The following is a 257632-nucleotide window of genomic DNA, read 5'->3' as shown; positions in this document are numbered from 1 at the left end:
ATTTCCCTAATACATTCTACCATTTTCAGCAAGATGAGACTGGAACGAATTCAAGATTCGATGGACATCTTTTTTACTCTATTATCCTTGGAAAAGATACCAATGGACTTTTGAGCACAGTAGTAATGGAAACAGAGTGGAGATATGGATTTGATTGTTTTCCCTTTGTTCCCCTTTTAAATTTGGTTATCAGAGCTTTTTTTTTTTTTTTTTTCAATGTGGATACTGTTCCACTTCCTTCTAAAAACAGGAAATGGCCATTTTATCTTTTAATTAATATCTCCCAATATGGCATGTAATAGTGGAGACCTTAAATTTTGAGGTTTTGGCTTTACCTAATGGCCATTAGTAGGGTCAAATCTTGGAATCAGAAATTGATCAAATTGGAAGAATATCAGCATTCTTAAGGTATAAAGCAAAAATGACTGGATAGTGTTTGCAGGCGTTTGAACCTCAAAGAAATGAAATAATATCACTGATGTCAAGCTTTAAAAGGAGTTTCAAAGACGTGAAATAATATTACTGATGACAAATTTAAGTTTTTGTTTTTTGTTTGTTTCTTCTTTTGAGACAGAGTCTCGCTCTGTCGCCCAGGCTGGAGTGCAGTGGCGCGGTTTCGGTTACTGCAACCTCTGCCTCCCAGGTTCAAGCAATTCTCCCACCTCAGCCTCCCAAGTAGCTGGGAATACAGGCGCCTGCCACCACGCCCGGCTAATTTTTTGTATTTTTAGTAGAGACGGGGTTTCACTATGTTGGCCAGGCTGTTTCAAACACCTGACCTCGTGAGCCACCCGCCACCGCCTCCCAAAGTGCTAGGGTTACAGGTGTGAGCCAGTGCACCTGGCCAAACTCTTAAGTTTTAAGAGAGAATTGAGTGCTTGCCACACAAAGGCACAGAAGCATTCCACGAATCAAAAGAAAGGTTGGCAATGCTAGAGAACCTTGCAATGGAAAGAATATGGCAGATGGCAAAAAGCTGGGCACCGCAACCTGGCACAGACAGTTGGCAGGCCCACCAATCCCAGAAATGCATCTGGGGTGTCAGGATGCCAGGGCGGCCAGTGGGAGGCTTGGCCAGCTTCTGGGCTCAGGCACGCCCACCCCTCCTCCCCAGGCCTGCATTTCTAAGAATAACCCCCTCTGCAAGTCTGACATAATAAATCACACAGAGTTGAAGATGGAAGCAAAGATACCAGGTGCCAGCCATTAGACAAGATGAATATGTTCATTTTCAATAACCAGCTAGAACTGATTCCTCAGGAAGTCTAAGAGATTGACTGCAATGGATATCAAGTTCCTAAGTGGTCTATGTTATTGAGGCAAGACTCCTGTGGTAAAAAGCAAGTTGAAGTAGGCATGTTGAGTTGGGTGATGGGGATCCTAGTGAGGGGGCTTCTCTGAAATGCTTTTACAAGGGTTTGAGTGGATTGGGAAATGTATATACAGATTGACCATTATAATTTGAAATCCAAAATGCTCCAAAATGTGAAGCTTTTTGAGTGCTGAGCTAAAGCCACAAGTGGAAAATTCCACATCTGATCTCATGTGATAGGTCGCAGGAAGACCAAGATTTAAGGGCGTGAAGACAGGACGAGGCTTCAAAGGAGAATGAGTAGATGGAGATAGAGAGGTCAGAGAAATACCAGGGGACAGCAGTGTCACAGAAGTCACAAGATTTTCAAGAAAGAGGGAATGATCAAAACACTCCAAGTTGCCAGGTAATCAAGGAAGACAAAGCCTGAGAAGGCTCCACTGGAGTTTATCAGTGACATTTAGCAGTGATATTTACAGAGTTGGAAAGATGATAATATATTGCTAAATGATAAACCCAGGTTACAAAATGTTTGGAACTTGAATACATTTACAATATATTTCCACATATATGCATAGAAAAAGAAGGACCAACACCAAGATATTATCCCTAATTATCTTTGACTAGAAAGCTTATATACTTTTGTCTTTTTTCTTTTTTCTTCTGAGACGGAGTCTCGGTCTGTCGCCCAGGCTGGAGTGCAGTAGCATGATCTTGGCTCACTGCAACCTTCGCCACCCGGGTTCAAGCAATTCTCCTGCCTCAGCCTTCCCAGTAGCTGGGATTACAGGCATGCACCACTACACCCAGCTAATTTTTTGTATTTTTTTAGTAGATACGGGGTTTCACCATGTTGACCAGGATGGTCACGAACTCCTGGCGTCAGGTGATCCACCCACCTTGGCCTCCCAAAATGCTGGGATTGTAGATATGAGGCACCATGCCTGGCCACTTTATACACTTTCTTTATCTCTTTTTTTTTTTTTTTTTTGAGATGTAGTCGCACTTTGTCACCAGGCTGAGGGCAGTGGTGCCATCTTAGCTCACTGCAACCTCTGCCTCCCAGGTTCAAGTGATTCTCCTGCCTTAGCCTCCTGAGTAGCTGGGACTACAGGCATGCGGCACCACGCCCAGCTAATTTTTGGTGTTTTTAGTAGAGACAGGGTTTCACCATGTTGGCCAGGATGGTCTCGATCTTTTGACCTCATGATCCGCCTGCCTCGGCCTCCCAAAGTGCTGGGATTACAGGTGTGAGTCACCGTGCTCAGCCTATCTCCTTTTTATACTTCCCAGTTGTCTCCAGTGAACATGGTATGTTTTAAAATATTTTTAAAACTGCAAATAAAACGAGGAAGCACATTTTAAAATATGTGGAGTGATGAACACCAAATTTAGCACAGTGGTTAGCTCATGGAGGGGAAGAGAGGAGATGAGGGAGGGACTTCAACCTTAGTGTTAATGTTTATTTCTTAAATTAGGTGGTGGGTCCATAGGTGTTTGCTTTAGTCTTTATGCTTCTTATATGTCTTAAGCATTTCATAATGCATTTAGAAACTAAATACAGAAAATGAGGGCTTTATAAATTTCACTATTTAACTTTTTTTTTTTTTTTTTTTTTTTGAGACGAAGTCTCGCTCTTCTCCCTAGGTTGGAGTGCAGTGGTGCAATCTCGGCTCACTGCAACCTCTGCCTCCTGGGTTTAAGTGATTCTCTTGTCTCAGCCTCCCAGGTAGCTGGGATTACAGGCGCTCGCCACCACGCCCAGCTAATTTTTGTATTTTTAATAGAGACGGGGTTTCACCATGTTGGCCAGGCTGGTCTTGAACTCCTGACCTCAGGTGATCCGCCCACCTCAGCCTCTCAGTGCTGGGATTACAAGTGTGAGGCACCACGCCCGGCCTATTTTACATTTTTAAAAACCAAAGCCATCATAATTTATCTTTTTAAGGATTTCTAAAAAACTGTTTATTGATGTTTATAGTCGTGTTTTATATTATCTAAAACTCTTCCAGTTGAATTTGTATTTTCATCAAATTCAACAAAATTGCACAGATATATAATTAAGGGATACAAATTCATTATTTTTAAAGCTATAAAAGAAAATGGCTTCATGGGGTTGTTCCTGAGGTGTGGAACCTTCTCCATATTCCACTGCTCTAAGCCAAGAACTTTCCCTCAACCCACAAGAACACCAGGTCCATATGGGGGACATTCCCAGATACTCATCAGGTAAAGAACACATGAACCACTTCAAAGAGACCTAACTCCGATTTTCTAGAAAGTCGCCCTGACTTCCCTTCAGAGAGCTGTGTATGTGATTCTAGAAAGTTGCATATGCTTGCTGGACAGTTTTATGTTCCCCCCTAGAAAGTAAGGCACTGCTACTAAACCCTGAGGTGGCTATGGGTTTCTATCCTAAACAGCCGTTTTTCATTCTGTTCTTTGTGAACAGGACTTTTATTTCCTAAACCTGATGTGATTTTCCAGTTGAATGGAGGTGGAGAGCCATGGAAACTTGATATTCAGGAAGGTGAAGTGAGACAGGGCGCAGGAAGTACTTCTGTAGGCATGTGTGGATGGGCAGGTGGGATTTAGTGGAAGGTTCACATAGAGACCCCTCCTTGGGGTCTCATAGGCCTATGGAGATGGTCATGGTCACACTGGGCCTTTGCCTCAAAAATCTGTGCTCCAGATAAGCACATGGCTTTCTTGTCACCTTTTCCAAGTCTTTGCTCAGATGTGCCCCCTTCTCAGCAAGGCTTTCTCTGGCCATCCTGTCTAGAAACAGAACTCTGAGCCAGGCACGGTGGCTCACACCTGTAATCCCAGCATTTTGGGAGGCCAAGGCAGTTGGATCACTTGAGATCAGGAGTTCAAGACCAGCCTGGCCAACATGGTGAAACCCTGTCTCTACTAAAAAAATACAAAATTAGCCAGGCATGGTGGCTCATGCCTGTAATCCCAGCTACTTGGGAGGCTGAAGCAGGATAATCACTTGAAGCTGGGAGCTGAGATCATGTCATTGCACTCTTGCCTGGGCAATAGAGTGAGACTCCATCTCAAAAATTAAAAAATTAAATAAAACAGAACTCTCGCCATCCCTTCCACACTTCCCAGCCCCTGCACTCTCAGCTGTCTTCCCAGCTCTGTCTTCCTGACATTTTTACTTTTTACTTTTGTTTACTGTCTGTACACACCTACCCCTAATTAAAATGTCAACACCACCAGAGATGTTTTATGTTCTCGCCTACTGTCAAAACACTACCTGGTACACAGCACACACACAGATAATGAGTGAGAAAGTGGAGCTGTCCACAGCAAGGCCCTTCCTGTTTGTTTTTCTTGGGGGTGGTAGTGGTGAGGGGTGAGGCTGGGAGAGGAGAGGGCTGAGACACACCTTTATTTCAACTCTGATAACACTTTTTCATCTTTCCTGCTTATTTTATTATTATTATTTTTTGAGATGAAGTCTCACTCTGTCACCCAGGCTAGAGTACAGTGACACGATCTCGGCTCACTGTAACCTCCACCTCCCGGGTTCAAGCGATTCTCCTGCCTCAGCCTCCCAAGTAACTGGGACTACAGGCACCCGCCACTATGCCTGGCTAATTTTTGTATTTTTAGTAGAGATGCAGTTTCACCATGTTGACCAGGCTGGTCTTGAACTCCTGACCTCAGGTGATCCGCCCACCTCAGCCTCCCAAAGTGCTGGGATTACAGGTGTGAGCCACCGCACCCGGCCTCTCCTGCTTATCTTTTACCACCTTCCTTTTCCCGTTAGATCCACTCAGTAGTCACAGGCAGCTACTTTCCCAGGAGCTAGCCTGTCTCCCTACTTTTTCCCAGATGTTTACACTCCTCTATCCGTAGCAAGCTGCCCTGCTCACTCCCTCTTCTATAGCTCTATGTACATCTGTAGGGAAAAGAAAAAAAGATCAGACTGTTACTGTGTCTACATAGAAAGGGAAGACATAAGAAATTCCATTTTGACCTGTACCTGAACAATTGCTTTGCTTAAATGCTGTTAATTTGTAACTTTGCCCCAGCCCCTTCGCCCCAACCTTGTGCTCACAGGAACATGTGTTGTATGGAATCAAGGTTTAAGGGATCTAGGGCTGTGCGGGACATGCTTTGTTAACAAAATGTTTACAGGCAGTATGCTTGGTCAAAGTCATCGCCATTCTCTAGTCTCCATAAACCAGGGGCACGATGCACTACGAAAAGCCAGAGGGACCTCTGCCTTGGAAAGCCGGGTATTGTCCAAGCTTTCTCCCCATGTCATAGTCTGAAATATGGCCTCGTGGGATGAGAAAGACCTGACCGTCCCCGAGTCCGACACCCGTAAAGGGTCTGTGCTGAGGTGGATTAGTAAAAGAGGAAAGCCTCTTGCAGTTAAGACAGAGGAAGGCCACTGTCTCCTGCCTGCCCCTGAGAACGGAACGCCTCGGTATAAAACCCGATTGTACATTTGTTCAGTTCTGAGATAGGAGAAAAACCGCCCTGTGGCGGGAGGCGAGACATGTTGGCAGCAATGCTGCTCCGTTATCCTTGCTCCACTGAGGTGTTTGGGCAGAGAGAAACATAAATCTGGCCTATGTGCACATCCAGGCATAGCACCTCCCCTTGAATTGAATTATGACATAGATTCTTTTGCTCACATGTTTTCTTGCTGACCTTCTCCCTATTATCACCCTGCTCTCCTACCGCATTCCTCTTGCTGAGATAATGAAAATAATAATAAAAACTGAGGGAACTCAGAGACCGGTGCCAGTGCAGGTCCTTGGTATGCTGACTGCCAGTCTCCTGGGCCCACTGTTGTTTCTCTATACTTTGTCTCTGTGTCTTATTACTTTTCTCAGTCTCTCGTGCCACCTGACGAGATATACCCACAGGTGTGGAGGGGCAGGCCACCCCTTCATACATCTGCTATTTTTCTTCATATACCTCTTTTCAAAATGCTCTTCTTTTGGCTGTTCACATGATTAACTTCCTTCTTTCAGATCTTAGTTTAAACATCAATTCTAGATGACCACTCTTAAGGATCTCTCTGAAGCCCCTACTCCAACTCCCACTCATTATTTCCTTCACTGCACTCATCACCATCTGTCATATTTTGTTTGTTTCTTTGCCATTTGTGTAGTAGAATATAAGCATCATGAGGGCAGGGACTATGACTGTCTTAGGCATTCGTGTTTCAGTGACTTACCATGCCCAGCACTTAACAGGCACACTAGATGATAAATAGCTAAAGCATGAATAACTGAACCGTGTTTAGTGGACTAAATGCCCACTTTCCACTTCTAATCTCTATTTCTCTTTTCCTTTGCTATTTTTCACTCTGTCCCTGTTGTTTTTCTTTTAAGGAGTTACCAATCAATCACCCAGTATTTTGTACTTGTTCTTAACACATACAATACTTTCTTCTTAACTAGCACTCAAAGCTGTGATCTCTATTTGCTATTTATTTTAGACCAGAAGACCAGACCTAAAAGCCAGAACTCCACTCAAAGGCAGGATGTTTCTAAAAAAGTAAAATCACTAAATACATTAATGAAAAACTCTGAAAAGATTGTCCTCTGGGTCCTGTACTTATCCCTGAAAAGCCTGAGGGGAGAAAGAAGAAAACCCATTCAGGGAAATGTTGAAGAAATCTGCCCCCAAGGAGAACGACTGAGGCAAAGATCTACTCCTGCCAAGAAAACCAACAGTAAGGGGAGGAACTTTGAATGCAGCGTGTGTGGGAAAACCTGATATAACCACGTATTCGTCACCCATCATCAGAGGACTCACAGTGGAGGAAAGCCCCATGACTGTCAAGAATGCAGAAAGGATCCGCGCCAAGATGGCCGAATAGGAAGAGCTCCAGCCTCCAGCTCCCAGCGTGAGCGACACAGAAGACGGGTGATTTCTGCATTTCCAACTGAGGCACAGGGTTCATCTCACTGGGGCGTGTCAGACGGTGGGTGCAGGACAGTGGGTGCAGCCCAATGAGTGAGAGCCGAAGCAGGGCAAGGCATCCCCTCACCCAGGAAGTGCAAGGGGGAAGGGAATTCCCTTTCCTAGCCAAGGGAAACCGTGATACACAACACCTGGAAAATCGGGTCACTCCCACCCTAATACTGTGCTTTACCAAGGGTCTTAGCAAATGGCACACCAGGAGATTATATCCCACGCTTGCCTTGGAGGGTCCCATGCCCACAGAGCCTCCCTCATTGCTACCACAGCAGTCTGAGATCTAACAGCAGGCGGCAGCGAGGCTGGGGGAGGGGTGCCCGCCATTGCTGAGGCTTAAGTAGGTAAATAAAGCGGCCAGGAAGCTCAAACTGGGTGGAGCCCACTGCAGCTCAAGGAGGCCTGCCTGCCTCTGTAGACACCACATCTGGGGCAGGGCATAGCTAAATAAAAGGCAGCAGAAACCTCTGCAGATGTAAATGTCCCTGTCTGACAGCTTTGAGGAGAGTAGTGGTTTTCCCAGCACGCAGTTTGAGATCTGAGAATAGACAGACTGTCTGCTCAAGTGGGTCCCTGACCTCCAAGTAGCCTAACTGGGAGACATCCCCCACTAGGGGCAGACTGACACCTCACACCTCACATGGCCGGGTACACCTCTGAGATGAAGCTTCCAAGGAACGATCAGACAGCAACATTTGCTGTTCAGCAATATTCACTCTTCTGCAGCCTCTGCTGCTGATACCCAGGCAAAGAGGGTCTGGAGTGGACCTCCAGAAAACAACAGACCTGCAGCTGAGGGTCCTGACTGTTAGAAGGAAAAATAACAAACAGAAAGGACATCCACACCAAAACCCCATCGGTACGTCACCATCATCAAAGACCAAAGGTTTAGATAAAACCACAAAGATGGGGAAAAAGCAGTACAGAAAAGCTGGAAATTCTAAAAAACAGAGCGGCTCTCCGTCTCCAAAGGAACACAAATCCTTGCCAGCAATGGAACAAAGCTGGATGGAGAATGACTTTGACGAGTTGAGAGAAGAAGACTTCAGACAATCAAACTTCTCTGAGCTAAAGGAAGAATTATGAACCCAGCACAAAGAAACAAAAAACTTGAAAAAAGATTTGACAAATGGCTAACTAGAATAACCAATGCAGAGAAGTCCTTAAACAACCTGATAGGGATGAAAACCATGACATGAGAACTATGTGACAAATGCACAAGCTTCAGTAACCGACTCAATCAACTGGAAGAAAGGGTATCAGTGATTGAAGATCAAATGAATGAAATGAAGCGAGAAGTTTAGAGAAAAAAGAGTAAAAAGAAATGAACAAATCCTCCAAGAAATATGGGACTATGTGAAAACACCAAATCTACGTCTGATTGGTGTACCTGAAAGTGACAGGGAGAATGGAACCACATTGGAAAACACTCTGCAGGATATTATCCAGGAGAACCTCCCCAACCTAGCAGGGCAGGCCAACATTCAAATTCAGGAAATACAGAGAATGCCACAAAGATACTCCTCGAGAAGAGCAACTGCAAGACACATAATTGTCAGATTCACCAAAGTTGAAATGAAGGAAAAAATGTTAAGGGCAGCCAAAGAGAAAGGTCGGGTTACCCACAAAGGGAAGCCCATCAGACTAACAGCGGATCTCTCGGCAGAAACTCTCCAAGCCAGAAGAGAGTGGGGGCCAATATTCAACATTCTTAAAGAAAACAATTTTCAACCCAGAATTTCATATCCAGCCAAACTAAGTTTCATAAGTGAAGGAGAAATAAAATCCTTTACAGACAAGCAAATGCTGAGAGATTTTTGTCACCACCAGGCCTGCCTTACAAGAGCTCCTGAAGGAAGCACTAAACATGGAAAGGAACAACCGGTACCAGCCACTGCAAAAACATGCCAAAATGTCGATGCTAGAAAGAAACTGCATCAACTAACAAGCAAAATAACTAGCTAACATCACAATGACAGGATCAAGTTCACAGATAACAATATTAACCTTAAATGTAAATGGGCTAAATGCTCCAATTAAAAGACACAGACTGGCAAACTGGATAGAGTCAAGACCAATCAGTGTGCTGCATTCAGGAGACCCATCTCACATGCAGATACACACATAGGCTCAAAATAAAGGGATGGAGGAAGATCTACCAAGCGAATGGAAAACAAAAAAAGGCAGGGGTTGCAATCCTAGTCTCTGATAAAACAGACTTTAAACCAGCAAAGATCAAAAGCAACAAAGAAGGCCATTACATAATGATAAAGGGATCAATTCAACAAGAAGAGCTAACTATCCTAAATATATATGCACCCAACACTGGAGCACCTAGATTCATAAAGCAAGTCCTTAGAGACTTACAAAGAGACTTAAACTCCCACAAAATAATAATAGGAGTCTTTAACACCCCACTGTCAACATTAGACAGATCAACGAGACAGAAAGTTAACAAGGATATCCAGGAATTGAACTCAACTCTGCACCAAGCAGACCTAATAGACATCTACAGAACTCTCCACCTCAAATCAACAGAATATACATTCTTCTCAGCACCACATCGCACTTATTCCAAAATTGACCAATAGTTGGAAGTAAAGCACTCCTCAGCAAATGTAAAAGAAAAGAAATTATAACAAACTGTCTCTCAGACCACAGTGCAATTAAACTAGTACTCAGGACTAAGAAACTCAATCAAAACTACTCAACTACATGGAAACTGAACAACCTGCTCCTGAATGACTACTGGGTACATAACAAAATAAAGGCAGACATAAAGATGTTCTTTGAAACCAATGAGAACAAAGATACAACATACCAGAATCTCTGGGACACATTTAAAGCAGTGTGTAGAGGGAAATTTATAGCACTAAATGCCCACAAGAGAAAGCAGGGAAGATCTAAAATTGACAACCTAACATCACAATTAAAAGAACTAGAGAAGCAAGAGCAAACACATTCAAAAGCTAGCAGAAGGCAAGAAATAACTAAGATCAGAGCAGAACTGAAGGAGATAGAGACACAAAAAAATCCTTCAAAAAATCAATGAATCCTGGAGCTGGTTTTTTGAAAACATTAACAAAACTGATAGACTGCTAGCAAGACTAATAAAGAAGAAAAGAGAGAAGAATCAAATAGACCCAATAAAAAATGATAAAGGGGATATCACCACCGACCCCACAGAAATACAAACTACCATCAGAGAATACTATAAACACCTCTATGCAAATAAACTAGAAAATCTAGAAGAAATAGATAAATTCCTGGACTCGTACACTCTCCCAAGACTAAACCAGGAAGAAGTTGAATCCCTGAATAGACCAATAGCAGTCTCTGAAATTGAGGCAATAATTAATAGCCTACCAACCAAAAAAAGTCCAGGACCAGATGGATTCACAGCCGAATTCTGCCAGAGGTACAAGGAGGAGCTGGTACCATTCTTTCTGAAATTATTCCAATCAACAGAAAAAGAAGGAATCCTCCCTAACTCATTTTTTGAGGCCAACATCAACCTGATACCAAAGCCTAGCAGAGACACAACAAAAAAAGAGAATTTTAGACCAATATCCCTGATGAACATCGATGCAAAAATCCTCAATAAAATACTGGCAAACCGAATCCAGAAGCACATCAAAAAGCTTATCCACCACGATCAAGTGGTCTTCATCCCTGGGATGTAAGGCTGGTTCAACATATGCAAATCAATAAACGTAATCCAGCATAGAAACAGAACCAACGACAAAAACCACATGATGATCTCAACAGATGCAGAAAAGGTCTTTGACAAAATTCAACACCACTTCATGATAAAAAAACTCTCAATAAATTCGGTATTGATGGAACGTATCTCAAAATAATAAGAGCTATTTATGACAAACCCACAGCCAATATTATACTGAATGGGCAAAAATTGGAAGCATTCCCCTTGAAAACTGGCATAAGATAGGGATGCCCTCTCTCACCACTCCTATTCAACATAGTGTTGGATGTTCTGGCCACAGAAATCAGGCAAGAGAAAGAAATAAAGGGTATTCAATTAGGAAAAGAGGAAGTCAAATTGTCCCTGTTTGCAGATGACATGATTGTATATTTAGAAAACCCCATAAAAAGCCTAGAAGAAAACCTAGGTAATACCACTCAGGACATAGGCATGGGCAAGGACCTCATGTCTAAAACACCAAAAGCAATGACAACAAAAGCCAAAATTGACAAATGGGATCTAATTAAACTAAAGAGCTTCTGCACAGCAAAAGAAACTACCATCAGAGTGAACAGGCAACCTACAGAATGGGAGAAAATTTTTGCAATCTACTCATCTGACAAAGGGCTAATATCCAGAACCTACAAAGAACTCAAACAAATTTACAAGAAAATAACAAACAACCTCTTCAAAAAGTGGGCAAAGCACATGAACAGACATTTCTCAAACGAAGACATTTATGCAGCCAACAGACACACGAAAAAATGCTCATCATCACTTGCCATCAGAGAAATGCAAATCAAAACCACAATGAAATACCATCTCATACCAGTTAGAATGGCAATCGTTAAAAACTCAGGAAACAACAGGTGCTGGAGAGGATGTGGAGAAATAGGAACACTTTTACACTGTTGGTGGGACTGTAAACTAGTTCAACCATTGTGGAAGACAGTGTGGCGATTCCTCAAGGATCTAGAACTAGAAATACCACAGGACCCAGCCATCCCATTACTGGGTATATACCCAAAGAATTATAAATCATGCTGCTATAAAGACACATGTACACATATGTTATTGCGGCACTATTTACAATAGCAAAGACTTGGAACCAACCCAAATGTCCATCAATGACAGACTGGATTAAGAAAATGTGGCACATATTCACCATGGAATACTATGTAGCCATTAAAAAGATGAGTTCATGTCCTTTGTAGGGACATGGATGCAGCTGGAAATCATCATTCTGAGCAAACTATCACAAGAACAGAAAACCAAGCACCTCATGTTCTCACTCATAGGTGGGAATTGAACAATGAGAACACTTGGACACAGGAAGGGGAACATCACACACCAGGGCCTGTCACAGGGTTAGGGGAGGGGAGGGATAGCATTAGGAGATATACCTAATGTAAATGACGAGTTAATGGGTGCAGCACACCAACATGGCACATGGATACACATGTAACAAACCTACACTTTGTGCACATGTACCCTAGAACTTAAAGTATAATAAAAAAGAAAAAAAAAAAAAAGAATGCAGAAAAGGCTTCAGCTGTAGGAGCCTTAAGAAAAACCTGATGTCAGCCAGCGTGGTGGTTCATGCCTGTAATCCCAGCACTTTGGGAGGATCACTTGTGCCTAGGAGTTTGAGACCAGCTTGAGCAACATAGTGAGACCTTGTCTCTGTAACATTAATTAAAATTGAAAAGAGAAACAACTGACATCACACCCTGGGAAGAGCCCCTTTGAATGCAATGAAAACTTTCTACAACTGATTAACCCTTACTGGACATCGGTGAACTCATCCTGGAGAAAGTCCTTATGAATGCACAGCGTGTGGAGAACCCTTCAGCGGGAAAGGTATTCCGGCCACAGCTAACCCGCCCTGAAGAGTGGCCCTAGGAATGCAGGGGTAGGGCAGAGCTCTGTTGGACCATTCATCCCTCATTCGACACAGGACAGTGCACACTGTAGAGACGCATTCCGAAGATAATGACTGTGGGAAGGTTTTCTTTGACGGCTCATCCCATTATCGGCATCAGAAAATTCATAGTGGAGACAAGCCCCATGAGCGCATTGCATGTAGGAAAACCTTCCTGCAGAAAAGGTGGCTCACTCACCATCAGAGAGTGCACCCTGGAGAGAAGCTCCATGAGTGCAGCACCTGTGGGAAAGTCTTCAGTCGCAAATCCTCTATCACCCAACATCAGTGATGCTTATGAAAATCAGGCTTCCGGGTACTGTGGAGGTGCTTCAGCCAGACAAGTAGTCCCCAGTGAGACTCAGCACGTGTTTGTTCAAGGTAATGGCGATTTCTGTTTGAGCACCTTCTATCAACTGCTTATCCTCATACCTCCATTTGGGACCACAGTCTTCATAAACAGTCTCAATCAACCATGCCATACGCTTCGTTGGGATACCTCAAGTTTGAGAGGATGCCTGGAGGATCCCCAAATTGGTCAGAAGCTCTCCAATCAATACGCTTTGCAGGTGTTTGAAGGAAACCCTAAGACAGGCAACAGACGTATTATTTATTTATTTATCGCAAGGCTGAATGCTGCAGGAGAACAAGAGCTCCTTCACATCTATGTATTGCTGTGCTCCCAGTGTGGTGCCTGGCACTCATCATATATTTTCTTTCTTTCTTTCTTTTTTTGAGATGGATTCTCGCTCTCTCACCCAGGCTGGAGTGCAGCGGTGCAATCTCAACTCACTGCAACCTCCGCCTCCCGGGTTCAAGCGATTCTCCTGCCTCAGCCTCCTGAGTAGCTGGGACTAGAGGCGCCCGCCACCATACCCAGTTAACTTTTGTATTTTTAGTAGAGACGAGGTTTCACCATATTGGCCAGGCTGGTCTTGAACTCCTGATCTCATAATTCACCCGGCTCAGCCTCCCAAAGTGCTGGGATGATAGGCATGAACCACTGTGCCTGGCCTCATCATGTATTCTCTAAACGAATGAATACCTGAGTACTTGAGCCAAAAATCAAATGCACTTATACAACTAGAAACTTTAGTAAGAAAATAAACATCAAAGAAAATTTGGTGCTTATACACAATGGAGTACTATTCAGCCATAAAAAATAATGAGATCCTGTCATTTGCAACAACATGGATAGAGCTGGAGGTTATTATGCTAAGTGAAATACGTCAGGCACAGAAAGGCAAACATCACCTGCTCTCACTTATTTGTAGGATCTAAAAAACAATTGAACTTATGGACATAGAGAGTAGAAGGATGGTTACCAGAGGCTGCAAAGAGTAGTGGGGGGTAGGAGGGAGGTGGGGATGGTTAATGAGTACAAAAAAAGATAGAAAGAATAGGCGGGGCACAGTGGCTCACACCTGTAATCCTAGCACTTTGGAAGGCCAAAGCGGGCAGATCATGAGGTCAGGAGATCGAGACTATCCTGGCTAACACGGTGAAACCCCGTCTCTACAGGCACAGTGGTGGGCGCCTGTAGTCCTAGCTACTCGGAGGCTGAGGCAGGAGAATGGCGTGAACCTGGGAGGTGGAGCTTGCAGTGAGCCGAGATCGCGCCACTGCACTCCAGCCTGGGCGACAGAGCGAGACTCCGTCTCACACACAAAAAAAAATTAAAACAATTAAAAAAAAAAAAACCATAAGAAACATCAAGCTTCTATGTACTTAGGACTGCCAGTGCCTTCACTATAGCTGTGCTGTGAGCTCTTCATCTGCTCCTCTTGTCTCTTCCTGGAGCTCTGATTCTGGTTATGTGTTCCTGTTCTTCACTCGGCTCAGCACCCTGTGTTTCCCTTTACTTGTGGTCTTCTGGCCCCAGACCTGACCTCTGGGTTCTGGAAGACAAATCCATCACCCAACTATCCTTGTTTCTACAGTGGTGGTGGTTGTTTCATCTTTGTTTAATTTTACTGATAACCAAGCTTCCTTAGTCTGGCTCTGCCATTCCACAGCACCCTGGATATAGCCCCTTCCCTTTCTCTCTCTCTCTCTCTCTTTTTTTTTTTTTCTTGAGATGGATTCTTGCTCTGTCGCCCAGGATGGAGTGCAATGGCGCCATCTCAGCTCACTGCAACCTCCGCCTCCCAGGTTCAAGTGATTCTCCTGCCTCAGCCTCCTGAGTAGCTGGGACTACAGGTGCATGCCACCACACCCAGCTAATTTTTGTATTTTTAGTAGAGGCAGGTTTTCACCATGTTGGCCAGGATGGTCTCGATCTCTTGAATTCATGATCCGCCTGCCTCGGCCTCCCAAAGTGTTGGGATTATAGGCATGAGCCACCGTGCCAGACTTTTCCCTTTCTCACCATATATTCACTTGTAGCTGTGGAAGGGAAACATGTTCATCCCAAAAAGTTCGGAGTCCTGTGCAGCATCCAGGTACAGCCGTGGCAGCTGGGTGGGGTCCCAGGCTGAAGAGGTTAGCCACTGTGAAAACGGCTACAGGAAATGGGGCTTTGTCTAATCTCAAAGGATACCACAAAGTGAAAGTTAACTCCAGACACTGCTTGTCTACAAATGGTCATCCCTCAGTACCAAAGCAACAGGCATGAGGATGTGACTGAAGGCCAGGCCTATGAGACATGATGTCCTTCTTGCCCTCAACATCAGTACCATGAAGCCAAAACACAGACTGTCCTGTCCACACCTACACAATAGAGACTTAGATCAGCTTCCTCACATCTATGGCTTTAAGAAATCCTGCTTAGGAGTAAAGCAGTAATTTCAGACAGCTGCTGAGAGTGTGTGAGCACCAGGATGAGGAGGAGGATAGGCTCTTGCTATCCAGGCATTAAAAAGCATAATTATTTTAATTTCTTGTCCCATATTCACACTCCTGTGGATGAAGGATAGAGAATTACTATGGCCCTTCCTTCTTTCATCCTGTAAATGAGCAGGAATGTGGAACTTCAGGCAGGACAAATGGAGTGATGGTGAACCCCAGTAGCAGAGGCCTCAAAAAAACCAGTCCTCATGATGATCAAATATCTGGCCGCTGGTGTGGTACCCAGCCTGTTGAACATGCCAGAGGTGCCACACAAAGATGTGGATTCCTCCCCATCATACTTGTGTACAAAACCTGTGCAGAGTCTGCAGAAGATGCAAAAGGCCATCTACTCTAAGATCAGAGGTTCAGGGTTTCGAGCCACCTTATAGATTCTCATGATAAAGTAGCTGGCAAGAGCTAAAGTGTTGACAAAGAGCATTGAGTAATGCTTACTGCGGCAGAAGCTGTTTGTGTTTAGCCAGAAGTCATTCTTCACCTCCTTAATGATAGGAACTCTGGTTCTATTCTGAGCAGCAGAGCACCCAACTATATTTCTTGGCTTCTTTTGAAGCTAGGTATAGCTAATCAGGCCAATGAAATATTGATAAATCAAATATCAGGTGAATGCTATGCTGATAAAAATCAAATTTTTTGGATAGGACTTCTGGTCGGGTACTTAAAAGAAAGAGTAACAGCTAGGAAACTCCCTTTTGGCCTTGACTTTTCCTTCTTTCTACCTGGAATGTGGATTTAATGGCTGGAACCCCAATAGCCACCTTGTGACTTTGAGGACATAAGCCATGCCTTAAGGATGGCAGAGGAGAAAAACAGAGGATGCCTGATTCCCTGATAATCTTACAGAGCCTTCATCTCAGCCCTGGACTGCTTACTTCTGGACTTCAATGTGAGAGAATAAAACCCGATGTAATTAACCATTGTACTTACAACCAAAGGAAGTTCCTGTCAAACTTTCCAAAACAATACATAGATTCCATAGAAAAACAGCTAACTCTTCCATCCTCATATTGGGACCAGAAGGGAGGTGAGCAGTACTTCACTATGTGGCTGGCCTGACCTCAGAAGCTTTATGGTCAGCTCCAGAGCACTGACGCCTCCAGGATTGTAGCTCACAAGGGCAGAATAATAGTCACGGAGGAGGTGTGGACCTTCCCTGTCCCCACAGTCCAGTATCATTCTTTGCAAATCCCTCATAAGTATCTGACAGTCCAATTCCAGCATCTTTCAAACATCCTTTGGCTGGTTCTCTTCAGGCCAACTTCTCTGCCACTCTCACTAAAAATAAATCCATTCATCCATATACAACTATCTTTTCAAAGTACACGCAGAATGAATTATAAACAAAATATACAACCACACTGTTCACAGTTGGCTAACTGGTTGCCAAGAGTCACTTCAGTATGGAGTTCTTGACTATTATTACACCTGTCTGTGGAGATGCCTGATGGCCCCCCAGGTCTACTACTTATCTCACTCTGTTGTTTGGAGGTGGTGAAAGGGACATCCCAAGCATCCTCTTGGTGCAAGAGAATGACAGGATATAGGCTGGAAGGTGTTTCTCATCTAAAGGTCTATTTGTTTTCCTCACAACATGGGTGCCCATTCCTGCTATTTCTTTCCTAATAACCCCCAACAGCTACCCTGCTAGGAAATGGGAGTTTTCTCTAACTCCCTTGAAAAGCCATATCAGTAAGTCTATCTGATGGAAGCATGGATGGAAATAAGACCCCCTCTATTGATTATGACTTTATGAGTTTCAAAGAATCCATAATACTCGTTTAGCTATTGTGGGGGAACAAGCCAAGCAGATATCAGCAAACCAAAGACAGGCTAAAACCAACCCTGAATGTCCTGTGTCTGGGCAAAGTGGGTGTGGATCACTGTACCACCTGGCTTGACAGAAACTGCCCATATAGACCTCCACGTCCCAGGTATCTTTGCATTCTTCAGTCTTCATGGTTGCTCCTTTCAAATACCAGATAAAACACCAGGTCGGCATTTATCAGGCTCCAGAAGTCCATCTGGTTATTGCTTGTGATGTCAGCAGCTGTCTTGGCCTCATTCTGTGGCTCTTTTCTGGACTGCTATTTGCAACAGCTCCTCTACCACCAACGTGAGTTCATCAGTCAGAGATGGCCAGAAATTTCACAAGTAAATGCCTGCTATACTAGAGTTCTTTAAGGCTCTGGCCACGACACTAAGGCTCCTTGAGCAACTCTAAGACGGTAAGGGAGTAAGGGATTTGCTTCCTTGAAGTTCCTGGTGCTAGGACCAGAGCCCCTCTGTCATTCTCCCCCAGGGGCTTGTCTCCAGGCTCCTCCTCGCTTGACCCAGGCCTGTGGCTCTGCCTTCATCACTTGATCCTAACCACTGCTCCTGCTCCACCATGAGCCACTGCTCCCGGCCCACAGTTCTCCCTTGCGACAATGCTGCCATTAGAGGGACCAGGGGTCACAGGCAGTCATGCTCCTAGTCTTAGCCCAAATTCCCTAGGAAATAGAGCTCGAGGCAAGGATTAAGAGCTGGTGCTTTATGAGGTGCAAACCTAGGGCGACATGAGTGAGGAAAAGGGAGTGAAGCAGGAAAGGATGGAAAGAAATGCAAGATGATGTTTGCCTGTCGATTTTTACTTCACCAGCTGGGAGAGAGATTATTCAGCATGTGCATCTACTCGGCTCTGTAAGAAGCCCACATTCCAGCGTATGTGCAGCGACCGTGCCCCAGAGCAATAATGGGTACAGGGAAGCCGAAGGAATTAATCTGATCAGCTCCCTCCATCTCTTGGATGCCCCCACACTTCAGCTGGCATCACCCAGCCACTCCTAGGGAAGCCAGACCCCACAACCCACTGTATGGCCCTTCAACAAGGCCGGAAGTGGTGTGAGGGGTCCGAAACCTGAGTGTGCAGCTCTTTGGCCTTCGGCTGGCAGGAGGAGAGCCTGGCACTCCCAGGCAGGTAACCGTCCAGCTGCGGGTGGTGCAAACGGAAGAGCTGAGTGGACTGACAGGCCCTGGCAGCTGAAGTGGAACAAATGGCCGAGGGCCTCTGCAGAAGCCTAAGGGATGTGACGAGGCACAAGACACAGGCCCGATGAACTCCCTCTGCTGCTTCACTCCAAGCCTGACTTCCTGCCTCAGGTCTGCCTGCCTCTCACACTATCTGAGGCCTTTGGCACCTCTCTCTCTCTTATGTTGAATCTCATGTACCCCAAATCTTCACCCGTTTGCTACCCAAATCCTTCCTTCACATTTTTGGCTTTGCCCTCTTCCATGGTGATGAACAGATTCCGTATTCATTTCTCTTAACATCAGCTTTCACATCAAAGTAAATGGCCTTTTATGGCACTACTGCTGCTTAAGACAGGCAAGGATGCTTTCCTGACAGGATGTCAGACCTATTAGAAGGAAATAGATGTTCTCATAAGTTTTGGAAACTCAGGGTTAATCTACCTGTAAGAGACAACGGGTTTTTATTACAAGGTGTTCCAATTCCACCCTGCTGCTGTGTGACACCAATTTATGTGCTGCAGTGGGAGGCGGCGCCACTGCTGTTCAAGGCCACATTATTCCAAAGTAGTGCCCGTGTCTATGTGTGAAGAAAGTTCGAATTTTCCAGAAGCGCACAAATTAAAGCCAAGAAAAGCAATGAGAACCACATTAGTTTCAGGTACTTTTACCTTCTCTGCATCATACAGAGAAGAGTATACTGTCCTTCAGTTACTGACCACGTCAGTACCAGGAAATATTCTGGGGATGCTCCTTCCCCGGGGAGCCTGATCCCTGGTGCATGTGCACGGGGGGACACTCAACAAATAAAATTAATAATTATAATATCAGAAAGAGATAGGTGCTATGGAAAAGCAATAAAGTAACGAAGGACAAAAAGGCTTCACAGACATGGTGAACAGAGGCTTGGCGCTGGTGACAGAGCAAGTCTGGCGGCCACATAGGGGAAGGATTATGCAGGCTGAGCTGGGCGTGGTGGCGGCGCCTGTAGTCCCAGCTACTCGGGAGGCTGGGGCAGGAGAATCTCTTGAACCCAGGAGGCAGAGGTTGCAGTGAGCCAAGATTGCGCCACTGCACTCTAGCCTAGGTGACAGAACAAGACTCTGTCTCAAAAAAAAAGAGTAGAGCCAACAGAATTTTCTGAGGAACTGGATGTGCAGTGTGAGATAAAGAAAATGGTGACTCCAAGGTATCTGAATTGAGCAACCAAAGGATCAAGCTGCCATTTACTGAGGTGGGGAAACTGCAGGGGGAAGAGGTTTGGCAGTGGAGAAGGGGGAGCAGCAGAGGTTCACTTTCGAACATGCTACATTAAAGATGTTTATGAAACATCAGATCCAGAGGTGGAGGAGACAGCTCAAGGTCAGGGTTTGGAAAAGCCCAGGCTGGAGATATAAACTGGAAGCTGACCACATTTGGGTGGTATTTAGAGCATGTGGGTGAAACAAGATCATTTAAGAGTAGTTACTGCTATCCTAGTGTTGACAGAAGAGAGGCCCAAGGCCTGAGCTCTGGGGCATTTCAACATTTGGTTAGTTCTCAGATGAGCAGCTTCAGCATCATCTGGGAAGTTGGTGGAAACACAAATTCTCAGGAACCACCTCAGACCACCTGAATGAGGGTGGAGTTCAGCACTGTGTTTTAACAAGACTTTCAGATGATTCTGATTACCATATAATTGTGTGCCACAAAACAGCATTTCAGTCAATGGTAGACCACATATATGATGGTGGTTCCAAACAATTATAACGAAGCTGAAAAATTCCTATTGCCTAGTAACGTTGTAGCCATTAGCATAATACATTACTTGTGCTTGTGAGGATGCTGGTGTAAACAGGCCTACTGCACTGTCAGTTGTACAAAAGTACAGCAATACAATTATCTACAGTATATAATACTTGCTAATGATAATAAACGACTCTGTTACTGGTTTAAGTACTTACTATACTATACCTTTTATCATTATTTTAGAGTATACTCAGTATACTCCTACTTATAAGAAAAAAGTTAACTGTAAAACAGCCTCAGAGAGGTCCTTCGGGAGGTATCCCAGAAGCAGGCATTGCTATCCCAGGAGATGACAGCTCCATGCCTGTTACTGCCCTTGAAGACCTTCCACTGGGACAAGCTATGAAGGTGGAAGACAGTGAGATTGAAGACCCTGACCTTGCATAGGCCTAGGTTAATGTGTGTGTTTGTGCCTTAGTTCTTAGCTTTTTCTTTTCTTCTTCTCCTTCTTCTTCTTCTTTTTTTTTATTTTGAGATGGAGTGTTGCTCTGTCGCCCAGGCTGGAGTGCAGTGGCGCGATCTCGGCTCACTGCAACCTTCGCCTCCTAGGTTCAAGAGATTCTCCTGTCTCACAGCCTCCGAAGTAACTGGGATTACAGGCATGTGCCACCACGCCCGGCTAATTTTTGTATTTTTAGTAGAGACGGGGTTTCACCATGTTGGCCAGGCTGGACTTGAACTCCTGATAGGTGATCTGCCCGCCACCACACCTGGCCAGAAAAGGTAACTTATTGAAGGGCAATTCTTTTTATAAATGTAATGTAGCCTAAGTGTGCAACAGTTACAAAGTCTACAGGAGTGTGTAGTAATGTCATAGGCCTTCACATTCACTCACCATTCAGTGACACACCCAGAGCTGAAACCCACCCAATAGTCCCATAGACAAGGTTTTTTTTTTTTTTTTTTTTTTTTTTTGATAAACATAGAATGTGTCCCTTCTAGTCTTAAAGCTTGAAACTGAAATTTGTTTTGTCCGAGTTCCTTCCTCAGGAAAGAACTTCAGGCATCTCAAAAGTATCAAAGAACAGGTTGGGCACGGTGGCTCACGCCTCTAATCCCTGCACTTTAGGAGGCCGAGATGGGTGGATCACCTGAGGTCAGGAGTTCGAGACCAGCCTGGTCAACATGATGAAACCCCGTCTCTACTAAAAATACAAAAAATTAGCCGGGCGTGGTGGCAGGCGCCTGTAATCCCAGCTACTCAGGAGGCTGAGGCAGGAGAACCGCTTGAACCTGGGGAGGCGGAGATTGCAGTGAGCCAAGATCGTGCCACTGCACTCCAGCCTGGGCAACAAGAGAGAAACTTCTTCTCAAAAAAAAAGTATCAAAGAAGGGAAACTCACCAGACCACTACACTCAGACAGTGAGACACCACGCCTCTCATGCATCATGATTGCCATCCTACCTCTCCTGAGTTCCTATTTTCCCACACATTGTTACATTTCTTCCCTGCTATATAAACTCCTAACTTCAGTGGGTCAAGGAGATGGATTTGATACTGACCTCCCATCTTCCAGGCTGCATCGCCCAATAATCATCTCAGTCATTGGCTTCCTGTGCGGTGAGATCATGGTCTCAGTCATTGGCTTCCTGTGCTGTGAGTGGCAGGACCTAGACCTACAAGAAAAAACGTTAACTGTAAAACAGCCTCAGAGAGGTCCTTCAGGAGTTATCCTGGAAGCAGGCATTGCTATCCTAGGAGACGACAGTGTTTTGGTAACAGAGTAACTTCCAGTCTTGCAAGCTCCAGTCATGGTAAGTGCCCTATACAGGTGCACAGGATATGTTGTATCCTATGTTATGTTTAGATACACAAATACCATTGTGTTACAATGACCTACAGTATTCACCACATAACCTGCTGTACATGTTTATAGCTTTGGAGCAATAGGCTATGCCATATAGCCTGGGTGTGCAGTAGGTGATACAGTCTAGGTTTTCATAAATACATTCTATGATGTTCACACAAGAACAAAATCACCTAAAAATTCATTTCTCCGAGGGTATCCTGGTTGTTAAGCGATGCATGACTGTTGTTTGGAAAACACTGGTTTAGAGGTGGGGAGAAGAGGAAATACCTAATGAGATTGAGAAAAAGTGACCAGTCAAGGAGGAAGAAAACCAGAAAGTATTTCCAGGAGCAGGGAGCAGCCAAGTGTTATCACCTATTAATAAAGTAAGATGAGGACTGACAATTGACGTGGTAACAAAGAAGGGATATCTGTGATGGGGATGGTTAGCAACAAGAAGAAAGGGGTGCTCCAGACACATTGAAACCAGCCCAATAGTCCTATAGACTTTATTTTGGATAAACATAGAAAGTGATTTTTTTTTTTTTTTTTGAGACAGAGTCTCGCTCTGTTGCCCAGGTTGGAGTGCGCTGGCATGATCTCGGCTTACTGCAACCTCCGCCTCCTGGGTTCAAGCGATTCTCCTGCCTCAGCCTCCCGAGTAGCTGGGATTACAGGCATGTGCCACCAGGCCTGGCTAATTTTTCTATTTTTAGTAGAGATGGGGTTTCACCATGTTGGCCAAGCTGGTCTTGAACTCCTGACCTCAAGTGATCCACCCGCCTCGGCCTCCCAAAGTGCTGGAATTACAGACATGAGCCACCGTGCCCGGCAGACTCTCTGGTTTTAAAGTTTGAAGCTTATACTTGTTTTATCATAGTTCCTTCCTCAGGAAAGATCCTCAGGCCTCTCAAAAAAGTATCAAAAGGTGATTCTGAGAGAGCATTTGATGAAAAAAAAAAGTATCAAAGAACTGAAACACACCAGATGACGGCATCCAGACAAGGATACACCACACCTCTCATCATCATGATTGCTTCCTTATGTCTCCCTCATTCCTGTTCCCCCCACACAGTCACATTTCTTCCCTGCTATATAGACCCCTGGTTTTTGTAGGTCAGGGAGATGGATTTGCAGCTGGTCTCCCATCTCCTTGGCTGCAGCACCTGACTAAAGCCTTCTTCCTTGGCAATACTCCTCTCAGTGATTGGCTTTTTTGTGCAGCAAGCTGCAGGGCCTAGACCTTATCCCTGGGGTTTCTGTAACAACATCAGCAAGTGGTGTCTTTCATAGGAAGCATCTTCTGAAGGAAACTGACCATCCTGTATCTCCTGTAGAGAGAAGAGTGGGGAGACTCCCTTTGGCTGCCATTTGAGCTGGCACGGCTGTGTCTCTACCACATGTCCTTTATCCCCACCAGCCCTAGCTGCCTGTACCAAATATAGCCAATCTATGGACCAGTTAGAGATACGTGTGGTTATCTGTGCAGAAGAAACTCAAAATAATAGTGGCTTATACAAAATAGAAGTCTGCATCTCTCTCATGCTAAAGCCCAAGCTCTGTTCCAACAAATTACTCGGGGCTCCGTTCCTTCTACCTTGTTGGTTTACCATCCCTCGGTTGTGACCTAGTTCACAGGGCCCATGATGATTCACTATGTTCCAGGCAGCAGGGGCTGGGAGCGCTGGGGAGGGCAAGGGCAGGAATAATAATAAGCCTTGGGAAGCCTTGAGCCTGTCTAAAAATTGGAGACTCTGTTGGAGAAAGGTCAATTGGACATTGTGGCTTGTATCCAAACAAGCACATCGCTAACTAGATTTTCTCTTGGGAATCGGAACTGGACAGAAACCTGGCACTTTAACGTGGGAAGGTAAGTGAAAACACGGCCTAGCCTGAAGACCCGCCCACCCCTAGAGCTCCTGGGGAGTCTGCAGGACCTCCAGGCTCCAGCCTCCCTGGGGCAGCAGCACTAGTTTACTGGTTCTTCTTGGAGACGTGGCTGTTGTTGGGGTTGAGGTGATTTCGGGATTGAAATTCCATTTTTCTTTATTCCGAGGTGCAATATGGAACAAACATCCCTGCTTACTTTAAACTGAGATCCCCTCTGTGCCCGCCGCGAAGGGCCGATGCATGGAGGCGCAGCAGCAGGGACGCCGCCGGGCGCCTCCCCTCCGAAGGAGCACCGCAGCCCGGGAAGGATCCCACGTGGGTCAGGGGCGCGCCCTCCGCCGTCACCGTAGCGGGGACGCGAAAGTCCCACGCCAGGCGGGGTTTGGCGCGTCCGCCGCCCACAGTCGGCACTGAGGGACGAGCGGCCCTTCGACAGCCACGGGCAGGGATTCGCCAGCTGCCGAACGCTCCTCCAGGCCGGTCGGGCGCGCGCGGCGCCAAGAAACGCAGCCCCGGGCGCAGGAGGCCGCGGGGTCCTCTGGGAAGCGGCGTTGGGCGTGACGGCCGCCAGCCGCGCCCCGCGGAGGATTCTGGGAGTGGTAGTCCGGCCTCACAGTTGGCCGGCGCTAGGCGTCGCAGCCGGCGGTTAGATGCCTTTGTAGTCGGGCTCCGCTTGCCGGTGTGTGGCTGGAGGTCGAACCCAGGGTGGAGGAGGGCTGAGCGCGTCCCCTTTCAGTCTGAGTGCCCGGGAGGAGGGTGGCGGGAGGACCCCCGGGTGGGGGCGCCGGGCCGCCAGCGCGTGCTGCGTTCCGGGCCTCTTGGGGAACGCGAGCGGCGGACCCCCGGCCCCTTCCCCCGCGGCGGTTGCCTCCAGCGCGGGCTGGAGGAAGGAGTCTCCATGGAACCTGGGGGCAGAGGTGAGGATTTGGGAGTGAGGCGGCCTTGGTGCCCGCTGGAGAGGGAGAAAGGGAGAAAGTGTGGGGCAGGCTCAGGAAGGAGTAGCGTCACGAGCCCCTTCCCGCTGGCCGGTCTCACGTGGGGTTTTGAGGGACAACCCGCCACTTCCATTGCCCTCCTGGTCTGTAGGCGCTGGACGCCTCCCTTGCCCAAGGGAAGATATCAACGCATCTGAAGTTTGGCTTTTGATAATGACTTGTCTTTTGATGTTAGAGGAGCCCCATAAGGCAGTAGGAAGGGACTATCTGACCCTTTTGGAAGGAAGGGAAGGCGGGGATTTGAGAAGTCACGGAGTTTGTTTACAATCTTGGTTTGTTTTTGCTGGTGGTGGTGGTTCTTCCGTAAGACCCATCGCTTTTCTGAGTCAGTCGGTATTGTATCAATATCTGAAAAGCCAATGTTCAAAAAGAATTTAACTCGTCTTCGTTCATCCTGGGAGCCTGAAATACAACAGAGGTGAATCACTGAGGCATGGACATACAAAGACTTGGAGTATTATTTTGACTACTTAGCACATGCAAGATAAAAATATGTTTAATTTATATGTCTAGATGCTCAGTCTGCTGGAGTTTAAGGGCAGAGGAGAACAGGAGGAGCCTGAGGCAGCAATGGTCAAGACTGTCTTGATTAAAGGATATTATGCGATTGTCCTTTGGTTCCCAGTGTTGACTCTTCTTAGATGACAACTAGCTGGTGTGTGGCACTTCCTCCTAGTTTATTGCAAGGAAAGAGTAATCGTCATGGCTCCTGTCTCCTCTTTTAGGATCACTTTTTGAGGACTCAGACCTTCTCCATGCTGGAAACCCAAAAGAAAATGACGTAACTGCTGTGCTGCTGACCCCTGGGTCCCAAGTAAGTTTAGATTTCTTCTTTTTTTTTTCCTTCTGTTCTCAGAGCAAGGATATGTTTCCTTCCATTGTTACGGAATTGCTCAGCCCTGATTCCTAGACCACTGGGTTCATCCTGATAAACTGATGACTGAGGAACCCCACAGGAAGTGGTCTTCGGTTGTGCAGGACTCTCTTCCCAGCGTTGCTTTCTGTCTACCCACTGAATGTTTGCTGCACACACACTCAGTACTGTAATTGGCCTTGGTGAGGTGCAAAGAAGTAAAAGCCACTTGCTCCTGCATCGTGGAGTTTACTAAGGCAGTGAGAGATATATAGATAAAATAAACATGAGGAAATAGATATTTTTTAAACATAGAAATGATTGGTCCAGACAAGTCGTAAAAGTCTCTGAAAGAGATTTTTTTAAAATCATCTGTTTGGGAGAAGTGTGGGATAAAAACTGTGCTTTGAAAAACAAGAGAGATTGGGTAGTCGGAGGGCAGAATAAGGGAATATTCCAAGAGAGAACAGCTTTGGCCAAAAAAAGAAAAAAAAAGTCTTCAAATGATGAGGGAGTTGGAGGTCTTTCAAGGATGTGTGGATGTGTGAGTCGCTGTGGGGTGACCTAAACTGTGGTGAGGGAAGCTTGGCTATGTTGTACCCAGACCCCAGGACAATCTACACTCAGTCTTATTCCAGAGGTAAGTGACAGCCCCATGAAGGTTTTTAGAGGCCCAGCAGGACGAAACATGCCGTAGCTGATTGGAGAGAGAAGATTCGTAAAGATGCTTCTGTAAGATCTGGCCAAGACAGTGGGAGATGGCAGACCCTTTGGTTCAGGTGCTGGGACTCTCTGTTTCCATCACACCAGGCCTAAGCATACAGGTACTGATGATCCTTATAAAACCATAGGAGAAAATGCCAGTATTGATTTTGATCTGTGAATTTGTAGATGGCGTTCAGAGAGATGAGGGGAGAGAAAGTCAGTAGCGCCTGCTGACAGTGTCTGATTGGCCTGCCTGTGCCTTCCGACCCCGGCACAGGCACTTAAGTGAGTAGATTGCTGAGATTTTCTTAGGGAACTGAAGTCTGAGGGCAACTGCCTGTTAGTCTGTTGGTGTTAGCATTGTTTGTACAGAACGAAGATGGTGCACGTTGTATTACTTGTGCTGATTACTCCTGAGGCATATGACCTTATGTGTGGGATTTCTTACTTAAAGTGTTAAAGAGTGTATTTTGGGCAGAGGATTTTCAGAGTAGGTGGTTCTTTTAACTTTATGTCATTAGGTGCATTGTTTTACTAATAATTTTTGAAAGACTATGAAATATACATTAGAAAGCTGAATACAAACAAAATTTACCATTTGAGATATATATATATATATATTCATTCAAGGGGCTGTGGCCCAAGTGGTAATTTAAAGAGCTGTAAAACTGATTCATTTGCTAACCCAAGGACTGGTTTATTTTACTCTAAGTTAAACTGTAGTTGCACAGAAATCTAAAAAATAGAATTGAAAAATTATTAGACATTTATCTTAGCAGCAGTAACAGATTCAAAAGAGCATTACCTGCTCTACTCCCTTATTTCAATATTTTAGTAAACAAACTAAACTTTGTGCCTGTCATCTAGAAGAAGGTTAGGCTAAATACTCCTGCACTGTTTTCTATGTTTAATATGCTTCTGTTCTCCTCCCCACTTCTGTGCCCCTGCACACTTTTATAGAACACCCCATTTAAACTTGTTTCTGTTAATTCTTGTTCCTTCCTTCCTTTCTTCATTCAAATATTCAACGAATATTTACAGAGTTTCTACTCTGTGCCAAGTACTAGGGCTGCTTCAGTGAACAAAAATAGACCTGGCCTCTGCTCCTGTGGAGCTGATGTTAGTCACAAGGTCTCCTCTATGTGTACAACCCAAGGGAAGGGAAGGAACATGTGTTCTCACAGGAGGGTCAGGGAAGGCTTCCCCTGAGTAACACCTGAGCTGAGATCTGAAGGGAGAGAAGGATTCACATTGCTGAAAGGATGGGGCAGGGGGCGGAATATTCAGGAATAGGAAGCAGGGTGTGTAAAGGGGCCAAAGGGAATAGGACACACACTTCAAGCAAATGAAAGAACGCCACCAGCTGGGGGGCAGGGGCAGACTGATCAGGGTCGTTGTGAAAAATGACAAGAACGCTCTGGGAACTTTCGTAATATTTTGGGCTTCAGATACTGTTTTACAAATAAGTCTATATTCTGTGATGTGTAGGAAACGTCTTAATTTTTAGTATGTATGGAACTGATTTCATTCTTAGGAAAACTAGAGAAAACAATACTTCAATTTCTTGAACACCGTATATTTTAAAAACTATACCATAAGGAAAATATTTAATTCATCATTACATTTTTCTCCCCCTTTTCCTATATAAGTAGTAGCAAATTCTGTAGTTCTGCAATTTATTAATAAATAAACTAAGAAGCTCATACCTTCAAGTTTTACATTGAAGGTGCTTTCCTTCCTACTTGCAGGTAATACGCATTTCTGTTGCCTGGAGGCAAAGAGTGAGTCAGTGGACTACAAATTCACCAGAGAATGTTAGTACTGGAAAGGGTGGCCGAGGCCCTGTTGTCTGTCCTCTTTTTATCCTTCCTGTCTTCCTCCTCCTGTGCTATCAGCTTTAGCCCTCTTCAGAGGCCTCTATAAGGAGGCTTGTTGGTGAGCACCAATCTGTTTGGTTTTTCAGGAACTGATGATCAGGGATATGGCCGAGGCTCTCACCCAGTGGAGGCAGCTGAACTCTCCCCAGGGAGATGTGCCTGAGAAGCCCAGGAATCTGGTCTTGCTGGGTAAGGATGGCTCCCCCAGTGCCCGTGATTTTACCCAGTGTGGTACCTTGGTCTCCTCGGTTCCTAGGAGCTCCAGGGTCCTTATATTCAATGATTCTTAATTCTAGTAGGGCCTGAGACAGGCAATTTCTGCCTTTTGTTTCTGGATATAGTTTTAACACTCCTGGAATTAGACATAAACACCTATATTTTATAGACCTGTAGCATCCTTCTTCTCTACTCCTTGACCAAGGATGTGGAGACAAAGTGCTAATGAAAACAACTCTTAAGAGAATGGATGCTTATTCTTTAAATAGGGGGAGGTAAAATTGGTAAGGGACTCAACCCCCTATCAATCTTCCTACCTCGTGAGCACTGTCGAGGAAGAAATGGAGAACTGACCTCACTCTCTCCCTCTCTTACCATGTTCCTGAAGACCAAGGAACAGACACTGAGGTCTTTACCAGACTCCTTTTTCTTTCGCTATGAATAGGGCTTCCAATTTCCACACCTGATGTAATCTCTCAGTTGGAGCATGAGGAGGAACTGAAGAGAGAAGTTTCAAAAGCAGCCGCTCCAGGTGCGTGAGTGTTGAAAACGGTGCGAGTAAAACCCAGATTGTCAGTGGAAATGCTTATGGAGGAGGAGCCCGTCCAGATATTGCCAGACCCATGGAAAAGTTGAAGTCCCTGTCTCTCCCCCGTGCCACGTCCTAGCTCCGTGGATGGTGATCTGTTTATAAAGTTATAATTTGATTTTTTAGAAAGTAAATACTTTCTACTCTTTCAAACCAATTCTTTTTCCCAAATAAGGTGCGATGAAACCAACATTTTAATGTTTGTTAAACACTTGCTTGGGTTCAAGGCTCTAAACCAGAATTTTCCACGTGTCATTTTGTCTTTGCCGAACGCCATGTTTTTGAGTCTCAGATCAATGACTGTAAATTCATCTCTGGGTTTTCCCTTGCCACCTTCTCTGTCTAAGCAGAGGCAGCATGGCATGATGGTTAAGACTGCAGACTTTGGAACTAAGCTCCCTTGGTTTAAACCCGATCTTAGCTACTCATTAGCTTTGCGACCTTTAACAGGTGACTTGTGTTCTCCGTGACTTAAATTTCCTCAGTGGTGAAATGGGGATAGTGACATCACAGAGCTTATACTGTTGTGGTGACGATCAAAGGAAATAATCCAAGAGAAATGTTTTAAACAGTACCTGGCTATATGCTAAGCAAATGATAGCTAGTAAGTCCTCATAACTGTTTTGAAAGATGTTATGGATTTGACCCTGTTACTTCTGTCAAACTGGATTACTGCAATAGACTATTGGTTAATTATACTTTCTTTACTCTTCTCCTTGTAAAATTGAGGCAGCATAATACTGCTAGATGCCCCAATGAGTTGCTTCCTCTGCCAGTTCTGTATTCGTCTACCTGCTTTCAAAGCCGTTGTTAGTCTACCTGCCTAACTTTTTTGCCTTCTCTGTTCTTCAGCTTGAACTCTTAACATCAGATAGGCAAATCCCTCCGTGTCCTCCACTAACCATGTGTTCTTCGTGAACATTTGGGGCTTTAATTTTTACACTCCCCTTAGCTGGAAGTCCGTTTGCCTTACCTCTTCTACCTATTTGTCCTTTAAAATCCCAGGCACTTCCCTGAGTATATCTAGTTGAGAACACTGTATTGTATTTATTTATTTCATGTAGAGACATGATTGGAATGGATATTAAAGATCGTTTAAGCTTGCAAGGATTTAAACATTTTTAGCAATGAAGCTTTTCCCCCTCAAATTCTTACTAGGAAGCCCAGGAACTTGGGGCAGGTATCTTGAGAGGTTGGGGACTAATCTGAACACATGGAGTTTCAACCTTCCTCTCCCAACACACTGCTGTTTTTCTCTTTTGTTCCTTTCTCTCTTTTTTCTTTCTTCTTGGTTCTGTTTTACTCTTTCCAGTTTGCTGGGTCTAGGGTGATGGTAAGCAATCAGAGGTGATTAATTGCTTTCCAGTTAATAAGCTTTGTGCTCATTTGAGTTTGTAGACCTGGACCATGTTGAATGCTAGCTTCTAGAATTTGTGTCTCATCTTGAGACAGTAGAAGCAACAGATTTTTGTGAAAGGGAGATGGTTTTCAGCAATTAGTCTTTTAGCAGTGGTTGGGACATATTGGAGTAGGAAAGGATTGGTGGCAAGGAGATTAGGTAAAGATGGTCATTCTCGAGGCATGAAATGATAAGGCTCTGGTCAGATGGGTACAGTGAGTCTTTGGAAGACCATCTTTCTCTGATCCTAGCCCTGTCTCCTCTAAATCCTTTTTAAAAAATCTGCTATTTCTCCACATCACCTCTTGTTAGTCTCGTTCTGTTATTTTTCGTTATTTCCTATCCTGCTGCGTAGGGGAACGTTGAGTACCTGTACACACTCTGGTTTTACGCAGCTGTACTTCTTTGTCCAGTTATCTTTTTTTCCTTGTGTTCTCCCAAGATTGCAAGACTATTTTTGAGAGCTTTGAAGTTCATGTGTTCACTGTAAATATTCTTAACAAACATGTCTCATTAATTTCCTACCCCAGCAGTTATTTTTCTCCCAGGGTAGGAAATGATACACGTGTGTATTTTTGCTTATTTCAGACTGGGAAACAATACCAGAAAGCAAGGAGCTCACTCCAGAAAAGGGTATTTCTGAAGAAGAATCGGCCCCTGGGGTGTTAATTGTAAGATTTTCAAAGGAAGGTTCTAGTGAACATGAGGATTCTTTAGAGAGTCAGCAGGAAAACCATGAGAAACATTTAATACAAGACACTGTCACTCAGAAATCTTCTAGGGAGAGAAGTTACCAATTTGATGAATTTAGAAGAAGTTGCACTCGGAGGTCCTTACTCGTTCAGCAGCAGGGAGAGAGACTACATCATTGTGAGTCATTTAAAAATAACTTAAAACAAAATTCAGAAATAATTAGGCATGAGAGAATTTGTGCAGGAAAGAAACCTTGGAAATGCAGTGAGTGTGAGAAAGCCTTCAGTTACTACTCAGCTTTTGTCTTACATCAGAGAATTCACACCGGAGAAAAACCCTATGAATGTAAGGAGTGTGGGAAAGCCTTTAGCCAGAGCATACACCTTACTCTGCACCAGAGAATTCATACTGGAGAGAAGCCCTACGAATGCCATGAGTGTGGGAAAGCCTTCAGTCACCGCTCAGCCCTTATTCGGCATCACATCATTCATACTGGAGAAAAACCCTATGAATGCAACGAATGCGGGAAGGCCTTTAACCAGAGTTCATACCTCACTCAACATCAGCGAATTCATACTGGAGAGAAACCTTATGAGTGTAACGAATGTGGGAAGGCCTTCAGCCAAAGCACATTCCTTACCCAGCATCAGGTCATTCACACTGGAGAGAAACCCTATAAGTGTAACGAATGTGGCAAAGCCTTTAGTGATCGGTCAGGTCTTATTCAGCACCAGAGGACTCATACTGGGGAGCGGCCTTACGAGTGTAACGAATGTGGGAAAGCCTTTGGCTACTGCTCAGCCCTGACTCAGCACCAGAGAACTCACACTGGGGAGAAACCCTATAAATGCAACGATTGTGCCAAAGCCTTCAGTGACCGCTCAGCCCTTATTCGTCATCAGAGAACACACACTGGAGAGAAACCTTACAAATGTAAAGATTGTGGAAAAGCATTCAGCCAGAGCTCGTCTCTTACAAAGCATCAGAAAACTCACACTGGAGAGAAGCCCTACAAGTGTAAGGAATGTGGAAAAGCCTTCAGCCAGAGCTCATCCCTCTCTCAACATCAGAAGACTCATGCTGGAGTGAAAACCAAGAAATATGTCCAAGCTTTTAGTGAGCGTTTAACCTTTGGCCAACACAAGAGAATTCATACTGGATAAAGACCATGTACACGTGGTACATTCAGAGCATACTTACTGAGCATTTACCGTGCTTGCCGTGGGGGTCTACAGAGAGATTTAAGATGGTGTTGCAAAAAAGTTATTGAGAAGTCACTGCTGATATGGGTTGTAGCATGATTAGACTGAAAGTATAGTTTTACATTTTTAAAAGTGTTCTGGCAGAGGACGTTGAATTTTCCTCAGGAAAGAGGGAAATTATTTGTAACACCCTAACGTGTATGTAAATTCCCATATCCTTGGGAGAGAAATGGGGTATGCTGTGGTGGAAAGGGGACGTCTTGACTGTGCTAGATATTTTCATAATACTAAGAATATAAGTTTTAAAGAGATAAGTTATACTTTTAGGGAAGTTGCGTGGGTAGAAATAAAAGATTGAGAATTCACAATGAGTTTGTCCAGAGTCAGGAGTGGTGGTGGAAGGGGAGTTGTCCTTCATTCTTAAGTTTAAAGAGCCAAAGGAAGTAGAGGGAAAGGATAGAAAAAAAGAGCTCGGGGAATGAACCCAAAAAATGTTCATTATGTTAACTACTCAACTGAATATTCACAAATGTGAAAAATATTAGACTTAATAGTTGTCCAGTTGAAAAGTTTCTGTGAGGGTAGCTTTAGGCTGCAGCTAAGGACTGTTGGCTGACTGTTTCTGTGAGGGTAGCTTTAGGCTGCAGCTAAGGACTGTTGGCTGACTGTTTCTGTGAGGGTAGCTTTAGGCTGCAGCTAAGGACTGTTGGCTGACTGTTTCTGTGAGGGTAGCTTTACCCTGCAGCTAAGGACTGTTGGCTGACTGTTTCTGTGAGGGTAGCTTTAGGCTGCAGCTAAGGACTGTTGGCTGACTGTTTCTGTGAGGGTAGCTTTAGGCTGCAGCTAAGGACTGTTGGCTGACTGTTTCTGTGAGGGTAGCTTTAGGCTGCAGCTAAGGACTGTTGGCTGACTGTTTCTGTGAGGGTAGCTTTAGGCTGCAGCTAAGGACTGTTGGCTGACTGTTTCTGTGAGGGTAGCTTTACCCTGCAGCTAAGGACTGTTGGCTGACTGTTTCTGTGAGGGTAGCTTTAGGCTGCAGCTAAGGACTGTTGGCTGACTGTTTCTGTGAGGGTAGCTTTACCCTGCAGCTAAGGACTGTTGGCTGACTGTTTCTGTGAGGGTAGCTTTAGGCTGCAGCTAAGGACTGTTGGCTGACTGTTTCTGTGAGGGTAGCTTTAGGCTGCAGCTAAGGACTGTTGGCTGACTGTTTCTGTGAGGGTAGCTTTAGGCTGCAGCTAAGGACTGTTGGCTGAGTGTTTCTGTGAGGGTAGCTTTAGGCTGCAGCTAAGGACTGTTGGCTGACTGTTTCTGTGAGGGTAGCTTTACCCTGCAGCTAAGGACTGTTGGCTGACTGTTTCTGTGAGGGTAGCTTTAGGCTGCAGCTAAGGACTGTTGGCTGACTGTTTCTGGAGGGTAGCTTTAGGCTGCAGCTAAGGACTGTTGGCTGACTGTTTCTGGAGGGTAGCTTTACCCTGCAGCTAAGGACTGTTGGCTGACTGTTTCTGGAGGGTAGCTTTACCCTGCAGCTAAGGACTGTTGGCTGCCGGGTAATGCAGGGTGTTTGCTTCTGCACTTTTTGTCTTTTAGACCTTGCTTACTGAGACATCGCCTACTAAATCATGTTAATTTCCAAGGGTCAGGAGCCACAGCTTAGAAAATTGAGTACAGAAGAGACCTTTGATGTGTTCAAACTGTTTTAAGGTATCTGAATTACCTGAGAATGTGCTTATTTATAAAGATTTACCTCAATTGTATCTAGTTTGTACCTTAGATTTTTTTATAGCTTATAGTAAAGTTTAGTTGTAGATTTGCACTGACACTGCATATTAGATTATGAAAAGCTTGAAAAGACTTTGAAATACCTTCTACCATTTTACTCTTGGGTAGAGGCAGGTGGCGTCTTTTTATATTTTTTTTTCATTGAAACTTTGAAGATTATTGGACACATTATTTTGAGTGCAGAGTTTTTAATTTTAGGAAGCTGTACTATGATGTATCTTGGTGTGAATTTCTTTTAGTTTACCCTATTGGGTTTGCTTAGCTTCTTCAATGTGTAGGTTTATGTCTTTTGCCAAATTTGGTAGATTTTCAGCCCTCATCTCTTTAAATACATTTTAGCCCCCACCTTCTACTCCTTTTCTCCTGGGACTCTAATGAAAGAAATAGGAGCTCTTTGGTTGTCATCTCACAAGTTCCTGAGGCTCTGTTCATTTTTTCTTGACGATTTTTGTCTGAATCTGCTCAATCTGCCATAACAAGACAGCATAGACTGACCGGGTGACTCAAAAAAATACATAATTCTAACAGTTCTGAAGGCTGGGAAGTCCAAGATCAAGGTGCCTGCTGACTCTGCCTCTAATGAGGACTTTCTTCCTGGCTTACAGATGGCTGCCTTCTCGCTGTGTCTTCTCATATCCGTAGTGCATGCAGATGGGCCAGTTGGGAGAGGGAGAGAGAAATAGCTCCCTCTTCTTATCAGTCCACCAGTTCTAGCAGATTAGGACTCTGCCCTTCTTACCTCATTTAACCCTAATTACCCCCCTGAAAACGCTGTCTCCAAATAAATTCACATTGGGGATTAGGACTTCAACATAATTTTGGGGAAGAGGGGATACGTTTAGTCCATAACGTTCCACCCCAGGCCCCCACTGAATTTATGTCCTTGCGTGCAGAATACATTTATTCCACTCCAACAGCCCCAAAAGCCCTAACTCATTCTAGCATTAGCTCTAAAGTCCAGACCTTCAAGTAAATATCACCTAAATGAGATACGGGTAAGACTCAAGGTACAATTCATCCTGAGGCACAGTGACTCTCCAGCTGTGAACCTGTGAAACCAAACAAGTTATGTGCTTCCAAAATACATTTGTGGTCTGGACATAATGTAGGCATTCCCATTCCACAGAGGGAGAAATAGGAAAGTAGGAGGAGGGATGTGTCCTGAGCAAGTCCAAAACTTAGCAAGGCAAATTCCATTAGGTCTTGTGTTTCGTCGGATCTTGTGAGAATAATCCTCTTTTGCTCAGTGCCTCCCGGACCCACTGGGGTAGAGGTCCTGTCTCTGGTACTGCCAGGTAGCCCCTCGCCTAAGCCTCTGCAGGGCAATTCTGCCCCTAAGGCTTCAGTTGGAGGCTTTCTGTTCTGTTGAAACCAGGGTGATGGTTCCACCCTTTGAAACAGGAGGCATCCCCAATGGTCTCTGAATTGTTTTCAGGGTCATTCTCTTTTCTTGAAGGATAACACATACTCATAGACAAATGGCTCTCTGGTTCTGTAGGATCTAAGAAGTCCTAAAGCCTGCCTTCATTTTATTTTCTTGTATTTCTGTCCCCTTTAGTGCCAGGTGGCTGTGTTTCTGCTCTTATAATCCCATTTATATTCCTGGCTTCTCCTGGGGCTGCTAAACTCATTTGATCTATTTATCAAATGGTTGAAATAGTTTTTAAGCCACACGCTTAGTGTTTTCTTCATAGCACATTTTCTCATATTTTTGTGATACGAATGGAATTTTCATATTTCTTTAATTGTGCTTCCTTGTTTCTTAACAGTTCCTTCTTCACTTAATCTCTCTCCTCTCACATTTTACTACAAGCACTAAGGGGACCCAAGCTGCACCTTCAGTACTTTGCTTAGAAATCTGCTAAATAAACAGTTTCATCACTCTCAAGTTCTGCCTTTCAGAAAACACTAGAACAGTTCAGAGAAGTTCTTTGCCACTTTATAACAAGAGCCACCTTTTTGTTTTTTTTTTCCAGTTCTAATAATATGTGCCTCATTGCCATCGGAGGCCTTGCCAGAGTGGCCTTTAATATCCGCATCTCTAGCATGTACCTCAAAACTCTTGGTCTCTACCCATCACCCTGTCCAAAGCTGCCTCCACATTTTGAGGCATATGTTAGAGCAGCATCCGCCTCTGGGTACCAGAATCTCAATCTGCTTGGTCGGCCATAACAAACATCCATAGACTGGGCGGCTCAAAGCACAGAAATTTATTTCTCAAAGTTCTGGAGGCTGTAAGTCTAAAATCAGGGTCCAACCGCGTTCAGTTCCTGGCTTGTAGATGGTTGTACTCTCACTGTGTTCTCACATGACCTGTTCTCAGTGCATAGGTGTGGAGAGAAGTTGGATTGGGACCCCACCTTTAAGGTCTCTTTTAACCTTAATTACTTCCTCAGAACCTATCTCCAAATATAGTCACATTGAGGGTTAGGTGTCCACATAATGAATTGGGGTGGGGGGACATAGTTCATCACAGTTTTCTCTCTTCAGATTGAGTATTTTCTGTTCTGTCTTCCAGTTCACTAGATCTTCCCTCTGTCCTTTTGATTCTGCTGTTGAGACCATCCTTGAATTTTATTTCAGTTATTGTATTTTTTAGTTGCACATGATTCTTTGTTTCCTTGCTGAGAGCCTTTCTTTGCTTTTTTTGTTTGCATTAAGCATGTTTGTAATTACTCATTGAGGCACTTTTGTGATGGCTGCTCTCAAATCCTTGCAGGCTATCCTAACATCTGTGTCATCTCAGTATTGACATCTTTGGGTTATCTTCTCATTTAAGTTGAGATTTTCTTGGTTCTTGGCGTGAGGAGTGATTTTCAGTTGAAGTCTGGACATCTGGAGTCTTTTGGTATGAGACTTGGTATCCTGTTGAAGTCTTCTGTATTGACAGGCCTCCTCGGATACCACTGTGGTGGAGAAAGTGTTGCGGAGGTGCTGCCTCATTACTTTAAGTTGGTGTTGGAAGTCCAGGTTCACCATTGGCCTCTAATGACTCCTGGGCAGGGGTCCTCACTACTGCTGGGCAAGGGTGGGATTTACAGCTCCCCACTAGGCCTCCGCTGACACCACACTGGCCAGGGAAGATCAGGAATGCTTTGTTACTGCTATTTACATGGCCTCGATTGACAGCATGGTGTGGGGTTGAGGGTGACATCATTACTGTTGGGAATTGGTGTAAGTCTTGACCCCCCACTTGGCTTCCACTGAGACCACACCAGTAAGAAAGAAGAGAGATGGCTCTGAGTAGGGGGGACACTGCCAGGGTGATGTGTGGGGAGGGGTGGGTTTTAGAAATCTATCTGCCCACTTGGTCTTCTCTGATACCACCCCAGGCTAAAGGTGGAGGACTGAGAGCCTTGTTACAGCCTGGTGAGGGCGGAAGTATAGGCCTTTGTTGGTGGGGATAGGACCATAGCTTGCTTCTGTGGTCTTTTAAGTAGGATTGTGGTTTCCTAAACATTTTCTGTCTTGCTAGGCTACTGCCTTTCCAGTCCTTTGGCTAGAAAAAGCAGATTTTTCTTGGGCCTTTTTTTTTTTTTTTTTTTTTGGTCTGTGCCTGTGCCTGTTGGCATTTCTGGGTTGTCAGCTTCTCTAGAACCCAATCTGGGATAGATGAGGCAACGAGAAAACCCAAGAACGTCACTGCTGTGTTCTTCCTCAGGTTCTGAGGTCCCTAGCCAGTCCATTCTCTCTCCACCTTCTAGAACTTTCTTATGTTTGCTTTGTATATAATATCCCAGATTTTTAGTCGTACTTAGTGAGAGCAGTAGGAGAAAGTAGTGCTCCACCTTTCCCATGACATCTTTGTGCTTGACACTGAAATCACACATCAAGTTGTGGTATATATAGGGTTTGTGGTGTATACAGGTCATTTGTAACCAGTTAGGAATAGGTACTAAAAGAAATGCTCACTGGATTCCTGAAGATAAGCTGCCAATTTGATAGGTAGAAACTATCAGCCTGCTTCATCTAGCTTTGAAGGAACAATAGTTTATAAATTGAGGAAACACTAGTATTTAATTGTAGGTTATAAACTTGAGAAGGATAGATATGACTAAGAATATAAACTGTAGGGTTAAATTTTTTGTATTTGTATTTTTGTTTGAAAAGCATATGAGAAGCACTGGAGAACTGGACTCAGAATTTCAGATTTTTTTCCAGTTGTATATTATCTACATGTGGCTATCTGTTCACTTTAATTTGCCATGTGACATATGAGATCATAGAGAATCAACAAAATAAAGAACGAAAATAACTGAGATTTGGGACAAGTCACCTTCATCCTTTGATATCTATCTCCTCATAGATAAATGTTTTAAAATTTAATGCCTACTTGAGAATGATTAGAGTTAGGTAGAAAAGGGATGCAAATGTGGTTTGTAAGCGATCAGGTGCTACATAACTATTAGGTATTAATGATACAGTCATTTAGAAGACATATCCATCATGTATGCTTCACAGTAGTGGCCCAATAAAAACAACTGTGAATATAATGGAATGAGACTTTTTATCTTTTTAAATAAGTTTTCTGGGATCCTGTTAAAATATGCATCTTTTGAGATAACCATGTGGTTCCTTTTCATCTATTAATGTGGTAAAGTACATTGATTTTCTGATGTGAAAGAATCCTTGCATTCCTGGGATGCAAGTTCATGATTTTTTTTCTCTCTCTCTGGGGGAGTTTGTGTCCCTTGAATTTTAGTTGCATTCATCTGTTAAACTGGGGTTATTGTGTTTGTAGTGTGTGGTTTGGTTGGTTTTAGGGGCTATTTAGATTTACTATTTCTTCTAGAAAGTTGTAGGTTTTTCTAAAAATGTATCCTTTTTGGTCATTGAGTTGTTTAAAATGGTTTTATTTTCAAGTGCTTGTTCTATCTGAACTTATGTCCCTTTTTTCTTTCCTGATATCGCTTATTTGTATCCTCGATTGGTAATGTTTCTTTTTTTTTTTTTTTTTTTTTTTGAGACGGAGTCTCGCTCTGTCGCCCAGGCTGGAGTGCAGTGGCCGGATCTCAGCTCACTGCAAGCTCCGCCTCCCGGGTTCCTGCCATTCTCCTGCCTCAGCCTCCCGAGTAGCTGGGACTACAGGCGCCCGCCACCTCGCCCGGCTAGTTTTTTGTATTTTTTTAGTAGAGACGGGGTTTCACCGTGTTAGCCAGGATGGTCTCGATCTCCTGACCTCGTGATCCGCCCGTCTCAGCCTCCCAAAGTGCTGGGATTACAGGCTTGAGCCACCGTGCCCGGCTGGTAATGTTTCTAGAGATGTGTCAACTTTACTAGTCTTTTAAAATAACTGACTTTTTGAACTTTTGCAAAAATCAACTTTTATCAAAGTACACAATAAAATTCACCCACTTAAAGGTGTTTGCCATGTTTGACGAAGATATTACCCTTGTAACTACCACCGTAATTGTGTGTGTGGTTATAATAGTTCCTCCTTCTTCTCCCTCCCTCTCTCCTCCTCCTCCTCCCCATCTTCCTCCTCCTTTCACCCCTTTCTCTTTCTTTCTCCTTTCTTCCTTTCTTCCTTCCACAGTTCTGTCTTAAAACGCCCTATGTAGACTTGTGTAACCATCACCACAAAGGGTACAGAACAATTCCACTGCACCAACAAATTCCCCTTGTGCTGCTTTTTTTTAAGAGTGGCTCCCCACCCTGCATTGAGTATAAAGGCTTTGATTTTCATCAGTGTTGTGTTATTTACTAATTTTTATTGCTGAGTAGTTTTCCACGTTAGGTACCACAGTATTCTTAGCCATTAACCCACTGAAGCACGTTTAGGTTGTTTATAATTTTTGGTAATTATGAATAAAACTATTACATTAGGTTTTTATATGAACATAAATTTTCATATCTGTAGGGTAAATATTGGAGTGAAATGGTTAGGTCATATGGTGAGTATATATTTACCTTTGTAACACAGGGCCAACCTTTTCCAGAATGATTGGTTGAATTTGTTTTCCCACCAGCAATGTATGAAGATGTGGTTGCTCCATAATTTGCCAACACCTGGTATTCTCATTGTTTTTATTTTATCCATTCTAGTAGATGTGTAGTGGTATCTCATTGTGGCTTCAGTTTGCATTTCCTTAATGACTAATGATGTTGAACATCTTTTCATGTGCTTTTGTCCATCTGTGTACCTTTGATGAAGTTTTCAAATCTTTTGCCATTTTAAAATAATTCTATTGTTTGTTTTCCTAGTTTATTTTTGTAGTTTGTGGCTTGTCTTTTTATTCTCCTTTATTCAATTTTTATTTCAGTGTCTTTTATAAAGCAAAGGTTTTAAATTTTAATGAAGTCCAGTTTTTCCTTTTATGGACCATACTTTGGTGTCATATTTAAGAACCCATCCGGAACTAATGTTTAGGAAATTTTTCTTCTACTAGCTTATTGGTAATGTTTTTCATATTGTGACAATTTTCATATTTTTATATAATGTGTTAAATAAAGGCCTAGGCTCATTGTTTTTACATGTGGTTATCCAATTGTTTCAGCATCATTTGTGGAAAACATTGTTTCTCCATTGAATTGCCTTTGCCCTTTTGTCAACAATTGATTGCTCCTGTTTAAGTGGCTCTGTTTCTCAGTTTTCTATTCTATTCCATTGATCTATGTGTCCATCCCTTTGCCAAAACCACACGTTATCTTGATTACTGTAGCTTTGTAGTAAATCTCAAAATCAGGTAATGTAAGCCCTTCAAATTTATTCTTTTTCTAATTTATATGCTTCCACTGTCATATATTTGTCTATATGTTATGTCAAGTTTTACTTTATGTATTTTGACACTCGGTGGTTATCTGAATACAAGTTAAGAATTGTCAAATCTGTGGTGATTTGAATGTTTTCTCATTATGTAGCAACTTTCTTTAAACATAAGAATACTTTATAACAGATAATATTGGGGGGAGGAGGTTTGAAACGAGGTCTCACTCTCACCCAGGCTAGAGTACAGTGGTGGTGTGATTTTGGCTCGTAGCAGCCTCAACCTCCTGGACTCAAGCAATCCTTCCACCTCAGCCTCTCGAGTAGCTGGATTACAGGCATGCACCACCACACCCAGCTAAATTATTTTGCATCTTTTGTAGAAATGGGATTTCACCATGTTGGCCAGGCTGGTCTTGAACTCATGAGTTCAAGCAATCTGCCCACCTTGGCCTCCCAAAGTGCTGGAAATACAAGCATGAACCACTCTACCCCACCACAGATTTATTGAGATATAATTTACATTCCATAAAATTCACCCATTTAAAATGTACAGTTCAGTGTTTGTGTATTCACAGAGTTGTACAACCATCACCACAATAAATTTTAGAACATTATCACCTCTAGAATAAAACTTTTAGCTATAACCTCTGCTATGGTCTGTATGTTTGTGTACCCTCAAAATTCGTAAGTTGCAATCCTAACCCCTAAGCTGATGGTATTAGGAGATGGGGCTTTTGGGAAGTGAGTAGGTCAAGAGGGCATAGCCCTGATAAATGAGCTCAGTGCTCTTATGAAAGTGGCCACAAACAGGTCACTCACCCCTTCTCCCTTGTGAGGACACAATGAAAAGACAGTCATCTGTGAGCTAGAAAGTGGGTTCTCACTCAAATTTCATTATGCTGGTGCCTTGATCTTGGACTTCCCAGCCTCCAGAACTGTAAGAAATCATTTATTGTTGTTTATCAGCTACTCAGTGTGGTACATTTGTTATGGCAGCTGGAACAGACTAAGATAACTCCCAACTCCTCTATTCTCCCCAGCACTAGGCAACCATGAATACACTTTCTATGTGTGTAGATTTGCCTGTTCTAGACATTTCATATAAATGGAATCATACAGTCATTATACAGTATATGATCTGGTGTGGTTTGAATGTGAATTAGGCCGTTTTCACACTGCTATCAATAACCTGAAACTAAGTTATAAGGAAAAGAGGCTTAATTGGCTCACAGTTCCACAGGCTGTACAGGAGGCATGGCTGGAGAGGCCTTAGGAAGCTTATAATCATGGTGGAAGGCAAAGGGGAAACAGGCTCATCTTACATGGCCAGAGCAGGAGACGGGGGAAGGTGCCACACACTTTTAAACAACCAGATCTCATGAGAACTCATCACAAGAAGAGCACCAAAGGGGGAAATCTGCCCCCATGATCTAATCACCTCCAATCAGGTCCCACCTCCAACATTGAGGATTATAATTTGACATGAGATTTGGGCAGGGTCACAGACCCAAACCATATCAGAATGTGTCCCCTAAAGTTCATGTGTTGGCCACTTGATCCCCAGTGAGGTAGTTCTGGGAGATGGGGCCTAATGGGAGGTCAGTAGATTATGGGGGCACCACCCTCACGAATGGATTAATGCTATTGTGAGAGTGGGTCTGTTGTCACAGGAGTGGATTCCTTACAAAAGAACAAGTTTGGCTCCCTCTTGCTCCTCTATTGCCCTCTCTTTGCCCTTTGGCTATGGAATGGTACAGCAAGAAGGCCCTCAACAGACACCAGCTCCTTGATTTTGGACTTCCCAAGCTCTAGAACTATGAGGAAATAAATTTCTATCCATTATAAATTACCCAGTATAGCATTCTGTCATAGCAGCACAAAAGGGGCTAAGACATGGTCTTTGTGATTGGCTTCTTTCACTTACCGTAATGTTTTCATAAGGTTTATGTTATGGAATATATTAGTGCTTCATTTATTTTATAAACATTCTTTCCTTTTAAAAAAAAATCCCAAATGTGATAGTACTTTTTTATTGTGGTAAAAAACACATAAAATTTATCCTCTCAGCCATTGTCTTAGTTTGTTTTGTGCTGCCATAACAGAATACCACAGATGGTAATTTATAAGGGTGGAAAGTTTATTGCCTCACAGTTCTGGAGGCAGAGAAGCTCGAGATCAAGGGGCCAGCATCGGATGAGGCCCTCCTTGCAGCATCATCCCATGAAGGAATGTGGAAGAGGAGATTGAACTCACGCTTTTGTAATGGCACCAATTGCACCCACAAGGGTGAAGCCCTCATGGCTTAATCACCTCTTAAAAGGCCCTGCCTCTTTAAACTCTTAACACCGGCAATTAAATTTCAACATGAGTTTTGGAGGGGGTAAACATTCAAACCATAGCATTCCACCCCTGGCTCCCCAAAACTTTTGTCCTTTTCACATACAAAATACATTCATTCCATCCCAATATCCCCAAAAGTCTTCACTGATTTCAGAATCAACTCCAAATTCCAAAGCCCAAGAGTCTCATCTGAAATCAGATATGGGTGAGACTCACTATTCATCCTAAGGCAAATTTCCAGCTCTGAGCCTGTGAAATTAAACAAGTTATGTGCTTCTGAAATACAGTGGTGAGCCAGTCATAGGATAGACATTTGCATTCCAAAAAGGAGAGACAGAGAAAAAGAGAGGAGATCCTAAGCAAGTCCACTCTGTGGCTTTCCTGGGCTCAGTCCACACAGAAGCTCTCGTGGGTTGAAATCTTGTGCCTGCAGCTCTCCCAGACTGGTGTTGCACACTGGTAGCTCTACAGTTCTGGGGTCTTGGGAATGGCCCTGCCTCCACAGCTCCTCTAGGCCTAGTGGGGGACTCTATGCAGTGGCTCTGACCCCACAGTTCCACTGGGCATTGTCCTAGTGGGGTCTCTCTACAGTGGCTCCACCCCTGTAACAAGTCTCTGCCCCAGGCTGTTCATGACATCCTTTGAAATCTAGGGCTACATTTAAGATCAGGTCATCTGCACATAATTTTATTTTTTCCTTTCCAATTTATTGCTTAATTACTCTTACTAAGACCTCTAGTACTATGTTGAATAGGAGATGTGAGAGTGAGCTTGTTCCTATCTTGGAGGAAAAGCTTTCAGTTTCTCACCATTGAGCGTGATATTAGCTATGGACTTTTTATATATTGCCTTTGTTATGTTGAGGTAATTTCCTTCTGTTTTTAGTTTGTTGAGTGGTTTTTTAAAATCATGAAAGGATGTTAAATATTGTCAAATGCTTTTTCTGCATTAGTTGAGATAATTGTGTGTTTTTTTGTTTTTCATTCTGTTAATATGGTTTATTGCATTGGTTCATTTTCATATATAAACCATCCTTGCATTTCATGGATAAATCCCACTTGGTCATGGTCTATAATTTCTTATTTATTTATTTATTTTTATATAACTTTCATTTTTTTAAATTATACTTTAAGTTCTAGGGTACATGTGCACAACGTGCAAGTTTGTTACATATGTATACATGTGCCATGTTGGTGTGCTGCACCCATTAACTCGTCATTTACATTAGGTATATCTCCTAATGCTTTCCCTCCCCCCTTCCCCCACCCCACAACAGGCTCTGGTGTGTGATGTTCCCCTTCCTGTGTCCAGGTGTTCTCATTGTTCAGTTCCCACCTATCAGTGAGAACATGTGGTATTTGGTTTTCTGTCCTTGCAATAGTTTGCTCAGAATGATGGTTTCCAGCTTCATCCATGTCCCTACAAAGGACATGAACTCATCCTTTTTTATGGCTGCATAGTATTCCATGGTGTATATGTGCCACATTTTCTTAATCCAGTCTGTCACTGATGGTCATTTGGGTTTGTTCCAAGTCTCTGCTATTGTGAATAGTGCTGCAATAACATACATGTGCATGTGTCTTTATAGCAGCATGATTTATAATCCTTTGGGTATATACCCAGTAATGGGATGGCTGGGTCAAATGGTATTTCTAGTTCTAGATCCTTGAGGAATCGCCACACTGTTTTCCACAATGGTTGAACTATAGTTTTTTATTGTGCTGTTGAATTTAGTTTGCTAGTATTTTTTAAAGGGGATTTTGCATCAATTCCTCAATAAATCCTGATCAATGAATACATCAGGGATATTGAGCTGTAGTGTTGTGGTGGAAGGTGAAGAGGAAGGAGGCATGTGTTACATGGCCAGAGCAGGAGGAAGAGAGTGAAGGGGAAGGTGCTACACACTTTTAAACAACCAGATCTTGTGAGAACTCACTCACTATCATGAGAACAGCAGGAGGAATTCCACCCCCATGATCCAATCGCCTCCCACTGGCCCCTCCTCCAATGCTGGGGATTACAGTTGACATGAGATTTGGGCAGGAACACAAATCCAAACCATATCATTCTATTTCTATTATTTGTAATGGTTATTTTTAATATCTTAATTTTAAGAGACAAGGTCTTGCTCTGATGCTCAGGCTGGAGTGCAGTGGCACCATCATAGCTCACTGCAGCCTCAAACTCCTGGGCTCAAGTGATTCTCCTGCCTCAGGCTCCCAAGTAGCTAGAACTGCAGGTGCACACCATCATACCCAGCCTATTTTTAAAATTTTTGTGAGATGGCAGAGGCTCACCTTGTTGCCCAGGCTGGTCTTGAACTCCTGGCCTCAAGTGATTCACCCACCTTGGCCTCCCAAAGTGCTGAGATTACAGGTGTGAGCCACCACACCTAGTCTATATATATATATATATATATATATATGTATATATATATATATATATAAATAAAGAGAGAGACAGACAGACAGACAGAGACAGAGTCTCACTCTGTCACCCAGGCTGGAGAGCAGTGGCGCGATCTTGTCTCTCTGTAACCTCCGTTTCTCGGGTTCAAACAATTCTTATGCCTCAGCTATTATTAATACTTTAGCAAGCTAAATTAGCTTAAAGCGTATTTAAGACTCTAAAGTTAATCAGTTTCTTTATTGTTCCTACAATGAAATAAAGGACCTTAGAATGATTTAGCATCAGTCATTTCGGTATGGGTTAGCTCTTGCTGCAAGCAAATATTCTAAAATGTAATGGTACGAAATGATAGCCATGCATAACTCCTCATGAATCTAACGGTCAGCTTCATAGTGCTCCCTCTCCCATTCAGGCTGGGCTCAGTTATGTGTCTGCAGCAAGGTGATGGATCAGCTGTGGCTGGCTGCCCTGTGATGGCCTTGGCTCCGTTTTCCTAGCAGCCTAGCTAACTCAGGCATGCCCTTCTGGTGGCAGGAGTTCAAGAGAGCAGAAGCATGCCAGCCTTTTTGAGGCTTCCACTCCAAACTAGTACACTGAAACTTTGATCACATTCTATAAGCCAGAGTTACAAGCCAGCCTAGGTGGGGAGAAAATCAACTCCAGCTCCTGATTTAAGGGGCTAGAAGATCACATTGCAATGAGTGTGGACCCAGACAGGGATGAAGAATTGGGTCAGTCTTTGCAATCAGTGTGGCAGAATCACTGTCCCTCTGAAGTATTGGTTTTATTTTACTGACATTGTCATTGTTTTATACAATCGATATTTGTTTAGACTTGCCCATGTGTGTATCACTATGCCTTCTTGCATTCCAGAAGGCCTTCGTATTAAGCTAGTAAAATGTAAGCTCACAGGGCCTCCTGGAATAACTTTTTTCTGAAGGCATCTTTTTTGAAGTTAGTCTGGTGAGGATCCGTAGCTGATAAATTGTCAGTTTCTGTTGAATGATGACATTTCCGTTTCCGTTTGACATTTTTGCCTCAGTTCCTGAAATGTATTTTCACTGGATGTGAGGTTCTAGGCTGCTGTTATTTTTCTCTCATCTCTTTAAAGCTAAACATACTTTGGTCCGGCTTAGCTTCTCATGGTTTTATAATCATGAATTGTGAGCTTACATTTTACTGGCCTTAGTATGTAGGGATTCTGGAAGGCCTGTGTTGTGGAGTGTTTCTCCGAAGAAGAATTAAATAAATTTATTTCTTGAATTGAGATCTCCTGGACTAAGCAGGAAACATTACCTCAAATGCCAGACTCTCCTTCACACAGGTCTGTGGTTATTGACTCACTAAGGGAAGATTACCCCATTCCCAACTCCCATCACCAAGTGTGGGGTGCTTAGAGAGCCACGTGTCTCTGTGGGCCCCCATTTTAGTGGTTAGATGCATTTCCCACCACCTGTTTCACTAAGGGTCTCAATCCACTGTGGTGTCCTGGATCCAAATCACTGCCTGCTCACGCCCAAGTCCTGGTCTCCTGGCTTAAGTGGCTCTTGAGTCCCAAAGTCCCAGGGAGTTAAGAGCAGCATGCAAGGCAGGAAATTTCTGGTTTCTTTTGTCCTTAGAAATGAAGTGTTTTATTAAATGAATTATTTTTCAAGACAATGAAATAATCACTATCACAATTTATTGATATGGCCCTAGAAAGAAGGGACCTGAGGCTCCTCTCTCCTCCCTCCCTTCCTTTCTCCCTCCCTTCCTTTCTCCCACCCTTCTTCCTTCCCACCCTCTTTCTTTTCCTTTCCCTTCCCTTCCCTTCCCTTCCCGTCTCTTTGTCTCTGCATGTTTTCCTTTTGCTGAACTATCTGCAACAGGATTGCTGACATCATGGCATTTTACTACTCATGTCCTGTATCTTATAAGAATATGTACCAGCATGTGTTTTATTTTATTTTATTTATTTTATTTTATTTTATTTTATTTTATTTTTTGAGACAGTTTCACTCTGTCTCCCAGGCTGGAGTGCAGTGGTGAAATCATGGCTCACTGCAGCCTCAACCTCCTGGGCTCAGGTGATTCTCCCATCTCAGCCTCCCAAGTAGCTGGGACTGTAGGTGCACACCACCATGCCCAGCTAATTTTTTTTTTTTTTTTTTTGGAGAGACAGGGTTTTGCTGTGTTGCCCAGGCTGGTCTCAAACTCTGGGCTCAAGTGATCGCCTACTTCAGCCTCCCAAAGTGCTGGGATTACAGGCCTGAGCCACTGTGCCCAGATATTTTATTTTTAGAGACAGGATCTCTGCTCTGTTTCCCGGCTGAAGTGCGGCAGCATGATCATAGCTCACTGTAACCTTGACCTCCTGGGCTCAAGCAATTCTCCCGCCTCAGCTTCCCGAGTATCTGGGATTACAGGCACACACCATCACATGCAACTAATTTTTTTTTTCTTTGTAGAGATAGGGTCTCGCTATGTTACCCAGGCTGGTCTCAAACTCCTGGGCTCAAGCCATCCTGCCAAAGTGCTGGGATTATAGCATGTGTCTTCTATGAGCAAGTATATTCTCCAACATAATCGCAATGCTGTTATTCAACCCAAACCATCTAACTCTGATGCAAGATTACTGTCTAACACACAGTTAGTTTAAATTTATCCAGTTATCCCCAGATGTCATGTACGGCTCCCTATCCAATTTCCAATCAGTTGGGACACACTGCATTTATTTGTCCTGCCTCTTTAGTATCCTTCTGTCTAGAATGGTCTTTCAAGCTTGTTTTGTCTTTCATGACATTAATATTTTGAGAAGTCCAGACCAGTTGTTTTGTAGAATGTTTTGTAGAAAATACCACCTGTATTTTTTATTTCCTCATAATTAGATCCAGATTAAGCACTTTTGACAAGAAATCTACATATATGTATGATTTTCATTAAATGACATTAGGAGGGCTGGGCTTGGTGACTGTCCTCTGTAGTTTCAGCTATTCAGGAGGCTGAGGCAAGAGGATTGCTTGAGCCTGGGAGTTCCAGGTTACAGTGAGCTAGGATCACACCACTGCCCTCCAGCCTGGGTGACAGAGTGAGACCCTGTTTAAAAAAAATTTTTTTTTTTACGTCACATCAAGAGACTCAAGATGCCAATTTGTCCTGTTCCTAACGCTAAATTTGATTACTTTGTTCACATGTTGTCCAAATTCTCTAGTTGTAGTTAGTAACTTCTCCCTTTGTATGAATATCTTGGCTCCTAACAACGTTTCACCAGTGTTTCTGCTCTCCATGGATGATACTTGCCTGAATCAATTATTACATTAGTGCCTACAAAATGGTGTTTTTATAATTCTGTTATTCCTCCCACATTGAGTGCTGGCATTCTTATGAAAAGAGGAGCTTTCTATCTTCACTTTCCACCTGGTGGTATTTTTTTTTTTTTTTTTTTTTTTGTGAAAGGAAAATATCTTGGCCGCCCCCCCCCCCCCGAAATCATTAAAGAAAACTCAAGCTGGAAATCTGCTTACAGCAAACCTGCCTCCCGTTCTGTTCTCCCGTTCTGCCTCCCCTCTGCTCACTGAGACAGATTCATATCTGATTTGCCTCTTTTGGAAAGGCTAATCAGAAACTCAAAAGAATGCAACCGTTTGTGTGTCACCTGTCTGTGACGTGGAACCTCCCTTCCCACTTCCAGTCTTCCTGCCTTTTCTTCCAGTTGTCCTGCCTTTCCAGACCGGACCAATGTACTTCTTACATAGATTGATTGACGCCTCATGTCTTCCTAAAATGTGTAAAACCAAGCTGTGCCCCGATCACCTTGTGCATATGTTGTCAGGACTTCCTGAGGCTGTGTCATGGGCGTGTCCTCAACCAGGGCAAAATAAACTTTCTAAATTAACTGAGACCTGTCTCAGATTTTCTGGGTTCAGAGGATCACTATGGGTCCATGGATTCCTTTTAAAGAAAGTTTTAATTGAGGGTTAACATTCCTAACATGTATAGATCTTCAGTATATGCTTGGTGAATTTTTATATGTCTATAAACCCAGGTAACAACCACCCAGCTCTTGGTCAAGATACAGACCCTTTTCGTTCTGCTGGAAGGGCTCCTCCATGCCCTTCCCTTCCCAGTTAATCCACCCCATGCCACCCCACCTCATCCTCCCAATGCCGCACCTCCCCGTCCCCGTGGGTGATCACGGGTTTGGTTTCTACCTCCTCTACTAGTTTTATCTGTTTGAACATTATTTAAATAAGATCCTATAGTACATACTCCTTTGTATCTGGCTTCCTCACCCCACATTTTGTATGATTCAACCATTCTGTATGTATCAGTTGTTCTTCTTTTTTTCTTTTTTTCTTTTTTTTGAGACAGAGTCTTGCTTTCTCGCCCAGGCTGGAGTGCAGTGGTGCGTTCTCCGCTCGCTGCAAGCTCCGCCTTCTGGGTTCATGCCAGTCTCCTGACTCAGCCTCCCAAGTAGCTGGGACTACAGGTGCCCGCCACCACGCCTGGCTAATTTTTTTTTTTTTTTTGTACTTTTAGTAGAGACGGGGTTTCACCGTGTTAGCCAGGATGGTCTGGATCTCCTGACCTCGTGATCTGCCCACCTCAGCCTCCCAAAGTGCTGGGATTACAGGCGTGAGCCACCGCGCCCGGCCCAGTTGTTCTTTTTCACTGATGGTGTGGTATTCCACCGTGGGAATATACTACAGTTTTTTAATTCATTCTACTGTTGATGGATAATTGAATTGTTTCCAGTCTGGGGGCTCTCATGAATATAAGTGCATTTTCCTTGGGTACATAGAATTCCTGGGTCATAGAGCAGACAGATGTTTAGCTTTAGAAGATAATGTCAAATGGTTTTGACTTTACCAATTTACATCATCTCTGTCAGTAAGCCATGAGTTCCAGTTTGTCAACACTTTGTACTTTTCGTCTGTTACATTTTAACCATCTGGCTCATGTGCAGTGGTCTCTTACGCTGGTTTACATTTTCATTTTTCTGTGGTATATATATACCATGGAATAAAAGGAATGAAATAATGGCATTTACCACAACCTGGATGGAGTTGGGGACCATTATTCTGAGCAAAGTAACTCAGGAATGGAAAACTAAACATTGTATGTTCTCACTTATAAGTGGGAGCTAAGCAATGAGGATACAAAGGCATAAGAAGGATATAATGGACTTTGAGGACTCAGGGGGAAAGGGTGGGCAGGAGGTGAGGGATAAAAGATTACACATTGGGTACAGTGTACACTGCTTGTGTGATGAGTGCACCAGAACCTCAGAAATTACCACTAAGGTACTTATCCACATAACCAAACACCACCTGTTCCCTCCAAAATTTGAAATATAAATAAATGAAATAAATTTTCATTTTTCTGAGTATTACTAATTTTGATCACTTTTTCAAGTGTTTATTGGATATTGGTTATATTCTCTTTAAAAGTGACTGAGTCTTTTATCCATTTAAAAAAATTCAGCGTTTTAAGTTCCTTTGCGGAAGTTCTTTATCCGTATTCTTAATGCGAGTCCTCTGGTAGCTGTCTGCGTCGGGAACATTGTCGCCCAGCACTCAGCAATGGTGGGACGGGAAATGGCAGACTCCACGCTGGCTCCTCCGTCACCGCCTCTGGGCGCCTCCCTCCTTCTGACGCGATGGAGGTTTGAGGCTCACTTTGTTCTTTCCTTGCACCAAATCTGGAATCAGCCAAGGATCCTTGGTTCCTTTCAGTGAGGAATGACTATGTGTTTTGGGATTGCTCCTATGTTTCCATGAGATGATTTATGATGTTTTAATCCAGCATTTCCATTTCAAAGTGTGGGGAGTTGTAGAGAATGCCCGCTTCGCCCAGTGCTGACCTGATAGTGTCTGTGAGTGAAGTGTGGGGAGTTGTAGAGAATGCCCGCTTCACCCAGTGCTGACCTGACAGTGTCTGTGAGTGAAGTGTGGAGAGTTGTAGAGAATGCCCGCTTCACCCAGTGCTGACCCGACAATGTCTGTGAGTGAAGTGTGGGGAGTTGTAGAGAATGCCCGCTTCGCCCAGTGCTGACCCGACAGTGTCTGAGTGAAGTGTGGGGAGTTGTAGAGAATGCCCGCTTCACCCAGTGCTGACCCGACAGTGTCTGTGAGTGAAGTGTGGGGAGTTGTAGAGAATGCCCGCTTCACCCAGTGCTGACCCGACAGTGTCTGTGAGTGAAGTGTGGGGAGTTGTAGAGAATGCCCGCTTCACCCAGTGCTGACCCGACAGTGTCTGTGAGTGAAGTGTGGGGAGTTGTAGAGAATGCCCGCTTCACCCAGTGTTGACCTGACAGTGTCTGAGTGAAGTGTGGAGAGTTGTAGAGAATGCCCGCTTCACCCAGTGCTGACCCGACAGTGTCTGTGAGTGAAGTGTGGGGAGTTGTAGAGAATGCCCGCTTCACCCAGTGCTGACCCGACAGTGTCTGTGAGTGAAGTGTGGGGAGTTGTAGAGAATGCCCGCTTCACCCAGTGTTGACCTGACAGTGTCTGAGTGAAGTGTGGAGAGTTGTAGAGAATGCCCGCTTCACCCAGTGCTGACCCGACAGTGTCTGTGAGTGAAGTGTGGGGAGTTGTAGAGAATGCCCGCTTCACCCAGTGTTGACCCGACAGTGTCTGAGTGAAGTGTGGGGAGTTGTAGAGAATGCCCGCTTCACCCAGTGCTGACCCGACAGTGTCTGTGAGTGAAGTGTGGGGAGTTGTAGAGAATGCCCGCTTCACCCAGTGTTGACCTGACAGTGTCTGAGTGAAGTGTGGAGAGTTGTAGAGAATGCCCGCTTCACCCAGTGCTGACCCGACAGTGTCTGTGAGTGAAGTGTGGGGAGTTGTAGAGAATGCCCGCTTCACCCAGTGCTGACCCGACAGTGTCTGTGAGTGAAGTGTGGGGAGTTGTAGAGAATGCCCGCTTCACCCAGTGTTGACCTGACAGTGTCTGAGTGAAGTGTGGAGAGTTGTAGAGAATGCCCGCTTCACCCAGTGCTGACCCGACAGTGTCTGTGAGTGAAGTGTGGGGAGTTGTAGAGAATGCCCGCTTCACCCAGTGTTGACCCGACAGTGTCTGAGTGAAGTGTGGAGAGTTGTAGAGAATGCCCGCTTCGCCCAGTGCTGACCCGACAGTGTCTGAGTGAAGTGTGGGGAGTTGTAGAGAATGCCCGCTTCGCCCAGTGTTGACCCGACAGTGTCTGAGTGAAGTGTGGAGAGTTGTAGAGAATGCCCGCTTCGCCCAGTGCTGACCCAACAGTGTCTGTGAGTGAAATGGTTCGATACTTTCTTATAAAGACACCCAATGACCCAGCAATCTGACTCCTGGATGTTTGCCCAAGAGAAATGAGCACATATGTTCATAAAAAAGACTTCTTCAAGCATGTTCCTAGTAATGCTTTTCACAACTGGAAAGAGCCCAAATGTCCATTAGCAGTATAATAGAAAAACAAATTACAGTGTATTCACACAACGGACTACTCAACAATAAAACAAATGAGCTCATTTCAAAACATCATGTTGAGTGAAAGAAGTCAGAACACTACAGTACATTCTACATTGTTTCATTTATATGAAACTCTAGAAAAGTCAGCACTCATCTATAGTGACAGAAAGTGGAAGAGTCACTGCTACTTAGAGGGGTACTGCCTGGGAAGGGGCAGAAGAGATTTTCTAGGGCGATGACGCTCCTTATCGTGATTGGGGTGTGCATACGACTGTGTATCTGTTTGTCAAAATTGTACAGTTAAGATTTACATATGCAGTGTCTATAAAATGTTCCTAAAATGCGTATACATATGTGAGAGTGTGTGTATAAATTATGTCTCCAAGTGTAAAACAAAAAGGAAGGACAGAAATATTAACTGCCTAGCCAAAGCTTGAAGTTGGCTGAGTAGATCAGGTTAATTTAACTCCAGGGGAAGGTTTGGCAAAAGGGAAACAGGAGTTCTCTGCACTGTTACGGGGCTTCAGGGCTGTCATCCGGGGGCTCAGCACTGGTTTCACTTGTTTTAGGGGTTTACTTGCTTCGGTAGTTCCCTTCAGCCTCAGCAGGTGGCAGTGTCGTATCAGCTGGGGCCTGAGAACCATCAGCTCTCAGGAGACCCTGGTGCAGCGGGAGAGCAGGTGCCATTGTGTCATCATCACTCGTCTTTGGGCAGACTATGACTCATACTCATTCACCAGGCTTAGCTGGACATTTTTTATCTGTTTCCAAAAATTATATCTAGGGCACAAATGTGCCACCTTTGCAGGTATTCAAGAGACTGTGCCCGAGGCCCCATGGAAAGCTGGGTGGAGGAAGAGCTCCCAAATCCAACGTGTGAGCTTCCCCCTAACGGAAGACATGCGTGTGGCCTGATTCCCTGTGGAGGGGTCTGAAAACGTGGAGATGATTTCCCTCCACAGAGATGTACTTCTGTGACTTTCGATTTGACTGGGGGCCCCCAGGCTTCACTGATGATTATTCACATGCAGTGAGCATTTACCATGCATCAGGCACTGTTTGAGTTGCTGGACATACGTGATATCATTTCTGGTCTAGGAGGTAGGGACTATGAATATCTCAGTTTTTCAGGAGAAGAAACAGATACCAAGGGGCATTCCAGTGCTTGTAAGAAGGCAGCTGGCCTGACCAGGCAGTCCACTGCAGGCTACGATTCAGGCAGGGCGCCCGGGACACGCCTCGCCTAGCGGCTGAGCAGACGATAGGAGAGAGATTTTGGCAAACATTTCCATTACAGTATTTTGCTCTTCATGTCTTTAAAATCTTGGGTGGATCCCCCAGCTCAGTGTTTGTCTCTTTTGGTACATCTTGTGCACTTGGTGACACTGGAGCTGCCATTTACAGCCTCTCTGCTTCAACGCACACTGTAAGGAGGTCAGTCTTTTTAGAGGCTTTGTCTGTGGACAGCAGCAACAACAACAACAGGAAGAGGATTGTGTTTATCATCGGTACTTAGCACATCTTTGTACCCGGGGCTTTTTAATGCTAATATAGACTGCTTTAAATATGCCTATATATACATGCATGTGTGTGTGTGTGTGTATATATATATGTATGTATATGTACGTATTTAAGGGATATGCCTATATATACATGCATGTGTGTGTGTGTATATATGTATGTATATGTACGTATTTAAGGGATATGCCTATATATACATGCGTGTGTGTGTATATATATGTATGTATATGTACATATTTAAGGGATATGCCTATATATACATGCATGTGTGTGTGTGTATATATGTATGTATATGTACGTATTTAAGGGATATGCCTGTATATACATGCATGTGTGTGTGTGTGTGTATATATGTATGTATATGTACGTATTTAAGGGATATGCCTATGTATACATGCATGTGTGTGTGTGTATATATGTATGTATGTATATGTACGTATTTAAGGGATATGCCTGTATATACATGCATGTGTGTGTGTGTATATATGTATGTATATGTACGTATTTAAGGGATATGCCTATATATACGTGTGTGTGTGTATATATGTATGTATATGTACATATTTAAGGGATATGCCTATATATACATGCATGTGTGTGTGTGTATATGTATGTATATGTACATATTTAAGGGATATGCCTATATATACATGCATGTGTGTATGTGTGTGTGTGTATATATATGTATATGTATGTATTTAAGGGATATGCCTATATATACATGCATATGTGTGTGTGTGTGTGTATATATATGTATGTATATGTACGTATTTAAGGGAATAGAGTTGCAGAAATATTCCTCCATTCCCTCTTGCTTTAGTGTGGTGGAGTAATAGGTACTAAGTACATAATAGGTACATAATAGGTACTAAGTACAGGTTTGCGAGCTGAATGGCCTGTTGAATTCTTGGCAAAATGCACCTGAAATTACGTTTAGCTCTCTAATTAGTTTACTCATCATGTGGGATGTCCTCTTTCCTGCCTAATTGTTTTTGAAAGGCACATTCCTGAGGGATGACTTCAGGTGACATCCCGAGCCTCTGGTTTTATTTTCTGGAAGCACACCTTTGTCCAGAGTTTCTTTTCAGGACTCCAAATTAGAGTTTTTGTTTCTGTTTTAGTTTTACACATACACACGAGACTCACATTTGATTTTTTCCTTGTCTTTTTTTTCTTCTTTCTTTTTTTTTTTTTTTTTTTTTTGAGACAGATTCTCACTCTGTTGCCCATGCTGGAGTGCAGTGGCGCAATTACAGCTCACTGCAGCTTAGAACTCCGGGGCTCAAGCCATCCTCCCACCTCAGCCTCCCGGGTAGCTGGGACTATAGCTACATGCCACTAGACCTGGCTATTTTTTGAAAAAAATAAAAACTTCTCGCTATGTTGCCCAAACTGCTCTCAAATTCCTGGCCTCAAGCAATTTCCCTGCTACGGCCTCCCAAAGTGCTGAGATTACAGGCATGAGCCATCCTTCTTAGTTTTGAGAATAGGTCAGTTTTGTGAAATATGTGTGTCTTTTCTTTTTTCCTTTTTTTTTTTTTTTTTTTGAGACAGAGTCCCGCTCTTATTGCCCAGGCTGGAGTGCAGTGGTGCGATCTCAGCTCACTGCAACCACCGCCTACTGGGCTCAAGCATTTCTCCTGCCTCAGCCTCCTAGTTTTGTAAAATACGTGTGTCTTATTCCAGGAAGCAGTGGTGCAAGTGGGAGTAGGTGTCCATTTAAATGAGGTCTCCGTATGGCACCAGCAGTCAGGTGCTCAATGAGGAGCATTTCTTTGGAAACAAAAGAAAAACAAAGTGTTTATTAGGATTAGAAGAAGGCCCCAGAAAAAGAATTTCTCTCTCTGACATTTTCCTACCCCTCTTTCACCTGCCCAAGGCAGGACTCTAATCTGATTGTGGGTCTAAGACCTTCCTTTCAGAGAAGGTCCTGCCCCGCTCACGCTGGAAGAAGGAGTGCCGCACAGAGAGGCCAAGGAGAATCTGGACGGACGGGCCTTGCAGGGTTTCCCACCCAGTCTGTTAGCATTTGATCATGCTCTTTTTGTCCAGTCACATTTCTCCATGGTTGTTCAGGCTTCAACCATGCCTATCCAATGAAGGTTCCATAAAAGGCCCAAGAGGACAGGGTAGGAGGTTCCAGGTAACTGAGCACATGGAGGCTCACAGGAAGGTGAACAAAACTCATTCCCGTGCCCAGAGGTTGGAGCACTCCAACTCCACGCGGGCCCTTCCAGACCTCACCCTGTATGTCTCTTCATCTGGCTGTTTACTTGTACTTTTTAAAATGTGCTTTGTAATAAACTGGTAAACCGAAGTCTTTCTCTAAAAACGCTTTGGGTTTTATGATCGTAACTTGCTAGAGCAGCTCACAGGACTCAGGGAAACACATGAATCTGGTGGGTCAGAAGTTCCGGAGGCCTGGACTTGTGCTGGTTAGAAGGAGGGGAGGGGCTTGTGGGAGTGAGTTCTCACCTGTAGTTTCTTGGGCCATCTCTGGGTAGACAGCATCAGAACTGAACTGAATTGGAGGTCACCCGGCTGGTGTCCACTGCACAACTCATTGCTTGCTTGGCGCGTGGGGAGAAATCCCCACACATTTGGTCACAGAAGTCTTCTGTGGTGATTGTTGCTGAGGGAGAGAACAGGAAAAAGCAAACTGAGTGTTGTTTTTTTTTTAGACTTTCACAAAGATTCATAATTGGGAGCCCAGTCTCTGAGTCCAGACGGCATCCAGTCAAGATTTCTAGAGTTGAGCTCAGAGCATCCTTAGATGATGGAATGCAGACAGCAGTTGTAGTTTGATGCACCTCCTGGTTTGCAGCTGGAATATTTTCAGTTATGGCACTGGATGTTCCGGTAAACTTTTTTTTTTTTTGAGTCGGAGTCTAGCTCTGTTGCCCAGGCTGGAGTGCAGTGGCGCAATCTCAGCTCACTGCAACCTCTGCCTCCCGGGTTCACGCCATTCTCCTGCCTCAGCCTCCTCAGTAGCTGGGACTACAGGCGCCCGCCACCACACCTGGCTAATTTTTTATATTTTCAGTAGAGACAGGGTTTTACCGTGTTAGCCAGGATGGTCTCAATCTCCTGACCTTGTGATCCACCCACCTCAGCCTCCCAAAGTGCCAGGATTATAGGTGTGAGCCACCACGCCCAGCCCCAGTAAACTTTCTCAGTGGCTCAGACAACAGCAGGCATGCAGTTTGTCCATATGGTTGTTGTTGCGATTTCTCTGAAGTTTATATCAAGTGGTCAAATTTAGTTTGTTAGGGTTTCAGGAAAAGGGAAATTTTGCTTTTTAATGATTCCAAATCAGAAGAGCTGCCATCTCTGTGATTTGTTCCACTCAGCCATTCCAGTCTGCTGGCTTTGGAGAGTCCAAACTGTCCAGACGTGGAAGGGTCCCCACCCCACTGCCCCAACGCAGCACACCTGCTCTACCAAAAAGCAGCCAGACTGCTTCTTTAAGTGGGTCCCTAATTCCATTTCTCCTGACTGGGTGAGACCCCCCAACAAGCATGTCTGGGCTGGCAACAGGTCAGTACCCCCCTGGGATGGAGCTTCCAGAGGAAAGAGCAGACTTCCATCTTTGCTGTTTCATAGTCTTCACTGGTGATACCGCCAGGCACAAGAAAAACTGAGGCAACTAGGGTTTGGAGTGGACCCCCAGCAAACTGCAGCAGCCCTACAGAATACTGACCTGACTATTAAAAGAAAAACAAACAGAAAACAAAACAACATCAACAAAAAAGACCCCACAAAATTCCCATTCAAAGGTCAGCAACCTCAAAGATCAAAGGTAGATAAGCCCACAAAGATGAGAAAAAAATCAATGCAAAAGTGCTGAAAACTCAAAAAGCCAGAGTGCTTCTTCTCCTCCGAATGACCACAACACCTCTCCAGGAAGGGCACAGAACTGGGCTGAGGCTGAGATGGCTGAAGTGACAGAAGTAGGCTTCAGAAAGTGGATAATAACAAACATTGCTGAGCTAAAGGAACATATTGTAACCCAATGCAAAGAAGCTAAGAATCATTATAAAGTGATACAGGAGCTGACAGCCAAAATAGCCAGTTTAGAGAGGAACATAACTGACTTGATGGAGCTAAAAACACAACATGAGGACTTCACAATACAATCACAAGTATCAATAACAGAAGAGACCAAGCGGAGGAAAGAATCTCAGAGCTTGAAGACTATCTTTCGAAATGAGACAGGCAGACAAGAATAGAGAAAAAAATAATGAAAAGGAATGAACAAAACCTCTGAGAAATATGAGATTATGTAAAGAGACTGAAGTTACAACTGACTGGGGTACCTGAAAGAGACAGGGAGAATGTAACCAAGTTGGAAAACATACCTCAGGATATCACCCAGGAGAACTTCCCCAACCTAGCAAGACAGGCCAACATTCAGGAAATGCAGAGAACCCCGGTAAGATACTCCATGAGAAAATCAACCCTAAGACACGTAATCATCTGATTATCCAAGGTCAAAATGAAAGAAAAAATGTTAAGGGCAGCCAGAGAGAAAGGCCAGGTCACTTACAAAGGGAAGCCTATTAGACTAACAGCAGACCTTTCAGCAGAAACCTTACTAGCCAGAAGCAATTGGGGGCCAATATTCAACATTCTTAAAGAATTTCCAACCCAGAATTACATATCTAGCCAAACTAAGCTTCATAAGCAAAGGAGAAATAAGATCCTTTTCAGACAAGCAAATGCTGAAGGAATTCATCACCACCAGGCCTGCCTTGCAAGAGCTTCTGAGGGAAGCACTACATATAGAAAGGAAAAACGTACCAGCCACTACAAAAACACACTGAAGTACACAGACCAGTGACACTATGAAGCAATTGCATAAACAAGTCTGCAAAATAACCAGCTAGCATCATGATGACAGGATTAAAGTCACAAATAACAATACTAACCTTAAATGTAAATGGGCTAAATGCTGCCAATTAAAAGACACAGAATAGCAAGCTGAATAAAGAGTCAAGACCTATCAGTGTGCTGTCTTCAAGAGACCCATCTCACGTGCGAAGATGCAAATGGGCTCAAAATAAAGGGATGGAAGAAAATTTACCAAACCTGTGGAAAACAGAAAAAAGCAGGGGTTGCAATCCTAGTTGCTGACAAAACGGACTTTAAACCAACAAAGATTTAAAGAAGACAAAGAAGGGCAATTACATAATGGTAATGGGTTCAATTAAACAAAAAGAGCTAACTATTATAAATATATATTCCTAATACAGGAACACCCAGATTCATAAAGCAAGTTCTTAGAGACCTACAAAGAAACTTAGACTCCCACACAATAATAATGCAAGACTTTAACACCCCACTGACAATATTAGACAGATCATTGAGACAGAAAATTTGAAAAGATACTCAGGACCTGAACTCAGGTCTGGATCAAGTAGACCTGATAGATATCTACAGAACTCTCCACCCCAAAACAACAGAATATACATTCTTCTCATTACCACATGGCACATACTCTAAAATTGATCACATATTTGGAAGTAAAACACTCCTCAGCAAATGCAAAGAACTGAAATAGTAACAGTCTCTCAGATCACAGCACAATCAAATTAGAACTCAGATTAAGAAATTCACTCAAAACCACACAACTACATGGAAATTGAACAACCTGCTCCCAAATGACTCTTGGGTAAATCATGAAATGAAGGCAGAAATCAAGAAGTTATTTGAAACTAATGAGAACAAAGAGACAACATACCAGAATCTCTGGGACACAGCTAAAGCTATGTTAAGATGGAAATTTATAGCACTAAATGCCCACATGAAAAAGCTAGAAAGATCTGAAATTGACATCCTAACATCATAACTAAAAGAACTAGAGAACCAAGAGCAAACACAACCCAAAGCTCAGAGGGAAACTGAAGGAGATAGAGACATGAAAAACCCTTAAAAAAAATCAATGAATCCTGGAGCTGGTGTTTTGTTTTGTTTTTTTGGGTTTTTTTTGTTTTTTTTTTTGAGACAGAGTCTTGCTCTGTTGCCCATCCTGGAGTGCAGTGGCACAATCTTGGCTCACTGCAAGCTCCACCTCCTGGGTTTACACCATTCTCCTGCCTCAGCCTCCCAAGTAGCTGGGACTACAGGTGCCCACCACCATGTCCAGCTAATTTTTTGTATTTTTTAGTAGAGATGGGGGTGGGGGTTTCATCGTGTTAGCCAGGATGGTCTCAATCTCCTGACCTCGTGACCCACCCATCTTGGCCTCCAAAAGTGCTGGGATTACAGGCATGAGCCACCGTGCCCAGCCTGGAGCTGTTTTTTTGAAAAAAGAAAATAATAAAATAGGCTACTAGCTAGACTATAAAGAAGAAAAGAGAGAAGAATCAGATAAACAAAATCAGAAATGATAAGGGCAATATATCATCACTTACCTCAAAGAAATACAGACAACTATCAAGAATACTATAAACAGTTCTATGCACATAAACTAGAAAATCTAGGAGAAATGAATAAATTGCGGGACACATACACCCTCTCAAGACTGAGTCAGGAAGAAATTAAATCCCTGAATAGACCAATAACAAGTTCTGAAATTGAGGCAGTAATAAGTAGCCTACCAATGAAAAAAAGCCCAGGACCAGACAGATTCACATGCTGAATTCTACCAGAAGTACAAGGAAGAGCTGGACTATTTCTACTGAAAGTATTCAAAAAAATCAAAAAGGGGGGACTCCTCCCTAACTCATTCTATGAGGACAGCATCATCCTGATCCCAAAACCTGGCAGAGATGCAACAAAAAAAGAAAATTTCAGGCCAATATCCTTGATGAACATTGATGCAAAAATCCTCAATAAAATACTGGCAAACTGAATCCAGCAGCACATCAAAAAGCTTATCCACCACAATCAAGTTGGCTTCATCTCCAGGATGCAAGGTTGGTTCAACATATGCAAATCAATAAATGTAATTAATCACATAAACAAAACAAAGACAAAAACCACGTGATTGTCTCAATATGCTGAAAAGGACTTTGATAAAATTCAACATCCCTTCATGTTAAAAATTCTCAATAAACTAGGTATTGAAGGAACATACCTCAAAATAATAAGAGCCATATATGACAAACTCACAGCCATATCATACTGAATGGGCAAAAGCTGGAAGCACTCGCCTTGAAAACCAGCACAAAACAAGGATGCCCTCTCTCACCACTTCTATTCAACATGGTATTGGAAGTTCTGGCTAGGGAAATCAGGCAAGAGAAAGAAATAAAGAGTATTCTAATAGGAAGAGGGGAAGTCAAATTGTCTTTGGAGATAACATGATCCTATATCTAGAAAACCCCGTCATCTTGGCCCAAAAGCTTCTTAAGCTGATAAGCAACTTCAGCAAAGTCTCAGAATACAAAATCGATGTGCAAATATCTCTAGCATTCCTATATACCAACAACAGACTAGCAGAGAACCAAATCACGAATAACTTCTATTCACAATGGCTATAAAAAGAATAAAATACCTAGGAATACAGCTAACAAGGGAAGTGAAGGGCCTCTTCAAGAACTACAAACCACTGTTCAAAGAAATCAGAGAGGACATAGACAAATGAAAAAACATTCCATGCTCAGGGATAGGAAGAATCAATATCATAAAAATGGCCATATTGCCCAAAGTAATTTATAGGTTCAACGGCATTCCCATTAAACTACTATCGACATTATTTACAGAATTAGAAAAAAAACTATTTCAAAATTCATATGGAACCAAAACAGAGCCCAAATAGCCAAGATAATCCTAAGCAAAAAGAACAAAGCTGGAAGCATCATGCTACCCAACTTCAAACTATACTACTAGGGTGCAGTAAGCAAAACAGTATGATACTGGTACAAAAACAGACGCATAGACCAATGGAACAGAATAGAAAACCCAGACATAAAGTTGCATACCTATAGCCATCTGAGCTTCAACAAAGTTGACAAAATAAGCAATGGGGAAAGGACTCCCTATTCAATAAACAGTGCTGGAATAGCTGGCAAGCCATATGCAGAAAATTGAAACTGGACCGCTACCTTTCACCATATACAAATATTAACTTAAGATAGATTAAAGATATACATATAAGATCTCAAAGTATAAGAATCCTAGAAGAAAACCTAGGAAACATCATTCTGGACATTGGCCTCAGGAAAGAATATATGACTAAGTTCTTAAAAGCAATTGTGCCAAAAACAAAACTTGACAAGTGGGACCTAATTAAACTAAAGAGCTTATGCATAGCCAAAGAGACCATCAGCAGAGATTTTCTCCCATCAACAGAATAGGAGAAAATATTAACAAACTGCATCCAACAAAGGTCTAATATTTATAATCTATAAGGAACTTAAATAATTTAAAACAACCCCATTAAAAAGTGGGCAAAAGACATGAACAGACACTTCTCAAAAGAAGACATACAAGTGGCCAACAAACATATGAAAAAATGCCCAACATCAGTAATCGTCAGGGAAATGCAAATCAACACTATAATGAGATACCATCTCACACCAGTCAGAATGGCTATTATTAAAAACTCAAAAAATAACAGATGCTGGGGAGGCTGTGTGGAAAAGAGAATGCTTATACACTGCTGGTGGGAATGTACATTAGTTCAGCCACTGTGGAAAACAGTTTGGCGATTTCTTGGAGAACTTAAAACAGAGCTGCTGATCAACTCAGCAATCCCGTTACTGAGCATATATCCAAAGAACACTGATCATTCTACCAAAAAGACACACGTGTTTTTGTTCGTATGTTCATCGCAGCACTGTTCACAATAACAAAGACACAGACCCAGACTAGGTGCCCATCAGCAGTGGACTGTATAAAGAAAATGTGGAACGCATACCATGGAATACTATGCAGCCATGAAAAAGAATAAAATTGTGTCCTTTGCAGCAACATAGATGCAGCCGAGGCCATTATCTTAAGCAAACTAACACAGGAACAGAAAGCTAAATACCACATGTTCTCACTTACAAGTGGGAGTTAAATACTGGGTACTCGTGGACACACAGATAAAAACAATAGATGTTGGGGACTGCTAGAGGGAAGAGTAAGTGGGGAAGGAGGGGCGAGGGTTGAAAAACTAATTACTGGGCAGTGTGCTCAGTACCTCAGTGACAGGATCAGTTGTACTCCGAACCTCAGCATCCTGGAAGATACCCAGGTAACAAACCAGCACATGTACCTCCTGAATCTAAAATAACAGATGAAATCATATTTTAAAAAGACAATATGAAGCGCAACAAATTATTTTGATGGGATATAGACTTTTTGTTTCCCAGGCAGACGCCTAAAAAAGTAAAGAAAACCCTTCATAACGTGGGAATTCTCATAAGGGATCAAAGGCTGAAAGAAACGGCAAGACCTGTTGCGTGTGTATCAGGTTAGACAAGGAGAAGCGACTGCAGAGAATAGCTGGCTATGTGGCGAGGTGCAAGGAAGGTCTGTTTGCAGGGAATTCTCTGGTCAACAACTCCCCATCGAAGAATGTTCCTTTCTCCTGGAGAAAGGAGGGCACCTTTCACGTGGGAGTTTTTGTCTCCTGTTTTCTGGGAGAGAAGGAAGATCAGAGTGCCCTGGCTGCACCTGCTGTTTTCAAGTTGCCTATGGCTTGAGGTAATCCTTCTGTCAAAGTGGCCTATTTTGGGGTTGAATGTTCTGCCACTTTTCACTGGGATTGGAGTGTGTGTGTGTGTATTTGGGGGGATTGGGGGCTTGAGTTTGGCGGCTCTGCCAAGACCCAGAGATCCAGGCAGATGGAGGCCCCACCGTCTTGTCACATCACCATCTCAGCACGTGGCTTCAGGGTCTCCCCGACGAAGAAGGAAGCCAGGCGACCTCACATCTACTTTGCTGTGCTTCAGCCAAGAGGTAACCCACTTTACTTTTACGTGCAGCCTGCTCATCGGAATTAGCCACATGGCCCCGAGCCAGCTGCAGTTGAGGCTGGAATACGCGATCTTCCCCAGCATCTGGGAGAGGAAAATGAACATGGATCATCGTCTTGGCTGTGGTGGCCAACAAACGTTTGGGACAGAACTTGACTGTGGGGGCGCCAAGTGGGAGGCGAGTGTGATGATCCGACGGCTTCACTTGTGAGCTCTTGTTCGTGATAATATGGGCTAGACCCAAGCCCTGGGCTCCAGGACAGGCAGTCTGCTGCCTTTGGCTAACTTTTAAGTGCAGAGGTGCTGGGCTTCTCCGCAGAGGGGCAGGCACTGCTGAATCACCGTGGTTTTCCTGGAGAGAGGGTCCTAGGAGGGGATTCCGGCTGTTCCCCTCCCCACCTGAAGTAAAGGCTGTTCTTCCCACGGGAGTGCTCCCGGGGAGGAGCCGCACTTAACCCTGGGCTTCTTGTCAGAGCTGTGGTTTGGTGAAACCTGGATCCTGGAGCTGCCCTGGGAAGCTTCTGTCTCCAAGATTCACACCCAGGTCCGGCTGCTGCGTGGCTCCCGACGTATCACAGAACCCAGTCTCCTTCTTCTGGCGGGCCCGTGTCTGAGTTTCTGCTTTAAGCTTCTGGTGCTTCTCTCTGCAGCCTGCTGCCTGTTGCAACGTGTGCTCACCTGCCGCGCTTCGCTTCTGCGTCTGTGCTCACCGGCTCATCTCGTTCCTGCTGGGCGCCAAACACACACCCACCCTTTTATGCTGACCTTCTGTCCCTTCCTGCGTTTGCCACCTCCTTGCTTCACACTGACTTTGAAACAGTGTGTCTGGGCTCCATGTTACCTGCCTGCTCCCTGATCTAGCCTAGATCCTGAACGCCAGCCGTCCCCTCAGCTCTTCCTCTCGGGCTCCTTTCTGCTGACACAATTCCTGCTTTGTCTCCCCTTCTTATCAAAGGCCCGATCTTCATTTGGGGGCACTGCCTCCCTCACCAAAGTGCATTCCTGGACATCCTAGAGCAGCCTACTTCACCAGGTTGTAATTTACACCACAGGTCCCCCTCGGACATTGCCAGTCTCCACGGAAACCTTGACAATGAAGCCAGTCTCCTGGGTTCTCATCCTCTCTCCCTCTGGGGACAAGAAGACTGACTGCAACAGTGAAGAGCCCATTTCTGTCTCCCTGGGCCCAGGCAAACTGCTGCCTCTGCCTCTGCTGTCTCGTGCCCTGCCTCATCTGCAAGAATGCTGCTCAGTGGGGCAGAGCACCTGCTTCCCGCATGACAGGAGGTGGGATCACCAGCAGCCGACTGGTGAAGTCAGGGGTCAACCTCAGAGGTCAGCAAGGCCAAACCCCGCTTCGGCACATGGAAGACTGGGGTCCTCAGTGGCTCATGAATCCCAGATGAGAAGGTGAGGGTGGCCTGCAGCCCAGGTGGTTCTCTCCGAGCGTGCAGTGTCCTCTAGGCACCCCTGCAACAGTGGCCTGCAGAGTTGTGTACGTGGAGAGGGCTCACACTCCAGCCCCAGACAGAACCCCATGTGATGTCATCATCAGGCTACAAGTTTGGGTTTTCAGTGCCAGGATCTGAGACAGGAGGAGACTCACGACAAGACAGAAGAGGGAGGCCCTGCAGGCAGGCAGCGCCCAGAGAGATTCCCCGCCGCGGACACCTGTGAGGGCATCAGGAGGAACATGATGACTGACATTCCTCCCTCTGTGTCACTTACCTTCCCTACCCCCAACCCTTCGTCAAAGACCCTTATACAATTCTTCTTCTTTTTTTTTTTTTTAGACACAGTTTCGCTCTTTTTGCCCAGGCTGCAGTGCAATGCAGTGATCTCGGCTCACTGCAACCTTCGCCCCCCGGGTTCAAGCGATTCTCCTGCCTCAGCCTCCCTAGTAGCTGGGATTACAGGTGCCCACCACCACGCCCAGCTAATTTTTGTAGTTTTAGTAGAGACAGGGTTTCACCATGTTGACCAGGTTGGCCTTGAACTCCTGACCTCAGGTGATTTGCCGGCCTCAGCCTCCCAAAGTGCTGGGATTACAAGCGTGAGTCACCAGACCTAGCCTCCACAATTCTTTTAGTGGAGGGAGATTCAGGGACAAAGGATAGGGACTGGCTCCCAGATTCTGGGTTGTGACCAGCAGCAAAGTGAGCAAGGGGACACTAGAGAATCCTCTGCTGTGCCGAGGTCTTCGATAGAGGAAGTTGCCTTGCAAGGAGATGGGAGGGATGCTGTGGGATGGGCTGAGCCATCTGGTTGGATATGAAAGGAGAGGGCCTGGGGACTTCCAGGCAGAAGTCCCTGGAGTTCCTCATTTGCGTCTGGTCATGCATCGAGTTCCAGGGCCGTGGCTGGTAGGAATGGCCCCCATGCAGGTGCTGGGGGTTCCCCTTCTCCTTCAGAGCTACGTGGAGGTGTGGTGCCAGTTGGTGCATGCTCTACCATATTTAAGTACCAGCAGAGTAAAACAAGAATGAAAGGGAAAAGAGAAGACATGAATTATTTCGTTTACGCTTGATAAGCGCAGGATCCTATTTTAATACGACACAACTTATGGATATGTGTTTTTATTTTCTTCAGTATTACGTCACTTGCTTCTAAAATACTTCTACTAACTGGGGGCTAAGAGAGTAAAACTTAAATGTATTGGGCAGCCAGAATGCAAGCGAGGGAGAAGTGAGGGAGAAAAACCACACTTTCTGACCTGTGCTCTGACAGGGAGAATTTGCCTGGTACACTCAAAACAAAATGCATCTGCAGTCAAATAACTTCGAGACACAGAGGATGTCACTGGAGGCTGAATCCACACGTGTCTACACTCCCTTCTCCCTGAGCCACAGAGCTCTGGCTTTATTCCAGGCAGCTGAGTGCCCGGCCGAAACTTCATGTTTCCCACCCTACCTGTAGCTATGTGTGGCCTTATGACCAAGTTCTGGCTAATAAGACGTGAGTTTAAGGTCTGGGAATGACCTCTGGGAAGGCTGTTTAAAGGAAGTTGCCTCAACTGGGAGGGTTACAGCTCCTCTCAGCCATCTCTGAGCCTGGGATGTGGATGTGATGACTAGACCTTCTGCAGCCATTTTGTTCCTTGAATCAACCACAAGTTTAGAGACTGCCTTGGGATGATAGAGTAGAAAGAGAGAAGGAGCAGGGGTTGTTGATGATTATGGTGCTGCCGGGACAGCCCTAGATTTTCAACCTCCAGTCTCATTTTATGTGAGAAGAAATATATTTCGGTTTTGGTTTCCCCACTGTTATTTGGAGTTTTCTGATGTATTCAACTGAACCTGATCCAAGAGATACTTGACACAGAAATCCCCCTTCTGGGAGACTCAGAAGTTATAGTAGCAAATTAAAGACAATAAGGGGCTTTATAATCAAGAAACCTATTACAGGCAGAATTCTAAAGATGTCCCTGGAGGACTCCTGTCCCTTGGCTGTTCAATCAAATGTCATTCAAGGTACGGCTGTGACAGGACGTTGCAGATGTAATTACGGTTACTAACCAGCTGACTTGAAGATAGGGGATCATCCTGAAATATATCATTGGTCCCAGTGTGAGTCATTAAATACAGATTAGGAAGCAGACGAGTCAGAGAGATGAGGCAGAAAAGATGAGAGAATATGGCAGATTCAGGAGTCAGAGAGATTTCAAAGGTGAGAAGGATTGGATGCACCCATGGCTAGCAGCCAGCAAGGAAATGGGGGCCTCAGTCCTACAGCCACAAGGACCTGGATACTTCCAACAACCTAGATTCTACCCCAAAGCCTCCAGATCAGAGCCCAAGCCATCAACCCACACCTTGATTTTAGTCTTGTGAGACTCAGAGCAGAGGAACCAGCCGAGCTACCCAACTTCCTACCTACAGAACAATTAGATCTTACATTTGCATGACTTGAAGCCACTAAGCTTGTGGAGATTTCTTTCAGAAATAATAGAAAAATGAATACAGAAACCTGGTCACTTTCACCTAAAATATTAAACTTTTGGCAAAATAACACATTTGGTAAAAAATAAAACTGTACAAAAAGAACTATACTGAAAAATCAGCAAAAACCCAGCCCTGCCCTTGCTGCCTGCAGTCACACTTTCTTCTCTTAATTCTTTTTTTCTGATATTAACTCCATATCTCTAAAAAATATTGCTGTATCTAGATTTATGAACACAGTCATTGCTTGTTAACTTTCTGTTATGAGACACTCAAATGTAGCTGCTTCATCCTTTTTCATCACAGTACAATTGCTTTAATATGTTTGTTTTTATTTTTTGTTTCTTTGGGTTTTTTGTTTTTGTTTTTGTTTTTTTGTTATTTTTGAGAAAGTCTCGCTCTGCCACCCAGGCTGGAGTGTAGTGGTGCCATCTTGACTCACTGCAACCTCCGTCTCCCGGGTTCAAGCGATTATTGTGCCTCAACCTCCAGAGTACCTGGGACTACAGGCACCTGCCACCATGCCCAGCTAATTTTTGCATTTTTAGTAGAGACTGGATTTCCCCACATTGGCCAGGTTGGTCTCGAACACCTGACCTCAGGTGATCTGCCCACCTCAGCCTCCCAAAGTGCTAGGGTGTGTTACAGGTGTGAGCCACCACGCCCGGCCACAATTGCTGTAATATGAATGAATTCCACCTCCAGCATTGGCCTGACGCTTGCGGGTGTGCTGTGATCCCATCTCTTTTCTTAGTCCATATTATAAAATGTCCCTGTTTGGTAACTTGCATAATTTACTAGACACATATCTTTATTTCCAATCCTCCTTCAGGCACCTTCTACAGAGTTTTCCTTCATTCTAGAATCCCTATCCCCAGGTATCCCTCTTTCCCATCCACCCCCCGACACACACACCACTCCTCTCCCACTCTAATCTGGTCTGGGTGGTCTCCAAGTTATGTAACCAGCGGGTTGTCATCCTGAGGTGTCTCTGCCTCTCTTTTGGCATCGATTCATTGTTTCCTGATTCCTGTATCTTTCTTATTCTTGGCTTGTGCCACCATTTTTGAGGAAAACATCCTCTAGGAAGTTCTACAAAAAATAATGCAGGATGTATTAATGTTTTAGGTTCTTTAGGTCTAATATAGACATGTTTATGCCACTGAAATGGTAATTTGGCTGGTTATAAAAGTCTGAGGGAAGATCACGTGGCCTCTGCATTTGGAAGCACTGCTCTGCTGTCTCCGCACCAGGGGGCACTGCTCTGCTGTCTCCGCACCGGGGGGCACTGCTCTGCTGTCTCCGCACCGGGGGGCACTGCTCTGCTGTCTCCGCACCGGGGGCCACTGCTCTGCCGTCTCCGCACCGGGGGGCACTGCTCTGCTGTCTCCGCACCGGGGGGCACTGCTCTGCTGTCTGCACTGGGGGGCACTGCTCTGCTGTCTGCACTGGGGGGCACTGCTCTGCTGTCTCCGCACCGGGGGGCACTGCTCTGCTGTCTGCACTGGGGGGCACTGCTCTGCTGTCTCCGCACCGGGGGGCACTGCTCTGCTGTCTGCACTGGGGGGCACTGCTCTGCTGTCTCCGCACCGGGGGGCACTGCTCTGCTGTCTGCACTGGGGGGCACTGCTCTGCTGTCTCCGCACCGGGGGGCACTGCTCTGCTGTCTCCGCACCGGGGGGCACTGCTCTGCTGTCTCCGCACTGGGGGGCACTGCTCTGCTGTTCTCAGCACTTGGATGTTACAGCTCACTGTACTCCAGCTGGAGGCACAGCTCCAGTGTTCTCTGCATCTGGAAGGAAACATTCCAGTGTTTTCTGCAGGGGGAGGCCCTTGTTCCATCCTTCTGTGGATGTGGAAGGCACTGCTCTGCGTGTGTGTTTGGGGGACACTGTTCTGCCGCTCTCTGCTCTCCATCATCTTCGTCTGCAGGCACAAACCCCGTCTTCTGCTGCAGAGCCGCTGCCCCCCGCCCTGCCCCCCGCCCTGCCCCCCGCCCTGTGCAGGCTGAGGTGCCGCTCCACAGCTACTCTTCCCTCGGAGTCCGTGCTCCCCGTCGTCGGCATTGACCTGGGACTGCTTGGCGGTCCTGTGTATTTAAAGAGGCTGCATTCCCTCTTCGCGCTGTACGTGGAACGCTCATGACCCACACTGTTGTATTGGGAGGCAGGGCTCCCGTGCCCATTGCACTTGGCTGTCTCTGCTGCTCTCTCACGTTCATCTGGAGTCACTGCTCCCCTGCCCAGTGCATTTGGAAGGCACAGCTGCCCTGTCCTCTGCCTTCGGTGGAACTGCCCCACTCCACTGTGCATCTCCACGGGTCCCTCGACCCCTGCATGTGGAAGACACGGCTCCACTCTCCTCTACCTTCAGAGGCATTTCACTGTGTTCGGCCTTTGGGGACCCCGCTGCATTTACCCTGTGGTTTGGTTTGGATCTATGTCCCCTCCACATCTCACAGTGAAATGTAATCCCCAATGCTGGAGGTGGGGCCTGGTGGGAGGACTGGATCATGGGGACATACCCTTCATGGATGGCTTAGCGCCGTCCCCTTGGTAATGAGCGAGTTTTCCCTGTGAGTTCACACGAGATCCGGTTGTTTAAAGGTGTGCCGCACCTGCCCCTTCTCTCCCCTGCTCCTGCTCTCGCCATGTGATCTGCCTGTTTCCCTCCACCTTCCGCCAGGAGGGGAGGCTCTCTGGGCCCTCCCCAGAAGTTGAGCAAACACTGGCACCTGCTGTGTGTACAGCCCACAGCACCGAGGGCCAGCTACATCTCTTTTCTTTTCTTTCTTTTTGTTTTTGAGGCAAAGTCTCGCTCTGTCCCCCAGGCTGGAGTGCAGTGGTGTGATCTTGGCTCACTGCAGCCTCAACCTCCTGGACTCAAGTAATTCTCCTGCCTCAGCCTCCCGAGTAGCTGGGACTACAGGCGTGAAACACGACGCCTGGCTAATTTTTGTATTTTTACTAGAGACGAGGTTTCACCATGTTGGCCAGGCTAGTCTCGAACTCCTGACCTTAAGTCATTGTCTTCCCAAAGTGCTGGGATTACAGGCGTGAGCCACCGTGCCCAGCCTCTTTTCTTTATAAATGGCCCAGTCTCAGGTAGGCCTTTATGGCAACGCAAAAACAGCCTAACATACCCTGTGTCAGAGGCTCTGCCCACAGCCCTCCGCGTTTGGAGACACTGGAGCTCCTGTCCCCTGAGTTTATGTGGATGTCACTGATCCAATGTCGTCTGCATTTGGAGCTGCTGTTCCACATCCTATGCTTCTTTATTTCTTTGAGACAGGATCTTACTCTGTCACTGAGGCTGCGGTGCAGTGGTGCATTCAATCATCGCTCACCGTAACCTCGAACTCCTGACCTCAAGCGATCCTTTCACTTCCCAAGTGAGTCCTGTGCTTCTGGAAGGAATGGCTCCAACACTCCCTGTCCTTCTAATGCACTGCTAATCCACTCTCCTGTGCATTTGGGGGGTGCTGCCTCACTGTCGTCTACACTTGGATGCCACTGCTCCACTGCCATCTTGATTTTGAGGTCCTCTCTCCGCTGTCCTCTGCATTTGGAACCATCAGCTGGAGTGAGGTGGGCGTTCGTGCAGCGGAACTGCTTTGGTCACTGACTTCATCTGTTTTCCTGCCAGCTTGGTAGTCCATCCCGAAGAGCTCCATGTAGACTTGCTGGCCCCCAGTGGTCCCCCAGAGCACCCCACAGGCTGCCCAGACCTTGGCAGGGAGTGTCTGCATCTCTCCACATGCCACAGTGGGTATTACACTCTAAATTCCAGCTGCCCCCCAAGGAGCTGAAGGCTTCCTGAGATATGTTCTGAGGCCCATCTGCAGCCTAGGCTCCTCCCGGCCACCCAGCTGCTTCCCGCCCCACCCCCTGTGAGAGCGTGGGGGGCACCCACTGTCTCCCACCCTCCTTTCTCATGCCTATTCCTTACCTGTGTGTCTTGGTCCCTGGGGCCTGGTGCAAAGGCTACTTATTCTCAGGGTACAGGCTGCGGTGGACGTGGAAGGTCGGGGGAGAGACGGCCACAGGCAGGGAAGGGATCCTGACGCCCCCTCACCAGCCCACATAGAAAGGTCAGGAACACATGAGGTGCGGGTGCCCCTGCCCTACAGGATAAGAGCCGTGTCCTGTGAGGGGGGCCCGCGCCGCCCTGGCAGTGGCTCTCAGGCCTCCTGGCAAGCTCACAAAACTCACAAACACTGAACTCCACTACAGGAGATTAGAATCTGGGGGCTCTGGGACGTGAGCCAGGCATCCGCAGGTGATTCTGACGGGCAGCCAGGCGGAGACGTGGGGGTGAGTGAGGAGCTCCCTTTGCAGCCCACCCAGAGAGGAAAGGCCTTTCCTTTCAAAGAGCCTCAGAAAGCAGCGGTCCAGGTCCTTCCTGCTTCCTGGGAGACGCCACGTGGATCTAGTTCTGAGAAGTCTGAGCAGTGGGTGTGGGAGCGCCTTGGGGGCTCCTGGGTGTCAGGTGTCCTATGTCCTCTCCATGGTCTGCAGAGAGTCTGCAGAATGTGCCAGTTGTGCAGGAAAGGGAACTGCTGCTGAGAGTGGGGCCCTGGAGGGCTGCGCCAAAGTGCCTGTCCTCGTCCTTCCATGCCTTGAACGAGGCAGGTGTGGGTGGCCGGGTCTGTAAGGCAGAGAATGTGGGTAGGAAGTTGGGGAGAAGACACGGTAGGGTCAGATCTCTGGCTCCTCTCAGTGTGGAAGATGGGAAGCCAACGCCGCCTTCCCCTGGCCTTCCCATTCTCCCTCCTGACCCTTGGGGGCGGCTCTTGTCCTGGCTCGGTGCTCCTGGCCCTGCCTCATCTCGCTGTCACTGTCCTTCGAGGGAGTCCAAGCTGCAGAGCAGGGCGGGGCAGGGCAGGACCACGGCACGGGCCCCAGCTGCCAGACCTTTGGCCTCCAGGGCCATCTAGCCTCGCAAAGGCATCCTGGGTGTCTCGCCACACTCGCCACTCACGACAACTTGCGGTCAGCTAATCCTTGACCGTCTTTCTGTTTCCACAAACAGTTGTGAGTCTGGGAATCCTTGAGTTGGCCGTTTCATCCCTCCTGCCTCCCTCTCGGGCAGTGGGTGTGAGCCCCATTCCAGTTTCTCCACATCCCTTCCAGGCCCCCTCCTGCCATCGGGACCGCACACTTTCCTCCTCCCGGTTCTGTGCAGTAGGCCCTGCTGATGAGACTGGTCTCCAGGTGCTGAGCAGGGCAGGCTGTGAGCAGAGTAGGTAATGGGCCGCCAGGACCTTCCTTCAGGCTTCGGGTCTCACGTTTCCCCCCAGCGTGGCACCCCCATCCCAGGCTGTCTTTCGTCTTTCGTCTTTAGGCCTAGCCCCACCTCCTGCTGGGCCCCACTGAAGACAAGCCTCTGCTCTTCCCTCCTGGGACTCCCAGAACTGTGTCGGGGACCAAGGGTGCAAGTGAAAGTCTGTCTGTTTCAGTGTCAGTGCAGAGCTCCTGAGCATCTGAGCAGGTCACATCAGGAGACTCCGGGGGCCACACAGGGCTCGGGAGAGTTTGATGGACAGTGCTGCTGTGAGGCCCCCAAGAGGCAGACACAGACACGTGGCCCCTCCAAAGGGGGGACACCAGTGATCTCTCCTTCCACTGAATGTGGGGGAAGAGACTGAAGGGGAGAAGGTATCAGGTTAGGCCCAGTGGCTTTTAGCCAACGTGTGTCCACTGTCTTTCTAAGTCCAGTTCTAGGGGTGCTCCGTGATGCTACCAGACCACACGTGGCCTCAGCAGCCTCGAGGTTCTGCACACCAGGCTTCCGTCTCTGCCTCCTCCCCAGGGTCAGGGCTGCAGGGCCCCAGGGAGACGGGCAGCTGATGCCGGTGTCAGGTGTGGCCTGAGCCTAACCCTGAGACAAGCCCTCTGCTCACCTGGGAGAGAGAGGGCAACCAAGCAGGCTCTGGCCAGTGAGGAGATCTGGGTCAGGCTGGAAGACGCTGCTCTCCCATTTGACACAGAGGCAATGGAGGGGGGCAGAGGGGACTCACCTGGCCATGGAGAGGGGGGAAGAGCACTCACCTGGCTGTGAACCATGGAGGGGGGCAGAGGGGACTCACCTGGCCATGGAGAGGGGGGAAGAGCACTCACCTGGCCACGGACCATGGAGAGGGGGGAAGGGCACTCACCTGGCCACGGACCATGGAGAGGGGCAGAGGGAACTCATCGAGGGGACTCACCCGGCCATTGAGAGGAGGCAGAGCCTATCCCGTGGGCCTGGGCTGCAAGGACTGAAGTTTTTAGTGGACCCGAAGCCTTCCTACAGCAGCTGTTTCTGGAGGATCTGTTTGATTGTGGCCTGCTTTTTCTAGAAGCTCACGCTGCCACAGGGAACCAGAGCACAGGCACCCCTGCCTGCAGGGCCCCTGCCCTCCCGACTCTGACCACTTCTATCAAAGCTCCCTGAGGCCCTGATGTCCCGTGGCCTTCTAGTCCCTGCCAGGTAGCCGTGGTGAAACCTTACCGGCCCGCCGTCAGCGTCATGGGGACTCTCGACACTCTGCTGAAACCCTCACACATCCCACACTTGGGTAGCCTCTGTTTGGGTTGCCTCCCATCCATACTGCTTGGAGAGGCTCATGAAGAAGGTCCCGGGGCTCACTGAAGAGTCTCCTGCCTTTCCCACCCCAGCCGCCTCACCCTTCCCCACCAGGCTCACTCACCACAGCGGCACAGAGTTTTAGTTCAGGGACTCACCCATTCATCCTTCTTCTTGTTAAAACATCTGTTTGTTTATTTATTTATAAACAAGGTATGAGACGGGCTAATGTTTTTGTTTTTTGTATTTTTGGTAGAGACAAGGTTTCACCATGTTGGCCAAGCTGGTCTTGAACTCCTGGGATCAAGCGATCCACCCACCCCAGCCCGCACAGTGCTGGGATTACAGGCGCCCGCCACCAACCCAGCTAATGTTTGTATTTTTAGTAGAGACGGGCTTTCACTACGTTAGCCAGGCTGGGCTGGAACTCCTGGCCTCAAGTGATCCGCCCGCCTTCGCCTCCCAAAGTGCTGGGACTACAGGCGTGAGCCACTGCGTCCACCCAGGGGTTTTGGTTTGTTAATTTTGATGACCCTTATGGGGAACAAATCTTATCTTTAAATGTATTCAAATGATGTGCTTTTCCAAAGTTTCGAGACTGGAAAATATGCTGGGTTCTGTGTCCAGGGCTGAAGAGGATGTGACGGTGAGTAAAACTCAATCCTGTCTACGTGGGGGAGACAGACAAGGAAACGGGGAATATGGGGGCAGGTGTCACATTAAGGGATGCCTTGAAAGGACCCCTCACTCAACCTGGGGGTCCTAGAGAAGGTGACCACTGAACCAAGCTTAAAGGATGAGCAGAAATTCGGTGAACGTGGAGGCTGGGGATGAAGAAGGGGAATCGTGAGCAGGGCCAGGATGGAGGGAGTGTGGTAGGGTGAGCCAAGGACGGCAGGAACTAACCAGGGGAACTGAGAAGGGCTCCAATGGTGGAGGCCCTGGAGACAAATTAAGGAGTCCAGTGTAGGAGCCGTTAGGAGGTTTGAAGCAGGGGAGCCCGGGGTCCATGTACATTCACGATGGTCCCTTCTGAAGCAATACTCAGGAGGGGTGCTGGAAGGCTAGATGTGGGCTGCATGCCAGACCGAGGGACGAGAAGTCAGGCAGGGACTCACATTCTGGGAGCGTGGTGGTCAAAACGCTCCAAAATATTCCCAGAAAGGCATCGCAGAGGCCTGTTCCCCCAGGGCCGCCACATGCCACAAGCTTGGGCCCAGCCGCTGCGCTTGCTCCCTGTAAGGATGTCACAGCCAGAGGGCCCTGGTGGACTGGGAGACCCCGCCTCCAGTGGGGACCACCAGTTTCCTCCCGCTAGGATGGAGAGTGTGGCCTGTGGTGCTGGCGGGACTCATAGCAGACCACCTGGGAGAACAGGCAGACTCAGATCGGCAGGGCAGCCCTCCCTGCCACGTTGGACGAGGAGAGTCCGTTCGGCAGAGGAGGCCGACGCCGCCCCAGAGAGAGGGTCTGAGACAGACATGGGGCCCTCGACGGATTTCCCGTTCCAGGCTCTGAGCCCTCCTGAGGGCCCTTGGACTCCAAAAGTGCGCTTGTGTCTCTATAATAAATGCTCACGTTTCAAATCCTTCCGCTGACCTAAGTGGGTTTTCATTCTTGCCATCAAAAATGGTGACTAAGACGGTGGCCGTGCCGTAGCCCTGATGGTCTGGTAAGTGGGTCTCTGTCCCCTTGAATTGGTTTAACATTCATTCCCAGGGTATGGCATGGATAGCAGAGGCAAGAAAGAAGAGGGGCCTGACTTCTTGCCTGAGGTTTCCCTGAGAGTGTCTGAGCTTCTTGCCGGCCTGTTCCCAGTGTGGCTGCGTGAGGCAGCCAGAGGGGCCCAGGGGCTTTCTGGAGGACAGAGTTCCTCCCCTTGCTGAGGTCTCCACCTCTGCCCCGTCTTCCCCACCTTGGGGCTGTGGGGTTCCGGGAACATCGATCTTCTGGAGATGGTGAGTCAGGGTGAGCACGTGGCCCCAGGAGATGTTTCCAGGGCAACCGGGAGCAGCTTCTCCTGGTCAACCAAAGAATTCCCCATGGAGGTCAGAGGGTGCGGGGGTCAGCAGGAGCAGAGAAAGTGCAGGTATACCCAGAAAGATGGGAGGAAAAGGAGGGTCCAGGACCACCTTGGCCTCCCGTCCCCACTTCCAGAAGCCCTCCAGCTGGGTGACCTGCCCACCGCCAAGGCCCTTAGTGGCTGCCGCAGGGGCACCCATGCTTGTGAACAGTCGTCACCCGCCTGTGTGCTGGGCTTTTCCAGGGAATTCAGGGAGAGCAGTGGCTTCCTCGTCTCCTCTGCCCAGCTCCAAGGCTGGATCCTGACCCCCACCTGCTCTCCCATGCAGGGCTGGGGGTGGGAGGAGGCAGGGGCTGACCGGCGGGTCTGATGATAAATTGTTTATCAGGATCCTGCTGGGGAAGGGGAGCTGTCGTGTCCGCTCCTGGCTTGGCTGCTAACTCAGAATAGTCCTTTCTTCCATGCATCTATTTCTCCCTCCGTTCAACAGGCAGATTCAGCATCTTCATCCGGCCCTGGGCTGAGGAAGAGGCTTGGTATGTTTTTGTTTATCCCAGGGGAAATCTTATCTTCAAACCACAGTGTTTTTACCATACACACAAATAAAAACAATAGCAGTAGCCAATGATTGGCTTAATTAGGACAATAATGGAGAAGAGAGAGAGGGTGGGAGTGGAGCACCTGGAGCCAAAGCGCTTATTTCCCAAGTCCCCGAGGGCTTTCAGCACTAACCAGGAAGCTGGGACCTGAATCCCCCACCGCTGGTGCGCTGGAGTCAGAAGATACAGAAACGCCTAAGAGGCAGGTACTCGGGTGAGGGCTGTGTGCATCTTGCTGCTGATGGGGGCGTTAGAAAACCATCCCAGGGGAAAGCGTTCTTTTTAACAGCCTAAATTGGAGGGAGAAGGAGAAGGGAGAAGCGGTGAGGCCCTGGAGAGACCAGCTCTTCATCAATGCAGCCTCTGGGGAACCAGGAGCCCCCAACATAGATACTGGGCTCAGGTGAGTCGGGAGGAAGGGCTGTGGGCGGGCCTAGGTGGGCACAGCCTGCACTGAGCTTCACAACACGGTCATAGGAAGTGTGGCCAGGGGCCTCTCTGCACATGCTGGGGTCGGAGCCCCACAGGAGGAGCTGGCCCTGGACCCTCCCTGGGGTCCACAGCCTGCTCCCACCAGACCTAGGGTGCCAGGACACCCCTAGACTATTCTTCACTGTATCCCTGATCCTCACCTCTGAATCACCCTTTGATGAGGCCCCACTTCCTGTGTCTCCCCACTGTTAACTGGACTATGCCTTCTACCACTGTGTTCTCTCGTCCCCTGGCTCTGAGAAAGCCGCAGAGGCAGCAATGGGGGGTATAAGAGCTCTCCTGCGGGCTCAGCCCTGATTCACAGGTAAGGCCCCAATTGCCTGATAACCCTACCAGAGACAGCCAGACATCCCTGAGCCACTCACCCACCCTGCAGACCATCCTGAACTATTGCCCTGGGCTGAGCTTGGGGGTCCTGGGAGCCACGGAGCCAGCCCTTTTCTCCAAGGCTCCCAGTCAGGGGCAAGGAGCTGCCGTGGAAACTCACAAACTTCGATTACTTATGTAAATACGAGTAACACACGTTTAGTGCACAGCAATGAGGAAGTACACGTGAGCAAAAGAGAATGAAAAATTGCCGGCAACCCCACTGAAAAATGACTGCCGTTTTTCACCTTCACTGCATGTACTGGTCTGTAATCTTCTTTTTTTTTTTTTTTTTGTAGAGATGGGGTCTCGCTCTGTCACCCAGGCTGGAGTGCAGTGGCACAATCTTGGCTCACTGCAAGCTCCACCTCCCGGGTTCATGCCATTCTCCTGCCTCAGCCTCCTCAGTACCTGGGACTACAGGCGCCCACCACCACGCCCGGCTAATTTTTTTTTTTTTTTTTTTTGTATTTTTAGTAGAGACGGGGTTTCACGGTGTTAGCCAGGATGGTCTCCATCTCCTGACCTCGTGATCCGCCCATCTCAGCCTCCCATCTGGTCTGTAATCTTCTATGTGTGGAAATGATCACCGTTTTACACCTTTACTGCGTGTGCTGGCCTGTAATCTGCTATGTGTGGAAATGATCACCGTTTTACACCTTTACTGCGTGTGCTGGCCTGTAATCTGCTATTTGCACTTACGAGTGCATGTGAGTATTTTTCAGTCACAAGAGACATTTCCACAGCACGTTCCTTAGCAACTGCCCAGTGTGTGATGTAAGAGGCTCATTTTGCCAGTTCCTCAGTGGTGGCTTTCAGGACTGTTTCTGATTCCCTCCAGCCCTTCAGTGAATTTTCCCCATGGCCTGCTCAGCTGCAGGCGACTTTCTGGGCATTGGGCATACAGCTGTTCACAAAACAGAGATCTGTGCCAACACATTTCTGGTCATATCCTATCAGTTCTTTCAACTGCTGACTGGATGAGGTACGCCAGGCCAAAGGGCACACCTCGGATTTGCCCTCCCAAAGGCCTGTGCCCGTCAGGGTGGGCCTGTGTTCCGGATCGGCCCGGCAGTGGGCACCGGGCATGACCTGCAGGGACAGCGCAGGTTCCAGATGAAGCAGGGAGAGCAAACCTGGGTCTTGGCCCTGTGTGCCTGGTCTTATGACCATTTTGGCCAGGGCTTCACCAAGCAGCTGTTTTCCCAGCCCCCAGACTGGGCTGCTGGAGCTGGGCATGGAACAGAATATTTGAAATGGGGCCACTCTAGGCAATCCCAAGCTGCTGAGGTACCTTTTGGACCCAGCTCAAGGCAGCCGTTGCCTGCAAGGATCTGGGTGGTGGGGAGCCCAGGCTTCCACCCAAGGCCACCAAGGGCGGTCCCAGCCTGGCCCTGCCCCTACCCTGTGCCTCCACCCCTGCCCTTCCTATGCTCCAAGGCAGGTAGGGAGGCGGGAGGCCAGGTAGCTCAGGAACCCAAACCTGTTGGGCAGGTTTTGAGAGCTGTGGAGAGAGGGACAGAGGCTGGAGAAGGATGCACGGCCTGCCCTGGGCTTGCCTGTTCCCTCCTGAGCCTGAGCCTGAGCCCCTTACCTTCCTGACCCCATGAGGCACACACTGGCGCTGCTGGCTCCCCTGCTGGGCCTGGGCCTGGGGCTGTCCCTGAGTCGGCTGGCAGTGGGGGCCACAGACTGCAAGTCCCTTGGCCCGGCAGAGCCCCTGACATTCACCCCAGCGGCCAGGGCCCGGTGGCTGGCCCCTCGAGTTCGTGCGCCAGGACTCCTGGACTCGCTCTACGGCACCGTGCACCGCTTCCTCTCCGTGGTGCAGCTGAATCCTTTCCCTTCGGGTGAGTGTGCACCTCCCCAGCGAGAGCCTCAGCATTTGGGTCCCCAGCCAGGCTTCCTCTGTCCCCCTCTACCATGAGATGTGCCCAACCTACCAGCAGGCACTGGCCGTCTTCCTGGGGTAGAAGGCGGAGGATCCGGGGCGGGCTCCAGAACCTGCTGTGTGACTGTGGGTAGCCCTCGTTTCCTCTCTGAGCCTCAGGTGCTCTGTCTGTAAAGTGAGGAGGTCACATTAGAAATACATTAGACCTGACTCAGACATCCTCTGAGTCTAGTGGTGCTTGGGTTGGGTGGTCCAGGAGTGGCTGAAGGACCCTCCCAGTTTTGTCCCTTGCTGCTTGAGGGGAAGAACTGCCAGGCCAGGCCCCTTCTCCGCCTTTGCCCAGGCTCAGGACTGACCTGTAGGGTCCAGGAGGAGAGGTCTGCAGCCTCTCCTCTCTCACCCTCCTGTAGCAGTGCTGAGGTCAGGGCAGGATGGCGCAGGGCTGCGGTGATGCAGCCTCCTGCGAGGGTGCCATGGTGGTGGCAGGAGCCCTGCCTCAGAGCCACTTTGCCCTGGCAGTGGGGAGAGGACGGACACGGGGCAGGGCGGTGGCTGCCCCCAAATCCTCAGCTTGGCTCTTTCCGGTAGAGTTGGTAAAGGCCCTGCTGAATGAGCTGGCCTCCGTGAAGGTGAATGAGGTGAGCAAGCTGGGGAAAGGTGCTGGGGGAGGGAGTTCCGGGGTGAGCAGCAGGATGGGAGCAGAAAAGCCCCCAGTCCGCTCAGTCCACCAGGCGGGGGCTCGGGCATCCTCGCCCCTCCTCTGTGGGCCCTGCCGTCCGCAGACCTGGATGCAAACCACAGCTCTGCCATTTACTGGCAATGAGGTTTGCAGGGAGCTGGAACTTCCTGAACTTCAGCTTCCTCCCGTGTAAGATGGTGATGAGCAGTAAGAATGCGGTCGCCTCTGGGACGCGTTGCATGAGATGCAGGCCATGCCCCCGACAGCACTCCCGCCCCTTCTGGTTTCCCTCTGGACTCCGGCAGAAGCCAGGGCTGGGCAGTGGGGGTCGGGTCGCCCCTCATGCCCTGCCGCCTGCCCAGGTGGTGCGGTACGAGGCGGGCTACGTGGTGTGCGCCGTGGTCGCGGGCCTCTACCTGCTGCTGATGCCCACTGCCGGGCTTTGCTTCTGCTGCTGCCGCTGCCGCCGGCGCTGCGGGGGGCGAGTGAAGACAGAGCACAAGGCGCTGGCCTGTGAGTGTGCGGCCCTCATGGTCTTCCTGCTGCTGACCACCCTCTTGCTGCTGTAAGGCACTGCCCAGAGCCCAGGCGGGGCGGGCGGTGGCCCCAGGCTCCCGCTTACCCCGCAAGCACCTCCCTCCTCCCTCCATTCCCACAGGATTGGTGTGGTCTGTGCCTTAGTCACCAACCAGCGCACGCATGAACAGATGGGCCCCAGCGTGGAGGCTGTGCCTGAGACCCTGCTTAGCCTCCGAGGCCTGGTCTCTGATGTCCCCCAAGTGAGCACTGTTACCCCTCACCCACATGTGCCCCTGTGAGCACCGGGCCCGGACAGGACAGAGCCGAGTGGGCTCTCGCTGGCCCATCAGCAGCGCATCTGAAAGCCGCCTCCTGTCCCGCCTTGCCTGAGAGTCCACCACCCTCAGGGCGGATGCCATAGGGGCAGGGAAGGGGCCAGGGACAGATGGGGGTCAGGACTGTGGGTGACCAGGAAGGGCAGCCTCAGGGCCTTGTGTTTGCCTAGGAGCTGCAGGCCGTGGCACAGCAGTTCTCCCTGCCCCAGGAGCGCGTCTCGGAGGAGCTGGATGGTGAGGGTCTCGGGGGCTGGCAGGTGGGCCGGCTGCAGGGCCCCTGCTCGGGTGCCTCGGTGGGGGCCTCTCACTCCCTCATTCTGGACCCCACCTGGGAACAGGCTGGTAGAGGTGGGGATCAGGCCGGCTGGAGAGCAAGAGTGGCCACCACTCAGCTGCTGGAGGAAGAAGCGTGTTGCCCCTCCTCCACTCCCCTCCACCCGCCGGCTTCTGCAGAGCCCGGTGGGGCCTGGGGAGGCAGGATGGGAATGGGGAGGCCCCTCCATCCTTGGGGCCTCACCCTGCAGACTGCCGTGTGCCCTGCAGGTGTCGGTGTGAGCATTGGGAGCGCGGTCCACACCCAGCTCAGGAGCGCCGTGTACCCCTTGCTGGCGGCCGTGGGCAGTTTAGGCCAGGGTGAGCTGAAGCCGCCCCTGGATAATGTGGAGCCCAGCGGGTGTCCTCCTGGGAACGGTCCCACCTGCCCCCAGCCCTGGATTTCCTGAGCCGCCTCTGCCCCACCTATACTTCCCCATCGCTGTACCCCAGGATCCAGCCCCCCTCCCCTGGCTTGACGTACCCAGGGGCAGTTTCCACTGTAGGCAGGAGGTCAATGATTTGCAGGTCCCTTTGGCTGGGGGAGGGGAGTTCTGGGATGCCTATGGGGGCCACCGTTCAGGCTGGGTGTGGGTCTCTCAGCCCTGCAGGTCTCCATGCACCACCTGCAGGCCCTGAACGCTACAGTGGTGGAGCTGCAGGCCGGGCAGCAGGACCTGGAGTCAGCCCTCCAGGAACAACGGGACCGCCTCCTCCAGCTGCTGCAGGAGGCCGGGTGCCAGGGAGACTGTGCAGGGGCCCTGAGCCGGGCCCGCGCCCTGGAGCTGGGTGCTGACTTCAGCCAGGTGCAGACCCAGGACAGAGTCCTCTTAAAGTCACGGAGGGCCGGCCACCTGCCGCTCCTGGGATCCGGCAAATTCCCAGTCCCCTTCCCCCATGTTCCTCCCTTGCCCCACCCACCCGGGGTTAATGCCGGTCATCCTGGCTGTGGGTGGAGTGCTCCCCGGGCCGCGCCCTCTGCGTGAGCTTCACGTGTGTGAGCTCCTTGAGTTCTGGCTGCGGCCAGGGGCAGTGGGAGCCATGACAGTCCCCATTTTGCACTTGAGGACATTGGGGTTCAGAGGCACCTGCCCCCTGCGTCCGCCCTCAGGGATCCCCTTCAGGCTTCTCCTTGAACTTTGTAATAACCCACCTTCCCCCATTTCAGGTGCCCTCTGTGGACCATGTCCTGCACCGGCTGAAGGGAGTCCCCGAGGCCAACTTCTCCAGCATGGTCCAGGAGGTGAGACCACCCGGTCTGCCTGATTCCTCCCTCACCTGCCAAGTGAGGGCCTCCATTTCCCCCTTTTGGGCAGGAACCCAGTTGAACCTAAGACTTGGGGCCCCACTCACCACACAGCACCCTGGGCAGGGGACTCCCGACGACCACCTTTGGTGTGCACACAGTCTGTGCTCGGAAGGGAGAGCTGGGACCTTTAAGGCAGCAGGCGTCTGGGGTGGCAAGGGAGCAGTGCCAACCTGAGCCCAGGGGGCAGGCGGCTCCCTTGGGTGGAGATGGGCCAAGGGGGAGGACTCGGTGTTGTGAGTCAGCGCCCAGGACCCAGGACCTGGAGCTGGGGAAATGGTGAGTCAGCTGTGCTGGGTGGCTGGAGTGGAAGGTTCCAGAAGGAAGGAAGTCAGAGCCAAAGCTGGAAGGGTGGACTGGGGCTGTATCTTCAGGAGCTAGACCTGGCAGTTGTGTGGAGGACAGCTGAGAGTTCACTGCAGTGGTGGGAGAGGGATGGGGGTAGGAAGAAGAGGTCCGGGAGGAACAACCTTTTAGAAGTTGAGTCAGGCTGGGCCAAGGGAGGGGAGAGGAGGGCAGTGACCAAGAGAAAAGAGGGAAGCTGGGAGCACTGAGGGGGGCCCTCCCTCTAGGCCTGGTGACTTTGGGGTCTCCCAAGAGGGAACACTGGGCAGAGATGGGGAGGCCCATCCCTACTTGGTTCCTGCAGGAGAACAGCACCTTCAACGCCCTTCCAACCCTGGCTGCCATGCAGACGTCCAGCGTGGTGCAAGGTTAGGCCGCAAGGGTCAGAGGCAGCTGCCAGGCACAGCTTCCCGCCCCACCCCTACCAGAGAGGCTTGTTGAGAGAGGCCTGGGGTGGCGGGGGACTGTCCTCCCTCTGTGGTTCCCAGATGTTCTTCCTGCCCGCTTGTCTTGTTCCTGGGCCCCAGGGTGCCCTCCGCACCCCACAAGTCCCCGCTACTTTGGGCAGAGCTGAAGAAGGCAGTGGCCCAGCAGCCGGAAGGGTTGAGGACACTGGCTGAAGGGTTCCCAGGCTCAGAGGCAGCTTCCCGCTGGGCCCAGGCACTGCAGGAGGTGGAGGAGAGCAGCCGCCCCTACCTGCAGGAGGTGCAGAGATACGAGACCTACAGGTGCTGGGCACCCGCAGGGTGGGGTGGGGCGGGCAGCCCAGCCTCTATGCCACCCTGACATCCTGAGCCCCATTCCCAGCCCTTATCAGCCCCTGACTATGCTGAGCCTCTGTGTTTGTTTGTTTGTTTGAGACGGAGTCTCGCTCTGTCACCCAGGCCGGAGTGCAGTGGTGCGATCTCCGCTCACTGCAACCTCCGCCACCCGGGTTCAAGCGATTCTCCTGCCTCAGCCTCCCAAGTAGCTGGCACTACAGGCACCCGCCACCACGCCCAGCTAATGTTTGCATTTTTAGTAGAGACAGGGTTTCACCATGTTGGCCAGGACGGTCTCTATCTCTTGACCTCGTGATCCGCCCGCCTCAGCCTCCCAAAGTGCTGGGATTACAGGCGTGAGCCACCGCGCCCGGCTGCCTCTGCATATTTTTAAGCCAAGACCCCTGACTCCACAGGCTTCCAAGTCCCTACCAGGCTGTGTGCCCTCGGAACCTGAGCCTGGAGATGACACAAGAGCAGTAGGGCCTCAGGAAGAGTCTGTATCTGCATTTCTGAAGCCCCGGCCTTGGGGTTAGCGGTCACACCCAGCCACCAGGTCCCACACCTGTCCATCTTGGTGCCAGCCGCCTGCCTTCTTAGTGACACCCGTGTCCTCTCTGTGGCAGGTGGATCGTGGGCTGCGTGCTGTGCTCCGTGGTCCTGCTCGTGGCGCTCTGCAACCTGCTGGGCCTCAATCTGGGCATCTGGGGCCTATCTGCCAGGGAGGACCCCAGCCAGCCAGAAGCCAAGGGCGAAGCTGGAGCCCACTTCCTCATGGCGTAAGAGAGGGCTGGGAGAGGGGAAGGGTCCCCCCTTACAGGGCTGGCCGATTACTCTCGCTCCTGAGCACAGCTCCCGTGGCTGCCAGTGTCATCATCTGAATAAAGGGGTTGAACCAGAGCAGGAATGGCCAACAAGGAGCTCTTGCCTCCTACAGCAGGGGCAACTGCCATAGCATCTAATGGGCACTCCTTCCCCTGAGTCAGACACAGCCTAGAGTCCTCACCCCAGCTTCCAGGCGGCCCTCACCACCAATAGGCAACAGCACCAGAGGTGGAATCTGTTTGCCAGCCCCAGACTAGACGGTCTCTAAGGCCAAGGCTGCCACATACAGTTGTACAGGCTGTTCACTGAACAAGAGTGCCTGGCTAAAGAGGTAAGTGGGGGCTGAAATCCACCCCACGTTTTACTTTCCAAGCCTCACAGCCTGACGTAGGGCTGTGCCTACCTCATAAGCCCTTCGAGCCTCCTGGTCTAAGATCTTTACTCCTCAGGCTCTTCCCTGTCAGCAGGTCATGCCTGGCCGTGCCAGGTGACCCTTTTGAGTGCTGGGTCCTGGAGCAGGTCACCTCCATGGGCCCCAGGCACAGAAGTCAGCAGTCTTGGCTCTTTGGGTTTTGTTTTGTTTTTTGTTTTGTTTGTTGTTGTTGTGACAGGGTCTTGCTCTGTCACCCAGGACGGAGTGCAGTGACACCATCATGGCTCACTATAGCCTCAACCTCCCAGGCTCAAGTGATTCTCATGCCTCAGCCTCCCGAGTAGTTGGGACTACAGGCGTGTGCCACCACGCCCAGCTAATTTTTAAAATTTTGTAGAGACAAAGTCTCACTCTATTGCCCAGGCTGGTCTCATACTCCTGGACTCAAGCTATCCTCCCACCTCAACCTCCCAAAGTGCTGGGATTATAGATGTGAGCCCAGCTAGTCCTGGCTCTTTGAACAAAACAGCTGTTCTCTCCTCTAGGCTGCCAGGGCCAGCCCGGGCACCAGGCACAGGGTGGGGATGGGGTGAAGGTGAGACTGGGACAGTCAGGAATTCTGGGTTCTCCCTCCTCCCCGGGAGGCCAAGTCCTCCAAGCTCCTCTCCTCTGAAGGCTCTGTCCTGGGGCCAACTGGCTGAGCAGGCTGGCCCTGGGGTGCGGGTGGGACAGAGGGTATGGTCAGGGCGGCCAGTCCCTGCTGTCCCTCAGTCCTGCCTCTCGCCTTCCACAGAGGTGTGGGCCTCAGCTTCCTCTTTGCTGCCCCCCTCATCCTCCTGGTGTTTGCCACCTTCCTGGTGGGCGGCAACGTGCAGACGCTGGTGTGCCAGAGCTGGGAGAGCGGCGAGCTCTTTGAGGTAGGCCCATCTCTGCTCACAGGCCCTCCTGGGGAGGGAGGTGGGGGCAGTATGGGCAGACAGGAGGGTTGGGGGAAAGTGGTGGTCGGGGGTAAGAGGGAGAGAGGGAGGGGAGAAGTGAGACAGACATGGCCAAAGAAAGAGACAGAAACCCGCCAGTGGACGGTGGAGGGAGAGTCCCTGAGATGCTGCCCAGGCCCCAGGGCAGGGACCTGAGAGATGGCACCCTGACCCATGCCCTCTCATCTCCTAACACTGTCTGGGAGCCGGCGCCCTGGTGCCCGGTGAGCTGCAATGCTGGACTGGGTTCTCTGCAGAAGATCGGGCCGGCCTCCCCTCCTAGGGATTCGTGGGAAGATCCCCTGTAAGGATTTAGGGTCCAGAGGTCACCAGAGTTAGAGGCCAGGTGTGAGCTGGGCTGAGGGGATGTTTCCTACCCCTCGTCTCTGCTGTGCCACGGCGGCACAGCGCCAGGCCCTAGGGGACCCGGCTGGCTTTGCCTCCACCCCGCTCTGTGCCCACTTCTCACTGCCCCATCCCCAGTTTGCAGACACCCCAGGGAACCTGCCCCCGTCCATGAACCTGTCGCACCTTCTTGGCCTGAGGAAGAACATCAGCATCCACCAAGCTTATCGGTGAGCAGACAGCCTGGCGGAGCTGGAGACTGGGGAAGGAAGGAGACCGGTGTCCCTCAGGGGACCGGCCCTCCCGCCACCCCCAAGGCTCATCGTCTGCACCCCTCACTCGTCCTCAGGCAGTGCAAGGAAGGGGCAGCGCTCTGGACAGTCCTGCAGCTCAATGACTCCTACAACCTGGAGGAGCATCTGGATATCAGCCAGGTGAGAGAACGTTTCGGGAACTGTGAGGAGCCCTCCTCAGATCCCCCCCTCAGATCCCCTCCTCCGGTCTTTTTGCCTCTGTGGAGGCACCGTCTCTTTGAACCCAGGAGACCCGAGAAGTCTGTGTGAGCGATTAAGGTGCCCGAGGGCAGAGGCCCAGTCACCAGCTCTGGGGAAGGTTCCGGGTGTGTGGGTGGGTCCGTGTGCACCTGGAGGCTATGTCCAGCCCCAAGCACAGCCAAGGTGGCAGCAGGAAAAGCTGGTGACAATGAGCAGGAGGACGGGGGGCACACGTGTCCTGACTGAGGACAGGCATTGGCCGGGATGCTCCACTTGGGAGGGGGAGGCTGGGGAAGGACGTGGCAGTGACACGGACGGTGGTGGGTCTGGCTAACGCTGGGGGAGGGCCTGCCAAGCTCACGGGGTGGGAGGTGGCGGCGGCAGGATTCCACCCCCAGGCTGACAAACCAGCCTCTTCCTGGAACCTCTGGGCTTTGCTGGGACTTGGTGTGCAGAGCTGGAGACGCTCGCCGATGCTGGCGAGAGACCGTTCTAGAACGAAGGCAAGGAAGGGCTGTTTGACAAGAGGGATGGACGTTGAGAACGGGATTCTCATGGTGCACAGAAGCCAGAAGACATTCCCTCCTCGACTTCCAGGCTCCTAAACACATGCTGGGGAAACCCCCCATCCCCGGCCCCGGTGCCCCTCTCCCTCCCCAGACACAGAGCATGCTAACTCCTGATTTTGCATCGTCCCGGGAAACCCTTCCAACCCCTGGATCAACCAACCAGCCTCGGCCCACGGACGGCACAGCCACATGGCCCAGTCCCAACTCTGTGTCTTGAACTACACAACCTGGGACAGTCACGCAGCTCACTCCTCCTTCCGCATCTTTAACCAGACAGGAGGCCGCTGGAGCAGACGATATCTCAGTGCTAGGCTGAGACACTGCCCTGTGGAGGAAGGCTGGCCAGGGAGGGAGGGATGAACCAGGGCCCTGGGCAGAGGAGCCCCCATCCCCTGCTGGCGGGAAGCCATGGCTCTCGAGGGGAGGAGTCCTGGGCTTTGGATTCGCATGCACTGGGCAGTCCTTTGAGGCCACCTGACAACATACCCAAAGTGGTTGTAAGAATCCTTGTCCTCAAAGGAGATACGGATGGGTACGCAGACATGGGTAGGACACAGGGCTTTCCAGAGCACGGGGAGGGCACCACGCACCTCCCCACTTCTCGTGAAGCTGCTGCCACTGATGCCTGAGACACGGCCCGAAGGCCCCCACCCAAGACGGCCAGGCCTTTTCCCCTCCAGGAGAAGGCAGCCTGGAGGGATGCGGGGAGGAGAGCCAAGCTGGGCCACAGTCTCTAACCAGCTGTGTAACCTTGGCAAGTGGACGCTCCACTCTAACCTCAGTTTCTCATCTGTTAAACACTCAGGCTGCATTTTATGACGTCTAAATCTCTTCCAGTGATAGTAGGAAAATGCTGAGGCTCTTTCCTGAAAATGCAGTTGCGTGCATTCATTCATTCATTCATTCACTCATTCACACAACTAACAAACTTGTACCCTTCCCACCATGTATGAGCCTCTGAGTTAGATGCTGGGGGTTGGGGGCATAACAGGCAGGCAAAGCCCCGCTCTCGTGGAGCTGACAGCAATGAACAATTAACTTACAAGTAACATCATTTCAGAGCAACAAGCGCTTTGAAGGCCTCGACACAGCTGACGGGATAAAGAGGGGATGGGAGAGCTATTTTATTTCGGGTGGCCAGGGAAGGTCTGTGTCTTGGCCCAGAAGCCAGATAGGCACTGGAGGAAGGCCAGGTCTTGGCATTTGGGACAAGGGCCTACAGGGAGCCTGTCTGGGGCTTGGGGTGTCCAGGGCAGGGGGCCCTGAGGGCCTGCCATGTGAGTCTGTTCTTGCGTTGCTATAGAGGGATACCTGAGGCTGGACATGGTGGCTCACGCCTGTAATCCCAGGACTTTGGGAAGCTGAGGTGGAAGGATTACTTGAGCCTAGGAGTTCAAGACCAGCCTAGGCAACATGAGGAGACCTCCTCTATACAATTTTTTTTTAAAGCCAGGTGTGGTGTTTTGCACCTGTGGTCCCAGCTACTCGAGAGGCTGAGGTGGGAGGATCACTGGGACCCAGGAGGTCCTGGCTTCAGTGGGCTGTGTTTGTGCTATTACCTTCCAGCCTGGGCAACAGAGCAAGACCCTGTCCCCTCCCCCAACCAAAAATTTAAAAAAGCAACACGTGAGGCTGCATAATTTATAAAGAAAAGAGGTTTCAGTGCAGGCTGTACAGGAAGCGTGGCACCAGCACCCGTTTCTGGGGAGGCCTCAGGGAGCTTCCACTCATGGCGGAAGGCCGAGGGGAGCCAGCGCATCACACAGGGAGAGCGGGAACGAGAGAGCCAGTGCAGAGATGCGAGACAGGGAACGAAAGAGCCAGCGCGTCACACAGGGAGAGAGCGAACGAGAGAGCCAGTGTGGAGGTGCCACGCTCTTTCAAACAACCAGGTCTCACGTGAACTAACTGGGCAAAATCTCACTCATCACCCGGGCAGCGGCACTAAGGCCTTCGTGAGGGATCCGCCCCCGTGATCTAGTACCTCCCACCAGGCCCACCTCCACCCCCAACACCCGGGGGTCACATTGCAACATGAAATTTGGAGGGGACAAATATCCAGACCATATCGCCTGGTGACCGCCTCGCTTAGGGGAGCATCTCTGGGGTCCTAGCTCAGCAACTGGGCATGACCCCCACCCTGCCCCCACCCTCCCAGTACACCAACAAGCTGTGGCAGGAGTTGCAGAGCCTGAAAGTAGACACACAGAGCCTGGACCTGCTGAGCTCAGCCGCCCGCCGGGACCTGGAGGCCCTGCAGAGCAGCGGGCTCCAGCGCGTCCACTACCCCGACTTCCTCGTACAGGTCAGCGGTGGGCACCTCAGTGGGGCTTCCTCGGCCAGGTGATGACGGAACGAAGGGGCCCACAGAGGAGCGGGGTGGGCATCTCGCCTTATCCCGGCTCTGGGCTCTTCCACGTTTCCTGGGGCCTCTTCCTGTGGAGGTGTCCCCAGATCATGTGCCCCTGGGCCCGTCCTCCTGCCACCACCCAGGTCACATGGGAATGGACACCCTCTCCCCTAACCCAACAGCGCGTGTCGCTGTTCGTGGTTCTGAACCCACCGCTGCGGCGGACACAGTGGGAAGTCGCCTCTTCCTTGAGTTACACCAGAGGTGCCTTATTCTTGTTGTTTCTGTCTCATTGGGAAAATGTCTGAAATATTTCACAGTTCCAGGGAAAATCCACTGTGACTCATGCGTCACAAAACCCTTAGCTGGTGTCAGTTCTGTTTGATAAGACGGGATTTGGAGGCTGGGAGCGGGTGGTTGTGGGCCCCACGGGAGCTGGGTTCATCCCTCCTGGCCTCTCCTGTCCACCTGCAGATCCAGAGGCCTGTGGTGAAGACTAGCACGGAGCAGCTGGCCCAGGAGCTGGAAGGACTGGCCCAGGCCCAAGTGAGAGGGAAGCAGGGGCCCCCACTGGGCAGCAGGAGAAACGGGGGGCTTGGGAGGCAGGAGAGGGTGGGAGGATGTGAGGGCAAAGGCAGGGGACTGAGGACCACCACCAGTGAGGCCTGAGGCTCCTGACCCCTGGCTGGGCTGGAGGGTTTTGCAGCATCACTTCTTACTCAAGCTCTGCCACCCACTGGCTGTGTGGCCTTGGGCAAGACATGCAGCGTCTCTGAGCCGGAGCTTCTTCATCTGTTGGGTGGCCTGTCCTCCGTCTCAGAACAGATGAAGTAACTTTCTGGCCTCACGCAGTTGGGCAGGTGTTTCTATGTGTGCCACTGCGGGATTTGCTGGGACAGGGGCTGTGAGGACTTTGGGATGAATGAGATGTCATGGCAGTTGCCCTTGAGGGGAAAAATAGCATTTTATATTTATAGCTATTTAGGGTTTAAAAGTTCTCTTTGAAACATCCCATAGGCCCCGCAACAACCCCACAGGGTGGGCAGGGCCAGGAGCACCCTCAATTTCCGCAGGTGCCCCTGCAGCTCAGGCATGTTCTGTGACTGACAGGGACACCCAGTGAGCTAGAGTGAACTTAGAACTTGGATCTAGGCCCCCCCAAACCCAGATCAGGCCCTGGAGCTTATGGAGGCTTCGGTTTTCTGCCTCTCACTTCCCCTTGGTATGTCGGAGTGAAAGCCTGGGTGAGGGGTACATGTGTCCTGGGTGGGGCTGTTCTGATTTTTATATCCTTTCAGGGCAATTCTGTGCTGGGGCAGCAGCTGCAGGAGGAGGCCCACGGACTCAGAAACCTTCACCAGGAGAAGGTCGTTCCCCAGCAGAGCCTTGTGGTCAGTTTGCAGGCCCAGGGAGCCTGGGGCCTGGGGGAGGGGAGAGCTGGAGAGGGGACAGTGAAAGGAGAGGGGACAGTGAAAGGGGAGGGAAGCTCTGAGAATCTGTTCCCTCCCCTCCCCTCCCCTCCCTTCCTCTCTTCTCCCCTCCCCTCCCCTCCCTTCCTCTCCTCTCTCCTCCCCTCTCCTCCCCTCCCCTTCCCTTCCCCTCCCCTAACCAGCCCTGATCTCTTCTCCACAGGCGAAGCTCAACCTCAGCGTCAGGGCCCTGGAGTCCTCTGCCCCGAATCTCCAGGTGGCTGCTGGTGGTGGGGACGTATGGTGGAGCAGGGGGGCTGCAGAGGGAGGCAGGAAGTAGGAGCCCATCTCACTCTGGACCTCAGAGCTCTGCCCAGGTTGTGGGTGGGGTCGGGAGGAAGATGGGGGTGGCGGCAGAGCCTGGGGGATCACCACCCTTGGCCTGTCTGTCGGGGCTGAACCCTCTCCTGCTGAGTGTGCCTCGGTGTGTGTTGAATTAATGAATGGATGCGTGAATGTGGGACACTGAGTTGAGGCTCTCGTCCCCTCCAGCTGGAGACCTCAGATGTCCTAGCCAATGTCACTTACCTGAAAGGAGAGCTGCCTGCCTGGGCCACCAGGATCCTGAGGAATGTGAGTGGTGGGTGGGATGGGGAAGGGGCTTCCCCTGAGACTTCTCCACTCCCAGCTTCTCACTGTGGCTCCCAGGAAAGCTGGGACCGTCCTCAAGTTGCCATGCATGGGAGGTGGCGCGGGCGGGGGGCTTCCGGGACCCCTGGGGCCCAGACCTCCTCTCCTTCCTGCAGGTGAGCGAGTGTTTCCTGGCCCGGGAGATGGGCTACTTCTCCCAATACGTGGCCTGGGTAAGAGAGGAGGTAAGTGGGTCCTCAGAGCAATGACCGATTCCCTGCCCCAGCAGACCAGCTGTTCCCTCTGCTCAGCCCTGCCCCCGCCCCCAGAGCCCCTTGGGGGTGACCCAGGCCTTCAGGATCGAACCCAAACTCCCAAACCTGGCATCTGCACCCCTGCTTGCTGGCCAAGCTCTGCCCACCCCACCTCTGTTGCAGCCCTTCCCTTAGCTGAGTGTGAGCAGGGTTGGCGTTCTCCAAAATGTTTCCTCACACCTGGCCTGCAGGTTCTTCCCTGGGCCGGCCCCTTCCCCAGCTTGTCCAAGGCCAATCCTCAAAGCCCACCTCCCGCTGCAGACCCTTGCTGAACATGGCCTCTGCAAGCTGTCTGGACCCCACACTAGGTGGCAGGGGTCTGGGTGTACCCTGAGTGTGTCTGTGTGCCTGTGTGTGTGTGTGTGCACGCATGCACACACACGTGTTGCCTCCCCAGTGAGAGTGGCTTGAAGCACGGTGCTGGGTTGTAGTAGGCCAGGCTGGTGAACAGATGGAAAGGGGAGGGCCAGCAAGGAGCCTGTGGGGTATGTCCCCATCTGTCTGTACCTGCCTCTCTGCATGTGTGTACGAGTGTGCGGTGGCCCCAGTGGTGTCCCCAGGCCTATCTGCGTCCCTGTCAACCATTCTCCCTGAATTGAATGTGGGTGTGCACCTGTGGGTCCGGGTGTCTCTGTGTCACCTGCCTCGTGTTGGCACCACAGGTGACTCAGCGCATCGCCACCTGCCAGCCCCTCTCCGGAGCCCTGGACAACAGCCGTGTGATCCTGTGTGATATGGTGGCTGACCCCTGGGTGAGTGCCCCAGCTCATCAGGGCTCGTCCCCAAGCCTTCCTGCTCTCAGGGAGGGCCGAGTGAGCAGGGTGTGAAGCCAGGCATGGCCCCTGCCCCGGCTCTGATGACCAGGCAGCTGGGTGGGGCTGGGTACCACGTGGGTTGGTGAGCCGACCTCAAGCCCTGTTGCAGAATGCCTTCTGGTTCTGCCTGGCGTGGTGCACCTTCTTCCTGATCCCCAGCATCATCTTTGCTGTCAAGACCTCCAAATACTTCCGTCCTATCCGGAAACGCCTCAGGTGAGGGGCTGCCAGGGCTGCGGGCAGCGTCAGGGGCCAGGGAAGTGTCCTTTCCGCGGCCAGGTCCCTGTCACAGCCCCTCCTGAGGCCTCCCAGGCAGAGGAGGCTCATGGCCGAGCCCTGGAGAGCCAGGAAGTTCCCCCGTACGTCTGCCCCTTACCCTTCTTGCTGTATCCGTTTGGGCGCAGATTTGAAGGACCCTTCCCATCCCCCCGAGGGCTTCCGAGGAGAAACCCTCAGGGCTCTGGGTTTGTCCGTGTGTCTGGGCTGAGGGTCTGGGGTGAGGCCATGCTCTCTCTGTCTTCGACGCTGCAGCTCCACCAGCTCTGAGGAGACTCAGCTCTTCCACATCCCCCGGGTTACTTCCCTGAAGCTGTAGGGCCTGTGGGTGAGTTTTCCCCAACGTGCTTAATTGCTCCCTGCCAGGGATTGAGGGAGTGGGGCGGGGAGGGGCTGGGGCCTGGGGTTTCTGGGGCCTCGGAGGGCAGGAAGGCTTGGGCACATGGTGGGGTCTGGGTGTTGGGTGTGGCCCGTCCAGCAGCGGGGCTGACAGCCTTGTTCTCCCCTCCCTCCTCTTCGCCCGTTTCCTTCTTAATGCGTGACAGGGTGAGCTGACCCCAAGGCTGCCTGTCCTCCCCTTTGGTTCAGCCTGGGCCACAGGACTTCGGTAGCTCTTGCCCCGGAGCCCAGGCTGGCATCGGGGCTTGGACTGTCCCTAATTCCGGCTTACCTGGCCCGACCTTGCCTGCTCCTGTCCACCTCTTTCTGCTCACGACCCCCATCATTCGCTCTCAGAATCACGTGGGACTTCCGTGCAGCTGCAGAGCCAGCAGGTCCCTCCAGGTGCCACGCCTCACCCCCCTGCTGGTGGCATCCTCACGGGAAGAGCCTGTTCTCCACCTGCTGGAGCCTGGACCCTGGGGTGGGACAGAGGCCTCGTCCAACCCCACTGCCATTCCCGTGTGTCCTCCCCGTGCCAAGCCTCTCTCTGCCCCTCTCTGAGCTCCTCGCCCCCCACCCCATCCTCATCTGGCCTCCCCGCTGGCTCCCACTTCCTGCTTATGCCCTTCCTGGCCCTTTGCTTCCTCCCTTTGTCCCCTCGTCACCATATCCCCACTGCTACCTTGCTGGCCCAGGGGACCGCCCTGCCCAACCAAACCACTCAGGTAACACCACTAATCAGGCAGGGGCACCGTGGCCTAGGTCTGGGCTGGCTGCAGGCCCTGCCTCATGGCCCCTGAGCCCTCCACTGCCCCAGAGCCCTGGGCCCTCTGCAGATCTCATCCTGGATTTATTGGTGCCCAGCGGGGTGACGGAGGCCTGTCTGAAGGCCGAGCCTCCCTGCCTGCACCCAGGTTAGAAATGGGGGTACCAGCACTTAGCTCCTCTCTGAGTGCTGGCTCCCGAGGAAGGGACCTGGGGCCTGGGCCACAGTGGGGACTCGCCCTTATCTCTTCAGAAGGAAGCATCTTCTGCAGCCCCCACCCAGCTTTCTTAGGAGTGGTCTGGTGGCCAGAACAGGGTTTTGCACTGCCCCTTCTATCCTGCGCATGTGGCCGAGGGTCATCCCCAGCCCATCCCTGTGTCAGCCCTGAGTGCTGGACGCTGTGTTCCACAAATGAGGAAGAGGAGAGAGAGAAGAGATGGACAGACCTCAGATCCATTAAAGCGTTCTCACTTCCCTGAGACTTGGTTCTGGGTCCTTAAAACCAGGTTTCCTCGGCTGGGGCCCTGTACACAGTTGGTGTTTGATGAGTGTGTATGGAGAGGAGAGTTCTAAGGTCACCTCTGGCTGCAGGCATCCAGGGGTTATTCCAGCAATATGCAGGTAGGGCGTGCATCCCAGCCTGGGAGCCTGCTGTCAGGAGCAGGCAGACCTAGACTCCCAGCCTGGCTGTGATACGTGCTCGCTCAGCTTCTCCGTTTATAAGATGGGAGAAGAGTCACAGCCTCCGCAAAGAGTTGTGCAAATCAAATGTGATCATTCACGGAAAGCGGCCTGGACAAAACAAAGGCTCAGTAGGTGGAAGCTTCCTGTTGTTATTGTCGTTGTTTGCCATGACTGCTCTGGGCCGGAGGTAGAGCTGGTGTCTGGGCGTGTACAAGGGAAGAGGGAGACAGGCCTCTGTTCAAAGGCAGAAAGTCCTTTCAGATTGTGGTGGGCTGGGTTTCAGGGAGTGTCCGTGTTGTTTGTTTTTGTTTCCTTTTGTTTGTTTGTTTCGAGACAGGGTCTCGCTCTGTCACCCAGGCTGGAGTGTAGGAGTGCAATCTTGGCTCACCGCAACCTCCACCTACTGGGCTTAAGCGATTCTCATGCCTCAGCCTCCCAAATAGCTGGGACTACAGGTGCGTGCCACTATGCCTGGCTAATTTTTGTATTTTTTGTAGAGATGGGGTTTTGCCATGTTGCCCAGGCTGGAAGTATCTATGATTAACTGCATCTTATAAACCAGCTACAAGTTTTCTACTAGAAATTAGAATGGTGCATGCACAATGTATTGTTATCACTGTCAGAAGAGCATCCTTGAATGTAGCGTGACTGCCTCTTTTTTGCCTTTCCTAGAGGGTTTTTTTTTTTTTTTTCTCGTTACTCATCTGTTGACCTACCTGGGGGAAGTAGCACCCTTGCATTTAAAAAATAAAATTGATGGGATTACAAATGGAATAGAAGCCATTTTTTAAATATTTTCAGTTTTCTTTCAAAATTACCTATTTATCTTTTATCTATTTGAACATATTAAGCATAGTTACTTTAAAGTTCAGTTAGTCCCTTATATGGAGCCTCCATTAGTCTGTTTCTAGTGCCTGTTGTTTCTCTTGTTTTTTGTTAGTTTTGTCCTGTCTCCTCCCATACTTGGCAATTTTTTTTATTGAGTACAAGTAATTTCAGGCCTGGGATATAGTTACCTTCCTCTGTGAGGATTATGTTTACATCTGGCAGGTGGCCGGGGATGCAGTGAGCCAGATCTCTTTCATCTACTTGTAGGGAATGAGATGATTTGAGTTACTTTAAGGGCTGGTCTACTTCTGATTCATCCGTATTCATCGGGTGAAGCCCACTGGGGCTCCAACCCGAAGCGTAAGACATTTGCCAGGTAGCCTTCCTGTGGGGGCTTCGCAGTATCTTCTAGAATCCGCAGACCCCCTACAGAAAACGTAGTCCCAGATGCCGTGCGTGTGTCTCTGAGTTGCCTCCTTTTCCTAGATCTTGGCCTTGTAATTCTTCACTGCTTTGTTTCCTTCCCAATACTCTCAATTAGACTTAAATATATATATGTACATATATTTATTAAATAAATAAATACATATAACTTTAAAAGCTGTTCAAAATGCCCGCCACCTCACTCCCCCACACACACAGAGTTTGAGCAGCTTTTTAAGTTGTCCTGAATTGGGAATTACGTCCAAATTACCCAGTCCACAGTTATTAGAAGTAGTCCTAAAAAATTGACTTTGATGTTCCCCTTATAAACTGGGAAAAAGCTGCCACTGTTTGAATTTGGTGTCCAGAAACTGGGGCCCAGCTAATGGAACACTGTCTTTTGCAAAGGAGTTTTGTTTCGAGAGCGCCACAGTAATACTGGTCACCCGGGGATGGGGTGGCACTCGGCAGTTGGCAGAGAGAAATAGCCACAGAGAAAGATAAATTACCTATTTCTCTGGTTTTTAAAATTCTGGAATCCTGAAATGCTAGTGCTACTTTATATGCGAAACAAAGCCCCTCTGAGGTCACAGTCTATTTCTTCTGTCCCACGACAGTCTCTGAGGGAGCAAATTCTCATCTGGTTGAGCAGAGGAAGCTCCAGGAAGTTCCATGGCTGGTTCAGGGTCTCAGAAGTTGAAGCCCAGCCAGGCTTTGGAAGCCAGTCCCCGGGTCCTGGTGGCCCTGGAGGTTTCTTCCTGGAGGCAATGCCAGTTCCCATTCCCTGTGGGCATGCGGGAGCGAGGCCCTATCTCCAAGGCGACTTGAACCAAGTGTCCTTGCTGTCCCTGTAGCAGGGATGACAGACTGGGGGTGCTAGGAGTTCTTCCAGACCCTCCAACCTGGCCCCCCAGCAGAAGGCCTCATGATAGATTCTGCCAAAGAAATGCCAGATGGGCCAGGGTGTCTGAGGTCCCAGGTGGCTGCTCAGGGCGGCTCCAGCTGGCTCCAGGTGTACAAAGGGAGCCACGTGGCCAGGCAAGAGCCTGCTCAACTACCTGAAGGGACAAACACTGTGAGTTAATATTTATTTACTGAGTTCTGAGCATAAGTCAGGAAGCGCTTTCCATGAATTAACTGGGAGGCAGGTGTTGTCATTTACCTGCCCGACAGTTGAGAAAGCTCAGGCAGAGACTGGATGTGGGCGGAGTAGAAAGAGCAACACTCCTCCCAATGAATCAGCGGAGAACAGTGCCACTCAGGTCACATCTGAGTCTTCTGGAATCAGCCCGAGGCCCCGCTCTGGGCGAATGTGGACAGCGTCCCCCTTCCCTGCTCTCCCCGAGCCAGGGCCGTCCATTGCTTCTAGCCTGAGTGCCAGGAACTGAACCAGGAGGCTGGTGGCCAACCTGGTGCACACAGCACCTGCTGCCAGCATAAAGTTCCTTCTCCGTGGCCCCAGCCCTTCCTAGCACATGCTGGGTGTGCCCGTCCTTGGGTGGTCCGCACTCATCCGTCTTACAAATGCTGGCCAAGAACTGCAGCTTGGGTGAGGAGGGAGGGAGGGGGTGAGTAGAGGGTGGGGCCCCATCTGAGCCCTTGACCTCTGCCCACGAGTGAAGCAGAATTTAGGGAAGAGGTGGCTGAGCCTCTACCCACACTGAGGGCTGGAGTGGGAGCCAAGGAGTCAGGCGCTGAGGTTAGAGGAGGGAGGTTTCAGGGAGGTGAGCTGAGTCCGAGGTGTGTGGTCAGCCGCCCTTTCTTCACTTCAAGCTGCAAGGAAAGGGGCTTTAAAGAAAGCCGCCAGAGAGCTTCACGGTGTCCCCTAAGTTTGAGAAATCCCTTGGACTGATGCCGCACCCACTGCAAAGTCTCGAGGGCAGTCAGGCTGGCTGCCTTGAAGGCAAAGCTAAGGAGAGGGCTGGCGGCCCAGGTGCGGGCCTCCCGTGACAGTTGGCATGGAGTCTCCTAGGTCCAGTCGAAGGAGGCCGCCCAGAGAGTGAACCGACCTCAGCCCAAGAGGAGGCAGAGTTCTAATTAGGTACTGGGGGCTTGTGGGTTCCCTGAGGCCCGTATGAAACACTCTAGTCGGGGGACCATGAGGCCAGGCTCCGAGGACCCTTGGAGGAGCCCACAGAGAAAGAGCGACAGCTCTCAACCTCTGCAAACCCAGAGCACAGCTCAGCTGGAGGCTGCCGTGCCCGCCGCCCGCCCCAGGCCGCCACCCCCAGGCCCAAGCTGGGTGGGGAGCAGGAGAGTTGGCACTGACATGGGCCTGGATGGGGGCTGAGCCTGTGTTGTGAGATGTGAAGTGATCAGGACCATTTGTATTTTCTTACCAAGATGCACCCAGCCAGCCAGGCTTCTCTCTCTCTCTTTCCCCCGCCTTGTACCCCTCAGCCAGGGCCCAACAGAAAATAGGGCCTAAGGAAAAGAGCCCTGGGCTGGGGGCTCCACAGCTGGGTTTGGGGGCCTGGGGAGGAGGGGCTTGAATTTGGGCCTGGAATGCGGGATCACGAGCAACAATGGAGGAAGGTGCAGAAGGGCGGGGGGCACCGTGAGCCACTCGCCTGGGGAGGACAAGAGTGAGGGCCCTGGTCAGCTGAAACAGCCCACGACGGCCTCCTGAAACACTGTGACGAGAGGAAACCCGACCTTCATCCGGGCTTGAAATCATCCCTTCCTTTCTCACCTCCAAACTCCCCCCAGCCTCGGTTTCTCCCCATAGCCCCTGTGTGAGGAAGCCACAGCGGGAAACAGGGCTGAAGCGTTCCTAGCGGACAAGACGAGGTCCTCTCGAGCCTCCTTAACCTCCTGTGGGTCTGACACACCACAGAGAACCCTGGGAATTGCCAAGGCTGTCTCTGGGAAGCCTGCAGATGCCCGTGTGCCCACACCAGGGCCGCCTCTGAGCCCACGTGGGAGTCCCAGACCCCTTTCTCCTCCCCTTCTCATTCCTGTGTTCCCCACAGGCCCAGGGGAGGGCCCCAGCTGGGAGTGCCTGGGGCCCTGGACAGGCCACTGAGGAAGCGGGGTGTGGTGGCAGGGGGCACACACGCTCCACCTCTGCATTTTACGAGGGGTGCCCACCTGGGTATTAGCTGCAGTGGAAGGTTCACAAGGCCCGAGCAACTGGTGGGCCCAGCAGGGCAGGGCAGTCGTCCCAGGCCTGCGGTGTCGTACCTGTGAACGCCAAGGACAGCGCATCTGAGTGTGGGATGTCGGTGAGGGTGCCAAGCAGGGGTGAGCGACTCTCGGGGGTGCTGCTGTGATGAGTGGGCTCCTCTGCTCCTGACTCCTCCGGCCAGGCCATCGGGAAGACCAGCCCATCATGGCAGTGTGGTCACCGATTTTCCAAGCTGCTGTGTAAGCTGTGGGCACAGAGCCGCCAGCGGGATCTCAGCACCCGTGGTGCTCACTCCGGGAAGAAGGCGACAGGCTTTGGGCCCTGGCTTTACCACTCCCTAGCCTGTGACTCGGGCAAGTAATTTAGCTTTTCCGGGTCTCACCATTATCATCTGTAGAGTGAGATAATGACACTTTTCTCCCAAGGCCACTATGAGGACTCAAGATGCTCGGTGAGTCCCTGCTTGCGGAGGCTTGCTCAGAGTCAGAAGGGCAGGACTGTCCCAGGCGCTGAAGAGAGGATGGGGCTGGGCATGGTGGCTCACGCCTGGAGCTCCAGCACTTTGAGAGGCAGAGGCAGGTGGATCATTTGCGCCCAAGACTTTGAGACCAGCCTGGGCGCCATAGTGAGACGCCATCTCTACAAAAAAGTATAAAAATTAGCCGTGCATGGTGGCATGTGCCTTGTAGTCCCAGCTGCTTGGGAGACTGAAATAGGAGGAGTGCTTGAGCCTGGCAGGTCAAGGCTGCAGTGAGCCATGATCACACCACTGCACTCCAGCCTGGGTGACAGAGTGAGACCCTGTCTCAAAAAACAAAAAGCAGATGAGCTCCCAGGATGCTGGCCCTGAGCTGACAGCCATGAAGGGGCCTCCCTCCCTCCCCCACTTCCTGGGGTGCAGTGTGGGTGGGGCGCGGGGCAGCTGGGGAGTCCTCCAGGCTCTGCGGAGCCCCTTCTCCAGTGTGAAGTCCAACCTGTCCTGAAGTCGCACAGGGCCAGACACCTGGGCTGCCGCCTCCCCTCTGGAAACCTCCTCCTTGCCCTGGTGGGTTGACAGCTCCGGGCTATTTTCTTCCCCTGAGGATCTGAAAGTTGGAGCTAATTGGTTGGCTCAAAAAAAAAGAAAAAAAAAAAAAAAAGAAAAAGGGCATGCAAGCACAATTGTGCAGGCTGCGAAGGAGGGAGGCATCCCAGGGCTTCGTCTCCATGGGAACTGCTGGCACAGGCTGGCTCCTCTGGGCTCCAAAAAGGGAAACTTGGCAAAGATTTCGGGCACCTGGCTCCTGAGTGGTTTGCTTGGGGGCCAACCAAATGCCCAGGAGCTGCCCGGCCGAGGGACGGGACAGAGCCCCCTCTCGCAGGGATGCCTGGGAGCCCTCGCCCCCATCCCCCAACCTCACACCCCAGGAGATCCCATCAGGTCCTCGGCTGCCCTGGACGCGTCCCGACTTGGGAGCTGGGAGGGGCCCAGCACAGCTGGAGAGCATGAGCAGCTCATGCACTGGGGAGACACCCAAACTTCGAGGCCCTAGGATGGGTGAATGGGAGGTAGTCAATGAGGGACAGATGAAAGAGGTGGAAGGACCCTGAGTGTCATCCTGAGGATGTGACCCTGGTGGCTGTCACTGTTTCTGGGTTGTGAGCCCCAGACCAGCACGTTGCAGACCAGCACCTCAGGCCAGGACCCTGAGAGAGGACGCTTCAGATGCTGGGAGCACGGCTCCCTGCTCTCCTGGGGGCCCCTTGGGCTGAGATCATCATAAGGGTGCCACCGTCCTGTGTCTGTAGAGCGGCAGGCAGGACGGGGGCGGTGGGGGTGTCCTGACTTGCTCTGGAAAATGCCTCCAGAAAAGATCCGTTCCTTTTCCCCTTCCACGGTCCCTCCTGGGCACTCTGGGTTCAGCTGCTGCTCCTCCCCACTCCTTGGGGCAGAAACTCCTGCCCTGAGCGCCCCTCTCCCCAGCCCCAGTTCCCCGCACCCCCTGCCCCCATTCTTCCTTGGTGACCAGGAAAGGCGAGGAGCAGAGAAAGAGGCAGATGGCAGAGGAGGCCCAGAGAGATGCTGGTGACAGGGTAGGGGAGAGGCCAGGAGAGCCAGACAGAGGCGCTCGACAGACTCTGAGAGGCCGGATTAGGGGCCATGGTGGGGGGGGGGGAGAGAGAGAGAGAAACAGAGAGAGAGAGAGAGAAGAGAAGAGAGAGAGAGAGGGAGGGAGGGAGGGAGGAGGCAGAGGGGTGGAGCGATAAAAGCCGGCAGGGAGGAAGGGGTGGGCAGGGGGAGGGCGAGAAGCCGCCGTTGACAATTACGTCTGGGTCCAAGCAAACATGAGGCAGCTGCCAGCCGGCCTGGGCAGTCCTGTCTGCCTCGGCTGTGAAGTGGGGAGACTGGCAACAGTTCCCTTCGGCACCCAGGATGCAGCCGGCTAAGGTAGGCGCTGGGAGAATGGAGTCTTGCTCTAGAGGGGGGTAGTGGGGAGGAATGGGGGGTTCTGGGGGTTGCCCTGGACCAGGAAGCATTTTTCTTTGACCCCTGTCCCCTCTTGTTCCACTTTCCTTTGGGGAAAGTGAGCTTTAGGGTGTCGTGGCTGGCGTTGGGGTGTCCTGGCTGGGAGGCTGAACTCCTGGGGCTGCCTTGGGATGGGAGAGGTTTTAAGTGTTTGCGGAAGAGAAGCTGGACAGAGGAGGAGCTTGGGGTCAGCCCCCTGCTCAGTTAGGCCCTTGGGCCAGGTGCCAGCGTGGCTGACACTGAGCCCGGGCCCCACAGCCTTCAGGGCTGGGGGAGGGGTGAGCCTGGGAGGGAGTCACTTGAGCTTGGAAGTTGGTCAGTGGACGCATCTTCTAATCAAGCAATTGAGTAATGAATGAGCGCTCACTTCGTTTCAAAGGGCTCAGAGCCCCTGACAAGGACACCCCCCACCCATTCCCTCTCAGTGGGTTGTGGGGAGGTCAGAGAGAGAACACGAGGAAAATGCCTGGCACAGAGTTCGGGAAACAGTCGAGCAGGTACTTGTGGGGAGCAGGGCAGGGTGAAGAATTAAAGAAGGAACGAGGGAAGGAGAAATAAGCTGCCTTCCAGCCTCTAGGTGACTCTCGGAAGGTCTGGCCTGCTGCCCTGTGAGCTGCCCACACATTCAGGATCGTTCAGGACCAGGTCTGGCTGCTCATAACAGAAAGCCCCAAGTAACAGTGGCTGGAACAAGGTTAGCGGGGTCTCTCTGTCATGCAGAAGTCCAGAGGGGCCGTGGAGGCTGGCTTGGAGGCCACCTGGTCAGCAGCGTCTCAGGCCCGCTCTGCATCACTGCTGAGGTTACCTTAAGGTGCAACGTGGCTGCTGGAGCTCCAGCCAGCACACATGGGCTCATACTGACATATGGGCAGGAAGGAGAAAGAAAGAAAGGGCAGAAGGACCCAGAGAGAATCAGGGTCTTGAGTGTAGGAAAGAAGGGATATGGGGTTGGCACCTCAGTGTCTCTGGCCTGAAGAGATGGCTTCCTGCCTCTTTCACCTGTGAGGACAAGCATCCAAGCATGGGCGGGTGGCTGGCTTGGACCACACTGCCCCCAAACTGCAGGCCGCCCTAGATCTGTCTGCTCCCTCTTCCAGGGTGCCAAGAGGATCAACTGAGGTGGTGGCATGAAGCCCTTTGAGCATGGCAACACTGCATATGGAAAATGTGCCTTCACTCCTGTCACCCCGGCACAGGGGTACACAGTGCAACTGTGCCCACGGGCAGAGATGCATTGCGTGACCCTGCATGACCTCAGAGATGGGAATTTCCAGAGCCAGGCTGCATGCAGATGTGCACACAGCCAGCTCTGACCACCAGCAGAGGACAGTCCTCCCCTCCCTTGCCTTTCCTCTGCTGGTCTTAACTGCCAAAGGTCACTCTGGGAGCTTGGCCACTCCTGCCCCTGCCAGACTGGCAGAGTGGGTGGCCTGAGTCCTGCACTTACCTCTGGTTCTTCCCTTGGCCATTGTGGCCCTACACTGCCCTCCACCCTCCCACAACTGGCTCCTGGGCCCCAGTGAGTCTCGCTGTCCTTATGTCTGCTAGCGGCTTTCCTGTGACTGGCCTGGCCAGGGAGGGGAGTGAGACTCACAGCTTCTGGTGCTGGGCCCAGCAGAGACAGTCATCCTCGGAGAAGCCACCACTAGGTCTCTCATCAAGATCAATGGGAGATGGTGAAAAATAACCTTCGTCTCTTGTGGCAGCAGGGACTGTAATCAGAGCTCAGGCTGGGAGGTGTTCTGACTCCTCAGGGTCATGGTCAGTGGCTGCCCCCCAGTGACGCCCCATGACTGCCCGGCTCCCCAGTCTTCTCCCCACACTCCCCAGCCGTTCACGAATTCTCAGCTGGAGGGAGGCGGGGAGCACTGCCATTCCCATTCTAGACGCCGAGGCTCAGAGAAAGGGAACAGCTCCAGGACTCCATGAGCTCTTAGGAGAAAGGATCGAAAGACCCGCAGGCTCTGCGGCAGGGGCTGCGGTCGCGGTGTTGGGGCTGTGGTGTCTTCACAGCCAGCAAGTGCACCAGGAACCCCTTCTGCCTAGCTTCTAGCCTCGTTGCAGGGCACTGTGCCAGATGGGCCCTAATTTGCTCCCACATTTCAAAAGACCCCAGGCTGCGCTGGAAGAAAGGGGCTCTGCCTCAGCTCTCCAGGAGAGCCCAGGAGAAGGGCAGGGCTGTGGGCCAGGAGCCTTAGGGTGCCAGCGCCCATCCGGGCCATTGTCTCCTGCATTATCTCCCTGGACTCTCGTGCAGCCCACAAGGCAGCTGTTGGTCTCATCCCCACTTCACAGATGGGGAAACAGAGGCCTGCCCCAGACTGCGGGCTACAAAGAGCTGTGGCTGAGATTTGAATCCTGCTCTGTCTTACTCCAGAGCGCAGCAGGTCCCTAGGGCTTGGGCGATGTGGAAGAAGACGCAGGAGGAGAAGGGCATGCTTTTAACCGGATGCCAGAGGAGGGGCCCATCCCAGCCATGCGCCTGACTCCCTGGGCCGGTGGTCTGTTGTGCCCTCTTAGCCCTCTAGTGAGTGACACAAGCCGGACTCCACCTGGACACATCCCCTGCAGGAGCAGGAGCCACATGACCTGGAGCTGGTTGCCTCCCATTTTTGGGCTGTGGATCCAGAGCTAGGAAGGACAGGGCCCCGGCATTCTAAATTCAGGCTGCCTCGTCTTATCAAGACCTTCTGCGGGAGGCAGAGAACGGCTTTGCTGACTTAGCAGAGGGGGCTCAGAGCCCACCAGCCCTCCCCAGCCCAGCCCTGGGCGTCCCAGCGACTTCCAGGAGCAGCCAGCGTGCCCAGCCCTGGGCGTCCCAGCGACTTCCAGGAGCAGCCAGCGTGGCTTCTGTGGGGAAGAAGGCACTGTCAGTTCCCAGGGTGAAACAGAAGAGGGGAGAGAAGTGAGCACGTCTTACCGACCTAGTGCCCAGACCTGGGGCAGGCAGGAGCCTGAGAGTTGGGGGAGGGCACAGAGTGGGGCGAGCCCCGTGCTGCTCCCTGCCCAGGGCTCCCGGCCCCAGCTGACTGGTGTTACCCTTGAGCAGGTGCATCTGTCACCTGTGATCAGCTGATGCCCTAGAAGGCCACAGAGCAGCCCTGTGGCAGGGAGAGAAGCAAGGGGACCCGCAGAGTTGGAGAAGGAGCAGCTGAGCTGAGACAGGAGGGCAGCTGGGGGTGGCATGTCCCACACTAGGGTGGGCCCAGCTTCCCCCTCCGATCTGCTACCTCACCTCTCTGCCCAGCATGCCCTCTCCATCAGTCTGGCCGGGCCTGGGCCAGGCTCAGCCAGGAAAAGCAGCTGGTGGTCTTTTCTGACCTCACCTCCCAGCCTGCCCAATGCCCCTGGCCCTCCCCAACCTTCAGCACGTGGACAGTGGGCAGGTGCCGGGGTAGGCAAGGGGCAAGTCCTCTGCATCCCAGTCCCCTCCTGCCGGTGCCACATGCCCCTGTGCCCAGCTCTGTCATGGGATCGTCTCTCAAGGTGGGCACTCTGGACAGCCCCACCTCTGCCCCACTGACTCAGGGCAGGGCCCTCCCCTCTCTGGGCCTCAGTCTTCCCATCTGGGTCTGAGAGGTGCTCACAGCGTCTGCCAGGCCCTGTGATGAGCAGTGCAGGGTGGGAGGGCACGGGCCTGACTGACTAAAGTCAGGGCCACTGCCAGCAGTGCCCCGCATGTGCACACAAATGTCCATGGGTCTTGCACAGAGCCCAGATCCTCACCGTGCGGGACTGAAGGACCCCGGCCAGGAGACCGGCACAGCCAGGAGGTGTCATGGCTGTGCCTTGTTGGTTGTGAGCCCTGACTCCGCACCAGCAGACCTGGGCTCAGTCCTGGCTCCGTCACGCACCGGCTGTGTGTCCTCTGACAAGTTACTTAGCTCCTCTGTGCCACTGTCCCCTCATTTTCCTGGGGGACGTATGAATATCACAGAACCCCCAGATAAATGTGATCCTTTACCAAGCGGCTTGGCCTGGCCCCTGGCATGGAGTGAGGCCTCCATATGTGAAGGGAATACCTATGCCATCCCTTCTGGCCGTTGGGGAGAGCCTGGGAAGGCCACCAAGAGGCAATGTGGCCACGGGCAACTCATGCTCTCCCCTGGGTGAACGTGGCCTCCCCGCTGCCGGGCAGCACGGGGAGCTTGTCCTTGCCAAGGTGGCAGCCATCAGAGCCGGGAGGACAGCCCGGCTCTCCTGCTCTGGTGCTGTGAGAGGGCTGGCTGGGGCGCAGTGCTGTGTGTGTGTGCGTGTGTGTGTGCATGTGTGTGTGCACATGTGCGTGTCTGCGTCTTCACAGACTCATGACAACCGCGGCTCCCCCGACAAGGCAAGCCGCCTGGCCCATGTCTGTCTGTGCCCAGCGGTGGGTGGAGAATCCAGGCTCTCCAAAGCTTCCCAATTCCGTACCCCGGGGCCTGCACGACACAACGCCCACCACTGCTTCCTGCCATCTGTCCCGAGGGATGGAAATAGAGCCAGCGACAGCAAGCAATGCCGGGTGGGCCAGTCCGCACTGCAGCAGCCGTGGACGGGGTGGGGGTGGGGAGCCCCACGTCTGAGCAGCCTGGATGTCCCCTGCTGGCCCTGGCCTCGGGGAAGCCCTCCCAGAGAGGAAGGGGGTGAGAACAGGGAGACCCCCTTCGTCTTTCAGGCAAGGCCAAGAATTTTCTATTTGGAGGGACAGACACTCTAAACAAATTCTCCAAGCGGCATTTTCAGATCTTCCGAGGAGCTTTATAAGAACGGAGTAGCCCAGGCCTCTCTGCCTCAGACAATCCAGCCCCTGGGCAGGCGGATGGTGGGAGCCTCCTCGCGTGATTCTGGTGTGCGGCAGCTGAGAGTGGCAGGTTGGGCTTCCCTGCCAGGCATGCCAGGCTGCGGGCTCGGACAGCCAGACCCTCCCTGGGATCGGAAGGTCGAGGAATACTGACCCTCCCCCGCTGGGGGCTTTGTCACCTCGCCTTCCCCTTAACCCTGTGAGGGCATATTGTCACCCCCATTTTGCAGATGAGGAAACTGAGGCTCGGAGCTGTCAGGTTCTCTGTCAGGGTCACCGAGCTGGGAAGCGAGAGTGTGGGATTCACATAACTGGTTGGCCACAGATCCCTCCCACTGTCCTTGCTGCCGGACATCACATCCACCTGCCTTCGATCTCCTACCCTGCCCCCCACTAGCCGTGCCCTCTGAGTCCACACCCAGGGGCCCTGGTGGCACATGCAAAGCCCCTCACTTCTGTTTTGCATCCGTTAAGTCTGCAGACATCTGGGAGGAGTCAGCGATGTATGTGCTCCTAGAACGCCACCTCTGGGGAACGGAGCCTGGACACTTTAGCGCAGGTTTCCCAGGACTCTGCCTGGCCTCTGGCCGTGCACCCCCACTTCTCACAGGCCGCCATGTGCCCCCTGCTCACCTCTGCCACGTCTGCTCTGGACGGCTCTCTGGGAGTTTCTCCGGGGTACAGTTGATAAGAACCACGGAGACTGAACTGGCAGCTCAAGGGTTTCACCTTGGCACGCCCCTGACAGTCTGACTGCATTTTCTCAGTCCAATGGGCCTCCACAGGACAAAACTGTGCCATGCTGGGCATCGGGCAGGGAGTGGGATGCTGCCCTGTGGGCCACCTGGCCTCTCAGGGGACCTACAGCGTAGGGAGCCGCAAGGCAGAATGTCCGGTCCAGGTCCTGGAGGTTTGTTCCAAGTGCACAGCCTCTGTCTGTGGTGTGGAGACTCTGGGGTGATGGTGTGGTGTTTGCAGCAGAGACTGGACCGTGTTCAGGGGGAGAGGAAGGCATGGGGGCAGCCCTGCCTCCTACGTCCCCACAGTGACAGTTTTCTCAGGCACTGGGGAGCCACCGCCCCTCCTTCACTGCCCACATCTAGAGTAGGTCCTGTCTCCATAATAGCCCCAGCACCCAGCCATGACCTCTGCCTGGCTCAGCCTTCCCCCACTCTCCTGGGCCTGGGCACCCATCGCCTCCCCCAGGTGGCCCCTGCCTCATCCACCCCCCAACCTGACCTGCACATTCCACCAGGCCACCCTTCTGAGGCAGCTCCAACTCCAGCTGCACTTGGGTGGCAGAGAACAGCTGCCGCGGCTGTGCCCTGCCAGGAGGATGGTGCCCCAAGCCAGCCGGCTGGCAGGTCTGAGAACCATCCAGACCGGTGCTGTCCAACAGAGACGTGATGCAAGCCACAGATGTCCCTTCAAATGTGCCAGTAGGCACAGTAAAGAAAGAAGAAAAAGTTAAATTATTTTAACCATATGTTTTATTAAACCCAGTGTAAATGATTATCACTTCAACCTGCCATCGATAGAAAGCATTTTTAATGCGCTATTTGATAGTCTAGTAAGTAAACGTTTGGAACCCGGTGTATGTTTACATGGAGGGCACGTCTCAGTGTGGACCAGCCACGTGTCAGTCTCAGCAGCCTATGTGGCGAGAGGCCGCCGTCACTCAGACCTGGGGGGTCGCCTGGCTGAGTCGAGCAGGCCCTCAGCCTCAGTCACAGAGAGAAACACACACTTCCTGCCTTTACTGTTTTGCTGTATCTGTTGTGACCTGTGCCATTGTTTCTTACTATTTTTCTTTAAATTAACTCATGCGTTGAATTTTAGTGAATCCATTTAGAAGGGAATCTTTAAATCAGTACTGTGAGTGGGAAGCCGGGAGCAGGAGTGGAAGGCAACCACCACATTGCCGTGAAATAAGGCAGCAGCGACAAACTCCCACCCACAGTCTGTGGCCTGTTGAGGCTCTGAGCTGAGGCCATGCCCTCCCTTTGTAAAGGGGATGGCACGGGGGAGCTGGAGAGTGCGATGGCCCGGAGTCTAAGTCATCTCCTGCACCTTGTAGGTGCAGCTCCCCAGGGCCGGAGACCTCAGGCCAAAGCCCCCAGGACGCAGCTGACTCAGAACAGGTTGGGTTTACCTCTGTTGAATAACAGGAGAACACGTACCCCAGGGACCCTGGCAAGCTGCGTGAGAGGGGGTGAGCTAGAACCCACTGCAGGATTTGGGGCTCAGTTGGATGCGTTGGGTAATTTTGAGGTTTTAAGGAACCTCAAAAAGTTGGTGTGACCATTAAATAAGATAACCCCTCCAAACAACTAACTCAGCACCAGCACCAGCAGGAGCATCACCCACGCCATCCCTTTTCCATCCCACAGGCCAGGAGGACTTAGAAGGAAGTTGAGGCCTGGTCCTGGCCTGCCTGGCTAGACAGGAGCCACAAATCTCGGCCCCCAGGTGACTGGCAGAGAAGGACCTGCCTGGCCCAGCAGCAGCCTCTACCCTTGAGGGAACCTTGTGACCTTTGAGAAGGCTGCAGGTCCCCAGGGCCAGCCTAGGGCCGTTTCTAGGACACAGCCCTGAGTGCCCACACTGCCAAGTGTGCCACCAGGGACTCTGCCTGAACCCAGGGCCCAGATCTTCTGGCTTCACTGGTCTCTGCCACTCAACCCTGGCCATCCCCTGAAGCTGATGGACAATGACAGTTCTGTTGCCCATTAAAATGAGGCCGGCACCGAGCAGGAGTGGGAGGGGAGAGTCCCGGGTGAATTAGGAAGAGCACAGGGGACTTTTGATCATTCGTGAATATTTATTCAGGGCCTCGTGCATGCTTGTGTTTTTAACGCCCTCTTTTTGGGTGCGTGAGAGTATTTTTTGATGGAAATCTTTACTGAGCTCATTGTAGATTCACGTGCAGTTGTAGCAGCTCACACAGAGGGCCCATGTACCCTTTACCCGGTTTCCCCAAAGACAGCACATTGCAAAACTACAACACAATAGCACAACCGGAGTGTCCGCAATGACGCAAACCACCAGCCCTATCCGATTTCCCAGTTCACACGCGCTCATTCCCGTGTGCGTTTTCGCCACAATTTCATCACTTCTGTAGGTTCAGGCACCCAACAGCACCACCAAGATGCAAAACAGCTCCGTCCCCACAAGGCCCCTCCTGCCGCCCTGTGAGAGCCACACCCCTCCCCTCCTGCCACCTCCCCCCATCCTTAACCCCTGGCCCTGTCCTCTGTTCTCCATTTCTGACGCTTTGTCGTTTTACAATGTTATATAAATAGAATCACACAGAATGTGACCTTTTGGGTTGGCTTTTTCATTCAGCGTCATTCTCCGGAGGCTCACGCAGGTGTGGTGTGCGCCAACGGTTTGTTTGTTTGACTTGTTCAGGATTCCGTGGTACGGACGCACTGCAGTTTTGTAATCATTCACCCATCGAAGGGCATTGGGATGCCTCCAGTTTGGGGCCATGCCAAGTAAAGCTGCCATGAGCATTTGTGTACAGGTTTTCACTTGAACATAACTTTTCATTTCTCCAGGAGAAACGCCCGAGAGTACCGTGGCTGGGCTCTGTGGTAGCGCATGTCTGGTTTTTATAGGAAGCTGCCAAACTGTTTTCCAGAGTGGCTAAGGCGTTTTCCTTTTCCACCGGCAATGCAGGGGAGATTCCGTTTCTCCACATCCTCAGCAGCGTTCAGTTGTCATTATCTTTGGTTCTAGCTGTTCGGACAGGCACATGGTGGTGTCCCACGGCGGTCCTCCTCTGCGTTGCCAGAATGGCTGATGACGGTAACATCTCCTCCGCCGCCTTTGCCATCCGCACGTCCTCTCTGGTGAAACGTCTGTGCATGTCTTTCGCGCTTTCTAACCTGACGTCTGCTCTTTGACTGCTGAGTTTTGGGAGTGAGGATCTCTTGGGTGCCAGGCTGTGTCACGAGGAAAAACAGGTCACGTGAGCATCAGGTGTCACTCTCGCAGAGCTGACGCGCTAAAGGGGAGAGACAGAAAATGCACCAGAAAACACAATAGTAGGATAGGTTCACAGTTCACCAGGGCTGGGTGCTGTGAAGAAGGGCTGAGATGGAGGCGCACGCGGGAGGGTGGCCTAGGTAGTCAGGCAGGGGCTCTCCCTGAGTGAGGCCTTGAACGCCCAGGGCAGAAGCGTCCAATGCTGGGAACAGCAGGTGCCAAGGCGGTGGTGTGGGAGCAGACTTGTAGGGGCATGGTGGGGCTGTCAGGGCTTGGCAGGGAGGCTCTGGGGCTGCCAGCAGCGTTGGGGCATCTAATTCATGTGCCATCTCATCACTGCCCCAGCTTCTCTCCCAGCACCAAGGCACTGTGGGGTGAGGGGCCATGGGGCCGCCTCTGAGGACACCCCCCTTCCATGCTGTGAGCCTCCCAAGCTAGCCGGAGGGTGCCTGCACTGCTATTTAACATGCCCTGACAGCTCAGTCAGACCCTCTTCCAGGCAGACAAGTGTCAAATATTCATGAGGATGACCCGGTCACTCTCCCTCCTCCAGCCTCCCCGACAGCCTGATGGGCCCCAGCGCTTCCCAAGCTCCGCTGTTGGGGTCTCCCTGCCCTCCCCGCCCCCTTCTCCTCAGAACCCACCGCCTGACTCACACAGGGGGGTGGCCGTCATGGGCCTGCCTTATGGGGTTTCCAGGTGGGATTCTGGCCCCTCAGCCAGATGGAGGAGCCTGGCCTGGAACCCCCGCCCACTACTCCACCCAGACTCTCTCCACTGGGGCCCCCTTGCCCAGGAGGGCGTCACAGCACTCCCCAGCGGTACTTTTGGAAGGCTGCTGATGTGCCTAAGGGGCTTCAGAACACATCCAGCTCCAGAGAGTGTCCCAGGGACCCAGGCCGAGAAACAGTGTCAGCAGCAAAGCCCATGGTCAAGCCCCTGTGAACACTGGAATCAGAAGACGATACATATACGTATAGCGTGGGCCCGGCACGTCCCAAACTCAGGGAATTCGTTTCCTCATCTGCAAAACGGGGATCGTGTTACCGACCACAGCGGGTTGTAGTGACGAGATTCCTTTCAGCTCAGCATCGACATCCACTTGGGAGGTGCTCGGCCTGCCCTTTGGGCTCAGCCAGCCTTCCTGGGAGGACAGAGCCCTGTGAGCTAGAACCCAGGACACCCACGGGATCTCCCACATGACCTGGGCCTGGGGCTTCAAGACAGAATCTCTGTGACTAACCCTGGGCCCCGAGAAGCAGCCTTGCCCGCCAAGCCAGTGCTGTGCTGAGATGGGCGCAGACGGGGCTGGGGGTCTCAGCAAAGAGCTCCTGCCAGGGGCTCCCTGGCTGCCTCAGTTTCTTCTGATGTCCTCTGCTCACTCGCCGTGCAGAGCCTGCGGCAAAGAATTTGTGATGTAATAAAGCGCCCGCTGCCACTCTCTCCCCTACTCCCCTCCTTAACCAAGATAAAGACTCCTGAGTAAGATCCTGAATAATGGAGAACCTGCGTCTCTGACCCAGCCTGACAGGACGTGTGTGTGTATATGTCTGTGTGTGTACGTGTGCGTACGAGCATGTGTACGTGTGTGTGATATGCATGTGTGCATGTGTGTGCGTGTGTGCATACGAGCATGTGTACATGTATGCATACGTATGCGTGCATGTGTGTGCGTGTGTGCATACAAGCATGTGTACGTGTGTGCATATGTATATGTGCATGTGTGTGCACATGCGTGCATGTGAGCATGTGTACACCTGTGTGTGCATAGCATGTGCATGTAGGGAGCTTCCCTCAGCACCCCAGGCACCCGTCCACTCCCAGCTCTCCCCCTCTTTCTGCTCCATCAGCATGGCCAGTGCCTCTTTTTGCTGCAGCTCTGGGCACCACTGAGCCCCCTCATTGCTTGGTGAGCCTTGGAGAAGGGGAGGGACGTGCAGGGGTTATTGCCAAGGGTGTGTCGGAGGAAGGGTGGATGACGACTGTGAGCTGGAGGACTGGTAGTTGGGACCTAGCTGAGGAAGGCCCAAAAGCCAGGATAAGGGAACTGGACATCTCCCGGCCTAGGGGACCACTTCACTAAACTGAATAGTGGGCCGGCTGCCAATCCCAAAAGAGGATGGGCCTCAGGGACCATGAGCCAGTGAAGTACCCGGAGAATCCTCCCTCAACTGAAGCCTGCAGTGTGCAGAGACCCGTGGGGGTCCCAGGCCCGTGCCTCAGGAGAGGGGCAGACTTTGCAGCAGCAGCAGAGCCCCATCACTGGGCTCTGTGTGGACGGGCACGGCCAGGGCCGGTGTCCGGCGCTGCTCTCTGATCTCGCCTGCTTTCCGGGACTGGCTCTCTGTGCTTCCCTGCAGGCTGTGACTGGCCCGGGCTCCCTGCTGCCAATTCTCCCAGTTCATACCAGCCGGAGTCAGTCTCTGGCCTTCGCACCTGAGAGTCCAGCTAGCACAGGGCTGTCTTGCGGGGCTGCGTCTCTCTAAGCTGCTTGACAACCCCGCCCATCTGTTATTTACTTTGAACAACCAAATGCTTTTCAGGACTGTGCAAAAGTAGCACACACGAGACCCTGTGATCTGGGAAGGGCACGGCCAACCCACCCCCGAGTGACCCTCTTCACTGGCCAATGAGTCCAACCGCTCAGAGCTCATATGCATGTGGGGTGGCGCCAGTGCCACAGCTGGAGCTCAGGCAGTGCGTCACGGACAGAATGGGCATGAGGGCCGTTGGTGGGCTGTGGTCCAATTGGCCAGGCCACATCTGTCCCCCTGCCACCCTGAGCAGGAGGGGACAGCCAAAGGCAGCAAACTAGACCCAGCAGGTGCACAGAGGTGTGGCCAGTGGCAGCCAGCCTGCCATGCACCTCCTTCCTCCGGTCTTCACGGGCCAGCCGCCGGCATGGGAGCTGAGCATGGTGGGCAGTTCGGATGTCAGGATTGGGGGGCCTGAAATACATGGTAGGAAAGCAAATCTTGCCACCCTGGGGCCTCCACCATGACCCCAGGCCGTTCTTTCCCTATCCACACTGACTCAGGCTCATGGCCCACTGCCTTTTTTTATTTTTATTTTTTTTTTTGAGACAGAGTCTGGCTCTGTTGGCCAGGCAGGAATGCAGTGGCACAAGCTCAGCTCACTGCAACTTCCATCTCCCGGGTTCAAACAATTCTCTGCCTCAGCCTCCTGAGTAGCTGGGTTTACAGGTGCACGCCACCATGTCTGGCTAATTCTTGTATTTTTAGTAGAGACAGGGTTTCATCATGCTGGCCAGGCTGGTCTCGAACTCCTGACCTCGGGTGATCCACCCACCTCGGCCTCCTAAAGTGCTGGGATTACAGGCGTGAACCACCGCGCCGGCTGGTCCACAGCCTCTTAATGACCACCCACGGCTCGCTCCTCCCAACACTCTCACGTCCATAGCTGGAGCCGTTTCTTCAGATCCCTGCCAGCCTCAGTGGTGGGTTCCATCAGCGCAGCCCTCCTGGGGTCACCACCCAGCCTTTCATTCACTCTCAGCTTCTCTCAACATGAAAACTCAGGCAGAGCAGTGGCCCTGCTTGGGGAGTGAGGGAGCTGGACCTGGCTGTGTGACCCTGTATAGATCCACTTGCCTCTCTGGTCTTCAGGCAGGCGAGGGATTGGGACCATGATTTCTAAAGGCCGCTCAGCTCTGGCAACCTGGCCTGTGCCAAGGGGGAACCCAACGAGCAAGTCTGGGATCGCTGCTGACAACCCCTCCCTGTACCCCTGTCCTCCCCGCTTCCAGGGGTCCCGTCTTACACCACAGCCAGGTTGTAGAGTGAAAGGAACCTGCCCACACTAGGCGTGCAGCCCTGGAAGGAGAACCCTTGGTGGTGTTCAGGCCTCACCTAGGATATCAGGGCAGCTGGGGACCCTCCAGGGGTCCTTCTTCTGAGCTGGGGCTCAGGGCTGCTCTGCCTGTTCCTACTGCAGGAGGTGACAAAGGCATCGGACGGCAGCCTCCTGGGGGACCTCGGGCACACGCCACTTAGCAAGAAGGAGGGTGTCAAGTGGCAGAGGCCAAGGCTCAGCCGCCAGGCTTTGATGAGATGCTGCCTGGTCAAGTGGATCCTGTCCAGCACAGCCCCACAGGGTTCAGGTAGGGCCAGGATGGGCTGTGGTCAAGGGTGGGGGTGGGGAGATCTGTTCTGAGCACTGTCCTTTGTGAGGGCTCAAAGGCCAGCCCGGGCCACACTGCCCCTGTCTCTATTGAAAATGTGTTTTCATTCACTCACACCCTTCCCCATTCACTGGGTGCCTGCTTCACACAGGCCACTGAGCTCCCAGTGGGACCCACAGAGCATGGGTGCAGAGAGCTGGGACCACACTGGGGCTTTCCAGTTGGCTAGGAAGACAGAGCCAGGCTGCAGAGTCCGACACACCAGGCTCCACCCTGCCCACTGCTCCCGCCCTGAGTAAGCCGGGGCACCTCCTTCATCCTTTGTAAGCCCTCCGTGAGAAGGCAGGCTGGAACCTGTCCACAGGGCACATTTGAAGAAGGGAAATAATGTGTGCAGTGCCTGGTGATCAGGAGGCCCCGCCCTCAGCCCCTCCTTGGTCCTGTTCGGTGCACCCCAAGGATTAGTGCCGGCCCTTCGTCTTGGCCTGCGTTCTGGTGTGTTAACGAGAGAACTGGCGGGAATCACTGCCCTGGGCTCGCCGTGGGTGATATTTGGTGCTTGCCGGGTGTGACAGGGCCACAATCTCACACACACACGCAGACACCTCCCACTCACACCTGTGCACACACGCCGGTGCCTCTACCACACATGAGCTTGCACACTCACCACGCACACATAGGTAGGCATACCATACACACTCGCATACTCACATACACACACACCACATGCAGGCACACACGCACCATGCACACTCATGCAGGCACACACACACCGTGCATACTCATGCAGGCACACACACACCACGCACACTCATACAGGCACACACACACCACGCACACTCATGCAGGCACACACGCACCACGCACACTCATGCAGGCGCATACACACCACGCACACTCACGGGATCACATAGGTGAGCATGGTGCGTATGACAGTCTGCCTCTGACTTTAAGGAAAAGGTGCCGACTTGCCTTTGACAACTGCATCTGGTTTGCTGTCTTGGACCCTCTCTAGCTGTGTGATTTCCAGGAAACCTTGGTCCCCTGACCAGGGGATGGGCACAATAGGGGTCCCAGCCTCCCAGGCTTGATGGGGGTCATGCATAGAGGTGATCACCTGAGGGGTCTGGGCAAACAGCAGACACCGTGGCTGACAGCCACAGCCAGAGGTCCACGCCTGTGCACAAAGGGACTGGCCGCTAAACACCAGATCCCCGTCCTTTACCCACAAACGCCACTCCATGGTGCTCCCAGCACGACTCCAGCCCCCTCCCTTTTGCCACCACCACCTCTGCTTCCCCACAGAGCCCCTACCCATCTATGATGCTGTCACCTTGGCTGACACTTGTTCCCAACCCCTTTCCATGGAAGCACTGGCACCTGTGAAGGCATGGGTGAGGTCCGCGTGCACCCCAACTTCTCGGGGATGGGGCTGGTATGTTTTGCAGGTGGCAGAAACTTGATGAGTTGACTAGAAGCACATACACATAGCTCGACCGGGAAGGACCACCTTCAGGGCACTGTCCGTTCTGCATCTGTTCTCCCTTAGGGTGGGGACGAGAGCACGGTGGCCATTGCATGTGCTGGAGGCTCAGGTCCACTCTGACGGGCACAGCTTCATGTCGTGCGAGACTCAGATTTCCTCCACTTCAGTCTTCCGGGGTTTTCTTGGTGGCAACGAGTATTTAAGGGGTGCTGCAGTGGAACCCTCCCTCCATCCCTCAGGTCCTGCAGATGCTCTGCCTCATCCTCCCGTCTCTGTCTCTGGCAGGCAGAGGTGGCTCGGGACGGTCTGGGGCTGGTGTGCACCCTTTGCCAAAGCTTTCTGCACACCCGTGACAGCAGCAGCTGTTCTGAGTGGGGTGGACGGGGAGGAAGGCGAGACAGGGGCTGGCTTGGCGTGTTCAAGTCAGGGCTGGGGGGGACCATCCCTGCATGGCCCACCACAGCATGCCCCACCTTACCTCAGGGCAGCTTCCTGGAGGGCAGGGCCTTTCCACACCAGCTGTCAGGACACGTTTGCCAAACAACTTGTCAAAGACACTCAGGCGACAGAGCCAGGGCACCAGCGATGGGTTCGCTCCCGTGCGTGGACGCGTTTACCGGACCTTGTGCAGGGACTGGGAGCAGATGTGAGTGACACATCCAAGAGCCTGTTTGATTGTGCAAGGGAGCAGTGTGAAGCTCATCTCCCTGATGTGCCAAAGCGTCCATGGCAGCTCGGGGAGGTCACTTGACTCAGCAGGTGGCACAAGAAGCGGGGGTTGGGGCAGGGGGGGCTCGGGCCCCGAGCTCCACGGTGCCCACCTGACGAGCGTCTTTGGTGGGAGCTGAGGGAGGAGGGAGCCCAGGGACCTCACAGAGGGAGGAGCCAGGACTCCGATGTGACCTTTGTCTCCCTTGGCCATATCTCCCGGGTCTCCTGTCTTCAGTCCAACATGTCCCGCGTGTGTCCCGCAAGGAGGGCGGGCTGGTCACACTGAGGGCTTTGTGCGCGTGTGAAGTGCTGCGCCGTGTGCAGACGGACGAGGCATCCCCGCTCTTTGGGAGCCTGCACAGGCTCTGGGTGCAAAGAACAATGGGGCCCATTCAGTGTAGCCCCGCGGCATGCTCTGGGAGGCCCAGCACGGTGTCCTGAGCCTTGGGGTCCTGTGGGAGGCGGGCGGCCCAGACACTGTGCCCTTGTACTGGGGTTTTTCCATTCGGCGGAAGTTGGGCCAGAGACACAAGTCGGGAACAGCTGGGAGTGAAAGCCAAGATCCAGCTTGGGCGAGGTAGAACGTTGGCAAAGAGCAGGCAGGAACCAGGGGCCTGGAGACACTGGGCGAGGGCTGGAGCATCATGGCTGGGCCCTGAGTGGCCCCTCCTGGGTGTGAAGACCCCAGGATGGAGTCAGGAGGTGGCCAACAGTGGGGCCTCTAAGAGGGGAGCCCAGGAGACTCAGAGCACAGGCAGCCTGGCCCCACTCTACCCAGGAGATGCCCCCCATCCCCAGCCTACAAGCTCCTTGGACCCTCCTCCATTACCCAAAAGCTGGGCCTCTGGCCTGCCCTGCGTGTCTCCCCCTCATCTGAAGTCCCTCCCTGCAGGACGCCTCTCCAGAGGCGTGGCCATTGCCACACTGGACAGACCTGTTTCTCAAGCCTGGTGCCCACAAGGGCCGTGGGACTTGGGTTTCTTCAACTGGAATAATAATGTCACCCACAAATAACCTGGGGTCCCGGCTGCAGACAGTTGAAACTGGGCAGGCGGGTTTAAGAGGAGGCGTCTGCTCCAGGCCTCAGGAAGTTCACAGAAACTCCGGAGGACCAGAGAACGAGGTCTGAATGGGATGAAGCCAGGGCCCCACCTACCGCCTTGGGAGATGCCTGGCATCCTGGACCACTCTGGCAGGAACGCTCTAGCAGCTGCTGCACCCCTCTGTGTGACACGGTGCAGCCATTTCTCATACACACACACACATACACACACGCACACACACATACATGCACACACACAGCACACACATGCGCGCACACACATACACACACATGCACACATGCACACACACATGCACACACATACATGCACACACAAGCACACACAAACCACACATGCGCACATACAAGCGCACACATGCACACACAAGCACACACAACCACATGCACACACAAACCACACACGTGCACACACACACAAAGCACACACATGCACACACAAGCACACGCACACACAGCACACACATGCACACATGCACACACACATGCACACACATACATGCACACACAAGCACACACAAACCACACATGCGCACATACAAGCGCACACATGCACACACAAGCACACACAACCACATGCACACACAAACCACACACGTGCACACACACACACATGCACACACAAGCACACGCACACACACAGCACACACATGCACACATGCACATACACGCACACACACGTGCACACACACATGACCACACACGAGCAGACACACATGCACATGTACACACACAGAGCACGCACATGTACACACACAGAGCACACACGCATGCACACACACACACGCACACGTACACACACGCACACACATGCCCCTCCCCCAGAGAGAAGACCCAAATCCTCCTCAGCCGCCCGTGCGTCCCAGGGAGATGCTCATTCTCCCATGGGTTCAAGGGCAACCCCACGTAAAATCATCACCACCACCAGTGCTCCTGGGAAAAAGGGGTAGCAGAAAGGTATGGGAACAAAAGGTGAATTAACTTGTCTCTAATATATAAAGATCTATAAACATAATTTTCGTGTATTTGAAGATACAAGATACAATTGACGTCATGAGGCATCGAGATACATGACATCAAAGTGAGGTGTCAGATCGGTGCAAATTGTCAAGGGTTTCTGAAAATTAACCCCTTTCCATGGGTTGTAGTGTGACATCTGTGGCCATCTTTAATCCACCACAAGGGCCTTGGCTGAGTCCTGGGTGGAGTGATCCAAAGCCCCATTCCTGAGGGATCTGAGTCATTGGTGGTCCTGCCTCAGTGGGGTTGCTAGAAGCCCCCACTGACTTTCATCACTGTAACTGGCAGTGTTGCTGGCTCCCTGGAGAATTCACTGGACTTGAGGTAGAGTCTCCCTGCTCCCCTTGATAACAGGGTCATTCGCTGACCGATGGCCCTTGATGCCAGTTGGTCTGAGTGGTGTGAGGGACCCAGCATGGCCAAGCGGCCGTCCCCGCTTGCAGTTCAGCAGACCCCATGCCGCCTCCTGCAGGGGACACATTCTCCCACGGGAATCTGAAGCCTGTAATCCAGAGCCTGGAGTATTGGAGACGAGCAGCAGAGGTGCGGTGAGCGGGCCTGGATGAGGGAGGGGCCTTTGCGCGTTTTCCTGGTCTCTGAGCTTGCTCTTCTGATGGCAGGGAGAGGCAGCACATCCAGCAGGGTCACCGGCGCCGGACAGGGCAGCCCTGGAACCCGCAACTGGTGCCAGAGCCAGCCTTCAGTGGGTCTCGTCACTGTTCCGTGAGGCCGGCTGCTTCTGGGGTGGGCACAGGACGGGGACAGGAGCCTGTGAACCCTGGCCTTTGACCACACTGCTCTGCTCCACGGTGAAATGAGTCTGTTGCTCAGGATCTATGGCGCGGGGGCACCGTGATGGGGGGAGGTGCTGGCAGCACCAGGGCGGGCCAGAGGGAAAGTCACACCCAGAGTGACCGTCACTCCCCTGAGGATAATGGGAGCCCCGGAGTGATGGCAGGGACGGGGACGCAGAGCGGCTGACCTGCCACCCGGTGGCCGGCTGGGCACTGAACGGCAGCTGCAGCCTGATCAGCCCAGGGAGAAGTTCTTTCATTGAACCCGTGGTTCTCAAGCAAACGCCAGAGGGGCCGGGAACAGAGGCTGTGAGGTGCACAGAGGGGACCACTGGCCCACCTGATCGTCCAATCGTCCAGCGTCTCCTCCGCCCTAGCGCCCCTCGGAGGGCACCTGTGAAGCACTTGCTGTCCCACTCTGGGTGGTTCCTCCCCAGGCCTCCCAGCCCTTACTCCCCCGACCCTGCCCCTCCACCTCCCTGACCCCTGAACTAATGGTTAACAGCCATCCATGATCAATGTAAACCTGCGCCTCGGGCCCTCTCTTCTTCAGACAACGTGGGCAACACACGTGCCAGGAAGATGTCCCCTTCTCCACGTCCTTCCCCTAGGTGGGCCTCAGTGTCACCTGGAGTTGGTGCCAACATTTCTTGCAGCTCTGTCTATAAGTCACCTCTGAATGTTTTTCCTCCTCAGACGGCCTTGGAGACTGGGGGGGGCAGGCGGGCTGTGGGGAAAGCGACAATGCAGCAGGCACGGTGGGAGTTGCAGCCCCCGCAGGTACAGCCTCCCTGCGCCCTCCAGACCCGCCCTGCCTCGGGCTCCGTCCACAGCACCTGGGCATGACGACAGAGCACTGTGTGCACATGCAGATACCAGGGGGGCTGGGCGAGAGGTTGATACTTGGCTCCTGATGGGCGGTTCGGGGCTCATGGCCGCCTGGTCGGTCTGTCTCTGTCTCTCCCACCATCAGGCCGTCCACCCCCACAGCAGCCCAGCAGTGGGCAGTTAGCTGAAAGCCAACAGGAGAGACCTTTGGCATTGCTCAAAACCCAACAGACCACAGATTTCCCCTCTGGGGGCCTGCCATGGCCCCACAGAGCGTCCCAACTTGCCTTAGACTCATCGTGTGTCATTAAATGTGCTGGGTCATTAGGCCCAAGGGGCAGCGCTGCTTGTGCTTGGCTTGCACCTGCGGCACAGCCTCTGAGCGGCACATTTAACTGCAGTGCACAGGAGGCCCGCCGGGCACTGCACCTTCCTTTACGGGCGGGCGTGCGAGGCGCAGCAGCTCGTCTTTCCCTCCGCAAGGGATCCCTTGGCTTGCCTGAACTTGCATATAACAGAAACCCCAAGTAACAGTGGCTTGGTCGAGACAGGTGCATCAGCTCCTACATGGGAAATAAGGGGCAAGGCAGTGGCTGGTGCTAGTTTGGCAGCTGGGGGACGTCAGTGTCAATGTCTTTGGTTCTTCTACTGTTTCCCTCGCCGTGGCAAGGTGGTTGCTTTGCAGCCCACACAGCCTCATTTCAAGCAACAGGAAGGAGAACCAGGTGGAAGGGGAGAGCGGTGGTCCCCATGGCAGGAAGGCAGCACTCACAGAGGTCTCTGGAAGACGGACGCTTCCATCCCACTGGCCGGAGCTAAGCTGCCCTGGGTGCGAGGAAGGCAGGGGAAAGGTGGAATTCTCAGCTGGGCGCGTTTCCATCTCCGACAGCATCTTAACCCTGTTGGTGAAACTCAGAAAGAATGAATACGGAACTGGCATTCTCAGCCACACGGAGCTTGCAGGGTTGTTTTGATGACTGAAGGCACTCACTGGCACCCAGAAAGACCTTAGCGAGCTGCCTGGCTGTTATCGCTTTTATTTATCGCTAGGTGCTCAAAAACGTGGAGGGCAGGGGGCTGGTCAGCTCCAGTCACGAATTCGGCTCTCCCTCCTCCTCCTCAGCAGCGGAACCCCTTCCCACTTCTCCTTCTGCACTTTAGAGAGGCACAGCAGGGCTGAGGGATGAGGCCGGTGGATGGAGGTCAGAGGTCAAGAGACAGCCTAAGGCTACGGCCCTACCAATACCCCCATTCTGCTCAGGGTCCCTGGCCCCGAGCCTCCTAGGCAGGGTCTGTGGGTGCAGGCTGCTCCCTTTCTGGCCCTGGAGCCTGGGTGAGGCCCCTCTGCAGTGAGATCACAGCCTCAGCTGATAATCACACCAGCGTCACCTCCTCAGTTGGTGCTGGGCGCTCAGGACGATGCCCCATCCCCACGCCTCCCAGCCCAAGAAGCCGCAGGGGCCCTTCTGCCTCCAGGAACAGTGAGCTCCGGGGGCCTGGAGGCTGAGGCCAGGCACCAGGTGAAGGGGCAGCCCTGGGGCAGGGGCAGGGGCAGGGGCTACTTGAGGAGGCCGACCCAAGGCAGGGGGGCTGAGTGCGCTCTGGCTGCCCTGGGGCTCTGGGCTGAAGGGCAGGCAGTCCCTGGAAAGGCTGGGAGAGCCAGAGGCAGGGACAGAGAGTAGAGGAGAGAAGGACAGGCCTGGAGAGCCCAAGACACTGGGAACAAGCCGAGACCAGGAGGAGAGACACTGCATTTGAGACAGAGACAGACAGACAGACCAGGAGAGGGGAGTCCTGGAGAAAGAAAGGTGCTAAGTGTCAGGCTGAGGAGAGGCTGGCAGAGGAGGTTGGGGAGCAGCCTTGTGGGGGCACCGCCTGCACAGTGGCAGGCAGGGCAGAGCTGAGGGCAGGAGCCGGGCGGATCAAGCCAGGCCTAAGGATGGCAGGGTGTGGCCCTGGCCCGAGGCTCCAGGAGTGCCAGCATGGCTGTGGGAAGCACCTGGCAGGCACCAGCAGCGTCGTCTTCCGCTTCATCTCTGGGAACCTGGCTCGAGGTGAGGGCTGCTTTGGTGGGGCTGGGACAGGGCTGCAGAGGGGCAGCTTTGGGCCGAGGACTGGGCCTGCCTTGTCTGGAGGTGACGGGGACAGGGGTGGGCAGTGGCCCTGGGAGCAGGACCACAAAGAACTGCAGTCTCTGCAGCCAACAGGACAGTGAATGCCAAGCCTGGGATCCCCAACTCCTGGGCTCAGGGAGGGAGAGCAGATGGGGAGGGGCCGGCTTCTCTGTGGGGTACACAGACTCAGGCCCAGCCTGGGCTGGGAGGGAGTGGGGCGGCTCTCAGGCCAGCCCTCCTGTGCACACCGACTCCACTGCCCAGGCCATCCTCACTGGTGACCGTCTCTTCTTCCATCAAAGGCAGAAGTGGTGTCTGTGATGAGGATTGACAAAAATGGGCAAGTGTGTATTGAGACCTCAATATAGAAAGTTCTCAATTAATGACAGCCACCTCCCAAAACCTGTGAAACCCAAGCAACCTGGAGGCCTTGGCAGGGATGTAGGGGGCTCCCCGAGTCTGCGATTGTGGGCCCAGGCCCATGGGAAGCCCCGGAGGCGGGTGATCCACAGCCCGCCAGTCCCACTCCCGGCTTCGGCTCTACCTCCTCGGCCTGCGCCCGGGGCTGAGCAGGACCAAGACCAAGGCTCTGCCTTGGGGACCACGAAGCAGGCACAGGGGTGGTGTCCTGCATGGGGGGACCTGGCATTTGCTGGGAAGGACACGGGGGAAGGGTTGATATCAGGAGCTTCAGATCCTGAAAGGAGTGACCATCAGCCGCTTGGAGTGCTGAGCAAGTGCTGCGGGGACGTGGAGGAAAGCAGGCTAAAGAAGTCAAGTGATTTCCAAAGAGAGATAAAATCAAGTCCCTAAAACAAAGACGAGCTGGCGTAGACATGTGACACGTACATCCCAGGACCTGGTGCTGCCAGCTGCCTATGCTGCCAGAAGATGCTGCTCCACGCTGAGAGGTCACCTGCAGCCGCCGGCAGGGCTGGGCTGCCTCAGCCGCTCCAGGGACGAGGGGCTTGTCCGCCCCTGTTGTCCCTGCCTTGTCCTGAGTGCCTCGCACAGAGCCTGGCACACGAAATACCTGTCGAATTCATGCATGACATTTTGAGAAGCATGCAAACGTAAGATGGAGCACACACTCACGCACACACCCAAACCGGTAGCATAACAGAGGCGTGGAGAGCGGTAGATAGCACAGAGTCTGCAGGAGGAAGGCAGACCCTGCCGTGCAGAGGCTGTGTGGAGCGGGGGGCTCAGTCTAACCCCAGGTGGCAAGTCGGGTGGCTCTGGGTAGGGACTTGGAGAGCCCCGGGTTCCTGGGCCTTCCAGTTTTTCAAGACAGGGGAATACTGTGGCTGCGTGTGCTGTCCCTTCCCAGTGCCTCAGGCTCCTGAGCCTTCCCTTCCTCAGGAAGTTTTTCTGGGGAAGGAGGAACTTTGAAGATAGTGGACCCTGGGCTGCTTCTGTGTGAGGTGAGACACGGGCGGGCCAGGCCCGGGGGAGAGGAATGTGCCCGGGGTCACTGAGCCACTGTGCACGAGCCTCCGAGCTGGGTGCTCCTCCTGGCTAGTGACCCCGAGCATTCCTCCTGCCCGCCCTTGGCCTGGCTCCTCATCTTCGCTGGGGGGCTACGGTGACAGTGCCTCCTCCGCTGGGTGGCCCAGAGGGCTGGTTTATGGCCATGGTGGTGCCATAAGCAAGAGTCTGTATTGCCGAGAGCTCCGGGTGCCTGTGTCATGCCTTTGTCCTGCCTCACAGGCGCTCGGGCTCCTGGTGCTCCCTCTGGCTCCCTCCGCGACGCGACTCCCTCTGTCTCAGTCCATGTTCCTTGTCTTCCTTGGGGAGAGTGAGACCTAAGCCTCGTACCGGATTAGGAGGCCAGGAGGGCTGTTCCCAAGGTGGCCACTGAGCCCCAGCTCAGAACAAGGGAGGGAGGGCAAGAGCAGCGGGTGAGCCTCTGCCCGGGGCCCCAGGTGCCTCTCCTGGCACCGAGGGCTGGGGCTTGCTGGTCGTCCTCTGAGCTCCTCCCAGCTCTGGCGATGCCGGTTCTAAGATCCTCAGCAAGCTGGGGAGGTGCTCTCTGGGAGCCGGGTGAGGAGGCTGAGAGCTGGCTGGGTGTGGACACGGAGGCGCAGTGGAGAATGGGGTGGGTGCCGCTGAAAACAGCACTGCCTGCTGCCAAGGTGTGGAACCACGTGGAGGGAGCCTGAGGCGCTGCAGCCTCTGACCCTCGGTCCACTCGCTGGGGCCGCCGCTCTTCCCTGCCATTTGCATTCAATTTTCTGCAGATCCTGTGGTCGCTTTTCAGGTGTCAGCAAATACTCAGGGAATCCCTTCCAACCCGGCACCCTCCTTTGCTTCGGGACTCCCTCCTGCCACTCACGGCAGCCTGGCGGGTTGGGGAGGAGGAGGCAGGGTGTGGTGAGCTGTGGGTGGGTCTCGGAGTCTCTATGCCCTTCCCAGGCCTGCCCAAGGTCGCCACCGCTCAGCGGCCCCTGCCACCCCTCGGCCTGTCTCCCAGGTGCTGAGGCTGCTCCTCTTCAGTGGTCCTTCTTGTGGGGAGGATGGGACTTTGAAGACGGATTTCCCGGGAACATCTCCTCTGGCTCCATGATGGCCTCTGGGTGGGTGCCCAGTTCACTGTCCTCACCTTGACAGCTGCCGGCCAGTGTAGCCAGTCACCACCCGACCTCCTCCAGGGGCAGATCAGACCCAACTGGCCCCGCATCCCCCAGACTCCAGCGGCACATTCAGATCACCACAGGCTTCTCAGAAGTCCCTGAATTGGAGGGAGGAGGGGACTGAAGCCCCCAGGGTGGGAGAAGAAGGAAAAACCTGCAGCACCCCACCCAGCCTTCCCTAGGCCCTGTCCTCCCCGCACCCCAGCCTCTCCTCCCTGCCCACCCAGCCTTCCCTAGGCCCTGTCCTCCCCACACCCCAGCCTCTCCTCCCCGCACCCCCAGCCTTCCCTAAGCCCTCTCCTCCCCACACCCCAGCCTCTCCTCCCCGCACCCCCAGCCTTCCCTAAGCCCTGTCCTCCCCACCCCCCAGCCTCTCCTCCCCGCACCCCCAGCCTTCCCTAAGCCCTGTCCTCCCCACCCCCCAGCCTCTCCTCCCCGCACCCCCAGCCTTCCCGAGGCCCTGTCCTCCCCACCCCCCGGCCTCTCCTCCCCACCCCCCAGCCTCTCCTCCCCACACCCCCAGCCTTCCCAAAGCCCTGTCCTCCCCACCCCCCGGCCTCTCCTCCCCACCCCCCAGCCTCTCCTCCCCACCCCCCAGCCTCACCTCCCCGCACCCCCAGCCTTCCCTAAGCCCTGTCCTCCCCGCCCCCAGCCTCTCCTCCCCACCCCCCAGCCTCACCTCCCCGCACCCCCAGCCTTCCCTAAGCCCTGACCTCCCCACCCCCCAGCCTCTCCTCCCCGCACCCCCAGCCTTCCCTAAGCCCTGACCACCCCACCCCCCAGCCTCTCCTCCCCGCACCCCCAGCCTTCCCTAAGCCCTGTCCTCCCCACCCCCCAGCCTCTCCTCCCCGCACCCCCAGCCTTCCCTAAGCCCTGTCCTCCCCGCCCCCAGCCTCTCCTCCCCACCCCCCAGCCTCTCCTCCCTGCTCCCCCCAGCCTTCCCTAAGCCCTGACCTCCCCACCCCCCAGCCTCTCCTCCCCGCACCCCCAGCCTTCCCTAAGCCCTGTCCTCCCCGCCCCCAGCCTCTCCTCCCCGCACCCCCAGCCTCTCCTCCCTGCTCCCCCCAGCCTTCCCTAAGCCCTGACCTCCCCACCCCCCAGCCTCTCCTCCCCGCACCCCCAGCCTTCCCTAAGCCCTGTCCTCCCCGCCCCCAGCCTCTCCTCCCCACCCCCCAGCCTCTCCTCCCTGCTCCCCCCAGCCTTCCCTAAGCCCTCTCCTCCCCGCCCCCCAGCCTTCCCTAAGCCCTGTCCTCCCTGCCCCCCAGCCTCTCCTCCCCCCACCCCCAGCCTCTCCTCCCCGCCCCCCCAGCCTTCCCTAAGCCCTGTCCTCCCAGCACCCCAGCCTCTCCTCCCCACCCCCCAGCCTCTCCTCCCCCCGCCCCCCAGCCTCTCCTCCCCGCCCCCCAGCCTCTCCTCCCCCCACCCCCAGCCTCTCCTCCCCGCCCCCCCCAGCCTTCCCTAAGCCCTGTCCTCCCTGCCCCCCAGCCTCTCCTCCCCGCCCCCCAGCCTCTCCTCCCCCCACCCCCAGCCTCTCCTCCCCGCCCCCCCAGCCTTCCCTAAGCCCTCTCCTCCCCCCGCCCCCCAGCCTCTCCTCCCCCCGCCCCCTAGCCTCTCCTCCCCCCACCCCCAGCCTCTCCTCCCCGCCCCCCCAGCCTTCCCTAAGCCCTGTCCTCCCCGCCCCCAGCCTCTCCTCCCCAGCCCCCAACCTCTCCTCCCTGCTCCCCCCAGCCTTCCCTAAGCCCTCTCCTCCCTGCTTCCCGCAGCCTTCCCTAGGCCCTGTCCTCTCAGCCTAGGGAAGCCTAGGCCCTTTCCTCCCCGGCCCCCCAGCCTTCCCTGCGCCACCCTCTGTGGGTGAAGGGTTGGGTCACGGAGCCGGTTTTGCAGCCCCTTAGTGTGGCCTGCAGAGCTGGTCCTGCATCTCTCACTGCATCTCTCAAAAGCAACAGGAAAAGTTACATTTAATACCAGATATAACCAGATATGAGCACGGAATTCACACCAAGAAAGCACCAGCCCTGTGCTCTGGGCCACTCACCCTATCACAGGGCAAGTGCCCCGGATGGAGCCCCAGAGACAAGGCTAGGGTGCAATGGAAGAAGAGGGGTCAGGGCTGGGGCTGGGGCACCCGACGGAGGCAGCAGAGACCAGAGGTTTCACACAAAATGGGGCACATCTGGCTCGAATTGACAAAGCGTCATTCTGACGCACTAAAATGCAATTCTGCAAATAGATACGGAGTGCGTATCAAGGTTCTGTGGAACTCCTTAACAAGGAGACGAACACGCGGCTCTTTAGAGGGTGGGAACAAAAGGCAGACAGAGACAGGACTGCTCAGTTACACAGACGGGACATGAAACAGACCCGGGTGAGTGAGGCCACTGCCTGCAGGCTTGTCTTCTCTGCCACAGGGAGGAGGAAACCACGGCATCTTATCCGTGTTACGGGCCTGGAAGACATCGGAGCCCTTAGTTCTGCCTCTCCGAGAGCCAGATGCCCCGACCGCCATGCTAGATAGTGCCTGGCGGGACCTCAACAGGCACTCAGTGCTCCTCAGGCCACAGTTCCACGACTCTTAAGCATCTCATCTCTGCCGCTCATAGCTCTGTGTGAAGCAAATTGCTTCTAACCCCTCTGAGCCTCAGTTTCCTCATCTGCAAAATGGCCATAAGAATAACGAGGTTGGCAGGGCCTGGTGGCTCATGCCTGTAAATCCCAACACTTTGGGAGGCCGAGGTGGGCAGATTGCTTGAGCCCAGGAGTTCGAGACCGGCTTGGGCACACAGTGAGATCCCATCTCTACAAAAAATACAAAAATTAGTCGGACACGGTGACACACACCTGTGGTCCTAGCTATTTGCTGGGAACATGGATGGACAGATCGCTTGAACCCAGGAGGTCAAGGCTGCAGTGAGCTGTGTTTGTGCCACTGCACTCCAGCCTGGGTAACAGAGTGAGATCCTGCCTCAAAAAAAAAAAAAGGATGAGGTCACGGTGGAGGTTGTTGTCAGAGGCACGTGAAAAGCCCTGTCCCCTCGGGACAGCCTGCTGCCCTCCCCACCCTGCTGTGACCTTGGACAAGCTGCTGGGTCTCTATGCATCTCAGTCTCCTCATCCATCAAATGGGCATAATGGAGAGTGGTTTTAAGGAGTCGATCAGTGTCCATAAAGGGCCAAGGCAGGGCTGCCCCCGGCCACAAGGGCAGGGCTGGTGATAGCGGGACTGGTTTCCAGGCCCTGGGTGGGGCCTCGGTTTCCCTGTCTGTGAAGTGAAGCTGGAGAGAAGGATTTTCACGGTCTAGGACCAGATGTCTATCCCGTGATTTCTCCCCTCCCCGCTTATCCAGGCACAGGGGCCAGGGAGGGGGGTGTGCTTGTGGCTCCTGCTCGTGGGACGGGGCCTGCCTTCAAAACACCAGCCAGCCCCGGCCCTTGGCAGCTCTCCCTGGCGCTTCCGGTGCTGTGAGGCCCTGTGCCTCTCCACTCAGAGCACTTCTCAAACGCTTCCCCAAGGCCTTGCGGACGAGGCAGAGTTCGTTAAGAGCCACTGCGAAGGCCGGGCGCGGTGGCTCAAGCCTGTAATCCCAGCACTTTGGGAGGCCGAGGCGGGCGGATCACGAGGTCAGGAGATCGAGACCATCCTGGCTAACCCAGTGAAACCCCGTCTCTACTAAAAAATACAAAAAACTAGCCGGGCGAGGTGGCGGGCGCCTGTAGTCCCAGCTACTCGGGAGGCTGAGGCAAGAGAATGGCGGGAACCCAGGAGGCGGAGCTTGCAGTGAGCTGAGATCCGGCCACTGCACTCCAGCCTGGGCGACAGAGCGACACTCCGTCTCAAAAGAAAAAAAAAAAAAAAAGAGCCACTGCGAGCAGGCTGAAGCTCTTCTTTACCCAGGAATTTGGGATTCTCCAGGAAGAATGGGCTGCTGTGGTCCCAGCCCTCGCTCTGGCCTCCACCCACCCAGCCTCCCCCATTGCCTGCCTCCAAATGGCCAAATAGAACATGTAGGAGGGGGGTGGACAGGAACTCTATGGGAGGGTCAGCGGAAGGACGAGCTGACGGGTGAGGTGGAGGGGGCAGCCTCCAGAAAAGTGCAGAGCCACCTGCCCAGGCACAGGGCCCTTTGGCCCCATGGCCACCTTCCTAGCGCCAGGCCCCTCCCCAGTATGCTGTGCATGTAGGACCCACACCCCTGCCCTCTGGGGTGCAGGAGGTTGGGAGTTTTTTCGGAAGGTGGGGAGAGGAGACAGGAGCAGCTTTCAGAGGAAGGTGGGAGGGAACGTCTGTGTGTGCTTGGGGCGACCAAGGAAAAGGCAGAACTGCGGTGGCAGAGAGGGCAGTGGGTGCCCAGGGTTCCGCTGCGGCATTGCCCAGGCTGGAGCCCGCAGGCCTGGCCACCCCTCCGGGAAAGGGCCCCTCCCGCCGGCGTAGGAGCGCTCTCTGCAGGCGTTCCGTCCTCTTCCACCAGGGGCAGCAGGTGCCAACGCGTCCGCCTCCCGGACCACTTCACTCCTTCAGGTCACCGGCTCCGCCGAGTTTTCTGTTCCCACCCGTCACAACGTTGGGGCTTAAAGATGCCAGGATCTGGCATCCCCGGGATGCCACCTGTCTTCCGGGATGTGTCCTGGCTCCCAATGCCCTGAGCTAAGCCCCAGACAAGCTGGGACCCTCTCCCCAGCAGCCCCTGCCCTGGTCCCTATGTCCCCGCAGGCCTTGGGGTGGCCGTGGCCTCGTCCCTTGTCACCCCAGAGGCAGTGGTTTTGAGACATCATCTAGGAAGTCCTGTCCTCCTGTATGGACGAGGGGCCAGCTCCTGCGGGCAGGCAAGGGGAGGGCCGCCAGGGCCACGTGCGGGGCTCCTGACTTCGGGGCCTGCACCTGACGGGGCGGGGGAGGCTGAGGGAGCCCGTGGCCACTGCCTTGGACTCCCCACCACGCAGATAGACCGGGGCTCCCCGCCTCCCCTCCGTGGGCTGGCGGGGCCTCTGTGGGGAACGAGGAGAGATGGGCCATGGGCTGACTTGGTCAGCGAACTAAACGGATTCCCTGTCGCAGACTCAGGTTTCATTCTTGTTTGAAATAATGCTGAGTAGTTTTTCTTAATAACGTGAGATAGTTTTTTAAAAATAATTTTTTCATGCCCTTGCTTTGCAAAAAAAAAAAAAAAAAAAAAAATGGCAGTTTTGGCCGGGTGCGGTGGCTCACGCCTGTAATCCCAGCACTTTGGGAGGCCGAGGTGGGCGTATCACAAGGTCAGGAGATCGAGACCAGCCTGGCCAATATGGTGAAACTCCACCTCTACTAAAAATACAAAAATTAGCCGGGCCTGGTGGCGGCGCCTGTAGTCCCAGCTACTCGGGAGGCGGAGGCAGAAGAACGGCTTGAACCCAGGAGATGGAGGTTGCAATGAGCTGGGATGGCGCCACTGCACTCCAGCCTGGGCGACAGAGTGAGTCTCCGTCTCAAAAACAAAGCAAAACGAAACAAAACAAAACAAAAGACAGTTTTATGGCCTCTTCCAATTTGGGAGGAAATGCAAAGGGCCCAGAACCACGGTGGCAAACTCCTGGCTGGCTGAGGCTGGGCTGGGAGGTAGAAGGGAGCTCCAGTCCCTTGCTGGCTGAGTGACGGACAGGGACAGTGTGGGGAGGGAAGTGTCCTGGCTGGGCCCCTGCCTCCCTTCGGAGCAAGGTGCAGCCGCGCTGGTGGGGTCCACAGGCCTGGACCCCAAATCGGCTGGCTGAGAGCTGGCCGTCCCAGAGAGGGATGGGTTTGGGCCTGGGCCTGAGCAGTGACGGGAATCCTGGGACTGGAGTAGGGACTGGCGGAGACGGTGCAGGAGCTCATCTGAGCAGCAGGGAGGCTGTGGCATGGAGTGCTGGCCGCAGCTCAGCCCAGCAGGAGGGGCACGGAAATCTGTGCTAACCTCTAAGCCTAAGAAAGAACACAAGAGGACAGTCGGGGGATGTCCCAGCAGCTTAGGGTCTGGCTAAAAGCTGGGTATCGTGTGAGGAGGGTCCCGGACAGGCAGGAGGTTCAGGGGGCCAAGGCAGCCATTGTCCCCTACCCCCAAAACAGGTTGCCTGGAGTGAGGCAAGATGCCCACGGCAGGGGGCAGGTCAGGGCACATTCACGCACACACACACTCAGTCACACACACATACACATACACAGTCATACACTCACACTCATACACATACACACACACACACAAATACATATACACGCTTATACACTCATACGCATATACACTCATACACACATACAAATACATACACACACTCATACACACATACACACGCTCATACACATACACACGCTGATATACACATACACACTCATACACACCTATACACACACACATACACACACAAATACATACAAATACATACACTCATACACACATACACACACTCATACACACTCATACACATACACATGTACAAATACGCACACTTACACACATACACACTCATACACATCTATACACACACTCACTCATACACACAGTCATACACATACACACACTCATACACACATACACACACTCATATACACACTTATACACATACACACACTTATACACACATACAAATACATACACATACACACACTCAAACACATACACACATAGACACACATATACACACTCATAAACACAGACACACTCATAGAGACATACACACACACATTCACTCATACACACACTCATATACACACTCATACACACATACATACACATTCACTCACACACACATACACACTCATGCAAACATACACACACATACACTCATACACACACATACACACACTCAGACTCACATACACACACTCATATACACACTCATATACACATTCACTCATATACACACACTCATACACATACACACACAGACACTCATACATGCATGCATACACTCACACACACTCTCATACACACATACACTCACATACACATACTCATACACACATGCACACATACACGTGTACACACATGCACACATACACACACCCCAGCACACACTCTCACATGCAGACACACTCACATACACATACACTCCACTCGGGAGGGCCAAGAACAACTTCAGGTTGGGCTCTGGGAGGCCGCCAGCTCCCAAATTCCTAGTGCCCATCATGGCCTACAGGGCCTGTGGACCTGGCTCGGCCTGCCGGCCCTGTTCTCAGATGGGGAGCCCTATCCTGCACTGCGGCTGTGCTTGTGAATGGCGGTGGGAACGCCCATGGCGGGGTTGTTCTTGACTTGGTTCCTTGTTCCCCGCTTCCTACCTAAGGTCTCCCCAGAGGGCAGGTGTCCTCTGGCCACCTAGCCCAGGGGCAGCTTCAGAAACATAAACTGGAGTCTGCCACCTCCTGCCAAAATCCTGGTTTCCGTTGGTCCTCAAATAAATTCCAAATGTACCTCGGCCTACAGGGCCCTGTGGGACCTGGCTCTGCCCACATGGCTGAGCCCCTCGGCCCCAGTTGGCGTCCGCCTGGAACTCCCCTCGCTCTGCCCTTCCTCCGCAGGGCATTCATGCGTGGGGCCTTCGCTGCCCCCAGCACCTGCACCTTGGGCCGCTCTCCCCAGCAGGGCTCAGTTTACGGGTCTCCTCCTCAGAAGCCTTGACCCCTCTTATCACCACAGTGCTCGGCCACCCAGTCAGATTGCATGGGACCAGTCCCTCTCTCGCTGGAGGACTGAAGGCCGACTGTTCACTAGACCTAGACTGTGCCACGTCTACGGAACAAGGCTTGAGTAGGTCACCATTCTAGGCTCCATTCTAGGCACCCTAGGTCAACCTGCCGACTCCCAAGGTCTCTGCAAGTCCTGATGATGGTGCCTTACACTAACCATGCCCACCTTGTCTGTAGTGAGTGCCACCACTTGCCCCCAGTTCACATCCCCAGGACCTCATTGCCCCTCCTTGCACTCAGCGATCCCAGCTCAATGGCTCTGAGGCCACATGTGGACCCCCTACCTGCTTTTCAAGAACCTGGATGTGCACTCACACACATTCACACACACGCACACATGCACAGACTCACATACACTCACACTCACACATGCACACACGTACACACACACACACACACGCTCACCATGCGCGCTCACACTCTCTCACACACACATGCACCTGGAAGCAGTGGCTGTTTTCATTTATAGCCACAGTGAATGCAGCTTCCGAGCACCTCCTGGGGCCAGAGCAAGGGGATGTCCACTGTGAGGAGGGAGCTGGAGTGGCAGGACACCTTCTCTGTCTCGGGCAGGTGCTGGTGCTCACCTGTGTCCTCAGCTCGTCCTCGTGCTGATCCTGCAGGGGCATCACCGTCGCCCCCATCTTCCAGGGGAAGAGCTTGAGGCTGAGAGAGGGACTGGTTTGTCTGTCCATCCGTTCGTCCATCCATCCGTCCAACGCACAGCATGAGACACCCTGGAGGCTGCACGCAGCAGGACTCAGCCCAGCTGGGAGGGAAGAAGGAGCCAGGGAAGCCTCCCCACCTTGCAGGTCCCCTTCCCATCTCACCCCAAACTTTCATGCTAAACTTGCGGGAGAATCTGCTGTGGTTGGGCTGTCGGGGATAGACCTGAGCTGGGGAGATTTGCAGACCTGCTGGCAGCTTGTACCAGACAGACCTGGGGCTCCGTGGCCCCCACACGCTCTCAGGGAAAGAGAGCAGAGGCCCATATGCAGTTTATCTCGGCCTCACCCCCTGGGGCCTTCATCATGAGGCTCTCGCACATGCAAACCTGCACCACCCCCGGCCCCCGCCAGCTTCCCCGGGACTGGGAAAATGGACCAAACATGATGGCACACCCTCCCTGTCCCCAGCCCCGCTGGCCTTCGTCGTAGACCTGCTGAGCTCTCATGGCGCCAGTGAGGAAACTGAGGACTGGAGAAAGAATGTGAGCTGTCTGAGGTCGTTTAGGTCTAACTCCCAGAGCCGTGCTGCCGCTGCTCCACTGTCTGAGCCGCAGTGTCCCATGTGGGAAACGGAGGCCCACACGGTGAGGCTGTGGGCTCTGTCTGAGCGCCTGGAGGAGAGCGGCAGGGCGGGCAGGGGGCAGCTGAGCTGGTTCCAAGCACTGATCTCACAAAGGAAGTGGTGGATCTGGGGAGGGTGGGTTGGACGCCGCTGCGTGCCCGCTCAGGTGCGTGTACCCATGTGTGTGCCACATGCATGTGTGTGCACACCCCTGTGTGTGTGAGCGTGCTCACCACCTTCAGGGCCTCTGTGCCTGCCGTGCCTGCGTGCTGGGGAAGGGCTCGGGTGCCATTCTTGCGGCAGCATTCTCAGTCTGTAGTCAGATCTGCTAACTGACCGCCAGGGAGCCTGGCCTGAGCAGGCATTGCTCCCCAATACCAGACTCTTGGGGTGGGGGAGTGTGTGCCCCAGCACACACCTTGGAGGAAGAAACACAGGTTTCAGCTCTAGCTGCCTCCGGGCTCTGGCCTTTGCTGGGCCTTAGCTATGTCCTCAGGAATGCGGGCCGCTGGCCGGGGCCAGGGACGTCCCTCAGTGACCCATGGAAGGAAGAGGGGAGCTGCAGAGGAGTGGGGGGCAGAGGATGGGTGGGTCTCAGTGTAGCCCAGCGGTCTCTAGGAAGGGTGGGAGGGCTTGGACTGCAGCGACCTTGGGCAAGTCACCGTGCCTCTCTTGGCCTCCACTTCCTTATCTTTAACATGGGCTGTGATGAGAGAAGAAATTGTCTCTTTGGGTTACTTTGAGGATTAAACAGAACATGGCGATTAGCCCAGGAGTACTCTGTGCACAGTAAGTGCCCAGTTCGTGCTGTGGCTCCCAGCGACGGGCTGAGCCTCAGAGTGGTCCTACAACCCTCTCATCCCACAGCACCCCTATGGAGAGCATCCCACTTTCTGGAGTAAGCAGGTCCTGTATTTCAACTAAGCCAAAGGCGTGGGGTAAGAGCAGAGGCCCAGGCATCTCCCCTGATACCTGCCCTTCACCTCTGGACCACCAGACCCCAGGCCAACAGGACTGGCATTCGCTGGGCACTGGCCAGCCTGGACACTGTACTGGGCTTTCTCACATGCCCTGACGTGGGCATCACTATCCCATCCTACAGGGGGTTAAGCAGCCTGTCCGGTGTGACCAAGTTGGTAGGGCCCCCCTGTATCTGACTCCAGACCCCGTGCCCTGAGGGCACCTGCACCGCTGGGGCTCCCTCACCTGGGTCTCACACAGCGCTGGCCTGGCTGCCGGGAGCGGGGGGACCCGGGAGCAGGCTGAAGCCGTGCCCTCTGGCCGGCCTGACAGGGGTCTGCTGGGCACGGACCCTTACGTCAGGTTCGTGGCTGGCGCACACGTTCCCAGTTAAGCCGAGTAAATATTTACAGCCATTACAGCCATTGATCGCCTTCGATCCTGGGCGCTGCTGTGCGATGCCCCTGCTTACTCATGCTTTCTTAAAAACAGCTCTTCCCTGCGTGTCTTTAATAATTCAGCTCCTAATTGTCTGCAGACGCAAACCTGAAAATGCCAACTCAGGGCCTTCGCCCCCGCTCTGGTCCCCCGCTCGTCCCCCTGCTGGGGACCCCTCTCCCCTTTTCTGCCGCAGATCCTGGCCTCCCTGCCCTGCCTCTGACCACTTCTTAGGAGGGGCTCAGGATGTCCCTCACCTCCGGCCGCAGCCACCGCCAGCTGCCGCAGCAGAAGTGAACTGGGAGTAATTGACTTGCAGGACTGGGGCGAGAAGAGGCAGGAGCAGAAAGGTCTGGCCGCGACTCCCCAGGGCGCCCTGAAGTGCTACTGGGCAGGGAGGGGCAGGGATCTGGGGCATCTCGAGGTGACAGGGGAGGCTGATCCTGAATGGGTCCCTGGACAGGCCTCAGCCCAGACCTCCCCTGCCAAGGGCTGGGGGTGGAGGTGAAGCCAAATCAATATTTATAGCATCTCCTGGGCACCAGGTCTCCTGGCTGTGGCTGCTCCCCAGCAGCCTCTGAGGGCCATCCCATATGGGGTGGAGTCTAGGGGACTGCGTTGTGTCCCAGCCCTGCCCTCGGGGCAGGGTGACCAGGGGCTACCGAGAACTCCACTACCAGCTTCACTTCCCTCTCCCTCGAGACCCAGACAGGGTCACACATCGGTGTTAGGGTAGACTCACCCATCCGTGCCCCCCAGGGCAGCTTCCCAGTGTAAAACTCTCACAGCCAAACACCACCCAGGGCCTGAGAGGACAGACACACAGTCACTAGGACTGCAGCTGACCCAGAGCCAGTGGCCACCGATACAGAGGGCCCTTTCGGCCAGGACGCCGGGGCTGCAGCTCCCAGTCCCAGGTCACCGGGCTGGCACTGATCTCTCCTCTGCTCTCTGGTCTGAGAACACCCCGTTGTGGAGCCGTGGGGCTCCTTGTCTGGCAGGCAAGGTCCCAGGCTCTGGGGACACGGCGGGGAACCGGACGGAACAAAACGCCCTAGAGCTTATAGGCTGTGAAATGAGTGATGAATAAACGATCTATGGGAAGGGAACAGGGCTGCAGAAATTACCTAGGACAGGGAAGAGGGGAGGAATGCCCAGGGCGGGGCCTGCAGGGCACATGGCATTCAAATACAGATCCAAGGGGTGAGGGAAGCTGCCCAGGCAGGCAGAGGGGCGGCAAGGGCCAGAGCTCAGGTGTGAGGCGAGCTGGCGGGAGAGGCCCCTCCTGCTGTTGAGGCCGAGCCCGAGGGCGGCAGGGCTGTCCAGGGTGGCAGTGGAGGAGGGAGGGAGCAGCGGTGCGTTTGGAGGCACTTTGAAGATGGGGCCCAAAGGATTTGCAGATGTCCTGGGTGTCAGCCGCGTGAGAACGAGAGGAGTCAGGCCAAGGCTTTTGACCTGAGCTGCTGGAAGAACCAAGCTGTTATTCACTGTGGTGGGAGAAACAGAAGCTGGCCTGGCCTGAGGGGAGGAGGGGGCTTGGTGGTAGCATTTCGAGTCTGAGACATATAAAGAGATCCTAGCAGAGGCTTCAAGGAGGCAGGTGGGATATGCAAGGGTTGGAACTGGAGGGATACATTTGGGGGTCATCAGCACATAGACGGATTTGAAGCCAAAAGACTGACCGAGCCCGACGTGCACACTGATGTCTAAAGGACTCCTTGCCCCCTCTGCCTGCGCCCATCCCTAGAGCTTGGCTTGGACATTTGCAGAAAGCTGCTATTGTTTTTTCTGTTCAGAAAGACACCTATCCACACTCCAAAGAGTGCCCCGCATCCTGTTCTGCCATCGGTAGCCACGAGGGCTCCCAGCTTCTTACCCGATCCAGCTGGTCAGTCATAACAGGAATGCCCACTGGCCAGGGCAGGTGCCTGACCCAGGCTGGGCCAAGGAGATCCCTTCCCAGATCTTTTGACAGTGGGTGGCCCCGTGACTGGGATGCAGAGACTGTGACATGCAGGCCTGGGCAACCTCTTGTAGCCAACCATGAAGCCACATGGAAGAAGCCACTTGAGAAGGGACGCTGACATGCAGCGTTTGCATGTGAGAGGTGGAGGATGCAGTCAGTCTGAGCGGACTTTTCTGGTTATCCCCGCCCCGTTCTCTTCCCATGGTTTGGTTTAAGGGCTAAGTCCTTTTGAGTGAGCAAGTTCTCTCAAGTTAGGCTTAATACAGCATCTCAGCATTCAGGCAGAGAGAGGAGGCACAGGCCGAGGAATCCAGGGGCCCAGGAGCACACGCAAAAGGCCGGTCCTCCTGAGCCCTGGACCAGACGGCACAGAGCCAGGCGAGAACGCGCATGTGACACACAAATGGCCCTGGCGCTCGGGGGCAGATGCGTAGCAACGGGAGAACATACTGATGATCTGATTCTATTCTGAGTCAACTGTTTTAAGGTTTATATCAGGCTGGCCAGCGTAGTGGCTCACGCCTGTAATACCAGCACTTTGGGAGACCGAGGCGGGTAGATGACCTGAGGTCAGGAGTTCGAGACCAGCCTGGCCAACACGGCGGAACGCCATCTCTTATTTTGAAAATATCTAAAAGAACTTAAGAGTCATGGAGGAGAGTTCGGCACGCTCCTCTTTCATCTAAAAGGAGGCCTAGAAAACAGGCGAGGGGACGGAGAGGAGGGGGTGTTCCTTAATATTAAAGATAACAAATGTAAGCATTATTTCATTTCGTCTTCAAGTGTGGGGCATGGGATATTAATATGTGTCATGTGGAGAAGGTATTTTGTGGCAAACACATTTGGGGAGTACTAGTCAGATGAGGCTACACAAATTCTTTCCTACAGACCTTCTCAGAGCCTTTACTATACACCCTTTATATTTTCAAGACAATGTGGGGGTGGTGAAGAGCCCTGGCTTTGGAGTCTCAGACCTGGGTTCTCAAGCCTTCCCTGCCTCTTTTTGTCTCTGTGACATTTGGGAAGACCTTTTGTCCCTCCGGGCCTCAGTTTTCTCATCTGTTAAATGGGAATCACATTTAACAGACGACCCCAAGAATCACATCCTTAGGGATCTTCCAGACTTAGGGAAAAAGGGAGAAGACAAATGTGAAGATGCTTAATAAAAGGTAAGGTTATGTGAATGTGAAATGCCCTGTCTCGCGTGAGTTCTGTGACAGCCTCTGGCTAGGCCTCACTTGTCTCACCTGTGAAATGGGAGTTGTGGTACAATCACTGTAGCTCCCCTACCCCGCATGTAGTCACGCGCAGCCAGAGTAGTTCTTGTAGAGAAAACAAAAACCAAACGAATGCTCCCTTGCTCTGAGGATAAATCCCCGGTCACAGGCTTGGCCATGTCCTTATAACTGTTTGACTGTTTGCCTACACCTCTAGAGTGTAAGCTCCTTGAGGCCAGGGCTGCAGCTGCAGCATGTAATGCCACATCTGGCAGGCACAGAGTTGACTTGGGAAGTATTTGTCAAATGAGTAAATGCATGAACTTAGGCCTCTTCTAACTCTGAAATCTTACATCCCTCTGGATTGAGAAAAGAATCAAAGGCCTTTCTCCCACTACTGCTGCGGGAAACAGACTCCCCTGGCCCTGACTCCTCCCCTATGGTGGCCTCACCAGGGCCTGCCCTCAGCCAACCTAGCCTCGAATGCTTGGGTGTTTCCAGGGACTCCTCAGAGCACGTGCTCAGGGTAGAGACCGTATGGGCAAGTCCTGTAGCTTCTGTTAGTTGCAACTGTGATAGCTCGTAGGAGCACGGTGAGGATTCAATGATACTATGTCAGTGAGTGCCTAGGACAGTGCCTGGCACATGGTAAGCAGCAATGAATGACACTGCTGCTATCCGTTGTTGTTACCCAATTCCCTCACTGAGTCCAGAGGGCATGATGGGTGGCTGAGTCCTCCCAAATTCCTTGAGGCAAAGGTGGGACTTGGATAGGGGGCGTCTCACTCCTGCCCAGCACCGTGGTTGCTCCCCTGCTGCTTTCTGACTCAGACCCCAAGGTTTTGGTTCCCAAGTCATTCATCTGCATTCAACTGACACAGGCCATCTGCAAGACACGCACTTCTCCCAGCTGTCAGAAGACACCGCAGAAGCTGAGATCCTGGCATCAAGCGTCCCAGATGGAAATTCCCCAAGACACCCTTGGGCCCTCGGCTCAAGTTCAAACAAAGAAATGCTTATGTTCAGAGATCTTCACAGATCACCAGCGAGGATGTGACTTGAGAGCACTTTGCGTCAGCATCATAAAACATGAGGATTGATGACCCGTGCGACTGGGGCGAGTGCCAGGGGAACGCAGGCTCTGAGTTGGCCGGCGGTGCTTCCTGCATACACTCTGTGCAGAGGGTGCCAGCCTAGACTGAGGGGCCGGTTGGAATAGTGCCACACTAGTTGGCATGTGCCGCAGACCCTCGTTTACAGCACACTCGCACGGGCATGTGTGCATCTGGTACTCATGACGATATGCGGGGTGGGCAGGGGTTAAGGAATGCGTCCCCACTGTGGGGATGAGGGAAACTGAGGCTCGAGGAGGTGTGAAGCCAGGCCGCTGAGCTCACACGGTCTTGGGTCTCCCTACTCATCACTACCCTCTTCTCTTGGCAGCAGAGAGAGGTAGGAAAGCCAAGGTCAGCCAAAATCCAGAAATTTACCCAGAGAAATCCACACACCAACATGGTGGGCCTTGTACAAACTCTAGGAGTATGAAGAGAAGAGCTACAGCTGGCCTTACCCAGTCCTGCCATGCTGGGGCCGGTCAGCTCCCCTGGACTGCATCTGGGTAGGGGCATGAAAAGACACAAGACGGGATGAGAAGTCCCCCACATGAGAGAGGAAGTGGGAACCTCTCATCACTGCGGACCAGGAGGCAGGGTGAGGGGTTCACAGGACAAGCTGGCCTCAAACTTCCCCCTTCCATTGCCTGTTCAATGTAACCAGATACTTGCAGATCTCTGGCAGAACAGATGGGGATTTGGATACGCCTTGTATGGGGATGGGGGCAATCAGAGAGATTCGTTCCCCCGACCAAGAGGGAGTCAAACAGGTCACTGAGCGCTCAAAGGAGAACATTCCTGGAGTTATGCAGTGAGGGGCCGGCTATCACAGTAACACCTGGGAATGTGTCAAGTCCCCACTTGGCCAAGTAGCTTGGTCTTCTCCTGCCTTCCAAGTCTTACCTGACCGTGAGAACCCTGGGAACCAGAACTACTTAATTTAAGGAACATGAAATTCCTTTCCTTTCAGATCACTGGTCCTGATTCTGGCCTAAGATGCTAAGAGATCACAGCTCCTGTGACGGGAAAAGATCTGTTACCAGAATGTGGTTCCCACACGGGAAACACTACAGTTTTCAGTTCTTAGAGAAAGGGAAACATACAAATTCATCTCTAACAATAGAGTTTTTAAACGATTTAACTCAGGCAGGAATTTACCACATAGATTTTTTATAATGAGCAATATTTTTAATTGTGATCTTATAAAAAGCATAAAAATTCTGTTTTTATTATGTTAGCATGTTCAGTTCATTGCTATGTTACCTGTTCTGTACTCCTTGTGGAATGTATCCACTAATGACATATTCTCATAATTTTTACTTAACTCAGAATGCCTTAATTTACCCTTCATTTTTTAAAAGACATTTTTGCTGGGTATAGAATTCTAGGATGGCCAGTTACCGTTCTTTGAGCACTTTGAAAAATGCTATTCCACTGTATTCTGGCTTCTGTGGTTTTTGTTGGGAAGTCTACCATCATTTCTGTATCGTTATGTCTCTGAATATAATGTGTCTGTTTTTCTTCTGGATGCTTTAAGGTTTTCTCTTGACTTCTAATTTTCAGCAGTTTGACTATGCACATGTCAGAGCTCCACACCATAGCACATGTAGCTACCTGTGGTTTTCTTTGTATTTATCCTGCCTGGGGTTCATTGAGCTTATCAAACCTGTAATTTGATGTCCTTCATCAGTTTTGGGAAATTTCTTCAAATTCTATTGTTATTTCTTTAAATTATTTTTGTAGCTATTATCATAATTTATTCAAGTTCTAAATATTTCTTCTAATTCTAATTCTGTGCTTTTCTCTCTCTCCTTTTCTTCTGAGAGTCTAGTTATACATTTGTTAGACTTTTTTACTTTGACTCACTCATCCTCCTTAAATTCTTTCCTGTTTTTTTCTTCCATTCACTTTTAGTCCATTCACGTTTAAGGTAATTATGGATATGATTGGATTTATGCTGCCATTTTGCTACTTGTTTTCTATTTGTCACATGCCTTTTTGTTCCTCTGTTCCTCCTTCACTATCATCTCTTATATTTGCACTTCCTTGTCTCTTGCCATGTCTTGTAATTTTTTGTTGAACACCGTAGCTCTATGACAGACAGTGTGAACTTCTTTTGCAGGTCACCCGTGTTGTCAGGTTTGGGGGTAGTGAGAGACAGATGTGGATTCTAGTTTGTCCTTTCGAGTTCCAGTTTGTTCTCATTTTCTCTTACTTCATGTCCAGTCTCTCCTCCCATTTTCTGGTCCTGCTGACCTACAGCAACTTCAGGCATACGCAGAGGCAACAGCCCTTAATAAGACTTCTTCCCCAGCTTCCACAACTATACAAGGTCTCATTCTTATAACAAAGCCCAGATTCCATATCACTCATAGTGGTTCCACGTCTCTGATGAAGCCTTCAATGATACAAGATCCAAATTCTCTGTTAAAATTTAAACTGTATCTTTTCATTTATTTTGTCCATTTCTTTTTTCTATTTTTTTAAAAACATATTGATCATAGTTATTTTGAATTATGTCCTTATCTGCTAACTTAAACATCTGAGTCATCTCTGGATTTTATTTCTATTGACTTCATAATCAGCCACTTTCTCCCTCTTCTCATGTCTAACAATTTTCTATTGCATGTTGGAAATTGTGAGTGATATGTTATACAGGCCCTGGATTTACTTACCTCCCTGTAAAGAGCATTGAGTTCTGTTTTGGCAGGCACTTAAACTCCTGACAAATCACACCATTCCTGTCAAAGTTCGTTTTTAGCCTTTGTTAGGACGCATCTGTTTCAGCTTTTTTCCTTATTCATAGAGTATAGCTCTTCTCTTAAGGCATGATCTTAATTCTAACAAATGGCGTTTCTGAGGTCTCAACAGAAAGCCCAGGGTGTTCACCAGTGTTCACCAGTGTTTTGGCTGGGCCTGAACCTCCATATTTCCTCAGTGCTGTCTGACTCCTGGGATCTTTGCTCTGCTCTCAACATCGTGGCAGCTGTTCTCCGCAAGCACTCCAGAGTCTCTCCTGCTAATGCAGAGCCTAGCGATTAGCCAAGGCCCCGAAGGATCTTTTCATGCAGATTTTGGGGGCTATTTCTTCTCTGTGGCTCCCTGCTTTCCAGACCCCCATCACCTCAAATCATAGCTGCCTTAGCAGCCTTGAACTCTGAGCTCTATTTCCTTTATCCAGTGTGACCATCAGTGCTAGGTGATCCTGTACGCCCAGCATTTTGGAAAATATACTTGAGGATAAAGATGAAGTGAACTGCGGCGTCCATTCAGAGTGATTCTCTATTCTCGAGGATCATTGCCCTCTGTTAGTTGCTGTCCAGTGCCCTCACGGAGTTGCTTTACTTACTCTGTCCAGATCCTAGAGCTGTTTTCAGTGGTCAGATTAATCTGATGCCACCTACTGTATCATGGTTGGAACCTTCCTTTCCTGGATTCGAGGGGCGGGGAAGGGAATGATGTCTGCATTGTTAAAAATACAAATTTATTCAAACTCATCTATGTTCCTGCTTGGTCTCTGAGTGTGTCTTTGGGATATAAAATGAATCTTTTCTCTGTCATAACAGTTGAGGCTACAGCTCTTATTGAGTACCTCAAATGGACCAAGGTTTATTCTGAAGTGCTTATACATCTAATTGATGCCACCTTCCCGCTCACTCTGAGACATATGCACTACCATCATTCCCGTTTTGTAGTTGCAGAAATCGAGTGATGTTGAGGCTAAGTTACTTGCCCAAAGTCTGTTGGCTTTATTACTTCCCCTTGATGACGTCCCCACCTCTCCAGTCCTTCTGCCACCACCTCAGTCCAGGCCACCCTCATCTTTCACCCAAGCTCTCCGCTGTCCTCATGATGGGCTTTTCTGTTTCTAGGCTTCTCTGAGAAGCAGGGCCAGAGTAGAAAGGTGGGCAGCTAGGCTGGGGGTGCTGATGAGGACTGGGGCCAAGAAAGTCCAGGCCCAACCATGGGGCTACAGTGTGGGGAACTGGAGGTGGTGGGGGAAGCAGGAGAACAAACAGCGAATGCTTCTCAGTCAGGGATTAGGCCTGTGGAAGGAGACACGGGCCCAAGACTGATGGCCCACGAGGAGCAGGCAGACACCAGGCAAGGCAGAGGTTCCGAGGCATCGGCAAGGCCGGGACAGGAGGTGGGGGGGAGGTAGGGGCTGTGGGGCAGCATGTCACTGTGGCACTGCCTTCAGGCTAAGTTCAAACCCCAGCTCTGCCTCTCACCAGCTGTGGACACTTGGGCCCATCTCTTAGGCTCAGTTTCTCCACCTTAGAATCCATTTGAGGTTGACGTTAGCTTCGTGAAACAGAACACCTAATTATGGCGACTTAAATGAGACGAGTTTAGCTTTCTCAAGCAATGAGAAATCCAGAGGTTTAGCTTGGCAGCTCCAGCCATCAGAGCCCAGGAACCTGTGTCCTTCTTTCATGGTTCCAGGGACAGACATCGTAAGCCCATCCCAGAAATGAGGAGGGAGAAATGGCAACAAGAGGATGCTGGCTGAGTCCTTCCCATTTCCATAAAGATGGTTTCCCAAAAGCCCTACCCAGTGGTTTCTATTTATGTCCCATTGGCCAAAACTATATCACACGGTCATCTAGCCACAAAGACCCCGGGAAATGTAATTCTGTGGCAAAGAACACTGTTGCCCCCAATGAAATTAGACTTGATCTCAGCCAAAAGGCAGAGGAGCAATTCTGACAAGATAAGGAGTCTACTCGAGGGGAAGAAGGGGAGAGGTGACACGAAATCGGCAACCGGAAGTCTCTGCCACAGGGCTAAATGGCGTCACTTCCTTTATCCACGAGGTTGATGTGAGGACGAAATCAGGACATGCGTGTAAAGCACCGGACGGGTACTTGTTCTGTGAGGACGAAATCAGGACATGCGTGTAAAGCACCGGACGGGTACTTGTTCAGCAAATGGCAGCAGGCATTCTTGAGTTTGAGAAACTTTCCTAATGACTCCTCGAAGGCCACCCCCAGAGACAAGGTTTCATAGGTGCTTGCAGCATTGACTTGGCTAAGCCTCACCCAGAGAGAGGCCCATCAGTGCAGGCTGACGGGACGCAGCCTGCAGCCGCCGTAAAGCCCTGCCTTGGAGGGAGGTGATGCCCTTTACTTGCTATCTTGACTCAGGGGGTGGAGGATGAGGCTCTGGGCCCTGTGCCTAAATACCACAAGGAGCTGGGTGTTCGTGCAGACACTGCCGATTGTCTGCCCCCATCTATCCCTCTCCTGCTTCCTCTTCTAAAAGCTCTGCTTTTGGCCCCAGTTTCAGGTGTCCTCCCTCCTCCTTCAGCCACAAGGGGAGCCAGGCCTGGCTGATCTGATCATCATGCTTGTGGTAATTAGGTCAGGACAGGTGCGGTGGCTCACACCTGTAATCTCAGCACTCTGGGAGGCCGAGGCGGGCAGATCACTTGAGATCAGGAGATCGAGACCAACCTGGCCAAACATGGTGAAAGCCTGTCTCTACCAATAACACACACACACACACACACATTAGCCGGGCATGGTGGTGCATGCCTGTAATCCCAGCTACTTGGGAGGCTGAAGTGGGAGAATCACTTGAACCCAGGAGGTGGAGGTCACAGTGAGCTGAGATTGCACCAGTGCACTCCAGCGTGGGTGGCAGAGTAAGACCCTGTCAAAAAAAAAAAAAAAGATTGAAAATAAGAATTAGATCAGACCAGGTGCTGTAATAATGAGACCCCCAAAGCCCAGTGGCATCAGTCTTATCTCTTCTGTTTGGTCCAAATGCAACTGGCTTTTCTAACACTGTGAATAAACCTTCAATACCTGGTGTCTCCATCTCTCTTTCCACCTCTATTTCCAAATTGATAGCTCTTACTTGATCTCATCTCTTTCCTCAAGGCATAAAAAAGTGTATTTCTTTCTCCCTTTCTCCCTAGATGAGAGTTCTAGATTGGTGGGAGGGTCTGTTCCATGCAGCCATTCAGGCACCCAGGCCCTTTCCACACTGTGGCTGTTTTCTCCCCCAACCCCTAAGATCTGCATGGCTGAGGCTGGTCACCAACAGGTGTGAGTTCCGGCCAGTGGGAAAAGAGAAGCGAGAACAAGTAGGAGAGTCACTTACTGTCTTAAGACCTCCGTCCCAGGCCGGGCACGGTGGCTCATGCCTGTAATCCCAGCACTCTGGGATGCCGAGGCAGGTGGATCGCCTGAGGTCAGGAGTTTGAGACCAGCCCGGCCAACATGGCGAAACCCCGTCTCTACCAAAAGTACAAAATTAGCGAGGCGTGGTGGTGCACGCCTATACTCCCAGCTACTCAGGAGGTGAGGCAGGAGAATCACTTGAACCAGGAGGCGGAGATTGCAGTAAGCTGAGATGGTGCCACTGTGCTCCAGCTTGGGCAAAAAGAGTGAAACTCCATCTCAAAAACAAAAGCAACAGCAATAACAACAACAACAAAACCTCCATCCCTAAAGCTGCACTCATAGCCTCCTTTGGCAACAACACACATCCACACTAATTACAAGGAGGCCTGGGAAATGCAGTCCCCGCCAGACGGTTGCACGTGTAGCTAAGACTTTGTTACTGCAGAAGAGAGGAGAACGGGTGTTGGTGGCAAACTGGCAGTCTCTGCCACAGCGTGGCCTCTTTTCCGTTGCCAGCAATTGGTTTCGGCATGGCATGTGCCGCAACCGTAGCCAATGACACATGAGGGGATTTTTCATGCGAAGTTTAACGGGAAAGTCTTTCTCACAGTAAGAGATTCCGGAAGAGGTGGTTTCTTCTCCCCTTGGACAGTATCATGTCAGAATGTGATATCTGGAATTAGGCACCTGTCTTGTGACCGTGATGGGAACAGGCTGTGGTTAAGGCAGATGCTCTAAAGTTGGTAGAGCCGTTAGATGCAAGAGCCCAGGTTCTTGCAGGTGCCACTGCATCTAAGCTGGCTGCCCCAGAAGCCATCCTCTGGCTGGACTTCCTACGTGTCACATTGGACATTTCCTTATGATTTAAGCCAAGGAATGGGGTTTTCTGTTACTTGTAGCCTTAAGCCTCCCAGATTTCATGTGAAGTTGGGCCAGAGCAGAGGCTGTGTGGAAGGGATGCGTGCAGCCCCTGGGGGTCTGATTCAAGGGTGATATGGTTTGGGTCTGTGTCTCCACCCAAATCTCAAGTCGAATGGTAACCCCGAATGTTGGAGGTGGGGCCCCACGGGAGGTGACTGGATCATGGCGTTGTTTCTCATTGATGAGTTAGTGCCATTCACTTGGAGCTGTTCTCATGATAGAGAGTGAGTTCTTGCGAGACCTGGGTGTTTACAAGCGTGTGGCACCTCCCCCCTCACTCTCTGTCTTGCTCCTGCTCCTACATGTGAGACAGGCCTGCTCCCCCTTCACCTTCCACCATGATTGAGGATACCAGCACCACGCTTCCTGGTCAGCCTGTGGAACTATGAGACGAATACATCTCTTTTCTTTATAAATTACCCCGTCTCAGGGATTTCTTTATAGCAATGTGAGAATGGACTAATACAGAGGGCTTGGGCAATACTCTAAGGCCGAGAGAGCTGGGCTCCCTTGGTGTCATTTCGTAGGTTGTTCTGGCTCTGAGGAAACAGGCTCTCTCCAGAAACGAGGTCCCTCTTGTGCATCTTGAGACACTTTCATATCCATAGTCCACTGTGCAACAGGCAGGTAAACATCACCAAGTGACTCCATTTTACAAGGAGGAAAGGAAGGCTCAAAGAGGCAATGTGCTGTGGCCACATCCATGAACAGGCTAGGGTTGAGACCAGGAACTCAGCCCTGGATCTCCTGGACTCCCAGGCCTGTGGTCTTGCTAGTGACACCAGGGCATCCTCTGCTGAAACAATTGGGAACAGGTGTCGTGGGAACCCTGTCAATTATAATAAATATTTATACAAGACAGGCAGTCGCCGTCCCTTCGGGAAGCTTGCAGTCTAGTGGGAGAGCAGAAACAAATAAATACGTAAGCAAATATCTACATTCCCACTGCAGTAGCTGCAAGGAGGGAAAAGGACGGAGGTGGGGTGGAGACGGATGACAGGCAGGAGATCTAGGAAGGTGAGTCTGCGGAAGTGACACTGGAGTACAGACCCCAAGGATGATGAGGCATAAACTGGGCAAAGACAGGGAGGAGGAAAAGAGTTCACAGTTCAGGGAAAAGCACGTGCGAAGACGCCGAGATGAGAGAGTGCTGGGCTCCTTTGGGTAGCTGCGAGTGCGACCAGAGCCACACAAGCAAGAGAGAGGAGGGGCCCGGCCATGGGGGCAAGGTTGAATTGAAGTCACAGGCTTTGCAGTTGGACTGCTTGGGTTCAAATGCTCACCCTGGTTTATCAGCTGTGTGTCCTTAAACAAAGCATTAACCACTCTGTGCTTCAACTTCTTCCTCCTTTCCAGTTCCTACCTTATCAGAACTGTGAGGAATGAAGAGATGAGTCATGTTGAAACACCTGGTACATAGTAAGTGCTTCAGCTGCTGGGACTGGGGCCTTCCTAGGACTGTGGTCTTTGTTGCGTGAGGAGTGGAGAATGCATTAGTTAGGACCCTGTTGGCTGCAGGGGACAGCAATCCAACTCACACTGGCTTAAGCCACAATTGGCAGATTGATTGGTTCTTATGTCTGAAAGATACAGGCTTAGATGTGTCACGGGGCACACGGCATTGCCAACTGGACTTGGTTTCTTTCTCTTCATTTTTTCCTGTGTTTTCTCCGGAGGTGACTCTGTTCTCAGGCCCGCTGTTCCCACATGGTGGCAGGCTGGCCACTTAGCTACTATAATCTCCTGCTTTTCCCCAGGCCAGTCTCATGGAGGGCTCTCACTGTCCTGGCTCCCATCTGGTGGCCATCCCTGAGCCAATCACTGTGGCAGCAGAGGGGCAGTATGGAGTGGAAAAGAGAAATTGACACTGATTGAGCAAACCTCCACAGTCACCGCACTGAGGCTAGGAAAGGAAATTGGGGCGTGATCACCAGCCACACAGGCAAACACGGCCAGTGCTGAATCAGGGGGCCCCTGGGGGTTTCCCATTGGGAAGGGGCAGGGTCTGATTTTTGTCTTGAGATGATCATGCTGGTTGCTGAACCGAGAAGAGATAGGAGGAGAACCTCAGTGGAGGTGCGGAGAGGCACTGGGGACCCATGTCCGGAGTCCAGGAGGGAGAATGGTGCTGTGGCTGGGCTGGTGGCAAAGGGGCAGAGATGGACAAGGAGGCACAGGGCAAGAGTGTGGTGACAGGGTGGACAGCGGTGGGGACAGGCAGATATTCCAAGGTAAGAGCCAGGGTTCTGGCTGAACAACTGAGATGGGGAGACTTGGGGAGTGGCATGGTGGGAAGGATGAAGAGGTCAGCTTTTGAGGTGCTGAGTTTGAGGACCCTTGCGGGTGTGAAATTCCACTCCTGGGCATTCTTGTCCGGTTTCCATGAAATATGGGAAGAATAAATAAATTGAATAATGGCTGCTTTGCCCAGTAGAAAGCACTAGAACTAAACTAGAGTAAGGGAGGCCTCCCCCAGCCCCGCTCCAGGAGGGTTGGGACTGGACCAGTGTGCTGAGCTGTTTTCACGGAATGGGTTCCTCAAACAGCATGCATCCAGCCCAGACCACCCTTATGAGTCCGGAGATTTCCTGAAATCCCCGGGCAGCTAGGTGGTCAGGAACACTTAGCATGGGACATCCAGGGAATGCTGGTCAAACTGACAGAGTCCCAGGCCCTGGGAACCGCCAGTGCAGCTGTGGTAACAGCATGGAAGATGCCAGGGCAGAGAGCCAAAACGCAGGGAGGAAGAGTGTGGCCCAGGCAGGTGCGCGCTAGTTCACAGGCAAAGCCAGTCAAGGCAGGGCTGCTAGAATCTGGGTTGGCTTGTTGGAGACAGAACTGGAGTGGCAGCTTCAATATTCCAGCAACGGTCGTGACCTCAGCTGTGGGGTGCATGTCCAGGTTTGGAGTGACCCCCCACCCCCACCCCAAAGCAATTTCCTCTGAAAACTTCCTAAACTAGAGCAAGACACAAGGCATCCCTGTCTCCTAGTCATCCTGAGGACTTCAGGAGAGGGCTCAGGGCCCCAGCCTTCTCCAGTCACCCCAAAGACCAGTGAACTGCTCCCCCCACATTGCCCCTCAACTTGTCCCCGCCTCTGCAGCAGCCCTTCCCTAACTCCCGCCCTGCAGAGGTTTTTTCGCATGTGCCTCACCTCCAGCCTGTGCTTCCCCCAAAGCAATGAGTGCCACCCACACGCGGCATACTGCCACATGGAGGCACTTGGGGTGTGCTGGGGATGGAAGAAATGCACGCCAGGGCAGACAGTCACCTGGGAAGGCACTTCATGGGTGGGTGGGGGGTACATGGGGCCTCAGGGCTCACCTGCTGGCTTCCTTCTCCAAGTCCCAGGCAAGGGGACTGTGATAAGACCCTCAGCCCAGCCTCAGTGGGCCCACAGTGGTCCCAGAGCTGACAGGCCCTAAGCTGGTGCGTGAGCCTGGGAGTCAGCTCCCCATCCATTAGGCCCGTAGCCCAGGCGGCTAATGCCGCGTGGACACTCTGCTCTCAGGCCTGGTATCCACTTAGGCGTTGTTAATATTTTACACGGCACAGCCAGAGGATCGATGTCTTGTTTATAGCTCAGGGTTTATGGGCAGTCATCGAAGCTCTCACTGGGAACTGGGAAGATGCTCAGGAGCACCCAGGGAAACAGAGGCAGAGAAGAAGGGTGGATGCCAGCCTCAGGACCTCCAAGATGGCCTCCTTTGCATGCTCAATTCTCGATCTCAAGCATTGGAGCCCCTGCCACGTGCCAGCCTGCATCTCATCCTATCCTTTCAAGCTCCCGGAGAGGCTGGATTATTGTTCCCATTTTATGGATGAGGAAACTGAGGCTTAGAGGGGTTATGTACCACTAGGCTTTCACAGGTCACTGATGGAGGCTGAGCCGGCACTACCTGGGCACAGGCTGGATCTTGCTCAGCACTTACGTGTGTAAATTACATTGCAGGAGGCTCTTTAACAGCTCTGCTCCAACAGAGCTGTTTTCTCTGGGGATTGTTAGCCTCTCTGCTTAGAACTTCTGCCTTTGGTCAGTGGAGAATCACCACATCCCAATCAACTGGAATTAAAAGCTAGGCATTTACAGTTCCTTAAAACTATTGCCAACGGCTCAGACATTTAACTAGGCAGGCAATACAGTGAGGCTGCACTGCGCAGCCCTCTCCCACTCAGTTCCCACCAGAAACAGGCTGGTGTCACGGGAAAGTCCCCGCTCCGGACTCCAGCAGGCCTGGCTGTCCCTGTGCCCCTCCCATAATTAGCCCCCAGCCTAGGTTTCCTCCCCTGTAAAATGGAGGAAGAGGAATGCCCACGGGGGAGTCCTTTAAGAATCACACGTAAGCCCAAAGGCTTGGCCCACATAGGCGCGCTCCAGGGGGCCCTGGCAGCCACACGCCGCGGCTCCCACCCCACCCAGGCAGCAAGCTCTGTGCCTGGGGCCGAGCATCAGCTGAATGAATGGCCGAGCGAGTGGCAGAGGCTCCTTAGAAGGAAGCTGCAACTGCTCAGGCCGTGAGTCCAAACAGGACTGGCGCTCACAGGCGTGGGGCCCCGCTGCATTTCTCCCGTGGCTAACGCAGCGGGAAGGATGAGGTGCGGGCCGTGGCCGCGCTGCCCGGCGGAGTCCGTCCCGCGGGGAAGCCCGCGGTGCGCCGCGCCCGCTGGGGGGCAGCCGAGGGCCAGGCTCCCGGTTCGGGTCTCCGGACTCGCGGCTCCAAGGACCCCGGGCTCCGCCCGGCCACGCCTTGTCCTCCCCTATTTTCTCCTTCCTTTTCGCGGCTTCCCCTCCTCTAACGGCCCCCGACAGGAAGAAAGCCGCCCACAAACGCATAAGCATGCCCTTGCCCTGCCCGCGCGTGGCGCTCCGCATCCGCTTAGCTCTTCCCCGCCGCCCGCCCGCCCGCCCGGAGGCGCGCGTCTCCCCCTCGCGGAGCAGGAGGCGGCGGCGGCTGCGAGTCGGTGACTCGACCAAGGTCACGCAGCAAAGTCAGCGCCCGAGCTCCGCTCCGCGGCCGCCAGGGCCAAGCCCACGCTTCCCCCAAAGGCCCGAGCGCGCGCGGGTTTCCGGAACGGGAGAACTTTGGAGACCAACTTCTGCATTTTCAAAGGGGGCTGCCCGGGTCCAGTTTACTCTCCGGCGGAGGACCCGGGTTGCGGGAAATGCGCCGGGCAGTGAGGGCTTCCCGGATCCCCCGCCGCCGACTCCGCGCGGGCCAGCGGAGCGGGGCGGGCCGGGCTCAGCGCCTCCCCTGGAGAGCGCAGCCACCGCCCCCTCCTCCCGGGCTCCAGGCCCCTCCCCAGCCCCTCGGCCCCTCCCCAGCCCCTCGGCCCCATCCTGCGCGTGGGAGAAACCGCCGACCGCGCGGCCTCCAGGCGCTGGCGGAGCAGCGGTGGCGACGCGCCAGACTCCGTCCCGGGCTGGCCCGTGCCGGGCGGGGCGGGGCGGGGCGGGGCGGGGCCGGCTCCCTCCGCCCTTCCCGGGCTGGCGCGGGGGGGGCCGCAGGGACGCCTCCCGGAGTGGCCGCCGCCCCTAGGCCAATGAGCGCGCGGGGAGCGGCGATGGAGGCTGGGGCGGCCAGGAGCGCCCGGGACCCCCGCGCCCCCGCGCCCGCGGGGCTGGAAAGGGGGCGACAGAGGCGCGGCGCCCGCGCGGGGCATGGAGGCGCCGCTGGCCCACGCTGGCCGTCCGCGCTGCGTTTCGCGCCGCCGCCGCCGCGCCTCGAAGTTTGCCGGCTGACTCGGAAAGTTGCGCTCGGGCTCGGCCGCCGCGTCCAGCCTCCGGCCTGCCCCGCTCGCCGCCGCCGCCCTCCGCGGGGCCCCGGCCCAGCCAACCCCGCAGCCCCGCCTGCCGGGGGCATGTGAGCCGTCGCCGCCCCCGAGAGGCCGTGCGGGCTGCACGGGCCCCGGCGCCTCCGAGGCAGTGTGTGGGCGAGGGGTGCGCCCGGGCCCAAGGGCCCCAGGCAGCCCGGCTCGCCATGGGCATCCAGGGCATGGAGCTGTGCGCCATGGCCGTGGTGGTGCTGCTGTTCATCGCCGTCCTCAAGCAGTTCGGCATTCTGGAGCCCATATCCATGGAAGGTAATGCGTGGCCACCCGCCCCTCCGCCGCCTCCGCGGGAGACCCGTGGTCTGGAGGGAGGGACCGGAACCCGCACGCCGGGGTGCACTGGTCTGGCGAGGAGCGGCCTGGGCCGCCGCCCCCTCCCGGCTCCGGAGGGTTGGTCCTGGGAATAAGGAGACGCAGAGGGCCCGGGCTCCCTGGAGCCCCAGAGGGGACGAAGCCGCAGCCCTTGGGCTGGGTGTGAGCGAGGCGCCTGGTGACACCTTTAGCGGACAGCCCCTGCCGTCCTAGGCCTGCAGTCCGAGCGCCCCTGGTGAGGACACCGGCTTGGGCCGCCCTGTAGTGGGAGGTGGCGCAGGGTGCAGATGACAGGAAGGACCCTCAGCCTAGGGCACTAGGCGGTGGGGAGAGATTTGAGGCCTCTGCCGTGTGATGGGGCTTCCCCTTTCGCCCCCCACCTGGTATCCAGTTACCCCTCCCCAAGCAAGGTTCAAGCCCATGGGATCAGTAACCAAACCCGCAGGCGCCACATTTCTGTCCCAATAAAATATTAACTGAGGAGACAGACCCACACTTGGATCAGACACTGACGGCCCCCTGGGGCCCTTCCATGGCACACCTGGTTCTGAAGGGGACCCTGAAGCCTGGGATGTAGGTTGCCCCCTGTTCAAAGAGGCCCCGCACCTCTGGACCGTGGGGAAGGGGCTAGCTCGTCCTCTTCTTGTCCCTGCTGCCCTCTCCGAGGACATGGGCATCCTGCCTGCCCCAGCAGTCTGCTGACCTTGCTGGGCTCCAGCTCTCAGTACTGAGACCCAGAGGCCTGGGGATGAGAGACAGAGAGCCTGCCCCTGCCTGGGAGCTGCCCAGCAACCCCTCGGGCATGGGGATGTGCCCGGAGCCCCTGTGAAGGGCTGCTGAGGGCGAGAAGGGGCAGGAAGCAAGGCTTCCCTCCATTCTGCCTTTGGTGTCCAGGGCTAGCTCTTTTCCCAAAGTCCACGGCCACATGCTACTGAGAAGTCACTGGACTCTGCCACCCCTTGTCTCTTGGTGAGTGCGTGAGGCCCAGAGAGAAGGGACTTGCTCCAGGTGGCTCAGAGGGATGCCACCAAGAGCTTTGGATTGGAGATGGGGAAGAAAGTGGCCCAGGCTGGGCCTTCACTCGGCCGGATGGTGGCCCTGGCAGGGGAATCTGTGACAGGGAACTTTGTGGGAAATACAGGTGCTGGGATTGGGGCAGAGTGTGGAGGGGTGAGCGTCCTGTGCTGCTGTGCCTCAGAGGACTGTGCCTCCTGCAGGGAGTGCCATCCCCTGTCCCCTTGTCCCATTTTCTTTCCCCATCTGGAGCCTGGGGTGGGTGTGGAGGGTGGCTGGTGCCCAGGGAAGCCGTGATCTCGCCATTGCTCTTCCCTGATCCTCGGGGCCTCCGGTGGCCAGGAGCAACAGCCAGCCTCACTTCACTTAGTACCTCAGACCTTCCTAACAGCAGGCTCGCCCACGGTCGGGGGCAGTGTGAAGTTTGCCTTTGTGATTTCTGAGGAGGGATTTCTTTGCAAGGTGGACAGTATGCACAAGACAACAGACGGTTTATTCCACCTGCCAAAAACCTCATTCAGGCTCCCATGAATCTCCGTTTTCTGGTGCATGTGCCCACTCATACCCCTGGAGTTCTGGGGTCTTGATCCAGTTGGGGGAGCTCAGAGCCTCAGAGTCAGCTAGGCCTATCCTGGGATCCTGTCGCCTTCATAAACTGGCTGTAAAAATCCCTGAAACAGTCCGAGCCTCAGTTCACCGTCTGTAAAGTGGGGCCGTAAGAATCCTGCTCCCTAGGGCTGTGGCGGGCTCGAACCAGTGGGGTTTGCACGGATAGTAAATGTGCAGGCTTTGTGAGCCATCCTTATCAGGGATACTGGCAATGAGTAGGTCAGTGATACTCACAGTAACAGCACTGAGTGAGCCATTCTCTCACTCAGACACCCCCACCCCGTCAGAGGGAGGGGGTTGTGAGTTCCAGATGTTCTGTTGGTGGGGAATGGTGTCAGCCAGCCGAGGGCCTGGAAGCTCCCATTGGCCAGGCAACGTCTAAGGAACTGTCAGATGAGCTGTGAGGAGCCCAGGCTGTCCCAGCAGCCTGGATGTGAGCGATCCTCAGTGCCGTTGGGGGCCGGAAGGAGACTGTTGGCCCAGCTCCACTCCAAGCTTGTGCGTGTGTAGTCAGAGGGGGTCTCTTGTCCTCTCTGAGCCTCCATGGTTCTCATCTGTAATAGACCAGAGTTATGGTGCCCTGGGGATTGCTAGGAACTAATGGATCCGGGTTCTGGGGACGCAGCCTTCTAGAAATACATGCAGCAGTCAAAGAGGCTTCCTGTCTGCCCTGGGTCCCCCATCAGTCCCTTTCCCTGGATGACCTCATGGAAGAGTCACCGCAGTCACTTTTCCTGAGCACTAATGGAACAGGAAGCTCACCCCTTGATCCATGGACAAGGGGGCTGAGCCCGGGGTGGTGGCATGGCTGTCCAGACCACCAGGGCAAATCAGTGGGCAGCAGGGCATGGGCCTGGCCAGAGGCCAGGCTAGCCTCAGTGTGACAGACGCTGGGTGGTAGAAAGGCAGACCTCATCCTGTCTGCTTAATTAGGATTTCTCCTTCCCTGGTAACCTACGGGATATCAGAGATGAAGAAGCTGCCTGCCATCCACGAGCTTCACCTCGGCAAGGGTGCGAGAGCCTGCAGCTGCTGGGATGGCCCTGAGGGCCATCACGGGGATCACGTCTTGGCTTTGGGACCTGGACCCTGTGGGGCAGGGCCGGGGGTGGGGTCTGCATCTGAGGGGCTATGGTGCCTGACACTCCATGTTTAACACCGTGGGGTCCCAGCCCAGAAGGTCCATAAAGCTCCTGAAATTATGGGCAAGATGTGTGTTTGATGCTTCTTCCTGGAGTGCTGAAATACGGTTCTCAAGGGGATCTGTGTTCCCCAAGTGCTCAAAGACTCGCCCCTGTGGCTCTCCGTGGAGCCTTGCTGGTGGAGGTTGTTGGTGGGCCCCGGTGGGCAGCATCCCTGATGTGCTGGTGACATAAAGGTCCTCCTTGTCCCTCTGTGGTTCCGGGCTCCTAGTACATTCCTTGTAGGAGCCAAGACTCCCTTACATGCTTGATTTTTCCCCACAGCCTTGTCACTCCCTTAAGATACTGGGTATCTCAGTTTCTTTATCGTTAGTTCATGGTCTTTCTCCCCCAGCCGCGGGTCGCATGAGGGCAGGGACTTTGTCCTGCTCACATTAGCACCCTGTGCCTAGAACAGTGCCTGGCACCAGGCGGCAGCTCGGGGAGGATTTGTTAAATTCATGAGGGAACCTGCTGACCAAGAGGGAGAGCTGGAGCCTTTTTCTGTCCCCTCTGTCTCAGCCCCTGCTGGCGAGCCTGAGGCCAGGTCCTGTGAGAGCTACTGCCTGGATGGGCACAGAGCAGGGGGCCCAGAGCAGCAGGAGTGGGGGCTGCTGCAGAGAGCACAGAGGCTTGAGGTGGGTGTGCTCAGTGTCGTCAGGGTAAGTGGGTAGAGCCAAGTGAGTGAGGAGCGGTGGCCGTGGAGGTGGGGGGCCAGTGGTCTCTTCACCGAGCTGCACATCGTCATTGTAATCATCTGGGAACTTTGAAAACTACCTGCCGTGCCCACCCTGGGGCATCAAACCCTAAATCTCTGCCATGCCCACCCTGGGGCATCGAACCCTAAATCTCTGCCGTGCCCAGCCTGGGGCATCGAACCCTAAATCTCTGCCGTGCGCATCCTGGGGCATCAAACCCTAAATCTTTGGGTGGAACCCAGGCATTTTGATTTTTAGGAGTTTCTGCCCTGGGTCCCCCATCAGTCCCTTTCTCTGGGTGACTTCATTGGGGAGTCACTGCAGCCACTTCTCCTGAGCAGTGTTCAGTGTCATCAGTGGTGAGCGAACTCTGAAGCCAGAGTTGGGAGTTGAGGCGCACGGCCTTCGAGGACAGGGACTCTCAACGTGTGCTGTGGGTCAGCAGCAGCAGTAGCCCAGCAGCTTGGTAGAAATGCATCTTCAGGGCCGGGCGTGGTGGCTCATGCCTGTAATCCCAGCACTTTGGGAGGCCGAGGTGGGCGGATCACGAGGTCAGGAGATCGAGACCATCCTGGCTAACACGGTGAAACCCCGTCTCTACTAAAAATACAAAAAATTAGCCGGGCGAGGTGGCGGGCGCCTGTAGTCCCAGCTACGCTGGAGGCTGAGGCAGGAGAATGGCGTGAACCCGGGAGGCGGAGCTTGCAGTGAGCTGAGATCCGGCCACTGCACTCCAGCCTGGGCGGCAGAGCGAGACTCCGTCTCAAAAAAAAAAAAAAAAAAAAAAAAAAAAAAAAAGAAATGCATCTTCAGGCCCCTACCCCAAACCTGCAGGCTCAGAAAGTCTGGGCTTGGGCCCAGCAGCTTCTCTCTTCCCCAGGTCCAGGTGCTGGGGACGTACTGAAGCCTGAAGACTACTGCCCTGGCCAGGGGTGGACCTCCGCAAGGACATTTGCTTTTACTGTCGGAGAAACCCGGAGCCATCGGAAGGTTCCGAGCAGAGGAGTGAAGTGGCTTTGCCTTTCCGCAGGGTCCCGCTGAGTGCTGTGTTGAGAGCAGACTTGGGGTGCGAGGCGCCAGGGGAAGCAGATCCTGTGAGAGGCATTTGCAGCCATTGCGGAGGGAGACAGCGTTGGGGCTGGGGGAAGTCTCCGGTTCCAGATCTATTTCCCAGGGAGAGCTGTTGGTTTGCAGTGGGGCATGAGGGGAAGGAAGGAGTCTGGAAGATCGGCCTGAGCACCTAGAAGGTACAGCGGCCATCTGTTGAGATGGGGAAGCCTGGGGCGGGGTACAGGTTTGTGGGAAGGTCAGCAGCTCTATTTGGACCTGGTGAGTTTGGGATGTATTAATTTTCTATCACTGCTGTGACAGGTTCCCACAGATTCAGAAGTGACTGCAGTGGCTCCCCCATGAAGTCACCCAGAGAAAGGGACTGATGGGGGACCCAGGGCAGAGAGTCCCCCAAGAAACTCCTAAAAATCCCAGTGCCTGGGTTCTACCCAGAGATTTAGGGTTCAGTGCCCCAGGGCGGGCCTGGCAGAGATTTAGGTTTCAGTGCCCCAGGATGCGCCTGGCAGAGATTTAGGGTTCAGTGCCCCAGGGCGGGCATGGCAGAGATTTAGGGTTCAGTGCCCCAGGGCGGGCATGGCAGAGATTTAGGGTTCAGTGCCCCAGGGCGGGCCTGGCAGAGATTTAGGGTTCAGTGCCCCAGGGCGGGCCTGGCAGAGATTTAGGGTTCAGTGCCCCAGGACGGGCCTGGCAGAGATTTAGGGTTCAGTGCCCCAGGGCGGGCCTGGCAGAGATTTAGGGTTCAGTGCCCCATGGTGGGCCTGGCGGGTATTTTTTAAAGTTTCCAGATGATTTGGTTTCATTCCTGAAACCAAAACAAATTTACTATCGTATAGCTCTGTGGCTCAGAGACCTGCAGGGACCTCCCTGGCTCATGCCTGTAATCCCAGCGCTTTGGGAGGCTGAGGTGGGAGGGTCACGGGAGGCCAGGAGTTCCAGACCAACCTCGTCAACATAGCAAGAGCCTGTCTCTACAAAATAAAAGGTCCAAGTGGAGCCATGAAGGAGGTGTTGGGGTGTACGTGTCAGGAATTTATCAGAGTAGTCTGGCTGAGAAAGAATTTTACAGGCCACTGGCAAATGTGGGGATATAGCACTGTGAGACTGGGGGAGTCACCAGAGAAGTGAGTAGGACAGGCCAGGTGGAGTGGCTCAGGCCTATAATCCCAGCACTTTGGGAGGCCGAAGAGGGCAGATCACTTGAGGTCAGGAGTTCAAGACCAGCCTGACCAACATGATGAAACCCCGTCTCTACTAAAAATACAAAAATTAGCCGGGCGTGGTGGCAGGTACCTGTAATTTCAGCTACTTGGGAGGCTGAGGCAAAAGAATCACTTGAACCCGGATTGCAGTGAACCGAGATCATGCTACTGCACTCCAGCCTGGGCAACAGAGCAAGACTCTGTCTCAAAACAAACAAACAAAACAAACAAATAAGAAATGGGTAGGACAGAAAGGGGACCAGATTCAAGGGCCCAACCTGGGGCCCTCCAGCATTTGTTAACAGGTCAGTGAGAAAGAGCAGGGTCCGGAACACTGGAGAGCTGTGTCCTGGAGGCAAGGGGAGGAGGGGCAGCCAGGGGAGGGAGGGAGTGGTCCTGGGGTCAGAGGCTGCTGCCCAGCTGGTTGTGGACTCAGAACATCCAGGCTCCAGGTCACCTGAGGACAAGACCCAGCACAGGACTTAGCAGCCCCTCCTGGAATCTCCATGCCCCCCCGACCAGCCTTCCCCCCAGCCCTCCCTCTCCAGTCCTCCCTCCCTCCCTAGCTCTCCTTCTCCTGCCCTCCCTCCCCTGCCTTTCCCCCCAGCCCTCCCTCGCCTGCCTTTCCCCCCAGCCCTCCCTCCCCTGCCTTTCCCCCCAGCCCTCCCTCCCCTGCCTTTCCCCCCAGCCCTCCCTCCCCTGCCTTTCCTCCCAGCCCTCCCTCCCCTGCCTTTCCCCCCAGCCCTCCCTCCCCTGCCTTTCCCCCCAGCTTTCCCTCCCCTGCCTTCCAGTTCAGGAACATCCTGTTGCCAGTTAGGGGGTGGCCGGGGGGCCTGCCAGGGCCCTGACCACTGGCAATGCCAGACCTCCCCTGGTCATCACAACTGCTTACCAGACATGTCCAGGAGGGAGACAGGAAGGCAGATGCTTTCCTGTGTGGAGTTGATAACAGTCTGGTCACCCTGCAGGAGGCCTCCTGTCCGTGGCTGAAGAGAGTGTGCAGCCTGTCAGGTTGTTGCTTCAGTGATTTGGGGGTTCCCAGGCATCTGCCCCCTAAACCTGGCACTCTGTCCTAATGGCTATAGTCCCACCATTAGCCATATGGGTTAGTGAGCAAACACTGAGCATGTGTGCTGGGGTGGGAGCTGTAAGGGCCTCTCAGCTGGGCGGGATTGGATTCTGACTGGGGCAGGGGTGTCTCCTAGTGGGAGGACTGAGCCCTATGCACAGAGTGAGTAAGTGGCCAAGACTCTGCAGGAGGCAAGGCCCTGGGAAGAGAAAGATGCTTTCCATGCGGAGAACCTGGGTGGGGGCCTCCCCGACCACTCCACACAGAACTGATCCCCGAGGGAGAGCAGCTGACACCAGGCCCTTCACTGGATGTGGCCGTGTGGTCCAGTTCGCCTCCCCCACGAAGGGCCTTCTGGGAGCAGATCGGATTCAGAGGCCAGAGTGGGAGCAGCTGGCATTGGGCTGGAGCCGGGCATCCCGGCCTGCAGGCCCTGCCTGGTCTAGCACACTGGGTTTCCCCCCGTTCCAGCCCGGCATGGCCACTTGCTTACAGGGTGACTTCTCTATGTTTAACCTCCTTGAACCTCACCTTCCTCTTCTGTGGAATAAGGATAATCATACCTCCCAGTATCCGCTTTAGCCAGAGAGGGTGCTGAGCCAAAAACACTTTGGAAAAGTTGAAAGAGGAACTCGGGTCTCAGAACTTCAGACGGGGAGGGCAAGAAGAAGTGGGTGCGGGCGGGTGAGGCAGATGCAGCCCCAGCCCGGAGCTTTGTGACCACATCTGTGGCATGAGGCTCGACTTTGGCCGCTGCTTCTCTTCGCTCAGCTCAGATTTCCATGCAGCTCTCAACCAAGGGCAGTTTTACCCGGCAGGGACATTTGGCAACGTCGAGAGACATTTTTGGTTGTCACAGCTGGGGAGGTGCTACTGGCATCTGGGGGGTACAGGCCAGGGGTGCTGCTCACCGTCCTGCAGCATGCAGGGTGGCCCCAGCACAGCACGCGCGGTATCTGACCCTGTGTCAGTAGCACTGAAGTGGAGGACGCAGTCCTAGAAGGAGCGCTGGCCGAGGGCTGGGAGTTCCACATCACGTGGACAAGTCACTTCTGTCTGAGTGGTTTCCTCACCTGTAAGTGAGGGGCGGGGAGCAGAGGCACCGTCTCCCCTGGGAACTCTCCCAGACCCTGCCCTCTCCCTGCCCCCTCAGGTTGTGTTAGATACGCGGCCCTCAGATTTTCTGTGTTCCTGTCCCACCCTGCCGTGGGCTCTCTCAGAGCAGCAGGGGCGTGTGTCTCTACACTTAGAGCTTCACAGTATGCCCAACACTGCCTGGCAAGCAGCGGGTGTTCAATAAATGTAAGTTATATGCCACCATAGCACACACTTATTGAACACACATTTTTTGCCAGGCAGCACAGGTAACACGGAGTCTTGGCCCTGCCTTTAGAGTAGCTCTGGGACAGTACTCTCTGCAGGGAGGGTCCCTCTGGCTGGGGCGGAGGCAGGGAGACTGGGTTGTGGGGACCCTATGGTTTAGGAGTGACCTGAGCGGCAGAGACAGCAGAGGTGTGAGGTGTGATGGGGAAGAGGAGAATGCCTAGAATCAGGATGTGCAGGGTCTGGCCCACTGCCCTTGCTCCTCCCTCCTGGGAGGTGACCCCAGACACTCTGCACCCGCCCTCTGCACACCTGCCCTGAAAGCATCTCTAACTGCAGGGCCAAGGGGACCACCAGGGGCCTGGTCTTACAAAGGTGACCTTGGGGCCTCCTGGATCCGCAGCCATCTCTTGGCTTGGAGCAGGCCCAAGGGCCATTGTGATCCTTCCTGCTCGTTCTCTTGCTCTCCTTCCCCTCAACACCCTCTCCCAGCTTTGCTGGGGCCAGTGGTGATGCTGTGGGTATGCTGCGTGCCCTGTTCCTGGCTGGGCCTGCTGCCCTGTAAACTGCTAGTCCCTCAGGTCTCCTGCAGCTCCTTGGGTAGGCTTTCCAGATCTGGGATGCTGATGACAGTGATAGGAACCAACCTCTAGAGAGTGCTGTCTCCTTGGGGGCACTTTGTGCATATCCCAATCTTGTCCTCATCAGCAGGCTCGTTTCATCAGCGAGGAAGCTGAGGGCCAGGGAGCAGCAGAGCCAGGACCTTTCTGAACACCAGCACACCTGCCCCAAATGCATCTACCACTGCAGGGCCTCGGGGACCACTGGAGATGGTCATGTGTGTCCCGGCCTCTTACAGGACAGGTGTCAGGAGCCCAACGTGGAGGCAGCTGCCCTGGTCCAAGCCCACAGTGAGAGGACCCCTGCCCTGAGCCGCTGTGGAGACTGCGTGTGTGAGTGTGCACAGGTCTTTCAAGGCAGCATCCGGCACGGAGGAAGCGCTTTCTTTATTATTATTATTATACTTTAAGTTCTAGGGTGCATGTGCACAACGTGCAGGTTTGTTACATAGGTATACTTGTGCCATATTGGTTTGCTACACCCATCAACTCATCATTTACATTAGGTATTTCTCCTCATACTATCCCTCCCCCAGCCCCCCAGCCCCTGACACGTCCCAGTGTGTGATGTTCCCCACCCTGTGTCCAAGTTATTTCATTGTTCATTTCCCACCTATGAGTGACAACATGCGGTGTTTGGTTTTCTGTCCTTGTGATAGTTTGCTGAGAACGATGGTTTCCAGTTTCATCCATGTCCCTGCAAAGAACATGAGCTCATCCTTTTTTATGGCTGCATAGTATTCCATGGTGTATATGTGGCACATTTTCTTAATCCAGTCTGTTATTGATGGACATTTGGGTTGGTTCCAAGTCGTTGCTATTGTGAATAGTGCCACGATAAACATACATGTGCATGTGTCTTTATAGTAGCATGATTTATAATCCTCTGGGTATATACCTAGTAATGGGATCGCTGGGTCAAGTAGTAATTCTAGTTCTAGATCCTTGAGGAATCGCCACACTGTTTTCCACAATGGTTGAACTAATTTACACTCCCACCAACAGTGTAAAAGCATTCCTGTTTCTCCACATCCTCTCCAGCATCTGTTGTTTCCTGACTTTTTAATGATTGCCATTCTAACTGCGTGAGATGGTATCTCATTGTGGTTTTGATTTGCATTTCTCTGATGACCAGTGATGATAAGCATTTTTCATGTGTCTGTTGGCTGCATAAGTGTCTTCTTTTGATAAGTGTCTGTTCAGATCCTTTGCCCACTTTTTGACGGGGTGTTTTGTCTTTTTTCTTGTAAATTTGTTTTAAGTTCTTTATAGATTCTGGATATTAACCCTTTCTCAGATGGGTAGATTGCAAAATTTTTCTCCCATTCTGTAGGTTGCCTGCTCACTCTGATGGTAGTTTCTTTTGCTGTGCAGAAGCTCTTTAGTTTAATTAGATCCCATTTGTCTATTTTGGCTTTTGTTGCCATTGCTTTTGGTGTTTTAGTTATAAAGTCCTTGCCCATGCCTATGTCCTGAATGGTATTGCCTAAATTTTCTTCTAGAGTTTTTATGGTTTTAGGTCTAACATTTAAGTCTTTAATCCATCTTGAATTAATTTTTGTATAAGGTGTAAGGAAGGGATCCAGTTTCAGCTTTGTACATATGGCTAGCCAGTTTTCCCAGCACCATTTATGAAATAGGGAATCCTTTCCCCATTTCTTGTTTTTGCCAGGTTTGTCAAAGATCAGATGGTTGTAGATGTGTGGTGTTATTTCAGAGGGTTCTGTTGTGTTCCATTGGTCTAGATCTCTGTTTTGGTACCAGTACCATGCTGTTTTGGTTACTGTAGCTTTGTAGTATAGTTTGAAGTCAGGTAGCATGACGCCTAGGAGGAGACACTTTCAGAGTGTACATTCACCTCACTTCTTGCCTGAAATGACCCAGGCCACATTCCCCCACAGCTACACATCACTACCTGTGTCCTAGGAGTTAGTGGGAAGGGAAGATGCATGTGGCCTGCACTTGGTCGTGTTGGGTATCCTTCATCCTGTGCCCTGTAGAGTCAGGAGCCCAGAGGCTGCTGGCCCAGGGACTGCTGGGCCAGGCTTGCCAGCGTGGGTGGCCTCTGCAGGAGACAGTATGGGCTGGAGCCGGATGCTTGATGTTGCTCTAGGCTGGGAACCTGGGCAAGGCCCCTTCCTCCCCAGGTCAGCGGCTCCACTGTCATGTACCTAGACACAGGTAGTAGCATCACAGCAGTTTCACCACAGACTCTCCAATGAAGTCTTACAAGTCCAGTGCCCCCTTGATGGGTAAAAGGGACAGCTCAGCTCAGATTCAAAAGGGAGTCTTGCCCCAGAGGCCTCCCCTCACCCCACGACAGTTCCTGGACCTTCTGTGGGACCCTATGGTTTAGGAGTGACCTGAGCAGCAGAGTAAGTGAAGGCTGAGATCCCTGGCCTGGGACAGGGCTATGGAGCCCCATTTCGTGGTGTGCAGGACGCCCTGCCCCAAGCCCTCATGGACGGTCAGCCAGAGGCACCAGTGGGCAATTCCAGGGCCAGCTGCACCTCTCAGGAGCTGAGCTCTGGTCCTCTAGAGGCCGGGCCCCTGGGGCAGTGGGTGGGGCTTCTTTCTTCCCTGGTCTCCACAGGCCTTATGGGGATGACGTACTCTTTCTGCCCAGTGCACAGTCACTAAGGAGGGTATGATGTGAAGTCATGAGTGTAGGGCCACACCGAGGCTCTCAGTAGACCCAGGACTGCAGGAATTCCAGGGCTTCCCATCAGTAAATTAAATTAATAGTATTGAAATGCAGTATCTATGTCAGGAAGGCCATGAGTGTTCCCCTTGGTGACCACATGCGTACTTTTGGAAATATCAGATCCAGTCACAATCCAGCCTGGCGCTTCACCTTGCTGGCCTCACCTTGCTGTGACTGGAGCCGGAACTGACTGGCTGTTGTCTGAGCCAGCTGCGCCCACCCCTGGCTTCTGCGTGTGTCAGGTACAGGCCGGGCACTGTGTCACACAGGGGCATGAATGTGCTGCAGTGCACCAAGGGGACCTTGACCAGCAGCTTTGGGGAGTACTGGTGGGGGGAACATCTGAATGGAGTGTGTTCAGGAGGGATGGGAGCCGGGAAGCATGGCACCTCTTCGGAGTTTTGCCACAAAGGGGAACGGATGGGTGACAGCTGGCAGGAGGCATAGGCTCGAGAGGTTTTTAGAGAATCTTCCATTGCTTCTGCTTCTCTCCTATGTGGCAAGCTGCAGGAAGCCTATGAGGGGCTTTGCAGAGGTACTGGTGCAGCTCAGAGGTTTCACAGGCTTCACCCATGGGGTGGCCAAAAAGTGCTCCTTGCCCAGTACCTGGTGCATTTCAGCTTAGTGAGTTAAAGATTTGGAGCCACTTTGCTGAGCTTTTGCACAGAGAGGACGACATGGGGTATAGGACAGGACCTGGACTGAGACTTTTACACACTGGGAAGAAAGCTCTGCTTGTAATCTGTCAGGCTGCTGTACAACTTTTAGACATCAAAAAGCCCTCATGCTTTTACTCCTGTGGCAAAATGCTTGTTGGATAGAGGAATTCAAACTTGATTGCAGCCCTCCTGGCTGTCAACGGTGTGTTAGCCTGTTTTCTGCTGCTATAACAGAATACTACAGAGTGGGTAATGGTATTGTACAGAAATGTATTGATTTACAGTTCTGGAAGCCGGGAAGTATAAGGTTGAGGGGCTGGCATCTGGCAAGAGCCTTCTTGCTGTGTCATAACATGGTGGAAAGCATCACATGGCTGAAGGGCCCAGGGAGCAAGAGAGAGTAAGAGGGGCAAACCCACTCTCATGGTGACAAACCCACTCCTGCAATAAGGGCATTAGCTCATTCGTGAGGGCAGAGCCCTCGTAAACTAAACATCTCTTAAAGGTCCCACCTCTTGCCAAGCATGCTAGTGCACCTGTAGTCCTAGCTACTCGGAAGGCCGAGGTAGGAGGATCACTTGAGCTCAGGAGCTGGAGACCTGCCTGGGCAGCACAGTGACACCCCCCTCTCAAAAACCAAACAATTTTTTTTTTTTTCAAAAAGGTCCCTTATCTTAATACTGTTGCAGTGGCAACCAAATTTCAACCTGAGTTTTGGAGGGGACAAACATTCAAACCGCAGCATTCTGCCCGGCCCACCCCCGCAAAATTCATGTCCTTCTCACGTACAAAATATATTCATTCCATCCCGATAGCCCCCAAACGTCTTAGCTCATGTCAGCAGCAACTCCTAAGCCCAGAGTCTCATCTGAATCAGATGTGGGTGAGACTCAAGGCATGATTCATCCTGAGGCAAATTCCTCTCCAGCTGTGAACCTGTGAAATTAAACAAGTTACATGCTTCCAGAATACAATGGTGAGACAGTTGTGGGATAGACATTTCCATTCAGGGAGAAACCGGCAAGAAAAAAGGGCATAACTGGTCCCAAGTACTTCCAAAACCAACCGTGAAGAGCAACATTAAATCTTAAGACTCGGGAGTAATGTTCCTTGACTCCCCATCCTACCTCCTGGACACACTGCGGTCCCAGGCAGCCCCACCCCCATGGCTTTGGTGGGCTCGGCAGCCGCAGCAGCTCTCCCAGGCTGATGTTGCCAGCTGGTCAGGCTGTAGCTCTGGAGTCTCAAGGGCAGCCCAGCCCTTGTGGCTCCACAGGGCATTGTCCTAGCGAGGACTCACTGGAGTGGCTCTTCCCCTGCGGCAGGTCTCTGCCTGGACCCCCAGGCTGTCTGATCCAGCCGCTGAAATCCAGGCAGAGGCAGCCATGCCTCCACTGCTCTTGAACTCTGTGTCCCTGCAGAATTAGCACCACATGGATGCTGCCAAGGCTTACTGCTTGCGCCCTCTGGAGCCATGGCCTGAGTTACACTCAGGCCCGCTTGAGCCACAGCTGGAGCAGCCAAGGAGCACTGCGGTGAAATGTGAGGAGCAGAGTCCCAAAGGCAGTTTGGAGCAGCGGGCCCTTGGAGGGGCCCCGAGCCCATCCCCTAAAACTATTCTCCCCTCCTAGAGCTCTGGGCCTGTGATGAGAGGGGCAGCCTGGAATATCCTGAAATGCCTTCATGATAAGTTCTGTCTTTAAGTCATTTCTTTCTTCTTTCATTTTACTATATGGTATGAAAAGAAACCACACAGCACCTTCAATATTTTGCTTAGAAATTTCTTCTGCTGGGTATCCTGGTTCATCACTCTTTTTTTTTGTTTGTTTTTGTTTTTTTTTTGATATGGAGTCTCGCTGTGTCACCCAGGCTAGAGTGCAGTGGCGCGATCTTGGCTCATTGCAAGCTCCGCCTCCCGGGTTCACGCCATTCTCCTGCCTCAGCCTCCCGAGTAGCTGGGACTACAGGCGCCCGCCACCACGTCCGGCTAATTTTTTGTATTTTTAGTAGAGATGGAGTTTCACCGTGTTTGCCAGGATGGTCTTGATCTCCTGACCTCGTGATCCGCCTGCCTCGGCCTCCCAAAGTGCTGGGATTACAGGCGTGAGCCACTGCACCTGGCCTCATCACTCTTAAATTCTGCCTTCCATACTCCAGCCCAGGCGACAGAGCGAGACTCTGTCTCAAAAAAAAAAAAAAAAAAATCTGCCTTCCATAAACATGAAGCCACTGGGCATGGACACAATTCAGCCAAGTTCCTTGTCACTATAAGGATGGGCTTCTCTCCAGTTTCCAATACCTTATTCCTCAATTCCCTCTGAGACCTCATCACCATCCATATTTCTGCCAACATTCTGATCACAGCCACTTTAATATCTGGGACATTTCAGACTTTTCCTACAGCTCTTCTCTTCTGAGCTCTTAATGTTCTGTTCATGGTGACAGGCCTTTTTCTTGTCTGCTCCTCCAGACTTCCAGCCTCTGCTCACTACCCAGTTCCAAAGCCACTTTCCCATTTTTAAGTATTTGTTATCACGACACCCAACTCTCAGTACCAGTTTTCTGTCTTAGGCTGTTTTGTGCAGAATACCACAAACAGGGTAATTTATAATGAACAGGTATGTATTGGCTCACAGTTCTGGAGGCTGGGAAGTCCAAGATCGAGGGCTCGGCATCTGGGGATGGCCTTCCTACTGAATCATCATTCCATGGCGAAGAACAGAGAGAGAGAGAAAGAGAGAGAGAAAGTGAGAGGGGGGCAAAGCCGCTCCTGTGATAATGGTGTTAGTCCATTTGTGAGGGTGGGGCCCTCATGGCCTAAACACTTCTTACGGGTTCCACCTCTGAATACTGTTACAGTGGTGACTGAATTTCAGCATGAGTTTTGGAGGGACAAACATTGAAACCACAGCAAATGGGGACTTCGATGGGGAGGAGGTGGCCCAGGACTAGCCCCTGGAGAAGGAGGAGAAGGGCCGCACTGGGGGAGAGGTAGAAAGGGAAATGGCTGAGTTTGTTGGCATCACAATTTTGCCCTGAGCAATCTTCTATAAGTTAACATCTAAACACACGGAGCTGGAGCCCTGATCAATAGTAAAAGTCCAAGTCTCCTGTAGACAGTGCTCTAATGTTACTTTGAAAAGCCATGCAGCTATCTTCTTGCCTCACCTTCCATTTCTGGGTAATTTTAACATCCATGTCCTGGTAGATGATGCCAGCAGTCACTCAGTTTCCCAGGTCAGAAATGCGGGGTCATTCTGGACTCTGCGTACCCCACCCTGGTCAAGTCAGCAGCTAGAAACTCTGGCTTCTTCATTCCTGACACCTCCCACCAGTTCCCTTCACTGCATTCTCTTCACTGTGAAACCCTGTGGCCAGAGTGACCATTCTGGAGTGCAAATCAGACAACCCTTTCTCCGCTTTGGGCCCTTCGATGGCTCTCGTGTCCACCTGTGCCTCGGCTCACCTTGGACTCCGTGCTCAGGTGCCCTTGACACCAGTTCACCTGCTGTCACTGGACCTGAGTCTTGGACTATTATCTCTTTTTCTCTGATTCTCCTGCCCACTCTGTGCCCAACAGGTATAAACGTCAGGGAATGCTGGGGCCTGGGACAATCTACAGGAGGCAGGCTCTGCCTAGAGGCATTAAAATTAAAGCCGGCGCTGGTACTCCATAAACTCACCCGAGGAAACATAGCTGGGAGAATCCTACCCAGCACATGTTCCAGAGCAGCTCCCATGCACAGGCACTGTTCCAGAGCTGGGTACGGCAGCGAGGAGACCCGAATCCCTGCTGCGGTCACCCTGCAGAGGGAGAGACCAACAGTATACCAGGTGTCTTAGTCTTCTCCGGCTGCCATAACAAAATAACGCAGACTGGAGGACTTAAACAGCAGAAATGTATTTTCTCCCAGTTCTGGAAAGAAAGTCTGAGAAGAGGGTCCCCACAAGGATAGTTTCTGGTGAGGGCTTTCTTCCTGGTGTGCAGACGGCTGCCTTCTTGCTCTGTCTTCATGTGGCCTTTCACTGCATGCACGTGGAGGCAGAGATAGCTGTCTCTCTTAGTCTTTTTATTTTCTTTTTGTTTTTTGAGATGGAGTCTTGCTCTATCGCCCAGGCTGGAGTGCAGTGGCGTGATCTCAGCTCACTGCACGCTCCGCCTCCTGGGTTCAAGCGATTCTCCTGCCTCAGCCTCCTGAGTAGCTGGGACTACAGGCATGCACCACCAGGCCCGGCTAATTTTGTATTTTTAGTAGAGATGGGGTTTCTCCATGTTGGTCAGGCTGGTCTCAAACTCCTGACCTCAGGTGATTCGCCCACCTTGGCCTCCCAAAGTGTTGGGATTACAGGCGTGAGCCACCGCGCCCGGCCTCTCTTACTCTTCGTATAAGGCTACCAATCCTATGGGATAAGGGCTCAACCTTGTGACCCCATGTAACCTTGGTTACCTCCTAAGGACCCTATCTCCAAATACAGTCACACTGGGGGTTAAGGCTTCAGCGATGAATTTGAAGGGACACAGTTCAGTCCATAGCACTAGTAAACAGAAATCTGCACATGCCAGGGAGCAATATCCCAATGAAGAGAGAAACAGATGGAGATAGAGAGAAATGGAAGTGTCCCTCTGAGGAGGAGGTGACATTTGACCAGAGGCTGGCAATAGGGGGACCCTACGGGGAGAGTGTGCCTGGTAGGTTTGAGGGGCACCCATATGGCTAAGGTGGAGGCAGTGAAGAGAGAGACATGGGAGATGAAGTCAGAGCTGGGGAGCTGGGGACACTTATCAGCCATCTAAGGACTTTGAATTGTATACTGAGAGCTTGGGGGAAGTTGTTGAGCAGAGGTGTACGTGATATGTTTACACACTAGCTTCCTCTGGCACATTTGAAGACTAGACTAACAGGGTCCAGGGTAGAAGCCTTGGGCCTGGGTGGAGGGAGGTGAGGGGCAAGGCGGGCTCAGAGGCGGAACACGTGTTGACAGTGGAGCTGGCGGGACTTCAACATGGGCTGAGTGTGGCCCTCCCAGAGCTCCGGCAGGTAGAGCTGCATCAACTGAGCAGGCAAGGCTATGGGTGGAGCAGGTTTAGGGGGAGGCTCAGGAGCTCACTTGGGACATGTCCCCTTAACAACCTCCCCGACATCCAGTGCAGATGGCAAGGACGCAGGTGAGCCCGGAACTCGGGAGAAGCTGCCCACATCCCTGATCAAGGCTGGACTTCAAGTAACTTTCAGGTTTGGCAGGTTAAATGAGTAGCATCTTTTTCTCATTGTTCTCGTGCGTTTTCCATACTAATGATTTTGAATACCTCTGTGTGGGCCTTCCCAGCTTCCCCCTCTGTCCGTTGCCTTTTCACATTCTCTGACCCTTTCTCCTGGGATTGCTGTCTGCTTTCTTTTTTGTCCAAGCATCCAGGGTTGAATCCAGACCAGAGGTGTCTGTTCACGCCTCCACTTCACCCCACGTGCTCTCTCATTTTCTCTGGCTCTGGGAAAATGAAATTGTAACCAATTCAATTAACGTCTAATAAACATATTTAATATGTGAGTTATAAAGAATAACATACTGAAGACCAGTGAACCCACCCTCCCCTGTCCCAGCCCCATGGAGGTTCCCCTAGCCAGATCTGTATGTGTCATTCCTTGATTTTTGTTCTTATGATTTTATCTCTTATCTTCCCTACAAATAGAGGATTCAGTTGCTCTTGGCTTTGAATTTTATGAAAAATGGACTTATACTGGTTTCCTAGGACTGGTTTTTCGTTCAGCAAAATGTAACTTGCTTTGTGTTAACACAGTTCACTCATGTTTTCACTGCTGTGTACTATTTCATCAGGTGCATACACCACAATATGTATTTTTTATTTTTTCAATTTTATTTATTTAGTTTTTGAGACAGGGTCTCACTGTGTCACCCAGGCTGGAGTGCAGTGGTGTGACCGTTGGCTCACTGCAGCCTTTTGCCTCCCTAGCTCAAGCAGTCCTCCCACCTCAGCCACTTGAGAAGCTGGGACCACAAGCACCCGCCACCACATCCAGCTAATTTTTGTATTTTTAGTAGAGATGGGGTTTCGCCATGTTGCCCAGGCTGGTCTCAAACTCCTGGGCTCAAGCAACCCTCCTGCTTTGGCCTCCCAAAGTGCTGGGATTACAGGTGTGAGCCACCTAGCCTGGCCTAAACCACAGTCTATTTATCTGCTCTGTTGTCAGTGGATGTTTGGTTGATTCAAGCCATTATTGTAAAGAGTGCGCCCATGGTTATTCTTATAACGTGTCTCCTGGGCACTTGGATGTAGCATGTATACTAGGAGAGGATTCCTGTGTCCTAGGCCCAGTGTTAATTTTATGCAAAGTTAATTTTATACAATTTATATAATACATAATTCCTATGAAAATTGCAAATAGATTTCCACAGTGTTTGTACCAGTTCCCACATTCACTAGAGCCGTGGTCCCCAACCTTTTTGGCACCAGGGACTGGTTTTGTGGAAGAGAGTTTTTCCATGGATGATGCTGGGGGAGGGGATGGTAATGGGCATCAGGCATTAGTTAAATTCTCCTAAGGGGCGTGTGCAACCTAGATCCCTCCGGTGCACAGTTCACAGTAGGGTTTGCGCTCCTGTGAGAATTTAATGCCGCTGTTCATCTGACAGGAGGTAAAGCTCGGGCGGGAATGCGAGCTGGCTGTAGATATAGATGAAGCTTCACTTGCTCACCTGCCGCCCACCTCCTGCTGTGCGGCCAGGTTCCTAACAGGCCACTGACCAGTACCGGTCCTCGGCCCAGGGAGTTGAGGACACCTGCACTAGAGTGTTTCAGAATTAACATTGATCTGCGTTGTTACCCAAAACCTTATTTTTTCATTATTATTATTTCTTAGCAATCTAGGAGGTACTGCATTCTCATGCTAATTTACGTGTCCTGTTTGTTACCGAAATTGATCCATCTTTCAGGTTTGTATCCATCTTTCTGGTTTCCTTTTCTGCTGATACCTGCTCTAGAAATTCCTCTTTCATCATTTGTGAACACTGCACGCTGTCTTCTTCTGTTCCATTGAGTGTCTCACTCTGACCTTTGTTGAACAGCAATCTTTAATTTTGATGTAATCAGATTCGTCCTTTTTTTCCCTTGTGGTTTGAGCTTTTGAAGTTTTAAGAAGTCTGTCCACAACCTTAGGTTAACAAGAGGCTCTTGCACATTTTATTATAGCTCTATCATTTACCGTTCACACTGGGGTCTCTAATGCACCTGGAACCTACTTGTGCATGTGGGATGTGGAAGGAGTCTAGATTGGTTTTCTTTATATGGTGATCCAGTTTCCCTAACACCATCTACTAAACGCTCTGACCTTTTTTCCCATAGCTTTCATGAAATTCCCTCCTATACCTCAGTCTCTTTTTTGAGCTCTCTGGTCTGTTTGTTGGTATGTTTGTCTGTTCTTTTTTATTTTTATTACAATAAAATACAATTTTTATTACAATGACTATACAACATGTACCAGTGTCTGAGAGAAACTCCTCATTTATTATTCTTTTAGATTTTTATGAATTTTTTATTTCTCCATATACATTTCAGCATGTTTATCAAGCTTTCAAAAAAAAAATCCAACTGGATTTTTTAATTGGAATTGCATTGAATTTACTTACAGATTACTTTGGGGAGAAAGGACATCCTTACATTATGTGGCCGTAAGATGGAATGCCTCATGTATTCAGAATGTCTTTCCATGTAGAGGTCCTTTGAGTTTTTATTACTACTTAGAGATACTCTTTAGTTTTATTGCTATTGTGAGTGTTTATCTTGGTATTTTTAATTATGTTTTCTAGATGGTTATTACTGGTGTAGAGAACTGCTATTGATTTTTGTATCGATTAATCTTGTATCTGGCAACCTTACTGAACTCTCCTGTCTGTTGATTCTTTTAGTCCCTCTAGGGACCATGTCATCTAAATAATGTTAATTTTCTCCTTTACTTCCTAATTCATACACTATTTATTTCTTTTCTAAATTTCCTAAGAGCAATGGCAAGACATTGATTAGTGGGGACTGTGGCCAAACTTGTCCCAAATATTAAAGAGAGTGTGTCTAAGCTTTTGCCATTAAATCCAATATTTTCTGTAAATTTTTTTGTAAATATATGATTTGCAAATAGAAGCAAATCAAGTTAAAGAACTTCCCTTTGACTCCTGGTTTGCTCAGAGGTTTTTTTTTTGTTTTTTTTTTTCTTGGTCGTTGTTTATTTTAATTATAAATAGACATGGAAGCTTATCAAATGCTCTTTCTACGTTAAGATTTTCACATGATTTTTCCTCGTTATGTTCTTCCAGATAAAATCTTCTTGATCATGATGTACTTTTTAAAAAAATGCTATTGGCTTCATTTAGCTAACATTTGGTTTAGGGTTTTGCACCTGTCTTCAAAAGTGGCATTAGGCATACGTTGTTCACTCTTGCGTTGTCTGATATGGTTTGGGGTTTGTTCCCCCCCAAATCTCACGTTGAACTGAATCCCCAGTGTTGGAGGTGGGGACTAGTGGGAAGTGTTGGGTCACAGGCACGGATCCCTCCTGAATGGCCTCGCACCATGTTCACAGTACTGACTGAGTTCTCTCCCTGAGTTCATGTGAAATCTGGCTTGTATACAATTTATGTAATACATTAGAGAGCTGGCACCTCCTCCCTTGCGTCTCTTGCTTCCACTCTTGCCACGTGACCTACTTGCTCCCTCTTCGCCCTCCACCAGGATTGGGAGCTTCCTGAGGCCCCCACCAGAGGCAGATGCCAGCACTGTGTTCTGTGTACATCCTGCAGAACCACGAGTGAAATAAACCTCTTTTCTTTAAAAACAATGCAGTCCCGAGGATCACTTGAGCCCAGGAGTTTGAGACCAACCTGGGCAACGTGACAAAACCCCGTCTCTATTATAAATACAAAAAATTAGCTGGTTGTAATGGTGTGTGCCTGTAGTCTCAGCTACTTGGGAGGCTGAGGTGGGAGGATAACCTGAGCCTGGAAGGCTGCAGTGAACTGTGGTTGCACCACTGCACTCCAGCCTGGACAACACAGTGAGACCCTGTCTCAAAAAAGAAAAAAAAAAAATTTACCTAGTCTCAGGTAGTCCTTTCTAGCAATGCCAGAATGTATTAACTTCCTTGACCTTATGTCTCTCTTTTTTTTTTTTTTTTTTTTTTTTTTTTTTTGAGATGGTGTCTCTCTTTGTCTCCCAAGCTGGAATGCAGTGACATGATCTCAGCTCACTGAAACCTCCGCCACCAGGATTCAAGCGATTCTCCTGCCTCAGCTTCCCAAGTAGCTGGGATTACAGGCATGCGCCACTGTGCCCACCTAATTTTTGTGTTTTTAGTAGAGACAGGTTCCGCCATGTTGGCCAGGCTGGTCTTGAACTCCTGACCTCAGGTGATCCACCCGTCTGGACCTCCCAAAGTGCTGGGATTACAGGCATGAGCCACCGCGCCTGGCCCTTATGCCATGTTTTAATCAAAATTACAATATTGACCACATGGAGATCATCCACGATCCTTGTAAGAGCGGTTTTCTTGGAGTGGAAAGTTCGAGGGAGAACAGGAAGAGAGGAAGTGAAGGCAGGGAGTTACAGGAGGTGAGAAAAAGGCTTGGGGAAAATACGGTGAAGGAGTTTTGTTGTTTTTAATGGAAGAAATAGCGGCAGGTTTGGAGTTTTCATCTTACTTTGTTTCTTGGTCCTCGGGAAAGAGGATTAAGTCCATCCTACTCTGTAGTTCGTGGGGTACCATCAGCCTTGACCCATTTATGGCCTCTCATTTGTTTTTCCTCTTTTAGGCCCCCATTTCCCTCCTCCTCTTAGCTAAGTATTCTAATTTTTTCTAATTTAAATTAATGTAAAATTTACCTTTTTGGGTGTCTAGTTCCATGAATCTTGATACATGCATAGTCATGTAACCATTACCACAATCAAGATGTAGAACAATTTATGTTAATTTAATTTTTATTTTTATTTACTTACTTTTGGAGATGGGGTCTCTGTCGCCCAGGCTGGAGTGCAGTAGCGTGATCATAGCTCACAGCAGCCTTGAACTCCAGGGCTCACGCATCTCCCTCCTCAGCCTCCTGAGAGGTCAGACCACAGGCGCACACCACCACTACTGGCTAAGATATAGAACAATGTCATCACCACAAAAAATTGCCTTATGCTGCCTCTTTGGTAGTCAGCCTCCAGGCAGCCACTGATCTGTTCTCTTCCCCTGTAATTTTCTGTAATTTTGTCTCTTCCAGACTGTCCCACGCATGTTTCAGACATGATCTGCCTCTGGAGTCTGGACTCTTTCACGTCATTGCATGTGCGATTCATTCACGTTTTGCGTGTGTCAGGAGTTTGTTCCGTATTGCTGCTGAGTACCTTTCCTTGTGTGACGTACCATAGCTTATCCACTCACCGGTTGGAGGGCATTTGGGTTATTTACAGTTTGGGGCAATTTTGAATGAAATTGCTCTAAGCATTTGCCTGGAGTTGAATATAGTAGCTTTCATTTCATTTGGGTAAATAACCAGAAATGGGGCCAGGCGCGGTGGCTCAAGCCTGTAATCCCAGCACTTTGGGAGGCCGAGACGGGCGGATCACGAGGTCAGGAGATCGAGAGACGATCCCGGCTAACACGGTGAAACCCCGTCTCTACTAAAAAATACAAAAAAACTAGCCGGGTGAGGTGGCGGGCGCCTGTAGTCCCAGCTACTCGGGAGGCTGAGGCAGGAGAATGGCGTGAACCCGGGAGGCGGAGCTTGCAGTGAGCTGAGATCCGGCCACTGCACTCCAGCCTGGGCGACAGAGCGAGACTCCGTCTCAAAAAAATAAATAAATAAATAAATAACCAGAAATGGGATTGCTGGGTCTTCTGGGAAAAGCCTCTTTATAAGAAAGTGCCAAGCTGATTTCCAGCGTCTCTCTCCGGCAGCAACATAGAGTGTTCCTGTTGCTCTGCATCCCCCCACCGCAGGCGCCCGGCGTTGTTAATATTTGTTATGCAAGTGATTCTGGTGGGTATATAGTAGCATTTCATTGAGGTTTTGATTTGTGTTTCCTTAATGGAAAATGATGCCAATCCTCTTTCTTGTGCTTATTTACCAGCCCTGTATCCTCTATAGTGAAGTGTTTGATTAGGTTTTTTGACATTTACTAATTTGAGTCCTTTGATTTCTTACTGCGGAGTTTTGAGACTTCTTTACATATTCTGTATATCCTTTGTCAGATATGCAATTTGCAAATGTAATATTTTCTCCCAGTCTGTGCTTACCTTTTTATTTAACAATATTTCTGTAATCCCAGCACTTTTGGAGGCTGAGGCAGGCAGATCACTCAGGAACTCCTGAGGTCAGGAGTTTGAGACCAACCTGGCCAACATGGTGAAATCCCGTCTCTACTAAAAGTACAAAAACTACCCAGGTGTGGTGGTGTGTGCCTGTAGTCCCAGTTACTCGGGAGACTGAGGCACGAGAATCACTTGAACTCGGGAGGCAGAGGTTGTAGTGAGCTGAGATCATGCCACTGCACTCCAGCCTGGGTGACAGAGCCAAACTCTGTCTTAAATAAAATAAAATAAAATAATAAAATAAACATAAAAAACCAATATCTTTATTCTTCTTTCACAAAATTATTTTAGCTATTCTAGTTCCTCTTTCTAGATAAATTTTAGAGTATGTTATCTGTATGTACAAAAAACTCTTGCTGGGATTTTGGTAGGAATTGTGTGAAATCTGTAGATCATTTTGGAGATAATTGGCATCTTTGTAGCACTGGGCCTTTCAGTCCATGAACATAGTTATGTTTCTTCCCTCATTTGAATCCTCCGTGATTTCTTTCATCAGCATTTTGTAGTTTTTGGCATATATGGATTATATACATGTTTTGTAAGATATATACCTAAGTATTTCATTTGTGAGATGAGCAATTGTAAATGGTATTGTTAAGTTTTGGGTTTTTTTATTTGTGTGTAAGATTTTTATTCTCATTTGATTTGCATTCCAAAGGAAATTACAAAATCCATTCACTTCTTTATATAAAAAAGTGACTTAATTTTTTTTCTTTTTTTTGAGATGGAATCTCGCTCTTGTTGCCCAGGCTGGAGTGCCATGGCACGATCTCAGCTCACTGCAACCTCCGCCTCCCGTGTTCAAGCGATTCTCCTGCCTCAGCCTCCCAAGTAGCTGGGATTACAGGCACCTGCCACCACACCCGGCTACGTTTTGTATTTTTAGTAGAGACAGGGTTTCGTCATGTTGGCCAGGCTGGTCTCGAACTCCTGACCTCAGATGATCCACCCACCTCGGCCTCCCACAGTGCTGGGATTACAGGTGTGAGCCACCGCACCCAGCCTGTGACTTAACATTTTAATGCAAATTATAAAACATGATAAAGTTGCAGGACAAACTAGGCTAGTTGCTTGGAGTAACAAGTTTTTAAGTCACCGTTTTCTATCTCCATGCTAAGGATAACGAATTAGTGATCAGCTGTGCTGTAACAGCAGCATAACCCTGAGACCTGAGTAAACAGAAAAACTGAAGATCTTCTCCGGTTCCCGGCCACGTAGTTTTCTATGCCTGCTCATAGTGGCAAACAGCAGCTGTGTCACCAAGTGAGGATCTAACGGCTTAAGAATGACACAATGGACTTTGGGGACTCTGGGAAAAGCGTGGGAGGGGGGTGAGGGATAAAAGACTATAAATTGGGTTCAGCGTATACTGCCGGAGTGACGGGTGCACCAAAATCTCACACATCACCACTAAAGAACTTACTCGGGGCTGGGCGCGGTGGCTCAAGCCTGTAATCCCAGCACTTTGGGAGGCCGAGACGGGCGGATCACGAGGTCAGGAGATCGAGACCATCCTGGCTAACACAGTGAAACCCCGTCTCTACTAAAAAATACAAAAAACTAGCCGGGCGAGGTGGCGGGCGCCTGTAGTCCCAGCTACTCAGGAGGCTGAGGCAGGAGAATGGCGTAAATCCGGGAGGCGGAGCTTGCAGTGAGCTGAGATCCGGCCACTGCACTCCAGCCTGGGCGACAAAGCGAGACTCCGTCTCAAAAAAAAAAAAAGAACTTACTCATGTAACCAAACACCACCTGTTCCCTAAAAACCTATGGAAAAAAAAAAAAATTAAGTGGGAGTCATAACCATTTTGCCATCCTTCATTTATCTTACAAAATTTGTGTCTTTGCCATCCCGTTTCTGTCTGTGAACACGTTTGTCTCCATCCAGACTAACAGCAGACGTACTCTAACAGTGTACAGTGTCTGTCAGCAGCCCTGGTTTCTCTGTGTGATTGAATTTGCTTTGAGTCCTGGTCACCACTTTGTCTCCCTCCTACTGATAATCACTGTTGGTTTGGTCACATTTCCACCTGCCCAGCTACACCTTTGATGACCCTTCATGTAGTCAGCAGAGTTCTAACTGTCCTTCAGCTTCCAGGTAGCACCAAAAGCCCCCACCATCCTTCCCTCTCCCTGTTTAGCTCCAAAACAGATAAAAGAGACCGGAGCAAGGATCTTGGATCTTACTGCCACTGAAATTCAGGAGACACCTTTGCCTAAATTTTGATTTCGAATTGTTCATTACTGATCTATAGAAATGTGATTGATTTTTGTATATTGACCTTTTTGCTTGTGGGGAAAACATTGTTTTTTACCATTAAGAAGAGGCCGATGCGGGCGGATCACGAGGTCAGGAGATCGAGACCATCCTGGCTAACCCGGTCAAACCCCGTCTCTACTAAAAAATACAAAAAAACTAGCTGGGCGAGGTGGCGGGCACCTATAGTCCCAGCTACTCGGGAGGCTGAGGCAGGAGAATGGTGTGAACCCGGGAGGCGGAGCTTGCAGTGAGCTGAGATCGCGCCACTGCACTCCAGCCTCAGCGACAGAGTGAGACTCCTTCTCAACAACAACAACAAAAAAGAATGACGTTAACTATAGATTCTGTGTAGATGACTTTTATTAATGTGGGGAAGTTCCCTTTCATTCCCAGTTCTTTTTAATGAATGGATGTTGAATTTTGTCAAATGCTTTTTCTGCATCAATTGATATGATTAGTATTTTTTTCTTTTTTAGACAATATGGTGGATTACGTTGATTTATTTTCAAATATTAAATTAGCCTCATGTTCCTGGAAAATGCCTCTTGGTGTGGTGTATTATCCTTTTTATTCATCAAAGGATTCAATTTGCTAATATTTTGTTGAGACATTTCGCACCTGTGTTCATGAAGAATGCCGCTTGGGACTATTCAGGTTATCTTTTTCACCTGGGATGAATTTGGGTAGTTTGTCATTTTTCAGGAATTGGTCCATTTTATAGAAGTTGTTGAATTTGTGTCTAAAGACTTATTCATAATATCTCCTTTTTAATCCTTTTAATGTCTGGAAAGTTAGTACTTATTTCCCTTGTTTCCTTCCTGTTATTGGTAGTTTACATCTTCTCTCTCTTTTTTTTTTTTTCAATTTTTTCAGTTTAATTTTTTTTTTTTGAGATGGGGTCTTGCCCTGCTGCCCAGGCTGAAGTGCAGTGGTATGACCATGGCTCACTGCAGCGCCAGTCTCCCAGGCTCAGGTGATCCTCCCACCTTAGCCTCCCAAGCAGCTGAGACTACAGGTGCACACAACCGTGCCCAGGTAATTTTTTTGTAGAGACAAGGTCTTGCTATGTTGCCCAGGCTGGTCTTGAACTCCTGGGCTCAACCAGTCTACCTCCTCAGCCTCTGAAAGTGCTGGGATTACAGGCCTGAACCACTGCACTCAGTCCATCAAGTGAATTTTTAATTTTAGGTATTGTTTGGTTCCAGCTTAGAAGTTCCATTTTGTTGTTCTATTATAGTTTTTAATTTTTCTACTAAGATTCTCGTCTGTTATGCTTTCTTTTTTTCTTTCAATGTGTTGATAATAGTTGTTTCAAAGTTCTTTTCTAATAATTTTAACAATAAAAGTCTAATAATTCTGCTTATCCTTTATCTCTTTATTATGGTCACATTTTCTTGCTTCTTATGTCTTTTTATTTTTTGTTGTATGTTGGACATTGTGAAAGGGATCGTGTAGGGAATGGATTGTATTGTTTTAATATAAATGCTAACAAACTTTAGTTTGGCGGGTAGTTAAAGTATTGGCCAACTCACGTGATCTCCACAGACTTTATTTTAGGCTCTGTTAGAGTAGGTTTGTTTTGACTTTGTCGTTGGGTCTAGAGCATGCGCTTACTCAGGGATGTGGTTCACAGTCCTAAAGCACAGCTTTTCTGGGTCCCAGCTAACACCTGAGTTGCTTAGAGAGGCAGCTCCACTCTGGCTGCGCCAGTACTCCAGTTTCACATCACTGCGTGAATTCTCATACGTCTTTCGAAGTACCTTTTCCCGTGCTTATTGGCCAGTTGTGTATCTTCTTTTGTGACGTGTCCTTGTCTTTTGCCTATTTAAAAAAATTGAGTTATTAGTCTTATTGTGTTGATTGGTAGAAGTTTATTGTGTATTCTGGAAATGAGTGCTTTGTCAGATACATATCCTGGAGATATGTTTTCTCCAGTCTATGACTTGAGTTTCTTAATGACTTTATTACAAGGTTTGTGGCTATGCTTATATTTGTCATTGATTTTTTTTTTTTTTGAGACCAAGTTTTGCTCTGCTGCCCAGGCTGGAGTGCAGTGGTGCGATCTCAGCTCACTGCAACCTCCAACATCCTGGGCTCAAGTGATTCTCATGCCCCAGCCTCCTGAGTAGCTAGGATTATAGGCGTGCATCACCACACCCAGCTAATTTTTTTTTTTTTTTTTTTTTTTTTTTTTGGTATTTTTAGTAGAGACAGGGTTTCGCCATGTTGGCCAGGCTGGTCTTGAACTCCTGACCTCAAGTGATCCACCTGCCTCGGCCTCCCAAAGTGCTGAGATTACAGGCATGAGCCACTGCACCCAGCCTGTCATTGATTTCCACTCTTATTTTTATTATGCTCTTTCTTCTGTTTACTTTGAATTTAATTTGCTCTGCATTTTTTAGATTCTGACTCTCGAAGCTTATATCATTGCTCTTACACCTATCTTCTTTTCTAATAAAGGAATTGAAAGCAATAAATTTCCCTCTCAGCCCAGCTTTACCTGCATCCAGCAAATTTTGATATGCTCTGTTTTTTTAATCATTCAATTCAAAATATCTCAAAATGTGATCACCTTGCAGTTTATTCTCTGACCTATGAGCTAATTAGAAACGTATTGTTTATTTCCAAATACTTGAGATTTTCTAAGTATCTTGTTCTGAATTTTTTTTTTTTTTTTTTTTTTTTTTTTTTTTTTTTTGAGACGGAGTCTCGCTCTGCCGCCCAGGCTGGAGTGCAGTGGCCGGATCTCAGCTCACTGCAAGCTCCGCCTCCCGGGTTCACGCCATTCTCCTGCCTCAGCCTCCCGAGTAGTTGGGACTACAGGCGCCCGCCACCGCGCCCGGCTAGTTTTTTGTATTTTTTTTAGTAGAGACGGGGTTTCACCGTGTTAGCCAGGATGGTCTCGATCTCCTGACCTCGTGATCCGCCCGTCTCGGCCTCCCAAAGTGCTGGGATTACAGGCTTGAGCCACCGCGCCCGGCCTCTGAATTTTAACTTAATACCATTGTGGTGAGAGTCTGTGTTCCAGCATCTGATATATCTTGGTAACCACAGGATATGCTTTGGAAAAGAATGTGCATCTACAATTATACAGTGTTCTATAAATATTAATTAGGTCAAATTGGTTGATGGTGTTTTTCAAACCTTTTATATTATCACTTGTCATACCATTTACTGGAAAAAGATGCCAAAATCTTGCAATTATGATTGTGACTTGTTTGTTTCTCTCTTTAGTTCTGAATTTTTTGCTTCAGGTATTTTAAAGCTGTTACTAGGTGATGTCTATTTTAGATTATTCTGCCGCCTTGATGAATTAATCCTTGTATCATTATAAAACATCCAGCTTTCTTAATGTTTTTCCAGTCTTTAATTTTAATTTTTTTGTTTGTTTGTTTTTTGAGATGGAGTCTCACTCTGTCACCCAGGTAATGGTGCAGTCTCGGCTCACTGCAACCTTCGCCTTCTGGGTTGAAGTGATTCTCCTGCTTCAGCCTCCCGAGTAGCTGGGATTACAGGTGCCCGCCACCACACCCGGCTCATTTTTGTATTTTCAGTACAGATGGGGTTTCACCACGTTGGCCAGGCTGGTCTTGAACTCCTGACCTCAGGTGATCCACCCACCTCGGCCTCCCAAAGTGCTGGGATTACAGGCGTGAGCCACACACCCTGCTTTAATCTATCTTTGTATTAGGAGTATCCCTCTTGTAAACAGCATCTAGTTGGATCTTGCTTTTCTAGTCTGAAAGGTCTGCCTCTTCATCAAAGGATTCTTACTATCCATCCATCCACGCTGCCGTGTGTACGTCTGCTCCACGGCAGTTGTCCCCAGTGTGCAGCCTCCATATTTCGCCTACTCATCCTGCCTGCCGTAAACCCCTGAGTTGCCTCCAACTCTCCCACCAAAAATGCTGTTGCTCTGAGCATCCCTGTGCCCCCGGGCAGGGGAAGAGTCTATGTGGGATGCTTGCCTGGCGTGGGATGCTGGTTTACAGGGTTTGCCTGTACTTAATATGACTAAGGATTCCAGATTCTACGGTATGTCTATGTGGTGATGGGAATGATCCAGAAGAGAGGACAAGATGATGAGGAAAGAACGGGAGACTTGCTGGCACCACTTGCCTGAGTAGGCGAGAGGGGTCAGGACCCACCGCAAGAGGCAGGTTTGCCTTTGCTGGGAGCAGGCACAGTTCAGCCACGGAGCAGGCAGGGGTGCAGACGTCTGCGCCAGGTGCAGGCAGGTGGGTAGGTGTGGGGTGAGGGCTTGGGGAAGTTTTCCTCCATGGCTTCTGTCTTCCCAGTGAAGTGGGAAGTAACCTGAGGGTAAGGATGGGAGAGGAGATACTGGAAACGTAAGGGGAAGGATGGTATGAAATAGTTATCCTGAGGGTAAGGATGGGAGAGGAGATACTGGAAGCTTAAGGGGAAGGATGGTATGAAATAGTTAACCTGAGGGTAAGGATGGGAGAGGAGATACTGGAAACGTAAGGGGAAGGATGGTATGAAATACTTATCTTGGAGACTGGGAGCATGTGTCGACCAAAGAAACAGCCCGCTTGCTGAGCAGCTTTCAGGATGCTCTTGTGGTTAGTAAGAGTGGGCAGTGCAGGCTGACTTTCCCGCCACACTCTCATGAGAGGCCTGGGTAGGGAGCAAGCTCAGCACAGGACCAGTGCCCGGCACCATGCCAGCCACCACGGGCACAGGATGAGCGGTGCAGGACAGCTGCCCCTGAAGAGCTCACTGTGCAGTGGGAGAGGCAGCAGCCAGCACCAGCCATGCGGGTGATTATGGATCACCACCATTCTGTGTGGCCCAGGGGAGACAGGGCAACGGGGCAGCAGGGCCCATGCGTCCTGGGTCCATGGGAAGGTGGCGATCTCTAATTATGAGAGGGTGCTGCTCAGCAAGGGGTGGGCACTCAGTGCTATTTCAGCTCTAGCTTTATTTTGCATTGTAAAAGTGATGCATGTCACACCAAAAGAAATTAGGAAAATGTTTTTTAAAATCATAAATAAAAAAGTAAAAATCACCTGACATCGCACCTCCCCTCGAGATGTAGCCATGGTTAGTTAACAAGTTTGTGTGTGTGTGTGTGTGTGTGTGTGTGTGTGTGTGTGTGTGTGTGTGTGTGTGTTTTGAGACGGAGTCTCGCTCTGTTGCCCAGGCTGGAGTGCGGTGGCGCGATCTCGGCTCACTGCAAGCTCCGCCTCCCGGGTTTACGCCATTCTCCTGCCTCAGCCTCCCGAGTAGCTGGGACTACAGGCACCCACCACCGTGATTGGCTAATTTTTTGTATTTTCAGTAGAGACGGGGTTTCACCGTGTTAGCCAGGATGGTCTCGCTCTCCTGACCTCGTGATCCACTGGCCTCAGCCTCCCAAAGTGCTGGGATTACAGGCGTGAGCCACCGCGCCCGGCCTTGTGTATTGTTTTTAAAGGACAGGTCTGATCCCTGCCCCCACAGCCCTGGAGGTCTGGCCTCCTACCGAGATGTGAATAACGCTCCTCTGCCAACTGCAGCTGAACAGTGTTGCCTTAGGCTTTGAGGGCCAAGGAGGCACCCTCTGCATTCCTGGGGAAGTCCAGGGAGGGCCACATGGAGGAAGTGGTCTAGGAATTGGATCTTGAAGTTCAAGGATCCCTTATGCCTGTCTTGTTGTCTTTCCCCCTCCTGTATCCCCTCGTTCAGCACCTTTTAGGACAAGAGCAGCTCCCACCTTGTCCCACTGTGCAGCTGACAGGGGGGCACACTGCAGGGGCTGCGATGGGGAGGCCTGCCCTGTTGGGGGCAGGAAAGCAGAGGCGCAGCTCTTGTGTGGGCCGCTCAGTCACACCCTCTCTGTTGTGCAGTGCACAGCCTGTGTGACTGTACATGGCAGTCATGTACGGAGAGTTCTTCCACCCACTATTTTGGCCCATGCCCTGGCCACACCGGAGCACGATGGAGGAGCAGGGCTACAAGCCTTCCCCTCTCTCATCTGTGTCCCACTCCAGACAGCAGCGACGGTGAGCTGGAGCTGTCCACGGTGCGCCACCAGCCGGAGGGGCTGGACCAGCTGCAGGCCCAGACCAAGTTCACCAAGAAGGAGTTGCAGTCTCTCTACAGGGGCTTTAAGAATGTGAGTGTTCCCCATTCCCCGGGGAGAGGCCTTGGAGACCCGGGCCCAGGGAGATCTGGAAACTTCTCTGTGCCACAGTAAATATCCCAGGGGGCCTTGAAGCGGCTTCTGTGTTGTGGGAAGCTGTCTGGCGGGGGCAGGCCCCGGAATGGGCGTCACTGAGGCTGCCACGCTCCCCTCTCCGTGTCTCTGCTGCTGGTACAGAGGAAGAGGGTATGGGGGAGCAGTCAGCCCCTTCCTATTCACCCCTGCTCCCTCTCACCCCACCCCTGCCCGGGCTTCCACAACCCAGGCCAGGAGGTCTCAGCAGTGCCACGGGCAGCAGGCAGCCTCCAAGGGGGTGGAGAGAGGCCAGCCAGGCACCGTGCAGAGTCGGGCTTGGAGCTGGGGGTGGCTGAGGGCTGAGGGGGTGCCTTCCTGCTGCAGGAGTGTCCCACGGGCCTGGTGGACGAAGACACCTTCAAACTCATTTACGCACAGTTCTTCCCTCAGGGAGGTGAGTCCGAGGCAGGGCAGTTCTGCTATGTCCCGAGTGTGGAGGGAGGGGACCCTCCTGCTGCCCCTTGCATCCTGGAGGCTTGGTGCGGCCCCTGTCCCATGGAAAACAGGGACTCCAAACCAGGACACAGTTAGCACCCCCAGCTGGGGTTGCCTGGGGTGGGGGATGAGTCACCAGGCAGCCCCGACACACCCCAGCCTGTTCCTTGCCCTCCCCAGATGCCACCACCTATGCACACTTCCTCTTCAACGCCTTCGATGCCGATGGGAACGGGGCCATCCACTTTGAGGTAGGTCCTCCCGGATTCCTCCCACATGACCTGCCCCTGTGGCTGCCGGGCTGAATCGCTGCCCTGGCGTCACTCTCAGGGCTGTCGAGAGAGCCATGGTCCTGGGTGGGAAGGATCTTGTGAGTCACCCTGGGAACGAGTGGATGTGGCTGGCCCTGGGCCGGTGAGCTCTGGGGTGTTTGACTTTGCTGGGCCGGTACCACGTTCTCAGCCTTTTCTTCCATTTGAGAGTTTGTATCCAGCTCTCCCAGTCAAGGGAGCCCCCGAGGCACACACGGGTGGTAGTGACCCAGCAGGAATTTGCATTTTCAAAGGGATCAGGGCTTAACCCAGAGGCCTGGTTTGCTGATGGTGGGATGTGCGACCTCCATTTTCAGAATTTACTCCTTGTTACCCAGAAAATAGGCCAGAAATATCTAGAAAGCTTCCCAGCCGGAGCAGCCTCCAGGGCTCATCCCAGCTGGGCACTGAGAGTGAAGCCTGGAGTTACCCACTGGCGGAGGGAGAAGCCTATCCCCTACCCAGACAGCTTCCCTGTGGGGCCCAGCCGGGCTCCTCCCAGCCCCGCCACAAGGGATCGTTGGAGAGAGGCCCCATCTACGGAACCCAGGACTCTAAAAATAGCTGCAGGCGAAAAGCTGAAACCGCTTTGGGGAGGAAAACCTTGCTGAGAGCCGGCTTGATCGATATCCCGACAACTTGGCTTCCAGGCCAAGGGCAGCTAACAGGAAAGCACAGAGAAGCACACGGGGCCAGAAGGCCCCGGCCGCACGGGGTAATAATAACTCGTCGATAACCGGCGCGGGTTGTTTTTATGCCGCGAGCCCGCTGGGCACACTGACGCTCCCCGCCTGCCCCGTGGCCACAGGACCCCTCCACTCTGAGCCACACACCGAGGGCTCTACACGCAGAAGCAGACCGTGCTTTCAAATCTCGTTTTCAGATTTAAAATACCAACCCCACAGCACACAGAAAGCACCTGGTTAGCATGGAGGAGCCTCAGGGAGGACTCAGGGTCCTTTCCCTGCCCCTTCCTCCTGGGGTCTGCCAGAGGAGCCCCCCACCCAGCCTCCCACGGCTCCACCCTCACTGGGGCCTGGTGCCCTCTGGGGCTTCCTCCCCACTCTGCTGGGCTGGTCTCCTGGTTCTGGGATCCCTGATCTTCCTTTCTCTTGCTTTCCTCTCTGTGTGTTCAGGGGCTCACCGCCCAGCCGCTTCCTATAAAAGAGGATGTGAGCTGTAACTTTGGAGCCTTTGAGCACCAGGAGTGTCTTTATTCTGTTCTTACTCCTGCTTGATCCATTGTAGGGACCAGCTCTCCCGGGGGTGCTGTTCTCCTTCAGAGCGGGGGTGGCGTCGTGCCCTGGGCCTCCTGCCTCAGGTGCCCCTGCTGACGCTGTCCTGTGAATGGGACCTGATTTTGCTTTTTCTGTTTGGCTTTGCTTTTCTCTCAGAAAGTTTATAGGATCCTCTCTTTGCACCCAATTTGCTAAAATTTCACTATGATCTATGCCTACAACTAAACTGCAGGCTGTTTTCACACATTGTGCCAAGACGTGGTGGATGCTGGAGATCTCTGCTTCCGGTCTGGGAAATCGTGTTTTCTGATTGCTCCGACCCGCTCTCCTCCGTTTTCTCCCATTCTTCCCGAACTGCCTGTGTCCCAGCATCGGCCGCTCTGGAGTGCACCTGTCATTACCCTCTTTCTCCCCTATGTTCCAGCTGTTTGCCTTCTCATTCCACTTCCTGGAAGATTCCATTTGCTCTCCCAACATTTCTTCTAAGTCTGTCATTTTGCTTTCTTATTTTTAATTTCCAAGAGCTCTTTCTTTTTTCCAGTTACCCCTTTTGTATGACATCCTATTCTTATTTTAGTGATGCAAGATTTCTAATCTCTGAACCTAATAGTTGTTGTCGAGTTTTTTCTCCTGGGATAATTTTTGTTCTTCCAAATTGCTTTTCTCTGTCTCTCTCTCTCATGGTACAGATTTCCTCCAATCCCAAAAATCTAGCACTTGAGGGGCCTCAGGGCCCCGATGCATGGCCCTGTCCCTTGCACTCTGACTGTCCTCCATCCGACTTCGCTGGTACAGCCCTTTTCTCACCCCTTTCTTTCCGAGCAGCCTGGGAGGACCTTTCACCTTTAAACCTTCCAAGAGGTAGAGGGAAAACCTGCTTTCTACCAACTGCTGTAACAAAACAGTTGAAGTTGTCACATGGAAACCATTCGAACTGTCATATTTTGTCACATTAGTAATAAAGGGTCACACGCCAAAGGCAATGGCCACACACAGCATGTCATGACTCAAGAGTTGAACACCAGGGTTGGGCAAGGTGGCCCTGGAATTAAATCCCAGCACTTTTGAAGGCCAAGGTAGGAGGATTACTTGGGGCCAGGAGTTACAGACCAGCCTGGACAACATAGTGAGACCATCTCTGTCAGTATAAAATAAATTTGCCAGGCATGGATTACTCCAGGGGGTCCCAGCTACTCAGGAGGCTGAGGTGGAGGATCGCTTGAGGCTGGGAGTTGGGGACTGCAGTGAGCCGTGATGGCACCACAGCATTCCAGCCTGGTGACCGTCTGAGACTGTCTCTAAAAACAAACCACAAACAAAAAGCTGAGCATCATTCCTCTAGCTTTTTAGGCTAGAAGTTTTCAAGCACCTTTGCCATGCAGATGCTTGGCAGAGTAAACACAGAGCACCTCCTTTATTAACAGAGCACCCCCAGGCGTCTCCCGAGGCAGCACGGCATTAAACGGTCTAGGACACCATATATATTTGAATGTCTTTATCTGACCTCAGTATCAGCTACCATGCCGCTCCTGACACACATGCAGACACATGCGCATGCACCTGGCCATGCCGCTCCTGACACACATGCAGACACATGCGCGTGCACTCACCCAGGTGCACACACACACAGGTGCAGACACCCAGGTGCACATTCACAGGTGCACACACTCACCCAGGTGCACACACACAGGTTCACACACTCACCCAGGTGCACACATCCAGGTTCACACACCCAGGTGCATACACACAGGTTCACACACTCACACAGGTGCACACACCCAGGTTCACACACCCGGGTGCACACCTTCACACAAGTGCACACACTCACCCAGCTTCACACACCCAGTGCACACAGTCACCCAGGTGCATACACACAGGTTCACACACCCAGGTGCACACTGTTGCACAGGTGCACACACCCAGGTGCACACACTCACCCAGATTCACACACTCACACAGGTGCATACCCTCACACAGGTTCACACACTCACCTAGATGTACACACTCACCCAGGTTCACACACCCAGTGCACACACCCAGGTGCACACACACACAGGTTCACACACCCAGTGCACACACACAGGTGCATACACACAGGTTCACACACTCACCCAGGTGCACACCCTCACACAGGTGCACACCCGTGCATGCGCTCACACGCGGGCACACACTCGTCCTGTGCTGACCTGAATGGACGCCGTCAGTCTCTTAGGGAGGCTCTGCGCCTATGGAGACGTGAATTTCAGTGGAAGCCACACAGCAACTGGAACTAGACCTGGGCAGTGATTGGATTGTCACGCCCCGCCCTCTCTTTCCCCACAGGACTTTGTGGTCGGCCTCTCCATCCTGCTGCGGGGCACAGTCCACGAGAAGCTCAAGTGGGCGTTTAATCTCTACGACATTAACAAGGATGGCTACATCACCAAAGAGGTAGTGGAGGGCTGGGGGCAGGGGCTGTCCCCTCCTCCCCTCCTGCTGCTCTACCCCCCACCCCTCTTCCTCTCCCTGCTCCTGCTGCCCTCTTGTCTTCTCCCGATCTCCATCCAGAGACTGGCCCCGGGGACAGCAGCCAGCGGGCTCTCCTCCTCTCCTGGGCCCTCAGTCCTGGACACCCAGGTGTGGAGGGTGGGCTCATGTACCCTGCACCACACATCTCGGTCCAGCTCAGCAAGTGTTCCGGTCATCCTGTCTGACACAGAAGGCCTGGGGGAGACTTAAGTGGAGAAGCCAGAGGTCCTGGCCTTGGCCCCCACCGAGTGAAGGGGGCAGTGTGGTCCCTTAAGGCATGGGTGGAGATGGGAGCCCTCCCGCACGGACCCACAGACAGGTTTCATTTGGTCCAAGCACTTTTTCTGCTACAGCGTCACATTTTGGAGATAAGCACACAATCCATCTCCCACTTCCCTGGGAGACGAGCTTCCCCTGGAGTCAGAAGCTCGCTCTGGGTGCCCCGGAAGCGGGAAGGCTCCTCTGTCCAGCTCGTCTGGCGCCTCGCACTCACTGGCCTGGAGGTGCCCTGCACTCTTGGATGCCGCCTGCTCCCTTTGGGCCCTCACAGCCACCCCAGCCTTGCAGCAGGCTCATGCCAACCTCCCCCTCCAGGAGATGCTGGCCATCATGAAGTCCATCTATGACATGATGGGCCGCCACACCTACCCCATCCTGCGGGAGGACACACCGGCAGAGCACGTGGAGAGGTTCTTCCAGGTGAGCGCGCACCAGCCCTGCCTAGGGAGAGGAACCGGGCAGAGAAGGGGCTCTCGCTTTTGGGCCCCCTCCCCCGGGCAAGTGCCTTGCCCCTCCAAGCCTCCCCACTCCTCATGAGGAGGTTAAACTTGCCCCTCCCATCTGGCTGGTTGTCAGAACCCCTGAGAAGCGAACTACACCGCCGCTCTGCCTTGTGGACCTCATCTGGGGGCCAGGGCTGGGATCCCGAGGCAGCTGACCCCGGGCCAGAGCTCCATGCCGCCTGAGAGCTGTATGGCTCCTCCAGGAAGATGCTCTGGGAGAGGAGTGGGTTGGGGGCCTTCACCTGTATGCATGGGGGTACAGGGGCTGCAGGCTTTGCCGCGCGCTTGCTGGGGCCACTAGACATGGGCCGTCCTGTGACTCAGTTGCTCCCTCTGCCCTGGCTGCCTCTCAGGGAGGTGAGTGTGGGGACAGATTCTGGGAAACCCAAGCCCAGGAAGGCTCAGGGAAGTGGCCTAGGGGAGCAGGGGGAAGATGCGTGGAGCCTCAGCAGTCGGTTGGGAGGTAGCTATGAAGGGTTCATTGTGTGGCCTGGATCCAGAGGAGTCACAGGGGACAAGTCGGAGTGGAGGGACCCCACCCGCCCATCCATCCACCTGTGACTTCTGCGTCCTCAGGCCCGGGGCAGGGCTGTCTCTGCTGGGGCACAGAGTCACCTTGGGCGTGGCTTGGGTTGCAGAAAATGGACCGGAACCAGGATGGGGTGGTGACCATTGAAGAGTTCCTGGAGACCTGTCAGAAGGTAGGCGGCACGGGAGGCCGGGCCACAGTTCTCTACAGGCTCTGCTACAGAGGTGGGTGGTTGGCAGCGCCCGCCCCTTCCCTCACCCCAGTCCCACCCCTGCCAGCCCAGGATGTGACAGCTGTCCTTGGCCCCTCGCCACCTCCTGGGCAGCCCCAAGCTCCACTTGCCCTCTTGTCTGAGTCTCCTCCTCCCCACCCACCCCTGTAGCCCACAGCATCACCCCGCTCCCCCCACACCCTCCCTCAGCCCTGCCCCTGGAGAGTCTCAAGTTAGGGGCAGACATGGGGCCAGCCAGAGGGAGAGGGTCACTGTGGGGAGGCACCAGAGCCTCTGCAGTGTTGCTGCTGGCCCTTCCAGAGAGCACCTCAGGGGGCAGGATGCTGGGCCTCCAGCACCTCCACTGCCCCACTCCCAGAGCATTCCTGGTCAGCCCCCGCCTCTGCTGGAGGCCAGCCGGGGTCCCCTTCATCAGCTTGTCCCAGACGGGCTTGCAGTCAGGAGTGGGGTTGAAGATAGGCTGTGCCTCACCAGCCGGGGACCTCGGACTTCACCTCCCTGTCCCCCAGCTCCCCTCCACCCAATGAGATAGACAGACAGGAAGTTGGTGCAGTCTCCGAGTCCCTGGCGGGAATCTGCTCAAGGAGGTCGGATTTGGAGCCCACCTAACACCTGACCGGCGTCCCTTCCTCTCTCCACGCAGGACGAGAACATCATGAGCTCCATGCAGCTGTTTGAGAATGTCATCTAGGACACGTCCGGAGAAGTGCATGGCCATGGCCACCTCCACCCCCAAAAACCTCCATCCTGCCAGGAACAGCCTCCGAGAAACTTTTAAAAAATAGATTTGCAAAAAGTGAACAGATTGCTACACACACACACACACACACACACACACACACACACACAGATACAGCCATTCATCTGGGCTGGCAGGGAGGGGCTGAGTCTGGCTGGGAGCCGAGTCCAGGAGCCCCAACCAGCCCTCCCCAGGCCAGTGAGGCGAGGCTGCTTCTGGTAAGCGGTTGACAGAGCAGGTCTGCAGGCCACCAGCTGCTGGATGTCACCAGGAAGGGGCTCAAGTGCCCCTGCAGGGGAGGGTCCAACCTCCGGTGAGCCCACCTCGTCCCGTTCTCCATTCTGCTTTCTTGCCACACAGTGGGCCGGCTCCGGGCTCCCCTGGCCTCCTCCCCACAGCCACTCCCTACCTACTACCTACGCCTCTAGAAAGCCTCTTACCTCAGGACCCCAGAGGGACCAGCTGGGGGGCAGGGGAGAGGGGTGATGGAGGCCGAGCCTGCAGCTTTCTGGAAATGCTTTCCTGGGGGTCGCAGGACCCCCTGCCACTCCACTGACCTGGAAGAGCTGGGTACCAGGCCACCCACTGTGGGGCAAGCCTGGGTGGTGAGGGCCACTGGGCCCCATTCTCCCTCCATGGCAGGAAGGCGGGGGATTTCAAGCTTGGGGACTGGTCGTGGTGGAAAATCCGAGGGCACTCTGCGCTTCCACAGGGTGGGATGAGCCTTTCCTTGTCCTAGTCCTGGTTCAGTGGGAATGCAGTGGGTGGGGCTGTACACACCCTCCAGCACAGACTGTTCCCTCCAAGGTCCTCTTAGGTCCCGGGAGGAGGCACATGGTTCAGGGACTGGCAGCCAGGGAGCCCGGGGCAGAGCTCAGAGGGGCCTGGGAAGGGGTGCGTCCCTCCTCTTCCTGCAGTGCCCCTCCTGTGGCCCAGCGGCTTGGCTGAGCCCCCTCTCCTGAAGCAGTGTCGCCGTCCCTCTGCCCAGGCTTGCCCCAGCCTTGCACAAAAAGCACAAGCATTCCTTAGCAGCTCAGGCGCAGCCCCGGTGGGAGCCCAGCACACCGCTTCTCAGAGGCCAGGCCCTCCTGCTGGCTGAGGCTCGGGCCCAGGAGCCCCAGTACGGTGGCCCTAGGGAAGAGGCCTGGGGGGTCTGCCCTGTGCCTGAGATCAGCAGGGCCCCAAAGCCCAGCCCGGCTGACCAACATTTAAAAGCACAAACCCTGGGGACTCTGCTTGGCGGTCCCCTCCATCTGGGGATGGAGAGTGCCAGCCCAAAGCTGGAGCCAGCGGTGAGGGCTGAGGAGCCTGCGGCTGGGTGGTCAGCGGAAACCCCGGAGGAGAGAGACGCTGCTCGCACCTGCCCGGGCCTCACCGAGAAGGAACCTGGTCCCAGGCCGCACGGCCCCTCCAGGAACATTCCCACATAATACATTCCATCGCAGCCAGCCCAGCTCCACTCAGGGCTGGCCTGGGGAGTCCCCGAGTGTCCCAGGAGGCCAGCCCCAGGGTGAGCAGGGCCCTCAGAGGCAAGGCGGTGTGGTGGAGGCCCCTCGGCATTCGGGCACAGCATGGCCTCCCCCGCGGAACTGCAGGGACACCGGCTCCAGACTCCAGGCTGACCGGGGGCCTCTGCCTCCAGGAGGGCATCAGCTTTCCCTGGCTCAGGGATCTTCTCCCTCCCCTCTCCCCCTGCCCGGCCCTCCCAGCTGGTGTCACTCTGCTAAGACCAAGGCCTCAGGAGAGCGTCCCCACCACACCCCTGCCCGCATTGACCTCGGGGCCAGACTGGCTGCACAGCCCAACCGGGAGGGGTCTGCCTCCCGCGCTGGGACCAGACCGGCCGCATGTCTGCATGGCAGAAGCGTCTCCCTCGGCCACGGCCTGGGAGGGTGGTTCCTGTTCTCAGCATCCACTAATACTCAGTCCTGTATATTTTAATAAAATAAACTTGACAAAGGAGAGGGATTCCTGTTGGCTTTATCCCAGCTCTGAACTTCAGCTCAGCTTTTCCACCCCTGCTGCCATTAGCCGCGGATCCTGCCCCGAGCTGTGCTGGTAAACATTTGAGAGCTGGCTCTGGGGGCAGAGAACGCCCTTCAAATTCTCAGGCTCGCAGTGTGACCTCACTGAGGCCGAGTGAGGCTGAGATGCACACAGTGGGCCTTCGGGGCCTTCCTGGGAAGCGCCAGCCCTGGAGTCTCCACACAGACCCCACAGGGCAGGAGAACTTCTTGAGGCACCGTGTGTATTTCACCCCCAGATAATTTTTCTTTCCCAGTTGTGGGAAGTCATTCTGGGTGTCCCCTTGGCTGGGGAGTGAGGGCCACGGGGCAGAAGAAAGCAGTGTTTACCTGAACGTGTCTCCTGGTGTTTATTTTCAAAAGTATAAGCCGTGTGAGGACAATGATTGAGAAGGGACAAGAATGAGAGCCCGGGGGAGGGAGAAGGAGGGTTCCCCAACTCCCCAGTTCAAATGGAAGAAATCCAAACACGTCCTAAGCAAGCAAGATAAAAGGGAGCTCACCTAAACACGTTACAGTGAATTGCAGAACACCAAAGACAGATGACAAAGACAGCCAGAGGCAGACTGACGGCCAGCTCTCCTCAGTGATAGTGATGCGGAAAGACGGGGGAATGGCACGTCCAGTTTGCCGAGAGAAAAGTAACTGCCAACCTGGAATTTTACACCAGGCTAATAAAATATTTTCAGTGTGGCACGGTGGCTCATGCCTGTAATCCCAGCACTTTGGGAGGCTGAGGCGGGTGGATCACCTGAGGACAGGAGTTCAAGACCAGCCTGGCCAACATGGTGAAACCCCATCTCTACTAAAAATACAAAAAATTAGCTGGGCCTGGTGGTGAGGGCCTGTAATCCCAGCTACTAGGGAGGCTGAGGCAGGAGAATTGCTTGAACCTGGGAGGCGGGGGTTGCAGTGAGCTGAGATGGTGCCACTGCCCTCCAGCCTGGGGTGGAATAGACTCTGTCACTAAATAAATAAATAAATAAGAGACTTTGCCACCAATAGATAATAAAGAAAAGTCCAAGGGCTTTAGTTCATGTGGAAGCAAGGCGATCTCCCAGCTAAAAGGTCGAAGATGCAAGAAGCATGAAGGGTGTAGAGAGCAGTAAATATTGAGGGAATCTGAAGAAATGCAATGTTAGTTGCAAAAATAGTAAAAAAAAAAATATATATATATATATATATATATATATATATATATACACACATATGATTTCCAAAAATAGCTAATGCAATATTTCTAGTCTCACTGCTCTCCAGACCTTAGCACTTCCTCACCAAGAGATGGAGACTGGTTCTCCTGCCCTCAGAACTCAGTAGGACTTCATGTGACTGTCTTGATAACTAGAACGCGGCAGAAGTGCGGCTCACTCACTCACATGCTTGACAGTTGGTGCTGCTGGCAGTAAGCCGCAGCATCAGTTGGGGTTGTTGGCGGGAACACATCTATGGCTCTCCGTGTGGCCTGGGCTTCCCTGCAGTGTGGTGACGAGGTTCCCAAGGGCAAGTGTCCTCAGAGAGAACCAGGCACGAGGGCACGAGCCGTATTGCCTCGGATGACCTAGCCTCAGAAGTCAAGTTTCATCACTTCTTCCACGTTCTATTCATCAAGAGTCACATGAAGTCCTACTGAGTTTTGAGCGTAGGAGAACTAGTCTCCATCTCTTGATGAGGAAGTGATAAGGTCTGGGAGAGCAGTGAGACTAGAAATATTGCGTTAGTTATTTTTGGAAATTACACTGAATTTTTTTTTTTTTTTTTTTTTACTATTTTTGCAAGTAACATTGCATTTCTTTAGATTCCCTCAATATTTACTGCTCTCTACACCCTTCATGCTTCTTGCATCAGCCTCAAGCACAGAGGACAGACAGAAGTTCCCCAAGCACCCTTGTGACGTAGTCACCCATCTGCCACAACACAAACCCCAGTTCACCGTTCACCTTGGGCAAGTCACACAATCTCGCTGTGCCTTGGTTTTCTCATCTGTAAAACAAGCACAAGGAGACAGACTGCATGACAGAATCAGGCTTCAATGAGCACAGGATGTTCAGATAGCACATCCAGCTCCAGCAGTGGGGTTAGACCATCTCATGGCCTGGCGTTTGGGAACAGAACATTCCCTGCCCTGGCACTGCTTCTGCTAAACGCGGCTGCCCTCTGCCTCGATTCTGTCTTGTGCAGCATCTTCTCTCCGTAGGGCAAACTCCCACCACCCCCAGAGGAGTTGACTGGACTGAGGATGGCCCTTTCTGCTGGGCACAGCTTTCCCCTGCCAAGCCTCTCAATGGCCCATGGATTGGCTGCCCCTGGGACAGGGTCAGGGCTGGTCCCATCCGCTCTGGGAGCCAGCACTCCCAGGTCCTCACTGGGTGCGGCTCCCACCCAGTCAATGTAGAAGTCTGGGTGGGAAAGGGGCAAAGGCAGGGGAAATCCTCTTGCTCCCCTCACCCTGCCCAGAGGACACAGAAGAGCTGTGTCCCCAGTCCACATCCCCTCCCCTCACCCTGCCCAGAGGACAGAGAAGAGCTGTGTCCCCAGTCCACATCCTAGGTGACTGCTTGACACACGCCATATCTCTAAAGCCTTGCAGCATCTACAGCACGGGGCAATGCTTCCATTCTGGAACTTTCCGTGTCGTCTTCAGTATGTCAGTTTACCTTGCTGGGCCTCGGTTTCCCTTATCTGTAAAATAAGCAACGAGAACAACAAAATTCCTCTGCTAGGGCTGGTGTGATGATTCCACGTACACATCTCCTCATCTCTTAATGAACACAGGCGTCCCTCCTTCCTAGCCACTGACGTGTGCCTGCATCTGTCCCCTTTTACGGAACGGTGACTCACACCGATAGGCCATCAGAGAGCGGACAGACATTTCAGAAGGAGTTTCCAGGTCTTAGAAACAAATCTATGCTGCTCCCCAGTTTTCTTGGTAACCCCAAGGCCCATGTGGGGACCAGCAGGCTGAGGAGGGGTAGTCGGGGCCATCGGGCCACAGCAGGCCACTCTCACCGCGCGGAAATGGGGAGGGAAGGGGGCCCAGAGCCGGCGCTGGCACCTGGGCCTGGCCTGTTGCATTCACCCCAAGGGCCCTCTCGACAGGTAGGGTGGGAAAGGCGGGTCCGAGACGGTGGCCAGCGCGCCCACACCCTCCCTGTAGCACAGCTTTCCGGAGAATGGGCCGCTCGTGTTTAGAAGGTCCCAGGCTTCTCGGCTGCAGGAGCGATTTCGCAGGAGACAGGAGTGAGGCGCTCAAGTGCTGTGCCCCTCTCCACTGACCGCCGGGGGCGACAGGGCCCCACCACGGCCTCCCGCTCCTCCCTCCTTCGGCCCGAGGAAGCTCCTTGGAAGGAACTTGTCATTTCCTTCACAGCCCCAAAGATACGTTCCTATTTCTACTTCGCTGTCCACATGGTTTGCCCCCAAAACTGTATCAAGTAACCAGCCCACCGAGTGCACCAAGCTGGGTGCTGGGGACGGGCACGATGCGTGTCCCCGGCCTCATTCCCCGGGGCGCTCCTAAAAAGCCTGCCCCTGACCCGCCAGGCTTTCCGGATCGGACAGAAGACAGCTTGCGAACGCCACTCACACCCTTCACAGGCCCCGCCGGGTCCGGAAGACGGGAGACAGCAGCCTTCCAGGAGCCCACGGAAGGAGACCCTTGCAGATAACTGAGGCCTACAGACCCAGACTTCGACAGGACCACGGCCTGCCCCAGGGAGGCAGAGACCCTTCTGCACTTGCTAGGGACTCTGCGGCCTCTGACCCGTGCCCCGTGGCCCCGAACCCTCAGGAACACCAACACTGTCCTCCACGTTCACAGCCACCTCCCAGGCTCCCGAGGCTGCAGGGTGCTTTGTCCTCCCTGAGCCCTAATCATTGCATCTCTGCTTTGGGTGGGGCTTTGACCTTCACTCCCCTCACCTTCCAAGCTCTGCCTTCCCAGGTCTAGGCAAGGCAGGTGCCATTCCCCATTTATTAAACACCTTCCACACACAGGCATAGCTGCATCTTGAGTCCACAGGGAAGAGGCCGCAGTTCCTGCTGTCAGGAAATTCAAGTCTTGTGCGGGCAGCAGAAGGCAATGAGAACAGGCCCTGAAGGTGATGGGGCCGCGGATGCGGAAAGTGACCTCGGGGCACAGGCTGGGGACTGCGCTTGTGGGAATGCGATGGAGGGCTGGGACATCCCCGAGAACTGTGAACAGAACAGGAGTGAGCAGAGCCTTCCTTGGTGTGGGACATGTCTGCCATGTGTTCAGATCACTGAGGAGCCTTTGATCCCCGTCACCTGCCCTGACTTCCCTAGAGGGCACATTCCAGGCGGAGTTGTCTAGAGTGAGTAAGGCTTTGACACCGACCGCAGAGGACCTCTCTGACCCAGTCCTACCCTCCTCCAAAGGTGGTTCTCTGATCTGTTCATTGCCATCATCAACCTTCTGGGTCCCAGACAAGCCCCCAGGTCCAGAGGCACTACTGCCAGCCCAAAGCAGGTACGGGGCCCTCCCCCAGCCCTCTGGTCCTTTCACCTGGGCCCTAGCCCCTTGGGTTAGGGGCCTACCAAAGGCCGGCCATTCCTGGAGAGGAAATCGCTGGTCATATGCGGGCCAGCTGCAGTGGCCTGGACTTTGTCCCAGCCAGCTGGTTGTCAAGCGAGTGTGCAGAGTCAGTTCCCTGCAAGGTGAGCTTCACAGCGGTCAGAGATTGGGAAAGAGCTTGAGGGTGGGGGAGAGGTGGGGCCCCGCTGCACAGGGAAAGGGCTTGAGGGCCGGTGACAGAGCCAGCATGGCCAGCAGCAACCTCATGCCTGAGTGAGGCCAAGATGATGGTACTAGAGAGAAACTCTCCCCACCCCGCCCACACCCCCGCCACTCGAACATCTCACGGATCCAGAGGGGGAACATATGGGTCTTGTTCGCCTTTGGCCAGAGCTGAGAGGTCCTGGCAAAGGGGCTGTGTACTGGGCGGGGACTTGTCAGGAAGGCCCTGTGTGGCCCTGGAAGCGAGTCGGGCTCCTCCTGCACAGTGCTAGAGCACAGCCATCTTTAAGTGATGGTGGCAGCACTCAGTGGACCACCATTGCCTCCCCGGCCCACCCCCACCTGACTGCTGCCCGGCCACCGAGGGCCATCAGTCTTAGCACTGGGCTCCCTGCCAGCCCTGCACACCTTTCTGTTCTCTCTGTTCCTCAAGCAGGAAACCCGGCTTCTCTCGAGCTCACCAGACCTGGCCGTACCTGCCTTCGCTCCTGCACCTTGACCCATGCACAGAGTCCCCTCCGTTCAGCTCTTGACCAGCTTTGAACATAATCAAACCTTCCGTGCATACAGGATCTATGTCTACCCCATCTCTCTGCCTGAGATAAAAGGTCCCAGGAACTTCTCTCTCGCTCGTGGCCTTGGGCACCATGAGGGCAAGGAGGAAGGTCTCCTGACCGAGCACCAGTCTTCTGCCTCCCCAGCCTCCTCCCTCTTCTCCTGCCAGTAGCCCCCAGTCTCACTGGGAGACCCCTCCTCCACTCTCCATCCGTGAAGCCTTGGAGTCAGCTCTCACCTCCAAGGGAAAAGAGCGAGGCCAGGCCTAAGCCAATGGGTGCATTTTCCCCCTCGGGTCCCAGTGATTGGTGGGGGGTGGGCACATGACCTGATTACCATCGAGGCCCAGGGAGACCTTTGCTGGGAAGGCTGGGAAAGGTGCTCTCTCCTCCGCCATCTCTGAAGCTGCAAAGGTGTCAGTCCTGGAGCTGTTGCTGCCATTTTGCCACTGTGTCCTCACAGTGACATGGAAGGAAGCCCACAGGGGAAGCCCTGACTGAGGGCCGAAGAGAGAGGAAGCAAAACCTGGGGGGTGCAGCCCTGCAACTGCACCTGAAGCCACCTCCTCCCAATCTCTGGGCTATCCGCTTCTGCGAGCCAGGGGGAGGCAGGGCTTAGCCAGTGCGGCTGAAGTCAAGGTCACAGGGAGGGAGGCCCTGGCAGGGCTTCCAGGGAGGGGCCAGGCACAGGGCCCTGAGCCTTTGGGGTCGTGAGGCCAGCTGTGGGGTTACACCAGGGTCGAAGGCCCTTAGAGACATCTCTGCTGGCGGGGCCTGCACTGGAGGGCCTCAGCCTGGGCACCCACCCCAGCCCAGCCCCTCCTCCATCTCCTTTCCTCTCCTGAGCTCTCCTGGCTGTGTCCCAGCTCAGGAACACAGCATGTGAAGCCAGGCAGCACTTTTTCCCAGGTTTGAAAAATCACCAAATACAGTAAAACATCCAGAAACGAAAACTAAGGCCCCAAGGAGCCAGGCGCCCGTTAGTTCCTGGCAGCCGACCAGGATTTAGAAATCCTCAAGTTTCTTGCTTTGTGGACAAACTTTCCCGGCAGAAAACTTTCCAAGTAGGTAGAAGTGTGTTCTGGGCAGAGCAAACGGGCCCCAGAGGGGAGGAATCGCTGGCCTCCTCCTTTCTCCCCCACTGCGCCCCCACCCCATTCCCTGCCCACTACAGGGCCTCGTTCCCGCCGCCCCTGCAGATGTGGAAAAAGCGACAAGACACTGGTTGGCAGGGACGACTATCTATCCCATCTGTCCCACCCGATCCCCCATCTGCCCATTGCTTCATTCGTTCATTCATTCATTGAAACAAAAAACAACAAAAAATAAGTTGTGCACCCAGCACTGTGCCAGGGAATGGGGATAAAATGTCAGAATACCTGCAAAGCCTTCCCTGGTGGAGCCTATATTTTTTTGGAGACAAGACGTTAATAAATTAAATCCTATGAAAAGTATAAATTTACACCCGATGTCATGATCAGGAAGATGAGGCCCATGGTTTGGTGAGAGCTTTGGGCCAGGCGCATGACCTGGGGACTCCACCAGGGAGCAGCCTTTGAGCTCAGCCTGCAGGATGAGGAGGAAGGGGCTGGGGAAAGCGGTGAGGGGTGGGAGGGAGACAGCACTGCCAGGGGCTGCAGCCAGATCCCAGGTGCAAATGCTGGGGAAATGGGAGAGGACAGGGCAGAGCCACCCCAAAGGTGTTGGCCTCAGCCTGACAGCAGCACGGAGCCACTGAGGAGTATTACATTAAATTGGTGTTTTGAAAACCCCACTCTGACTGAAACATGGACACCAGGTTGGAGAGGACCCAAGTGGATGCAGAGAAACCAGAAAGGAGGTTATTCTGTTTAGCTATTGCCACACAGCCACTGAGCTACATGTTACAAGGACGGGGCTTGACTGGGCCCACTACGTGATTCTTGGCATGGTCTCTCATGACTGTTGCAATTAGACAGTGGCTGAGGTGGAAGTCAGTTGATGGTTGGAGTGTTCACGGCCAATAGGCATGAGCTTGAAGCCTCTGGAAGGCACTAACAGGAGAACCATCACAGCTGGACCGGTAGGATTTTGGAGCCAGTCTATACCGTCTCCTGGAGACAATCACTCTCCTTTTGAGAAACAGCCTCTAGCTTTGTTGTTGGGCTTTGGTAAAGACTGAAAACCTAACCATGGGCTGTCAGGCGACCACGTGGTCTGAGCTTCCTAAAACAATCTGTATTGTCTGACCCACCTAGTCATAAGCTGGACGTGCTATCAAGTGGAAGTGGCAGATAAGAGATGGAGCTCAGGCAGTGGGAGGGGACAGCTAAGCTGCAGGAGCGGGTGGCTCAGGTTCCTTTGACAGCAAGTTCAGTTGCATTGCTTCCTCTCCCTCCATCCCTGCCTGTGGCTTTCTGCATGTTCTTTAGGATCAGTCTACTGAGGAAGAAGAAACTCAAGCAAGACTTATGAATGGATCTGTACAATCGGCTTATGCCACCCAAAAGTAACAAGCTGCAGATGGCAGCCCCACTCGGGGATGACTCTGAAGGGCAGCGGTGAAGGAAGTCCCCCCAGTGGATAGAACTTTGAGCGGTATATTTGGCTGTCTGGAGTAAGGAGATGGTGGAAAGTATGGTGGCAGGAATGGGGTCTACGCGTGGTCTCAACTACATGGATTTGCCCGTCTCAAGGTGGACCTGGCTGACGCCACTGCTCAGACTCAGTCTGCCAACAACAGAGACCAGTGGAAAGTCCCTGCTATGGCACCACTCCCCATGGAAACCAGCCAGCCAGCTGGTGCCAGGTGATTACCCTGGGCCTCCTCCACTGTGGAAGGGGCAGAGGTTTTCACCACGGGACACATACTCCCTGCCCAGCATCGTCTATGGACTATAAGGAGTGGGAGTGCTTCTCTCGCTAGTACATCTAATAACTCGTTTACAGCAGTTTTGTTTCTTGTCCTGGCCACTTTGAGCTCTGCTGGAGATATTAGCACTCAAAGGGAGAGAGCCTCCCCCAGGAGACAGAGAAGTGAACACTGCTCCCTGGTCACTTTGGGTTCCTTATGCCACTGAATCAACAGGCAAAACAGGAGGGTTGATCCAGTGGCTGCAGTGATGGGTCCTGATGACGAAGGGGAAGATCTGGTTCCAAGGGGAATATGGTTGCTACAATAGACACAAGATTCCAGCGAGTTTCACCAGCACAAAACTACAGCAAGATCTGGATCTCATGGTCTATATGGTGGGAGCTTCTTCCCTGTATCTTAAGAGTTTGGCTGCTTTTTTTTTTTGAGACAGGGTCTCCCTCTGTCCCCCAGGCTGGAGTGCAGTGACGTGATCGTGGCTCACTGCAGCCTCAGCCTCCCTAGCTCAAGTAATCCTCCCAGCTCAGCCTTCTGAGTAGCTGAGACCACAGATGCACACCACCACGCCTGGCTAATTTTTAAATTTTTTATTGTAGAGACAGGGTCTCACCATGTTGCCCAGGCTGGTCTCAAACTCCTGGGCCCAAGCAATCCTCCTGCCCTGGCCTGCAAACGGCTGGTATTACAAGCGTAAAATACCACGCCCAACTTGGTTACTCTTATACTAAGGTCCTTCCTTAGTCCTTAGAGTTCTCTTTACTTTTTACCAGCCTATCCCTCATGGCTCCAATCCCCTGCCGTAATTGCTACCTCCTTGTATTAAACTCAGTCTGTTCCAATCCCTGCGTGATTTCTCTCTCCTGATCGGACCTAGACCGATGCACTGTCCTGAGAGCCAGGAAGCAGCTGGGTCACCGATTAGAACCTAGTTGTGATGGACTCTGCACTGCACCCCCTCCTCATCCACATGTTGAAGTCCTGACCCCAGGACCCCAGACTGTGACTGGATTTGGTGATAGGGCCTTTAAAGAGGTAGTTCAACTAAAATGAGGGCTCTAGGGTGGGCACTGATCCAGCCTGACTGGCGTCCTTATAAGGAGAGATTAGGACGCATAAAGAGACACAAGCACCACATGTGCACAGAGGGGCAACCATGTGCAGAGGCAGCCAGGAGACAGAGACCTGCAAGCCAAGGAGAGAGGCCTCAGAAGAACCCAGCCCACCGACACCATGATCTCAGACTCCTGGCCTCCAGAACTGAGGTGACAGATTGCGGCTGTTTAAGTCCCCCAGGCTACGGTACTTTTTGCAGCAGCCAGGCAGCCTGACAGCCTAGCTGTGGAAGGAATGCTGGGTCCTTCCCCCATACTCCTCAGAAGTGAATTGCTAGGTTCCGCCCACAAGAAAGGCAATGGACATGGAAGGCTTGTCAAATAATTTGAGGACATGTTTTTGTTTTTTTGTTTTTTTTTCTGAGACGGAGTCTCGCTCTGTTGCCCAGGCTGGAGAGCAGTGGCCAGATCTCAGCTCACTGCAAGCTCCACCTCCTGGGTTTACGCCATTCTCCTGCCTCAGCCTCCCGCGTAGCTGGGACTACAGGCGCCCGCTACCTCGCCCAGCTAGTTTTATTATTTTTTTGTATTTTTTAGTAGAGACGGGGTTTCACCGTGTTAGCCAGGATGGTCTCGATCTCCTGACCTCGTGATCCGCCCGTCTCGGCCTCCCAAAGTGCTGGGATTACAGGCTTGAGCCACTGCGCCCGGCCTGAGGACATGTTTTTAAATCATCACAGAGGCCACAGTGGGAGTGCGGCCAGCAGGGTCAGATAGCATCTTGGCCTGGGATGGTGGGAAGTCCATCCGTTCAGATGATGTGGGGAGGTAAAGTTGCCAGGATGTGAAGATGCAAATGGGAATAGCGTGAGGAAAAGGCAAAGACTGAATTCTGGCTTGGGGGCTGCTCAGGTGGATGGTCAGGGGATGCCATGACATCCTCTGAGATACAGAAGAAGACCACGTTTGATGTGGAAACATCGTGAGTTCATGTTGAGCTTGTGGTGCCTTTGAGACATCAAAATGAAAGTGTCCCATAGACAGTTGAGTTTATGGAGATGTACACATGTGAGTTTTCTTTCTATAGGTAGCAACTAAACCATCAAGCATGAAAAATGTGGTCTGAGGGATCCTGTTGAGTGAGAAGAGACATAAGTACCATGCTTTGAGAGGCGGCAACATTTACAGGTTGGATGGAGGAGAGTGAGTCTGAAGAATGACTGAGATAGAGGAGGAAAATTCAAGACAATGTGATATGACAGAAGACCTATCAATGGAGACTATGTTTGGCTGCAAGGAACAGGGATTCAGAATAATGGGAGCTTTTAATACCATAGATTTTTTTTTCTCTCTTGCATAAAAGGCCAACAGAGCATTGTTTGGCATTGGTTTGGCAGCTCAACAATCCTCAGGGATCCAGATCCTAGCTCCGGTAACCTGTCACCTCAAGGCCAGAGATGGCCCTTCATGCTCCAGCCATCACATTCACATTTCAGCCAGTAGAAAGAAAGAAGGGTGAAGAGTAAGGGCCTGCTGATTCTTTTTAAATAATTCCTTTAACTCCCAAATTTTCTGTTTAGATCTCGCTAATCAGACTAACTCTCATGGTCTCATGTAGCCTCAAAGCGTGACTGAGAAATGAATCTCTCTATTCTAGGCAGCCACGTATCTAGCAAATAAATGGGGTTTTACTGCTAAGGAAGAGGGAAAGAAAGGATACTGGAAGGCAACCAGTCACCTCTGCTGGGAAGCCACGGGAAGGCAGTATTTAAAGCACGGGGAAATGGCCCAGAGAGGCCAAGAGTGCTTAGAGGTAACGATAAAAAGTGTCGTTTGAGCTGGGCGTGGTGGCGGATTCCCCTGTAGTGCCAGCTACTTGGGAGGCTGAGGCAGGAGAATCGCTTGAACCTGGAGGCGGAGGTTGCAGTGAGCCGAGATCGCACCACTGCACTCCAACCTGGGCGACAGAGCGAGACTCCATCTCAACAACAACAACAAAAGTGTCTTTTGGTCTGAGCACCATGGATATCACTGGGGACTTAAGTAAGACATGTTTCAGTGGAAGGATGGGGGCACAGGTCAGATCGGGATGAATGAGGAATGAATGGGAGACAAGGAATCAAAGTGAAGATTCATATGGGAAGGAAGCTCCTGTGGGAGACCTTCCGAGGAAGGTTGGTGAGCGATGTGGGAGGGGCAGCTGGAGGGAAGTGGGGCCAAAGAGCAGTTTTGCTTCGATTTGTTTAAGACAGAGAGATCCGAGCAGGCGGGAAGACGTGCTGAAGAGGCAGAGTCCTGCTCAAGAGGAATACGGGGTAAGTCTCAGTGCAAGGCAACCATGGTGCAGGGGCTCCTGCACAGCACTTGAGGCCTGGGAAGGAGGACCCTCCTCATCAGCGGGGCTAGCACACGGCAGGTGCAGGTGTGGAGGGTCTGAGGGCACGGGAGTAGGAAATGCCAAGTGAGGGCTTCTGTTTTCTCTGTGAAACATGCGAGTTACCAACCAGAGCAAGGGAGAGGCAGAGAGAGGAGCAAGCTGCCTGTGGGGCTGGGCGTGCATTGAGGCAGTGACAAGGAATTCATGGCAAAACCAACCCACATCATAACGGTAGCCACGGAGAAAGCAGGGATCAAAAGCTTTTATTTCCTCTCTGATTATTCAGTCACAATTGTCAATGGAAGAAGTCACAAAGTGTAGAAATTTAGCCAGGAGAGTTTTATCTCTTAGAAAGGGTTGCCACCTGCAGGCTGGCCATCCCACAGGTGGGGAAACGTGGCCTTTAGCAGAAACCAAAAGCAGGCACTTCAGAGGAAAAAGCGGCAAGGCTGAGGCGTATGCCCAAAGACAGGAACTATACATACATATTCAGTAAGTTATATGAGAGCCTTATGAATATTTATGAGGGGACCCTAACACATGCAACTGAATAACCCTGTGTGTTGCATAAAATCCGTGCTCACTTTGGGGTGGAAACGTAACATTAAATGCCTAAAGTTAGCCTCTAAGGGTCAAAAGGTAAAAGTTAGAACATTAGCCAGGCACAGTGGTGTGCGCCTGTGCTCCCAGCTACTTGGGAGGCCGAGGTGGGAGGATGGCTTGAGCCCAGGAGGCAGAGATTGCAATGAGCCAATATCATGCCACTGCACTCCAGCCTGGGCAACAGAGCCAGACCTGCCTTTAAAAAAAAAAAAAAAAAAAAAGAACACAAAGGTACTCACTGCACAGCCTCTATAATCTGGTCAGAACCAGCCCACAGTCAGTGGTGTCTTATCAGGAGAAAACTACTGAAGTCAGTCTCTTGTTCAGTCAAACCTATACTTATGCTTTGTGGAGTGGAGTCTGGAGGCATCAGTTAGCATCTGGCAGTTGGTGAGTTAGAACATTTATTCTTTTAGTGTAGGGGTATGTGACTTTTGCCTGGCATGGCCTTAGTCTTATTTATAATTTAATAATTTATAAGCCACAAAGAGTATATTCTGTCAGTCTTATGATCTCTGTTTCACCACCCTGGATTTGTCCACCATCCATTTGGACACCACCCTGGATTTGTCCAGCTCTCCACCATCTCTTGTCCTCGGTACAAGCAGTTTCTCCAAGGACGTGTCTACACCCAAGCAACCACTGGACTGTTTCCTGTCACTACACATTCATTTGCATTTCTAGTGTACTGTAGTCCCTTCTTATCCATGGTTTTGCTTTCTGAAATTTCAGTTACTCAAGGTCAACCATGGCCCAAAAATATTAACTGGAAAATTCAGCAATAAGCAATTCCTAAGTTTTAAATTATGTGTTGTTCTGTGTAGTGTGATGAAATCCTGCACTATCCTGCTCCATCCTACCTGGGACAGGAATCATTCCTCTGTTCAGCTTTTCCATGACGTCTGCCCTCCCTGCCCCTTAGTCACCAATGAGCTGGCTCCGTGATTAGATCCACTGTTGTGGTACCGCAGTGCTTCTGTGCAAGGCACCATCATCTGACTTCATAATGGCCCCAAAGCAAAAGGGGAGTGGTGCCGGCAATTCCGATATGCCAAAGAGAAGCCTTCCTTTAAGTGAAAATGGGAACACTCCTGACTTAAGAAAACAAAAATCACATGATGAGGTTGCTAAGATCTACAGAAAGAACGAATCTTCTATCCATGAAATTGCGAAGAAGGAAAAAGAAATGTATGCCAGTTTTGCTGTCGCACCTCAAACTGCAAAAGTTATGGCTACAGGGTGTGAGAAGTGCTTAGATAGGATGGAAAAAGCATTAGATTTGTGGGTAGAAGACGTGAACAGAAACATATTCTGATTGACAGCAACTGTGTAGCACCAGATTAACTTCATCTGGATTAAATTTGATCACTGGTATGTATGTATAGGAAAAGATATGGCAGATGTAGTGTTTGGTACTATCTGAAGTTTCAGGCATCCTCTAGGGGTCTTGGAAAGTACCCCCCAAGGATACTCGATCCAAATGAAGTAATTCCATACATACTCATTTTTAATCTACCTTTTTCACTCTGACTAATTATCTTGATCTAGATCCATGTTGCATCAACAACTTGTCCCTTTTTATTGCTGAGTATTCCCTAGTGTGGCCACACACAGTGTTTACACATTCACCTGTTAATGGAAAACCAGGTGGTTTCCAGTTTGGAGATTTTGTTAAAAGGCTGCTGTGAACATTTATGTATAAGTCGTTGCATGAGCATATTTTTTTACTTCTCAGGTAATTACTATAAAACAAAAAAACAAATCTGAATTATGCAAGGAGAGAATTTATTCTAAAGGACTGTTGTGGGGGTGTGGTGGTGATCATTGCAACAGGGAAATGCTGCAGTGCCCACTGGCAGCCTTCCCATATGATCTGCAAGTGTCTCAGAGGTTAGGCAAGTGGCTGATCTTGTATAGGGAGGCGTAAAAGTGGCTACAAAGAACTGTTATGGGAAAGTGGGCTGAGCAAGAGGGTCACCATCGAGCAGGTCTTACCCTGCAGACAGCCTGTTCTCAGGAGGGACCCTCAGGAGGGCTGTGGGTTGGCACAAGCTGCAGGTGGGCCAAAGCTCAACAGCCTGGAAAAGGAGAGAATCCGAACCAAGGTTTGCTTACAGGCATTTTGTTCTTATTGATCTGTAGGGACAAGCAGTTCAGCTAATCATTTGTGATGCCAAGACTGGGAATTTAGAGGGTCTGTGTCTGGCCTGGTCAGAGATAAACAAGGGAGCATCTGGGAGTCTTATCCAAGTTATATGGGAAGTCACTGGTTCTTTCCAGTAGGGTGTAATCTGGAACAAAAGAGTGGAGGGATTCCTTAACCTTCACTATGTCTAGGAGCAAAGGGCTAAGATAAAATTCAGTACTGTGAAGAGTCAGGATTGAAATGGCTAGATCATACGGTAGGCGTATGTTTAACTCTCTTCATACACTGCCAAATGGTTTTCGATCCTGGTGGTACTATTTTATAATCCCATCAGCAGTGTACAGGAATCCCAGGTCCTCCACATTCTTGCCAATACTTTTTATAATCAGTCTTCTTTGTCCATTCTCGTAGGTATAGGTGTGAGAAGGTGTCACATTGTGCTTGTATCTGCATATCCTTAATGATTAATGATGTTGAGCATCTTTCCATGTCCTAATTTTCTGTGTATCTTCTTTGGTGAACTGTCTGTTCAAATATTTTGTCCATTTAAAAAACTGAATTGCTTGATTTTATCTATTGATTTTTAAGTGTTCTTTCTATATTCTGGATACAAGTCTTTTATCAAATACAGCCTTTGCACATATTTTCTTCCAGGCTGCACCTTAGCTTTTCAGAAACCCTTTGGGAGCTATGGCTTAGTGCAACGGTTGTGCCAGGTTCTCCTCAGCGATTCCCCTGATCACAGCCACCCCCATAGGTTCTCTTTCTTTCTTTTCTTCTTTCTTTTTTTTCTTTTCTTTTCTTTTCTTTCTTTTTTGAGACGGAGTCTCCCTCTGTCGCCCAGGCTGCAGTGCAGTGGCGCGATCTGGGCTCACTGCAAGCTCCGCCTTTCGGGTTCACACCATTCTCCTGCCTCGGCCTCCCGACAGGTGTCCACCAACACGCCCGGCTACTTTATTTTTATTTTTAGTAGAGACGGGGTCTCACCGTGTTAGCCAGGATGGTCTCTATCTCCTGACCTCATCATCTGCCCGCCTCGGCCTCCCAAAGTGCTGGGATTACAGGCGTGAGCCACCGCGCCCAGACACAGGTTCCATTTCTCTATCTGTGGTTACCTTCTGCAAGCTAGGCCGAAGTCCCAAGCTCCAGACCCATGGCTCCGACTGCCCACCGTTCAATGCCCTTTCGATGTCCCATGCAAATCGGAGCTCACTATCCTCTCCCCAGACCCGCTGCTGCTCCAGAAGCCCCGTCTCCATGAACGGCCCTGCACCTACCGGGCTAGAGACCCATGAGTCGGCCTTGTACCTCCTTCCTTCTCACTTCCACCTCCTGTCATCCAGAGCTGTCAGTTCTTCCTCCTGAACATCTCTGAACACTCACCTTCTCCGCCACCCACCACAGCACCATTGTTCTCACCTGCACCACCCACCCAGACACCTTTCCTTAGACGGGTGGCCAGAGAAAAACTTCTCAAATAGAAGTCGGGCCATGGCACGCCAGTGAGGACCTTCCAGCGGTCTCCTGTGCACTTACACAAGGTCCAGACTCCTTCGTGGGGCAAATCAAGCTCTTGACGATCTGGTCCTTGAGTAATGTGGGGGCCTCTTGCCCACAGCCCCTCACACTCTTCAAAGCCGGCAGCTGAAGAGCCGAGCTATGGCTGTCTGTGGAGTTCGTCCGCCGCTCCCTGCACGCCGGCCCTCTGCAGGGGACGGAGCCCCGTTTCCCCGCTTCCCCACCTGCGCCCAGCGGCGCTGCCGAGAGTGGCTGGGAAACGCCGGGCTTCGGCGTCAGGAGCGCCAGCTCCACTGCTCACCGCCTGTCACTCTGGGAAAACAGCTCTGGCGCCAGGCTCCCCGCAGGTAAAACGGGGGCAGTCATCCCTCCCCTCCTCAACCACACCCGTCAGAATCAGAAGCCACAAATCATTCTCCGCCACCCAGCACCTGCCTCGGTCTCCTCCACCACTTTCCCCACCGATGGGAAGACGGGACCGGCGCCAGGCCCAGAATAGGCCCAGACTGGATGAGGCCAGCGAAGCGCCCAGGGACAAACGTTCGGGCAGCGCCCACTCTCGGGCTCGGGCAAGTGCAGAGTCGCTCCGAGAGCCACCGTCTCCAGAAGACGCGGCAGGCGCCGGGCTGTGCCTGGAGCCCGAACACCCCCGGAGCCGCCCGCCCAGCGCTGGGCCCGCGCTTCCGGGATTGGGGCCCCTCCGGCGGCGGCTGCCTGTGACGTCACAGGACGCGCCCGCTTCTCGCTCCGGTGATCTGGGCCAGCGGCCCTGGGTTCGCGCGGCTGTAGTTCCCCGGCTGGCTGCGGTCACTGGTGTCAGTGCTCAGGCGCCCGCCGCCCTTGACCTCCGGCCCCGCGAGCGCTAACTCAGCGCAGGAGGACCGGCCTCCGCCGCCAGGTAGGAGAGCCTGGCTGGTTCAGGCCAGAAGGGTGTCCGTGGCGCGGGTCTCCCGCGGAGCGCAGAACTGGGACCGGATTCCCAGCCGCTTCTGACCACACCGACGGGGCGGACCTTTCTGAGCGCTCACTACCTGCAGGGTACGGAGATGGGCATGTGAGAACCTAGGGGACCGGCATGGGGGTTCCCGGCGAGTGAACGGTGGTTTGGGATCCGACGTGCACACCCGTGTCTCAGGCTTTGTTTGATGGAGGCTGCTTTTTCCACCTCATGTCGCCGCCCCTTTGCTTACAGACTCTTGCAGAGTTGGACTGAGCTCGGGCCGTGTGACATAGTGGTTGTTGCAGAAGCCCCAGGGCCACTTTTTGACTGGCACCTTGGGCACCTGACGTCGTCCCCTTCGAGCCTCAGTGTCCCCTTCTGTAAAGGGAGGGCGCGCTCCCTGAGGGGACCGCTGTCAGGTTGGAATGAACCTGCATGTGTGTGTCATGTGGGAAGGGAACAGGCAGTGGGGCCTGGGGTGCTCTTGGAGCGCTGGTAACCAGCCTTGTCCCTGAGGCAACAGCCAGAGGGCGCCTGTACTTTCATCTTATGAAGTATAGCAGGATAAAATACAAGCCTGGACCACTTCCCATGTGGTGTGCAAGGAACTGTTGATGGGGAAAAGGGCCTTGGGCTATAGTCCTAGGAATTTCAGGGATCCTGATGATGGCTCTGGGATCCTCATCTCCCCGATCCTGCGTTTTTCTCTGCAGGCTCTGATGCTGGTGTCTGGTAGAAGGCGGCTGCTCACAGCTCTGCTGCAGGCTCAGAAGTGGCCCTTTCAACCCTCCAGAGACATGAGACTAGTACAGTTCCAGGCACCCGACCTGGTGGGGCCTCACTTGGGCCTGGAGACAGGGAATGGTGGAGGGGTTATCAACCTCAATGCCTTTGACCCCACACTCCCGAAGACGATGACACAGTTCCTAGAGCAGGGAGAGGCCACCCTCTCAGTGGCAAGAAGGTAAGTAAATGGGCAGCATCGCCCTGAAGCAGCTGCCCTGGTCCCCCCGCACCCTCCCACCGCATTCCCGTTCTGGGAAACAGCACCAGCAGGTAGCTCTTTGGCAAGGGAGCAGAGTAACCCCACCTTTTATTTCTCACCTGTTCTCTTAAAAGATTCTTAGAAATCTTATGTAATAACATCTTCAGTTTTCAGAGGAGAAAACTGAGGCCTAGGGGAGGGGATTAACAATTTCAAGGCCATACATTTGGTGCTGGAACCAGGACTCTCTATTTCATCACACTGCCTCCTCTGGGAATGAAGTCCTGGACTGACTGACGGGTCTGGGCCAGGGGGTCCTAAAAGGCATCTTATGCAGCTGGGGGAGTGATAGAGACTCCCAGCTCCTACAAGGAGATGACTGCAGGGAGGTTTTTTACAAGACAGTTCCTGGGTTTGGACTAGATTAGGTGAGAGCGTCCCTGAAGCCTGGACCCCTACAGAATCTGGTCTAAGGAGCTGATGAACAATAAATTAAAAACAAATTAAGATGTCGTTTTCATCTATTAAAATAGGAAAAAATACAAATGTTTCACGGCTCACAGTATTAACAGTATGTTCCCATATTGCCATATTCCGCAAAGATGAGAAACCTCCATGTCCCTCATTAGGGACTTGGGTATATCTCTATACAGCAGTAATATGCAGCCACAAGCAATAAAGAGGACGCCCTCTATGTATTGTTACATATTGTTAAGGAGAGATCTCCAAAACCAGTTGTTTTTGTCAAAAGTGTAAAGATTGGTGCTTTCATTTGCATACAAAAGGCTGGGAGAAGAATATCCATAGAGTAGCTGCGAAGAGCCAGGGGAACAGGGGAACCAGAAGGGGAACGGGAGGCCTTTCTGTGTATTCCAGTTTGTGTCTTTTACATGGACATGAGTTACCGAAGCGGGAGAGGAAATCAACACTGGAAAAATAAAAGCCCTGCTCTGGTATCAAAGGACGATAGCTCGGCTTGATTTTCATACTGACTCTGATGGTTGATAGAGCTAGGAAATATATTTCAAAAAGCAAAACCTGTAGCTGCTGCAGGATCTGCCCAACCTGCCGGGATTGCTGACCTGTTCCCAGCCAGACCGTCTCACCTGCTGTGGTCTCTACAGAGCCTTGGCTGCCCAGTTGCCAGTTCTCCCACGGTCGGAGGTAACCTTCCTGGCTCCAGTCACACGGCCAGATAAGGTGGTGTGTGTGGGCATGAATTATGCGGACCACTGCAAAGAACAGAACGTGCCCGTGCCCAAGGAGCCCATCATCTTCAGCAAGTTTGCCAGCTCCATCGTGGGGCCCTATGATGAGGTGGTCCTCCCACCAGAGAGCCAGGTCAGTGCCTCCCCACGCCCTCCCTCGTCCCTGGGCCATCGCAAGGGCGTTCTGAGCTCAGTGTTCAGCCTGCTGGAGCCAGCTCTTGCTCAGTAGTACATTCAGCAGAAACTCTAGGGGATTATACAGTCAGTAATAATGGTGGCCTTGGAAAAAAAAGTTAATGTACGTGTTTTCCTGATTACAAAAGCAATACACCTTCACTATAGGTAAAATGGAGACAAACATTTAAAAATTACGTCACCCGTAATCCCACTGCCCAGGGCTTGTAATATTAATGTTTTTCTGTCTGTCTTCCCAGTGTTTCTCCACTCCTGCATATGTTTATACTGTACATACACTTATCTTTTACTTAAGACTCCATCAGGAGCATTTTTTCATGCCATTAAATATTCTCCCTGACATATTTAGGTTACCACTGAGTTTGTTATATAGGTTAGTTTACTCCCGATTACCTTATTGCTGGATACTGTTTCTAGTTTTCGGCTTCTATAAATAAATGTTGCAATAAACATCCTTATATAGAAAAGGCTTTCATGTCCATTAATACATTATTATTTCCTTTGAATAAACCCTTAGAATTTAAATATGTCAGAGTATAGGCAGTATTTCAAAACTTTTGAAAAATTCTGCCAACTGGCCTTTTAAAAGATCGTAAAAGCAACTCACACATCCACCAGTAGTGTATATACCCTTATTAACACTGGTTACTTTTTCTCTCTGATTTTTATTTTAGAAATGTCTTGGAAATTATAGAAAAGCTAGGAAAGTAACACAGTGAACGCTCAGATAACTTCCATCTGATTTCATTGTAAACATTTGGTCATATTTCATTGTTCTCCCTTGCCTTCTCCCTGCCCTCCACATGGCAAACATTCACTTTTTTTTTTTTTTTTTGCAGGGGGTGGGGTGAAGGAGACCTTTTAAAACACATTGGGAATATTAAGACAATTTTGTGAGATACACCTAAATAGGCATCTCCTAAGAATAAGGACAGTGGCTGGCATGACCATCCCACCATTATCACTACCAAGAAAATTAACTTGAATAATATTTAGTATAAAATCCAGTTGCCCCAATTCCCAATCAGAAGTACTGCTGACTGCCCCAAAGGTAACTTTTAATTTGCTTACTTTTTTTATTGCTCCTTGATCAACCAAGGCCACACACTGTATTGTTTTATCTCTTTAGTGGTTTCAATCTAGGACAGGGTTCCATAGACCTTTTCTTAAAGGGCTGTTTTAGTCTGTTCTCACACTGCTGATAGACATGCCTGAGACTGGGCAATTTACCAAAAAAAAAAAAAAAAAAAAAAAATTTAATTGGACTTACAGTTCCACGTGGTTGGGGAAGCCTCAAAATCATGGCAGAAGGCAAAGAGGAGCAATTCACATCTTACGTGGATAGCAGCAGGCAGAAAAGAGCTTGTGCAGAGAGACTCCCATTTTTAAAACTGTCAGATCTCGTGAGACCCATTCACTGTCGTGAGAACAGCGCGGGAAAGACCCGCCCCCAGGATTCAGTCATCTCCTACCGGGGCTTCCCAAAATATGTTGGAATTATGGGAGCCACAAGATGAGATTTGGGTAGGGACACAGCTAAACCATATTGGAATTATGGGAGCTACAAGATGAGATTTGGGTAGGGACACAGCTAAACCATATCAAGGGCCAATTAGTAAATATTAGGCTTTGAGTGTCAGATGGTCTCTTTTGCAGCAATTCAACTCTGCTGTTGTAGTGTGAAAACCACCAGGGACGATACAGAAATGAATGGTGGGTTTCCATTCAAACTATTACAGCAGACAGTGAGCTGGCCATAGTTTGCCAACTCCTGATCTCAAACATGCTCCCTGCCCTTTCCTTGAAGAATCCAGTTGTCTCATAGCGTGTTTCACACCCTGGGTTTGTCTGGTTGTTTCTTCATGATTAGTGTCAGGGTAAGCATTTTTATCAAGAGGTCTACAAAGATGTTATACATTTCCCATTGCATCCCACTGGGAGGCTCATGTCAGTGGTCCCAGAATTTGACCACTTGGTTTAGCTGACATTGACTAGGTCCCTCCATTGGGAAGACGCACTTCCATTTTTGTAATTAATAAGCAGTCTATGAGTGGTAGTTTGAGATCACATGACTATCTTACTGCCCCATAGCTTCTCATCCAGGGATCCTGTGGTCATCCTGACTGAATCCATTATTGCATTGGGGGTTAGAGAACAATGACCTATTTTTTTTTTTTTTTTTTTTTTGAGACGGAGTCTCGCTCTGTTGTGCAGGTTGGAGTGCAGTGGCATGATCTTAGCTCACTGCAACCTGTGCCTCCTGGGTTCAAGTGATTCTCCTGCCTTGGCATCCCGAGTAGCTGGGATTACAGGCGTGTACCACCACACCTGGCTAATTTTTGTATTTTTAGTAGAGACAGGGTTTCACCATGTTGGCCAGGCTGGTCTTGAACTCCTCACCTCAGGTGATCCGCCCGCCTCGGCCTCCCGCAGTGCGGGGATGACAGGCGTGAGCCACCGTGCCTGGCCAAGATCAATGACTCTTCTCAATCATGCCTTCTGTTTTTATTGGCTGGCATTCTTTTATGAAGAAAAGCTGCCTCTCCTCTTTTTATTCCTGTGTCTTCAATATCACTGTGAATTCATGATTTTTGTTTTTACTCAATTGTTTGTAATTCATCATTTACATTCTTTAGGTGACCTCAGTTTGGCCAGTGAGGGGCCTTCAAGTTGGCTCCATTCCTGTCACTTTTTGTATATCCTAGCTTTTTGACCAAGATGTTCTAGTCTTACCATGTACTGTCTGTCTTGGACCTGGAATTAGCCATTTCCCCGAGGAACCCGGTGCTTTTTAATGGAGAGTGGTATTAGAGACCAACATCTGGGTGTCAGGTGTACTCATACCAACTGGTTATTATCAGAAAGAGCTGCCAATTTCCAAATTATATCTATTTTGTAGTTGTATTTTATGGATTATGGGAGAGGCTGAGCATATTTTCATGTTTTCTGGCCATGTCCATTGCCTTTTTGTGAATTGCTTACTCAAGTCCTTTGTGGGATGTCAATCTTTTTCTTACTAAAGTGAGTTAATAACATTACAGCATTTAAAATAGTCCCTGACATACAGTAAGGTTACATATTGCTGGAGGATATTACTTCGTATTTATTCTTTGTTAAAAGTATCCAGAGTAACTTTTAAACTCGGTGCGCTGGACACATGTTGCTCTTCTGCAGTCACCGTGGGGAGAGGACCTGTGCCTGCATCCCGTGATGCTGTCTGCCACTGCCCAAAATGTATGGGTCTGCAAGTCACACCTCCCTTGTCATTCACTTGGCTCTGCTTCGTGGTGATGGCAAACATGGGCTGGCACCCAAGCCCTAATGACAAAGGTCCAGGCCCTTCAGCACCGTGTGCAGCCTCTCAGCATGGACAACGGGCCCCGAAGTCACTGCAGCTCACTGTTCCTCTCCCACCCTACAGGAAGTAGATTGGGAAGCAGAGCTGGCGGTGGTCATTGGAAAGAAAGGCAAGCACATCAAGGTGAGGTGGAAAGGTGGGGCTCCCAGGCCAGAGTGTAGCAGAGGCCCCAGCTCCTGCCTCTCCCAGTGCTGACCTCTCACCAACACACAGTGCCAGCTGTCCCTGACCCTGGGAAGCGGTCAGCCTCCTTGCTCCCTGACACTGCCTTGCCCTTCACCCACCTTTGGCTGGTCCTGGCTACTAACACGGGATAACAGCTTAGAGATCCTTTGCCGAAGGTGTTGGTGTCACCCGTGATCTAACCTCCTGTATGGCCACATCCCCTGCCCCATAGGCCACAGATGCCATGGCCTACGTGGCCGGCTTCACTGTGGCCCATGACGTGAGTGCTCGTGACTGGCAAATGAGACGCAATGGGAAACAGTGGCTGCTGGGGAAAACCTTCGACACCTTCTGCCCTCTGGGCCCTGCCTTGGTGACCAAGGACAGTGTAGCAGGTAGGTCCCTGGTCCCTGCCCCCTTGTACCTACCATTGCACAGATGAACAGCATTCCAGGGAGGAGTGTGGGTTCAGGTACATGCGGTGCCTGCCCTCCCTGGCCACCCTTTCAGTGCTGACTCTACACAGGCCAAGTCTCTTACCCTCAGCCATGAGTTCTCCCATGGGCTTCCTTCCCAAGCCCCCTAGAGGGAACACAACTGCAGAGGATGTGAAACTGCAGGAAGTAAATGACAACACTGAGCTGATGGGTGGATCAGGCTTCCTGTGGCTGCCGCCATCTGAAACAATCTAAGTTGAGCATCATGGAGCATAGTTATCACAAGGCCCTGGCATCTCCCACAGTACAGGACATGAGAGCCCGTGTGACTCACTCAGCCATTGTGGAAACAGAACAGCACCGACCACACACAGTGAGGAGACAGCGCCAGGACGGGGGCAGTGCCCCAGAGGGCAGAGCGCAGCCTCTTAACACAGCCGCCCACAACTGTGGTGGAGATGGGGGAAGGTGTCCATGTGGGCCAGCCATGCCAGGATGCCAAAGACCCCATTACCTCACAGCACCCCATGCAGAGTCCTCAGTAAAGTTAAATTGTGTTTCAGCTGCTCTACTTAAGGGGGGTAGAACACTAAGACCACCACCAACAGTTGAAAGTGCTGGTTAGCCAGGATGTTCTTACACTAATCCATCCCCTGCCATCTTCCATTACATGAGGCTTCACTGTCCTGGCTAGAACTATTACCTCACTGCTTTATAGATGCTAAGTCTTTTTTTTTTTTTTTTTCTTTTGGAATGGTCTTACTGTGTCACCCAGGCTGGAGTGCAGTGGCCCAATCTCAGCTCACTGAAGCCTCAATATCCAGGGTTCAAGCGATCCTCCCACCTCAGCCTCCTGAGTCGCTGGGACTACAGGCATGCATCACCACGCCTGGCTAATGTTTTTATTATTTTTTATAGAGACAAGCACTCACTACGTTCCCCAGCCTGGTTTTGAACTCCTGAGCTTAATCAGTCCTTGCCTGCTTTGACCTCCCAGAGTGCTGTGATTACAGGTGTGAGCACCAGGCTTGGCCCTACCCAGGAGGCATTTTTGTATCTACAGGTGTCATCCTATGCTGTAGACAGATGCCCTTTTTTTTCAAGGCAAAAACCCGAGCCATTTTTCTCTCCCTCTTCAGAGTCTGGAACATCCTCTCAACTCAGCCCTGTGACTACTGCCGGGTGCTCTTGGCGGGGATGCAGGGAGGCCTGAAACGGCCAATGTCTATACAGAAAGTTCTAACATAGAGCACTGAGTCAATGTGGGCACAAAGCCCTTTCACCTGGCAAGTCACAAAGCTCCGCTACAGTTGTGTTTATGAAATACTGGGGGGTTTGAGGGGGGAAAGGGATAACCCCAAGGTACCATCTTTGCATTTCAGATCCACACAACTTAAAGATCTGCTGCCGAGTGAACGGGGAAGTGGTCCAGAGCAGCAACACCAACCAGATGGTATTCAAGACGGAGGACCTGATAGCCTGGGTCTCCCAGTGAGTGCCAGGGCCTGTCCTGCCAGTCCCACTCCATCCGCCCACATGTGGAGGCTGAGCTGAGCCCTCCACTCTTGGCTGTGGCCACCTCAGCCAGCCCCTGGTCTCACCGGGTCCTCTGGCTTTGCTCCAGGTTTGTCACCTTTTACCCAGGGGATGTCATCCTGACTGGGACCCCCCCAGGTGTCGGTGTATTCAGGAAACCTCCTGTCTTTCTCAAGGTAGGTTAGCGAAAAGGAAAGAGAGCAAGGGCCCCGAAGGCCTGGCAGGCTTGGCTCAGACCTCAGAAGTACAGGCTTGTGTGGATGTGCATGTGTCTGACGGAAGGGCTGACACCCTCATGGCCTGCTCTGTTGCAGAAGGGGGATGAAGTCCAGTGTGAGATTGAAGAACTAGGTGTCATCATCAACAAGGTGGTGTGATGGCTCCTGCACAGGCCCTGGACATAGGATGGGGGCATCTGCTCCCACTCAGCCTAGCCCAGGGAAAGGCCCAGTGACAGGTATGGGCAGGTGCCGGCCCTGAAGCCACCTCTTCTGGGTAGAAGGGAGGAGGACTGAGCTCTCTTCAATAAATTTGTCAGGCCAGCAGCAGCTTGGCTTCTGCTGTTTGTCTTCTTTTGGGCTTTGTTTCATGGGATAAGTCGGGGCATTTTGTGGGACTGGGGAAGAAGAGAGCAAATACACACGCATACGCCACAAAGATACTCCTGGGCTTGGGAAAAGACAACCTGTCTGGTCCCCTTGTTTATCACATCAAAGGAGGGAGAAAGCAAGAGATGGCAAGGGACAATCAAGCCTCAATGATTATATTTATAGACCAGCTAAGGGTTTGCAGCCTCCTCTCCGTCTTCTGGCTCTAGGACACGGCTGTGTTGTGGGGCTGAGAAGTCTCGGCACAGGCTCCTTCTCACAGTTCTAGCTACAGATGAACTGCCGGATAAACTGTTCTAGTTTTTGCTGATTCTCCCGGCTGGCAAAAGTAGGGGACAGGTGGAGCCTGGGGCCTGCAGGGCTCGGCATCTGCTGCAGAACCTGGGCCATGGAAGATGGGCCATGAGTACCCTCAACACAGAGACTGTGTCCACCGGGCCCAGGGGCCAAGCCTGTCCCCCAGAAACCTGCCGTGAGACCTCAGTGTTTTGTGCAAAAGCTGCCTCAAAGCAGCCCTAATACCCCACCTAGAAGGATGAGCCAGTGATTTGGGAGACCAAGAGGCAGGAGACCATCCCATCTTCTCCACCCCATCACCACGTATGTTGCTGGAAGACACCAAGTAAATCCCAGGGTCTTAATGAGACACCATCACGCCAGCCCTGTGGGGTGATGGGGACGTAGCTGGGTGTCCCTGAGCCACTCTATCGGGGTGGGAACGGGGACAGAAGATGGTGACAGTGGCTTCTCTCACCCCTAGGTCTCTGAAGGTCCAGATAGCACTGATGGCGAGCTTTGGGTCCGCACACTCTGGAGAGGAGAGAGAGGTGAAGGCTCTAGGTAGGGAGGACAGGGAGCCACTGGGCACAGGGTTCTCTCCTCTTGTGTAAAGCAGCAGCCCAGGGAGGGCTAGAGCTCAGACTGGACAGAAGACCCTCTGAACTCTGCAGCCGCCTTCCTAGAGTTGGGTTCAGTGTCCGGCAGGGGGCAGCAACCACCAGCAAACACCCCTGCCTCCAGGAGCCTGGGCTGACTGGCTGGGACTCACCAAAGATCCCTTCTTCCTGGGCGGTGGCCTGGAGGAACTGGAACAGCTGTTCTGTGTAGCCCGACTCTGCGGAAAAGAGAAGACCTAGACCTGGTGCCCTACGCAGACAGCCTGCCTCGAGGACTGCAAGGGAACAAGGGCCTCACCAGTATCGGGCAGCTGACCCTGGTGGAGGAAGGCGGCAGCCTGTGCAAAGGCCTTGAGCAGTGGGCTGAGCAGGCGGCAGAGGAAGAGAAAGAAGTCTGGGCAGTGTGACTGCTGGCTGAGCTGGGGGGGACAGGCCGGGGTGAGCGCAGCTCCCCACCACCTCCCTACCACCTCCCTCCAGGGGCAGCTTCTTGAAACACACCCTGAAGTACCGGCCCTCAGCCTCTTCAAAGTCATCACTGTCACTATCAGTAAAGTCCCCACTTGGTTTCCACAGCAGCTTCCTGCTCAGTCGCTGTCGCCCTGTGTCACAGGCTGACCAGGAGCCTGGGGTCTAGGGGCCATGGAGCCATAGTTCTCTGACAGGCTGGCCAGGGATCAACCCTGTACCCCCAGACCAGGTACATGCAGGTGAATCCAGTAAAAGCAGACCTAGAGACCCAAGAGGTTGCTCTGCAGAAGCTTTTTAACTTGATGTGCTCCCATTAATCCAATTTTGCTTTGGCTGCCTCTGTTTGTAGGGTATTGCTAAATAAACTTTTGAGCAAGGTGTAGTGGCTCATGCCTGTAATCCCAGTACTTTGTGACACTTAAGGGGGTGGATTGCTTGAGGCCAGGAGTTCAAGACCAGTCTGACCAACATGGTTTAACCTTGGCTCTACTAAAAATACAAACGTTACTGGGGCATGGTGGCACACACCTGTTATACCAGCTACTTGGGAGGCTGAGATGCGAGAAAGGCTTGAACCCAGGAGGTGGAAGTTGTAGTGGGCAGACAATACGCCACTGCACTACAGCCTGGGTGATAGAGCAAGACTCTGTCAGAAAGAAAGAAGGAAGGCAGGAAGGCAGGAAAGCATTTTTGCCCAGACTAATGTCCTGGAGATTTTCCCCAATGATTTCTTGTGGTAATTTCATAGTTCAATATTTTAAGTCTTTAAACACTTTTGATTTGATTTACATATGACAAGATACAGAAGTCTAGGATTTAGTTTCATTCTTCTTCATATGGAAATCTAGTTTTCTCAGCACCATATACTGAAGAGACTGTCTTTTCCCCAGTGTGTGTTCTTGGTATCTTTGTGAAAATGAGTTCAGTGTAGGTGTGTGGATTTGTTTCTAGGTTCTCTATTCTGTTCCATTGGTCTATGTGTCTGTCATTATGCCAGTACCATGCTGCTTTAGTTATTTGTAGTATAATTTGAAGTATATTTGTAGTATAATTTGAAGTCAAGTAATATGATTCCTCCAGTTTTGTTCTTTTGGCTTAGGATAGCTTTATCTATACTGGGTCTTTTAGGGTTCCATATACATTTTAGGATTTTTTTTTTTCTATTTATGTGAAGAATGTCATTGGTATTTTGATGAGGATTGCATTGAATCTGTAGTCTGCTTTGAGTATTATGGACATTTTAACAATATTGATTCTTCTGATCCATGATCCTGGAATTTCATTCCATTATTGGATGTCCTCTTCAATTTCTTTCATCAGTGTTTCATAGTTTTCGTTATTGAGATCTTTCACTTCTTTGTCTAATTCCTAGGTGTTTGATCTTATTTGTGGCTATTGTAAATGGGATTACTCTTTTAATTTCTTTTTCAAATTGTTCACTGTTGGCATCTAGAAATGCTACTGATTTTTCTATGTTGATTTTGTATCCTGCAACTTTACTGAATTTATCTATCAGTTCTAATGTCTTTTTGTGTGGAATCTTTAGGGTTTTTTCAAATACAAGATCACATCATCTGCAGACAAGGATAATTTGACTTCTTCTTTTCCAATTTGCATGCCCTTTATTTCTTTCTCTTGTCTGATTACTCTAGCTAGGACTTCCAGTCCTATGTTGAATCAACAGTGGTGAAAGTAGGCATCTGTGTTGTGTTCCAGATCTTAGAGGGAAGGCTTTCAGTTTTTCCCCATTCAGTATGATACTAGCTGAATGGTATCGTGTTTTAATTTCAAGTTCCACTTGTTCATTGTAGGTATCTAGGAACGTGATTGGCTTTTGTACATTAACCTTGTATCCTGCAACCTTGGTATAATTACTTATTAATTTTCTAATTTTAAATTTTCTTTTTTTCTTCCTTTTTTTTTTTTTTTTTTTTTTTGAGACAGAGCCTCACTCTGAAACCTAGGCCAGAGTGAAGTGGTGTGATCTAGGCTCACTGCAAACTCCACCTCCCAGGCTCATGCAATTCTTCCACCTCAGCCTCCCAAGTAGCTGGGATTACAGGCATGCACCACCATGCCTGGCTAATTTTTGTATTTTTGGTAGAGACAGGGTTTTGTCATGTTGCCCAAGCTGGTCTCCAAACTCCTGGGCTCAAGTGATCCACCCACCTTGGCCTCCCAAAGTGCTAGGATTACAGGTGTGAACCACTACACCCAGCCTAGAATTTTTTTGTTTATTCTTTTCAGATTTTCTATATAGACAAACATGTCATCTGCAAACAGAGAGTATATTTTTTCCTCCTTTCCAATCTGTATACCTTTTGTTTCCCTTTCTTGTGTTATCACATTAGCTAAGACTCCGGCACAGTGTTGAATAAGAGTGGTGAGAGGAGACATCCTTGCTTTGTTCCTGATCTTAGCAGGAAAGCTGTTTCTCACTGTTAAGTACAATGTTAGCTGTAGGATTTTTGCAGATATTCTTTATCAAGTCAAGGAAGTTCCCCTCTAGTACTAGTTTACTGAGATTTTTTTTTTATCATGGGTGTTGTATTTTGTCAAAAGTGATTTCTGCATCTATTAATATAATCATGTGATTTTTCTTCTTTAGCCTGTTGGTGTGATAATTTGTATATCTAAATAAGTTTGAATATTAAACCAGCTTTGCATACCTAGGATAAATCCCTCTTGGTCTTGGTGTATAATTCTTTGTTTACGTTGTTAGATTGTACTTGCTAGTATTTTGTTGAGGAATTTTGCATCTATGTTCATGAGAGATATTGGTCCCATAGTTTTCTTTTCTTATAATGGCTTTGTGTGATTTTGGTACTAGGGTAATACTATCATCTTAGGATGAGTTAGGAAGTATTCTCTCTGCTATTTTCTGGAAGAGACTAATTTCTTCCTTGAATGTTTGGTAGAATTCGCCAGTGAACGTATCTGGGCCTGGTGCTTTCTGTTTTGAAAGGTTATTAGTTATTGATTTGGTTTCTTTAACACAGATAGACCTGTTCAGATTGTCTGTTTTTTTTCTTGAGACAGGCTCTCATTCTGTTGCCCAAGCTGGAGTGCAGTGGTGCAGTCACTCCTCACTGCAGCCTTGACATCCTATGCTCAAGCAATCCTCCCACCTCCAGCTCCCAAGTAGCTGGGACAACAGGCACGCACCACCATACCCATCACATTTTTTATTTTGTAGAGACAGGGTCTCACTATGTTGCCCAGGCTGGTCTCAAACTCCTGGCTTCAAGAGATCCTCCCACCTCAGCCTCCCAAAGTGCTGGGATTACATGCATGAGCCACCATCTCCCAGCACAGATTGTGTATTTCTTCTTGAATGAGTTTTGACAGAATGTGTATTTCAAGGAATTGTTTCATTTCACCTAGGTTATCAGATTTGTGGGCATCAAGTTTTTCATAATATTCCTTTATGATCCTTTCATTATCCATAAAAGGACATTAGTGATGTCACCCCTTTCATTTTTCATATTAGTAATTTGTGTCTCCTTTTTTTCTTAGCCTGGCTGGAGGCTTATGAGTTTCACCTACCTTCAAATAAACAGGTTTTGATTTTGCTGATTTTCTCTACTGATTTCCTGTTTTCAATTTCATTGAGATGTTTTAGTTTTTATTGTTTACTTTCCTCTGTTTACTTTGGATTTAACTTGCTCTTTTTTCTATTTTCCTAAGGTGGAAGCCTAGATTACTGATCTTTGACATTTCTTCTTTTCTAATATAGAATCTAGTATTCACTTTAATTCATTCAATGTTATAAATTTCTCTCTAATCACTGCTTTTGTTACATCCCACACATTTTTGATTAGTTGTCTTTTCACTTTCGTTAGTTCAAAATCTTGTTTAATTTCCCTAGATTTCCTCTTTGGCCCAGATATTCCAGCTGTCTTTATTTTATTGGTTTGTAGTTTAATTCTGCTGTGGTCTGAGAGCATACAGTATATGACATATATTCTTTAAATTTGTTAAGGTGTGTTTCATGGCCCAAAATGTGGTATCTTGGTGAATGTTCCATGCCAGCTTGAGAAGAATGTGTAATTTTCTGTTATTGGATGAAGTAGTCTGTAGATGTTCATTATATCCAGTTGATTGATGATGTTGTTGAGTTTGACTATGTTCTTACTGATTTTCTGCCTGCTTGGTCTGCTGATTTCTGATCAATGAGTGTTGAAGTCTTCAGCTTTAGTAGTGGATTCATCTGTTTCTCTCTGCAGTTCTGTCAGTTCTTCCCTCACATATTTCTATGCTCTGTTGTTAGGTGCATACACACATTCAGGATTGTTATGTCTTCTTGGAGAATTGACTCCTTTTTCTTATGTAATATTCCTCTTTATCTGTGGTAACTTTTATTGCTCTTCAAGTCTGCTCTGCCTGAAATTAATGGAGATATTCTGGGGGTGTTTTTGATAAGTATTAGTATGGTATATCTTTCACCATCCATTTAATTTTAATCTAGGTGCATCTTTATATTTAGAATGGGTTTCTTGTAGACTACGTATAGTTGTGTCAGATTTTTTAATCTACTCTGACAATCTCTTTTATTTTATTTCTTTCTTCCTACCTTTCATTTTATGTTCAAGGGTACATGTGAAGGTTTATTACTACTTGGGTGAACTGCATGTCACGGGAGTTTGTTGTACTGGCCATTTTGTTACACAAGTAACAAGCAGAGTACTCAATAGGTAGTTTTTCAATCCTCACCCTCCTCCCATCCTCCACCCTTAAGTAGGCCCCGGATGTCTGTTGTTCCCTTCTATGTGTCCATGTATACTCAGTGTTTAGCTCCCACTTATAAGTGAGAACATTCATTATTTGGTTTTCTGTTCCTGTGTTAATTCACTTAGGATGATGGCCTCCAGCTCTATCCATGTTGCTGCAAAGGACATTGATTGCATTCTTTTTTATGGCTCTGTGGTGTTCCATAGTGTATATATAGTCTATCATTGATGGGCATCTAGGTTGAATCCATGTCTTTGCTATTGTGAATAGTGCTGCGATGAACATATGCCTGCATGCGTCTTTAAGGTAGAATGGTTTATATCCCTTCGGGTATACACGCAGGAATGGAATTGCTGGGTTGAACAGTAGTTCTGTTTTAAGTTCTTTGATAAATCTCCAGACTACTTTTTACAGTGGCTGAACTAATTTATGTTCTGACCAGCAGGATATAAGCATTCTCTTTTCTTCACAACCTCTACAGCATCTGTTATTTTTTGACCTTTTTGAGATGATATCTCATTGTGGTTTTGATATTGAGTATTTTTTCATATACTTTTTGGCTGTGCAGATATCTTTTGAGAAGTGTCTGTTCATGTCCTTTGCCCATTTTTAGTGTGGTTGTTTGCTTTTTCCTTGTTGATTTAGGTTCCTTATAGATTCTAGATATTAGACTTTTGTTAGATGTATAGGTTGTAAACATTTTCTTTCATTCTATAGGTTGTGTATTTACCCTGTTGATAGTTTTTTGCTTTGCAGAATCTCTGTCTTAGTTGGTGTATTTAGACCATTGGCATTCAAAATGATTATTGACATTGCTAGAGTAATATCTACTATATCTGTTACTGTTTTTTCTATTTGTTGCCTTGTTATTTGTTCCTATATTTTTGTCTTCCACTCTTTTTTTTTTTGCCTTTTGTGATTTTAATTCAGCATTTTATATGACCAAAAAAATAAATAAATTGTCTGCATATTTCTGCTATGGTCTGAATATGTTCCCCCAAAATTCATATGTTGAAATTTAATCACGAATATAAGAAGTAAGGCCCTTAGGAGGTGATTAAGTCATAAGGGTGGAGCCTTCATTAATGGATTAGTGCTTTAATGAAATAGGTGACAGGGGGCTATTCATCTTTTCCACCACGCAAGGACACAGCAAGAACGTGCCATCTTGGAAACAGGGAGTGAGCCCTTATCAGACACCAAACCTGCTATTGCCTTGATCTTGGACTTCTCAGCCTCCAGAACTATGAAAATAAATTTCTCTTATTTATAAATTATGCAGTCTAAAGTATTTTGTTATAGCAGCCCAAGTGGATGAAGACAATTTCTTTAAAACAAATACCTTTCTTCTTATGTTTTTCACTTCTTTTAGTGTTTTCCTTAGATTTGTAATATACATCTACAACTAATGCAAGTCCACTTTCAAATACCATATACTACTTCATGGCTTGTACCAAGCACCTTATAATAACAAAATAATCCCAATTCCTGCCTCCTATCTCTTATATCACTACTGTCATTCATTTCACTTATACATAAGCATACTTAAGTATATATGTTTCTGTGGATATATATACACATATATGAATATATAATTGAATACGTTGTTGCTATTATTATTTTGAACATGGTTATCTGTTAGATCAATTCAGAATTTTAAAAAATAACAGTTTCTATTTTATCTTCACTCATTCCTTCTTCAGTGCTCTCTTTCTTTATATAGATCCAAGTTTCTGACTTGTATGTTTTTCTTTGAAGAACTTTCAATATTTCTTACAAGGCATGTGTACTGACAATAGATTTCCTCAATTTTTGTTTGTCTGAGAAAGTCTGTATTTCTTCAGTTTTGAGGAATAATTTTGCAGGGTACAGAATTACAGGTTGTTTATTTCTTCTCTCTCAAGATGTTGAATATTTAACTTCATACTCTTCTTATTTGCATGGTTTCTGAGAAGGCAGATGTTATCCTTCTCTTTGCTCCCTGTAGGTAAGGTGGCTTTTTCTTCTGGCTTTTTTTCAGTTGTTTTGTTTTGTTTTTATTTGTTTGTTTGGAACAGAGTCTCGCTCTGTCACCAGGCTGCAGTACAGAGGTACAATCTCAGTTCACTGCCACCTTCACCTCCTGGGTTCAAGCGATTCTCCTGTCTCTGCCTCCCAAGTAGCTGGGATTACAGGTGCCCACCACTATGTCCAGCTAATTTTTGTGTTTTTAGTAGGGATGAGGTTTTGCCATGTTGGCCAGGCTGGTCTCGAACTCCTGACCTCAAGTGATATATCCATCTTGGCATCTGATCAAACTGCCTTGGCCTCCAGTAGTGTTGTATTTATCTTTGATTTTTCTAGTTTGAATATGCTATGCCTGGGTGGGGTTCTTTTAGCATTTATTCTGCTTGGTGTTCACAGAGCTTCCTGGATCTATGGTTTGGTGCCTGATATTAATTTGGTGAAAATCTCTGTCATTTGTTGTTGTGGTTGATTTATTTAAAAGGTGATGTCTGGCTACGTTGCTCAGGCTGGAACCTTCCACAGATGTGATCGGCAAGGGAATTTTGACCTGCTCCATTTCTGACCTGGGCCAATTCACCCCTCTGTTAGGCAACCTGGTGGTCCCCCGTTCCCCAGAAGTCACCATACTAATGCCAAACTTAGTGCAGACACCCAGGCGGCATAGTGTGCTGCAGCCTGGAACTCCTGTACTGACTCAAGCTATCATCCTGCCTCAGCCTCCCGATTAGCTGGGACTACAGGTGTGTGCCACCACATCGATTTATTTATTTTTTGAGACACGGTCTCACTCTGTCACCCAGGCTGGAGTGCAGTGGTGCAATCATGGCTCACTGCAGACTTGACCTCCCAGGCTTATATGATCCTTTCACCTCACCCCACTGAGTAGATGGGACCAGAGGTGTGCACCATGCCCAGCTAATTTTTTAATTTTTTTGTAGAGATGAGGTCTCCCTATGTTACTCAGGCTATTATTGTTTTAAATACTATTCCTGTTTCTTTCTCTTCTCTTTGTTTCTCTTCTCTTTCTTGCATCCTCATTATGTGTATGTTTTTTATTTATTTATTTTTTCTGTAGTTGTTGCACAGTCCTTGAATAGTCCATTTCACTTTTTCAGTCTCTTTGTTCTTTGCTTTTCTGTCCTGGAAGTTTCTACTGATATATCCTCAAGGTTAGAGATTCTTTCTTCAACCATGTCTGGTATACTCATGGGCCTATCAAAGGCATTTTTCATCACTGTAACAGTGTTTCTGATCTCTAGTCTTTTTATTCTTTCTTTGGATTTCCATCTCTCTGCTTAACAGGTTCTTGCATGCTGTCTACTTTATTCATTAGAGCCCTTAGCATATTAGTTGTAGTTGTTTTAAATTCCCAGTCTGATAAGTGTAACATTCCTGCCATATCTGAGTCTGGGTCTGACGCTGTCTCTTTTTCTTCAAACTTTGTGTTTTGCCTTTTAGTATGACTTGTAATTTTTTCTTGATATCAGACATGATGTACTGGGTAAGAGGAACTGCAGTTAGTAGGCCCTTTAATAATGTCATAGTAAGGTGGCAAAGGGCAGAAGAGTGATCACAGTCCTATGATTAGGGCTCAGCCTTTTAGTGATCCTCTGTCTCTGAAATGTTAACTTCACAAGTGCTTCTTGGATTTCCCCTTTTGGATGGAACAGGACAGCTAGACCTCTGTATACACCTAAAAACAAACAAATATTGAACTTTAGCCAATGTATGCATGTTGAAATGTTTGAGGGGGGGCAGGAAAAATGTACTGATGTCTATAACTCACTTTGAAAGTCATCAAAAGACAAGATGGATTGATAGACAGGTGGAAGGATAGATAGACATGTGATAAAGCAACTACAGTAAAATGTAAATTGTAAGGTCTAGGTGGTGAGTATACAGGTTTTCATTGTACTTTTTTTTTCAACTTTTTTGTATGTTTGAAAATTTCATAATACAATGTTCAAAAAGTTAGTCCTACAGCCTAGGGAAATAGGTCAGAGTCAGTAGGATGAAATTTAATGCCAGTGAAGGGCAAGTGGTCTCTTCAGGTGCAGATGCTGTTTTGCTTACGTGAAGAATGAGAAAGTCATTTTCTGCCAGCTGTTCATGTACGTAGGGAATGGGCTGCACTCAAATGATGTGCTTCTGTAGAAGATGCTGAATTCATAGATGTTTCCATCATCTCTGGACAAGGAATTGGGCATACTATCCTACTCCAGACCATTCGCATCTTCTTAAGGTGAGATATCCCAGTTTCTAAGAGACTTTGGCAAATGAGTCGTATCAGGATGGGCTGAGTTTTGCTGCAATAACAAAAGACTCCCAACTCTCAGTGCCATCTCCCTCACATTCCACATCCAATGTGAGTTGGCTGTGGCTCAATCCATGTCGTTTTAACTCTGGGACACAAGCTGACAGAGTCTGGTTTTTATTTAGAGCATTCCATCTAGTAGCAGAGGGAAAAGAGACATGACAAACACAGGCTGGCTTTTACAGAAGCCTTGTAAGGGGCTTATGATGCTCCTACACACATAGCATCGGCCAAAACAATTCTCATGGCAAGGCCATAGTTCAGCTAGATGCAAACACCCCATCCTCCAGCAGGAAGAGGCACAGCTGATGATGACCAACAGTCACTGAATCTACCCCAAGGAGATTATCAGAACGATCTGAGGTCTAAGGAAGGCAAGGGAACTAGGGGAGAGGCAGCAGAGGAATGACACGCTGGTTTTATTCAAACATTTTAGAAAATGCAGGACAAGATGTGCTCTGCACAGCTCCAGGGGCAAGCAGATGACATTTCTACCAGCTAGGAGTCACAGGCTTCTGGTTGTCACGGGAAGCACATTCTGACAGGAAGGACTACCCAGCCATAGGGAACACCAAGGGCACGTTGTTACCTGGGCTGCTCAATGTGCCCAGGACAGTGATGACACTTAAAGACAGTGTTGCCTTCCATTCTCCCCCTCCCCATAAAGTACTGGGCCCAGCCGCCCACACAGCAGTGAGCTCCCTGTCCCTGAAAAAATGTAAGCAGACCCTGAGTGCCACTGGACAGAGGGCTGTGGATGGAGCCCCTGCATGGCAGGGTGAAGCAAGACCACAGCAAGCCAGAGGAGGGTGTGTCTAGCCCAGGGTACACGCAGGACAGAGCACCTGGCAGGGAGGCTGTGCTCCTTCTTGCTAACATGTGCCCCTCTCAAGCTGCCAGGAAAACAAAATCACATAATGAAGTTGCTAAGATCTACAGAAAGAATCTTCTATCCATGAAATTGTGAAAAAGGAAAAAGAAATTTGTGCCAGTTTTGCTGTTGCACCTCAAAATGGAAAAGTTAAGTCTACAGTGTGTGAGAAGTGCTTGGGTAGGGTAGAAAAAGCATGAGATTTGTGAGTGGAAGATGTCAACAGAAACGTATTCTGATTGACAGCAACCGTGTAGCACCAGATTAACTTCACCTAGATTAAATTTGATCACTGGCAGGTATGTGTAGGAAAAGACATGGCTTATGTAGTGTTTGGCACTATGGCAGTTACACGCATCCGCTAGGGGTCTTTGAATATATCCCCCAAGGATACTATATCCAAAGGAAATAATTCCATGTGTACTCATTTTTAATCTACCCTTTCTCACTCTGAATAATTATCTTGACATAGATCCATGCTGCATCAACAATTTGCCCTTTTTATTGCTGAGTATTCCCTAGTGTGGCCACACAGTGTTTACACATTCACCTGTTAATGGAAAACCAGGTGGTTTCCAGTTTGGAGACTTGACAAAAGGCCTGCTGTGAACATTTCTGTATACATCTTTGCATGAGCATATTTTTTTATTTCTCATGTAATTACTATCAAACAAAAATATAAATCTGGATTCTGTAAAAAGAGAATTTATTAAAAAGGATTGTTGTGGGGTGTGGGGGGGACTATTACAATAGGGAAACAGTCTGACGATATGATCCTCAAGTGTCTCAGAGGTTAGGCAAAGGGCTGATCTTGTATAGGGAAGCGTAAACCTGGCTAAAAGAACTGTTATGGGAAAGTGGGCTGAGCAAGAGGGTCACCATTGAGCAGGTCTTACCCTGCAGACAGCCTGTTCTCAGGAGGGACCCTCAGGAGGGCTGTGGGTTGGCACAAGCTGCGGTTGGGCCAAAGCTCAGGGGCTTGGAGGAGAGAATCTGAACCAAAGTTTGGTTACAGGTATTTTGTTCTTATTGATCTGTGGGGACAAGCAGTCCAGTTAATCATTTATAATGCCAAGACTGGGAATTTAGAGGGTCTGTGTCTGGCCTGGTCAGAGATAAACAAGGGAGCATCTGGGATTCTTATCCAAGTTATATGGGAAGTCACTGGCTCTTTCCAGTAGGGTGTTTTCTGGAACAAAAGAGTGGAGGGATTCCTTAACCTTCACTATGTCTAGGAGCAAAGGGCTAAGATAAAATTCAGTACTGTGAAGAGTCAGGATTGAAATGGCTAGATCATACGGTAGGTGTATGTTTAACTCTCTTCATACACTGCCAAATGGTTTTCGATCCTGGTGGTACTATTTTATAATCCCATCAGCAGTGTACAGGAATCCCAGGTCCTCCACATTCTTGCCAATACTTTTTATAATCAGTCTTCTTTGTCCATTCTCGTAGGTATAGGTGTGAGAAGGTGTCACATTGTGCTTGTATCTGCATATCCTTAATGATTAATGATGTTGAGCATCTTTCCATGTCCTAATTTTCTGTGTATCTTCTTTGGTGAACTGTCTGTTCAAATATTTTGTCCATTTAAAAAACTGAATTGTTTGATTTTATCTATTGATTTTTAAGTGTTCTTTCTACATTCTAGATACAAGTCTTTTATCAAATACAGCCTTTGCACATATTTTCTTCCAGGCTGCACCTTAGCTTTTCAGAAACCCTTTGGGAGCTACGGCTTAGTGAAACAGTTGTGCCAGGTTCTCCTCAGTGCAGTGCATCCCCCTGATCACAGCCACCCCCATAGGTTCCATTTCTTTTCTTTTTTTTTTTTTTTGAGACGGAGTCTCCCTCTGTCGCCCAGGCTGGAGTGCAGTGGCGCTATCAGCTCCGCCTCTCAGGTTCACACCATTCTCCTCCTGCCTCAGCCTCCCGACAGGTGTCCACCAACATGCCCGGCTACTTTATTTTTATTTTTAGTAGAGACGGGGTCTCACTGTGTTAGCCAGGATGGTCTCTATCTCCTGACCTCGTCATCTGCCCGCCTCGGCCTCCCAAAGAGCTGGGATTACAGGCGTGAGCCACCGCGCCCAGACACAGGTTCCATTTCTCTATCTGTGGTTACCTTCTGCAAGCTAGGCCGAAGTCCCAAGCTCCAGACCCATGGCTCCGACTGCCCACCGTTCAATGCCCTTTCGATGTCCCATGCAAATCGGAGCTCACCATCCTCTCCCCAGACCCGCTGCTCCTCCAGAAGCCCCGTCTCCATGAACGGCCCTGCACCTACCGGGCTAGAGACCCATGAGTCGGCCTTGTACCTCCTTCCTTCTCACTTCCACCTCCTGTCATCCAGAGCTGTCAGTTCTTCCTCCTGAACATCTCTGAACACTCACCTTCGCCACCCACCACAGCACCATTGTTCTCACCTGCACCACCCACCCAGACACCTTTCCTTAGACGAGTGGCCAGAGAAAAACTTCTCAAATAGAAGTCGGGCCATGGCACGCCAGTGAGGACCTTCCAGCGGTCTCCTGTGCACTTACACAAGGTCCAGACTCCTTCGTGGGACAAGTCAAGCTCTTGACGATCTGGTCCTTGAGTAATGGGAGGGCCTCTTGCCCACAGCCCCTCACACTCTTCAAAGCCGGCAGCTGAAGAGCCGAGCTATGGCTGTCTGTGGAGTTCGTCCGCGGCTCCCTGCACGCCCGCCCTCTGCAGGGGAAGGAGCCCCGTTTCCCCGCTTCCCCACCTGCGCCCAGCGGCGCTGCCGAGAGTGGCTGGGAAACGCCGGGCTTCGGCGTCAGGAGCGCCAGCTCCACTGCTCACCGCCTGTCACTCTGGGAAAACAGCTCTGGCGCCAGGCTCCCCGTAGATAAAACGGGGGCAGTCATCCCTCCCCTCCTCAACCACACCCGTCAGAATCAGAAGCCACAAATCATTCTCCGCCACCCAGCACCTGCCTCGGTCTCCTCCACCACTTTCCCCACCGATGGGAAGACGGGACCGGCGCCAGGCCCAGAACAGGCCCAGACTGGATGAGGCCAGCGAAGCGCCCAGGGACAAACGTTCGGGCAGCGCCCACTCTCGGGCTCGGGCAAGTGCAGAGTCGCTCCGAGAACCACCGTCTCCAGAAGACGCGGCAGGCGCTGGGCTGTGCCTGGAGCCCGAACACGCCCGGAGCCGCCCGCCCCGCGCTGGGCCCGCGCTTGGCCCGCGCTTCAGGGATTGGCGCCCTGCCGGTGGCCATTGCCTGTGACGTCATCGGACGCGCCCGCTTCTCTCTGGAGCGCGCGCCGAGCGGCCCTGGGTTCGCCGCGGCTGTAGTTCCCCCGCTGGCTGCGGTCACTGGTGCCAGTGCTCAGGCGCCCGCCGCCCTTGACCTCCGGCCCCGCGAGCCCTAACTCAGCGCAGGAGGACCGGCTTCCGCCGCCAGGTAGACCTGTTAGGGGAAAATGGGCTGAGCAAGAGGGTCTGGGTTAGGTCGGAAGGGTGTCCCTGGCGCAGGCCTCCCGCGGAGGGCAGAGCTGGAACTAGGTCCCAGGCTGCTTCCGACCGTACGGACGGGGCGGACCCGTGTGAGGCCCCACTAACTGCTGGAGACGAAGCTGGGCATATGGGGAAACTGGAGGTTTCCAGGCGAGTGGACGGATGGGATCCGACGTGCACACCCACGTTTCAGGCTACTGTTTCCACCTCATGTCGTCGCCCCTTTGCTTACAGACTCTTGCAGAGTTGGACTGAACTCGGGCCGTGTGACTTAGTGGTTGTTGCAGAAACCCCAGGGCCACTTTCTGACTGGTACCTTGGGCACCTGACGTCATCCCTTTAAGTCTCAGTGTCCCCTTCTGTAAAGGGAGGGCGCGCTCCCTGAGGGGACCGCTGTCAGGTTGGAATGAACCTGCATGTGTGTGTCACCTGGGAAGGGAACAGGCAGTGGGGCCTGGGGTTCTCTTGGAGCGCTGGTAACCAGCCTTGTCCCTGAGGCAACAGCCAGAGGGCGCCTGTACTTTCATCTTATGAAGTATAGCAGGATAAAATACAAGCCTGGACCACTTCCCATGTGGTATGCAGAGAACTGTTGATGGGGAAAAGGGCCTTGGGCTATAGTCCTAGGAATTTCAGGGATCCTGATGATGGCTCTGGGATCCTCGTCTCCTGGATCCTGCGTTTTTCTCTGCAGGCTCTGATGCTGGTGTCTGGTAGAAGAAGGCTGCTCACAGCTCTGCTGCAGGCTCAGAAGTGGCCCTTTCAACCCTCCAGAGACATGAGACTAGTACAGTTCCAGGCACCCCACCTGGTGGGGCCTCACTTGGGCCTGGAGACAGGGAATGGTGGAGGGGTTATCAACCTCAATGCCTTTGACCCCACACTCCCGAAGACGATGACACAGTTCCTAGAGCAGGGAGAGGCCACCCTCTCAGTGGCAAGAAGGTAAGTAAGTGGGCAGCATCGCCCTGAAGCAGCTGCCCTGGTCCCCCCGCACCCTCCCACCTCATTCCCGTTCTGGGAAACAGCACCAGCAGGTAGCTCTTTGGCAAGGGAGCAGAGTAACCCCACCTTTTATTTCTCACCTGTTCTCTTAAAAGATTCTTAGAAATCTTATGTAATAACATCTTCAGTTTTCAGAGGAGAAAACTGAGGCCTAGGGGAGGGGATTAACAATTTCAAGGCCATACATTTGGTGCTGGAACCAGGACTCTCTATTTCATCACACTGCCTCCTCTGGGAATGAAGTCCTGGACTGACTGACGGGTCTGGGCCAGGGGGTCCTAAAAGGCATCTTATGCAGCTGGGGGAGTGATAGAGACTCCCAGCTCCTACAAGGAGATGACTGCAGGGAGGTTTTTTACAAGACAGTTCCTGGGTTTGGACTAGATTAGGTGAGAGCGTCCCTGAAGCCTGGACCCCTACAGAATCTTGTCTAAGGAGCCGATGAACAATAAATTAAAAACACGTTAAGATGTCGTTTTCATCTATTAAAATAGGAAAAAATACAAATGTTTCACGGCTCACAGTATTAACAGTATGTTCCCATATTGCCATATTCCGCAAAGATGAGAAACCTCCATGTCCCTCATTAGGGACTTGGGTATATCTCTATACAGCAGTAACATGCAGCCACAAGCAATAAAGAGGACGCCCTCTATGTATTGTTACATATTGTTAAGGAGAGATCTCCAAAACCAGTTGTTTTTGTCAAAAGTGTAAAGATTGGTGCTTTCATTTGCATACAAAAGGCTGGGAGAAGAATATCCATAGAGTAGCTGCGAAGAGCCAGGGGAACAGGGGAACCAGAAGGGGAACGGGAGGCCTTTCTGTGTATTCCAGTTTGTGTCTTTTACATGGACATGAGTTACCGAAGCGGGAGAGGAAATCAACACTGGAAAAATAAAAGCCCTGCTCTGGTATCAAAGGACGATAGCTCGGCTTGATTTTCATACTGACTCCGATGGTTGATAGAGCTAGGAAATACATTTCAAAAAGCAAAACCTGTAGCTGCTGCAGGATCTGCCCAACCTGCCGGGATTGCTGACCTGTTCCCAGCCAGACCGTCTCACCTGCTGTGGTCTCTACAGAGCCTTGGCTGCTCAGTTGCCAGTTCTCCCACGGTCGGAGGTAACCTTCCTGGCTCCAGTCACACGGCCAGATAAGGTGGTGTGTGTGGGCATGAATTATGCGGACCACTGCAAAGAACAGAACGTGCCCGTGCCCAAGGAGCCCATCATCTTCAGCAAGTTTGCCAGCTCCATCGTGGGGCCCTATGATGAGGTGGTCCTCCCACCAGAGAGCCAGGTCAGTGCCTCCCCACGCCCTCCCTCGTCCCTGGGCCATCGCAAGGGCGTTCTGAGCTCAGTGTTCAGCCTGCTGGAGCCAGCTCTTGCTCAGTAGTACATTCAGCAGAAACTCTAGGGGATTATACAGTCAGTAATAACGGTGGCCTTGGGAAAAAAAGTTAATGTGCGTGTTTTCCTGATTACAAAAGCAATACACCTTCACTGTAGGAAAAATAGAGACAAACATTTAAAAATTACGTCACCGCAGTCCCACTGCCCAGGGCTTGCAATATTAATGTTTTTCTGTCTGTCTTCCCAGTGTTTCTCCACTCCTGCATATGTTTATACTGTACATACACTTATCTTTTACTTAAGACTCCATCAAGAGCATTTTTTCATGCCATTAAATATTCTCCCTGACATATTTAGGTTACCACGGAGTTTTGTGTTGTACAGGGTAGTTTATATTCCTGAGTACCTTACTGCTGGATACTGTTTCCAGGTTTTGGCTTCTATAAATAAATGTCGCAATGAACATCCTTATGTAGAAAAGACTTTGCATGTTCATTAATACATTATTACTTCCTTTTTTGTTTTTTTTTTAATTTTTGAGATGGAGTCTTGCTCTGTTGCCAGGCTGGAGTGCAGTGGTGCTATCTTGGTTCACTGCAACCTCCACCTCCTAGGTTCAAGTGATTCTCCTGCTTCAGCCTCCTGAGTAGCTGGGACTAAAGGCGCATGCCACCACACCTAGCTAGTTTTTCTATTTTTAGTAGAGATGGAGTTTTACCATGTTGGCCAGGATGGTCTCAATCTCCTGGCCTTGTGATCTGCCCACCTCAGCCTCCCAAAGTGCTGGGATTACAGGTGTGAGCCACCACACCTTGCCTTAGTATTTCCTTTGAATAAACTCTTAGGATTTGAATATATCAAACTATAGGCAGTATTTCAAAACTTTTAAGAAAATCTCCCAACTGTCCTTTAAGCAAATTGTAAAAGCAACTTACACTTCCATCAATAGCGTATATACCCTTACTAATACTAGTTACTTTTTCTCTCAAATTTTTATTTTAGAAATGTCTTGGAAATTGTAGAAAAGCTGAAAACATAATACAGTGAATGCTCATATACTTTTCACCTGGTTTCACTGTAAATATTTTGCTGTATTTGCTTTCTCTCCCTTGCCCTCTCCCTGCCCTCCACGTGGCAAACACATTTTTCTTTATTTTTTGCATGGATGGGGTGAAGGAGACCTTTGAAAACACATTACAAATATTAAGACAATTTAGTCATAAAAGCTTAAATAGACATCTTATAAGGACAGTGGCTTGCATGACCATACCATTATCAAGGCCAAGAAAATTAACTTGAATAATATTTAACATGAAACCTAGTTGCCACAAAGATGACTTTTAATTTGGTTACTTTGTTGCTCTGTGATCAACTAAGGCCACACACTGTATTCAGTTATATCTCTTTAGTAGTTTTAACCTAGAACATGGTTCCATAGACTTTTACTTAAAGGGCTGTATGAGTCTGTGTTCATGCTGCTGATAGACATATCTGAGACTGGGTCATTTACAAAATAAAGAGGTTTAATTGGACTTACAGTTCCATGTGGCTGGGGAAGCCTATCATGGTGGAAGGTAAAGAGGAGCAAGTCACATCTTATGCGGATAGCAGCAGGCAGAAAAGAGCTTGTGCAGAGAGACTCTCATTTTTAAAACCGTCAGCTCTCGTGAGACCCATTCACTGTTGTGAGAACAGTGCAGGAAAGACCCGCCCCCAGGATTCAGTCATCTCCCACCAGGGCTTCCCACGATATGTTGGAATTATGGGAGCTACAAGATGAGATTTGGGTAGGGAAACAGCTAAACCATATCAAGGGCCAATTAGTAAATATTAGGCTTTGAGTGTCAGATGGTCTCTTTTGCAGCAATTCAACTCTGCTCTTGTAGTGTGAAAACCACCAGGGATGATACAGAAATGAATGGTGGGTTTCCATTCAAACTGTTACAGCAGACGGTGAGCTGGCCATAGTTCGCCAAATCCTGATCTCAAACATGCTCCCTGCCCTTTCCTTGAAGAATCCAGTTGTCTCATAGCATGTTTCACAGCCTAGGTTTGTCTGGTCGTTTCTTCATGATTAGTGTCAGGGTAAGCATTTTTATCAAGAGGTCTACAAAGAAGATGTTATACATTTCCCATTGCATCCCACTGGGAGGCTCATGTCAGTGGTCCCAGAATTTGACCACTTGGTTTAGCTGACATTGACTAGGTCCCTCCATTGGGAAGATGCATTTCCATTTTTGTAATTAATAAGCAGTCTATGAGTGGTAGTTTGAGATCACATAACTATCTTACTGCCCCATCTTCTTATCCAGGGATCCTGTGGTCATCCTGACTGAATCCATTATTGCATTGGGGGTTAGAGGACAATGACCTTTTTTTTTTTTTTTTTTTGAGATGGAGTCTCGCTCTGTTGTGCAGGTTGGAGTGCGGTGGCATGATCTCAGCTCACTGCAACCTCTGCCTCCTGGGTTCAAGTGATTCTCCTGCCTTGGCATCCCGAGTAGCTGGGATTACAGGCGTGTACCACCACACCTGGCTAATTTTTGTATTTTTAGTAGAGACAGGGTTTCACCATGTTGACTAGGCTGGTCTTGACTCCTCACCTCAGGTGATCCGCCCGCCTCAGCCTCCTGCAGTGCTGGGATGACAGGCGTGAGCCACCACGCCCGACCAAGATCAATGACTCTTCTCAATCATGCCTTGTTTTTATTGGCTGGCATTCTTCTATGAAGAAAAGCTGCCTCTCCTCTTTTTATTCCTGCGTCTTCAATATCACTGTGAATTCATGATTTTTGTTTTTACTCAATTGTTTGTAATTCGTCATTTACATTCTTTAGGTGACCTCAGTTTGGCCAGTGAGGGGCCTTCAAGTTGGCTCCATTCCCGTCACTTTTTGTATATCCTAGCTTTTTGACCAAGATGTTCTAGGCTTATCATGTACTGTCTGTCTTGGACCTGGAATTAGCCATTTCCCCGAGGAACCCGGTGCTTCTTAATGGGGAGTGTAATTAAGAGACCAGCATCTGGGTGTCACGTGTACTCATACCAACTGGTTATCAGAAAGAGCTGCCAATTTTAAAGGCCAAATTATATCTATTTTGTAGTTGTATTTTATGGATTATGGGAGAGGCTGAGCATATTTTCATGTTTTCTGGCCATGTCCATTGCCTTTTTGTGAATTGCTTACTCAAGTCCTTTGTGGGATGTCAATCTTTTTCTTACTAAAATGAGTTAATAACATTATAGCATTTAGAATATTGCCTGACACACAGTAAGGTTACATATTGCTAGAGGATATTACTTCGTGTTTATTCTTTGTTAAAAGTATCCAGAGTAACTTTTACACTCAGTGCGCTGGACATGTGTTGCTCTTCTGCAGTCACAGTGGGGACAGGACCTGTGCCTGCATCCCGTGATGCTGTCTGCCACTGCCCAAAATGTATGGGTCTACAAGTCACAGCTCCCTTGTCATTCACTTGGCTCTGCTTCGTGGTGATGGCAAACATGGGCTGGCACCCAAGCCCTAATGACAAAGGTCCAGGCCCTTCAGCACCGTGTGCAGCCTCTCAGCATGGACAACGGGCCCCGAAGTCACTGCAGCTCACTGTTCCTCTCCCACCCTACAGGAAGTAGATTGGGAAGCAGAGCTGGCCGTGGTCATTGGAAAGAAAGGCAAGCACATCAAGGTGAGGTGGAAAGGTGGGGCTCCCAGGCCAGAGTGTAGCAGAGGCCCCAGCTCCTGCTTCTCCCAGTGCTGACCTCTCACCAACACACGGTGCCAGCTGTCCCTGACCCTGGGAAGCGGTCAGCCTCCTTGCTCCCTGACACTGCCTTGCCCTTCACCCACCTTTGGCTGTCTCTGATTACTAACACGGGATAACAGCTTAGAGATCCTTTACCAAAGGTGTTGGTGTCACCCGTGATCTAACCTCCTGTATGGCCACATCCCCTGCCCCATAGGCCACAGATGCCATGGCCCACGTGGCCGGCTTCACTGTGGCTCATGACGTGAGTGCTCGTGACTGGCTAACGACACGCAATGGGAAACAGTGGCTGCTGGGGAAAACCTTCGACACCTTCTGCCCTCTGGGCCCTGCCTTGGTGACCAAGGACAGTGTAGCAGGTAGGTCCCTGGACCCTGCCCCCTTGTACCTACCATTGCACAGATGAACAGCATTCCAGGGAGGAGTGTGGGTTCAGGTACATGCGGTGCCTGCCCTCCCTGGCCACCCTTTCAGTGCTGACTCTACACAGGCCAAGTCTCTTACCCTCAGCCATGAGTTCTCCCATGGGCTTCCTTCCCAAGCCCCCTAGAGGGAACACAACTGCAGAGGATGTGAAACTGCAGGAAGTAAATGACAACACTGAGCTGATGGGTGGATCAGGCTTCCTGTGGCTGCCGCCATCTGAAACAATCTAAGTTGAGCATCATGGAGCATAGTTATCACAAGGCCCTGGCATCTCCCACAGTACAGGACATGAGAGCCCGTGTGACTCACTCAGCCATTGTGGAAACAGAACAGCACCGACCACACACAGTGAGGAGACAGCGCCAGGACGGGGGCAGTGCCCCAGAGGGCAGAGCGCAGCCTCTTAACACAGCCGCCCACAACTGTGGTGGAGGTGGATGGGGGGAGGTGTCCATGTGGGCCAGCCATGCCAGGATGCCAAAGACCCCATTACCTCACAGCACCCCATGCAGAGTCCTCAGTAAAGTTAAATTGTGTTTCAGCTGCTCTACTTAAGGGGGGTAGAACACTAAGACCACCACCAACAGTTGAAAGTGCTGGTTAGCCAGGATGTTCTTACACTAATCCATCCCCTGCCAGCATCCAGTACACAAGGCTTTAATGTCCCTGCTAGAACCATTACCTCACTGCTTTATAGATGCTAAGTCTTTTTTCTGTATTTGTTTTCTTTTGGATTTTTTTTTCTTTTCTTTTCTTTTGGAATGGTCTTACTGTGTCACCAAGGCAGGAGTGCAGTGGCCCAATCTCAGCTCACTGAAGCCTCAATATCCAGGGTTCAAGCGATCCTCCCGCCTCAGCCTCCTGAGTCGCTGGGACTACAGGCATGCATCACCATGCCTGGCTAATGTTTTTATTATTTTTTATAGAGACAAGCACTCACTAAGTTCCCCAGCCTGGTTTTGAACTCCTGAGCTTAATCAGTCCTTGCCTGCTTTGACCTCCCAGAGTGCTGTGATTACAGGCGTGAGCACCAGGCTTGGCCCTGCCCAGGAGACATTTTTGTATCTACAGGTGTCATCCTATGCTGTAGACAGATGCCCTTTTTTTTTCAAAGCAAAAACCTGAGCCATTTTTCTCTCCCTCTTCAGAGTCTGGAACATCCTCTCAACTCAGCCCTGTGACTACTGCCTGGTGCTCTTGGCAGGGATGCAGGGAGGCCTGAAATGGCCAATGTCTATACAGAAAGTTCAAACATAGAGCACTGAGTCAATGTGGGCACAAAGCCCTTTCACCTGGCAAGTCACAAAGCTCCACTACAGTTGTGTTTATGAAATACTGGGGGGCTTGAGGGGGGAAAGGGATAACCCCAAGGTACCATCTTTGCATTTCAGATCCACACAACTTAAAGATCTGCTGCCGAGTGAACGGGGAAGTGGTCCAGAGCAGCAACACCAACCAGATGGTATTCAAGACGGAGGACCTGATAGCCTGGGTCTCCCAGTGAGTGCCAGGGCCTGTCCTGCCAGTCCCACTCCATCCGCCCACATGTGGAGGCTGAGCTGAGCCCTCCACCCTTGGCTGTGACCACCTCAGCCAGCCCCTGGTCTCACCAGGTCCTCTGGCTTTGCTCCAGGTTTGTCACCTTTTACCCAGGGGATGTCATCCTGACTGGGACCCCCCCAGGTGTCGGTGTATTCAGGAAACCTCCTGTCTTTCTCAAGGTAGGTTAGCGAAAAGGAAAGAGAGCAAGGGCCCCGAAGGCCTGGCAGGCTTGGCTCAGACCTGAGAAGTACAGGCTTGTGTGGATGTGCATGTGTCTGACGGAAGGGCTGACACCCTCATGGCCTGCTCTGTTGCAGAAGGGGGATGAAGTCCAGTGTGAGATTGAAGAACTAGGTGTCATCATCAACAAGGTGGTGTGATGGCTCCTGCACAGGCCCTGGACATAGGATGGGGGCATCTGCTCCCACTCAGCCTAGCCCAGGGAAAGGCCCAGTGACAGGTATGGGCAGGTGCCGGCCCTGAAGCCGCCTCTTCTGGGTAGAAGGGAGGAGGACTGAGCTCTCTTCAATAAATTTGTCAGGCCAAAGCAGCAGCTTGGCTTCTGCTGTTTGTCTTCTTTTGGGCTTTGTTTCATGGGACAAGTCGGGGCATTTTGTGGGACTGGGGAAGAAGAGAGCAAATACACACACATACGCCACAAAGATACTCCTGGGCTTGGGAAAAGACAACCTGTCTGGTCCCCTTGTTTATCACATCAAAGGAGGGAGAAAGCAAGAGATGGCAAGTGACAATCAAGCCTCAATGTTTGTATTTATAGACCAGCTAAGGGTTTGCAGCCTCCTCTCCGTCTTCTGGCTCTAGGACATGGCTGTGTTGTGGGGCTGAGAAGTCTCGGCACAGGCTCCTTCTCACAGTTCTAGCTACAGATGAACTGCCGGATAAACTGTTCTAGTTTTTGCTGATTCTCCCGGCTGGCAAAAGTAGGGGACAGGTGGAGCCTGGGGCCTGCAGGGCTCGGCATCTGCTGCAGAACCTGGGCCATGGAAGATGGGCCATGAGTACCCTCAACACAGAGACTGTGTCCACCGGGCCCAGGGGCCAAGCCTGTCCCCCAGAAACCTGCCGTGAGACCTCAGTGTTTTGTGCAAAGCTGCCTCAAAGCAGCCCTAATACCCCACCTAGAAGGATGAGCCAGTGATTTGGGAGACCAAGAGGCAGGAGACCATCCCATCTTCTCCAACCCATCACCACGTATGTTGCTGGAAGACACCAAGTAAATCCCAGGGTCTTAATGAGACACCATCACGCCAGCCCTGTGGGTTGATGGGGACGTAGCTGGGTGTCCCTGAGCCACTCTATCGGGGTGGGAACGGGGACAGAAGATGGTGACAGTGGCTTCTCTCACCCCTAGGTCTCTGAAGGTCCAGATAGCACTGATGGCGAGCTTTGGGTCCGCACACTCTGGAGAGGAGAGAGAGGTGAAGGCTCTAGGTAGGGAGGACAGGGAGCCACTGGGCACAGGGTTCTCTCCTCTTGTGTAAAGCAGCAGCCCAGGGAGGGCTAGAGCTCAGACTGGACAGAAGACCCTCTGAACTCTGCAGCCGCCTTCCTAGAGTTGGGTTCAGTGTCCGGCAGGGGGCAGCAACCACCAGCAAACACCCCTGCCTCCAGGAGCCTGGGCTGACTGGCTGGGACTCACCAAAGATCCCTTCTTCCTGGGCGGTGGCCTGGAGGAACTGGAACAGCTGTTCTGTGTAGCCCGACTCTGCGGAAAAGAGAAGACCTAGACCTGGTGCCCTACGCAGACAGCCTGCCTCGAGGACTGCAAGGGAACAAGGGCCTCACCAGTATCGGGCAGCTGGCCCTGGTGGAGGAAGGCGGCAGCCTGTGCAAAGGCCTTGAGCAGTGGGCTGAGCAGGCGGCAGAGGAAGAGAAAGAAGTCTGGGCAGTGTGACTGCTGGCTGAGCTGGGGGGGACAGGCCGGGGTGAGCGCAGCTCCCCACCACCTCCCTACCACCTCCCTCCAGGGGCAGCTTCTTGAAACACACCCTGAAGTACCGGCCCTCAGCCTCTTCAAAATCATCACTGTCACTATCAGTAAAGTCCCCACTTGGTTTCCACAGCAGCTTTCTGCTCAGTCGCTGTCGTCCTGTGTCACAAGCTGACCGGGAGCCTGGGGTCTAGGGGCCATGGAGCCATAGTTCTCTGACAGGCTGGCCAGGGATCCCTATACCCCCAGACCAGGTACATGCAGGTGAATCCAGTAAAAGCAGACCTAGAGACCCAAGAGGATGGCCAGAGCCATGCCACAGCACCTGCTGGGCCAACTTGCAGAGTGGGAGGAAGTGAATTCCCACCCTCAAGGGCAGTGGCCATGTCACCAAGAAATGTGGGGAGCAGGAAGTGTGCAGAGAACCTCAGAGGCACACGTGTCCAGTGCTATCCAGAGAGAGAGACAGAACCGGGGCATAGGTGGCCATTTCCCAAGGCACAGAGGAGAGGTGTGAGCTAGGCTTCCCCGCTGCAAGGCCAGGGGCAGTCCACCCCCACAGCACACACAGGGCAGAGGAGCCTGGGGCAGCTGGCTTCAGGGTGTGAGGCTGGAGGATGCCAGGCCCAAGGGAAGGGTCTTGTCTCCAGCTGCCCTGCCTACCTCCTCAGCGACCAGGAGCCCGCACTGGATGAGCCGGTCCAGCACCTCCTGACAGTAGCAGTAGGAAGACTGGCAGGGCTGGGAAGAAAAAGGCACCCATATGGCCTCAGGCAAGCCAGGCACATGATCAGGGGCCTAGCCAAAGGCCAGGCAAGGCCAGACCTACCACCCAGGAGGTTTCAGAGGTAGGGCTTGGGCAGGGTTGGGCCATTCCTGCCACCAAGAGGGGAAGGCCTAGGAGCAAGTGGGCCGTAGGGGAGGCCTGACCTTTAGCAGCAGCAGGTCTTGCGGCAGCAGGTGCATCAGCAGCAGGATCTGGCGGTACAGCTCATTCTGGCTCAGCAGTAATATGCCCTGCAGCTCCCAGGGCCCCTGGGGCGGCACTCTGCCTGCCAGCAGCCCCCGTACTGCACAGGCTGGGGGAGTTGGGTCCATTATGAGGATGAAGCTATTCCTTTCACCACTGCACACACATCCCACCTACACCGCGCACCTCAAGACTCACCGCCCACAGCCTCGCTCAGGAAGACGGGCAGCAGCTCAGCACTCAGCCGTGCCAGCTGCGTGAGGCCTGGGCCAGGCCGCGGCACCACCAGCAAGTCGCCCTGGCGGATGTGCAGCAGGGCCACGTGCGCCCGCAGCAGGCTCAGAGAGTGCTTCAGCAGGCTCCGCAGCTGCCCAGAGAAGCCTACATCAAAGCCACGCAACAGTATCTCCTCCGTCAGCCAGGAGAACTCCCCCAGGAGCTGTGACAGGAACACGCCCTGGGTGGGCAGAGCAGGCCTGAGCAGGAGAGCCACACCCCACCCCTCGCCCAGGTCCCCACCACATGGCACCCGCTACCTTCTGGTGCTTGAAGAGCAGCAGTGTTGCCATGATGGCCGTGCTCATCACCGCAGCACTCCCCACACTGGCTGGAGTGGGGCGGGGTGGGGGGTGGAGATGCTGGTCAGGGGTTGAGGCCCAGCAGCCTGGTCCCTCCATTATCTGGCATGTCTTCCTAGCCACACATCCCAGCTCACCCCAGGGATGAGGAATGTACGCCCGGAGCAGTGGCTTTTATCACACAGGCTGACAGCCAGGCCAGGAGCTGGGGGCCTTTCCCTGGATCTCGTCCTGGGGCCCACACACCAACCCACAGCCTCTACTACAGAGGACCACTGGAGACGATACTGATGGCTCTCTCTATAAGGGCCCTCTGCACAGGCGCTCTGCTAAGCCCTTACACGTATCATTCCATTCAGTTAACACCATCCCCATCCAAGCTAAGGAGACTCCCCTCAGAAGGCAGGGCTGGGTGTGGCCTTGGGGAAGCAGCTGCAGCCTCCTGGCCTCAGGCCACCATCTTTGTGCATGCACTTAGCTGCTCCCTCATGCCAGCCCTGGCTGCCCTGCTCCTCCTGTAGGAGGAGGGTTCCATTCTTCACATGTCCCCGAGGTACCATAGAGGGTCTCACGTGCAGACACTCACTTGGAATGGAGAACCCTGGTGACTGGCTGACCCAGAGAGGGGACGATTCAGGGACCCACCCCCAAAGGCCCAGATCTGGTTCACCCTCACCACTCAGGACATGACAGCTCAGTCTCCTGACCAGGAGCTGGTCCTCTTCCTTGAGGGCCAGGAGAGGCCCAGTTATGGGAGTCCACTCCTGCTCCTTCTCAGTGTCTGGGACGGCAGTACTGAGATAGAGACACAGATTACAGAATGAAGGGACCAAACACAAAAACAGCTGTGGGAAAGCCTAGAGCTTTCTAAAAGGTGAGGGTGTTCCCCCCTCCCAGCCCCAGGACAGAGGATGGCTTCTATAAACCCCAGTCCCTTCCATGCCTCTGTGCCATATTCTCACACTCAGACTGCTGGGAAGGCGAGTGCCTGGAACTATCCAAGATGACCCCAGAAAATGTGGTGAGAGAGGTCTGCTAGTGTGTGTATACTAGGGGGGATACAGACGCTGGTGCTGAAGGGCTGCCTGCCTTGCCCATGAGACCGCACGATCCCATGCCCCTACCATTGGCCCAGCACGATGGGCTGCAGTAGCTGCTCCAGGGTCTGCCGGCCGCCCCAGCAGCTTCTGGCACTGACGATGTATTCCTGCCCAGGACAAGGTTCTTAGGTGGCCTGCGCTGGACTATCAGGAAACTTGCACACAGCCCACTGGAAGTAGGCAAAGCTATCCCTGCAGTGGCTTCGAGGGCCAGACTGCCAAGATGCCTAGGACAGACCCCTTAGGTACTCCCAGCCTTCCCCAGCTGACTCCATACCTGCAGGGAGAAGGGCTGAGCTAGGTGCACCCTGGAGCAGATCCGGCGGCTGCAGCCCCAGTGGCTCCACAGGCTACGTAGCACAGCCAGAGCTCCTGTCCACAGCCCCAGGGGGGCCGAGGCCTGCAAGGAGGGAGAGGATGACTATAGTTGCCAGGGGCACTGCTCTGGAGTAGACATCAGGGCTGCCCACCCATCCTGGTCTCCAGAGGTATACTCTGGTCCCAGCATGCTCAGTTTTATCTCAGGCCCAAACTGGTGCATGACCTTGTCCCAAGCTCCTCTTTTCTTATCCATGACACAGGAAAAATCCCTCCCTATCAAGGTCGTCAGAGGATGAAATGAGATGATGGTAATGGCCTTGGCAGGTGCTGCCAGATGATTCCTTTGTAGCCCCAGCAGCCCTAAGAGGGACTCAGCCACAGGACACAATATTTTGCCTCCTATCTGGAGCTGGTGTCCACCCAGGGGCCCAAGGGCTGGAGGGTCTCACGTTCTCACATGGTATATGTCACACAGTGCATCTGGAACCAGGTCATAGGTGACGGCCACTGGTACCAGCAGAGCATCTGGGACGATGCCCACCTGGACTGCCTGCACCACAAACCCCAGCCAAGCCTGGCCCAGGGCTGACAGCCGTGGCCCCGGGGACTCAGGAGGTTCCTCCAGGAAGATGAGCAGGGGCTGTCCACTAACCAGCAGCTGCTCTATGACCTGGAATAAGTGGGGACAGGGGGTGTTAAGGCCAGAGCAGAAACAGACCCCTGGTCCTCTTAGCCTGGCCCATATGTAACCACTGGGGGCACTCACCGCCTGGACCACAGCCCTTGCAAGGAGCCCCTCAGAGCTGTCCAGGGAGAGGTTGGCCTCTGGGGGCAGGAAAAGCCCCCCAAGCTTCCTCAGGAGAACTCTGTGGGACATAGGGCAGAACTTGATAAGGAAAGGGGCTCTGGAGATGAGAATGAATAACGGGCTAGTGAGAGTCTCAGCTCCCCCACGGCCAGCCTGTGTCCTACTTGAATACCCTGAGGTGAAGCCATGGCCCTAGGCCCTGTGGCTGACCCCTCCATCTAAGCCCCACAGGCCAGACTGCTGTATGGTTGGGATGAGAGGGGCCATGAAGAGAGTTTTAGCAGGGAGCTGCTGCCAACACACCCCAATACACACCCCACCCCAGCCTGCGGCTTCTCCCACGTATGTCTAGAGGCAAAAGCTTTTTACCTGAGGGCAGGGGAGCAGGCGCGGGAGTCCCAGGCCACACGGAGCACACCCAGGCCCTGGGAGAGCAGCATAAAGGGTAGCAGGATCCCGTCCAGGAGGGTTTTGTGAGTAGAGAGGAGGACAAGTGGCGAGCCCTGCTCCGGGGAGAGCCAGAGGGAAGTGCCAACCTGCCCCACCCTGAGGACACAGGCAGCCAAAGACCCAGGGCAGCCCGAGGGAGGGAGGGTCCAGCTGAGAGTTCTTCCTCTGAGCACATTTCCCAAAGGCAAAGGAGCGTTTAGACAACTTTTAAGGTAACTGCACTGATGTACTGACGTAATGGTTGTTAAGACCATGATGGAAAGACATTAGAGGAAGCCCCGTGGGAGCAGGGCCGTGAGACATAAAGGGAAGGTCGGCAAAAAGCAGGGGATTTTTCCCACCAGCTGATGGGGACTGGACTGCTGTATGGCAGGGAGCAGAGAGGTCAGGAAGCAGGACCAGATGGGGGCTGCTCCTCACTTATGGGCTTGGCCCAGCCTCTGCTCTTCTGCTTCCACCATCCCCATCCCAATGGAGGGTGGGCCTTACTGCCAGGGCGGCCTTCTGGACCATCTTCATCTGACCCTTGTGGAGCTGCACATTCAGGAAGAGGCAGTTCAGGAACCGCAGCAGCGCCCAGCTGAACAGCCTGGGGAGGGACACCAGGCATGAGGTGCAGCAAGGAGTGACGCTCAGCCTGGGGCACTTGGAGGGCCGCCCAGTGCTCCTCTAAGGCAGGCCCCACCACTGTCCTCATTTTACAGAAGAGGAAAGTGAGACTCAGGGAAGCTACAGAACTGCTTCATGGTAGCGAACACTAAGAAGTAGTGGTGCTGGGACTGGAAGTTCTGACACCACAGTTCATGCCCACCAGACGCTGCTACTCTCCCACAACCTCATGGTGCAGCTGCCTCACATCAGAATCAGAGCATCTGCCTCCATTTACCCTAAAGGAGACTAGAGAACCAAGCCTCTCTCCAGGCAGAACCCAGCCTGTTCTTCGCAAACTGCCAGGAAAGGTCAAATAAAAACGAAGGATTAGTGATAGAAGAAGGAAAGGGGACAACTGCAGGGGCAAAATCCCTGGTGGGCAGGCAGGTGGGGTTGTCCATCCAGCCCAACAGGAAGACCGGCTCTATTTATTTTTTAAGACAGGGTCTTGCTCTGTTGCTCAGGCTGGAGTGCAATAGCACGAACTTGGCTCACTATAACCTCTGCCTCCTGGGCTCAAGCGATCCTCCCACCTCAGCCTCTCAAGCAGATGGGACCATAGGCACGCACCACTGTACCCAACTAATTTTTTGGAGAGACAAGTTTGCCCAGGCTTGTCTATGTTGCCCAGGCTGGTCTTGAGCTCTTGGATGATCTACCCTGCTTGGCCTCCCAAAGTGCTGGGATTACAGGCATGAGCCACTGCACCGGTGTAGGACCAGCTTTAATTTAGGACAGATACATAGCTGCAGTAGCAGGGAAATGTGGCAGATAAGCAGCAAGTCCCCATGTGATGGTTTTTATCTTTCTGTGAAGCATGAGAGGCAGCATCAGTTGACACTGGATAAGTCTAAGAAGGAGCAGGCTAGATGGGAGCTCTGGAGGCTGCCATGTGTCCCTGTGACATTTGCACTTAGCAAGGAAACCAGTCCACTGGTGTGTGTTTCTCTAGCAATGCTGGGCTGCTGAGGTGCAAAGAGAAGGCAGACAGTCGGGGGTCATGCCTATGATTCCCTCCCAAGAGCATTACTCGCACCCTGAGCCTGCAATCTCAGCTAGGCTCAGAGGGAAGGCAACACAGACAGGGAGGCTGATGGCTGATGTCAAGGGACATCAAGGCACTAGAAATCTTAACAAAGTCAAGGAATTGTCACAGTGGAGGGCTGGCCAAGGTCACCAACAACCTCTACTTTCTGTCCTTGCTCAGTTGGCCACTCAGCATATTCAAGACAGCTGAGCTTGATACATGCTGCCCCAAGCCCTCCTGCACTCAGGGACTCATTCATTTCCTTGGCTTTAAACACCATCTGTATGCTAAAGCTTCACAGTGTCTCTGGCCCCAACCTCTCTTCTGAGCTCCAAGCTCCTACATGCAACTGCCTCCTCAATGTCTCCACAAGCATGTCAAATACCAAAACTCTCTGTCCAGATTAGCTTTCTGGGCCAACTCACTTCTCCCATAGCCTGTTCTCTGTACATACCACCAGAAAGTAGGCTAGAAATGGGGCTGTCCTGTAACTTCTCCAATTTCCCTCACTACCCTTGCTCCCACCGTCCAGTCCATCACTGAGTCCTGTTAATGTCACCTCGATCTCTCAATCCACTTTTCAACCTCTACTGTCCACCATCATCTCGCACCTGGACTAACAAAACAGCCTTCCAGATGCCCTTCTAGTCTCCACTCTTGACCCTAATCCACGATGTCGTCACTTCCCACTTAAAACCTTGCAGCTGCTTTTCACTGCACTTAGAGATCCGGTCCAAACTTGCACAGCTTTACATGATTTGATCCCTTCTGCCTCTCGATTTCACCTCCCACAGCTCTCGAACCCTCACTTGCTGGCTTCCAACCACGTCAGCTTCTTGAGCAAACCTAGTCCCTCTCCTGCCCAAGATCAAAACTCAGGCTATTCCCTCTAGCAAGACTGTTCCCCTCATTCTTGTACCCCCAAGGCTGGCTCCTTTTCCTCCTCTTGGCTCTGGCTTAAACAGTCTCTTTGTCCCCTTACTGGTATTCTGTCTCAGCCCTGTTCCCTCCTTCTTGCAGCCACGCATATCTCTGTTTGCCCCTCCATTTCCCTGGAACAGTGCACTGCATGTAACAGAAGCTCAGACCTGTGCTGGGGAATGTGGGGATGGGAGGCGGTGGTGAAGGCAGGCTGCAGCCCACTCTGGTAAACACTACCCAGCTCCCTAGGAGGAGAGTTCAGCACTTCCCCACGCCCAGCCAACACCCACTCTCCAGAAGGACAGTCCCCAGCCCAAGGATGAGTGCCCCTCAGCACAGTTACCTGACCAGGAAGGGACGGGGTGAGGCCTGGATGTGACCCAGGATGCGCTGTACCTCTTTCTTCACAAGGTCAGGAGCCTGGCCTTCGCCAGCGCCTCCTGGGACCCTTCCTGAGAGGAGGTTCTGCACCCTGTGGGGGGGTTGGGAGGAGTGATATGAGGCTGCAGCAGGGAACGGCCTCCAATCTTCACCATTCTCCTTAAGGAAGGGTCCCAGGCAAAGCTCACGCTCTAGAAGCCTTGCCCCAGCCAGCCCTCTGAACCACCCCTACCTACTGTCATTGTCATCCCATTCAGGATCCCAGAAATACCAGCCAGACCTCACTCCCTGCCTCCTCACCCGGTGCTTTCCTCGATCTTCTGTGGGGCATCCTGGCAGGGGGGGATGTGCTGCTCCAGGGACCACAGGAAATAGCAGAGCCTCCGAACCAGCCAGCCCCGAAACCTGGGCACAGCTCCCAGAGCAGGAGGGAAGATCATTCAGAGAGGGCCCACCTCCACCAGGGCTCACAGAGGGCTATTCAATCAGAAAGGGAGCACACCCCAGTCCCATGTCCCAGGAACACATGAGCAGGAAGAAGAACTGCCTGTCCATCTGTGCCCCATTCCCACCCCTCACCCTGCTGAGTCGGGGACAGGTTCACAGCCTGAAACACAGTGGGCAATCCATACATGCTCACAGAAGGAACTGCAGGAGAGCTCCACGTCTGCCCCTCCCTGCAGGCTTGTGGAACAGAGGACGGGGCCCTTCTTTTTCTATCAGAGCAAGAAAATGGCACCAAAAAGCAGGGCCCCAGCAGCCCTGCACCCAAGGGGCCCTGTCCCCAACCCTGCTCCAGTCTGTAGCTCTGACTACCTGGTGTTCTCCTCCTTCACCAGGATCACACTGCAGAAGCCTAGGTCCGTTATGCTTCTGTGGAAGAGGGACTCCTGCCACAGAGGGGAAGAGACAGCATGTCTTGGGGGACCTTTGCAAACTGGCAAAGAAAAGCCCCTGTGCTGCCCTCTGGTCTCTGCCTGGCGGCCTGCCAAGTCTTCCAGGAGAAAACATTACAGCACCGTATTTCCCAAAGGCGTTTGACCCCAGATCCTAGGCTGGCTCAGGAAAAAGGGGCCCATGCTCAAAACTAAAGTGCTGTATCCTGTACAGAATCACCCTTTTTCAGGTGGCATATGAAAGTCTCCAGGAAGTTATCTTCTCAACAGCAGAGAACAGGCAACCCGGGTCTCCACGAGAAATCTGGGCCCCCTCACCACCATCACGTGGCACGAACCGAAAAAGAGGTCTTCAAGCATGAGCTGAGTGCTAGGGAAGTCTGAGAGGGTGGTGTCCCCAAAACTGAACAAGAAAACTCACACGGGCATGATGAGACCCCAGCCCCCTGGGCACACCCTACCACACTTAGGCCCCTCTGCACTTCTCCCACCCAACTCTCCCAGGCCTGGGAACAAGCCACAGCCCAACCACACAACCAATCCTAGTGCACCCCTTCCCCTGCAAGACAGAGGCAGAGGCATGGGGCAGGGAAGAGCCAAGCCTGGAAGGGCATAAAGGAAGCAGCTTCCCAGAGCTTCAGCTCCCAGAACCAAGCTTCCTGGTCGCGGCCTGGCCCTACCATCACTCACCCAGCTCTTGGGGGTGCAGGTCTGGCAACAGCGACCCACAAAGGGGCGATACTTCCCCAGGAATGGGGTGATAGCCTCCAGCTTCATCCCAAAGCCTGAGGACCACAGGCTAGTCTGGAAAGGGCAATGAGGAGAGATGAGAGGACTCAAAGTCCTTGGCAGGAGAGAGGGAAAGATGGAGCGACAGAGGCTCTAGAAGTAAGGGGCACAGCAGAAGGGGTGGCAGAGCAGAGGGGATTTGAGGAATGGGACAAGCCACACTACCTCTCGGCCACTGGGGCTACTCCTTGGCTGAGTCTGGCGTCTGCCTTCCAACATGGTGGCCATGAGAGCCTAGAAGAACCATGAACCAGTCACCTCTGCCACGCTCCTTGTCCCCACAGAAACCTGAGCCAGGGAAAGGTAGAGGGATGGAGCCATAAGAATCTGAGCTATAATCCAGGGACTCCTGAAGTAACTTCAACCCCCCCATCACGGGACAGACAGACATCACTTAGGCCATCAGCGGTAAGGAGAACCTAGGCTGGATACTAGGGGCTGGCTCAGATCAAGGCCCTGCCCCACACCCACTGGTCCCACAAAGGAGCCAGCTCTTCTCAAAAAGTCTCACAGTAGCCAGGTCAGGGCCCTCCTCAGGCCAATATGAGGGGGATGGGTTGTCTTACCATGCACACCCACCCTGCCATCTCCTAGCACAGATGAGGGCTGTACCGGAGATGCTGATCTTTTCTGTGCAGAGGGAAAGAATAAGGGCTGGACTGAAAAGACGGAGGCATGAGACTGCCAAGGAGGAAGAAGACTATCGCCATGAGGCTACCAGGTCCTTCTCAGATGCCCTTCCCAGCTGCCCTTCCCCTCCCCACCAGGAGACAGCCCTGTAACCACCCAAACATATGGGAATGTGGGCTGGCTAATAGAAGAGGGACAACTGGGGGTCAGAACACAGAGGCCTACTCACAAGAATGAGCACCTAGTTAAGGACAAGACAGACTTTTCCACAATCACTCCCCTCTCACATTAACGTTCTCCACAGAAGACGCCACTTGTATCTCCTCAGCCCCTCCATCCCACCACGATATTTCCCTCAACTAATAAATATGTTCCTTCAAACAGCACTGAACGCCTCCTGGCTCAAAAATTGGGGCCTAGAAGCCCCTCTTCCCTATTTCCCAGCATGACCCTGATGAATAGGCTGCTCTAATCATGTTTCCCCATCCCCACCACACTGTAATCAGGCCCATCTGGGACCCTCTCCTTTCCCAGCCACCCACCCAATTCTGCCCAGGGTTCTAAGTCCACGATGCTTCTGGAAGACCCTCTAAGCCCTCCCTCTCCTCCTTGGGTTCCCCAGCCCAAGCCTGCCGGACAAAGAACCATTCGAAGCCCTCCTCCAGGACCATGGTTTCATCTCCCTACGTGGTTGGAGTGTCCTGAGGGCAGGGGCTCATCTCTGTATGTCCAGCAGTCCGCCCTGCGTGCAAGAGAGAACCAGGCAGAGCCAGCTGACCCACAGTAACGTCCTCCCAAAAATTCTCCAGGCACGTTCCTCCTTTCCCCAGTCAGCTCAGTTTCCCGACATGAAGCCAATCAATAATGGGATCAGGATCCTGCAGTGCCCGGGGTCTGGGGGGCCACAGGAGGCTCATCCCAAAGGCACTCCGTATCTTGACAATGTTTGCATAGCTCTGTTCACAGACACATGCTACAGCAAGGCTACAAGCCGAGGCCTGTGGTGAGTCCTGCCTGCTCTGCAAGGCGGATATCTGTCCCTTAGCCGAAGACCACCCCCAATCCCCAAATCCAACCCCATTAGTTCTGTGCTAACTCTACCGAAGCAGAGTCAAAGCTAGGGCAAGAGGTTACCCCCATCTGCCAATTACCTCAACGACACAGCTCAGGACTCCTACAGCAGAGGATGTAAACTGGCACCTCGAGGGTAAATTCAACTATGTACTCATATATATATATATATATATATATATATACACGCACACACACACACACATTTCTTTGACTATACAACGTGCTGAGACCTTATGAAGTAAAACCAACGTTTAACAGCAGAAGGCTTGTTATATACACATTTTTTTTAAATCAAGGTTTCCAGTCGCGGTTGTAATGGAAAAAGCTGAGCTCTGGCATCTGAGCACACACCCCACAGGGCCCAGCTGGCCGCCGCTGTCCCCGTAGCCCGACCGCAGGAGCCCTCCCGTCTGCCTCCACCTTGATGATCATCGACGCCTGAGCCCGCGCACATCTGCGCGTTCAGCCCTTGATCAAGGGTCAGACTCTAAACCTGCCCCTTTTGGGAATGTTCGCGCCCTACAGAGAGCCGCGAGAGAACCTCACCTTCCTGGCTCTGCTCCAACACGGCCGCGGCGCCCCACAACCCCGCCCAGGGCCCCTCAGGCCTCGGCTCCCTCGCCAGACCGCGGCGGGCGCTCCCTGAGCTACCCCCAGATCCGCCACAGGCCTCTTTCCCGCCACAGGCCCCTTTCCTGCCACAGGCCCCGCAGGGGCTCATTCCCGCCACAGGCCCCGCATTCCCGCCTCAGGCCCCGCATTCCCGCCACAGGCCCCTTTCCCGCCACAGGCCCCTTTCCCGCCACAGGCCCCGCATTCCCGCCACAGGCCCCTTTCCCGCCACAGGCCCCGCATTCCCGCCACAGGCCCCGCATTCCCGCCACAGGCCCCGCATGGCCGGCGCTCCCTCCCCTTCAACTTCTGCCCAGTCCCCAACAGGCCGCTCAGACCAGGCTCTTGAAGCAGGAAGGCCCCTGGATGATCCCGGTCCGCGTCTGACCTGGCCTCGCCAGGGAGCGGCCCCCGCGCCTCTCACCTCACACCAGCCGCCAACTCCCGCCAAAGCAGCAGCTCCACTAGGCGGCCGGAAGGCGTGGACTGCCCAGGGGAAGGGCGCACGGCCCGCCTCGGCGCGTCCGGCTAAAAGGCAGCCCCGAGAACCAATTGGGATGCGCGCTGGTCCAGAAGCCCCGCCCTGCGCCCCGTGCTCCGCCGCGCTCGACGTGGACACGTGACCTGTGCTCGGTGGGCGGCCTGTTCGCTTCAAGTCTCTGCTCAGTGGGCGGCCTGCTCGCTTCAGGTCTCTGTGCTCGGTGGGCGGCCTGCTCGCTTTTCCGGTCTCTGTGCTCGGTGGGCGGCCTGCTCGCTTCAGGTCTCTGTGCTCGGTGGGTGGCCTGCTCGCTTCTCGGTCTCTGTGCTGGGTGGGCGGCCTGCTGGCTTCCCCGGTCTCTGTGCTCGGTGGGCAGCCTGCTCGCTTCAGGTCTCTGTGCTCGGTGGGCGGCCTGCTCCCTTACCCAGTCTCCGTGCTCGATGGGTGGCCTGCTCACTTCCCGGTCTCCGTGCTCGGTGGGTGGCCTGCTCGCTTCCCGGTCTCTGTGCTCCGTGGGTGGCCTGCTCGCTTCCCGGTCTCCGTGCTCGGTGGGTGGCCTGCTCGGTTCTCCG

General features: G+C 51.5%; 7 protein-coding genes and 3 long non-coding RNA genes across 39 annotated transcripts; 5 read left to right on the top strand and 5 right to left on the bottom strand.

Annotated features, from left to right (window-relative positions):
- Positions 1-2901: 2901 nt before the first annotated feature.
- LOC112428072 (uncharacterized) lies at positions 2902-25109 on the bottom strand. The gene is made up of 4 exons (XM_071076117.1): positions 24993-25109; positions 24406-24896; positions 22033-22146; positions 2902-13473 (listed from the first exon to the last, which is right to left on the bottom strand). Exons 1-4 carry the CDS (start codon positions 25107-25109, stop codon positions 13389-13391), a joined length of 807 nt encoding a protein of 268 aa, XP_070932218.1. The 3' UTR covers positions 2902-13388.
- LOC105490311 (zinc finger protein 892) lies at positions 24725-38778 on the top strand. Of its 5 annotated transcripts, XM_024795437.2 has the most exons (7): positions 24725-24888; positions 25930-26018; positions 26949-27047; positions 28511-28576; positions 28726-28828; positions 29301-29387; positions 31432-38778. In XM_024795437.2, exons 5-7 carry the CDS (start codon positions 28732-28734, stop codon positions 32697-32699), a joined length of 1452 nt encoding a protein of 483 aa, XP_024651205.2. In that variant the 5' UTR covers positions 24725-24888; positions 25930-26018; positions 26949-27047; positions 28511-28576; positions 28726-28731; the 3' UTR covers positions 32700-38778. The 5 variants fall into 5 exon arrangements, with proteins under 5 accessions (XP_024651205.2, XP_070933469.1, XP_024651204.2 ...); XM_071077368.1 differs by lacking the exon at positions 26949-27047; XM_024795434.2 differs by lacking the exons at positions 24725-24888; positions 26949-27047 and adding an exon at positions 24895-25126.
- A 39202-nt stretch (positions 38779-77980) lies between these two features.
- On the top strand, positions 77981-96962 carry LOC105490017 (prominin 2). Of its 8 annotated transcripts, none has more exons than XM_071077365.1 (25): positions 77981-78162; positions 78246-80664; positions 81294-81343; positions 81747-81949; positions 82043-82163; positions 82409-82472; positions 82782-82871; positions 83154-83356; positions 83719-83793; positions 84506-84569; positions 84770-84929; positions 85589-85741; positions 86954-87077; positions 87621-87712; positions 87832-87916; positions 90704-90850; positions 91370-91441; positions 92194-92286; positions 92528-92581; positions 92857-92937; positions 93111-93179; positions 93911-94000; positions 94173-94279; positions 94595-94667; positions 95075-96962. In XM_071077365.1, the coding sequence occupies exons 2-24, from the start codon at positions 80421-80423 to the stop codon at positions 94656-94658; spliced, it is 2505 nt and encodes an 834-aa protein (XP_070933466.1). In that variant the 5' UTR covers positions 77981-78162; positions 78246-80420; the 3' UTR covers positions 94659-94667; positions 95075-96962. The 8 variants fall into 8 exon arrangements, with proteins under 8 accessions (XP_070933466.1, XP_070933468.1, XP_011753527.2 ...); XM_071077367.1 differs by having other exon boundaries at positions 77981-79524; positions 80530-80664; positions 81296-81343; XM_011755225.3 differs by lacking the exon at positions 81294-81343 and having other exon boundaries at positions 77981-79524; positions 80530-80664.
- Positions 96963-98048: 1086 nt separating this feature from the next.
- Positions 98049-101073, bottom strand: LOC105490016 (uncharacterized). Its single transcript, XR_011612161.1, has 3 exons — positions 100931-101073; positions 100605-100792; positions 98049-98479 (listed from the first exon to the last, which is right to left on the bottom strand). It is a non-coding gene; the product is annotated as an uncharacterized lncRNA (long non-coding RNA).
- A 1749-nt stretch (positions 101074-102822) lies between these two features.
- LOC105490018 (potassium voltage-gated channel interacting protein 3) lies at positions 102823-195204 on the top strand. 3 transcript variants are annotated; one of them, XM_011755226.3, is made up of 10 exons: positions 102823-102976; positions 111579-111647; positions 115782-115947; positions 186242-186366; positions 186793-186862; positions 187084-187154; positions 190775-190882; positions 191555-191659; positions 192381-192443; positions 193147-195204. In XM_011755226.3, exons 1-10 carry the CDS (start codon positions 102962-102964, stop codon positions 193192-193194), a joined length of 840 nt encoding a protein of 279 aa, XP_011753528.1. In that variant the 5' UTR covers positions 102823-102961; the 3' UTR covers positions 193195-195204. The 3 variants fall into 3 exon arrangements, with proteins under 3 accessions (XP_011753528.1, XP_011753529.1, XP_011753530.1); XM_011755227.3 differs by lacking the exon at positions 111579-111647 and having other exon boundaries at positions 102829-102976; XM_011755228.2 differs by lacking the exons at positions 102823-102976; positions 111579-111647; positions 115782-115947 and adding an exon at positions 153978-154424.
- LOC112428073 (uncharacterized) lies at positions 120881-122089 on the bottom strand. Of its 2 annotated transcripts, none has more exons than XR_011612158.1 (4): positions 121876-122089; positions 121566-121766; positions 121228-121433; positions 120881-121079 (listed from the first exon to the last, which is right to left on the bottom strand). It is a non-coding gene; the product is annotated as an uncharacterized lncRNA (long non-coding RNA). The 2 variants fall into 2 exon arrangements; XR_011612157.1 differs by having other exon boundaries at positions 121228-121346.
- A 1806-nt stretch (positions 195205-197010) lies between the features above and the next one.
- Positions 197011-198091, bottom strand: LOC139357985 (uncharacterized). The gene is made up of 2 exons (XR_011612159.1): positions 197770-198091; positions 197011-197249 (listed from the first exon to the last, which is right to left on the bottom strand). It is a non-coding gene; the product is annotated as an uncharacterized lncRNA (long non-coding RNA).
- Positions 198092-211882: 13791 nt separating this feature from the next.
- On the top strand, positions 211883-222307 carry FAHD2A (fumarylacetoacetate hydrolase domain containing 2A). 3 transcript variants are annotated; one of them, XR_011612155.1, is made up of 9 exons: positions 211883-212021; positions 212777-213027; positions 214173-214389; positions 217873-217932; positions 218207-218369; positions 219794-219902; positions 220036-220123; positions 220262-220404; positions 221316-222307. XR_011612155.1 is itself a non-coding variant. In XM_071077363.1 (8 exons), the coding sequence occupies exons 2-8, from the start codon at positions 212783-212785 to the stop codon at positions 220322-220324; spliced, it is 945 nt and encodes a 314-aa protein (XP_070933464.1). In that variant the 5' UTR covers positions 211883-212021; positions 212777-212782; the 3' UTR covers positions 220325-222307. The 3 variants fall into 3 exon arrangements, 2 of the variants coding, with proteins under 2 accessions (XP_070933464.1, XP_070933465.1); XM_071077363.1 differs by having other exon boundaries at positions 220262-222307; XM_071077364.1 differs by lacking the exon at positions 211883-212021 and adding an exon at positions 212025-212161 and having other exon boundaries at positions 220262-222307.
- Positions 212046-244932, top strand: LOC139355320 (oxaloacetate tautomerase FAHD2B, mitochondrial). 3 transcript variants are annotated; one of them, XR_011612156.1, is made up of 9 exons: positions 235141-235278; positions 236026-236276; positions 237422-237638; positions 241318-241377; positions 241652-241814; positions 243273-243381; positions 243515-243602; positions 243741-243883; positions 244796-244932. XR_011612156.1 is itself a non-coding variant. In XM_011755242.3 (8 exons), exons 2-8 carry the CDS (start codon positions 236032-236034, stop codon positions 243801-243803), a joined length of 945 nt encoding a protein of 314 aa, XP_011753544.1. In that variant the 5' UTR covers positions 212046-212161; positions 236026-236031; the 3' UTR covers positions 243804-243976. The 3 variants fall into 3 exon arrangements, 2 of the variants coding, with proteins under 2 accessions (XP_011753544.1, XP_011753542.1); XM_011755242.3 differs by lacking the exons at positions 235141-235278; positions 244796-244932 and adding an exon at positions 212046-212161 and having other exon boundaries at positions 243741-243976; XM_011755240.3 differs by lacking the exon at positions 244796-244932 and having other exon boundaries at positions 243741-243976.
- LOC105490021 (glycerol-3-phosphate acyltransferase 2, mitochondrial) lies at positions 244178-257100 on the bottom strand. Of its 12 annotated transcripts, none has more exons than XR_011612152.1 (23): positions 257007-257098; positions 254432-254554; positions 254168-254281; positions 253398-253471; positions 252882-252986; positions 252544-252672; positions 250091-250190; positions 249521-249654; positions 249110-249209; positions 248801-249013; positions 248300-248422; positions 248047-248129; positions 247599-247717; positions 246881-246951; positions 246543-246801; positions 246305-246453; positions 246038-246115; positions 245433-245564; positions 245230-245350; positions 245084-245149; positions 244790-244845; positions 244563-244697; positions 244178-244417 (listed from the first exon to the last, which is right to left on the bottom strand). XR_011612152.1 is itself a non-coding variant. In XM_071077357.1 (22 exons), the coding sequence occupies exons 2-22, from the start codon at positions 254492-254494 to the stop codon at positions 244629-244631; spliced, it is 2358 nt and encodes a 785-aa protein (XP_070933458.1). In that variant the 5' UTR covers positions 254495-254554; positions 257007-257098; the 3' UTR covers positions 244178-244628. The 12 variants fall into 12 exon arrangements, 9 of the variants coding, with proteins under 9 accessions (XP_070933458.1, XP_070933459.1, XP_011753533.1 ...); XR_011612153.1 differs by having other exon boundaries at positions 244563-244643; XM_071077357.1 differs by having other exon boundaries at positions 244178-244697.
- Between the last annotated feature and the right edge of the window lie 532 nt (positions 257101-257632).

This window comes from Macaca nemestrina, chromosome 13, assembly GCF_043159975.1.
Source record: "Macaca nemestrina isolate mMacNem1 chromosome 13, mMacNem.hap1, whole genome shotgun sequence".
In the NCBI taxonomy this organism is placed as follows: domain Eukaryota; kingdom Metazoa; phylum Chordata; class Mammalia; order Primates; family Cercopithecidae; genus Macaca; species Macaca nemestrina.
This window is presented reverse-complemented; position numbering and strand designations above follow the sequence as displayed.

Coding starts and splice junctions, on each gene's coding strand:
- LOC112428072 (XM_071076117.1), bottom strand. CDS start 25,109: ATGGAGACTCCTTCCTCCAGCCCGCGCTGGAGGCAACCGCCGCGGGGG. Junction 24,897..24,992: donor GCACGCGCTGGCGGCCCGGC/GCCCCCACCCGG, acceptor TTCGACCTCCAG/CCACACACCGGCAAGCGGAG. Junction 22,147..24,405: donor AGAGGGGATCTCAGTTTAAA/GTAAGCAGGGAT, acceptor TTTTTCTTGTAG/GTCTAGGTCCTGCCACTCAC.
- LOC105490311 (XM_024795434.2), top strand. Junction 26,019..28,510: donor TGCTGACCCCTGGGTCCCAA/GTAAGTTTAGAT, acceptor TCCTACTTGCAG/GTAATACGCATTTCTGTTGC. Junction 28,577..28,725: donor CTACAAATTCACCAGAGAAT/GTTAGTACTGGA, acceptor TTGGTTTTTCAG/GAACTGATGATCAGGGATAT.
- LOC105490021 (XM_011755229.3), bottom strand. CDS start 254,494: ATGGCCACCATGTTGGAAGGCAGACGCCAGACTCAGCCAAGGAGTAGC. Junction 247,718..248,046: donor CCCATCGTGCTGGGCCAATG/GTAGGGGCATGG, acceptor TCTCTATCTCAG/TACTGCCGTCCCAGACACTG. Junction 245,150..245,229: donor GGGCCAGCTGCCCGATACTG/GTGAGGCCCTTG, acceptor TCTTTTCCGCAG/AGTCGGGCTACACAGAACAG.
- LOC105490018 (XM_011755226.3), top strand. Junction 186,863..187,083: donor ACAGTTCTTCCCTCAGGGAG/GTGAGTCCGAGG, acceptor TGCCCTCCCCAG/ATGCCACCACCTATGCACAC. Junction 191,660..192,380: donor ACGTGGAGAGGTTCTTCCAG/GTGAGCGCGCAC, acceptor CTTGGGTTGCAG/AAAATGGACCGGAACCAGGA.
- LOC105490017 (XM_071077365.1), top strand. CDS start 80,421: ATGAGGCACACACTGGCGCTGCTGGCTCCCCTGCTGGGCCTGGGCCTG. Junction 82,473..82,781: donor CGTCTCGGAGGAGCTGGATG/GTGAGGGTCTCG, acceptor TGTGCCCTGCAG/GTGTCGGTGTGAGCATTGGG. Junction 92,582..92,856: donor CCTCTGCCCCGAATCTCCAG/GTGGCTGCTGGT, acceptor CGTCCCCTCCAG/CTGGAGACCTCAGATGTCCT.
- FAHD2A (XM_071077363.1), top strand. CDS start 212,783: ATGCTGGTGTCTGGTAGAAGGCGGCTGCTCACAGCTCTGCTGCAGGCT. Junction 213,028..214,172: donor ACCCTCTCAGTGGCAAGAAG/GTAAGTAAATGG, acceptor TGGTCTCTACAG/AGCCTTGGCTGCCCAGTTGC. Junction 220,124..220,261: donor AACCTCCTGTCTTTCTCAAG/GTAGGTTAGCGA, acceptor GCTCTGTTGCAG/AAGGGGGATGAAGTCCAGTG.
- LOC139355320 (XM_011755242.3), top strand. CDS start 236,032: ATGCTGGTGTCTGGTAGAAGAAGGCTGCTCACAGCTCTGCTGCAGGCT. Junction 237,639..241,317: donor TCCTCCCACCAGAGAGCCAG/GTCAGTGCCTCC, acceptor CCCACCCTACAG/GAAGTAGATTGGGAAGCAGA. Junction 241,815..243,272: donor GACCAAGGACAGTGTAGCAG/GTAGGTCCCTGG, acceptor TTTGCATTTCAG/ATCCACACAACTTAAAGATC.